Source organism: Schistocerca piceifrons, chromosome 6 (assembly GCF_021461385.2).
Source record: "Schistocerca piceifrons isolate TAMUIC-IGC-003096 chromosome 6, iqSchPice1.1, whole genome shotgun sequence".
NCBI classification, from domain to species: Eukaryota; Metazoa; Arthropoda; class Insecta; order Orthoptera; family Acrididae; genus Schistocerca; species Schistocerca piceifrons.
In genome coordinates, this window is record NC_060143.1 from 459,654,570 (window position 1) to 459,942,927 (window position 288,358).

The window sequence follows — 288,358 nt, forward strand, 5'->3', positions numbered from 1 at the left end:
CCCTCCTCTTTCTGGATGACTATTACTTTCCTCTCGCAAAATATCATACATTGCGGGAAATGTCCACGTTCTTGTCGAAGGGGAGAAAGTGGAACTTGATTATTGGTGGTACCTGCAAAACGCTCGCAACGCCTTCGAACGCATACCAAGGTACCGTACGCTGTTCGCAAATTATTGACGCAGTGTTTTTGTTAAATCCCCACCCCTCCTCGTTGAGGGGTATCAGGTTTAGTTTGACATCAGAGCAGAAAACGCCAATGGCAATGCACAATAACAATCAAATTGCACCATTTCTTGAAGACAGATTCTTTTAGCTGAAGTTGCACAATTAATATACAAATGTAATTTTTGTTTATCTCTTGAATGACATTTCTTAACTTTATGTTTCGTATAATTTTCAAATTATAATCATCAAAAAATTATAGAACTGTCGATTCCATCGCCTTGGAAGAATTATTGTGAATAATTAGGGTAGTGGTAAAGTTCATCTTTGGCGGTAAGGTGAAAGGGGTGGTGCCAGGTAGGCGTAGCTTTGACATTTATTTAATTTCATTAAAGTTAGCTAGATAAGTAGAAAGCTAGGCAGATAAAGTTGGTAAGCACATTCCTGTGAAATTCAGAAGTCCCGCTTTCGAGTCTCGGTTCAGCACACAGTTTCAATCTACCACGAAGTTTCAGTAATAAGTCGGATGATAAGAAGATCTGTAGGTCACTCATACCAGTCGGTACCCACAGGGTACTCAAAACAGCTGCACTACCGTCTCTCACGTCATCTGAGATTCTGGTTTAAATATGGTTATATAGATCCAAACAGGTTACAGAATAAAACAGTTTATTACGATGTGGACTTCCGCAGAATTCTCTTAGGAACTATAATTAACGATAGCTAAGGTTCATAACTAACTCCAAAAATTATTCTCTCTTTAAATAAAGTGTTTTTGATCAAGCTAACCACACTATGAGTGACAACCAAATAATCAGGTTTCATGTGTAACACCGTTTACAAAAATTCGGCGATTTATGGAGCATACCGATTACATGTAGCATGTACTGAATTCATTCTTGGATCCAAACCGCCATACAAACAATATTCTTCAATATACGTTAGGCATACTTCATTTCCTTGTCACAGAACCAGCCCATACCAACACGGTATGGAATAGTCATGTAACTTCCTGAGCACTATCTGTAAATGAGCCGTAAAAATTCGGAAACCAGTTTAAGGAATGCAGAAGTATTTGAAAATTTGTCTGGTTGCGGCTTTCTACTTTTATAATGATTGAATAATAACGGGTTCTAAAAAAAACCTAATGGATAAGCTCAATCTTAATTTAGTAGACAGAGTAATAGAAATATAAAGTCTTATTTGGATTATTAGTTTTCCTTTTTTATCAATTGTTTCCTCTATTGTAAAATAAATTATGTAATGAATTTAATCCGTAGTGGATTCTGCTGAACTCTGCGACTGTTCCCTTATAGGGCGTAGAAAAATTTCCGCTATCAGTCACAATAAAAGGTTATTTATTTGTGACACGACCGGTTTCGGGCTTGTGCCCATCTTCAGGTGTTTATACATTCATGCACATGTTTATACTACTGGAGATCACATTTACTGGAGATCACATTTATACTGCCCGAAACCGGTCATGTGACAAATAAATAACATTTTATTGTGACTGGTAGCGGAAATTTTTCTACACGCCATATATTATGTAATGAAGAACCTTTATTGCTATACAGGCTGTGCCAGGAAGAACGGTCAATATACAGCGATATGACAGCAAAAGGTCATTCGAAGCAAAACGATGTAGTAAAAATGGGCTCTAAAACGCATTCCTTAAGAACTATGAGAACTTCTTCAGTGGAACAGATTTGTTTCACGGTAGCGAAGGTGAACAAGTGCTCATGGCTCCTAAGGTACAGAGTCCATGTTTACTGCACGTATTTTTCTTTTTTTGGTCCATACTACCAGCTGCCAAAATTTGGAAAGCAAAGGACTTCCTGGAAAATAGATTTGTTTCGCACTATCGATGACGAAGGAGTGCTAATAGCCTTAAGGTGTGCTTTTTAGAACCCATGTTTATTTGACTTCTTGCTTCGAATCATCGTTACCTGAATACTGACCATTCCTCATGGGACACCATGTTCGTCAAAACGCACGTGTTGTGCTTGACCGTAGCTCAAAAGGAATGCGTCCTTTATTTACAAAACGCGATGATGAAATACTTACTTCTATGCGATCACACGTATGGCATAATTCAGTGCTTTACTGAGCACTGGTATCGTCTGCTACTACGATCGAAACTTACCTTCCTCCTCCACAAGCCCCCTCTCCGCCACCCCCAGAGCTGCATTTCAAGGTATCATAGATGAAACGAAACAAATCATATGCCTTCTCATGATACATGTCTGTATGTTGGCATGAATAGCTAATTCGGCAGACTAAACATTTTATATACGAAGATGGTATCTGTTCTTTCGGACATAAAGAATAGATACCATCGGTGACCATGCAGCTCGTTAGAATGAAATTACAATGAAATGAACACCCTTAGCTGCTTACAGGCGTTGACGTACGTCAACGGGGACAGATGAAAATGTGTGCCCCGACCGGGACTCGAACCCGGGATCTTCTGCTTACATGGCAGACGCTCTATCCATCTGAGCCACCGAGGACGCCGGCACGGTAGCTCAGCGTGTTCGGTCAGAGGGTTAGCTGCCTTCTGTAATAAAAAAAGAACAGAGTTAATCCACCATCAACGAACTTAAACAGATGTCCTACGACGTCCGCCCCGAGCAGATGGAACGAACTTAAGCGAACAAAATGAGTTAAAAAAAAAGAAAGAAAAACAGAGGACACAGAGGATAGCGCGACAGCAGGGATTTATCACTGGCACCCCTCCCGCGAAACCCACATTCTCAACGTATTGTACCATCTTAGTATATATATATATATATATATATATAAGGCTCACCGGCCACTTGACCATCTTCTTCTTCTGTGCGAATGCACAAACAGTGCCCGAACTCTTACGGGAATCGGCAACGCGCCGCGAGTAATGAGTATAATGGGCCGGGGGCACAACGAATTTAGTGCGGGACAATACGTTGAGAATGTGGGTTTCACGGGAGGCGTGCCAGAGATAAATCCCTGCAGTCGCGCTATCCTCTGCGTCCTCGGTGGCTCAGATGTGTAGAGCGTTTGCCATGTAAGCAGGAGATCCGAGGTTCGAGTCCCGGTCGGGGCACACATTTTCAGCTGTCCCCGTTGAGGTATGTCAACGCCTGTAAGCAGCTAAGGGTGTTCATTTCATTGTAATTTCTAAACATTTTATATGTTTGTTTATTTCCGATTTCTCTCCGAATAATTCCCGGAGGTTAGATCATTTCCTTGGACCGTTTCCGCCTACATGCGTACACAACAGTCTTTATTACATAATAGTAATACAGTAATTATGTTAGCTGTAAAAATGGAAAAGACCTAACGTTAGTAAGACGACATTTTATCCAGCCAGATGGCTTCTTCTGCCTTTTTATCGCAGTCCGCATTTCCAGTTTAACATCAGTGCAAATATAACCTTCTGTCATCTTAGCAGAGGCCCGTCTTATGAAATCACTTTGAAGGACCGAAGAAGACTACTCGCAAGCCCCTACCGTAACTGATCATCCAACGGCTCTCGAAGGTCGCGAAACGTAGCGGATTCGTTTCGCAGCTTCTGGGCCGAGATGGAGCACTCAAAACAATCCTGAGGAGGCGGCCGCGGTAAGGAAGGAGAGAGGGAAGTGTGGGGTTGGGAGTGGAGGCGGACATAATGCTACGCGGGAAAGCTTTTAAGCGTCATCGGAGGCGGCTGCGAGCCCCTCTCGGCGGTGCTGAGTGGATCCGGAAGCTGGAAGAGGGCGCGCCGTTCCCGCTCACTGGTCCACATCTCCGGCTGCGGCTGCCCGACATCTGCCCTCCCTCCTCTGCTGCCGGTAGGCAACTCTCCTCCTCATCACTTAACTACCTAGTTTACACATGTATGTCAGGAATTCATAAGCTACCTCGTTTAAAACGTCGTGGCGTACATATAATACATACACTACTGGCCATTAAAATTGCTACACCACGAAGATGATGTGCTACAGACGCAAAATTTAACCGACAGGAAGAAGATGCTGTGATATGCAAATGATTAGCTTTTCAGAGCATTCACACAAGGTTGGCGACGGTGGTCACACCTACAACGTGTTGACATAAGAAAAGTCTCCAACCGATTTCTCACACACAGTTAACCGGCGTTGCCTGTTGAAACGTTGTTGTGATGCCTCCTGTAAGGAGGAGAAATGCGTACCATCACCTTTCCGACTTTGATAATGGTCGGATTGTCATTTTTTAGTATGAATCCAGGTTCTGTGTACAGCACCATGATGGTTGCATGCGTGTTTGGCGACATCGCGGGGAACGCACATTGGAAGCATGTATTCGTCATCGCCATACTGGCGTATCACCCGGCGTTATGGTATGGGGTGCCATACACGTCTCGGTCACCTCTTGTTCGCATTGACGGCACTTTGAACAGTGAACGTTACATTTCAGATGTGTTACGACCCGATCCCTGCGAAACCCTACATTTCAGCAGGATAATGCACGACAGCATGTTGCAGGTCCTGTACGGGGCTTTCTAGATACAGAAAATGTTCGACTGCTGCCCTGGCCAGCACATTCTCCACATCCCTACCAATTGAAAACGTCTGGTCAATGGTGGCCGAGCAATTGGCTCGTCACAATATGCCAGTCACTACTCTTCATTAACTGTGGTATCGTGTTGAAGCTGCATCGGCAGCTGTACCTGTACACGCCATCCAAGCTCTGTTTGACTCAATGCCCAGGCGTATCAAGACCGTTATTAAGGCCAGATGTGGATGTTCTGGGTACTGAATTCTCAGAATCTATGCACCCAAATTGCGTGAAAATGTAATTACATGTCAGTTCTAGTATAATATATTTGTCCAATGAATACCCGTTTATCATCTGCATTTCTTCTTGGTGTAGCAATTTTAATGGCCAGTAGTGTATACCACATATTACCACAATCTGAACCGCCCAAGAAACTGGTATAGGCACGCACATTCAAATACAGAGATATGTAAACAGCCCGAATACGGCGCATATAAGACTACAAGTGTCTGGCGCAATTGATGTATCGGTTACTGCTGCTACAATGGCACGTTATCAAGATTTAAGTGAGTTCGAATGTGGTGCTATAGTCGGTGCACGAGCGATGGAACATAGTGTCTCCAGGGTAGCGATGAAGTGGGGATTTTCCCGTACGACCATTTCACGACTGTGCCGTGAGTATTAGGAACCTGGTAAAACACCAAATCTCCGACATCGCGGCGGCCGGAAAAAGATCCTGCGAGAACTCGACCAACGGCGACTGAAGAAAATCGTTCAACGTGACAGATGTGCAACCATTCCGCAGATTGCTGCAGATTTAAGTGCTGGGTCATCAACAACTGTCAGCGTTCGAGCCATTCAATGAAACACAGTCGATATGGGCTTCCTGAGCCGAAGGTCCACTCTTGTACGCTTGATGACTGCACGACACAGAGCTTTACGCCTCACCTGGGCCCGTCAACACCGACATTGGACTGTTGATGACTGGAAACATGTTACGTGGTCGGACGAGTCTCGTGTCAAATTGTGTCGATTGGATGGACGTCGACAGGTATGAAGTCAACCTCATGAAATCATCGACTCTGCATCTCAGCAGGGGACTGTTTAAGCTGTTGGAGGCTCTGTAATGTTGTTGGGCCTTGTAGTTGGACTGATATGGGACGCCTAAGCATCCCGTCTTATCAGCTGCATCCATTCATGTCCATTGTGCATTCCGACGTACTTAGGCAATTCCAGCAGGAGAAAGCGACACCTCACAAATCCGTATTTCTTTTGCTATTCCGTAGAAAATTGGCCGGGTGCGAGTAGGACTCACGTACTGATGGTTCCGTACATACTTAATTATGTGTGTAGACAGTAACCCATTTCGGGAATCCAGAACCTTAACAATTTTTGCCTGTTATCGACAATGGTACCGGAAAGATACAATACCGACCCTAGGCGTACCAAGACTTTCAAGAACTTCTTAATTTCAAGTTGAACTCGGGCAACAAACGACAAAAGAAATATTTTTTCGTGTGATATAATTACATATTCGCAATTTTCAGATCTTTGGCCTCACTTGTTCAGTAAAACCTTGCTTTTTGGCAAAATTTCGTAATTCCAGACCAACGGAAGTACCCTGTGGGATAAAGACTTTAAGATGGCAATTAAACTTTGCCGAAAGTAGTCGTCCACATTTGTAATTCATGCGATATGGGCAAATAAAACTTCTCAACCATAAGATTATACTCTTCATAATTAAGTATTTATCAGTCACTATCGCATACTATTGTACGCTTAATGAAAGTAACTGTAACATCAACCGAATTTTCCGCCGGTGCTTGGCAGAACATGATAATAATATTAAAAAGGAAAACACCTCCTTATGTTCTGCAAAATTATATTTATTTGCTCACTAACCGGCTTCCGGCTTCTCAGGTCACCTGTAGGTGGCAAATTAGTGTCACGAACACAGATAAGGATGATGTGCGACTGACACAGATATTATTTGTACAGAAGGTACGAACATATGAAAGCGTTTACATAGGAAAACATTACAATAATTACGTTGTTTAAATAGTGGGGCAAATACGACTTTTGTACGCTGGACAACAGAAATGACACGATAGTTTCAAAGCTGGTGCAAAATTTAATATCTTTGCAACATTTCAGGCTCTTATGCAAAAACAAAAGTCTCGCAACTAGATACCTGCCTTTTATAACATCGGTAACATATCAGAGTTGTTACACGGTACTAAACAGATAGTGCAACCCTTAGCGCAGAGCGGTGTATATGAAATCACTTGCAAGCAGTGTGAAAAAGTGTATATCTCTCAATGAGGCAGAGCTGTGCTAACTGCGCTATCTGAGCATGAGAAAAGCTGTCTATTAAAGAAGAAAGATTCGACCTTTGCTGATCATCTTTTAGCAGAAAACGACCGATATGATGCAGAATGTACAGTTTTACGTTTTCTCAAAAGAAAACGAATTATGACCCTACTGGAAATCAGCTAACTCATGCCACCGAATGCCAGCCTATTTTTAAATAATTAGCCTTATTTTCCATTTTCTCCCGTGTTAATTTAGGCTTTCGTTACAAATACTAGATTCAAACTGTAAATTCATTGTATTTCTTATCATTGGTTATACGTATCTCCATGTAAAAAAGTTGTTTACCCTTCAACTCCCCCCTTTATAATTAATGTAACTATTGCAATATATTCCTTTGAAAACACATTCTGATTTTTGCATTATTCTGTACAAATGATATCTGCGTAAGTACTCATATGTTTATCTGTATTTGCAACATTCAGTTGTCACATGAAGATGGCCTGAGAAGCCGAAAGCCGGTTCGTGATCAAATAAATATAAATTTGAGAACATTAATTTTACCTTATAGCTTCTAATGAGTGAGTTAGCGAGAATCAGAGTAAGTTAAGTAAACGGCCTGTAGTTTGATGGTATTGCCTTAGAACCGTACATTTATTCCTCCGCCAAGGGACCAGACATCTTAGTGCGTGACATAAATTTCAGCTTGATACCGTTTCTGAGAAAAAGGAGTCTCAACAGACGCACGGACAGACAGAACTTCTGATAACATACAATGCTTTTTGCTTCGTGTGAAATATTTACAGAGTAACAATTTTTTGATGTTTTTCCTTCACTGTTTTGCGGAACCCTGTTTCTTGGCAAAGTTCATGATTCTTCGACAAGGGGAAGTATCCTACGGGCTTTAATGAGTGAGCAGGGAGTGTCAAAATACGTGACATAAATAGCCGTACCTTTTAATTGCATTGACTTGAAAGCTTCAGTTTTCTGCATAGTCAAGGAATGGTAGGCCTTAATATTGTGTGTATTGTATTGTATAGTATTGTATGTTGGCCGTGGGCCTAGAAACGACGGAGAGGCTCCGTCCCCGCCGCAGCCTCAATGGTCCACAACCCCACGACGACTACCGCAGTCCTCTACAAAACTCCGCCGCCCCACACCGAACCACTCTTTAAGGTTTATTGTGCGGTTCTGCCCCCGGTGGACCCCCCCAGGGAACGCCTCACACCAGACGAGTGTAACCCCTATGTTTACGTGGTAGAGTAATGGTGGTGTACGCGTATGTGGAGAACTTGTTTGCGCAGCAATCGTCGACATAGTGTAGCGGAGGCAAAATAAGGAGAACCAGCCCGCGTTCGTCGAGGCAGATGGAAAACCGCCTAAAAACCATCCACAGACTGTCCGGCTCACCGGACCTCGACACAAGTCCGGCGGGTGTATTCGTGCCGGGGCCCAGGCGCTCCTTCCCACTCCGGAAAGACGTGCGTTAGACCACACGGCCAACCGGGCGGGCAGGCCTTAATATACACTCCTGGAAATTGAAATAAGAACACCGTGAATTCATTGTCCCAGGAAGGGGAAACTTTATTGACACATTCCTGGGGTCAGATACATCACATGATCTCATTGACAGAACCACAGGCACATAGACACAGGCAACAGAGCATGCACAATGTCGGCACTAGTACAGTGTATATCCACCTTTCGCAGCAATGCAGGCTGCTATTCTCCCATGGAGACGATCGTAGAGATGCTGGATGTAGTCCTGTGGAACGGCTTGCCATGCCATTTCCACCTGGCGCCTCAGTTGGACCAGCGTTCGTGCTGGACGTGCAGACCGCGTGAGACGACGCTTCATCCAGTCCCAAACATGCTCAATGGGGGACAGATCCGGAGATCTTGCTGGCCAGGGTAGTTGACTTACACCTTCTAGAGCACGTTGGGTGGCACGGGATACATGCGGACGTACATTGTGCTGTTGGAACAGCAAGTTCCCTTGCCGGTCTAGGAATGGTAGAACGATGGGTTCGATGACGGTTTGGATGTACCGTGCACTATTCAGTGTCCCCTCGACGATCACCAGTGGTGTACGGCCAATGTAGGAGATCGCTCCCCACACCATGATGCCGGGTGTTGGCCCTGTGTGCCTCGGTCGTATGCAGTCCTGATTGTGGCGCTCACCTGCACGGCGCCAAACACGCATACGACCATCATTGGCACCAAGGCAGAAGCGACTCTCAACGCTGAAGACGACACGTCTCCATTCGTCCCTCCATTCACGCCTGTCACGACACCACTGGAGGCAGGCTGCACGATGTTGGGGCGTGAGCGGAAGACGGCCTAACGGTGTGCGGGACCGTAGCCCAGCTTCATGGAGACGGTTGCGAATGGTCCTCGCCGATACCCCAGGAGCAACAGTGTCCCTAATTTGCTGGGAAGTGGCGGTGCGGTCCCCTACGGCACTGCGTAGGATCCTACGGTCTTGGCGTGCATCCGTGCGTCGCTGCGGTCCGGTCCCAGGTCGACGGGCACGTGCACCTTCCGCCGACCACTGGCGACAACATCGATGTACTGTGGAGACCTCACGCCCCACGTGTTGAGCAATTCGGCGGTACGTCCACCCGGCCTCCCGCATGCCCACTATACGCCCTCGCTCAAAGTCCGTCAACTGCACATACGGTTCACGTCCACGCTGTCGCGGCATGCTACCAGTGTTAAAGACTGCGATGGAGCTCCGTATGCCACGGCAAACTGGCTGACACTGACGGCGGCGGTGCACAAATGCTGCGCAGCTAGCGCCATTCGACGGGCAACACCGCGGTTCCTGGTGTGTCTGCTGTGCCGTGCGTGTGATCATTGCTTGTACAGCCCTCTCGCAGTGTCCGGAGCAAGTATGGTGGGTCTGACACACCGGTGTCAATGTGTTCTTTTTTCCATTTCCAAGAGTGTACTTCATACCTTATACGTGAACCCGTTTGCTGAGAAAGGGGTATTGGAGAGTCGGACAGAGAGACAAACGGGCTACAAAGTGAACCTGTAAAGTTTGCTTGTTTCCGGTTGAGGTACGGGACTGTAAAAATGTATGACTCGTATGTATGTAAGTTCCGCATCTCCTCCTGCACTGCTGGACTGTTTTCAGCAGGACTTGGTACACTTATCACTCACTGTATGGAAGTCATTGCTTTGATGGTAATAACCATCTACCTATCAAAGGAGTCTGGTGTCGGTGGAAAAGCAGAGTAGCCCATGGTCGACGAATACTCATACTTTTTTGGCCCTTCTGCAGGTAGTTAGGAACTTGTGTTCGAAAACAAAACAGTGAAACAAACGACTGTCAACAGCATATCAGAAATGTGAATGTGCAGAGAAAGTCCTTGTAAACCACCGGAACATCTAGAATTCAGTAATGGGTACGGAGAAAAGTAGGTAAATGCCGTTGGAAATCCGCAAAACGATTTGTAAATAGCAAACCACACCAGATAGTTACCAAAACCAAAACTTCACGCAACTTCACCGATGTGCACAGGATACTTTAACCGTAAAAACATGGAAATAACAGTAAATTACAGCTCAAAATAGGTGAACTTCAGCAATAGTAAGTGTCTAAAAAGAAAAATACGTCCCTGCTTAATCGGAATACATATTCTAAACGAAATTTCAAGACGGACGTAGCCCGAACATACCGGTGTAGCATATAACATTCTATATTAATAGAGGGTGAACCTCAATAAAATATACAAACTGCAGGGACGTATTCCTGACTTGATATGGAAAAAAGAGGTCCTATGAACATGTGTCCGGAAGTGCATCGTTGCCACGGTCGATGGCGCTGACGAATGAAAGTTCTTTCTGTGTTGCAGACTGTGTAATTGAGGCACTTGTAAGTACAAAAATTTTAGGACGCAAGGATATTTTAATATTTAAACCCAAAATATCAATAAGTAAATAAATTTCTTCATTAATAGTCCAAAGGATCAATTTTTCAGTGTAGTATTGGTTTTAGAACACATTTTTTTATAAATCCACTCTCGGACCAGAAATGTTTATCAATCACGTTATTAATTTCGATGATCATCTTCAGACCCTAGTATATGAAGAATACTAAACGTATACTGTCATTGCATATAAGGGTCGACCATAAAGTAAGTTCCGTTTCTATTTCTATCCGCGGCAGCGCTACGATCGCAGTTTCGATCATGCGCAGCAGTTACTCTAACTCAAAGAGAAGACATGTACGCCATTTTCAGATCGCTGCTGCCGACGTGTGCATTGTAGTGCTTCTTTACAATGTCAGCCGTAACTGAAAATGCCGCCGCGTGTGAAATCAGATCTGTGATTCGGTTTCCAAATGCAAAGAATGTTAAACCAAAGGAAATTCATCGGCAAATCTGCGAGGTTTACGGGCAAAATGCTATGAGTGATTCAATGGTTAGAAGGTGGGTCAGACTCTCCAATGAAGAACCTGATCAAGTGCACGATGAAGAAAGAAGTGGATGCCCGTCTGTGGTTACTGATGAACTGGTTCACTGAACTGAAGGGAAGATTAATCACAACCGTATGCTTGCACTTAGTGTCCTTGCTATGGAAGTTCCGCAAATGTCACGATCACTAATTGATGAAATTATAACTGAAAAACTGAGATTTGGAAAACTTCACTCACGTTGGGTACCCAAAATTCTTACTGAACAACACAGTAAACAACGGATGGGCAGCGCACTTCAGTTTTTGACACGCTACAATGAAGTAGGCGATGGTTTTGTTTCTCGGATAGTCGCGGGGGATGAAACTTGGGTATCGTACGACACCCCTGAAACAAAACGGCAATCAATGGAATGGAGGCATACTTTATCCCCAATGAAGGTTAAGCGTAAGCAAATCTTGACACCTCGAAAAGTCATGAACACCGTTTTTTGGGACAGAAAAAGCATTTTGCTTATTGATTTCTTACCACGAGGCCAAACAATCAATGCACATGTTTACTGAGAGACCATTAAGAAATTTCGTCGCGCAATACTGATCAAGCGCCGAGGATTACTGTCAAAAGGTGTTGTTTTTTTCCACGATAATACCCGACCTCACAAGGCGAATGTGGCCAAACAAGTCTTAGGGGAATTTCACTGGGACGCGGTTGATCATCCTCCGTATAGCCTTGACCTCGCACTTAGCCATTGTCATCTCTTCTCACACCTAAAATCTGTCCTTGGTGGCTAACACTTCAACGATGATGACGGGCTGAAAGAATATGTTACCACATGGTTGAATACATATGCGGCCACCTTCTAGGAAGAAGGCATACAAAAACTTGTGCCACGCTATGACAAATGCCTACAAAATTTCGAAAGCTATGTAGATAAGTAGTTTAACAGTTTTAGATTTTTGTACAATAAATATTTTTTCTGTATGTGTACACGTTTGTTTTGTATAAACAAACGGAGCGTACTTTGTGGACATACCTCGTATATAGGGAGTAAAGAAAAAAATAATTAGCCACAGAAGATTCGTCACTGAGTTTCAATTTTGAGTACCAAGAACGCCATTGCGACACACATGATGACGCTTTGAAGAAACTGTTTATACTCAATTACAGTTCATTGCTGAACCCTCTCTACTGACCCTGTCGACCTAGTTTGTGCAAATTAATCTGCCGAGATACGTTAATTGTACAGATGTTCCATTAGCACAAGTACATATAAATAAATGTTCAAATGTCACACACAAAAAACAAAGAACAGGTAGACAAAAATTTAAACATTTATCTGAAATGATTCATGAATAGTACTCCTAGAATGAAGTTCGTTCCAAACTTTCTGTTAAAGTTTTACGAACTTCTAACTCAGTTTCATTATTGCGAAAAATTTGACAAAGAAATCTTTTTTATTTAATCGGTTAACATGGTAGACCAGCCAAACGCTAGATATTTGAACCGATATTTATGATCCTTCTCAGTAAAAGAACAAACATACTACTAAACTGACTTTAGACCTCCATTGTACACACTTAAGATTGCATTTTTTATTTTTTTAATTAAAAGGCTTGCATCCAGATGACACTACGCAGCATCGTTGAAAGGGCTTCACAGTGTGCGAAGGTGGTGGATGGGAGCTCTGAACGGCACAGTTTTCGACCTAGAACAATATTTCTAAAAGTGCTTTGAAACTGATGATATTGTCTAACTGAAAAAGTAGTGATATTTTTAAAAAATGATTGTTAAAAAAATGGCGGCACTCTGAAATAAAAGTCAATGTTGCGACAAAAACGTCGATATAAAAATGTACACAAAAAATCGAATTTAAAAGACATCGCATAAGCCCTATATACTACAGTAGAAAAGATTCCCTCTCTCAAACTAGAAAAAGATAGAACGTAATCCCATATATATTTCATGAGTTATATAGTTCCCGCCATCCTGAAAACGTTGATTTGCTAACAACAAGCGATTACAGTTTCAGCTTGTGTTTTTTAATACTGAAATTGAACAAACTTTAATCGGCAGTGCCAGCATAGCGCAGCTGGCCTTTTTTCGCCGATGTCGAAAAACTTTGATAAAATTATATCGATTAACTGGCTTCCGCTTACCAGTCGACGAGGTTTTTGCACGTATTGGAATTGCTTTTCGAACCTTTTCTACCCGTATAACTGCGATTGTTTGTCACTCTCAAACAATCACGTTTTACTTCATATGACAAGCAGGTGAAAAGCAGAAAAGTTAAGCAGATGCAACACATGGCTGTGCTTTCCGGTTTACCATAAACTAATCACGTTACGAAGAGAAATCTTGTGGAGAATAGTATCTTAACTGATACTAATCCCCTCTGTTACGCTATCCGGAAGTAACAGGACCTCTATTCCGTCAGTAACTTGTCATAGTATTATATCGATTGCTTTCGAGAGCTCGGATCCGCCAGACACCTACACAGTATATTACGGTTTTAACACATTTTATGACATACTTACATGAATGAATCTTAAAAACGGAATCTCCAAGGAACATTTCAAGGCAATAGAAATTAGGCTAAAAAATCTACCACGGTCTACTCCCTTAAATCTTTTACAAGCAAATACAAATCTGCAACAGCCGTAGTTTAAGAAAGTATAACAATGTGTATTAGTAATGTAGTACTAATGTATATTTTAAAGTTTGTACCTGGATAATATCACAGGTAATATGATTTTAGTCACTAACGATCCCAATATATACGTAAATTAAATTTCTCCATTTATAAACGTATCCACCACCCACAGATTGCACATTAGGCCGGTTCCGATTAGCATTCTGTTGTCTACAAGGCGGTACGAGGAGCGATCTATGACAGTGGGACCCGTGATCATCACGTCGCCGGTCCCTTCAGCTATTGCCACTGAGGGAATCCTACTGATACCACTGATTCTTTATTTAAGCAGCTGGTTATCTGGCCTCACGAGGCTGACTGGAATTGGTACTAGACCTCCATGCCTCAGAAAAATTTGAGAAGTTATCGGTAATCGAAGGTGAAGGAAGCACTGAAGGAAGCAACCCTAATATTTCGGCTACGGAGGGAGTGAATATTTTCAGTCGGTTTACAAAAGAACGCACAATAAATGTAGGGCCATGACTGTTTACAACACAAAAGAAAACAGTACTTTGCCTGGAGGAAAAGACATGAAGCACTACATCGATGTCAGCAAGTACGGATGGGCGTAAACTAAGCATGTACGTCGGTCAAACTTAACTCTTCTTCTAATTATGAGCTGCCATGGAGCACTGTAGCATCATTCCGTATCTTAACATGCGTTTCCAGCATCCACCCGAGACACTGATTCCTTGCAACTATACAAATTTTAGCTGGGACATGCACCGTCTCGTGGCCAACGACCGTGTGGTACTTTGTTCTCGGTTGGTGCACTTTTCTGGTACTCTTCACTTACCACGTGGGCACGTTTTTGCCTTCTGAAAACAAACGGATGACCCTCCAACCTTCCCTATTATTTCGCTACAGTTCCGTCGACCATGGTCCACAGACCAGTAAACTATATAATATCTTTTGAGTTACATTAAACGTACATAACAGCTATACCTAAGCAGCACGAAGGTCATCGAATTTCTCACTGCAGAGACCCACATATTAATTTTTTCCGCAGATATGGATAAGTATTGCTTGTACAACATTTGTAGAACTCTAATTCCCCTCTCTCAAATCCCACCCTATATGGAGAGAAGGACAGTTTTAGTTTTATCGCCGGCCGGAGTGACCCAGCGGTTCTAGGCGCTACAGTCTGGAACCCCGCGATCGCTACGGTCGCAGGTTCGAATCCTGCCTCGGGCATGGATGTGTTTGATGTCATTAGGTTAGTTAGGTTTAAGTAGTTCTAAGTTCTAGGGAACTGATGACCTCAGAAATTAAGTCCCATAGTGCTCAGAGCCATTTTCTTAGTTTTAGCGAATCAAACTTTACGAAGCAAATAAATAATTTTTATTAATCCGTAACCATTTTCCACGCAAAAACGAGAACGTGACATGACAATAGGAGCAGTATGATCACGTTGCCAATGTTTACTAAGGGCTATCATTGTTTTGTCTAGTTTTTCTACACTTGCTCGTACTCGCGAGGGAGATGCAATACCTTCAAATTTGGTACACAAACTGTTCCAAGAACTGACGGGCAGTGAAAATATCTTTTTCTTTGGTTCGGTGGCTGATAACTACTCTACTGGCCATTAAAATTGCTACACCACGAAGATGACGTGCAACAGACGCGATATTTAACCGACAGGAAGAAGATGCTGTGATACGCAAATGATTAGCTTTTCAGAGCATTCACACAAGGTTGGCACCGGTGGCGACGCCTACAACGTGCTAACATGAGGAAAGTTTCCAACCGACTTCTCATATGCAAACAGCAGTTGACCTGCGTTGCCTGGTGAAACGTTGTTGCGATGCCTCTTGTAAGGAGGAGAAATGCGTACCATCACGTTTCCGACTTTGATAAAGGTCGAATTGTAGCCTATCGCGATTGCGGTTTATGGTATCGCGACACTGCTGCTCGCGTTGGTCGAGATCCAATGACTGTTAGCAGAATATGGAATCGGTTGGTTCAGGAGGGTAATACGGAACGCCGTGTTGGATTCCAAACGCCTCGTATCACTAGCAGTCGAGATGACAGGCATCTTATCCGTATGGCTGTAACGGATCGTGCAGCAGCGTCTCGATCCCTGAGTCAACGGATGTGGACGTTTGCAAGACAACAACCATCTACACGAACAGTTCGACGACATTTGCAGCAGTATGGACTATCAGCTCGGAGAGCATGGCTGCAGTTACCCTTGACGCTGCATCACAGACAGGAGCGCCTGCGATGGTGTACTCGACGACGAACCTGGGTGCACGAATGGCAAAACGTCATTTTTACGGATAAATCCAGGTTGTGTTTACAGCATCATGATGGTCGCATCCGTGATTGGCGACATCACCGTGAACGCACATTGGAAGCGTGTATTCGTCATCGCCATACTCGCGTATCACCCGGCGTGATGGTATGGGGTGCCATTGGTTACACGTCTCGGTCACCTCTTGTTCGCCCTGACGGCACTTTGGACAGTAGACGGTATATTTCAGATACGTTACGACCCGTAGCTCTACCCTTCATTCGATCCCTGCGAAACCCTACATTTCAGCAGGATAATGCACGACCGCGTGTTGCAGGTGCTGTACGAGCCTTTCTGGATACAGAAAATGTTCGACTGCTGCCCTGACCAGCACTTTCTTCAGATCTCTCACCAACAGAAAACGTCTGGTCAATGGTGACCGAGCAACTGGCTCGTCACAATACGCCAGTCACTACTCTTCATGAACTGTGATATCGTGTTGAAGCTGAATGGGCAGCTGTACCTGTACACGGCATCCAAGCTCTCTTTGACTCAATACCCTTGCGTATCAATGCCGTTATGACAGCCAGAGGTGGTTGTTCTGGGTACTGATTTCTCAGGATCTATGCACTCAAATTGCGTGAAAATGTAATCACATGTCAGTTATAGTATAATATATTTGTCCAATGAATAACCGTTTATCATCTGCATTTCATGGTGTAGCAATTTTAATGGCCAGTAGTGTACATTTAATTAAGGCCCATCAGCAGTAAAGAAGCCATTCACTAGCTATGAAACTGTGAGAATGCACCAATTCCTGGTAACAAAAATACTTATTTTACCGGCTCAGCCTTACCATTTCATAAATGTTTAACTCCTTCGCCACACAATATAAGGTGGCCTGCAGAGTATATAATCCTACAGGATGGAGATTGTTTATCTTGCGACTCATGAACACTGTGACATATTGAGCGGTGTAAGATTAGTTCTGCTCTTTCCTATTCTCAGGAGAAGGTCCTGAAGGTGAGGTGTTAGTACTCTGTTAGACGAGAGAGTGGCTGTTATAGAATGCTGGATGCGTTGCTTAATGACTGTGCTGGCGGTAGCGTGAGGTTACGATTGCTTCTCAGTCAAGTACACTAAAATTTTACTGTTACTTCCTGGAACAAGGGTCTCTCCGTAGTTTGGTAACCTCGGATGCAGTTCAGCAGCGTTCTTCCTCTGATAGAAGAAACGTCCCTATATAAAACGGTTCCTGCTGCGTTCAGCCGAAGGGGCAGCTCGGCGTCCTAGCAGCCAGGTTGGTGGCCCTGTGATGGCGGACAGGACTGATGTCCTAAGGCTTCAGCGTGGCTGGAGCTTGAATCTGTAAGTAATGTCCCTGAACTTCACAGATTTTTGCCATCCTGTGAATATTCTGAATTACCTGATTGGTGATCACGAATCTTGCTCTGTCCCTCACCATTCGATGGTTCCCGATTCCGGCGAGACATCGATGCTTTCAGTTGGGTGCAGGAAACTGATTTTAATGCATACTGTGATTAATTCCACCGATTTTTAACTGATTGGTTTACAGTCCTGTGAATGCTGTAATTGAATTCGTGATTCCCTATGCAATAGGAATCCGCCATTGGAGACGTGAGTATAATTTAATTCAACTCTCTTTTGAAGGGGACTGGACTGGAAGCTTCTCCGTCTGCTTTGCACATTTCATGAATGTCTCCAGGTTACAAAATACGTTCATAAAATACTTCCTAACACTTAAGTCTAGATTAGACAATAACAAATTCCTCTTTTTCAAAAACACTTTTCTTGCTGTTGTCAGTTTCCATTTTATATCCCCTATACTCCAGCCATCATCAGGTATTTTGCGACCCAAAGACTAAAATTCTATTACTTTAATGTCTCATTTTCTAATCTAATTCCCACTCCAACGCCTGAATTAATTTGGCTACAATACATTAACTTTCCTCTACTTTTATTGCTATCTATCACACAATCTCTTTTCAAGACACTGTTTATTCGATTCAACTGATCTCAGGTCCTCTGGCGTCTCTGACTGAGTTATAATGTCACTGGCAAACCAAAAAGTTTTTATTTCCTCTCCCTGAGCGTTAATTTCCTTTCCAATTTTTTTGCTTTACTACTTGCTCAATCTACAGATTCAATAACATGGAGGCTATAGTACAAACCTGTCTCATTCCCTTCTCAACTATAGCTCCACTTTCATCTCCTTCGTCTTTTGTAGTTGCAGTCATTTTTCGACAGAAGTTTTATATAATGTTGCGCTCCCTGTGTTGTATCCCTAATACCTTAAAAGTTTTATATTGTCGGCCAGTTAACATTGTCTAAAACTTTCGCTAAATCTACAAATGCCACAAACGTAGCTTTGTTTCCATTGCTCCTAAAATAAGACGTAGGATCAGTAATGTCTCGGTTGTTTTTATACTTCCCAGGAGCCCTAACTGATCTTCCCGATTTCAGTATCAACCAGTTTTTCCATTCTTCTGTAAATATCGAGTAATTATTTTGCAATTGTGACTTAATAAGTTCATTGTTCAGCAGTATTTACAAATGTCAGCACTTGTCTTTTTGGAATTGTGGAACTGAAATTGTTCAATTCTTCTTGAAGTGAAATATTGTTCTCATGGCTGGCTCTTCCAATAATCTACGTGATTCTTTGGGAATTTCGCCTATCCCAGGAGCCTTGTTTCCACTTGTGTCTTTCAGTGCTCTGTCAAGTTCTTCTCCCAGTATCATGTTACCTGTCCGATCTTCACCCATTCCCCCTTGTGTTTCTGAAACTCTATCCACAAATTTGTTTCCCTTATGTAAACCCTTTATATATTCTTTCCGCCTTTATGTTTTTTCTTCTATGCTTAGTACTTATTTGCCATCTTAGTTCTTGATGTTCATACAGTTGCTTTTCATTTGTATAAACGCCTCTTTAATTTTCCTATTGCTACTTTTTTACCTATATTATCTTCTTTTACCTTCACTATTTCATCTATCGAAGCTACCCATACCTCTTTTATTGTATTCATATCTCCGTCTTCAGTCAAACTTCACCTAATGCTCCCTCTGAAACATCCGCCATCCTCTGGTTCCATCTGCTTATCCATAGCTTAACATCTTAAATTCCTAGCTTTTCGCAATTTCTTTAGTTTCAATGTGCTGTTCATAAACAGTATATTACGATCGGAGTCCATATCTCCCCCTGGAAACGTCTTACTTCTCAAAATCTAGTTTCCAAATTTGTGTGTTAAACCATTATGCAGTCAATCAGAAATCTGATTTCGTGATTCAAAAAGCAAGTGTAGTGATGACTGAATTATGCAACATTTTTTTTTCTTCTTTTCCTTTTCCTACCATTGAATTCCAGTCACCCATTACAATTAAAATTGCGTCTCGCTTAACTGAATAATTTCCTTCAGCTCATTGCTGAGGACCGGATTTTCATGCAAATGCGTATTTTCTTCTATTATTCGAGAAATATGCTATTTGGATTATATGTTCGAATTGCTTTCTTTCTTACGTTTTAGGAAGGATTTCCTAGTGCATATAAATACATATTTTCCTCTTTTGAAAATAAGCATAATATTTTTGAAAATGTTTAATTGTCTTACATCTCTTTTAATTAACATTGTTTAAATTGCGTGTTGACTTGTTCGGCTGATTTTAAGCTTATTTTTAGGTACTTATTTATGATTTTCCTTTTTTTCCCCCAATTCATTGCTAGGAATTACCCTTCGTGCTTGCTGACGTAGCACATGACCTTGGCTGCGCGATCCCCGGTCTCCCTGCAGATTTGCACAAACATGGTTGTTACGGGATGTATGAACTGTCTTTTGGACCTATTTACAATGTAACATCAAGCAAAGTTTTAATATTATTACTCAACTGGTATACGATTTTTAAAAAGGTTTCATTTCATAATATTCATAACATTTAATCTAACACTCATGGAACTTATGACTCATTTTCGAAGTCTCCCTCAGTTATCTACCTTCAGTTGACTCAGCACTCTGTCTACAGAAAATCAATTTGTGGTGAGCCTTGACTACTGGCTAGTGGTTTAATAGTGTGTTTCAGGTTCTCCGCAATTGCACGTCATGCCAAAGCAAAAACAAATAATCAATCAGTCTAGATAGCAACAGTATGAGAGGGAGTTCGAAGGAGAGATGATAACGACACGTGGAAAAATATTTTAGTGCTGTTCACGTGAAAAAACTGTTGATAGTGAAAAACTTTCCGAAGTCTTTCAGAATGAGTACATCAATAAACACAAAGAGAACGTAAGACATAAATTCACGAAAAATGCTCCCGTCCAGATGACGCTAGATGAATGTTGTAAAAGTAATTTTTCATAGTTTTCTTTTGGATTTTTCGAAGCCTTCTTGTCGGCAGATATTCTGCTGTGGAAATTAACTAATCCTGCCCTGAAAAGTTTCATTGAGAAGAATACAGAGAGTAAAGTGCAGAAGAAATCCATTGCACTTAAAAATTACGTACAGCACTTCTACGACGAATCGATTAGAAAAATAAGTGCCAATCGACGAGACACAAGACAGTGGGGGATGGTTTATTTCAAACACTGCAATGGGATCTCTTAACGAAAATGTACAGTGTACGCCGTTTCTACTGGAGTTTCAAGTAACAAATAGCAGTTTCATAATATCTTATCGAATCCATGTAGAATCCTGTATTGGTGTTTGTGACTGATGCAACAAATTACACGATCAAAGCTGGTACTGCTCTCAAAGTTATATTCCCAATATGATACAATTTACTTGTCTTGCTCATGGGTTGTTTCGCGTTTTTGAAATTATTCGTGCAGATTTTAATCCTGTTGATAAGTTGGTGTCTGCTACAAAGACAGTGTTTGCTAAAGCACCTTACAGAAAGCAGTCCTTCTGAGCAGAGTAGCACCTGGTATTCCCCTGCCACCAGACCCAATCATAAGACGCCGTGGCACATGGCTGCCTGCTGTGGTTTACCACAATGAACGTTTAGAAACCGTTAAGAGCTTCGTTTGTTCATTTGATCCAGCCTCGGTTCAAACAGCCCAAGGTATTCTCAACACCCTAGAACCAGTACTCAATTTTACATATACATCTGCTCATTTTTCTCACCTTCCGGCGACAATTTTTTCTATGGAGACGGGCAGTTCTACTCTTGATTGTTTATTGTGTTAAAATCGCACTCTCTAAAATTATTCTGTCCTTGGGAGAGTTGGTGAAACAGTGAAGGCTAAAGTCCAGGACATACTTTCAAAAAAATCCAGGATACGAACGAATTTGCGAAACTGAAGAAAGTTTAACAGGTAAGTGCACTGAAATTCCGAGCAACACTTCGCCAACAGCGTGGCAAGTAGCCGCTTTTGTGTAAGCATGCTTAAGTTCCTGTGACCCAGAGGGAAGTTTCTAAAGCTGCAAGCACATTTTCAGAGACAACGGGACACGACTTACTTTCGAACACCTGAAACTAGCGGTTGTGAGCTTCAACGGAAGGGAAATGAAAAACTAATTGTGAGTCCAATAGCTTTTCGTAAATGATATATAGTACTTGTTTACATGCATGTTTTGTTAACGTTTCTTTGTGAATCAGTTACAAGGAATTACGTGACACCTACATCTACATCTACATCTACATGTATACTCCGCAAGCCACCTGACGGTGTGTGGCGGAGGATACCTTGAGAACCTCTATCGGTTCTCCCTTCTATTCCAGTCTTGTATTGTTCGTGGAAAGAAAGATTGTCGGTATGCCACTACGTGGGATCCAACCTCTCTGATTTGATCCTCATGGGCTCTTCGCGAGATATGCGTAGGAGGGAGCAATATACTGCTTGACTCCTCGGCGAAGGTGTGTTCTCGAAACTTCAACAAAAGCCCGTACGAAGCAACTGAGCGTCTCTCTTGCAGAGTCTTCCACTTGAGTGTATCTATCATCTCCGCAACGCTTTCACGATTACGAAATGATCCTGTAATGTAGCGGGCTGCTGTCCGTTGGACCTTCTCTATCTCTTCTATCAACCCTATCTGGTACGGATCCCACACCAGTGAGCAGTATTCAAGCAGTGGGCGAACAAGTGTACTACAGTACACATCCTTTGTTTTCGGATTCTTCCAATGAATCTCAGTCTGGCATCTGCTGTACCGACGATTAATTTTATATGGTCAATCCATTTTAGATCACTCCTAATGCCTACTCTCAGATAATTTATCGAATTAACTGCTGCCAGCTGCTGACCTGCTATATTGTAGCTAAATGATAAAGGACCTTTCTTTCTATTTATTCACAGCACATTACACTTGTCTACATTGAGATTCAGTTGCCATTCCCTGCACCATGCGTGAATTCGTTGCAAATCCTCCTGCATTTCAGTACAATTTTCCATTGATACACCCTCTCGATATAATACAGCATCATCCGCAAAAAGCCTCAGTGAACTTCCGATGTCATCCACAAGGTCATTTGTATATACTGTGAATAGCAACGGTCCTACGACTCTCCCCTGTGGCACACCTGAAATCACTCTCACTTCGGAAGACTTCTCTCCGTCGAGAATGACATGCTGCTATTTGTACTTAAATGCGGCCAGTTCAGTTTTTGTATCACTTCATGCGAACAGCTTACGGGTATATTTTATGTGCATATTTTACATTTTTTTGGTGCATAAACGCATGCGTATTTAAGGGATTAACGCTGCTGTCGGTTATAGTGTCATAATTAATATAAATGACGTGCACTCTGCCAACCAATTTTATGTGACGTAGCATGTGAAAGTTGCTGAATTGGACGGGTTACTCCTGTAACTTAAATATCAGGTACGTTCTGGTACATTTGATGTTGATAAGATAGGATGAAAAAGATTTGCTTTCGTGAAATAGTAAATTAGTATAATTATTTTTACAGATCTGAAGATGGTTCTGAATGAACCGAAACCGGTCATATGAATAATAAAAAAGTTTGCAATCAAGACGGATTTAAAGTAACATTATAAAATCAGTGATTGCTGTTATCCCATAAGACATTATGTCTGTTTTTGCAAAATGATGCATGAAAATCCGGTCACCTACTTAAGGTATTACATTGCGTAAAATAATGTGTGATTGTTAGATACGGATTAAGGAAATCATTGCGGTGTGTCGGCTGTGCCTAGCAGATGAACTGGTGAGAAAATCCATCGTCAGCGGGCAGCTGTAGAGCTTGCCGACGAGCATCCGATGGTCGCGGGGGACGCTGTTTGTTAGCAGAGAAGAGAAGAAAGATACTCCAGGGGGCTTTGCAGGCCCGCCGCAGCCCAGGGGGGCCGTAAATCGCACCGCTGTTTGGAGGCGAGCCATCCCCCCCCCCCCCCCCCACTCACTAGGGGCGCTAGCAGCTCCTGCTGGAAGCAGCGGCCGTGTAGGGCCCAAAAAATGTCCTGCCCTTCTGCACTCTCATCCCGCCATAAGGAGGGCCAATGGAGACTCCTGATATACTGCAGCAGGGTAATTGACCCCCACCTCGACTTGTGCGCGCGGGAAATGAGGTTTACTACCGACTAAACAACGAGAAAATTGTGGAAGCGAGCTCTCCATTTTGCTTTCTTTTTTATTATCTTGCTCTCATGCGCACTAGCTAGGCTCTAGTTATCATTTGTTCTTGGATATACGTAGAAATACTTGAACTGCTTACATCTACATCTACATTTATTCTCTGCAAGCCACCCAACGGTGTGCGGCGGAGTGCACTTTACGTGCCACTGTCATTACCTCCTTTCCTGTTCCAGTCGCGTATGGTTCACGGGAAGAACGACAGCCGGAAAGTCTCCGTGCGCGCTCGAATCTCACTAATTTTACATTCGTGATCTCCTCGGGAGGTATAAGTAGGGGGAAGCAATATATTCGATACCTCATCCAGAAACGTACCCTCTAGAAACCTGGACAGCAAGCTACACCGCGATGCAGAGCGCCTCTCTTGCAGAGTCTGCCACTTGAGTTTGCTAAACATCTCCGTAACGCTATCACGCTTACCAAATAACCCTGTGACGAAACGCGCCGCTCTTCTTTGGATCTTCTCTATCCCCCTCGTTCAATCTGACCTGGTACGGATCCCACACTGATGAGCAATACACAAGTATATGTCGAACGAGTGTTTTGTAAGCCACCTCCTTTGTTGATGGACTACATTTTCTAAGGACTCTCTCAACGAATCTCAACCTCGCACCCGCCTTACCAACAATTAATTTTATATGATCACTCTACTTCAAATCGTTCCGTACGCATACTCCCAGATATTTTACAGAAGTAACTGCTACCAGTGTTTGTTCCGCTATCATATAATCATACAATAAAGGATCCTTCTTTCTATGTATTCGCAATACATTATATTTGTCTATGTTAAGGGTCAGTTGCCACTCCCTGAACCGAATGCCTATACGCTGCAGATCTTCCTGCATTTCGCTGCAATTTTCTAATGCTGCAACTTCTCTTTATACTACAGCATCATCCGCGAAAAGCCGCATGGAACTGCCGACACTATCTACTAGGTCATTTATGTATATTGTGAAAAGCAATGGTCCCATAACACTCCCCTGTGGCATGACAGAGGTTACTTTAACGTCTGTAGACGTCTCTCCATTGAGAACAACATGCTGTGTTCTGTTTGCTAAAAACTCTTCAATCCAGCCACACAGCTCGTCTGATATTCCGTAGGCTCTTACTTTGTTTATCAGGGGACAGTTCAAAACTGTATCGAACGCCTTCCGGAAGTCGAGGAAAATAGCATCTACCTGGGAGCCTGTATCTAATATTTTCTGTGTCTCATGAAAAATAAAGGGAGTTGCGTCTCACACGATCGCTGTTTGCGGAATCCATGTTGATTCCTACTGACTAGTACCAGATAAGGGCGCTTGTTGTCACCTATATACACTGCCGGAAAAAAAATTAATACGCCCTTTTAGACGTTCCCAGTTCACGTTTTGCACCAGTGTATATAGAGTACGTGAATTGCTTACCTTTACAGATGAATACCACCAGCGGTTCCGACGTACGAGGAATCGATCCACGCCAAAACACCCATATTAGTACGTGGAGTAGCGTCCAAGGGTGGCAATGCAGTCGCTGACCCTGGCATGAAGTCGACCGTGTTGAAGTGTATTGTCCTGGGATACGTTATGGGACATCTGCTCGACCTTTTCACGTAGGTCCGTAAGATCTGTTGGCTGACGTGTCATACGAGTGACTGCTCGCCAATCATGTCCTACACGTGCTCGACTGGAGACAAGTCCGGAGGTCGTGCTTTTTGCCAGGGAAGTTACTGCACGCCTTGCCGAGCACGTTGAGTTTCATGGGCAGTGTTGGGGTGAGCATCAACCTGTCAGAACAACACATCACATCCCCGTTGCAAGAATAGCGAAGGAATGGGTCTAACTACATTCTGTGCCTGCTGAGGTGCGGTTAGCGTCCCTTCCAGAAACACCAGAGGTGATCAAAAGTTGTAACCTATCGCATCCAAAACATAAGGCCTGGGGCGAATGCACTCCGTGACGCAGTGCTCACCAGGTCTACATCGTACGCGCACCCAGGAAGAGTTTGCTTTCATCGCTCAAGACCATGGCACGCCATCCATCTTGCAGGTGATCCTCTAACGTCACCAGTAGTGCCTTGGATTTCGATGCTGCGGCGTGAGTACAAGACGGTCTAGAGGTGAATCTGCCCGCAGTCCCACTGCTAATAACCGGTTCGCAACAGTTCGTGTTGGCACATCCAGGCTCACAAGCCCTTTTATTTCTGCTATGGTAACAGTATGATCTACCACCACTGCCCTTACAGAACAACCGTCCTCGTGGGTGCTTCTCCACGTGGACGTCCAGAACCTCGTCTGTAGGTTTGAGAATGTTCACGTGACCACCGGTACCAGAATCGTTGCACAATTGACGCAGTACGTCTAGCTTGACATCGTTGTTGTTTTGGTCTTCAGTCCTGAGACTGGTTTGATGCAGCTCTCCATTCTACTCTGTCCTGTGCAAGCTTCTTCATCTCCCAATAACTACTGCAACCTACATCCTTCTGAATCTGTTTAGTGTATTCATCTCTTGGTCTCCCTCTTCGATTTTTACCTTCCAAGCTGCCCTCCAATACTAAATTGGTGATCCCTTGATGCCTCAGAACATGTCCTACCAACCGATCCCTTCTTCTAGTCAAGTTGTGCGACAAACTTCTCTTCTCCCCAATCCTTTTCAGTGCCTCCTCATTAGTTATGTGATCCACCAATCTAATCTTCAGCATTCTTCTGTAGCACCACATCTCAAAGGCTTCTATTCTCTTCTTGTCCAAACTATTTATCATCCATGTTTCACTTCCATACATGGCTACACTCCAAACATATACTTTCAGAAACGACTTCCTGACACTTAAATCTATACCCAATGTTAACAAATTTCTCTTCTTCAGAAACGCATTTCTTGCCATTGCCAGTCTACATTTTATATCCTCTCTACTTCGACCATCATGAGTTATTTTGCTCCCCAAATAGCAAAACTCCTTTACTACTTCCAGTGTCTCATTTCCTAGTCTAATTCCATCAGCATCAGCCGACTTAATTCGACTACATTCCATTATCCTCGCTTTGCTTTTGTTGATGTTCATCTTATGTCCTCCTTTCAAGACACTATCCATTCCGTTCAACTTCTCTTCCAACTCCGTTGCTGTTTCTGACAGAATTACAATGTCATCGGCGAACCTCAAAGTTTTTATTTCCCCTCCATGGATTTTAATACCCACTCCGAATTTTTCTCTTGTTTCCTTTACTGCCTGCTCAGTATATAGATTGAACAACATTGGGGATAGGCTACACCCCTGTGTCACTCCCTTCCCAACCACTGCTTCCTTTTCCTGTCCCTCGACTCTTATAACTGCCATCTGATTTCTGTACAAATTGTAAATAGTCTTTCGCTCCCTGTATTTTACCCTTCAGAATTTCCAAGAGAATATTCCAGTCAACATTGTCAAAAGCTTTCACTAAGTCTACAAATGCTAGAAACGTAGGTTTGCCTTTCCTTAATCTAGCTTCTAAGATAAGTCGTAAGGTCAGTATTGCCTCACGTGTTCCAATATTTCTACGGAATCCAAACTGATCTTCCCCGAGGTTGGTTTCTACTAGTTTTTTCATTCGTCTGTAAAGAATTCGCGTTAGTATTTTGCAGCCGTGACTTATTAAACTGATAGTTCGATAGTTTTCACATCTGTCAACACCTGCTTTGGCTCGGACCACTATGGGACTCAACTTCTAAGGTCATTAGTCCCCTAGAACTTAGAACTACTTAAACCTAACTAACCGAAGGACATCACACACATCCATGCCCGAGGCGGGATTCGAACCTGCGACCGTAGCGGTCTCGCGGTTCCAAACTGCAGCGCCCAGAACCGCGCGGCTACTTCGGCCGGCAACACCTGCTTTCTTTGGGATTGGAATTATTATATTCTTCTTGAAGTCTGAGGGTATTTCGCCTGTCCAATATATCTTGCTCTCCAGATGGTAGACTTTTGTCATGACTGGCTCTCCCAAGGCTGTCAGTAGTTCTAATGGAATGTTGTCTACTCCCGGGGCCTTGTTTCGACTCAGGTCTTTCAGTGCTCTGTCAAACTCTTCACGCAGTATCAGATCTCCCATTTCATCTTCATCTACATCCTCTTACATTGCCATAATATTGTCCTCAAGTACATCGCCCTTGTATAGACCCTCTATATACTCCTCCCACCTTTCTACTTTCCCTTCTTTGCTTAGTGCTGGGTTATCATCTGAGCTCTTGATATTCATACAGGTTGTTCTCTTCTCTCCAAAGGTCTCTTAAATTTTCCTGTAGGCAGTATCTATCTTACCCCTAGTGAGATAAGCCTCTGCATCCTTAAATTTGTCCTCTAGCCATCCCTGCTTAGCCATTTTGCACTTCCTGTCGATCTCATTTTTGAGACGTTTGTATTCCTTTTTGACTGCTTCATTTACTGCATTTTTATATTTTCTCCTTTCATCAATTAAATTCAATATTTCTTCTGTTACCCAAGGATTTCTGTTAGCCCTCATCTTTTTACCTACTTGATCCTCTGCTGCCTTCACTATTTCATCCCTCAAAGCTACCATTCTTCTTCTACTGTATTTCTTTCCCCCATTCCTGTCAATTGTTCCCTTTTGCTCTCCCTGAAACTCTGTACAACCTCTGGTTTAGTCAGTTTATCCAGGTCCCATCTTCTTAAATTTCCATCTTTTTGCAGTTTCTTCCGTTTTAATCTAATGTTCATAACCAATAGATTGTGGTCAGAGTCCACATCTGCCCCTGGAAATGTATTACAATTTAAAACCTGGTTCCTAATTCGCTGTTTTACCATTATATAATCTATCTGAAACCTGTCAGTATCTCCAGGCTTCTTCCATGTATACAACCTTCTTTTATGATTCTTGAACCAAGTGTTAGCTATGATTAAGTTATGCTCTGTGCAAAATTCTACCAGACGACTTCCTCTTTCATTTCTTAGCCCCAATCCATATTCACCCACTACGTTTCCTTCTCTCCCTTTTCCTACTACCGAATTCCAGTCACCCATGACGATTAAATTTTCGTCTCCCTTCACTCTCTGAATAATTTCTTTTATCTCACCATACATTTCATCAATCTCTTCATCATCTGCGGAGCTAGTTGGCATATAAACTTTTACTACTGTGGTATGTGTGGGCTTCGTACCTATCTTGGCTTCAATAATGCGATCACTATGCTGTTTGTAGTAGCTTACCCTCATTCCTACTTTTTTATTCATTATTAAACCTACTCCTGCATTACCTCTATTTGATTTTGTATTTATAACCCTGTATTAGCCTGACAAAAAGTCTTGTTCCTCCTGCCACCGAACTTCACTAATTCCCACTATATCTAACTTTAACCTATCCATTTCTTTTTTTAAATTTTCTAACCTACCAGCCCGATTAAGGGATCTGACATTTCACGCTCCGATCATCATCGGATCAAAATCTATGTCCTTTTTCCAGACTTACTATTTTTTTTTCAGCAGTTTACTATCTCCGTGATATTATATATTACATCAGACACTCAATATGGCACGAGGAAGCACGAGTGTGTTTCAGTGGCACTGTTCCCTGCTTGCTTCACACGTTCGTGCCACACCGAGCCTTCTCGCTGTGAGCATTCTCTACCAGAGGGTAGACATAGATGGCGCTCAGGTAGCTATGCCACTGTACTATCTGTCGGTGGACGACGATGAAACCATTACCAGTAAATTTACTGTCATTTGCCACCATCGGATCAAATTCGATGTCCTCTTTCCAATCGTACTAATTTTTAGGCAGTATACTATCTCCGTGATCGTATATAATATGTGAGACACATAATACGGCAAGAGGTCCCCAATTTTTATTTGTTATTGTTATTATCACTGAAACATTCCTTTCGTCTGCACGTCGGTGCTTCATAGGTGACGCAAGAAATCACATTCACGGCCGCAGAATGCACATACCTTTGATACTTTTGTGCAACGCCACATCCAGCTAGTTGATCGTTCCAAGCCTTGCTTTGACGACTCTGTTTCACCGAACGAGTCCCTGCACACTAACCTCAACACTCGGACAGAAAAACCACGGTATTGGCTAAGCAGAAATTCACGGCCGCGCACGCTGTTCGCATTCTCTCAGTCTCCCGCACTGCACCGAGAAACTTGGTTGATAATTGAGAATACACCACAAAAACACCACAGTAGAATGCAGACAACTTCTGTACCACGGAATGGCTACCTGTCGATTCCTCGATTTCGCGAGTTCCAAACCTTTCAGCCAATTAGAATTTCAAGCGGATTGCAGGCATTTTCACTGGCGTTTTCTGATCCCACATTTATCTATTCTGTAAGGCACTGTATATGTGTCAGGAGCTGTAAGATTCCCTTCGCAATGAGTATTACAAACACCGGACATCAAGGGCAAAATACTCGCCCTTAAAATGCACACAGTCGGCTCCGACCACCAACTATCGACAAGGATAAGTGAAAAACTGGCCTATCATCTTCATGCCGAACAAGAATCCTCTTCCGTTGCAGCCAGAAACTGGCTGAGGGGACTACAAAAGCTAGAAGTACTTTCACACATAATTAGCCTTTTAAAGCTTTGTTACGTTATTATTATTATTATTATTATTATTATTATCATCATTATTATCATTTTTATTCACAACAGCGATTACATTGTTCAGTGCTGTCAAGTGTACAGAAATGGTATCTTCAGTTTGTTAGTCAGCAGTTAGCTTGCTAGCTTTCCTTCAAAAGAGACGCGTGGCTGTCCTTCATCCTTGGATCCTAGACAGAGTGCCCTTAAACTTACGTCATATTTATTTCGAGGCCATTACTACTACTGCTACTATTAGCCGTATGTCTATTATTATTAATATTATTATGTCAGCCCTCGGTAGCTGAGTGGTCAGCACGACAGAATGCCAATTGTAATGGCCTGGGTTTGATTCCCAGCTGGGTCGGAGATTTTCTCCGCTCAGGGAGTGGGTGTTGTGTCGTTATCATCATCATTTCATCCCCATCGACGCGGAAGTCGCCGTAGTGGCGCCAGATCGGAAGACCTGCACCCGGCGAAAGGTCTACCCGACGGTAGGCCCTAGCCTCATGACATTCTTATTTTTTAATATTATTATTAATGTTATTGTTGTTATTATTTCATTGGACTAAGCAAAGCACAACAGAGACCATCTCGTTTTTTTTTTTTTTTTATTTTACTTTCTTTGTCACCATGTTGAAAATGGGCTGATTTATTGTCCTCAGACAGACTGGCTCCAGTATTCTTGAATTTTCTGCCTGTCCATTGACGAATTTATGTCCAAATTTTCTCTTTCTTTGGTACTGGATGCTTTATTGTACCTACCTTTTTCCAGGCCTAATCTCACAGCTTTGTTCCTTTTCCTTTGCTGAATTTAAGCTGTATTGCGAGATTCGTCGAACTTGTCTACTAAATGCGGTTATTTACAGTCTTAATACAGCCACAGAATTTTTGAATGTGTTTCCTTTTTAAATCGAAATAAATACTGTTGTTGCTGTACTCAAACTCAATCCGACACCTGTTTAGAGCCGGCCGAAGTGGCCGTGCGGTTAAAGGCGCTGCAGTCTGGAACCGCAAGACCACTACGGTCGCAGGTTCGAATCCTGCCTCGGGCATGGATGTTTGTGATGTCCTTAGGTTAGTTAGGTATAACTAGTTCTAAGTTCTAGGGGACTAATGACCTCAGCAGTTGAGTCCCATAGTGCTCAGAGCCATTTTTTTGAACCTGTTTCGATGCAGCTCTGTGCTAGCCTGTCCTATGCAAGCGTCTTCATCTCTGCAACGTACATCTACGTGGACTCGCTTACTATAGTTGAGCTTTGGTCTGCCTCTGCAGTTTTAGCCCGTCACCACGTCCTGACCAAACTTTCATCCGTTTCTAAACTGAACCATCCCTGTAGCCTCAGGATATGTCTCATCAATCAGCCCCATCTTTTAATCATGTTGTGCCGTTAGTCCTTGTTCCCTCGTTTACATCTATTGTCTCTTCGTTAGTTACCAGATCTATCCATCCAATCTTGAGCATTCCGCTGCAGCACCAAATTTCAAAAACTCATATTCTCTTTTTGGGTGTACTGTTAGTCGACCAAGTTTAACTTCCATACCTTGCTTCGCTTTACACATATACCTTCAAAACCGGCTTTTGATGGTGTGCTACTGAGTTTCCTTATTTCATCCTGCACTGTATATTTTTATACATAAAATAATTTTGTGAGCACATTTGCGCACCTCATCATAAAACAGTATCAGTCATTTCAGTAGAAAAAAAGAAACATCTGATGAATTAAATAACAGGTACAGCCTTCAGCTAGCTGAAATGATTCGTAGCCTATAGCTCCTATCTGAATGAGGTTATTAAAAAAAAGAGAATAAAAATCAAACTTTAAGTAGCAGTATAAATTAGTGGATCTTGCTTCAAAACAATAAATGATGTATACTTCCGGATCACTGGTGCTGGCATGACCAGCCAACTGGTGCCTTTGAATGCTAGTAACAAGGAGGCACTATAATAAATAATGGATTGCTATAATAGATAGAAAGAAACAGAATACGAACGGAAGTCTTACTGAGGACAATTTGTGAGATGCGCAACATACTTGTCTTAAACTTTAAACATTTTAAAATTAGAGCATAATATAAACAAATAGCTATGGTTAATGATATGAAACTACAGTATATTCTGCTTTGGTGTTCTCGAAATGAACATATGTTAAGAAAAAAAAAACATAAGATAAATTTAGGAAAAGAATTTCACAGCTGTTCCCTGCTTGCTTCACACGTTCGTATCACACCGAGCCACACAAAAGCAGAGTATTCATTCCCTGTTACATAACTCAGACAAATTCCAGTACGTGTTACCAGAATAAACGACACTGATGAACACAGTACAAAATGACCACCATGAGAAGAAGCAATAGTTTAAGTTTGGGAAGCAGCAATAGTTTAAGTTCAAAGCCAATCTGCAGTGAGATGCGAATGTTTAACATGAGGTTCTTACCAAGACAATTTTCCCATGTGAGCGTCCTAGGACCACGATTTCATAGCGTCGGTTTCGTGTGCTACTGTTAATGCACTCTGTCTCACTTCGTTCTTAAGGCGATTTATAGGTTAAATTCAACAGTCGAGATCGCAATAACATTTGTTTATTATTGCCGGTTTCGGGCCCTGCAAGAGTAGGAACAGCAAAGTAACATACGGTACTTCGACATATGGCGTTAAAAGAAAATAGAGAAGAGCTGTAGCCTTTACCCCTATGGCTGGTGTTGGTGGCTCCTCGGCTTTTCACGTGATACTAGGATCGCACACAATGATTAATGGCTACGGAACCACGGGTTAAATAGTGTGCAACCCTCACCACACGCTCATCTTTGCGGAATGAAGTCGTCCGCTTGATGGGCGTCCGGATTGTCCGTTTCCCATATTTTGCAGTTCTGTGTATTGACGTGTCCCTGCAGATGTAAACGGATTTCGCTTGTCCACAGAATCTTCTACGCCCATTCATCGACAATATCCCTACGAGCATGAAATCACACAGCGAACATTTGCCTTACTGGCAGGTTAGGAGGAAACAAATGCTCAACACGAATGATTTTGTATAGATAGCAATGCAGGATGCTTCGTAGGATTTTTCGCACCGTGATCGAGGGAATATCCAACGTTCCCCGTGCACTGCGTATTTGGACACAATGGCTCACCCCTTCTGCAGTGCTGTGGCCATTTCTTCGACACGCGTTGCACCAACTGCTTTCGTCCCTTAGTCATATTGCACTTCAAAAGAACCTGTCTTTTAGAATTTTTTAATCATTTTCTCCACATCCTTAGCAGACAATGTTTCTCCACATCCTTAGCAGACAATGGACCAGTGGTTTTTTTCACACCTTTGGCATCTGGAACCTCTATAAGACTACTGGCGCGTAGTGACCGTTCTCGTAACAGAGCTTTACCAGATGTACTCGATCCTTCAAGCAGACAGTCATATTGGGCGTCTCGCACGCAAACTGATGGACAGTCGCGTGCCGCTTGTCTTCTGGTGTGCATGTTCTGACAATTTCAGCGTCATCTATATGTCAAACATTAACGGATTTTTCCATGACGGTTTTCCAAGCGTCAACAATATGTCGTTCAAATTTGCTGTTATTTTGAACAGTGGTTCTCTTTCTACAGCGTTTTGAAACTGGTACTTCAGGTTTGGACGCCCTGTCTCTCAAGGAAAAAATGGATGTAAAACAGTACAGGACGCTAGTCAAAGTCACGCCTGTTCCCTATTTCTTGACCAAAAATGGCTCTGAGCACTATGGGACTTAACTTCTGAGGTCATCAGTCCCCTAGAACTTAGAACTACTTAAACCTAACTAACCTAAGGACACGACACACATCCATGCCCGAGGCAGGATTCGTACCTGCGACCGCAGCGGTCGCGCGGCTCCAGACTGTAGCGCCTAGAACCGCTCGGCCACTCTGGCCGGCTTTTCTTGACCCTCGAGGACAATCTTCTGCATCTTACTTTCGAGATACGACGTAAACGATTGTTGACATTTCTCTCTGATCCCATGTCGTCCAACTTATGCAAAAGTACTTCGTTCTCCACACAATCAAGTGCTTCTGTTAAATCACAGAAATTAGTTACTGTCCTCAACTTATAGCTTATCCTTCACAGTGTCTCACAAACAGAAGAATAAACAGAATTTTCTTTGGGAACCCTTTCCCGAAACCAAACGACCGTTTCTGACAGCAAATAATGTACACTAAGATGTGTTGGAGCTTGCCCACGCTTCACTTACAGGGCGCCTAAGGGATGCAACGTTCTCGGAATGCTATACAACAGTTCAAGCAAATAACATTAGTAGTTTTATTTCTATGAAGCAGAACTGACAATACTTCGAAGTTACATCGGTGTTGCAAGCGACATGCAAACAGTAACAGTCTCGAATAAAATGTTCTCGGGTTTCCAACCGTGTCAATTGCTTAAAAGTACACGACCTTTCGGCCAAGCACTCCTTGGCCATTGTCAAGTGGTATGACTGCCAGTGGGCTGTTGGTGCGCCCTTATATACGCTAGCTGCCGGCTGTGACGTCACTGGTGCCCGTGACATTGCCATATATGGGCATGTTTTGAGTTGGCGCTCGATGTGCCGTCCTCAACCGCGCGACCGCTGGATCCCACGCAGTGCAGAGTTCCAAGCCACCGTCTCTATTTAGGGTGTTTGCGGTAGCTTTTATTTCAATTGCTTCCTTTATTAAACTGTCCCAGAAACCGTTAGTGCCAGCCACGACAGGGGTATCGTCAAATTTTATGTGGTGATTTACCGCAAACACCCTAAATAGAGACGGTGGCTTGCAGCTCAGCGCTGCGTGGGATCCTGATATCGCGCTGTTGAGGAGGGCACATCGAATGCCAACTCAAAACATGCCCATATATGGCAATGTCACGGGCACCAGTGACGTCACAGCCAGCAGCTAGCGTATATAAGGGCGCACCAGCAGCCCACTGGCAGTCATACCACTTGCCAATGGCCAAGGAGTGCTTGGCCGAAAGCTCGTGTAGTTTTAAGCAATTGACGCGATTGGAAACCCGAGAACATTTTCATCTATGTTATCGCCGCGAGACACTGCATTCACACAGTAATAGTCTTCGCTATATACGAAGTCCAAGTAAGCACTTGGTACAGATTACTACAATCTGTTCTGCGAGTGCTGGCCTGTAACTGTCCACTGATGTCCGCATACTGGCCGATCTGAGCGGCAGAGGCTGGCAGAAGCGGTGCTTATGTTCACTTCTTGCACAGGGCGCTCCCGGGGCGGCGCGGTCCTTGTCAGCGGGCTATTGGCTGACGTTTCCGCACCTCCTTCTCTCGTCTTTCGTTCGTCGTCTTCGTTCCGACGCTTGTGGTTTCGCCAGAACAAGATGTGTGACTAGTGTCCTACACAAAGGTTTCTCAAAAACTTCTGAAAACACAGGTAGCAAAGAAATTGCCCGGTAATTGTCTATATTCTCCATGTCGCCGTTTTTATAAAGTGATGTCACTAAAGAGTGTTTCAGACTGTCAGCAAACTGACCTCACCTGAGAGACACATTGCACAGCTGACTAAATGTCTTTTATAAGTCTGAAGGCTGTTTCAATTTTCTCTACACTTTTGAGTGCCAGATTACTGTTAAGTATGTACTTCTTTTTAACCAAATTATATCTGAAACCCCAGTCCTTCCGCTCTGTCTTTGATATTTTGTTTTTGAACTGTGTGAATGGAGTGTCACAGAATCGCAAGGTAGTCTGCAAATCAACGGCAGACTCTCCTAGTATCAATTCTTACTATTTTAGTTTTTAATTTAGTCTAAAAATAAGTATCCGAAAGGTAGCACAAAATTATGATGAGTCCATCACTCTGTCCAATTAGAGATTTAATTTCAAAATTTTGTAAGTTGTACCCCATGTCCTTTATTTTGGATTTTGTTGATTTGAGCGCCTCTTTAATTATTGCAACATTGGATTATAACATTGCATCCACACTGAAATCATTGTATTAAGACCAAAACCTCGAACTGGACTACGGTTGGAATGAAAATCATCCGTATAACTTTCTAAGAGGCCATCTTAAAATTCGACTGGGACGGTTTAGAAAAACCGAGAAAAAGTGCTTGTAAGAACAGGAACGAATCTGAAAACACCCCTCCTCTAAATTGTTAAGTCCCCCTGCTCAGTTCAGCTGTGTCGTAAGTGCTACTTATGAAGTGACTGTAATAAATCGTTAAAAAATTCTTTCTGTCCTTTATGATCCTGGCGTTCAAAAATGCGTAGAATCTGAATCAACGGAGATTTATTTATGCTATTAGTCATTTGAAAGTTGCCCTGCATGTCTGAAACTGGAACCTACAAAAAGTTTTTATAAATGCCGTGTGTGGCGTAACAAATCGCACTTCATCAACATTGATAGTGACGGACACACCATTGTGTTTTTGTTGAAAGAATTATTTACATTTACCTGATCAGTGAGAACTTTTGAAGCACAGATCTCTATCAGAGTTGTAGTTACCCACATCATCCTTAGACTTGTACAAATCGTCCCTGAAAAGCATTTCCCTGGCAGGAACACTGCACTCGTTCCTATCACTGGCAGCCATGTTTTTGTCACTTAGCACTGTTTACACGTTGTCAAACACTATCTCTTGTGTTGCGGCGGAACTAACACCCCGTTAATAGGCGAGGGGCCGCATTATGTTCGGCATCTTCCTCGGACGGTATGACACGTGGCGTATTAGTTTTAACTGAGCATGAAATATACAAATTAGATACGACCTTTGAAAGAATGCCTACAAAATCGTTACTCAATTTAAAACTTCTCACTGGTGTGCCAGCACTATTTGGTCACAGAGCTGTGCAACTGACACTTCAGAAAGTAACTGAACAATTCAGTTGCTAGTGGTCATTGTCAGTACCGCAGTCTGCTATCGCGGTCAGTACAAGATGTAGATATTGATCCTGAAATGGTGGTTCCTTCCCTGAAGGGGCATGGCTCTATTCATTGGGGTACGTGAACTTGCAGAATAATTGACGCTAAAAATGTTGTCAGCTACATTAAGAACTTCTACGTGAGGAGGAAACAGGATTTTTGTCTGAATCTGTGCTATACGAATTACATTATTTCGTGTTCAGTAAGTTGTTCATTTATGTCACCTTTTTTGTTAGTTTATGGTACGTATAGTTATTTTTTCGATTTACTTTTGCTAAATTGGCATGTTGGTAGTGGTAAACCTTAAACTACACAATTACAAGACGTAAAGGTAATTACTAAAACTAAGCTTGTCTCATCATTGCGATGAAGATATACCAGTTGTACTGCTGTCTATATGGCTTTCATTGTGTAGGTCACAATGAGCTCATTTCGGCATACTCCCATCGTCAGGTGCTCTTGCGTGTAATATTGATGTTACCATATACTATCTTTGTTGGAATTTGTATTTGAATTTAAACGTTAGTACAGTTTGATACAGACTAGTCAATTTTTTGTGTGCTATTTTCCCTGTTGACAGTTTGGATGACAGTGAATAAGAGATGTTTTGCCCTGAGGCTCGGAAGAACAAAATTTATGCTTGTGTCAATTTGTTAAGTATTATGGAAATTTGAGAGAGAGGGGAAAAAAAGAAGTCTACACACGATGGCAAATTGGCCCCGAGCAAGTGAAAGAAATTCTGTGTTTCTAGTCGTTAGAGAAACAGCTAGTTGCGGACAGGGTGACCCAGTTACGGAGTGATGACTTCTGAGCGAATATTGTCGGCGGCAATGGACGTTGGTGATAGGCCAGGAGATCGAAGCTGGAAGTTGTGATAAGTAAATATAGGTTTTGTGTGCCGTGGTCACATGTCACTGTTAAGTTTTTTCGTTTAACATGTGGTAGGACCTTGCCTGATTATTCTTATTCTGCGGCCGCCTTAATGCACAATTTCTTCGTAACATAGCCAAGCACTTGATAACAAAGATGGAACACATAAACAATAATTTCGAATTTTTTTCGAATCTGAAGCAATGAGTTAACCGAAAATTTTACATGGAAGGACTCAGTTACGAAACACTTCGTTCTCTCGTTTTCCAGCCTAGCTGTTTAAAGTTTTAGTACCGTGGTCGTTACACAACGTGATTGTTCGGTAAGTAATATACTAACAAAAGAAGCGTGAAACTTGAAAAGTATTGATGAAATATCCCATAGAGGAACCTCGTACTGCAGAACTTATAAGTAGGTGATACGCTGACTTTGACCTTACAGCTTGTAACAGCGGAGCGTGTTGCTGTTCGCAGGCGCTGTACAACCTGCTGGGGGAGACGCTGGTGCGCATGCGCCACTACGAGCAGGCGGAGCAGTGGTTCCGGGCTGCGCTGCAGGCCGAACCGCAGCACGTGCCCGCACACGTCACCTACGGCAGTCTGCTCGCTATGAACGTGAGTATTGTACACGGCTTACTAGGAAACGAATAAATGAAGTGCAGGTGTCCAGGAGCACATTTAGAATAAGCCGAACATGACACTGATATCAACGTCTCCCGTGGGCCAGTGGACCTTCGGAAATTGCAGAAACAGCAGCTAAATATTTGACTAGTAATATTCGAAGTTGTCTCTTCAGGTCCTTGCCGATCCACACCATCGGAAATCACGACATATTTGTAAATAAATAGCTAAACAGTTGTGATACGGAAGAATATGAATTTATTTTCTTTTTGGTTCTGTCCAACCACATTATTCGGAAATCGCAAAATATTAGGAAAAACAGCACAACTAGCAAGAATAGAATGACATTGCTGATCGTTTCAGTCGCAGCAATTTATTCCCTCGTTTTCTAATTAAAATAAAGTACAAGTATTAAATTCCTAACAAAGCCACAGAAAGTGTTAAAAAATTTAAGACGAAGAAAAAATTAGCATAAAGCAGGATGCAAACCTACTTCCTTCAACTCCGTAATCCCCATGTTTAACCACTTCATTGTGCCAAAGACATTCAACTTTCACTCGCTCTTCTTAATATCCCTTGCAGCCTTTAACCATCGACGCCTCATTAACCGGCATTTAATTATAAGAAATTGCAACAATGGTGGCGTGTTTATTATAAATCTTCAATGTAGCATAATCTTGAAACGGCATACTGCAAGTTGTAACACAAAAACAGAGAAATATGATGAAATTAATATAGCGTCAGTCGCATCGATTGACATATCACTTTGACGTCACTTTTTCTAAGCTCATCGCGTCACTAGGATATCCCACACTACACCACCTACGGTGTTGTGTCAGAAATATTGGCCCCAAGCACACGCTTCCACCCTGGACACACTATACTAAAAATTACTTGGTTCTCAATAAAATACGGCAACGTTTCATACATTTTGTGTTTTAGTGTAAAAAAAATCGTTCAACACAAAACGATTTCGCTTCTTAGACAAATAGATTTACGGTCCTTACTTTCTCTACGTGCAAGTTATTCATGTTTATGTTCTTATTTTTTTTAAACGAATTAAGTACTTTCAATACGTTATTCTTGTGTCAGACAATCATTATGTTTACATAGAGGCTAATAAAATTGGATTTCTTAAAAGAACTCTCAATACTGATTCTGGATGGTCACGCAAATCTCCAACTCCTGTTCTGGAAATGCGGTTCTAGGTGCAGAAACTCCTCTAAAGGTGGAAGAATCAGCAGTGATGAAAGGTGATGAAAGGCATGAGGTGCAGAAGGCAATGGAAACCGTTGTGTACCTGCGGGACATATGGGCTGTAACTGAAAGATAGTCATGATGATCTCTCCATTGACAAAAGATTCGGAAATAGTCCCCCATTCGGATCTCTGGGAGGGGACAGGCAAGGAGGAGGTGACTATCAGAACAAGATTGAATAAGCAACAAAAAGGATAACGTACTACGTATCGGGCCGTGGAATGCCAGAAGCCTGAACGCGGTAAGGAAGCTAGAAAATCAAAAAAGGGAAATGCAAAGGCTCAGTCTAGATATAGTACGGGTCAGTGAAGCGACATGGAGAGAAGACAAGGATTTCTGGACAGTATAGGGTAATATCAACAGCAGAAGAAAATGGTAATGGCCTAGGATTCGTTATGAATAGGAAACTAGAGGAGAGAGTGTGTTACTGTGGACAGTTCAGTGATAGGGTTGTTCTTATCAGAATCGACAGCAAACCAATACCGACAACTATGGATCATCTATACATGCCGACGTCGCAAGCTGAAAGTGAAGAGATAGAGGAGGTGTATGAGGATACTGAAAGGGCAAAACAGTACGTAATGGGAGATGAAAATGTAATAGTCGTGTGGGCTGGAATGCAGTAATAGGGGAAGGAGGAGAATAAAAAGTTACAGGAGAATATGAGCTTCGGACAAGGAATGAGAGAGGTGAACGACTAATTGAGTTCTGTAATAAATTTCAGTTACTAATAGCGAATACTCTGTTCAAGAATCACAAGAGGAGGAGTTGTACTTGGAAAAGGCCTGGGGTTAAGGAAAGATTTCAGTTAGATTACATCAAGGTGAAATGGAGATTTCCGAATCAGATACTGGATTGTAAGACGTACTCAGGAGCAGGTATAGCCTCAGATCATAATGTAGTTGTGATGAAGAGTAGGCTGAAGTTTAACAGAGTAGTCAGGAAGAATCAGTACTCAAAGAAGTAGGATACGGAAGTACTAAGGAATGAAGAGGTTCTCTAAGGCTATAGACACTGTTACAAAGAATAGGTCAGTAGTACAGTTGAAGAGTAATGGACCTCTCTAAAAACGGCAGTCACAGGAGATGGGAAGAAAAACGTTGGTACAAAGAAGGTAACTGCGAAGGAATTATGAGTACCAGCTGATCGATGAAATAAGTTCAATAATATTCAGGGAAATTCAAGAATACAGAAATACGAGTCGCTGAGGAACGAAAAAAAATATTAAATGCAGGAAAGCTAACACGAAATGTCTGCAGAAAAAATTTTGAAGAAATCAAAAAGCAAATGTCTGTCGGAAGGACTGACTTGGCATATAGGAAAGTCGAAACAACCTTCGATGAAATTAAAAGCAAGGGCGGTAATATTAAGATGGAATTCCACTGTTCAAAGCAGAGGAGAGAGCGGATAGATGGGAAGAGTACACTGCAATCCCCTGTGAGGGGGAAGATATGTGTGATGTGATAGAAGAAGAAACAGGAGGCAATCACAGGTGATTCAGTACTAGAACCAGAATTTAAAGAGCCTAAGATAAAATGAGGCAGATGGGATGGATAATATTCCATCAGAATTTCTAAAATGATTGTGGGAAGTGGCAACAAAACTATTCAGTTTGGTGTGCAGAATTGCGAAAAACCATCTGACTTTCGGATAAATATCATCAACACAATTCAGAAGAATGCAATAGCTGACAAGTACGAGAATTATTGTACATTTAGTTTAACAGCTCACGCATCCAAGTTTTTGGCAAGAATAATATATAGAAGAATGGAAAAGAAAATGGAGGATGTGTTAGATGACGATCTGTTTCGCTTTAGGAATGGTAAAGGCACCACGCAACCCGTTCTCACGTTTCAGTTGATAATGGCAGCAAGGCAAAGACAAAGAAAAATCAGGACACGTTCATAGGTTCTGTCGACCTAGAAAAAGCGTTCAGCAGTGTCAAATGGTACAAGATGTTCGAAACTCTGTAGAACATAGGGTTAAGCCATAAGGAAAGGCCGGTAAGAGCCAAGCGGAAAAAAATCAGATGGAAGACAAAGAAAAATAGCTCAGATTAAAAAGGGTGTACGTCAGGGTTGCAGTCGTTTGCCCCTACTGTTCAATCTATACATCGAAGAAGGAGTGATGGACAAGAGAGAGTGGTTCAAGAGTGGAATTATTATTTAAGGTGAAAGGAAATCAGTAATATAATTCTCTGATAACATTGCTATCCTGAGAGAAAGTGAAGAAGAATTTCGTGATATGCTGAATGGAACGAACAATCTAATGAGTGCAGAATATGATTTGAGAGGACATCGAAGAAAGACGAAAGTAATGAGAAGTAGCAGAAATAAGACAGCGAGAAACATTCCATCAAAATTGATGGTCACGAAGTACACTAATGGCAATTAAAATGGCTACACCAAGAAGAAATGCAGATGATAAACGGGTATTCATTGGACAAATATATTATACTAGAACTGACATGTGAACATATTTTCAGGCAATTTGGTTACATAGATCCTGAGAAATCAGTACGAAGAATAACCATCTCTGCTGGGCATTAAGTCAAACAGAGCTTGGATGGCGTGTACAGGTACAGTTGCCCACGCAGCTTTAACACGATACCACAGTTCATCAGGAGTAGTGACTGGCGTATTGTGCCGAGCCAGTTGCTCGGACACCATAGACCAGACGTTTTCAGTTGGTGAGAGATCTGAAGAATTTGCTGGCCGGGCAGCAGTTGAACATTTTCTGGATCCAGAAAGGCCCGTACAGGACCTGCAACATGCGTTCGTGAATTATGCTGCTGAAATGTAGGGTTTCACAGGGATCGAATGAAGGGTACATCCACGGGTCGTAACACATCTGAAATGTAACCTCCACTGTTCAAAGTGCCGTCAATGCGAACAAGAGGTGACCGAGACGTGTAACCAATGACACCCCATACCATTACGCCGGGTGATATAAAACCTGGGAAAGACCGCTCGAGCCCTAGTAGCTACCGTAGTATTGCCCTCACTAGTTGCATAGGGAAGACCTTGGAGCGGATGGTCAACCGCCGCCTTGTCTGGATGTTAGAATCCCGGCAACTACTTAGTCGCTTTCAGTGTGGGTTCAGGAGGTTTCGTTCCACCTTCGATAACCTTGCCCTCCTGGAGGCGGCTATCCAACAAGCTTTCCTACGCCGTCATCACCTTATAGGTGTATTTTTCGACATCGAGCAGGCCTACGATACCACTTGGCGGCGTCTCATCCTGGAGCAGCTTCACGAATGGGGTTTTCGTGGTTGTCTTCCTCTTTTTATTCAGTCTTTCCTCTCGCCACGATATTTTAGATACCGAATTGGTGACGTCCTGTCTGATCGCTTTGAGCAGGAGAATAGTGTCCCTCAGGGTAGCGTTTTAAGTGTGACTCTGTTTGCCATCGCTATTAATAGCATTACGTCGATGGTGAAAAGTCCTGTCCAGTGTTCTTTGTTTGTGGATGATTTCTCTTTGTTCTGCTCTTCTTCAAGCCTTGCAACGACTACTCGTCAGTTGCAACTTACGATTAGGCGTTTGGATGACTGGGCGCTGAAGAGTGGATTTAAGTTTTCCACCGAGAAGTCTGTATGTGTTCTTTTTAACCGTTCTCGTTCGATTTTCACCTTTCCTGAGTTGCGCTTGAGGGACACTATTCTTTCTTTTAAAGACACGGTGAGATTTCTGGGTGTCATTTTTGACTCGAGGCTCACGTGGTTACCTCATCTTAAAGACCTGAAACGGCGGTCGCTTCAGGCTTTAAGCATTTTAAAATGTCTTAGCCACAGTACATGGGGAGCTGACAGGACTTGTCTGCTCCAGTTTTACAGGGCGTTTGTGTGATCTCGGCTCGATTATGGGTGCACGGTGTATGGGTCTGCGAGGCCTTCGTACTTAAAGATTTTGGACGTTGTCCACCATGAAGGGCTGCGGTTGGCCACTGGGGCATTCCGAACTAGCCCCATACCAAGCCTCTGTGCAGAGGCTGGTGAACCGCCACTTCATATGCGGCGACGGCTACTTACGGTACGCCAGGCGTATAAAACTTTGTCCACACCGTACACACCTGCATACCATAACGTTGCTCAGCCTCCTCTGGCACGGTTATTTCATAACCGGCAACGTGCGACGCAGCCCTATGGGATTCGCGCACAGGATTGCCTCGCTGCAATGTCTATGGCTGGTCTTCGTGTTTTACGTCGCGGTTGGAGCAGATCTCCACCTTGGCTCCTCCGGAGACCCAAACTTATTTTAGATTTGACTCGTTTTAAGAAGGATGGCACGCCAGATTTTACATTCCAGTCACTTTTTTTTAACATTTTAGATGTGCATCCCAGTTTCACTGTCGTTTACACTGATGGCTCCAAACAGGAGAATTTCCTTGGCTGTTCTGTGGTGTTCCCTGACCATGTTACCCGGATTCGCCTCCCTGCTGAATATACCGTTTTCACAGCGGAGCTCCACGCGATCCTGACGGCACTGGAGCAGATGCATCGAGTTCGGGGCGATCGCTTTCTTCTCTGCTCCGATTCTCTTAGTGCCTTACAATCGCTGCAGAACCTGTACCCGACTGAAGAGATGGTCCAGCTGATACATAGCCAACTGTACTTGCTCCAACAGCGGGGTCAAGAGGTATCCTTCTGCTGGGTGCCTGGTCATGTCGGCATCTGGGGCAATGAACAGGCTGATCGGGCTGCCAAGGAGGCCTGCAGAGAGCAGGATGTGGTCCAGTGTCCTATCCCCTTGCAGTCAGTCATCGCTGCACTCCACAGGAAGTGCATGGAGTTGTGGGAGGACGAATGGCTGGCGGTGACGGCCAATAAACTGCGGTCGGTAAAGTCAACCACTCGGCCATGGCGTTCCTCCTGTCGGTTGCTCAGGCGGGAAGAGGTGGCCCTCACACGTCTTCGGATCGGGCACTGTCCTCTGACGCATAGCTATTTATTACGGCGGGAGGATCCTCCGTTTTGTGATGCTTGTGGTGTGCACATCTCTGTCCGCCACATTTTAACAGACTGCATTTTATACCGTGATGCAAGGGCAGAAGCACAAGTTGATGGGGATCTGCCTTCTGTTTTAGCTAATGATGAGACGTGTGTGTCTAGGGTTTTTAAGTTTTGTGATGTGTCTGGACTCTGGCCTAAACTTTTAGGCTGGAGGTTTTAGTGTATTGCAGAGTGGCTGACACCTCCCTTTTTTTCCTTGCGGTCAGCCGGCCACTTCCATCTGCTACATTGTTTTAGCCCCCTCTCTCGTTTTCTTCCTGTGTTGTCCATGTTTTACTGCTGACGCCCTGCTTCATCCCACGCTTCGGTGTGGGTGAGCACATCTTTTCCGATGATTGTTTCCCGTGTTTTATGTTCCGTTTTATGTAAATATTCTGAGCTTTTTTTTTTTTTTTTTTTTTTTTTTTTTTTTTTTTTTTTTTTTTTTTTACACCCGTCTCACTATGATACTGAACGGGCGCTGAAGACCTTGTTGTTGTGCGCCCACAAAACCCCTCTACTACTACTACGCCGGGTGATACGCCAGTATGGCTATGACGGATACACGCTTGCAATGTGCGTTCACAGCGATGTCGCCAAACACGGATGCGACCATCATAACGCTGTAAACAGAACCTGGATTCATCCGAGAAAATGACGGTTTGCCATTCGTGCACCCAGGTTCGTCGTTGAGTACACCATCGCACGCGCTCCTGTCTGCGACGCAGCGTCAAATGTAACCGTAGCCATGGTCTCCGAGCTGATAGTCCACGCTGCTGCAAACGTCGTCAAACTGTTCGTGCAGATGGTTGTTGTCTTGCAAATGTCCTCATCTCTTGACTCAGGGGTCGAGACGTGGCAGCACGATCCGTTACAGCCATGCGGATAAATGCCTGTCATCTCGACTGCTAGTGATACGAGGTTGTTGGGTTCCAACACGGCGTTCCGTATTACCCTCCTGAACCCACCGATTCCATATTCTGCTAACAGTCATTGTATCTCGACCAACACGAGCAACAATGTAGCGACACGATAAACCGCAATCGCGATAGGCTACAATCCGACCTTTATCAAAGTCAGAAACGTGATGGTACGCATTTCTCCTTCTTATACGTGGCATCACAACAACGTTTCAGCAGGCAACGCCGAGCAACTGCTGTTTGTGTATGAGAAATCAGTTGGAAACTTTCCTCATGTCAGCACGTTGTACGGGTCGCCACCGGCTCCAACCTTGTGTGAATGCTCTGAAAAACTAATCATTTGCATATCACAGCATCGTCTTCCTGTCGGTTAAATTTCGCGTCTGTAGCACGTCATCTTCGTGGTGTAGCAATTTTAATGGCCAGTAGTGTAGATGAAGTTAAGTAATTCGACTACTTAGTCAGCAAAATAATCAATGACGGACAGAGTATGGAGGACATTAAAAGCAGACTAGCACTGGTAAAAAGGGCATTCATGACCAAAAGAAGTCTATTACTATCAAGCATAGGCCTTAATTTGAGGAAGAAATTTCTGGGAATGTGTGTTTAGAGCACAGCACTGTATAGTAGTGACTCATGGACTGTGTGAAAACCGGAACAGAAGAGGATCGTGCACTTTAGATGAGGTGCTACAGACAAATGTTGTAGACTGATAGGATAAGGAATGAAGACGTTCTGCACAGAAGATGAAAGGAATATATGGAAAAGGCTGACAGCAAGAAGCGATAGAACGATAGAACATCTCTTAAGACGCCAAAAGTTCTCTTCCATGGCGCTAGAGGGATCTCTAGAGGTTACAAATTGGAGAGGAAGACTTAGTTTAGAATACATCCAGGAAATAATTGATGGCAAAGGTTCCTAGTGCTACTCTGAGGTTGGCAATGGAGAGGAATTCGTGGCTGGCCGCATCAGACCAATCAGAGGACTGCTTACCAAAAAAAAATCGATTTTTAGCTCCCGTGTGGACGCAGAACCGTTTTCGAAATGAGCTGGCTTTTAAAAATTGTCGACTAATCTGGACGGAGCATTGTGCTGTGGGAGAAGTAAAAAATATTAAACTGATCATCAGTCTCCCTACCTCTAATATTTAAACGAAGAGAAGGTGCGATTGTGCTGACTGAATGAGAAACTGGAATAGCTGATTTCCAGACTCTATTTGTGTAAAAGCACTGACGAGCGGAAAATCGATGTTTGGTTGACCTGTACTCCGACTGAAATACTGAAGTTTCAACGCCTGGAATGGTAGTGGACAGCCGCCAGGCATTCGTAATTTTGTCACGAGCTCCACGTATTCGCTATTTTGCCAGTTTTGTCGGTACGTGCGGAGCCTTGCCTAGAGGGATTGGCTGCACGCGGACGGTACTACCCCCAAAAACTGCAATCTGTCGATCATGAAGTTATATTAATTACAGCACAGCAAAACAACTTCAGGCCTGAATACGACAGCGAGATGCTATTTCCAGAACTCTGTTTTCGTCTGAAGTGGTGTCACATGTAATAATAGTGAGAGATACGGTTTATCCCTGGGCCTCAGTATCGACGTTCATGATGTTTCGTGAGGAGTGGTAAAAGTCTTATGCGGTAGTATAAAATAATTTGAAAACAATTTTGTATAAGATGATTTCATATAAAATGATTTAGTCCACAAGGTGATGTTCATTAGCACCTCAAATGTCAATGTTACTTTAAACTGTGTTAGCGACGCAGTGTGTAGTTCTTCAGTGGTCATCTTGGAGTAGCGATCAAATCGTCTCTTGCGTTTGCGTCTCCTTTGTAAACTTCACCCCTGACAGGTAGCATTTTAAAGTGGACCTTCCTGACCAAGAAAGGTAACAGTTTCTACCGATCCATGATCCTAGAAACGTCAGGTTTAGGTGTGTCACATGAACACTATAATGTGCACCGTTCCTTTGATGCTGGAAGAATATATACTAACATGTAGCGAAAGAAACCTCCTCTAGTAATGCTGGAAGTTCGTTTTCGACGAAGTGTACATAGCGGGACCCTGTAACCTGTAAGACGTTGCGGTACCGCAAGACGCCCAATCAACTTATCGTCTGCGGTAACATACAACGCATTTTCCTATAAGCGTTCTTTAAACTGTGTCTTCACAAAGGAATGTGGGTTTTCGTAGGAATATCAATCGGTGTTCGAATAACGGGATAAATGAACCCATAGAAGCTGGGGTACCGACGCACGAAATGAAAACGTACCTCTGTACGTTACTGTTCAGCAACCAATGGAAATTATAGATGTGTCATATGGAATGTTTTATCCAAAGTAGTCAATACTACAGCTTGTAACATATTTAGTTGAGGTCAGAGTTGGTCGTGGGCTCACAAATGGCGTAAGTCAGCTGTATACAAGGCCCGCCCGCTGGCGGTTTTCTGTTTGTAAATACGAGGGTTGGAACTTTAATAGTGGCAACTATTTATTTTGAGCTCGTACAAAATAGATACGTGTTTCAAAGTTGTACTGACCTACAAAGTAGACACCAGCATTGAGTAGAACCCATTGCCAGCGATGTGAAAGTCGTAGGATACTCTCAGCAGTGCCAGTTGTGTTGACAGTCCGAGCGGCGCGGTCTATTGCCCGACGAATTTGTAGGAATTCTGAAGCGAATGCCGTGAAGTGTTTCCTTCAGTTTAGAAATCGAGTTGAACTTGCTAGGGCTTCACTCAGGGGAGTGCAGTAGGTGGTATACCACTTAGCAGCCCCATCAGTCAAACAAATCAGTAACGCCTTGCACTGTAGGTGCTTGAGCATTGTCCTGCAAAATGATAGTCAGGTCCTGCAGAAAGTGTCATAACTTCTGCCTCTGTGCTGTTCATTTTTGGAATACAACCTACGACAAGCTTAGAGACAGAAGTGTTGACACTTTCTGCAGGACCTGACCATCATTTTGCAGGACAATGCTCAAGCACCTACAGTGCAAGCTGTTACTCATTTGTTTGACTGAGGGGGCTGCTAAGTGCTATACCATCTGCTGCACTCCCCTGACTTAAGCCCTCGTGTGTTCAACTCGACTTCTAAACTGAAGGAAACACTTAACGGCATTCGCTTCAGAACTTCTACAAATTCGTCGGTCACTAGACCGCGCCGCTCTAACTGTCAACACAACTGGCACTGTTAGGAGCATCCTACGACTTCCACATCGCTGGCAACGGGTTATACACAATGCTGGTGGCTACGCTGAGGATCAGTAAAACTTTTAAACACGTATCTATTTTGTACGAGCTGTAATTAAATAGTAGCCACTATTAAAGTTCCAACCCTCGTACATCACTTGTCTGTCGTCCCATGAAGCCTGCCATTTGCGACAGTGTTCCATCACTGCTATTTTACAGTTTTTCTCTTTCGGTATTCGTTCTGGACTGATCTTGTACACTTATGGCGATCTTACTGTGTTATGGAATCTGGTGATGATGACGACGATTTTTGGGTGAGGGCGCTAAACAACAAGGTTATCAGCGTCCTATCATTTCAGTCACGACTAGAATTAAGTCGTCACGGACCACTCGTAACAGCCATTGTTTCAACGGCCTCCACAGCATGCAAGCCGAGTAAAACTTAACCTTGTGCTACCGAGGCCTAGTAGGACAGTAACGTTACCGCATGATTCTGGATGTAGCCAGAATCAAAACTGTTCAGTAAGTTTTCGAATTCAGTAATGAGTTTGTTGAAGACAGTGAATAGTTTGTTGAAATCGGTGAATTTTGTGGCAAACTATTTTCATATTTTTTGGGGCAAATGCAAATTTCTCTTTCACTTTAAATAAAGCAGGAGAAGCTGCAACGTGGCCTTTCGAGACTATTCTGGTATGATTAGTCACGTATAGTAACCTACTGTAATCTGTCTGTTAAATATTAATGTTTATATAAAACAGAGTTTAAATGTCTGTCCTTATTACTCGATGTAGCTGCATTTGTGAATGGAGTCTGAATGCAAGGAAAAATATTAATAGATTCTGCGACATGCAAACAACACTGACATCTGAAGTCCCTATCTTAAAAAGCAGTGTTATTCGGCCGAAGAACTGTGGTGCAATTCATGCAATAAAATCAGAATTTTGTTTCCGTAAAATGAGACTGAGTAGCGACAGAGTGCATTGATCCTTCCCAGATGTAAATTTTTAGGCAAATGATTCAATGAAATAATAGAGACCTACAATCATGCCCTTTGTATTATCTTTTATTATTTCTACTGTTATGTAGATATGCAGTTATTACCTATGCAGTTATTACCTATTACACCACATATTTTCACTATGTTGCACTTTATCAAAAATAATACTATTTGAGTAATCCTATATTCAGTATGCAGCACTCTTTTGTTAAATAGAGGTTCAGTCTCGAAAGTGTTAATAATCTTATTTCCGCACATAATTCGTCCACTCTCGACCGTCTTCACTCCCGAAATCCGCCAACAGCCTTCCCATTATACACGTCAGACCCTAAACTACTCAGCGCTAGGAATCATTCTCCAACGGTTTCTCTTGTTGGCTGACAACAGTGGGTAGCGACCCCACGCGGTGTTGATGATTTTCACTTACCACGACATACGACTTTACATGATCTGACGATGTATGCACTACTCTCACATTAAATTCACTTTCTCAGTGGTACTTTTAATAAAACTTTTTCATATCCTGGGGTTGTAGTGCAGCGTTAATTTACGTGCTACTTTGCATACATCAAATTTAATTGTTCGTCCCTGAATGAAATGTAAGATAACTTGGGAGGTTTCCACGGGAATGTTCACATTACAGTGTTTCATGGCACCTGATGTAAAGCGGAAAGGTAAAATACTATCGATACTAGTGAAAAACTGAGATCAAATTGAGGTCAAGTTTGGTTGCAGTATGGTCAAGCCAGGTAGAAAATGCAGTGACCTTACGTCAGTGCTACAAGCAAAACAAGGCTCCCAGCTAAGCGTTAAACAACATAAAATTTGTTTTAACAAACATACACTGCTGGCCATTAAAATTGCTACACCAAGAAGAAATGACCATGATAAACGGGTATTCATTGGACAAGTATATTATACTAGAACTGATATGTGAATACATTTTCACGCAATTTGGGTGCATAGACCCTGAGAAATCAGTACCCAGAACAACAACCTCTGGCCGTAATAACGGCTATGATACGCCTGGGCGTTGAGTCAAACAGAGCTTGGATGGCATATACAGATACAGCTGCCCATGCACCTTCAACACGATACTACAGTTCATCAAGAGTAGTGACTGGCGTATTGTGACCAGCCAATTACTTGCCACCGGTGACCAGATGTTTTCAATTGGTGAGAGATCTGGGGAAAGTTCTGGCCAGGGCAGCAGTCGAACATTTTCCGTATCCAGAAAGGCCCGTGCAGGACCTGCAACATGCGGTTGTGCATTATCCTGCTGAAATGCAGGGTTACGCAGAGATCGAATGAAGAGTAGAACCACGGGTCGTAACACATCTGAAATGTAACGTCCACTGTTCAAAGTGCCGTCAATGCGAACAAGAGGTGACCGAGACGTGTAATAAATGGCACAACATATCATCACGCCGGGTAATACGCCAGTATGGCGATGACGAATACACGCTTCCAATGTGCGGTCACCGCGATGTCGCCAAACACGGATGCGACCATCATGATGCTGCAAACAGAACCTGGATTCATCCGAAAAAATGACATTTTGCCATTCGTGCAGCCAGCTTCGTCTTTGGGTACACCATCACAGGCGCTCCTGTCTGTGATGCAGCGTCAAGGGTAACCGCAGCCATTGTCTCCGAGGTGATAGTCCATGCTGCTGCAAACGTCGTCGAACAGTTCGTGCAGATGGTTGTTGTCTTGCAAACGTCCCCATCTGTTGGCTCAGGGATCGAGACGTGGCTGCACGATCCGTTACAGCCATGTGGGTAAGATGTCTGTAATCTCGACTGCTAGTGATACGAGGCGTTTGGGATCCAGCACGGCGTTCCGTATTACCTTCCTGAATCCACCGATTCCATATTCTGCTAACAGTCATTGGATCTCGACCAACGCGAACAGCAATGTCGCGATACGATAAACCGCAATCGCGATAGGCTACAATCCGACCCTTAACAAAGTCGGAAACGTGATGGTAAGCATTTCTCCTCCTTACACGAGGCATCACAACAACTTTTTACCAGAAAACGCCGGTCAACTGCTGTTTTTGTATGAGAAATCGGTTGGAAACTTTCCTCATGTCAGCACGTTGTAAGTGTCGCCACCGGCGCCTACCTTGTGTGAATGCTCTGAAAAACTAATCATTTGCATATCACAGCATCTTCTTCCTGTCGGTTAAATTTCGCGTCTGCAGCACGTCGTCTTCGTGGTGTAGCAATTTTAATGGCCAGTAGTTTAGAAATCTTTCTTCACATGAAATCCACTGATGCTACTAATTGTCTGAATAAAGAATATATCGGAGTTTCGAAATTATATTATTTCTCTCTTAAGTTTATGAATAACTGGCAGATGTAGAAGTTACACGTCCGGTGCAGATCACTATCCCTGTTGAGTGAAATCAGAGCGAGCTCAAAGTGTAGACCGATCACAAGGGAACAGCTGTCCGTTAATCAGAAGCATTAATTTCAGTAACCGGCTGATACGAAATATTTGCACGTGTGTCCACAGGGCCAAGCCGCCGAGGCAGAGGCTCGGTGATTGACTGATGGCTGCTCGTTGCTTTGGTTGAAGTGTCAACTGGAACCAGCATTCCGAGACCTTTCGGCAGCCCAAATACTGCATGGACAGTCTGCTATGTTCTTGACACTTGCCGGCACATCGCATAGTGGAAACAAGCTATGCTGTGTTCGCCGCGCCTCGCACTGGTGATGTGGGCGCCGCATGTAGGCGGACTGAGTGCTAGTTCGCCTACAGACCGGTGATTTTGCAACCCGCTACACTTGCGTGTTACGTTGGTGGAATACTGCACAAATAAAGCACAAGCATGAAAATGGGTAATAGGAAGACGAAGAGACTGGGTTGCTTATTTTGTTCGGACGAACAAGGCATCATAATGCTCCCATATTAATAACTTCATTGTTGGAAAGAGCTTATGGACTCATAAAAGAAATGGGCGCTTGTTGTATCTCGAATATGGCTGACTGGTTTGGTTTGAAAAAAAAATTGCTCTGAGCACTATGGGATTTAACGTCTGAGGTCATCAGTCCCCTAGAACTTAGAACTACTTAAACCTAACTAATCTAAGGACATCACACACATCCATGCCCGAGGCTGGATTCAAACCTGCGACCGTAACGGTCGCGTGGTTCCAACTGAAGCGCCTACAACAGCTCGGCCACTCCGGCCGGCCTTTCCTAATCCGATGAGACCGATGACCTCGCTGGGCTCCACCCCCAAATCAACCCAACCCAACCAATTGAAGTAATCATTCCATCGATGCACCAAATTGAAGATAACAGTTTGATGAAACACCCTGTCCTGCTGCGTGAAGAATGCTGTATCTGCCTGTTGCACTTCCTCGGTCGACGGGAACCGCCAACACCTTAAGGCCTTTTTTAAGAGATCAAAGACGTGGTGTTCGCATGGAGAGAGATCTCTGGGCTATAGGGTGAATGCTAGCATGTCTCTCTATTACGACATTTGCGATGTGTGGACATGCGTTTATCATGAAGCAGTTGCACTCCATGTCTTGCACGATTCCACAATGGTCGTTTTCGATAGACATGCTACCCCATACACATTCCTTATTCTTCAATGGATGTCTACCGCTGATTTTCCTTCGGCAGCCAAGAAACAAATAACAGCACATTGGTCCTGTTTGTATGCATTCTGATTTCCGCATTTACCGCACGCGTGACAGAATGATAGGATTGACACAATAATACCTTCCATACATGTTAATGCTTATATACCCGCATCGGAGTCGGACTACGTTGCATATACACTGCAGCAAAGCCCTCAAAACGAAATTTTTTATTCCCATCAGTTCAGTGTTAACTAAATTTCGTATTAACTTTTTTCTGGACACTGTTCTGACTGACATGTTGCCATGATATCCTTCTGTACATTCTAGTCCTCGTCTCACAGTAGCACCTACATCCAGTTTCCTCAGTTATTTGTTGCATATGTTTGAAGTTATCTGTTATGTTATAAGTTGTTTGCTGAAATTGTGCGTAACTGAATTCCTCTCTAACAATATGAAAACTGTAATTTCTGAATTCTAATTACAGATTCTGATCTAGAAACGCCAGATCAACCCAGTTTTTGAACATGAACTTATTTATTCAAATTACTTTTTGGAAATGTTATTTTAATATGAAATATATCTGACGGTCTGTAGTGTTGATTGCATAAAATAATGATTCATAAGTGTACTTAGAATTACTAAGTTTTACGTAATTTAAATATGTCTCGTTACAGTAACACTTGTGTTGAATTTACATGAAATTTCACTGACTGAAAACTGTTCCTAACTTTCTGTCAAAAATGTTCATTTAGGCCCTACAACAAATTCTTCCATTTCAACAGATTACCTTACTCTTCTTCGGCGGCATTGAAAATGATGATCTGAAAGAAATCACCGCGCGGCAGTCTACATTCTTATTCTTATTTCTTTAAAACTGTAATTTTAGCAAATTAGTTTTGATTCTCTTTTTAAAATTATTAATTACTGTTCACGCAAAAGTCAAATAGTTACAATACAAATTTTACCAATCATGATTTCCTTTCAATAGTGAGCATATGTTTTTTGAATAGTTACAAAGGACGAAATGAAGTAGTTTGAAATTCTATTCAGTTCTTTTAATGAAGCAAAAGTAATCTGAAACTAATCTGAACAATCAGCATTGTCTCTCGATTCGTTGTCGTACATCATAATTTCTGCTTCTACAAAGTATTTCCGCTACAAAAATTTGTTTTCTTGAATTCCTAATCCAATTATATGTGACCAATCTAAATAAAGGAAGCTTACTTAGATTACTGAACACATGATTACCAACTGATAGATATTATTGTACACGATGAAATCTTTGCACAGCAATAATTACTGAACTCGCACTTGCAGCTTACAAACTTAAAATAAGTAACCTCTTTCTGAAGTGCTATCTTTTCTTACAATCGTCTTAAAAGTTATCCTTAATTACAAGGTTACATATGATGGAACATCTGTAATAAAAATCTCGTGCGGCACATCCACGTTTTAAGCTGCTGATTCTGCCACGATGTAACAGCCTCCACGACTCAACAACAACAACAACAACAACAAGACTGCGACTCGAGTCGACTGTTACTTGCTTGGCCGCGCTCTATTCAATAATGCAACCTCTGGAAACCAGAGACTGTGTATCGTTAATATGTTCAGCATGCAGAAATATTTATAAAGTGTCAAAATCCCGATGAAACTGATAATCTTCATTATATCTCCATTCAAAGATGCACCAAGCGGTAATACACCAAAGAAATGCAACGTTCCTATCTTCTACAATGTTTTCGCAGTGGCTGCCTCTATTCTCATTGAAATTACTGCTTAATGTGTTGACACATCTCCACTTATCCTTGGCCTTCTTCTAGTCAGCATTTTGCAAATATCTCTTCCTTGGCGGTCCTGCACGGAACCACCTCGTTTCTTATTTTAGCTATCCACCCAATTTTCTACATTTTATAGTACTAAATTTCAAACGCCATAATTCCCATCTTCCTTCGTTTTGACATTAATAGCAAGATTTCGCATCAGTCATGACAGTATTTTGCCATTTCTCTATCTGAGAATCGTTAGTTGACAGCCACAACACAGAAAGGCCCTGGTCATGGAGCAGTTTTTCTGCAGAGGTTCAACGCCATTTCTATTGCACTCTCCGACTTCCTTACGCTGACGCGAAGTGCTGGAATTTTAAATCGCGCAGAATGCCTTCTGCATCTGTTCGTACTTCAAGTTACATGTGTACACTTAGTTGACAAAAGTCATGGAATATCGATATGCGCATATGAAAATGGCGGTAGTACCACGTACACAAGATATAAAAGCACAGTGCGTTGTCGGAGCTTTCATTTGCGCTCAGGTGATTCATGTGAAAAGTTTTGCGACGGGATTATGGCCGCACAACGGGAACTAACAGACTTTGAACATGGACTGGTACTTCGAGCTAAACACATCTCGAAGATCGTTAGTCCGAATCCGCAGCGTCAAGAGTGCGCCTAGAATAGCAAATTTCAGGCATTATTTCTCACCACGGTCAACGCAGTGGCCGACTGCCTTCCTGGGTAGAGTTATCCGTGGAATGACAGCAGAAATTAATGTGGGGAGTACGTCGAATGTATCCGTTAGGACAGTGCGACGATATTTGCCGTTGGTGGGCTAAGGTAGCAGACGACCGACGCGAGTGCCTTTGCTAACAGCACGACACCGCCTGCAGCGCCTCTCCTGGGCTCTTAACCATATCGATTGGACCCTAGACGACTGGAAAACCGTGGCCTGGTCAGATGAAACCTGAATTCAGTTGAAAAGAGCTGATAATAGGGTTCGAGAGTTGTCAACGAGGCACTGTGCAAGCTACTGGTGGCTCCGTAATGGTGTGGACTACGTTTACATTGAATACACTGGTTTCTGTAGCCCAGCTCAACCGTTCATTGATTGGACACGGCTGCGTCTGGCTACTTGGAAATCATATGCAACAATTCAGAGATATCACCTTCCCAAATAATGACCCAATTTTTATGGATGACAATGGGCCACGCCACCGGGCCGCAGTTGTTAGTTTGAATAATGTTTTGGAGAATTCGAGCGAATTGTTTTCCTCCCACATCGCCCGACACGAATCCTCGTGCATTTATGGTACGTAATCGAGATGTCAGTTCGTGCACAACATCCTGCACCGGCAACACTTTCGCTCTTATGGACGGCTAGAGAGGCAACATGGCTCTTGGCCGGCCGCTGTGACCGAACCGTTCTAGGCCCTTCAGTCCGGAACTGCGCTGCTGCTACGGTCGCGGGTTCGAATCCTGCCTCGGGCATGGGTGTGTGTGATGTCATTAGGTTAGTTAGGTTTAAGTAGTTCTAACTCTAGGGGACTGATGACCACAGATAGTGATTAGAACCATTTGAACCATTTTAGAGCAACATGGGTCAATATTTCCGCAGAGAACTTCAAGCGACTTGTTCAGTCCATATCACGTCGAGCTGCTGCACTACGCAGCGAAAAATGAGGTCAAACACGATATCAAGAAGTATCCCATGACTTTTTTCACCTCATTTGTATGTGCAAAAAATTAGAAATTTTTGTGAAAATCCAGGTACCAAAAATTTCTAACGTTTTACATAGAAACTGTACCTGCACCTACTAATGGAAACAGTAGGAATTCAATTCCTATTTAAGTTACGGAATTTCGTGTACAATGAATGGAGGTTTGTGACCGCAAATTAAAAGATACTTAACTCCTAAGCAACCAGAAGAACCTCCATGACCAGAGCTATTACTGGTAACATTCCTCTAAGCATTAATTTAATCGCTATCAGTAGTGATTACAACACCCATCTAAAAGTTTCATATTCTTATACGACGAAATCCGTGTGTGTTCTAGTGTCTACATTACACAGAATTCGCTGTTACTGATTTGGAAGCTCATACACGTTCGAAAGCTTTTTAACCAATCTTTTCTAAAAACTACCCCGACAATAGCTTTATTCTTTAGGCTGTCAATCCGGCACTGGTGTGCAAATTTGCGATACCGATTCTTGATTTTTTTGTGCTTCGAAAAGCTTTCTGTTGTTGACTTCAATCAGAGCTGGGTCTTCGCTGTGTTTTATGTAGTCTGCCCCGGTAGCTGAGTGGTCAGCGTGACAGACTGTCAATCCTAAGGGCCCGGGTTCGATTCCCGGCTGGGTCGGAGATTTTTCTCTGCACAGGGACTGGGTGTTGTGTTGTCCTAATCATCATCATTTCATCCCCATCGACACGCAGGTCGCCGAAGTGGCGTCAAATCGAAAGACATGAACCAGGCGAACGGTCTACCCGACGGGAGGCCCTAGCCACACGACATTTCCATTTTTCCATATAGTCTGCAGGTGCACACTTCTCCTCTCGCACTGTCTCCCTCGCATGCAGGGCCTGTACGGTATACGTTTCTGGGCAACTATAACCTGTCGACATCAGTGCGAGAGTGATTCTTCTTGTTTTCTTGTCCAGATTACTCAACTCTACTTGTGCCAAATTCACTATTCATGCCATGTATCTGATGGTGGATATGACCCAGTTATTGGTTGCCTTTTTGGTATTGCCGTCTCTCAGTTTGTTCTTCAACATTTTTCTGGCCCTTTGGGTGTACTCTTTGCTGGCCTCACGTTTTACAAGCACGGGTCTAATGTTGTGGAAATGCAAAATGTCTAGGGATTTGTAGGCTTCTGGCTGTTACCACACGGTAGCTACTAGATACTATTTTTTGTGCTACAGTTAGTGCGGAAACATTATTTTATTTAGTTGAGCGCACAACAGGCGGCAACAATGAAGTAATTTCGGTGCAGAGCAGTAGTTGATATTGCATTAAGTTGAGCAGACGGCAGTGATTAGTACTGTAGTCATTGAACAACTAGCAGTGACTAGTACTGCAGTAAACTGAGCGTGTATTTGTGACTAAAGTGGAGGGTTTTCCGTTTCAGAGGAGCCGCGCGGCTGAGGCGGAGCGATGGTTCAGGAGGGCGCTGCAGCTGGCTCCGGAAGACCCCAGCGTCCACCAGCACTTCGGTACGTACCTCGGCTTGTCTTAGTGCACTGGAAACACGCTCGCTACTGCTAGTGTCCGCGGTTTTTCATCCAGGACGTTTTGGAATTACAGTCATTATGAGATAAGCTGTTGGGGTTTCGAGAAGAACAGTCAACATTCAAATATTTCACGAATTCATATTTTATGCTAATTCGAATAGAACGTTCCATGTAACATGTGCTCAATTTTTATTCGTTGCAAAGACACGTATACTTAGTGAGAAAAGCTTGCATTTCGCTTGTTACACCAGTTGCTATAGGTTTATTTATTGATTTTTCGGCTATTATGCTATGGTTTAAGTATGACGCGTAGGTATTTAAAAATTCTAAGTATGTCGATATAGTATTTCTATAACGGGGTGTATAAAGGAGACGCTGCTGCTTGTAGAGCATTAGCTGGATTTCTAATACTGTCGGTACTAAGGAGCAGTGTCAGCACTTGTTAAGGTAATCATTATAAATATTTTAGCACGCAGCCACTAATGTTAGGAATGTATTCATCAGCAGCTCGTTTTTGGAGTTAAGCTCTCATCATCTCGCTATTTGAATTAATCCTAGATAAACAATGTGCCAGTAATTGAAGCAGTTTGGTTAAATGGATTAAACATTATTGGACAGCTGTTTTCAGAGAAATTCATGAATGCATAAATAAAAGTCACAAGCGAACCTCCCCATCGCACCCCCCTCAGATTTAGTTATAAGTTGGCGCAGTGGATAGGCCTTGAAAAACTGAACACAGATCAATCGAGAAAATAGGAAGAACTTGTATGGAACTATGAAAAAATAAGCAAAATATACAAACTGAGTAGTCCACGCGCAAGATAGGCAACATCAAGGAGAGTGTGAGCTCAGGGGCGCCGTGGTCCCGTGGTTAGGGTGAGCAGCTGCGGAGGTCCCTGGTTCAAGTCTTCCCTCGAGTGAAAAGTTTAATTTTTTATTTTCAGACAGTTATTATCTGTCCGTCAGATGCGAGGTATCTGCGCCATAGTATGGGGACGCTACACCTAAACAAACATCGAAACACACGACGTCAGTCGACTACAGCGCACGGAAGAGACAGTATTCCTGACAACGAGGCTCCCTGGCTGGCAGTTGACTGTTCGCTACTTTGGACGAGAGTGCATTAAATACGTGAGATTTATTCCGCGGGCAATATGAATCCAGCAAAAATAGCTCGCGACTTCAATAACAAGGTCGATGAATATTTTCTGAACTGTAAGGGATCGGAAAGTTCCTTAACGGATCGAACGATTATCGAACATTTGTATGATTATTTGCTACATTTGTTGATAAACAGTGCGTGTGGTGATGACGATACCTTGCTGATTGCTGCGGGGCTTTATGTAGCAGGTGATGAGACTGTTAGCGATCCGTACGAAGAACACGAAGAGGAAATACTGCGACTTCAATCTGATGGTATTTCTTTGGGTTAGATGAAGGAAATGCTCCAGTACAGGTTACTGTCCAAAGCAATTAAAAGACGCAAATATAGATTATGGAGTAAAGTAACCAATAAATTTAAGAAATTTAAAGGGATGAAGGAAAAAAGCACAATTAAATATTGCAAAGAAGTCGTGGAACGAGGTACAACCCGAAGAAAGAAGTGAACAGAGACGTCAATGAACGAAGGGACAGATCATAACTTTGTAAAAATAAAGAAAATAAACTTTTCACTTGAGGGAAGACTTGCATCGAGGATCTCTCATTCCGTAGCTGCTCACGCTAACCACGGGACCACGGCGCTCCTGAGCATACGCTATCCTTGATGTTGCCTATCTTTCACATGGACTACTCAGTTTGTATATTTTGCTTATTTTTTTCATTCTTCCACACAACTTCTTCCTGTTTTCTCGATTGATCTGTGTTCAACTTTTCAAGGACTATCCACTGTGCCAACTTATAACAAAATCTGAGGGGGTGCGATGGAGAGGTTCCCTTGTTAGGAATTAAATTAATAGGATGTGCCGGGAAGATCAGGCGAAATGGCTGCGTGAAAAATGTGAAGAAATCGAAAAATGAATGATTGTTGGAATGATTGACTCAGCATATAGCAAAATCAAAACAATCTTCATTACAATTAAAAGCAAGAGTTGTAATATAGATAGTGCCACAGTAATTCCAGTGTGACATGCAAAGGAGAGAGAGGATAGATGGAATTAGTACACTGAGACCTCAATGAGGTGGAAAACTTGTCTGATGACGTGATAGAAGAAGAAACAAAAGCCAACAGGGAAGAGATAAGAGATCTAGTATTAGAACCAGAATCTGAAAAATCTTTGGAAGACTTACGAACGAGTAACGCAGTAGGTACAGATAACGTACTATCTCTATTTCTGAAATTATTGTTGGAAGTGGCAACAAAACGACTATCCACATTGATGTGTAGAATGTATGAGACTGGTGCTATACCACTAGACTTCTGGAAAAAACATCGTTCACACAATTCTGAAGACTTCAAGAGCCGACAAGTATGAGAATAATAGCATTATGCGTTTAACAACTCATGAATCCTAGTCTCTGACAAGAATAATATACGGAAGAATTGAAAAGAAACCTATGTGTACGTTAGATGAAGACCAGTTTGGCTTTAGAAACGCTAAGGTCACCAGAGAGGCAGTTCTGATGTTGTGGTTCATAATGGAAGCAAGAAAGCAAGAGTAAAGAAAAATGAAGACCAGTTCACAAAATTCCTCGACTGGAAAACACGTTCGATAATGTCAAATGATGCAAGGTGTTCGAAATTCTAGAAAAACAGGGCAAGCAACGGAGAAAGTCGAGTAATATACAATGGTTGACTGAAAAGTAATGCCTCCACCTTCGTAACTCTTCAACAGTTGGCAGCTTTGGTATGCGGCAGGTACTGGCTTGTTCCGTAGCCTCTTCTCTACAGCTACAGTTGGCGGGAAGCCTTAGCATTGAACGGTTGTGTTGTTACAGTGTTAGGTATGGAACCCTGCGCTGACGGTCGTTCAATGCGATTTAAGCAATGTGCAGTCATTGAATGCTTGACAGCAGAAGGTGTCACCCCAAAGGAGATTCATCATAGAATGAAAGCAGTTTATGGTGATTGTGTTGATGTGAGTACTGTGCGTCTTGGGCGAGTAAGTTTAAAAATGTTGAGGCGGGAACATCTGACCTGCGTGGCAAACAAAGAGTTATACGTCCTGTGACAGCAACCACCGAGTTGCACAAGTAAAGCATTGACAGATTGATTCAGGATGATCTGCGTATCACTCACAGAGGAATTGCAAGTACAATCGGCATTTCACAAGAACATGTGGGTGATATTTTTGCTTTGCTTGGCAGTCGGAAGATCTGTGCACGATGGGTACCCCGGATGCTGACTCCTGAAATGAAAGCGCACAGACTTGAAATTTGCCAGGAAGTCCTCTCCACTTAATGAAGGTGACGCCTTTCTCCACTCAGTGTGACAGGAGACAAAACGCGGGTACATCATTACGACGCGGAGACGTTGAGAGAACTGTGAAACCGTGGTTGCGGAAACAGAGTGTCCACTTCTTCCGTGCGGCTTCAGAAAATTTGTTCATCGTTGGCAAACATGTATCGAATTGGCTGGTGATTATGTGGAAAAGTAAATATTCGTAATTAAAGATCACGTTCTGAGGATTATTTATGCGTTTGATTTGTTAAAATATTCCCATCCGAATCCAATTAACGAAAGTGGGCGCATTACTTTTCATTCAGCCCTAGTACAATGTTACAAGAACCAAGGGGGAACAATATGACTGGAAGAGCAAGAACGAAGTGCTCGTATTGAAAAATGTGTAAGACAGGGAAGTATCCTTTCGCCCCACTGTTCACTCTATACATCGAAGAAACAATAACGAAATTAAAGAAAAGTTTCAAGAATGATCCTAAAATTCATGGCGAAATACTGTCAATGATAAGATTTCCTGATGACATTACCATCCTGAGTAAAAGTGAAGAAGAATTACCGGGTCTGTTGAAATGAAAGAACAGTCTGATGAGTACAGAACACGGACAGAGAGTAAGTCGAAGGAGGATGAAAGTTATGAGTAATATCAGGAATGACAAAAGAGAGAAAATTGACATCAGAACTGGTGATCACGATGTAGATGAAGTTAAGGAATTCTGGTACGTAGGCGTCAAAACAACCCATGCTGCTTGTAGCAAGGAGAACATAAGAAGCAGACTAGCACAAGCAAAAGGGCATTCCTGGTAAAAAGAAGTTTAGTGGTATGAAACACAGACCTTAATTTGAGGAAGAAATGGTAATGAAACACGCACTGTGGGGAAAGAGGAACAGAAGAGAATAGAAACATTTGAGAAGTCGTGTAACAGACGAAAGTTTTAAATTGGGTGAACTTGCAAGGTAAAGAGGTTCTGTGCAGTATCGGCGAGGAAATAAATATTTGGAACACACTGACTAGACTAAGGGATGGATGAAAGGACATCCGTTAAGACAGCGGGGATTAATATTTAGATACTAGACGGAGCTGTAGAACGTGAAAACTTTGGAGGAAGAGAGGGATTCGAATGCCCCAGTAAGTACAGGGTTATTACAAATGATTGAAGCGATTTCACAGCTCTACAATAAACTTTATTATTTGAGATATTTTCACAATGCTTTGCACACACATACAAAAAACTCAAAAAGTTTTTTTAGGCATTCACAAATGTTCGATATGTGCCCCTTTAGTGATTCGGCAGACATCAAGCCGATAATCAAGTTCCTCCCACACTCGGCGCAGCATGTCACCATCAATGAGTTCGAAACGGTAAGGCTTCTGCTTTAGCCTTTTTCGTAAGATTTTCCAAACCGTCGGCTGTGGTACGTTTAGCTCCCTGCTTGCTTTATTCGTCGACTTCTGCGGGCTACGCGTGAAACTTGCTCACACGCGTTCAACCGTTTCTTCGCTCACTACAGGCCGACCCGTTGATTTCCCCTTACAGAGGCATCCAGAAGCTTTAAACTGCGCATACCATCGCCGAATGGAGTTAGCAGTTGGTGGATCTTTGTTGAACTTCGTCCTGAAGTGTCGTTGCACTGTTATGACTGACTGATGTGAGTGCATTTCAAGCACGACATACGCTTTCTCGTCTCCTGTCGCCATTTTGTCTCACTGCGCTCTCGAGCGCTCTGGCGGCAGAAACCTGAAGTGCGGCTTCAGCCGAACAAAACTTTATGAGTTTTTCTACGTATCTGTAGTGTGTCGTGACCATATGTCAATGAATGGAGCTACAGTGAATTTATGAAATCGCTTCAATCATTTGTAATAACCCTGTATTTGAGGATGTCGGTTACTCGTGCTGAAAAGTTCGGCACTGGGGATGAATACGTGGCGGACCCTATCAAATCACTCAGATGACTGATAACTGAAAAAGAAAAAAAAAGAACCACAACTAGCAGTAAACAATGGATTACGATGCAGAGCTGGTAAATAGTCCTATCCATAGAGGCAAGAAGAAGTGGAAAGAAGAAACAGCAAGCGATAAGGGGATCACCACTACACCAGATTTTGGAAAAAAAATTCTGCCATACAACATCGAGTTTTCGATCATGGCAAAAACGTAATGATATATATAGTTAGAGCATGAAGTCGAATAAGCAAATCTGAACAGGAAGGTATTTGTAAAGTACATTGTGTGAAGCAAATTATACATGACACACAAGTAGGAAATTTTCAGCAAGATATACCGCCCTTGCAGACGGTTTTAGAATGGGCAACTGCGGCAGAGGGGTGATTTTCAACTACATGTATGAGACTAGTCACCACTTGAAAGGCGCAGAAGAGAGCTTAATGGTGTTACATATAGATAAGGAAGGAGGGTAAACTGAGCCGGCCGCAGTGGACGAGCGGTTCTAGGTGCTTCAGTCTGGAACCGCGCGACCGCTCGAGTCGCAGGTTCGAATCCTGCCTCGGGCATGGATGTGTGTGATGTCCTTAGGTTAGTTAGCTGTAAGTATTTCTAAGTTCTGGGACTGATGACCTCAGATGTTAAGTCCCACAGTGATCAGAATCATTTGAACTTTTTTTTAATTTTATTTTAGGGCAAACTCAACCGACGAACTTGAAATAGCAATTCGACGGTGTGTAATGTAATTAATATTCATAATGGCGTGAACGGTAATGCTCTCTTCAATGGTTATTTGAATATTTTTAAGGATGACGTTACAGTGATAAATATGAACTATTTTGCACAGATAATCACTGACATTGTATGTCTCCACGTCCGTGGCTCAGTCCAGTCTATCAGAACCATACACATGTTCTAACAGAGCACTGGAACGCGGTTGATGTGACCTTTGTTCACCACTTTACGAAGTAAACGTTTTTGTGGATGGGCAGTAACATGGATAAGAGGAGCAGAGAGTCTGGTGCTGCCATTTTTAAAGCAAGACAAGGACTTCATTTTCAAAAATATTTGTTTTTACACTTTGACCTTGTGTGCTTTTGAAAGGCCTGTTTAACTTAGACTGCTCAATATTGGGAGATTCACTAATATTAGTGGTTGCATTCTGAAATACCCGTACAGATGATTTAAAAATACCAGATTATTTTATTTAAGACTTTTTACATAAGTTTTCAGTAAACTGTGTAATACTGGTGCAGGCTTGTCTCATATGAACGTACAAATGAACATAGTGTGGATGAAATAGAAGACATTCAGTTGGTACAACGTACTACTTCAACAAGCACTCACAGAATTTCTACATGTATCGGTGTTCCGCAACAATGTGACAGACATTGAGCATGCAACGTCTCTATCTATATCATTTACAGCTAGATGGAGGTGAAGGTAACCGACTGAAATTTTGACGCGGGCTAGTTTGCAAATCGGCGAATAATCCCATTACAACTGTTTGCTAATGAAGCCACATTCATTTGTCAGGGTATCAATAAGAATCATAGCTCAGGTCGGTCGCCCGACTAAAACCCACCTTCGTGGAACGCTGCCCAGAAAATGTATGGTAAGGTATGACAGATAATGAGGTGAATGGTCCTATTGTGTTACCGAAACAGTCTTACAGAGCACCATAGTCTGAACTTCTTGAAATCAGGCCTCTAGCATTGTTAAAAGAGGTTCCTTTGGCTACAAGTATGGATATTCTCTTAAAGTATGAGAGTGCTCCATTACATTGTAGTCATCAGGTGACACATCATCAAACCTAAAATTCCCCATATGATGAACCGACAGAAATAGTCATCTTTCAGGCTATGAGTGTCCCAAGATCTTACCTGGTTACTTTTTGATCGTTGGGATTATGAATAGCGCTGTCCGTATGGAAGAAGGCAGAGGCGCCCTTGCAAGAGCTACATGTGGTGTTTTACTACAATTCCAAAGTGCAACGAAGTCGTAGACGTGAATTTTGAAAATCAACTTTGAACGCAATCATTTGGTTGACACCTTGACTAAGTATTTTTTTGAGTTACATTCGAACAGCTGTGCCTCTGTAAAACAATTAACACTGGACACAAGTTATATGGAATGTTATATTTAAACTGATTTATTTTACCACCTCCTAAAATGTTTACTATCCCTGAAACACGTGTGTGTGTGTGTGTGTGTGTGTGTGTGTGTGTGTGTGTGTGTGTTTGTGTGTCATTACCATTCATAAGTAGTGACAAATAAGCCCTGAATACTTTCATGATATGCAGAACGTATACTTGTATTTCTAATGTCCAACGGAACAATCTTAGTGACATGAACTGACTCGTGTAGTGACTAGAAAGTAGTCACGCAATATACACTTTCATAAATTCAGCGCAACGAAGAGAAATGGGGTCCTCAATCTATCATAATTGTAAGTAACACATGATGACAGCAGGTCGTAGCTGCAAAAGTTTAAGCATGTGTTAGCTTTCTGCTTGTACTGCCCAGCTGTGGAATGGGGCTGTCTCCCAACTTGTGCACACATAAATTCAGAATGTCGAAAATAATTAATTAATTAGTGGAATCATGTAAAAGCCATAACTGCCTGTGTACATAACATTGTAACAGTTAAGTGAGGCTACACAACACGATGCCTCACAGCCGCACTATAGTATACGCTGATCCACCAACTTATTATCAGCGCCTGAAACCGAATTAACATGCAGAGAAATTCTCCTTAACATTGCTCATAATTCTCGGTGGCAAGTCCGTTGTTGAGCGGCTATTAATCGGAATGACTGTAACTCACATTAGTTACTTACGGAAGACAACAAGATGGTGCCCAGAAAGAGTGGCAGTTTCAAGTACATGAAATACGACAACTTATAAGCTTTTCTAAAAAATGAATTCGTAAAAAGTGAGTTTAACAAGGAATGTATTGATAATATATTGATTTAGATAGAAGACAAAAATTTTACAGCCCAAAAGTGATATTTCATAATACATTTCCAAGATTCAACTTTGAAACCAAGGTAACATCTTCTAAAATACGTGATCCGTTTCCGTGAATAATTTAATTTTGCACTTCAGGAGAGGTTCACATCTCTGAATCCATAATAGCTCAGAGTGAAGTAAAGCAGTAAGTGATAAAATAACCAGCTTCTAAATAGCTGATGACAGCAACCTATGTGCGCTTATTAAAGTGTGTGGAAACACGTGTCTGGGTAGCGACGCTCGGAGTGATACGAGCAAACATTCCCGCTCCAACGCCGCCACTAAAACTTCCTTTCATCACAGTAGCTAAATTTAGTTGGTCTGACACGATCGATTATGCACTGAAGAGTCTGCTCAACAGTGTGGACCTCTGTCAGTAAAAGCATCTTTCTCCTTAACGTCAGAATACAGCACAAAGTGCCTCTTCGACCAAGTCTGAACAACAAGTGCCCAAGAATTGATGGCGTACTACTCTTAAACGAGAAGGAACACATGTCTATACCCTCGAACGGATACTATAGGTCCAGAGCAAACTGACTCGCCAAAGACCTAAAATGATCTATCAAACACAGCGGTTCATAAACAGCTTATATCGATAGATCTAAATCGTTTATAGACAATTCTTACAGATTATAGCAAGTATAAGCATTACTATTCACATTAAAGGCGAAACATACTGTTTGGAAATGGAAGTGCTGTGTAAACAGACTCATTGCAATGTCAACCTACATTTACAATGGTTAGAAACTTTCTTCCACTGACGGTTTCTCAGAGTCTGTTATTGACTTCTGCGTTGTACTGAATTACATACGTCTTATTTCTAAAACACGCTCTTAATGGTATGGTAAGTACTTCACTTTCATTAACTTCTGTTAATCAGTTTACAACATACCAGCATCGACCCTTCAGTATAGTATCACAGTGTAGTTAGCAGCTTTCCTTATTCTTGTGCACACTGCCAAATTTCAGTGTTACACAAACCCCCCCTTCTCAGCAACGTTTATCACTCTCACCTTAATTTTTTTCTCTCCTTCTATTATTTAGTGTGTTCAGTCTACTATCCTGCCACATCTTTTGTATTTTTGGCTAGATAGTTAGCAATATTTTTTTACAAAGATGATGTTGGCTATAAATTTTATGACGTGAGACCCGTTCTCTGAACAAAAGCTGCACAAATGTCCTTAACCAAATTCTTAATATTACTTGATACATGTAATGTAGTTACTTGTAACTGAGTTCGTAAACCTCTGTGATTTAAAAGAAAAGTTTTCTCATCATTTTGCAACACTAATTTCAAAATCATAATTCTGTTTGTAATACACTTATGTTCTGTGATAACTTTATCCTTCGTAGATTTTCAAGTAGGGTTAATAGAGCGCCTACCATCTCGAAATGTGTTGTGTGATTCAGTTTCAGGAAGCGAAAATACTTTTTCTTTCTTCAGTACTGTTTTGTGAATACCTTCCTACTTTCAAATGTGCTATTAACTACAAAGATTGTTAGTGAACAATTCGTTAATATTCCCAGTTACACAGATTCTTATAAGGTGTGGTTGTGTGCATCTAACACATAATTATAATTACTCTTTCGTGAAGTGATTAACATTCTGTAATAGTAGCTAAGTCCTAAAATATGTCAAACATGTTGTAGACTTACATATCAGAATTTTTAGAGTTGTTGATATGGCAAAAGCAGCAGAATATAAAACTGTTAGCTGGCCTGCAAAATGGATGTTTAGTTCAAATTTTGGTCAACATGTGGGCAATTGGTTAATAGTATCCGGAAACTAATTATTATTGGTTTTGGTCACGGTGCTGTAATCTTTATGTTAGCCGCAAAATGGATGAGTTTTGCCTCGTGACTGATTTAAATTTTGTGGATCACCTCGACAGAATAAGGAATTGACAAAGTATCTAACCCTGTGGAACGGAAATTTCAATTCCTCACTGCTTTTGAATGACTGCTGCGCCTGTGTGTGTACTGAGTGAAAAGCCTAGTACAGCTATCGACATCCATCATTTCAGTTATTAACTAAACCAAATTGACCCAGTATCGAATCATGTGGAATGACACTTGCTATCTTTCCTAGTTTTTAAGATGACTGAAGTATCTGTGTCTGAACTTATTGAAAATTCTAGTATAAATATCGACATCCTCGTTATTATTTACTAACTAAAGCAGTCATGGGCTGATTGTAGGACTGTAAGGAATAACACTGATGTACACCCTTCATAACGCTGAAGTTTCCAACTGAACTATTTTGTACGCTTTGGCGACTTTCATCCATACAACCATCAGTCATTTCCATCATTAAATTATGTGACTTCTGTTAAGTACTGAGCCCGGGTATGTCTGCAACATCTTCCTCCGTTATAAAAGGACTTAGCCAATATTCAGCAGGTTGATTCAAACGATTTTCCTCAGGTCTGGTGGTCCTTCTCGTGGTCTGTCTCCGTCTTGGAAGGCACCGGCTTTGTCCCTCTGGCAATGTGGCCGGCCCTTGCCGTTTCATAGCGGGTGTTCGCTTTAGGATACCTCTGACGTCAGTGACTGATCTAATGTTTTCTAACCTATTTTGTCTTTCCTAGTAAATTCCAACATAGACCTCTACAAGCCTCTCTGTGCAGTTTTGAAGTTTCCGACTCGTATATTCCTCATGCGTCCAGGAATCACAGCCGTAAATCGGGAAAGACACGTTAAGGAAAAAAAAGGTTTTTTTCAGTTATAGTGCAATGTTTTACTTCAAGACAGCGGACTGCTTCCCAAATATGGCATAGCTCAGCCTGATACATCGAAAAATTTTAGATATTATTCCTCCCGTCGTATTTACAAGCTCAAAAATGTATATGTGCTCTCTGAAGTATCCAGTAGTGTGTTTTTGAGTTGTTCCTACCATGTTCTATTTTGTAACATAAAATTCGTATTGTTTTATGTTTTATTTATTTATTTTATTTATTTATTTGTATTGTTTTATTGTTTTATGTTCAGTCCCACAGTCTGACTTTCCCGATGCGACATCTGATACGGACATTTCCAGTTCTTCAAAATCGTTTCCAACAGTACATCCCAAAGTTTCTTGCTGTTGATTCTAGTTCCTTCATTTTCCCAGTTCAATACTGACATTGTCATTTTCGGGACGGCAGTGAGTATCTTGGGACGGATACGATCCCCTTGTTTGACTCTTCTGTGAATTGGAAACTCTTCAATTGGTTCTCTGACACTAAGAAAAGCTAAGTTTCGAGAACATACCTTCACCGAAGAGTCAAGCAGTATATTGCTCCCTCCTATGTATATCTTGCGAAGAGACCATGAGGATAAAATCAGAGAGATTAGAGCCCACACAGAAGTATACCGACAATCCTTTTTTCCACGAACAATACGAGACTGGAGTAGAAGGGAGAACCGATAGAGGTACTCAGGGTACCCTCCGCCACACACCATCAGGTGGCTTGCGGAGTATGAATGTAGATGTTACTGGATTTTAATATAGGCCACCTCCACCTCCAGCTCACGTAAGGCTTCGACGACTGCATGGTGATTAACTGAAACAAAAGCCTTTTCAAAATGTACAGAGGCTATACAGTGAAGGGTCCGACATTCATTTGCTGAGCATGTTACTTCCCTGAGAACAATAATACGGTTTGGTGTGCTAAAGCTGTTGCGGAATCCATTCTGCCCAATAGGCTGAGCTGCGTCGTGGACGGGACTGACACGATTTAATAATATTCTCGTAAAAGCTTTGCACAAAAGGCAGACTGTAACTAAGGGAAGACAATTCTTTATGTCGTGAATGCTTCCTCTCTTGTAGAGCACTATTACAATTGTGCTGTGTCGTCCGAAGAAGACACAGTCAGGGCAAAAGCACCACAGGCGGAAAGATGCCAGATGGTGCCAGTGACATAGAGACTCGGCACTTAGCTGGGCGGGGTAGCCGCGCAGTCTGAGGCGTCACGGTCCCAACGGCTCCCCCCGTCGGAGATTCGAGTCCTCCCTCGGGCATGGGTGTGTGTGTTGTCTGTAGTTTAAGTTAGTTTAAGGGGGGTAGGACGTCAAACGGGCCGACTTGGAGCAGGAGAGGCACCACAGGACATTTTAACTTCCACTGTCTATACTTTTACAATAAGTTCATAAAACTTTGTCAGCATCACCAGGAAGAATTCAGGATTCACACTCGTAGCAGCGGAAGTTCAAAAACATAACAAAATAATTTTTTTACATGTGAAATTTAATCATTTTTTCACTTACTATTGGCTGCATTTGTTGCTATAGGTACACTTTTCTTCATAAGTAAGAGAGACTGTTCGATGAATTTTGCACAGCATACAAACCATACTTACAGGTGTCCGAAACTCGAGAATCTATTTAATTTATGAAAAAATGAATGAGCTGTTACGTTTTAAACTTTACGCTTAGAAAAAAATCAAATTTTGTAATTAATTATCTCAATTTTTAGCACAGTTTTAATATATTTGGAAAATTCTAGAGTTTCATACATCTGTAAGTAAGGTTTGTATGCTGTGCAAAACTCATCAAAGAATCTCTCTTACTTGTGAAGAAAAATGTACCTATAGCATCAAATGCAGCCAACAGTATGTGAAAAAATGATGAAATTTCGTATCTAAAAAAATTTATTTTGTTATGTTTTTTCACTTCCACTGCTATGAGTGTGAATCCTGAATCCTTACTGGTCCTTTGTAAAAGTATAGACAGAAGAAAATAAAATGTCCTGTGGTGCCTCTCCTGCTCCAAGTCGGCCCGTTTGACGTCCTACCCCCCTTAAGTTAGATTAAGTAGTGTGTAAGCTTAGCGACCGATTACCTAAGCAGTTTGGTCCTGTAAGACCTTACCACAAATTTACAAATTTTACTCGCCACTTGCACTAGTTCCACGGGCGCCATGCGTGACGCTGAGGATGAAGACGTCGACTTCGCCTCGGCCAATTGCCGGACGAGTACAATCCGCCAATGACCGGACGTCAACGGACAGAAGCTACTCGGAAGATAAAAGAGTAGCTCTCGCCCAGTTGGTTACAGATCATCGTCCAGTGCTGACGTAGACAGGAAACATCGTTCAGTGAAGTCTTAGAAATGAGCAGAATTTTTAACAAGTGCTCGCAAGTTTCTTATTTCATCATATGTATTTCAGTATTTTCGAGTATCTCATTTCATATCAACGAGCTGACTGTTTCCTCTAGCTGATCCTCCTTGGTACACAAAACGGGTTAGAACACTGTTGCAGGAACAACGAAACAATCATGACAAATTTAAACAGACGCAAAATCCCCAAGAGTGGCGATCTTTTACAGAAGCTCTAAATTTAGCGCGGACTTCAATGCGAGATGCTTATAAGAGACTCCACAACGAAACTTTGTCTCGAAACCTGGCAGAAAATCCAAAGTGATTCTGGTCGTATGTGAAGTATGTTAGCGGCAAGAAAAAATCAATGCCTTCTCTGCGCGATAGCAATGGAGACACTATCAAAGACAGTGCTGCCAAAGCAGAGTTACTGTACACAGCCTTCCGAAATGCCTCCACAAAAGAAGACGAAGTAAACATTCCAGAATTCGAATCGAGAGTAACGTAGAAGTAAATATCCTCGGAGTAGTGAAGCAACTTAAATCACTTAATAAAAGCAAGTCTTCTGGTCCAGACTGTATACCAATTAGGTTCCTTTCGGAGTATGCTGATGCATTAGCTCCATTCTTAAGAATCATATACTACCGTTCGCTCGACGAAAGATCCGTACCCAAGGACTGGAAAGGTACACAGGTCACACCAATATTCAAGAAAGGTAGTAGGAGTAATCCACTAGATTACAGGCCGATATAGTTAACGTCGATATGCAGCAGGATTTTAGATCATATACTGTGTTCGAACCTAATGAATTACCTCGAAGGAAACGGTCTGTTGACAAACAGTCAACAAGGGTTTAGCAAACGTCGTTCTTGTGAACCACAATTAGCTCTTTATTCACATGAAGTGCTGAGTGCTATTGACAAGGGATTTCAGATCTATTCCGTACTTGTGGACTTCCGGAAGGCTTTTGACATTGTACCACACAAGCAGCTCGTAGTCAAATTGCCTGCTTATGGAATATCGTCTCAGTGCTGTGACTGGATCTGTGATTTCCTGTCAAAGAGCTCACAGTTCGTTGTAATTGACGGAAAGTCATCGAGTAAAACAGAAGTGATTTCTGGCGTTCCTCAGGGTAATGTTATAGGCCCTTTGCTGTTCCTTATCTACACTCCTGGAAATTGAAATAAGAACACCGTGAATTCATTGTCTCAGGAAGGGGAAACTTTATTGACACATTCCTGGGTCAGATACATCACATGATCACACTGACAGAACCACAGGCACATAGACACAGGCAACAGAGCATGCACAATGTCGGCACTAGTACAGTGTATATCCACCTTTCGCAGCAATGCAGGCTGCTATTCTCCCATGGAGACGATGGTAGAGATGCTGGATGTAGTCCTGTGGAACGGCTTGCCATGCCATTTCCACCTGGCGCCTCAGTTGGACCAGCGTTCGTGCTGGACGTGCAGACCGCGTGAGACGACGCTACATCCAGTCCCAAACATGCTCAATGGGGGAAAGATCCGGAGATCTTGCTGGCCAGGGCAGTTGACTTACACCTTCTAGAGCACGTTGGGTGGCACGGGATACATGCGGACGTGCATTGTCCTGTTGGAACAGCAAGTTCCCTTGCCGGTCTAGGAATGGTAGAACGATGGGTTCGATGACGGTTTGGATGTACCGTGCACTATTCAGTGTCCCCTCGACGATCACCAGTGGTGTACGGCCAGTGTAGGAGATCGCTCCCCACACCATGATGCCGGGTGTTGGCCCTGTGTGCCTCGGTCGTATGCAGTCCTGATTGTGGCGCTCACCTGCACGGCGCCAAACACGCATACGACCATCATTGGCACCAAGGCAGAAGCGACTCTCATCGCTGAAGACGACACGTCTCCATTCGCCCCTCCATTCACGCCTGTCGCGACACCACTGGAGGCGGGCTGCACGATGTTGGGGCGTGAGCGGAAGACGGCCTAACGGTGTGCGGGACCGTAGCCCAGCTTCATGGAGACGGTTGCGAATGGTCCTCGCCGATACCCCAGGAGCAACAGTGTCCCTAATTTGCTGGGAAGTGGCGTTGCGGTCCCCTACGGTACTGCGTAGGATCCTACGGTCTTGGCGTGCATCCGTGCGCCGCTGCGGTCCGGTCCCAGGTCGACGGGCACGTGCACCTTCCGCCGACCACTGACGACAACATCGATGTACTGTGGAGACCTCACGCCCCACGTGTTGAGCAATTCGGCGGTACGTCCACCCGGCCTCCCGCATGCCCACTATACGCCCTCGCTCAAAGTCCGTCAACTGCACATACGGTTCACGTCCACGCTGTCGCGGCATGCTACCAGTGTTAAAGACTGCGATGGAGCTCCGTATGCCACGGCAAACTGGCTGACACTGACGGCGGCGGTGCACAAATGCTGCGCAGCTAGCGCCATTCGACGGCCAACACCGCGGTTCCTGGTGTGTCCGCTGTGCCGTGCGTGTGATCATTGCTTGTACAGCCCTCTCGCAGTGTCCGGAGCAAGTATGGTGGGTCTGACACACCGGTGTCAATGTGTTCTTTTTTCCATTTCCAGGAGTGTATATAAACGATTTGGGAGACAATCTGAGCAGCCGTCTTCGGTTGTTTACTGATGACGCTGTCGTTTAACGACTAATAAAGCCATCAGAAGTTCAAAACAAATTGCAAACCGATTTAGAAGAAATATCGAGATCGTGCGTAAAGTGGCAGTGGACCTTAAATAACGAAAAGTGTGAGGTCATCCACATGAGTGCTAAAAAGAACACGTTAAACTTAGGTTACACGATAAGTCAGTCTAATATGGAAGCCGTAAATTCAACTAAATACCTAGGAATTGCAATTACGAACAATTTAAATTGGAAGGAACACCCAGAAAATGTTGTGGGGAAGGCTAATCAAAGACTGCGTTTCATTGGCAGGACACTTTGAAAATGTAACAGACCTACTAAGGAGACTGTCTATACTTGTCCGTCCTCTTTTAGAATACTGTTGCGCGCTGTGGGATCCTCACCAGATAGAACTGACTGAGTACATCGAAAACGTTCAAAGAAAGGCAGCACGTTTTGTATTATCGCGAAATATGGGAGAGTGGGTCACAGAAATAATACAGAATTTGGGATGGACATCACTAAAAGAGAGGCGTTTTTCGTCGCGACGGAATATTCTCACGAAATTCCAATCACCAACTTTCTCCTCCGAATGCGAAAATATTTTGTTGATACCGACTTACATAGGTAGGAATAGAATTGGAAGGAGAATCAGCGTTTTTCCCTTTGGACAGGCTAGCCTGTCCAAAGGGACAAACGAGAGGTACATCATCATGTCGGTTAAATATGATGACAAAATTCCAGAATGAGATTTTCGCTACTCTGCAGCGGAAGTTTGATAACAAAATTGTTTATCCACACCCACAAACTTTTTTGTAATGAACATTGTGTTTCACGGTATTTTAATTATTACGTAATGGCATTTTGGTACTATTACTATTTTTATATATTTGACTCCTTAGCCTTAACGTAACATTTTACGTAAATCACGAACGTAGTACTTCTAACTTCCCACGCCAGATGGTGGGTATTACGTTTTTTAAAAAACCTGTGTTATACCTCATTTCATGTTATTCATATATTATTCTTTTTCATTGTCATTTTCTCTTTTACTTGTCCTGCACTCTGACAACTTATTGCCGATCTGTTTTATGTTTTGTAAGTTGGTTTTTTTTAAAAAACAATACGCCAATGTATGTTAGATCATTCCTTCCGCCTTCGTCTGATATGTGTTTTACGTACATTTTAAATTTGAATTACTTCATGATTCACAAATGCACAAGAGTTATTTTGTATTAATATCTTGCAAAACCAGTAATATTAAGTCTTCACTTTACACATGTCACATAGAGGGCGTTCCAAGCCTTGTCACACTGAGGAATGCTGAACAGGTGCATGTAAACAGCGGCCTCAGTTTATGTGATCGCTCTAAGCCTGTTGATACCAGTGCCTACCAATTTTAATTGTATAGTACAGGTATGTTCCTACATACTGTTATGTTCATACGCACATGTAGTTGTGATTTCCTGTTTTATACTCTCTGATCGTTATGTAAAATTTTTAACTTCTAGCACTGAGGATGGTCACTCCGCCTTGCCTTCCGCATAAGCCTCCCGTCCCTCTATGACCTCATTCCTTTCCCCCATCTGCTCCTATTCCTCGAACATATCTGCATCCTCTACACCTCCCGCCACCTTGATCCCCCTCACCCCCTGGTTGCTCCTCTCCTCTCCCATCCCCGCCCCCTGCCATGTCTTCACTGTTGTGTCCCCCCTACCCTCCATCTCTACACCCTTCATCTCCTTTCCTAAGGTGGCTTCCATCCCCCTCCCAGATGATGCCCTCTCTCCCTCCATTTATCAATCCTATCACCTCTGAACCTCACTACCCCTCCTTTCCTCTGTCCTTTTCCCGGGCTCCCTTCCCCCCCCCTTCCATCCTCTTTTTTCCCCACCTCCCCTCTCTCTTTCCCCTTCTCTCCCCCGAGTCCTTTGCATTTCCCTCCTCTGTCTCTTCTCATTCCCTCTCACGTCTGCCCTGCCCCTCTCCCCCCTCTTATGAGTCCTCTCACTCCTTGGCTCCCCCCCTTTAGTTTTTTCCTCCTTGTTTTTCCCCCTCCTCCAGGTCCCCTCCCCCCCTCCTTCATCTGCTTTTGGCTCGGGAGTGTCATCTTTGTGCCGTCATTTTCGTGCAGTGTTTTACAGTGAGTGTTTTACAGTGAGTGTTCCGTGTTGTGTCTTTTGGGAAGTGTTGCGAATGGCCATCATACTGTCGCTGGGTGTGATTTTTTATCTCTTGCGAACAGAAACCAGACTGTCGCCATGTTTTTTAATTGTGTGTCTACTATGTTACTTGTCTGATTCCTGTGTACTTTATTAACATTGCCAACCCCTTTTTGCTTTCTGTTTTAACTTTCCGCATTTTTTCGTCATTTTACTCTTTAAGTCACCATTTTATCGCCTGTTTTTCTTGTTTCTTTTCTTCTTCCTTTTTTTTTAAAAAAACGTCTCTAGGCTGTAGAAGAGCGTACTAATCTGCTGCCAGCCAGCCCCCTTTGGGGGGAATTGAAAATCAATAAGGAAAAAAAAAGTCACCAAGTGGCCGAAAATCGATTTTGCGGATAATAAAAACAAAAAAATACGACCAATGCTGATTCTCCTTCCAGTTCTATCCACTATTTGGTCGTGGTGCATGGAACACCCCAAGGAGTCGTCAATTTATAGGTAGGAATGATGACAAAGATAAAATAAGGGAAATCAGAGCTCGTACGGAAAGATATAGGTGTTCATTCTTCCCGCGCGCTATACGACACTGGAATAATAGAGAATTGTGAAGGTGGTTCGATGAACTCTATGCCAGGCACTTAAATGTGATTTGCAGAGCTTGCATGTAGATGTAGATGTAGAACCAGCATAAAGTGTCGAGATATTCTTCATTCCGTCGCTACAAGTGCTACGCAGATTCCCTTTGGCCGAGCCGCCACTGCAGCGGTTTTGTTGATGTGGCAGGCCAGTTCCTGTCGGGCCAGCAGCGGCACGCGGAGGCGGCTCTGCGCTTCGAGGCGGCGGCCGACCTGCTGCCCTCGCGGCTCGACCTCGCGCTGGCCGCCGCCTCCTCGCTGCGGGTGGCCGGACTCACCGGCCGCGCAGAGCGCTTCTACCGCCGCGCCGTCCAGCTGCGGCCGCAGGTAACCAATAAACACTCTTGTTTCTCGCTGTATCTACACGGTACGGCCAGGCGCTTGTTTGCAGTTGTTCTGTTGTATGACACAGCTGGCTGGATAGATTGTCCTAAAACAGGAAGCCAGCCCTCACATTAGTTGATATTTCTATTTCCAACAGTAAGATGTGGAGATATATAAAACTGTAATCAATATCAACATACCGGGTGATCAAAAAGTCTGTATAGATTTGAAAACTTAATAAATAACGGAATAATGTAGATAGATAGGTACAAATTGACACACATGCTTAGAATGACATGGGGTTTTATCAGAACCAAAAAAAAAAAAAAAAAAAAAAAAAATACAAACGTTCAAATAATGTCCGACAGACGGCGCTTCATCTGATCAGAATAGTAATAACTAGCATAACAAATCAAGACAAGGCAAAGATGATGTTCTTTACAGGAAATGCTCAATATGTCCACCAGCGCTCCTCAACAATAGCTGTAGTCGAGGAATAATGTTGTGAAGAGCACTGTAAAGCATGTCCGGAGTTATGGTGAGGCAGTGGCTTCGGATGTTGTCTTTCAGTGTCCCTAGAGACATCGGTCGATCACGATACACTTACGACTTCAGGCAACCCCAAAGCCAATAATCGCACGGACTGAGGTCTGGGCACCTGGGAGGCAAAGCATGACGAAAGTGGCAGCTGCGCACACGATCATCACCAAACGAAGCGCGCACGAGATGTTTCACGCGTCTAACAATATGGGGTGGAGCGCCTGGTTCTAATAATACCCCATGTCTTTCCAAGCATGTGTGTAAATTTTTAAGCTCTATCTCCATTATTCCATGGTTTATTAAGTTTTCAAATTTATACTGACTCTTTGATCACCCGGTATGTAACTAGCCTTTACCTTGTTGAGATCCGCTGCTATAGCCGCATGGCAGGACAGTAGTTCAATTTGTGGAAGGGGGCCAAAATGAGTGGGCATCACTTGCACTCGAACATACTACTTTATTCATTTGACAAACATTACAAGAGTAAAGAAAACATTAAGAACAGAGCAAGCCAAACATTAATGTTAGATCTTAATTCCCGGCTAAATTCGCCATTCAATCTCACGCCTCAAGGGCGAAACTTTAATTTAAAACCGGCTGAAGGCCAATCACTTAAGACTCAAAAACAAGAATTTGAATTTTAAAAGGCAGAAGGCCTCATCTTAAAACATTTCTCTAAATTAGGCTGAAGGGCCAAACAATCTCACGCCTTAATGGCAAAACAACTTTAATTTAAAATCGGCTGAAGGCCAATAACTTAAGACTCAAAAACATGAATTTGAATTTAAAAGGGAGAAGGCCTTATCATTTATTAGGCTGAAGGGCCAAACAATCTCACGCCTTGAGGGAAAAACCACTTCATTTTAAAATCAGCTAGAAGCCATACATAAATAAACAACAAGGACAAATAAGAAAAGGCAGCACATCAAACGGCGCTCAGAAGTTTCCCACGGGTCGGCCTAGAATTCAAACACTAACGCTCGTTTAGGTGAGACAGGCAGTCGGCTCAACAATTCTCAATCCGACGGCAACCCAACCGACAGACAGTCAGCGGACTAAGCGACAGAATAACTTCCGCTCCAAGCGACCAGCACACAACAGGGAGTTCAGTGAACAACGCACAAGGTATCGGCTACCACAACGAATTACGCATTCAACTGTCAAACTACACGCCGTGCTGGACAGCCAGCAAACGATGGGGAAAATACACTGCCTGAATTTACGTCAACGACCAGGGCATGTAACCGGAACGTTAACGGCCACAAGGCAGAAGATTCCGCTGGTGCACTTCAATTCAAAAATGATCAAGTTAAACTCCATAGGAAGGCGGCTAGAATTTCGCCAACTTCAAAATAAACGTTGTTGGTCGCGGGAATGTCTCAACAGCCCACAACGAAATTCAAACGACACAATGTGAACAGTTGGGGCTGGCTGGTAGATTAAGTAAATACTCAACTTTCGTGTCCAGGATCGGTGAGCCACGGAAGTCGTAGTAATGGGAACAGCACCACACACTCCGACCACGCGTGGACGCCGCCAGCGGGCCCCGGCCGACATGCGCCACGGAGACTTCCTCGCTGCACCACGCCAACCAACCAACTGCCCAGGCCCAGAAATAGTAAAAGGACCAAATATATGTCGGCCGACGAGACGACCAACCGAGCGACCAACCAACTGTCATCCTGCTCCAATATCCCTCCGTCGGACAGCTGATGTGTGTCGCGAGCAGTCGGCGAGCAGTGGCTGTCGGCGCCTCACCGGCACTCCGTCCCCGACTTCCTTGCTGCTGCGTCGCGACAGCAGTGCTGGTCCGTCCCAAACTGACTGCCAGAAACATGACGACCCAGAAACACTATTGGTCGCTTTAGAGATGGCACGAGAGTACACTTATCGATATGCGCTGGTGCTGCCACTGATGGGCAAGTACAGCAGGAAGTTAGTGACGCCATTGAAAAGAATAAGAAAACGAGGCGGCAATACAGTAATAGAAGATGACAAACAATAAATGGGATAAACACGAGCCCTGCGCGCCTCACATGTGGGTTCGCCCGCATTTTGTGTCCAACACATACGTTGAAGGCAACTTCATCTCCCCCTCTCAGTGTCACCACCTTAACGCTCTACTTGTCCACCTCCTACAGCCACATCTATCTTCACGTCGCCCTTTCCCTTTTACACCTACCTACCAACCTCCTATACCATCCACTTCCTTCATGCATCTTCCCCTCCTCCCTTCTTTCTGCCCACTTCCTCCCAAAAAAACGTTGTCCATACCCTATTCTGTCCATCTCAACCTGACCCCAGCCATGTCCATCAGAATGTTGAGTTCCTGTAATACAGTTCTACATCTACATCTACATCCAGACTCCGCAAGCCACCTGACGGTGTGTGGCGGAGGGTACCCTGAGTACCTCTATCGGTTCTGCCTTCTATTCCAGTCTCGTATTGTTCGTGGAAAGAAGGATTGTCGGTATGCTTTTGTGTGAACTCTAATCTCTCTGATTTTATCCTCATGGTCTCATCGCGAGATATACGTAGGAGGGAGCAATATACTGCTTGACTCTTCGGTGAAGGTATGTTCTCGAAACTTTAACAAAAGCCCGTACCGAGCTACTGAGCGTCTCTCTTGCAGTGTCTTCCACTGGAGTTTATCTATCATCTCCGTAACGCTTTCACGATTACTAAATGACCCTGTAACGAAGCGCGCTGCTCTCCGTTGGATCTTCTCTATCTCTTCTATCAACCCTATCTGGTACGGATCCCACACTGCTGAACAGTATTCAAGGAGTGGGCGAACAAGCGTACTGTAACCTACTTCCTTTGCTTTCGGATTGCATTTCCTTAGGATTCTTCCAATGAATCTCAGTCTGGCATCTGCTTTACCGACGATCAACTTTATATGATCATTCCATTTTAAATCACTCCTAATGCGTACTCCCAGAAAATTTACGGAATTAACTGCTTCCAGTTGCTGACCTGCTATTTTGTAGCTAAATGATAATTGATCTATCTTTCTATGTATTCGCAGCACATTACTCTTGTCTACATTGAGATTCAATTGCCATTCCCCGCACCATGCGTCAATTCGCTACAGATCGTCCTGCATTTCAGTACAATTTTCCATTGTTACAACCTCTCGATACGCCACAGCATCACCTGCAGAAAGCGTCAGTGAACTTCCGATGTCGTCCACAAGGTCATTTATGTATATTGTGAATAGCAACGGTCCTATGATACTCCCCTGCGGCACACCTGAAATCACTCCTACTTCGGAAGACTTCTCTCCATTGAGAATGACATGCTGCGTTCTGTTATCTAGGAACTCTTCAATCCAATCACACAATTGGTCTGATAGTTCATATGCTCTTACTTTGTTCATTAAACGACTGTGGGGAACTGTATCGAACGCCTTGCGGAGGTCAAGAAACACGGCATCTACCTGTGAACCCGTGTCTATGGCCCTATGAGTCTCGTGGACGAATAGCGCGAGCTTTGTTTCACACGACCGTCTTTTTCGAAACCCATGCTGATTCCTACAGAGTAGATTTCTAGTCTCCAGAAAAGTCATTATACTCGAACATAATACGTGTTCCAAAATTCTACAACTGATCGACGTTAGAGATGTAGGGCTATAGTTCTGCACATCTGTTCGACGTCCCTTCTTGAAGACAGGGATGACCTGTGCCCTTTTCCAATCCTTTGGAACGCTACGCTCTTCTAGAGACCTACGGTACACCGCTGCAAGAAGGGGGCCAGTTCCTTCGCGTACTCTGTGGAAAATCGAACTGGTATCCCATCAGGTCCAGCGGCCTTTCCTCTTTTGAGCGATTTTAAGTGTTTCTCTATCCCTCTGTCGTCTATTTCGATATTTACCATTTTGTCATCTGTGCGACAATGTAGAGAAGGAACTACAGTGCAGTCTTCCTCTGTGAAACAGCTTTGGAAAAAGACATTTAGTATTTCGGCCTTTAGTCTGTCATCCTCTGTTTCAGTACCATTTTGGTCACAGAGTGTCTGGACGTTTTGTTTTGATCCACCTACCGCTTTGACATAAGACCAAAATTTCTTAGGATTTTCTGCCAAGTCAGTACATAGAACTTTACTTTCGAATTTATTGAACGCCTCTCGCATAGCCCTCTTCACACTACGTTTCGCTTCGCGTAATTTTTGTTTGTCTGCAAGGCTTTGTCTGTGTTTATGTTTGCTGTGAAGTTCTCTTAGCTTCCGCAGCAGTTTCCTAACTCGGTTGTTGTACCACGGTGGCTCTTTTCCATCTCTTACGATCTTGCTTGGCACATACTCATCTAACGCGTATTGTACGATGTTTTTGAACTTTGTCCACTGATCCTCGACGCTATCTGTACTTGAGACAAAACTTTTGTGTTGATTCGTCAGGTACTCTGTAATCTGCTTTTTGTCACTTTTGCTAAACAAAAAAATCTTCCTACCTTTTTTAATATTTCTATTTACGGCTGAAATCATCGATGCAGTAACCGCTTTATGATCGCTGATTCCCTGCTCTGCGTTAACTGTTTCAAATAGTTCGGGTCCTTTTGTCACCAGAAGGTCTAATATGTTATCGCCGTGAGTCGGTTCTCTGTTTAACTGCTCAAGGTAGTTTTCAGATAAAGCACTTAAAAAAATTTCACTGGATTCTTTGTCCCTGCCACCCGTTATGAACGTTTCAGTCTCCCAGTCTATATCCGGCAAATTAAAATCTCCACCCAGAACTATAACATGGTGGGGAAAGCTACTCGAAATATTTTCCAAATTATCCTTCAGGTGCTCAGCCACAACAGCTGCTGAGCCAGGGGACCTATAGAGACATCCAATTACTGTGTCTGAGCCTGCTTTAACCGTGACCTTCACCCAAATTATTTCACATTTCGGATCTCCGTCAATTTCCTTGCCAAAACTTGTCCCACAACATGCTTGTCATATAGGTCAGGCTGAACATCAAGGATCTGAAAATGATGAATTTACCCCTGGCAATCAGGCCGCCTTGCAAAGCACACGAATAAAGCAGAGTGATAGTACTCAAATACGACATGCATGTTTTGCAGGGCAGCTTACATCTTGAAGCCAGGAAAACTATTTCTTGTCCCTGATATGTAGTTTGCTCTGCAAAATAGTGTGACGTGGCAGGCCAACGCTGTTCCCACACAAAATTCCTGTCGTTTAGGCAGCCAGGGGCAGGAAAAACCACGTTTTTGCCCACGTCTCCACTCCTGTTGCAGTTAGAAGGCTATAGACCGCACAGTGATGATACTTTTGATGCCTGCTGTTTCTGTAACAAACATGATAGAAATCAATCCAGGAGTTTGGGAGGATATCCTGAACATATACACATCCATACATAAAATCTGCTTTATATACATAATACCTAAATCCAAGCGTGGGTTGTACATGCACGCCGCTATAGAAAAGCAATCTATTCCTGCAGCGCGAAAGGGGTGTATAGTATGATAAACCTCCATCTCCAATCGATGAAGAAGGTGTCAGTCTGGAAATGCAGGGGTTAGTTTCTAATATGTGACTGTTGAAAGACGACATTAAGGGGCTCCGGAACGCCCTATATTTGCAATGTTAAAATAAGGCTTATAAATTACATCTTTCCTCACAAAGTATTTGAGGTAGGAAGTTGAACTTTTTACAGATTATTTATTGGAAAATGGGCTACAACTTAACACGGGATTTTACAAAATTTTAGTTCAGTTATTAAAGATGATTTTTTTTTCAATTGTAATGAAAATCCACAAAATTTTTTTCCAATTTTTTATTTATATATTCAAAAATATACAGTTTTTTTGGAAAAAGGCTGTGTTAAATTATGCAGAAGGTACTGTCTAACATTTACTGAAAGTTTGAAACAAATATGTTTGGAAGATCCTTAGAAAACATGTAATTAGTATGAGAAAATAAAAGTTTTGGGACTCGAGCGACAAAGATTGGATTAACTTTTTAGTGCATTCCAGGTCCATAGGATGGATTATCTTCATCCTCTGCAAACTCCTCCTCCAGCTTCCTCTTGTTCCTCCCCCTGTTTACTCTTGCTTGTATTTCTAGACTCTTTACAGACCTGTCTGCAGCCTGAAGGCGTTCCTTGTCTAAAGCAAGCATCGCTCGTTGTTGTGTTCGTAGATTTTGCTACCATTTTCTTCAGTTGCAGTTACTGCAACACTGTTCCAAAAGGTGGTCATGTATGAACACTTATCACATTTCAGTTGTATTTCACTAGCAAGTCCTACGTGCTTTATTATGGAGAGTTCCAGACCAACTTCACTACAATGAATACATCTTACACAGTTTGAAAAAATTCCTTTGAGAACCGACATATCAAATATTTCATTCACATCCGATTCGCCCATAAAACATTCATAGTTTTCACTCATTGAACCAAGCTTCTTCTGTTAAGTATTTTCTTTCCAACTTTGACTGCTATGGGCAGGTGTACTTGAGAGGTTAGGTTCATTCACTTGGTTATCGTCTTTATTGTTTGCAGTAATAACACATACCTTTGGCTTTCCAACATTTCTCCTTTTCTTAAAAGCCTTCAGAGGATTTCTAATAACTTTACTTTTACTCATTATTATACTTCAACAAAACAGAGACTCAAGAAACAGAATTAATTACGAATATTTTCGAGATAACGACAGAGTAAATAAACATGAAACAATCGACAATCACACCAGCGATATATATTGAACCATCACAGGTTAGCCACAACACATACTTTATCTCACATCACTAAAATGTACCTGATGAACACGGACGTTAATAATAACGCCATTTGACAGCAGTTTAACAGCGCCACAGTGGGTCACGCCCATGTAGAACACATTTCAAAAAAAAAAAATTTAAAAATAGTTGTAGTCTTCGGAATTGAATAAATTATATATCTATTAAAAGGTAATAGTCTGCAGTTTCAGAAAACGCAAAAAAGTAAAAATTGAACTTTTCATGATATTGAGCCTTTCCGGAGCCCCTTAAACCAATGAACTTCTTTTGGGAAGGTCCTGAAGCATCTAGGCACTCTGTGTGCAAGCAGTCATGATCGCCTGATGTGCTGAGTAATATTGTAAAAAGTTCCAGAAAGTAAAACAATCATCCAGAAGATCGAAGAATGTTCCAGAATATTCTGCGACATCCTAAAACGTTCGATGATGTTTGAAAACACTCTAGCATGTTTCAGTACGTTTGATAATATTCTCGAAAGTTCCATTACCATCGGTATCTATTTGTTGTATAATCTTAGAACATACCTTCAACTCCAAGTCAGTGAGACCAGCATGGAGTCTAAAAATATCGATCGTACCAAATTCAACTCACACTTTCCTCCCGTGTCATGCTGAAAGCTTTACATCAAGGCAGTCAGGTAGACGCAGTATTTCTTGATTTCCGTCAAACATTTGACTCAGAACCACGTCTGTTTACTATCAAAAGTACGCTCATGTGGGGTATTAAGATACATTTCTGATGGACTGAGGATTTTTTGGAAGGGAGAGTGCAGCATGTTATCTTGCTTGGCCCGAGACTCATCGTCTGATGTAGAAGTAACAGTGGGTGTGCCCAGGGAGGTGTATTGCGATCCTTGCTGTTCATTTTCTACTTTAATGACCGTCTGAACTATATTAATAGTAACCTCAGTCTTTCTGCAGCTGATAGAGTTGTCTATAATGATATACTGTCTGAGAGATGCTGCGTAAGTATTCAGTCAGATGTCGATGGGATGTCAAATTTGTCCAAATAGAGGCTATTTACTTTAAGTGTTCAGGAACGTAAAATTTTGCACTTCACAAAAATGCAGTTTCCTATGGCTAAAATATCAGTGGGTCGCGGTTGGAATCAGCCAACTACTACAACTACATGGATGTAACATTTTTTAGGCGTAGTCGTGGGTGAAGCAGATGGTAGACATGTTTATTGATAGAATACTGGATAAGTGCAGTCAGTCTACAAAGGAGATTGTTTATATTTCTCTCACACGACCCATTCCAGAATAAGGTCCAGGTGTGTGAGATCCGTAAATAGGACTAACCGTGGATACTGAACGTAAACAGAGAAGAGCAGCACGAATAGTCACGTGTGTTTTTGACCCAAGGCGGGGTGTCAGAAAGACGGTGAAGAAACTCAACTGGCAGACTTTAAGATAGATGTGAAATATCAGGAGAAAGCTTACGTACAAAGTTTCATGAACCGGTTGTAATGACGACAACTTTCCACGTATTGCTCCCATAGGGATCATGAGGACAAAAGATTCCGATTAATTACAGTACTCATAGAGGCATTTACATAATCATTCTCCCTGTGTTCGATGCGCGAATGAAACTGAAGAAAACCTGATAACTGGTTCAACCCTCTGCCACGCAGTTCACAGTGGCAAAGTACTGATATACACTGATGGAATGATAATTTCACATCACCCAATGGTAATTATTGTAGAGTAATGAAGTTTATGGAATAAATTTGTCTAGAAAACATATTTAAGTGATCAATATTGCAAGCAAGGTTAATGTAAGCACGAGGTAAGCCACCGCAGAGGTGAAATGGTGGTACATCAGTAACTGGCGTAACCACTAGAATGTTGCCTGCAAGCTCGCAAATGTGCTTGCACTGCATTTTACAGGTGATCGATGTCAGTTTGTGGAACGGAGTTCCATGCCTGGTGCACTTGGTTGGTCAACCCAGGAACGGCTAATGCCGTTTGTGGATGATGCTAGAGCTGTCGTCCGATGGTGCCTCATTTGCGTTCGGTTGGGGACAGATCTGATGATCGAACTGACCGAGGTAACATGTCGAAATTCTATGGAGCATGTTGGATTACAACGGTTGAGTGTGGGCGAGCGTTATCCTGTTGGAAAACACTTCTGAAATGCTGTTCTTGAACGGCAGCACAATAGATCAAATCACCAGGTTGACGTACAAATTTGCAGTGAGAGTGCGAGGGATAAGCACGAGCGTGTTCTTGCTGTCATAAGAAATCGGATACCAGACCATAACTTCAAGTGTAGGCATAATGTACCTAGCACAGCCATCACTGGGACCAGCTTTCATTAGAAAGCGCAAAAGACCTGCACCGTGCCCTACAATGAACTCTCGTTTGGCACCACTGAAGCTGCAAATGGTGATGGTTTGTGGTCAGTGGACAGCACGGTACAGTGTTCTGGCTCGGTGCTGTCTTTGACGTAATCAATTTGTAACTGTTCGTTGTGTCGCTGTGGTGTCAACTGCTGCTCAAATTCCTGCTGCCAACGCAGTACGATGCGACAGAACCACACGCCGAACACGATGGTCTTCCCTCTCCGTGGCCGTCCAGAGCCCAGTCTCCTTGCGACCCTACCTTACCGTGGCCACAGTGGTCAGCAATCATGTACTCCTACCAAGTCTTTCTGCAGTATCGCAGAAAAAACTTCCAGCAACTCGTAGCCATATTACACGGCCTTCCCAAACACAGTCAGGTGTAGATAATGGCTTCTTTGTCGCCGTAAAGGCATTTTTGACTAACATCAAATCACCACGTCGAATATCGAAGGTAACTAACTCTCCCGACCGTTACTTCCGTGTATTTAAAGCAAACCTGATTTGCATCCTCATAGAGACGGTACTAGAGCCATTCTCACGCGACTGGCGCGAAATTTGAATAGACACCATCTCTTAGATGTAGTACCACACCAACCGACTTTCGGTTATGTTGTACAATTCCTTGTTGGTTGGTTGGTTGTTTTGGGGAAGAAGACCAGACAGCGAGGTCATCGGTCTCATCGGATTAGGAAACGAAGTCGGCAGTGCCCTTTGAAAGGAACCATCCAGGCATTTGCCTGGAGCGATTTAGGGAAATCACGGAAAACCTAAATCAGGATGGCCGGACGCGGGATTGAACCGTCGTCCTCCCGAATGCGAGTCCAGTGTCTAACCACTGCGCCACCTCGCTCGGTACAATTCCTTGTAAATGTAGCTGTAGAAGTAGATATGCTCCAGTTCGGATTGGTGTATGTGGGCACTGGTGAGACCATGTGTCCTTATATTTTTGGAAATCGATTAGAGTGGTTCAAGGTTCAAAATGGTTCAAATGGCTCTGAGCACTATGGGACTCAACTGCTGAGGTCATTAGTCCCCTAGAACTTAGAACTAGTTAAACCTAACTAACCTAAGGACATCACAAATATCCATGCCCGAGGCAGGATTCGAACCTGCGACCGTAGCGGTCTTGCGGTTCCAGACTGCAGCGCCTTTAACCGCACGGCCACTTCGGCCGGCAGTGGTTCAAGGAAAAGTGAAAATGATACACAGTGAAATAAGCTTTTGTGAAAGTGAATTTCGTGAAGTACTGAACATTGTATTACACGAATTTTAGCGTGGTAAACAAGATTAACATTTATCAAAGTGACTACACGTAAAAAAAGGACGTCTTGGCGAGTGGCGAATGGGAAAGCTGAACACAGAACAGTGATAAAGTAAGCATTTCACGAGAATGAATAGATTGAGAGAAAACACATGAAGTACGCAATTAGAATTGAGGAGAGAATAGAGTGAGATAAAAAAAATGGCTCTGAGCACTATGGGACTTAACATCTATGGTCATGAGTCCCCTAGAACTTAGAACTACTTAAACCTAACTAACCTAAGGACAGCACACAACACCCAGCCATCACGAGGCAGAGAAAATCCGTGACCCCGCCGGGAATCGAACCCGGGAACCCGGGCGTGGGAAGCGAAAACGCTACCGCACGACCACGAGATGCAGGCAGAGTGAGATACTTAGCAAACTGACAGAGGGAAGTTGCTGATGAAACAATATTGTGAAATACACTAAGTAGTGTTACAATGAGTGAAGTTCATGAAAGACAAAGACCGCAAGCGCAGAAAAAAAAAAACATTTGTGTATGAGAAGTGCAAACGCAGAAGCAATGATTACAGTTTGGCAGATGGATCATTCCGTTATGATCCCATTTCAGAGCACAATAGACAGAATCACGTTATCAGTTCAATCATGCTAAAAATTCTTTAGAGAAACACCAGGAATGTAGCAAGAGGGGAAAAATTCTATTAGCACCGCTGGAGTTGCTAATAGAATGCTTGCATGTCTAAAAGAACTTTGCATCATAATTCATAATAACACAGGCACTGCAGTATCGTAATTATTAATTTATTCCATTTGTCGAGCATGTCTCTACCCATATTAACCTATGGGAACTATCTGCTTCAGTTTCGCTATAGGGTAAACTAATTATAACAACAATAAACACCGCACCACCAGTACTATTTACTCTATCCATTCCGAACATCGTTAGATCCTTTCTGTAAGTTTTGGTTATCTCCGGCTTTTGCCAGTTTTCAGTATGTATAACGATTGTAGCTTCAGCGTTTCCTGTTAGCGCTCGGATCTCTGGATATTTCCCAACACAGCTATAACAATTTAGCACTATAATACCTATGGTTCCTACGTCAACCCTTTGTACCCTTTGAACCGCATTTTGCTCTTCCCCGAGACCCTCTAAGCTAAAAAAATCGCCTAGTAAACTCCATACAATCCCCGCTACCCTTGTAACCGCCTCCTGTGTGTAATGCACCCTTCACCTGTTAAGGGTAACTCGATACCTTACGGCGCAAGTTAAGGGATCTGCAACCGTCACTGTCGGAGAACCCTCTGAGCCTGTGATTCAGACCATCCACTCGGTTCTTTAACAAAGATCCGCAATGGGTCCTGTCGACGATGCTACGGATGGTGAGCTCTGCCTTCACCTTGCAAGCAGGACGGATAGTCTTTAACAATAGCCGCAGCCGGAAGGTGTGGCCGAGCGGTTCTAGGCGCTTCAGTCTGGAACGACGCTACGGTCGCAGGTTCGAATCCTGCCTCGGGCATGGATGTGTGTGACGTCCTTAGTTAGGTTTAAGTAGTTCTAAGTGCTAGGGGACTGATGACCTCAGAAGTTAAGTCCTTTAGTGCTCAGAGCCATTTGAACTATTTTTGAGTAATATCCTCCCGACACCACAGAGAATCTCTTCTGATCGAAACCGACACACATCGTTAGCACGTTAGCACCGACATGAGCCACTGCTTGCAGTTGGCTGCACCCTGTGCTCTTCACGGTATCCTGAAGGACCCAATGCACGTTGGGGTGGCTCTTCGATGTATGAAAAGAGGGCACACTGGATTTCCTCCCCTGCTAAGCAGCCGTCTGATCTGCATAAAATGATAAATGATTTAACTACTTGGTCGGTGCGATATAACTTGCAACAGAAAGCCCAATGTGCTCTCTTCTGTACAACTACCTTACACCAGCATTTTGCTTAAATATTCATTTGTATTATTCTCATAATGTGGATGTAGTTATCAGACACAGACTGTAAGAGAATACCCGTAAGGGTGTAGTTATAGTGAGAAAAGGAAGAAGAAAAGATTCGTCTAAGAATGTAAGAAAACTATGGACTTCCTAAAAGTGGATACGGACCCAGATGCCCAAAGTACTTATGCACAGCTTTGCCAACACTCATAAAATATCCGTCGGTATAAATAAGTTGCGCCTTCGTGGGATAACTTTTCTTTCGGTTCTTTGCTTTTGACGACACATTTTAAATAGTGTTTTGGAGAAGGATTTAACAATTTCTTGAACACCGACATATTATAAGAGCCTTGAATAAACGCTTAACAACTTCTCTCTGCGAAAACTTCGACGGTCGTTTTATTTAACATCGCTGGTGAAACTCAGTTATTCTCATGGCGGGCGAAGCGCCTAAAAATAGAATAGCGCAGTCTGGAAACGTAGTGCGCTTCCCCTCGCCCGTTGGAGTGTGAGAACGGCCGGTTAGGGACGCTCGCCGTGTTTGGTCTGGCGTGGTGGGTAATTCGATTAGAGGCGCGTTTGTAGCGCGCGGTGCGCTGCGGTGGAGAATACCGGCGAGCCGTGACTGACCGCGCCGCTGTCGCTGTATCCACTGCACGGCCAGCGAGGCTGCGTAATGACCACAAACAGCCGCACGTAAGAGCGCTCAGCCCGTCGTGTCGCCTGAGAAACTACACTACTGGCCATTAAAATTGCTACACCAAGAAGAAATGCAGATGATAAACGGGTATTCATGACAAAAATATATTGTACTAGAACTTACATGTGATTACATTTTCACGCAATTTGGGTGCATAGATCCTGAGAAATCAGTACCCAGAACAACCACCTCTGGCCGTAATAACGGCCTTGATACGCCTGGGCGTTGAGTCAAACAGAGTTTGGATGGCGTGCACAGGTACAGCTGCCCATGCAGCTTCAACACGATACCACAGTTCATCAAGAGTAGTGACTGGCGTATTGTGACGAGCCAGTTTCTCGGCCACCATTGACCAGACGTTTTCAGTTGGTGAGAGATCTGGAGAATGTGCTGGCCAGGGCAGCAGTAGAACATTTTCTGTATCCAGAATGGCCCGTACAGGACCTGCAACATGCGGTCGTGCATTATCCTGCTGAAATGTCGGATTTCTCAGGGATCGAATGAAGGGTAGCGCCACGGGTCGTAACACATCTGAAATGTAACGTCCACTGTTCAAAGTGCCGTCAATGCGAACAAGAGGTAACCGAGGCGTGTAACCGATGGCACCCCATACCATCACGCCAGGTGATACGCCAGTATGGCGATGACGAATACACGCTTCCAATGTGCGTTCACCGCGATGTCGTCAAAAACGGATGCGACCATCATGATGGTGTAAACACAACCTGGATTCATCCGAAACAATGACGTTTTGCCATTGGTGCACCCAGGTTCGTCGTCGAGTACACCATCGCAGGCACTCCTGTCTATGATGCAGCGTCAAGGGTAACTGCAGCGATGGTCTCCGATCTGATAGTCCATGCTGCTGCAAACGTCGTCTAACTGTTCGTGCAGATGGTTGTTGTCTTGCAAACGTCCCTATCAATTGTCTCTGGGATCGAGACGTGGCTGCACGATCCGCTACAGCCATGCGGATAAAATGCCTGTCTCTCGACTGCTAGTGATGCGATGCCGTTGGGAACCGCAAGGGCGTTCCGTATTACCCTCCTGAACCCACCCATTCCATATTCTGCTAACAGTTATTGGATGTCGACCAACGCGAGCAGCAATGTTGCGATACGATAAACCGCAATCACGATAGGCTACAATCCGACATTTATCAAAGTCGGAAACGTGATGGTACACATTTCTCCTCCTTACACAAGGCATCACAACAATGTTTCCCCAGCAACGCCGGTCAAGTGCTGTTTGTGTATCAGAAATCGGTTGGAAACTTTCGTCATGTCAGCACGTTGTAGGTGTCGCCACCGGCGCCAACCTTGTGTGAATGGTCTGAAAAGATAATCATTCGCATATCACAGCATCTTCTTCCTGTCGGTTAAATTTCGCGTCTGTAGCACGTCATCTTCGTGGTGTAGCAATTTTAATGGAGAGTAGTGTATGTGATGATGAAAAAGAACTATAGTATCAGTTGGATGATATGAATGTGATAAATTTTTCACGATTAGTATGTATCACGGGGTGTTAAGTCAGTTTCTAATGCTTTGAAAGTGTAGTAGCTTTCTGCGTGGCAGACGATCACGTGGTTCAAGTGAGGGGAGACCAGTATCTCCAGCTTGCGCCCTATCACCGGAAAAACTATGATTTCTTATCAAGTCTTGGCCGTATTTTGTCGAAATCGTCTCTGCTTTCGGTGGTTTCTAAAGTAATTTAAAGTGATTAATTAAGGTACTGGACAGAAATTAGAGCACACAGAGGAAATTTAGCATTAAACTATATCTCTTTATTACTGAGCTGCTAAAATGGTCACACGCTCACCGGCTTCCAGGGGGATAAAAATTTAGATTTTCGATAATTCATACATTGTGTCTCTCCTAAGAGACGTCGGCAGCATTTTCTCTGGTGTTTCGTAAGATACCTGCAATTTAGTTTCTGCATTGCGCATCTGGGAAAAGATCAAACAGATAATGTTCATCACGCCTTTCGTGTGACGTCCATTGTTGACAGAAACCGTCGGTCTGTTTGCCGCTGCAAAAAAAAAAAAAAAAAAAAAAAAAATTGAACTGTGAATTGGGACTTTAGATGCCCATTCGACATCTAGATGTACAACAACGTGATTATTCTGCTATTCACAATAAAGTGCCTGGCAGGGGGTTCAATGAACCACCTTCAAGCTGTCTCTCTACCGTTCCACTTTCGAACGGCACGCGGGAAAAACGAGCACTTAAATTTTTCTGTGCGAGCCCTGTTTTCTCTTATTTTATTATGATGATCATTCCTCCCTATGTGGGTTGGTGCCAACAGAATGTTTTCGCAATCGGAGGAGAAAACTGGGTATTGAAATTTCATGAGAAGATCCCGTCGCAACAAAAAACGCCTTTATTTTAATGATTGCCACTCCGAATCACGTATCATGTCTGTGAAAAACAGAGCGCTCACAAATCAGTCTGATGCGCCAATTGTTTTACCAAAATGTGTTAACAATCACCGTGAAAGGGTAAGAGCAACCATTACTCCAGTAGTGAAAGCACCGCCCTGGCCCCCACTGACTGCTTCCAGTACCTGTATGCACCAGCGGTGGTCAGTCGCTGCTGGAATACTGCGTTATCCTTCGTGTTTCATTGACCCTGTTAATACAAAAATTTGAGGTTTGTCAGTGACAGCGTAATTCTGTCAGAGACAGCAAAGGACGAGTAGCTGAACAGAATGCACAGTCTCTTGACAGGAGTATATAAGATGAACCTTAACAAAAGCATGCATGGATATGGAATGTAGATGCATTGGATCAGGTAATGCTGATGAAATTATACTAGGAAAGTATGTGAATTTTGCTATTTGGACATCAAAATAACAAATGATGGCCGAAGTAGAGAAGATATACAATGTAGACTGGCAATGACACGAAAAGCGTTTCGGAAGATGAGAAACTTAACATCGAATATAGATTCTACTGTCACGAAAAAAAAAAAAAAAAAGTGAGAAAAAAAATGGCTCTGAGCACTATGCGACTTAACTTCTGAGGTCATCAGTCGCCTAGCACTTATAACTACTTAAACCTAACTAACATAAGGATATCACACACATCCATGCCCGAGGCAGGATTCGAACCTGCGACCGTAGCGGTCGATTCCAGACTGTAGCGCCTAGAACCGCACGGCCAATCCGGCCGGCCGTGCAGCTTCTCTAGAATAAATTATAATTAAGTGAAACCCTCAGCTGCCGACAGGTGTTGTTGATACACCCTTATGGGGACAGATTAAATGGATGTGCAAGTATCTATTAGGCACATTACGTATGTAGATTGTGGACAGTTAGAAATGTGGGTCTCACGGGAAGCGTGCAAGGGATAAGTCCCTGCAGTCGTGTTATTCATCTGTGTCCTCGGTTTCTCAGATGAATAGAGCGTCTGGCTAGAGGAAGGGATCGGTTGGTAGGACACATTCTGATACACCAGGCGATACCAAATTAGTGTTGGAGGGGAGTGTGGGGGATAAAGAACGTAGAGGGAGATAAAGACATGAATACCGCATGCAGATTCAAAAGATGTAAGTTAAAGTAGTTATTTAGTTATTCGGAAATGAAATTTGCACATGATAGCGTAACATCAAGAGTCGCACCAAAGCAGTCTTCAAACAGAGACCACAACAGCAACAAAACAAATGTCGCACTAGACTCATGAGGCACAGCTCTATCGAATGGGCACGTAAAATTCCACTTTAAAAAGCGGTTTGTTTGTTATGGCAAACAAACCGTCGCTTTGAGTCGACACTCGGCGTCACTTGAAAGACATGACGAACAATATTTGTTTGGACTGATTCGAGATGCACGTTGCTAAAACGATATTGCAACTATATGCTGAAGTACCAGGCAAAATACACCTGATGACTCTTACAAGGGAACCTCCCCATCGCACCCCCCTCAGATTTAGTTATAAGTTGGCACAGTGGATAGGCCTTGAAAAACTGAACACAGATCAATCGAGAAAACAGGAAGAAGTTGTGTGGAACTATGAAAAAATAAGCAAAATATACAAACTGAGTAGTCCATGTGCAACATAGGCAACAACAAGGAGTGAGCAAGCTCAGGAGTGCCGTGATCTCGTGGTTAGCGTTTGCAGCTGCGGAACGAGAGGTCCATGATTCAAACCTTCCCGCGGGTAAAAAGTTTAACTTTCTATTTTCAGTTTATGTGACAAACGCTTATATTTTCATCACTTTTTTGGGAGTGATTATCACATCCACAAGAAAACCTAAATCGGGCAAGGTAGAAGAATCTTTTTACCCATTCGCCAAGTGTACAAGTTAGGTGGGTCGACAACATATTCCTGTCATGTGACGCACATGCCGTCACCAGTGTCGTATAGAATATATCAGACGTGTTTTCCTGTGGAGGAATCGGTTAGCCTATGACCTTGCGATCAAATGTTTTCGGTTCTCATTGGACAGGCACGTCCTATCGTCTACTAATCGCACGGTTTTGCGGTGCGGTCGCAAAACACAGACACTAAACTTATTACAGTGAACAGAGACGTCAATGAACGAACGGACAGATCATAACTTTGCGAAAATAAAAAAAGTAAACTTTTCTCCCGAGGGAAGACTTGAACCAATGACCTCTCATTCCGCAGTTGCTCACGCTGACCACGAGACCACGGCGCTCCTGAGCTCATATTACCCTTGATGTTGCCTATCTTGGACATGGACTACTCAGTTTGTATATTTTGCTTATTTTTTCATAGTTCCACACAACTTCTTCCTGTTTTCTAGACTGATCTGTGTTTAGTTTTTCAAGGCCTATCCACTGTGACAACTTATAACTAAATCTGAGGGGGATACGATGGGGAGGTTCCCTTGTTAGGAGGCCGGCCGCTGTGACAGAGTGGTTCTAGGCCCTTCAGTCCGGAACCGCGCTGCTGCTACGGTTGCAGGTTCGAATCCTGCCTGGGGTATGGATGTGTGTTATGTCCTTAGGTTAATTAGCTTTAAGTAGTTCCAAGTCTAGGGGACTGATGACCTGAGGTGTTAAGTCCCATAGTGCTTAGAGCCATAACTCTTAGGAGGAGCGCCAGTTTTAATTATGGCCCTAAATTAAAATTTATAATGCTGTCATAATCTTCACATTAAGATGCGTAATCTTACATAAAGGTTTAACACAGTATGGTAGTAGAGTTAAAAACTGTGCATATGTCTTGAAACACAATTACTACTGGCGCGTATATCACCCAGACTATATTCGTCCAATAATTGACAATTACAGTACTTATCGACCTCCAACAACTTTACACGTATCTTCAAACTTTTCGGAACTTTTTGATGGTAACAACCCCCACAAAACGATGAAAGGAAAAAGGTTTATCGTTTAATACATTTCCACAGTTAATGCAGTAAAACTTCATTATCAGGAATTGCGTCTAAACTTACAGGGTAGCGCACGATAAGTCACCTGATTTGTTTCATGAATAACACATTGGTTGTGGAAAAGATCTGTAATGTATTGATGTAGAACTAAAGAATACAGCGTGGAAACACAGCCTAATAAATCACACGTTCAATATGACAGCCGTTTTGGTTTCCAATCTCTTCAAGTCGCACATGTGCTTTTGTGACGACTCTCCGACACTAATGTTTTGGAATGGCACGGCATAACTCCACATTGATGGCCTTAAGTTGCACTCCATTTTCAGGTGTTCTGTGGTGCACCTTCTCTTTAAGGAACCCCCAAAGGAAGAGCTCACATGGACTGTGAGGCGACCACATTCGTCCTCCTGCATAACGTTCTGGAAATCTATTTGACAATACCCTAAGGCCAAGTCTTCTGTGCAGGAAATCAAGCACAACGTTGGCAGTATGGGGGCGTGCTCCATCCTGCATGAACCATTGTGTCTGCAATGGAAGACATGAGGCCATGAGGAAATAACTGGTTTCGCACCAAGTGTAAATAGCGTTCACCGTTTACTGTAGCATCGAAGAACAACGGACCTATGGTTCCATGGCTTGATATCGTGACCCAAACGCACACTTTCTCCTCGTAGGTGTCTTTCGTGTGGATTATTCGAGGAGGTTCACATGGCCAGAATCGAACATTATGTTTGTCCACAACTCCGTTCATGTAGAAATAAGTTTCGTCAGAAAACCATGCGTTGTGTACATCTGCCTCTTGGTCTTGCTCGATTGCCGACCTTGCAAACTGCAGTCCCTGCTCCTTATCTCTGGCAATAAGTACCGACTCTTCTTGTTGATTTACTCGGACTACGCTTCAAATCCACTTGTACTGCATGTTTTGCGGCGAACGTACGGTACGTGCATGTGGCCGCTAACACTACAAAATCGATCCAGTACCATCAAATTTTTTATGTAATCTGCATATTGCCTGTGGGCCGGGAGCCCCCCGTGTGCCTAAATGAGCACGAAACCTTCTCTGTGTCAGTGTAACGCTGTTGGTCGCCGCGACGGTAACACAGTCTTCGTTTTCTGTGCGACGGTCAACCGTCCTCTGTCCGACTTCGCGGGAAAGTGAAATGGCGGACTCACAATGGAAGCGATGAACTCGCAACGACATCTAGCGTAATCTCCATGAACTGCACGAAGTTGAGTGCACCATTTTGAAGCTATTGCCCATATAGTATACTTGTAGGATCAAAATTCAATCGGGTGACTTGTCGTGTATCACCCTGTATTACTAATGTACTGCTAACTCTATTTGCAACAGAGTTAATGAGGCGTGACGTCATAAACAATGAGGCACCGACACGTAAAATGGATGTTTTATATGTGGGAGTTCGATTCTTGTCTCATCGTATGGTATTCCTACAATGGAGAGACTGATTTTGGACATGACTTGTACACTACCGGCCATTAAAATTGCCATTAAAATTGATACACCAAGAAGAAATGCAGATGATAAACGGGTATTCATTAGACAAATATATTATACTAGAACTGACATGTGATTACATTTTCACGTAATTTGGGTGCATAGGTCCTGAGAAATCAGTACCCAGAACAACCACCTCTGGCTGTAACAACGGCCTTGATACGCCTGGGCATTGAGTCAAACAGAGCTTGGATGGCGTGTACAGGTACAGCTGCCCATGCAGCTTCAACACGGTACCACAGTTCATTAAGAGTAGTGACTGGTGTATTGTGACGAGCCAGTTGCTCGGCCACCATTGACCAGACGTTTTCAGTTGGTGAGAGATCTGGAGAATGTACTGGCGAGGACAGCAGTCCAACATTTTCTGTATCCAGAAAGGCCTGTATGGGACCTGCAACATGCAGTCGTGCATTATCCTGCTGAAATGTAGGGTTTCGCATGGATCGAATGAAGGGTAGCGCCACGGGTCGTAACACATCTGAAATGTAACGTCCACTGTTCAATGTACCGCCAATGCGAACAAGACGTGACCAAGACGTGTAACCAATGGCACCCCATACCATCACGCCAGGTGATACGCCAGTATGGCGATGACGAATACAGGCTTCCAATGTGCGTTCACCGCGATGTCGCCAAACACAACGACCATCATGATGCTGTAAACAAAACCTGGATTCATTCGAAAAAATGACTTTTGCCATTCGTGCACCCAGGTTCGTCGTTGAGTACACCATCGCAGGCGCCCCTGTCTGTGATGCAGCGTCAAGGGTAACCGCAGCCACGGTCTCCGACCTGATAGTCCATGCTGCTGCAAACGTCGTCGAACTGTTTGTGCAGATGGTTGTTGTCTTGCAAACGTCCCCATCTATTGACAGAGGGATCGAGAAGTGGCTGCACGCTCCGTTACAGCCATGCGGATAAGATGCCTGTCACCTCGACTGCTCGTGATACGAGGCCGTTAGGATCCAGCACGGCGTTCCGTATTACCCTCCTGAACCCATCGATTCCATATTCTGCTAACAGTCATTGAATCTCGACCAACGAGAGCAGCAGTGTCGCGATACGATGAACCGCAATCGCGATAGGCTACAATCCGATCTTTATCAAAGTCGGAAACGTGATGGTACGCATTTCTCCTCCTTACACGAGGCATCACAACAACGTTTCACCAGGCAACGCCGGCCAACTGCTGTTTGTGTGTGAGCAATCGGTTGGAAACTTTCGTCATGTCAGCACGTTGTAGGTGTCGCCACCGGCGCCAACCTTTTGTGAATGCTGTGAAAAGCTCATCATTTGCATATCACAGCATCTTCTTCCCGTCGGTTAAATTTCGCGTCTGTAGCACGTCATCTGCGTGGTGTGGCAGTTTAATGGCCAGTAGTGTATATAGTCTGAGTATTTTAAAGTCTGGCGTGCTGATGCAAAATCTTTTGCAGCACCACTTGAAAATGGTCCAAAGGCCAAAACTGCAGTTGTAAAGTAAATAATTTCTGCAGTCAAAAGCGAATATGATGTCCTTTAAAAATTCTACATGACTGTGAATCCCGACCATGAGAATATGATTTTAATTAACTGGGGTCTCTAACGTCGTTATTTGATCGCACATCGCTTATGTACATGTTTCCGGGCATGACGAGGTTGGCTTGAGTTGCAGTGATACTGAACTACTCATAAAAGCAAGAGAAAAGAGTCCTATTAACATTGATCTACAAGTGTGTAACTTGTGAGATTGGACAATTGTATGCTTAACTTAAAAGCTGAGTACGTTACTCAGTTGAAAAGTTCACTGTGATGTTTTGTGATGAACTTCACTTCTTAGTTTATTGTTTTGGAGGTGGTTTTTTACTTCACAAGAACCAGACGGTTTCATTCTAACGTACCTTTTCTTCACAACATTAACAGGTAACTATGTACACTTTGGTTATAGTAATGTACCCACATTTTCTAATTGTGTTTTACTTGGACCTTCTCTAACCGACGTGTAATTTCTAGGCGTTACAAACTCCTTCCGAAGAAGGATTCTAATAAGGTTGTATTATGGAACTGATTGACTTACATTTTTCATCAAATATTTTCAACCATCAGTTCCGGGCTCCAGTAAATATACCACGCTATGGCAGTTAAAATTGGTGATGCTGACGTGACAACAAGAATTCGTGACGACAGGCGAAACCATGCCCGAGGATCGACTGGAAGCTGATGAGGTTAACATCAAAATTCTATCTATTAGAAGTGAAGTTTGGTTCAGTCAAGTAGAGGCACAATTCAGCGTTGCAAAAATGTTACAGAAGAGGCTAAATTTAACCATCTAGTGTCACAATTAGAACCGAAATAGATTGAGAATATTTGCGACAGTCCAGAATGGAATTTTCACTCTGCAACGGAGAAACTTTCTGGTAGATTAAAACTGTGTACTGGACCGAGGCCCGATATCGGGACCTTTGCCTTTCAAGGGCAAGTGCTCCACCACCCTTTGTTTCGTTATTGTTCGTTGCATTTGTTTTCGGGGGACGTTCCATGATACTCTTCCAAGTTCGTCGTTAATCCTTTCACTCAGTTTTTTTATTACAGAGGGTAGCTAACCCTCTGACCGAACACGCTGAGCTACGGTGCTGGCTATCATCTGAGCTACCCAGGCACGACTCACGACCCGTCCTCACAGCCTTACTTTCCCCAGTACCTAATCTCCTACCTTCCAAACTCACAGAAGCTCTCCTTATTCAGGACATTACTTGCAGCACGGAAGTGAATAAATATGCGTTGGCTAAGGAACGTCCGCTGAACATATTCAAAGAATGCGAAGAAAGGGCATTAAGAGACTAATCACAGGAATTCATTTGGGAGACCTGAAACCTATCCTTTTATTAAGCTTGTGATGCAAGCCTTTGGAGGAGTTAATGTGCCGGATAGGTCCTTAAGAAACTGTGCCTAGGTAAAACTCCGGATACCGTCAAGAATATTTCAGTTGTCAGTGAAGAGGGACTCGAAGAAGAGAATATAGTGGTTGACAGAATGATAAAAATGAATCCCCGTAACGAACTGTTCGTCATGAAAACCGATGCTTGCAACCAGCAGGATATTCCGGTAGCAATAAGTGACAACAGCAACAAATAACTGCATTGTCAACTGGTTATCGAAGCACATTTCCCACAGAAGCTACGACGGCCGACGTAATAACAGCCTAAGTAAAGCTCGAAATAAATACAGCCCCAAGGGCAAGTATTATTATTACCAGTTTCTCTTTGGACCGCACTGTAAATCTGAAAACTGCACACCTCCTTGTAGCTGGTCCAAAAAGAGAAACGTGACACAGCAGCTGAATTAGCTGCACGTTCTGCTGCCCAAGGCAGTTACAGCAAAATCAGTCTATTTGTAACCAACAAAACAAAACGAGACTGCAATTTCTAGATGCCAATGAGGTTGATGTTTCTGTGTTACGACGTAACTCCAAGTCTGATACTGAATCACCACACAAATTTTATGTTACTAATGGTACGAAAATTCCTACATTCCGAATCGAACTTCGTACCACCTATTTCGGACTGCGACGTCAGTTTCAATGCCTGTTTATAGTTGCGAAAATCAATAAAGCTATATTCGGAGTCCATTATTTTAAAAATAAGTTCCAATTATTAGTAGATGTCCATAATAAGAGATTAACAGACGGTGCAACCAAGTTCAGTTAATGACGGCAAAGCTATGACAGGTTCAGAGAAAAATGTTATAAGTACTATGAGTCGATACATAAAATTCACAAACCTGTTATTACAGTATCCAGACATAGTTAAACCTAGTTTGGTACCTGGCGAAATTAAACATGGCGTCAAAAACTACATTACCACTGAAGGACTGAGCAACACCAGAGGGATCCCGTCCGCTGCCTGAGAAAGTGCAAGCAATTTTAGAATACTAGTTACCTGCAAAATTCCATGAGGTTCATAAGTTTCTTGGTATTGTCAACTATTATCGTCGCTACCTTAAAGCTGCGGCGCAAACTCAGGCACCTGTGCGTGACTACCTTAAGGGAGTAAAACGGAAGGATAACAGACAAAGTTAGTGGACTGAATAACCGAAGAAAATGTTCGAGAAATGTAAACAAGATACTTCAAACGCTGCCTAGCTCGAAGTTAGCCTTAGCATAATGCACGGGACGAATCAGATATCGCTATTGGTTCTGTATTTCAACAACTGTAACAGGGAAATGGGAGACCCACTGCATGCTTCTCACGGAAACTGAGTCAATCGCAGAAGCTTTACGGCACCTATCACCGAGGACTGTTGGGAATTCACCTCTCTGCAAAAATATTTAAGCATTTACAGGAAGGAAGAGATTTCATAACCTTCGCTAACCATAAGCCACTCACATTTGCTTTTGACGAAAGCCATATCTCTTCGACAGATAAGACAGTTTTCGACTGATATTCGTCATGTCAGTAGGCATGACAATACTGTTGCGGATGCCCTATTCAGAGCTGATGAAGTAACGATGATGAATGGACTATGATGAAATCGGCAAGGTCAAGAATTGAAGCAACTTCGAGCAGGTAACAATTCCTTAAGGTTTAAAGCTGAAACAAGTTCCACTAGGAAAAACATAGCGCTGTAACACTTCAACTGCAAATAGGCAACCGTAGATCCCTCAAGTTTTTGGTTACCAAATATTTATCAATTTTCATGGTTTAGTTCATCTTGGTATAAGGACTACAGTGAAACTGCTATCTAATAGAATTCTTTAGTCAAACATAAAAAGTAATTTGCGACAATGAACTAAATCCCGTCTTAGCTTGGCAGGAAACCAATCCACTCGCCGCACAAGATCACATTTCGAAACATTTGTAGAACCTGATTTCGACGAAGATGGTGAGGATATAGCAGTCATACATGAAATATTCACTCACGATCCTCCAGCACAGGCGTACGGTCTGAGCGGCGCCTTTCAGTGTAGGTCTATGTCGTTTGATCTACAATGAAACCGTTGCCTCTAAGACGGTGCAAAAGTCGACCGAACAGGTTGTCCGATAATAGTCTACGACGTGGTATTCTTTTTTCAGGATAGAGAGCAAAGGCTGACAATCTACTTCCATTTGCTAAACTATAAGAGAATATCATATCCATCGTACCAGTAACGTTCCACCGATAATAAGTGATGCATAGAAAAAACAACATCTGCTGAATCTTTCGTACGCATACGGAGCAGTCAAATGTAAACGAGACACAATGGTTGGTTGGTTTGGGGGAGGGGACGAAACAGTGAGGTCATCGGTTCCATCGGAGTAGGGAAGGGTGGGGTAACCTAAATTATGCCGGCCGGTGTGGCCGTGCGGTTCTAGGCGCTTAAATCTGGAACCGCGTGACCGCTACGGTCGCAGGTTCGAATCCTGCCTCGGGCATGGATGTGTGTGATGTCCTTAGGTTAGTTAGGTTTAAGTAGTTCTACGTTCTAGGGGACTGATGACCACAGTAGTTAAGTCCCATAGTGCTCAGAGCCATTTGAACCATTTTTTGAACCTAAATTATCCTAAGGACAAACACATACACCCATGCCCGAGGGAGGACTCGAACCTCCGCCGGGACCAGCCGCACAGTCCATGACTGCAGTGCCTTAGACCGCTCGGCTAATCCCTCGCGTTTGAACCGTCGTAGTCCCGAATGCTAGTCCAGTGTGCTAACCGCTGCTCTACCTCCGTCGGTGAGACAGAATGAGAGTAAGTAAATTGTTTATTATTTCAAAAGTAATCGCCATAACTGTTAATATACACTCCTGGAAATTGAAATAAGAACACCGTGAATTCATTGTCCAAGGAAGGGGAAACTTTATTGACACATTCCTGGGGTCAGATACATCACATGATCACACTGACAGAACCACAGGCACATAGACACAGGCAACAGAGCATGCACAATGTCGGCACTAGTACAGTGTATATCCACCTTTCGCAGCAATGCAGGCTGCTATTCTCCCATGGAGACGATCGTAGAGATGCTGGATGTAGTCCTGTGGAACGGCTTGCCATGCCATTTCCACCTGGCGCCTCAGTTGGACCAGCGTTCGTGCTGGACGTGCAGACCGCGTGAGACGACGCTTCATCCAGTCCCAAACATGCTCAATGGGGGACAGATCCGGAGATCTTGCTGGCCAGGGTAGTTGACTTACACCTTTTAGAGCACGTTGGGTGGCACGGGAGACATGCGGACGTGCATTGTCCTGTTGGAACAGCAAGTTCCCTTGCCGGTCTAGGAATGGTAGAACGATGGGTTCGATGACGGTTTGGATGTACCGTGCACTATTCAGTGTCCCCTCGACGATCACCAGTGGTGTACGGCCAGTGTAGGAGATCGCTCCCCACACCATGATGCCGGGTGTTGGCCCTGTGTGCCTCGGTCGTATGCAGTCCTGATTGTGGCGCTCACCTGCACGGCGCCAAACACGCATACGACCATCATTGGCACCAAGGCAGAAGCGACTCTCATCGCTGAAGACGACACGTCTCCATTCGTCCCTCCATTCACGCCTGTCGCGACACCACTGGAAGCGGGCTGCACGATGTTGGGGCGTGAGCGGAAGACGGCCTAACGGTGTGCGGGACCGTAGCCCAGCTTCATGGAGACGGTTGCGAATGGTTCTCGCCGATGCCCCAGGAGCAACAGTGTCCCTAATTTGCTGGGAAGTGGCGGTGCGGTCCACTACGGCACTGCGTAGTATCCTACGGTCTTGGCGTGCATCCGTGCGTCGCTGCCGTCCGGTCCCAGGTCGACGGGCACGTGCACCTTCCGCCGACCACTGGCGACAACATCGATGTACTGTGGAGACCTCACGCCCCACGTGTTGAGCAATTCGGCGGTACGTCCACCCGGCCTCCCGCATGCCCACTATACGCCCTCGCTCAAAGTCCGTCAACTGCACATACGGTTCACGTCCACGCTGTCGCGGCATGCTACCAGTGTTAAAGACTGCGATGGAGCTCCGTATGCCACGGCAAACTTGCTGACACTGACGGCGGCGGTGCACAAATGCTGCGCAGCTACCGCCATTCGACGGCCAACACCGCGGTTCCTGGTGTGTCCGCTGTGCCGCGCGTGTGATCATTGCTTGTACAGCCCTCTCGCAGTGTCCGGAGCAAGTATGGTGGGTCTGACACACCGGTGTCAATGTGTTCTTTTTTCCATTTCCAGGAGTGTAGTTATCCCACTTTTACATAAGATGGTCGTTGCCCTCAGAGAAAATTTTGTCGTTACCTACGGAACCATGATTGTACCCTGGCGTGCACCTCTTCGTCCGAAGCAAATTGACGGCCATCAATGCCATGAATGTCTATATTCAGGGTCCGTCTACATGTTACCATGGCTGTACGTTGCGTAGGTTCGCTGGGAGGCCCTTACATGTCCTCCATACGGTCCCGATCCCTCCCTATGCGACTACCGTACCTTTGGAGGCCAGAAGAACGACATTCGGAACCATCAGTTTGTTTAGAACGGAGAGGTGCAGGAGTGGATACAGTCATGGTCCCCTAGGCTATCGGAAATACATTTCTGTGAAGGCATTGACAGCACTTGATCAGTGGGATAAATGTATTAATATCTTTGATGATTAATTCTGAAGTAATCTGTTTCGTTTTCATTTCACTGCCCCATATACAAGAAGAAGAAACGTCATATGCAATTCTGGATGTGACTAATATTACCTATTGGTGGAAAAGATCATACGAAAAAAACATAAACAAGAAGGAGATACCCCTATTGAACGTCTGCAAAAGTATGGAAATCTCATGGGAGGGATCGGGACTGTATGGAGGATGCGTAGATTCTTCCCAGCGAGACTTTTGCAATGTATTGGAAATGTTGGCTACGTGTCGACGGGCATACTACCCTATAATTATTAGATTTCTATCTCACATTATGTACTGAACCTCCCGTTCGATATCATCATTCTGCATCTCTTCATCTTCCGCTAGTGACGTCAACACGTGCGCATGTTGAAAGTGGTTCGCTGCTGATTCTGTTGAGCATAATCCTATCCCTGAAGTATTCATATTAACTCTCTGCCATACTTTCCAGTCCATCACAACTCCTCCTCCCTTTATATCGTTTTCTGATGCTGTCATTACCCTGCCTTCATTTGACCAAACATCCTCATTTTCATACTTATCTTTCACATACATATAATGAACTTTCGTATTCCCCTTTTCAGTTTTTCTGCCTTCCCTACGACACCCAGAAATCTACCATTCCATACCCCATTACGTAGAATATTACCCCCTCGTTGGTTATTCAGTCTTTTTCTTACTGTCATGTTGCCCCGGAGGCCGGATTGATGGACTAAAGGAAAGGGCATAACGAGATTTTTTTCAGTCACACATTATGTGCCTTTGACGCAGTGATATCCACTTACTTCTGCACCCTGTCATATTAATCATGGCAGATTTTTCCGCTTTTAGGGACATTTTCCTACTTCGAGGGCGAGAGGGCGGCGTGATCCCATGTCCGTTTCTCCGACCTATTTGACAAGGCCGTTGGCAGAACGAGGGTAAATCCTTATACCAGAAGTCTAACACCACCACCACTGATGATTCTATGCAGATTATAAGTGGTGGCTCGGATCGAACACGAGACCTAGGACGTTTTGATTACGAGTCGAAGGCACTACACCTAGATCCCTATCCATTACAGTAATATTTTAAGCAACTTTATAAATTGTTATGGAGGTTACACAGTAGTTCTCCTGAGTCACAGGGATGGCTTCAGAAGCTATACAGTTCGTTTTTGGTCTTTCCCTTCAAAAAACTGCCACTCGTTGAATCTTCATTATGTTATTTACAAAAATATTTTGAGATTATGCACCTATGTGAGAAGAATCTGTGAATCTATAAACAGCTCAACGTTTTTGGTGCTCTGTTTGAGACCTAAAACATATTAGAAAACGCGATGCCCTATCCGTCCGCCGTCTTTCTATAGGAAGTGCATCTATTTCCTCTTTGCATCTTACGATAGCACTATTGACTATCGGAGAGAGCGCACATGTCACAAGCTCCATTTTATTCGCCGGGTAACCGGGTCCGTTGATCAGCTCTAGCACAGCTTCTTCACTGAGGATTGTGACTTTCGTGTCGTTCCTGGAATTGTCTTACCATCTCATCTAGTGGTGTAACTGCAAGCAACTAAGCAGTGTCTGTTTTTTTTTTTTTTCTTCTCTATATATTCAAAGAAAAAGTCCCGCCCGCCTGCTTCAAAATTCAGTATAGTCCAGCCCACACCACTAAGGATAAAGACTTGAAATTTCGAGAGCACGTTCACCTTACACTGGGGGCATAGTTGAAGAAGGGATCTTACGAAATTCCACCCCTACGGAGGTGAGATAGTGGAGGAATAGTTTTCTTTAAATACCTTCGCTATTAAGGAAATTTTGTAGCTGGAACCACGAAATTTGGTAACTGATTTCTCGGTCATAAATTAAAAGAAAATACGTGTTTCAGCCTTTTTGGAATCTCAACCCTAAAGAGATGAAATAGTGGATGGAAGTTTGTCTGGAAAGAAATCATTAATACAGAACTACTTAAGTATTTTTACGTTACATCTATCAAAATTGGCGTTTGACTTATGGGTAGAAATAAAAAAAGTACCTATTTCAGTTTTTTTGAGCTTCATCTACCAAAATTGGCGTTTGACTTACGGCTAGAAATTAAAAAAAAATACGTATTTCAGATATTTTGGAAATTCTGCCACAAGAGGGTGAAACAGGTGTTCAAAGTTGTTACAGAAATATTTCATTACGAAAGCATTTTTGAAGCTTCTCGGTTAGAAGTAAAGTATTCGTGTTTCCGTGTTCCTATAAATGACATCTGCGATGAATATTTTTATGAAAATACTGTGTTGTCCTAAAACATTTTTAACCAAAGTCTATGAAACATATGTGTTAGGACAGGAACGTTTCTATGTAAATATCTCCAAAAGAGCTCAGAAGGCAGGATTATCAAAAGCCTCCGACACCAGATACCAGAATCGCTTTTTGGTCAAAAGTACATTCGGAAAAGACAATGGTTCTGTGGTCCTAATTGCCATGTAAGGTATAGAAGGTGTTGCACTTCGTGAAATAAATCAAAGAAAGCTATTTAACAGTCACACGACAAATCAGCCTTACCAGAATACATTAATCTTCAGTAGGCCTAATAAATGTTTGTAAAATTATTTTTGTAGTAATTGCTATCCAAACAATAGCAGTAGACGCTAAGCTATTTGCCGTCACTCACATCCGTTTCCTTACAGGATGGCTTCTCTTGTGGTCCAGTCTCGTAACACCCATGGATCAGGACAGCATCATCATCTACAGAAGTTTAAGCTCTCTCGTTTTTCTGATTTTATGGCCAAGGGCATTATTTAATGTAACATTACGACGAGTTTCATTAATTACGTTATCGATACAGCATAACCTATTTTGTTAACTGATTCTTTCGTCTCTTGGCAGAACAACATTGTAATAAATGAAAAGCAATACTTTGCTTACGTTCTACATGCGTAATTTATCGAATTCGGCTTGCAAAACCATCATTAGAGTTTAATCCTGTAAAACATAAACAATACAGTGCTTTTCAATTACTACATTCTTTTCATACTGATGCTGTTCTCTTATTTCTGTCGTTTCGGCCGGCCGCGGTGGACGAGCGGTTCTAGGCGCTTCAGTCCGGAACCGCGCGACTGCTATGGTCGCATGTTCGAATCCTGCCCCGGGCATGGGTGTGTGTGGTGTCCTTAAGTTAGTTAAGTAGTTCTAAGCTCTCGGGGACTGATGAGCTCAGATGTTAAGTCCCGTAGTGCTCAGAGCCATTTGAACCATATTATCTGTCGTTCCGTTTGAGCTGTCCTCAAAGCTCGTTTTCAAAACTCTGTCATCAGTAGTAAAATCTTGAAAATTGATAATATTCTCCAGTTAATACAACCTTAATCTGACGGAAATACTGTATGGGCTGTATTGAATAATATTAATCCCTTAATCCATGTATGAGACTTCAAGGAACGCAAGAAGGTCAAAACCACACCTATTTTGCTAATAAAACATAATGGCTCCAAGGTTCCCATACGAAAATACATCGAAAATTAGGATAAGTACATTATTTAGGCCCAAGACAATACTCGAATTTCCTGAGGCAAACTAGAGATTGGATGATTTCGACTGTTTTGTAAGTTTATACTGAAATTGAATTCTTAGGGGTCACGAAACTGTCACGCCCGATAGGTTCTTCATTACTATCAGTTCTTATTACATTTTCCAATAACACTGATCACGACTTCTCACTGACACTTCACGATATACACTGAAGAGCCAAACAAACTGGTACACCTGCCTAATAACGTGTAGAGCCCCCGCGAGCACGCAGAAGTGTCGCAACACGACGTGGCATGGTCTCGAATAGTGTCTGAAGTAGTGCTATAGGAAACTGACACCATTATTATTGCAGGGCTGTCCATAAATGCGTAAGAGTACGACAGGGTGGAGATATCTTCTGAATAGCACGTTGCAAGGCATCCACAGATATGCTCTGGAGATATCTGGGGAGTTTGGTGGTCAGCGGAAGTGAATAAACTCAAAGAATGTTCCTGGAGCCACTGTGTAGCAATTCTGGACGTGTAGGGTGTCACATTGTACTGCTAGAATTGCCCAAGTCCGTCGGAATGCACAATGGACATGAATGGATGCAGGTGATCAGACAGGATGCTTAAGTACGTGTCACCTGTCAGAGTCGCATCTTGACGTATTAGAGATCCCATATCACTCCGAGTACACACACTCCACACCTTTACAGAGCCTCCACCAGCTTGAACAGTCCCCTCCTGATATGCAGGTTCCATGTATTCATGAGGTTTTCTCCATAGCGTACACGTCCATCCGCTCGATAAAATTTGAAACAAGACTCGTTCAATGGCCCATCACTGAAATCTGCAGCTATTTGCACAATGGTTGTACTTCTGCAACGTTGAACAGTTTTCTTCAGTCGTCGCTGATCCCGTTCTTGCAGGATCTTCTAGCCGCATCAATGTCGGAGATTTAATGTTTTACCGGATTCCTGATGCTCACGGTATACACGAGGAATGATCATACGGGAAAAATCACCACTTCATCGCTACCTCGGTGAAGCTGTGCCCAATCGCTCGTGCGCCGACTAATACCGTGTTCAAACTCATTGAAATCTTGATAACCTGGCGTTGTAGCAGCTATTACCGATCTGACAACTGCGTCAGACACTTGCTGTCTAGACCAGCCGGGGTGGCCGAGCGGTTCTAGGCGCAACAATCTCGAACCGCGCGGCTGCTACGATCGCAGGTACGAATCCTGCCTCGGGCATGGATGTTTGTGATGTCCTTAGGTTAGTTAGGTTCAAATAGTTCTAAGTTCTAGTGGATTCATGACCTCAGAAGTTAAGTCCCATAGTGCTCAGAGCCATCTGAACTTGCTGTCTTATATAGGCGTTACCGACCGTAGCGCTGTGTTCACCCTGTTTCTATATCTTTGCATTTGAATACGCATACCTATACCACATTCTTTCTCACTTCAGTGTTTTGCAGAATAAAGTATTTCTTAAAATGTAGTCTGTACGGCAAATCTCTAGCAAGCCATGAGTCTTCTTGTGAAGGTACATGTCCAGGTGAGGAGCAGTTTCTCATCATTCATTTTAACCAGACGGCGTTGTTTTTATGGCTTCAGTGCGTGAACGCTAGAACACTGGGCTGGTAACGGGACAAAAATATCCCGCTGCACGCGGCAGATATGAAACGGGCTCTGGAAACCGATGAGCAAAGTGTCTGCTCACGGTGAGTGTGCCTTGAAAAGCGAGAAAGCCAAACTACCACCAAGCGTGTGTGCAGAGAGCGAATAACGTTCCCCCACTTCCGGGAATGCCTTTATGGAAACAAGGCTTCCCGCGCAGGCCTGAAAGACGAGACGAGCCCGGCCGACCCGCCTCACCTCGACCGCTTTGGAAACAAATTTACGTCGCTGTTAGTCGATCCGCGAGCGGTGTGGGCGAATTTAATTAGGGCGCAGTGGCAGAGGCAGTGGAGAGGGGGAGGGGGGTGCTGGGGATGGGCCTAGAGAGACGAGCAGAAGCCAACAGCGCTTGCCTCGTACACTCCTCCGTTTGCACGACTGATGTCGAATGTATCTACGAGTGTTCATTAATGCCTCAGACTAGGTGATACAGACCGCACATGACATCATTATCTTGAAATCAACTTCTCAATCAGTTGTTTAGTGGCGGAATCCAACTGCACACCACCTCTGGGGTACTGTTCAAGTTATCCTTGTCTGAAATGTACGTCAGCCAACAGGATGGTGTCAGTATTTAAAATAAGTAGTGTATCATCCCATATACAGGCAAAATTTCAGGTAACCTCGCAAAGAAGTTCAAATCTCGCAACTACACACCTGCGTTTGTTAACATCAACAGCTTGACAATATTTTTAGTCAATAGTAAAGTCAAACTGCAGCTCTTGCCACAGAGTGCTGTGTATAAGATCACACTCAAGCACTGTGGAGAAGTAACCAGGGTGAGCATTAATAAAACTGGTAACCTGCAGGGACGGGTTCCTGACTGTAAAAGCCGGCCGCGGTGGCCGTGCAGTTCTAGGCGCTTCAGTCCGGAACCGCGAGACTGCTACGGTCGCAGGTTCGAACCCTGCCTCGGGCATGGATGTGTGTGATGTCCTTAGTTCGGTTTAAGTAGTTCTAAGTTCTAGGGGACTGATGACCTCAGATGTTAAGTTCCATAGTGATCATAGCCATTTGAACCATTTGACTGTAAATGGAGGAAAAAGATCCTGTGTATTGTGACTTGGCAAGACAGCCAAGCCACTAGGAGGTGAAGCCGAAAGGCACGCGTTTAAGCTCACGCAGGCTGGCGTGAGGTCTGGAACAGTTACAGGATTTGAGTCTAGCAAATAAAGTACGTAGCTGTTGGAATACTTAACTTTAATCCATAAGTGGTGAACATAGCTCTTGACGGTACATGCATCACAAGATAAATAGCAAATGATAATGGCGCCTTGCTAGGTCGTAGCTAATGACGTAGCTGAAGGCTATGCTAACTATCGTCTCGGCAAATGAGAGCGTAATTTGTCAGTGAACCATCGCTAGCAAAGTCGGCTGTACAACTGGGCGAGTGCTAGGAAGTCTCTCTAGACCTGCCGTGTGGCGGCGCTCGGTCTGCAATCACTGATAGTGGCGACACGCGGGTCCGACGTATACTAACGGACCGCGGCCGATTTAAAGGCTACCACCTAGCAAATGTGGTATCTGGCGATGACACCACGCTGTGACCAGGTGTCCGGAAATGGACGGTGTGTATCCAGCGACAACATATCGTCCCGGGACACTGTACGTAGCTGCATCGCATCTACGTCACAGCAGATGTACAAAGTAGCCTCTATGGGACTGCAGGTGACAGGAATAGTAGTGGTTGTCATGCAGGATACACATACTCATACTGTGGGTTACACTATATTGGCAGTCCACTTCTCTGGAGTTTGTTCTAGGGTTCGTCTCAATGTTCTGTATAACCCGGATCTCTGAATCTGACGTACACACAGTCCGCCGCCTCCGTGCACGTTCCTCTGTCTGAGAAGACCCATGATGATCGTTAAGTCAAGGCCGTAGGACACTGCATTGTCTGTTGTGAGAAGTAATGCCTGAAACTGTGCATGCTCGCCATACTCTTTGTGTACCTAGGAAATGAATTCCCTAACGATTTCAGAAATGGAATGTCCCATACATCTAGCTCTAACTACCATTCCAGACTTAATAGTCTGTTGATTCCCGTCTTCAGGCCAGAATCACATCGGAAACCTTTTCAAATGAAGGACATCATCTTTACGCCAGTGACTGTTACAACTTTTTACTACACACTATTGCAATTTCGGCTTCAGGCCATTATCAAGTGCTGATATTACGGCTTTTCAAATGAATCACCTGAGTGCAAGCGACAGCTCCCCCTAATGCATCGCCCTTTTATATCTTGTGTAGGCGATACCATCGCCATCTGTATACATGCATACTACTGTCTAAGACTTTTGTCATCTCAGTGTAATTTGTAACGTAGTGAGTCAATACGTGATAACTTTACTGCAGCAAGCTGCTCTGCAGAACAGCCTTTGCATTGGAGACGTCGGCTGTGAAGGAGACAGCCAGTTGTGTCTGAGCAATGACTCATTCGCACCTGTCTCTTTGCTAGCTGTGGGAAGCGGTATCTGTGTCACTTCAAGTGACTGAATAATCAAACCCTTAAGTTTCTAAATAAACTATATTAAATATTATGTAATATTGTTTAAGGTCGATACACCGCCTTTTGTTATTCAGGAGAATATGGTATAAAAATTTCAGTCTTCTACCTGCCACGGTTTCAGAGTTAAAGGAAATTACCTAAAACACCACAAACAGACACTTAGACTAAAAAACTAAGTTAGGAATAATAACAGTTCGTCTTTTAGTATCATTTGAAATCATTTCTCAAGTTCACAATATGTCAGGTCAATTTATTTGGATTTTCATATTAAAAAGTGGTTCAAATGGCTCTGAGCACTATGGGACTTAACTTCTGCGGTCATCAGTCCCCTAGAACTTAGAACTACTTAAACCTAACTGACCTAAGGATATCAAACACATCCATGCCCGAGGCAGGATTCGAACCTGCGACCGTAGCAGTCGCGCGGTTCCGGACAGAGCGCCTTAACCGCGAGACCACCGCGGCCGGCTCATATTAAAAACGTTAATTACTTTTCATTTTCGTAATATAAAATCCAGGAAAGATTATTATTTAATTAATATCTATTTGTTTCGTTGTTGTAGAATGAATGAGAATCAGTGAGAGTGTGTAAGTGGGGGATACACGTAGAAATTCAACATTATATAATGCACCGCATTAAGTAACTGTGCAGTGGGAAAGTTGTGTTTTCCCCTCGTTCCTGATGACGTATGTCTAAGAGTACTTGCTTTTGTAAGAAGGCAGACAGAATATCCGTTTGCAGAGTAATACTTTTCTAAATAAATTCCCGGATTAGTTTTCCTTTCGTTTGGTTTTGTTAAACATTATATTAATAGTTGCATATTGAAATGACGTGAATACAACTGGGAATAGTGATTGGTATAGGACAGTTCTGGCGCGAGAATGATCTCGAACGATTGTTCTGCTTTGCTGGTCATTTTGACCAACCAATCAGAGTTTAGCAGTTCCTGCGCAGCGCCGGGTAGTTATAGGCTGCGGAAGGAGCAGCATTGAGGGGTCGCTGGGTAGCTACTGAACGTGCAGGTCACGTTGAACGTGTCCGTCTGCACAATGTGTAAAATGAAGAAGTTATTGGTATATCTCGTTGCCGTATGAGCAGTTGCATTTATGGACAGTTTTGTGAAGTTTGGAAGTTCTAGAATTGTTTTGTTTGAAAGATAAACGCGTGTGAACTTTCGGCCTTTGTAAAATTCCGCGTGGCATGTTTCATATCCGTATATGGAATACTTGGCGAGCAATTTCTTTGATAGAAATCCTTTGAAAAGGACTGAATGTGAAACTCAGATATTGTGGCGGAGTATTGACTGCGAAATCGCGTAATTCTTCGGATTGGTACATTTCTGGCTGCCTTGAGTGTGTACTGGGTTGCATGAATTGTGAACTTAGGACGGTGATGATGTTCGCTAATTACATGTGGGCTGATGGCAGGTATTTTTTTAATTGAAATGGAATAAAAGACTCATTTCAGAATTTTGACATTTTACTGAGAGAACGAAGCAACCACTTTCCGTCAGAAAAGTATTATAAGAATTTACGAGACTGATTGCTACCAGAGTTTATGCGGACTTTGCAACGTAAGAATTGACGGCGTTTTCTTCAACGCTGCTTTTACGTCGTCAGCGCAGTACATACGCATGCAGAGAAACGGGCGGGTGATCTGCTGCCGTACGGAGGTAGGTGGAACTATTTCCAATGAACAGTACGACGAACGAGTAAACTTTATATAGACCCGTCCCGCCGCAAATTCCATGACGTGTAAATTTAGTTTATGATGTACAGCTTTTTGTCTACAGAAAGCGCTCAGATGTATATCGAGCGCTTACAATGAGAATCAGAATCAACAGAATTATGTTACAGAAATTATACTGCATTTTTCATTGCATTCGTCCATCATAAAACTGCTGCAACAACAACCTGTTCTTGAAAGTGATAAACTGTAACATTTCTCCTTCGTACGGCAACGACGAACGCTCACGTAACCCCGTTACATATATTTTCCCTTACTATAGGGTTCCAGTGTCCCAAATACTGTTTGAATGTTGCACAATTACATTTCCAATTAAGTACTGAGTTAGTATAATATTACGTGAATCATTTGCACACTAATTACAGAGACATTGAATGCGTCATTTAACATTCAAATAAAAAAATAATTTATAAATACAGCTGATTTTGACGATTTTTGATATACAATTGTGAGTTAGTAATTGCTACCAACCACCTTTTACCCAGTAACAGAAATTCTTCTACAGAGTAGAAGGAGTTGTCAACAGGAAACTTTTCCAGGTGGTTTTCAAATTCTACTTTGCTGTTTGTCAGACATTGTAATCACTGACCAAGTGATTAAGCATTTTCGTTGCAACAGCGTACGCTCCTTTTTCACCTAAAAACAACCTTAATGTTTAGTAACGAATGTAATTCTCTTCTGGTACTGAATTATGTACATCATTGTCCCTTTTGAACTGAAGTCGATTATTTACAACAAACTTCATGAGCAAAGGATAAAATGTGAAGCAGTAGTCAAAATAATAAACTTGTTTAAGTTTTTATCAATAAGGACACATAAATAATCTGCAGTTTCTACTCTGCTTGTTATTTCCTCACGATTGATCCGTTTAGAAATCGTGTAGTACCTCTAGATGTACAGAATTAAGTATGCTTTTAGAAATTGAGAGTGAAACTATTCACAGAAAACCTGCAACGAATACTTTTAAGAACATTTTTTACCGTTTCTTGTGTTGCTGTATTTATACTTGGACTGATTACAACACTAGCGTCACCGGCAATTGTTGTATATTAAACGGAACGTCGTTTGCATACTTGAGTAAGAATATCAGACCTACGACTGGGCCATGGGGAATGTTGTACATGATTTTTCACCAGGTAGGAGTATCTCTCGCTATTACATTGACAAAATTACTAAGCATAACTACTTTTGGGTAGATATGACATTATTCGTTGGTTGGCTATACCACAAATTACATGAAACCTCAATTTATCGCGGAGAATTTGTGATTCACACATCAAATGCTTTGGATAGGCTGCAGAAAATAACATCCATTAATGTTTTGTTATTTAATGCTTGTAAATTTGGTGAGTGAACGTGTAAATGGCACTCTGATTTGAGCAACTCTTCCAAAACCCAAAGAATGATTTACTGAGAGTATTATTGACGCTCTCAAGTGTTTGGGTAAATTATGTGAGTAGTATAACAGATCGATTGTTATTGACATCTCTCCTATCCCCTGTCTTAAAGCGGAGTTTAAAAATACCGTATTTCAGTATCTCTGAAAAAGGTGCCTTGAGCTAGACATGCATTATACTTTTTAGATAATACAGTGTTTACCTTTTCCAGTCTACCAAAATTCTACCACACCATCTTCTTCATCTCACGTCGGCTTGTAAAGAAATACGTCGCTGCTGGTAATCTGTTGCAGATATTTTAAATCTGTTTAATCAAAGCGTATTATGATTTTCGGGAACCTAAGACTCCCCTGTAGCAATCGACGAGGACTCGCGCAGTAGAAACGATCGTGTAAACCACAGGCCGTCCTACACGCCCAAGGAACGCAGACGTACGTAGAAACCGGCGGCCATGTTCATAGTGTGTTCCTTGACTTCCAGAATGCGTTAGGTATAATAGGCACTATTGGTCAAATGAGCAAAATACGTTCCTGTAGAATAGTACACATTTGTTAATGGATTGAAAAAATCTTACTAAGTAGCACACGGCATGTCATATCTAACGCAGAGACATCTTCACACCTAAAAGTGTCTTCAGGTCTACTCCACTTATGTGTAGTAGGAGCTTTGTTGTTCGTAATACATGTAAACAATGTAGGGTATAATGCTGGAACTCTAGGCACATCTACTGGTCTTACTCATCTAGGCATGGTGTCGGTTCGCTATAGTTAAGCCTCGATTTTCTCCAAGAGAGCACTGGATAGATTATCGGTCTACTATTACTCTAAGGACGTTGTAAACAATTTTGTCTTCTAAACCCTACTTAGGAGGCCCCTCTATATCCCATTTCCATAGGACTTGACACTGTGTGCCCTGTTCCCCACAGTCGCTGCTCCCTATTGGCCTCCTACCAGTTCTGTTAAGATATGTAGGATACCATTCATGTTAGCAAGGGTGTTGAACCAGTCCCCTCGATGGCTCCTCACAATGGACTAACTAAGGCCTTACGTTTAAAGCAGGAAGAAACTGATACCACCTCCTTCTTTAGTCTGAAGATTATTCATCTCTGCTGGTCGTCTTCGAATATCAAATTTTGCGTCATTAACGAAGTATCGTGGAAGACGAGTTGAAGAAAGGAAAACCGGTATTTACTGCATTTGTAATTTTGGAGAAAGCTTGGTACTTTTGGAGGAAACCGGGATAAAATACAGGGAGCGCAAGTTTGTTACATTTTTTATAGGAAGCAGACTACAGTTATAGGAGAAGGACATGAAGGGAAAGCCATAGTTGTCACGGGAGTGAAACAGGGGTGCAGCCCATCCCCGTACATTGGGCAGGCTGTGAAGGAACCCAAACAGAAATTTTCGAAGGAGAAAGCGAAGAAACATAAACCTTGAGTTTCTGTCAGACGTACCAGAGCTCTTGAAAGAGGCGTTGAACAGAATAGATAGTGTAATGAAAAGAGATTGTAGGATGAAGTTAAACGAGGATAGTGGAACGTAATAGAATTAAATCGGCTGATGCTGAGGGAATTAGATTAGGAGATGAGACACTAAAAGAAGTAGATTAGTTTGACTATGAACTGTTGATGGACCAAGTAGAGAGGATGTAGGAGGTAGATCGGCTGTAGCAAGAAAAAAGTTCTAGAAAAGAGGAATTTGTTAAGATCTACTATAAATTCAAGTGTTAGGAAGTCTTTTCTAAAGGTATTTGTATGGGTGTAGACTTCCATGGAAGTGGAACATAGATGATAAGCTGTTCATGCAAAAAGGTAGAAGCTTTCCAAATTTGGTGTTACAGGAGAAAGATTTGATGTGTACATCTACTAACAAATGAGTATCTACTGTATGGAACTGGGATATAAAGTTATGGCAAAACTTGACTAAGAGATCGCTTAGTAGGACACAGCTGAGGCATCCAGCAGTGGTCAGTTTGATTACGAAAGTAACTGCGGGTGAGAGAGGAGGTAAAAATTGTAGCTTTTTTCCTATTTTTAACGACCAATATAATTTATTTGCTCAAAAAAAGTGGTAACCCTATTTGCAATTCACCGTAATAATACTGTTACACCATCTATAACTGTGGTGCTGAAGGATCCACAGCTGCATAGGAGCGCTTCCCCGTGTACTTCCTTCACCGCACGCTCGGAAAATCTGGACAGTTCTGAGTCTATTAGGTTGGAGTATAAGTTCGTAGCGTTTTTGTTTTGCACGTTGGTATTCTGGCTGGCATGGTTTTATTTATCGACTATCATTTTTTATTTGTAGTCACTGTTGCTATTTGAGTTTACATATTGTCATTTGGTGGTAGTGAGTGGAGCTGGAGATGCTAGAAAATGGAGTGCCAACTGGAGAAATGGCAACATTGCCGACTTATTCTTCTGTTTGAGCTCAGTAGAGAGGTGACAGCAGCGGAATAAGCTAGAAACGTTTGCACCATGCACGGCGATAATGCCACTGAGCAGACCAAGGCAAGAGAATTGTTTTCTCTTTTTAAGGAGGATCGTTTTGACAGTAGTGACTCTCCACGTTCAAGAGGACCTATGGTGTTTCATTTAGATCGTTTAAGCGCATTAATACACAATGATCCACGTCAGTGTACTCGAGAACTGGCGAATGTGATAAATTGCGATGATTCCCATCTTTTGACATTTTCATGCAATAAGGAAGGTTAAAAAATCGGGTATATGGGTACCGCCCATTCTAAGCCAAAAACACAAATCAGTGGGTGGCCATATTTAGGTCTCTGCTTGCTCCTCATCAATTGGCTCATGAACAACTTTGACCATTCCTATCTAAAATCGCTCCTGGTGACAGGAAATGGTGTCTTCATGCTAACAAAGGGAAAATGAAGGAATGGCTGAGGCCATACAAAGCTGCAGTTCTCCTTACTAAGACATGTCCGCGTCCAGAAACGACAATGTCACGCATCTGGTGGAACTACGACGATGTGGTGTTCTATGAATTGCTTCCCCGGGATGCGGCTTTTCGCGGATGATGCTGTAGTATACAGAGAAGTTGCAGCATTAGAAAATTGCAGCGAAATGCAGGAATATCTGCAGCGAATAGGCACTCGGTGCAGGGAGTGGCAACGGACCCTTAACATAGACAGGTGTAATGTATTGCGAATACATAGAAAGAAGGATACTTTATTGTATGATTATATGATAGCGGAACAAACACTGGTAGCAGTTACTTCTGTAAAATATCTGGGAGTATGTGTACGGAACGATTTGAAGTGGAATGATCATATAAATTTAATTGTTGGTAAGGCGGATGCCAGGTTGAGATCCATTGGGAGAGTCCTTATAAAATGTTGTCCATCAACAAAAGAGGTGGGTTACAAAACACCCTTTCGACCTATACTTGAGTATTGCTCATCAGTGTCGGATCCGTACCAGGTTGGGTTGACAGAGGAGATAGAGAAGATCCAAAGAAGAGCGGCGCGTTTCGTCACAGGGTTATTTGGTAAGCGTGATACCGTTACGGAGATGTTTAACAAACTCAAGTGGGGGACTCTGCAAGAGAGGCGCTCTGCATCGCGGTGTAGCTTGCTGTCCAGGTTTCGAGAGGGTACGTTTCTGGATGAGGTATCGAATATATTGCTTCCCCCTACTTATACCTCCCGAGGAGATCACAAATGTAACATTAGACAGATTCGAGCGCACACGGTGGCTTTCCGGCAGTCGTTCTTCCCGCGAACCATACGTGACTGGAACAGGAAAGGGAGGTAATGACAGTGGCACGTAAAGTGCCCTCTACCACACACCGTTGGGTGGCTTGCGCAGTATAAATGTAGATGTAGATGTAGATATAGCCGTCACTGCTGATATTCATTCTCAATAACTGAGACGTCTTGCAGACGAAATTCTGGAACAACGACCAGGAAGTCTGCGTGAAGTCACGCAACTCCACGAAATTCTGCTAGAATGACAAGAAACACTGTAGAGTAGTTGAATTGAGGAGTCATTTCGCACATACCTTATTCACCAGATCTTGCGCTCTCATATAATCACCTTGTCCGCTCTCTATCGAACAGCCTTCAGGGAACTTCCTTTCCGGATGAAAATGGGCTCCGAACAGGACCCGACGAGTTTTTCACGTCAAAACCACGTGATTTCTACAGTTCCGAAATTTACAAGTTACCCCAGCGTTGTCTGACTGTTGTAAATAGTGGAGGAGAATATATTTTTGATAACTAAAGTCTCATATGTGTATCTATTGTGCTTTTTATACTTACGGAAAATGCTGAGAACTCACGCACCACCCTAACACAGTGCACTTGCTCAGTGCTGAGGCTGCCTGGTGCTCGTGTTGCAGAGCGCGCGGCACCACCTCAACCTGGGCGCCATTCTGCACCTGAACGGCCGCTACGACGAGGCAGCCGCCTGCTACCGCGAGGCGCTGCGCCTGCAGCCGGATGACGCAACCGCGCTCACCAACCTGCAGAAGCTGCGCAGCCTCATGGCGGCCCGCCGGCCCAGCAAGCTGTGACACCTGCAGCCGCGTGACGTCACGCCGCCCAGAGCACAGCCACTGGCGGCCACCTGAAGACCACCTGCGCCAGCTGGCTGCGGGTCAGCCGCGCCACTTGCAAAGGAGTTCGCGAGACCTGGCAGGTGTCCCACTTGGCGTCGCTAAGACGACCAACAGTAGGCGCTGCGGGTTTCCCCAGCTGGGATTCTTGCGATTAACATCACGGTCAACCAGTCGGGTCGTGATTATCCCGTCGTTGCCTCGACACCCATTTTAGTGAGTGCCCTCTTACTGTAAAACAGTTTTCGTGGATGGCTAACTCTATCACCTACAATCGAGACGCTGGAAACTACCAGCATCGCAAAGTGTTTGTTCCCGATGAGAACTACCCACTTAGTTAAGCTGACATTGGTGACCCGTGAAATAGAGTCGGTTCTGATTTATCTGCCAGTTACATGTCAGTGTTCGCATGACGCTGCAGTTCCCCCTATTTCTTCGTCAACGTGCGGAATGAGAAATATCTCCGAAATGCTTGGCAAACGTAGAGACTTCGCTCAAATGTCATGACATGAGGTCTGTGAGGAGTGAAGTTTCAGCACTAGCTGCTTCAGTTAAGGAAAGACTAAAATTCGGTGGCAACGAATAAGTGTCGGAAATAGACGCTATGTGCTTGTAATCATTCTAAACACTTACCTGGGAACCGTTTAATATAAATGAGATTCTTCAGAATAATCTTAAGTAATGCTCTTCTCAGTACTTGCCCCTGTACTGACTCATTGTAGGTATCTAATTCGAGGACACGTGAGACATAAGGTCAACAGTCACTTCTTTTCTATAAACCAAACACACACACACTGAAGACGACTAACGACTTGCAATATACTGGGCCGTTCGATTTGCTTCTTTTCAAAGGAAAGTACTCTAACTTCTTACTAGTTTACCTGTCATGAAAAATAAAACAAACACCAGTAGCATGTACAGCTCAGTATTCGCTGTGATGAGTACTAATGCTTCAAACTTTGTTAGGAGCAGTATCGTGTTGACACTAAAATGCTATCAAAACAACAGAATATGGACTTCCGTTACTAGTTCTGTACGTGTACATAACTTACGCGTTGGTCAATTTTCAACAGTGACACTAATGCGTTCCATATTTCGTTTTGAAATCATACTGTAACGTTAGCGTACCAACGCTATAATCAGAGAGTCTGAGAAAAGTATTCAAAAACAGAATTCAATTGGCAGCTGACTTTGTTAAAAACGTGTCTTCTTAGGTTGGATCATGCACAGTAAGCCTTACGATCATTGTATCACGATATGGTGAAAGGATTGCAAAACGTTTCTCTGCACGCGATTTGTCAACGAAGGTCTACACTGCAAGGCAGAGAAAGGCTCATGCGGCCAAAAAAAAAAAAAAAAAAAAAAACCATCACACAATTTGCACTTGTTCTGTGGGAAGGAATCACTATTCGTTTCATTCAACAGAAGCGTTATGGAGTCCAAGATATGCACCTGTAATAACAATGAACGTGCTACTTCCTTACTTCACGACGATTCAAAGAATTATGCATACTACCTTGCAACACTTGCTACTGGTTTCGTAGGTGAACAGTGTGCTTTGAAGCACACCTTAAAAATGACTCACGTTCCTAAAAGTGTATGTTTGGATCAATTAATGATCATCGGTGGGTTCCTGTAACCAGTATAATATCTTTGCGTACAGGAGAACCCCTATATATTCACACAAATATATACGACAAGCTTCGTTAATTCATGTCGCGATAAATAATCAACATGCCACACTGAAAGTTATTTCTCTTCGAAATACATATTTGTCTCTAACGACCCAGTTGTGCATGTTATAAAGCTCCAAATAATTATAGGATCAATGCAGTATGTTTCGATTAATATATAGGCGAATAAATTGTTTCCCACTTAATACAACTAGCAGATTCTGCCTGTGTACTGCAGCTTCCTTATTTATAATATGACAGAGGACTTTTCCTGTGAATGTACATAAGGGTAAATTATTTGTGACACAATGCAATGAAATGTGAATATACAGCTAAAAAGACAACAAATTAACATTGTAGTCGATTTAGTTTGCATAAATGCTGAGCTATCATCTTCTAACACAGAAAATTTGAAGGCAAATTTTCTTAGTGTTTTTTGTCCTAGCTTCCTGCTTCAACGACAGTGACCATTCATGACCGAGTCCTTAGCTCAAAATTGTACATAGATCCCATAAAATGTTGACTAGCTTTTTCCCCAGGGCCTACCATCTCCCATGAATGATAGGTAAACGTCGTAACATGATACGCTTAAGAGAAAAATAAAAATGTAACATAAAACTTTCAATTTTTTGAAGACGAGCTATTTTTATAGGACACTGATTAGAACGATACACGATAGTTATATCTGATCTAAGGTAAAGGTTCCTTTATCCGCTTAAAACAAGAACTTTGTGTTTACTTCAGTTATTGTGAAAACAGACCCATTTTTCTGCAACAGCTCCCCTAAGACCTGCATTCTTAATGTCAGTCAGACAGCGTGCACAATACATTCTGAAGACTTTTGCAGATACGTGTTGTGGGTTTAGAAAACCAGGACTATAATCTGCAACTGTTATGTAGACTAAAGTGCATTTTTTGACCTGACCAGAGAATATGGATAAAAAATGTTTGTCTACAGTTATTGACTGATGTTGTTCAATATCATCTTGTTATTGTTTTAAAATTATAATTTACTTTCTCACTCCATAGTTTCAAATGAACTGGAAATTTTGTGTGAGAACTGAAAAAGAGACAAGGAGGAGATGCATCAGTTGCTCTCAATATTGTTAAAAATTTCAGTACATGACAGTATAAATAAATGACATAATTTGTAATTCTAAAAGTATTACATTAGTTTTTTAAACAATCTAAAATATTAGATTTGCATGCCTGTGCATAATGTACATTACTTTATTTACCATTTATATCTTGAAATGCCCACAAACCTCTTCATATTATTTATTAATAGTTTTTTGCCAGATCCTTATGTTACGGTCTTGTCGGCTTTGATCTTTGTTCTACAGATGGCTTAACTAGTCAAATATATATAATGGCACTATTTTGGTTGGTGGGAAGGATTGGACAGTAAGGACAAGGTACTTGCCATAACTGTCATTTCTACGCATATTGCAAGACTGTGTAATACTCAAAGCTGTTAATAACATAAAATAATGTAGCTTTTGCACCAAAATACATGGTATAGTGTAAGCGTTAGTGGCAAGTACATGTGTTCCTGAACTTCAGAAATACCCCCTGTCCCATTTGCTTCTACAAAAGAAAGATGTAACACAGTGTCATTAGGAGAAGCTTATTCCATGATTTGTTATTATACAAAATATAAAATGTCATTTGGAGGAGTGTTGGGTATTTTATTTTTAAGTTTCATCTTGGGAAATTATTGCACATATTCAATGTAAAATGTATTTTTCTGGTAGTTTAAGTGAAATTATATATAATTTAACTTGCAAACCTGTTAAAAATCTACTCCAGTTAATGATGTTTAACGTAAACTTCACTGGAGTAGTAGTTAGCAATGTGTTATATACAAGGATTGAACCATTCTAATGTCTTGCTAATTGCAGAAGTTTCATATTAAGAAACTTAATTAAAATTACTGTCTTCCAACAAGATATTGTTAGTAAGGTGTTTCTGTGTTAATAGAAAAAATTGAGATATGCTACCCAGCACTCTTTTTCGCTGTATTCACAACGAAATTAGTTTAATTTGCATTAGATATAATATCATAAATATAATCTTTATAATATTTATCAAGACAATACAGATACATTTGTAAATATAAAAGCTCTTGTGTTTCCTTTGACACTAACGAAATGAAGAAGAATGGCTGATCATTAAATATGGATTATTGAATTTTTACAAATGGGAAAAGAATGGGTATTTATGTGTTCAGTTATCAGATACTTTCTTTACCTTGTAGTTTCTGGCTTTATTAATGAACATCTTCAAAATGGACTTCAGTTCAAAATAACAAGTGATATAAGAGAAATACACCACACTCTCTTATGTATCAGAATAACAGTTTTTGTAATGGTTTACAAATATTTATCGAACATCATACACACATGTATGTCCATTTGATTAAATTGTTTAATTACTAACTGTATAATACTTATATTACAGACTGTTGACAAAGTATTTGCTAGAGCTTATCAGAATACCAGTGCCTGTGTATTTAGGAGACTGTGAAAGAAATTATAATATTAAAATGGAATTGTGTAGAACTGTAGAAATACTTCCATTAAGGAAGAATGGAGCTCATCAAATGAGATAGGTTTCAATTTATAGTTAACATAAATAATTTTAGGAAATACAGAACACATAAAAAAGTTTGCATACAGAACCAACACAATAACGGACAGCACATATGCAAGAAAATAAAAAGCAGATCCGTTAGATTACAGTTATTATCGAAAGAGAGTATGATAAATCAACAAGAGATATAAATGTTGAACGGTAGTACGACACTGCAGAGAAGAGATACCAAATATACCATTAAATTCCTGTCCTGCACGTAAGTTAGATCCTTTGAAACTGGACTTCTACTACATTTACCAGACATATATCAGCAAAATACAAAGTGTAATTAACATTAACAATACAAAAAGCAACTCTAACAAAATTTTCAGTAGTATGTTTATCTAATGACCAATGAATAAATTCACAGTTTCAGTAAACGAATGAAAACCATAATGCAACGGAGATAAAATGCCTTCTTAATATCAAGCCTGGATGCAGCTCCCTTTCGATAAAACAGATCTTTCAAATAATACAACTGATTTATTTAACACATTACAGCTACAAAAAAGGAGTCTCCAAAAGGGTTTATTTCGAATAGGTAAGTGATTTAGATAATAAATGTAGCACTTAATTCTATTATGAGGATTTAACAGTGTCAGCTAAGCGACAGACCCTACAAAACTATTCTTTACCAGAACATTACAGTCTAACACTTAGTTTTCACACTTCTCGACTCAGTCACATTGCTTCCACAAATGTCTGTAAAATTCCTACGAAAACAAATTACATTGAACACAAAAAACTTCTGTATATCTAGCATGAGCAGAAATTCAGGCAGATCAAGAGAGAGTTCAGTCAAAGGCCAATGTTGCTCCCAGAATTTCAGCAGCTGAATAAAATACCTTAAACCCCTGTATTCCATTTATGAAAGCATTGTGTCATAAATATGTTATTTATTATTTTGTAACTCACTGTATGATTTATCTGTAGACATCTGAACAGATTTTAACCAATGACATCACATTAATGATTTTCCATTGATCAATCCAATGTGGAAGAGCTAGCTGCTTAAAAATGAACAGCCAGGTGGTAGGGACGCATGGTAATGATGACCTGTAGAAGCAGCTTCACAAATATTATATTTAAAGCACAAGTGCTCTGCCTGCCAGGTACCGTTTTTCGTCATCTTCAAATAGTTGTAATATATACAATGAATCTTTTAGGCACATGTGTGTGTAATTTGTGGTTTTGAATTATTCACAGACTCTTTTCATTCTTACATTTTATTTATTATTTGTTTGATATATCTCTGCTTTGCTAGATAGAAACAAAAGCAAAACTACAGTAATATGAGAATAAGAATAAATTACATAAAGTACATAAAGAAATAAATTCTAGCAATAAAAATTGACTCTATTGGAAAAGTATCACATTAATCTCATTATAAATTAAAACTATCGTTTAATCTGTGCATCTGCCTCAGTATGTTCATTGTATCAAAGCACAGTCTAATGGTCTGTTTCTCTGTTACACATAAAGCTGTTCCCTGATACTTTGCCTATTATTGTACACTATATACCCTATTTTCCATCTAATCATCACTTTCGTGAAATTAGCTTTAGTGATATGTTGTACAGCAAAATGGCTGCCTTGGTTTATCACATCTTGCTATCAGTTTGCGCACTGTATCCACCACGATGCGCCCTCACAAGACTCTCTGATTCCCACAACCCGTGTAGGCTGCTTTCATGACTTAACATCAGTTTCATATCTCTCATTTATATCTGAAACGTGTAGGGTGCGGTGACCTGGAGTGGGCATATAGGTTCTTTGTTTATGTGCATTCAGATGCACTGCGAATATTTACTCACTGTTGCATATTACTGCTTAAAACTTATATAATACCTCGAATTAATGACAGAGATATCTTTTGCATGCAGTGTGTTATTTAAGACACACTATTTATTATAGTACATTGGCTGAAGTTCGAGAAGTTACACAGACGATGTCGTTCATTGGTGCTTTGAGTGGCGTCTTGTTATTTCTAAATAATACTACGTTTCTTCTTCCTGTCTTACAGGCGTCATATGCCGTCTCACTTGTGCTGGCTATCTGCTTGGAATCTTCTTGTGGTCGGATCTCGTTTTGCCAAACACATTTCCAATGCACGCTTTGGCTCATTTTTATATAATCTGTAAATTAATGTGAGTAGCATCTCGTAAAATCCACAGTCCCTAAGTATTTGATAAGCTCTCGAATTTATCACTTGTTCTCAGTCATCATTTGTGATATTCGATGTGTGATCGAAGAGAATACCTTCAGGCATCTCTGTTAGTGTATAAATACAAGTGCCCATTTCGTTCTCTTTATTCTTTTCTGTTAGTTGGATATGGCCCAAGTCCACTCTTAAAGTAAACCAAACTTCTTGGGCAGTGAATGTAATTAATTAGCAATCTATCCTCAACATTAGGAAACAATTCAGACACTATTCTCCCAGTAACGCTGTATTCTCACACTTCCTGCCACTCTGTTAATCGTGTGTTGTTTATATTCAACTGAGTATCTCGTTGACAGCTAAAATATCGAGTAATATGTTTCAGTTTTCGGATGGTTTTAATGGAATTTGACAAAGGCTACGAAAATGTGCTTCTTTGTTTTGGTACTTGGAATGTACAGCGCATCCGGAATAAAGAACAAGAACAGCACAGCACTGATGTAGCCATGCTTTCCGAAGCAAAAAAACTATGACACGGATTGTGAATATCTGCTGGAGTTCGTCCAATATTTTAGTGGAGTGGCCGGAAGCAGTAGGGCGAACGCAGGAATAGCAAAAACGGTGGTCAAAATATGTAACCTCGTGGGAAGCAGTTAATGAAAGTTTGATAGAGCTTAGTCTGAGAACTAGAGCCATGAATATTGTAATAGTGGGAATGTATGCCTCTACTGAAGACTCACTGTTGAAGGTAATAGAAGATTTTGAACAGGTTAACAGAGACTACAGAAGCCACTCCAAGAGGTCATGAACTGATATTGCGACGATATTTTAGTAGGAGAGTAGGAAAAGTAAGGAACAGTAAGTCCGTTGGAATGTATGGGGAGGATGTTATGAATGAGAATGGAGAAAGGTTGGTGAATTTATTCAGACATTATGAATTACGAGAGGAAAATACATTCCTTACTCACAAGGATACACAAATTTACATGGTATTATAATACAAGGAGGCTGAAATCAATGATTGGTTATCTGATTTTGAGGCAAAAGGCCAGTTTAATAATTCGGGATGTGAGGGTTAAAAGAGGGGTAGATGGTGGAAGTTATCACCATATGGTCAAATGTAAAATTTATAACCTCTATTCTCTCAGGAGTAGTGGCGAACAGAAGAGGGCACAACATGCTGACCAGCCTGAGATCATAAGGTATAAATTGGACAGTTTAAGGGAACACAGTTCTAAGTATGTATACCAACAGTGACTGGCAAAAAAAAAAAAACAAAAAAAAAAAAAAGAACACTGGAGAGTGCAGAGAGAATAGCAGAAGAGGAATATGAGTATATAAAAAAGACAATAGATGAAGTCGCGAAAGAAACACTTGAAGAACACGAGAAGAAACTGAAATTAGTTTGATGGGATATAACAATAGCAGAGATGATAGAAGGGGAAAATGAAGGTTGGTTGATGTTCCTGAATGTGAATCACAGTGAAGGTAGAGATAGATATACAACAATAAATAAATTACAAAGAGAAGTTTTAAAAAGGAACAGCAAGACTTGGAGAAGCAGATGTTGATAAGCAGAGAGGGTAACTGGTGGGGCTCAGTAATATTAGTGATGGTCAATGAACAACGTATTTTAAGGGTTTATTCCTGGGAAATCGGCCTAAAGTTTCACACGGATGTGAGGTGAGGATGCAACATGAGGAGTTCTGACGTTTAGATATAAATGCGGTTCAACAGACTACAAGATAAAGATAGCCAGAGCTGGCGAAGTTAGGTCCACCGACATTGATGGACAAGCTAAGGAGAGTATTAAATGGAGGAGATTTGTACACCTGAATGGAAAACATGATACGAGGCCCGGTGTATAAGAAAGGGTCACGTAATAACCTACATATCTATAGAGTATTAGCAGTGATCCCTTTCGTTGGAAGACTGTATTCGAAGGTAATGAAATATCTGGTAGAGAAAGGAACAAGCCACAAGCAGCAAGAAGAGCTAGCAGTATTCCGAGCAAGAAGGTCTGTAATGGACAACATTTTCACAATGAAACTAACACATGAAAAACGCACAAAGTTTGGATTGGAGACGCATGTCACGTTGGCAAGGCGTCTGGGAATGTACACACCAACAAAGTGTGGGAAAAACTGAAACATATAGAATTGGATGAAAGCCTGATGAGGGCTACATGAAAATAACACAACAAGAGTAAGACCTGGGACTAAGTGGACAGAAGAACTCAAAGTGGAAAAGGATCCGCGGCAGGGATGTGAGCTATCGGCAGCCCTTTTTAAACTGTATCTAGTAGCAGTCCTCCTCATTTGGCGTAGAAAATACCAGGTTATGGGAGTGACAATAGAGGACAGCTAGATATTTAGCCTGCATTTTGCAGATGACCAGATTTTAGGAGGAAAAGATGAAGATGCTCTCAGCTGTGTGATAAGAAAGCTTAAAGAGGAATACAGTAAGGCTCGGCTGAAGATGAAGAAATGTGAGTACTTGTCCGCTGGAACGGAAAAAGTAAATAATTTTTAGGTAGATAGAAAAGTAATTGAAGGTGTGGAAAAGGTAAAACTCCTTGGGGTATTATTTAATAAACAGGGCACAATTGCTGATGAAACCACCAGTAGGATTAATAAAGGACGAAGGCAGTGGATTATGTTCTGTGGAGGAAAATTATGACAAGACTAACGACGAAGGAATGTATAAGGCTGTATTTCAGAGAGACGATTTGTACGCTGCGGAAGTCTGGGACGTTACCAAAAAAATAAGAATAAACTACTGCCGCTGAGATGCTTTTTTTAAGACGAAGCTCAAGTTGTACTAGGATGGCTAGGATAAGAACTGACGTAATCCGAAGAAGGACGAAAATGGACAGAGATATCTGTGACGACATCCAACAAAAACAGCTGATGTTGTTTGGCCATGTGAACGGGATGAATGAAGACAGGATACCAAGTGGGATACTAAGACTGATACCATCCTAGCGGAAGAAAATGTGTCGACCACCACGCAACTGTCAAAATGCCTGCTGACCCATGAGCACGTCTGTCCAATTTATATTCTGTACACTTGTTACACCCATTATGGCACATTCCGCCTCTACATTCCTTTTTACTGATTTTTCTTCCACTGAGAAGTCCTATCGGTGGCTCTGCGGTCTCCTCTTAAATTTAACGGACACTTACTACTCCCCGAAACATCTCTAGTATGCCGCTGTATCCCTGTCGATGACCTACACCTGCTCTACTACCATTCCCTTTAAACTGTTGGTAAGACTTGATAGCACCATCACTTCTTCGTGTCTTATAGCACTGCCTTTGCATATGCCTCGTTCGGCCACATTAAAACACTTTATATGAGTGAAATTTACAACTTTTTCCCTGCGAATTAATTGTTCGAAGAGATTTCGGGATTACAGCCGGTCGTCGTAAACTTCAGGCCACGATATTTCCACTGGACACCTACTAATCATCTTCAGGTGAGCCATCGGAGACTGAGGAAGACGTTCTCCACTCCACCTCCTATAGCGCGCCGTGAGAAAGCTGCGATTCCGTCGGTCACGGAAGTAGAATGACCACTCTGCTCAGCTGCGGGGCCCTCGCTAGTGGAACTGCGAATATCAGCTGTCTCTGCGTTGCTGCTCGTCGCAATCGTAGGAGTATTTTGACGTCGTTCTTCTGGAGCAAATCTCGAAGGTGATGGGATTCCACATAATGCCAATCTAAGAACACAACTGCAGGAGCAGTATTCCCTTACTGTACATCTCTTATCAACACTTGTAAATATTTATCATGGAGGTAAAAAATTGAAGGTAGATGACGCTTTACACTTACGCCCTATTTTGTTTTGAAGGCAGTGGGAGGGGCCTGCCGCAATCTTAAATAGCCAAGCAGAATACTATTTGGGATGGTTTGTTGTTCATTATTTCAGTCGTATGCACGCAACAGCTGTTTTAAATATTACAGGGCTTACATAAGTAAGGTAGTGTAAGAAAGGCAATATCTAACGTTTTACTGTTCTTGAATGTGTATTTGCTCTAGTAATACGACACATTTGACCTCGTTGTTGTAATTTGTTTTTGTTGATATATACAGGGTGGCGCACAATAAGTCACCTGATTTGTTTCTTGAATAACAAATTTGTTGTTGACATTATTTGCAATTTATTGATGTAGAAGTAAAGAATACAGCTTGGAAATACAACCTAATGATTCACATGTTCAATATGACTGCCGTTTTGGTTTACAACGTCTTCAAGTTGCACATGTGCGTTTGTCACGACTCCCCAACACAAATCTTCTGGAGTGGCGCTGCATAACTCCACAATGACAGACCTAAGTTGCACTGCATTTTCGGGATTTTTTGGTACACCTTCTCTTTAAGGAACCCCCAAAGGAAGAAGTCACACGAATTAATGTCCGGGCTGTGGAGTGGTCATTCCTCCTCCTGCATAACGTTCTGTAAATCTGTTTGACAGTGCTCTAAGGCCAAGTGTTTCGTGTAGGAAATCAAGCACAATGTTGGCAGTATGAGGGGGTGCTCCATCCTGTATGAACCATTGTGTCTGCAATGGAAGGCATGAGACCATGCGTTCAGGAAAGAACTGGTTTCGCTGCATGTGTAAACAGCGTTGACCGGTTACTGTAGCATCGGACCAATGATTCCATGGCTTGACATCGCGACTCACACGCACATTTTCTCCCCGTTCGTGGATTTCATGCGGATTATTCTCGAAGATTCACGTGCCCAGAATAGAACGTTATGTTTGTTCACAACTCCGTTCAGGTGAAAATAAGTTTCGACAGAATACCATGTATTATGTAGCTCTGCCTCTTGGTCTTGCTCGATTGCTCATTTTGCAAACAGCAGTCTCCACTCCTTATTTCTCGCTGTAAGCTAATGCGCCACAGTCATCTGGTATGAATACAAACGAAGGTAGGATTGAATAATTCTTTGTACCGATCTGCGTGAAATTCCCAACTTGGCACTAGCTCTTTTTCTTGATTTACTCGGACTACGAGTCAAAGCCATTCGAACTGTTTCAGTTATTTGTGGCGAACATACGGTACGTGCATGTGGTCGCTGACACTCCAAAACAGATCCAGTACCTTCATATTTTTGATGTAATCTGCGTATTGTCTGTGGGCTGGGAGCCCACCGTGTGCCAAAATCAGCACGAAACCTTCCCTGCGTCAAAGTGACGCTGTTCGTCGCCGCGAACAGTAACACAGTCTTCATCTTTTGTGCGATGCTCAACCGTCCTTTGTCCGCCATCGCGACAAACTGAAATGGCTGACTGACAACGGAAGCTATGAACTCGCAACGACAACTGGCGTAATTTCCATGAGCTGCATGAAGTTGAAGTTGAGCGCACAATTTGAAAGCTATTGCCCTAATAGTATACTTGTAGGGTCAAAATTCAGTGGGTTAATTATCGTGCGCCACCCTGTATTTTGAGCAACCAAGAAGAGAAGGATGTGACGTGCAACGGTCGCTTTCAGAATGCATTTGAATCCACTTTTACGATATTTGTATCGATAGCAAATGAAACTGGAACTCCGAAACCAACGTTTGTTTGCCGTACTGCTTCCCGTTTACCACAGTTTAAACTTTCAAATCGTATGCACAACATTTTTAATGTTTATCAAAACTAGACATGATTGTCTTAATGGGAAATCCGCGATCGTTCATTAAATAAAAATATGGTGTTTCAGTCTTTGATCGCTATTCTTTATTTTCAATGACCGGTTTCGGGCTAGCTGCCCATCTTCAGATCTGTTAGACAAAGTTAAAAATATAATTAACAAGCGAGATACAGTTAGTGATAGAAATATCTTAGTTTACAAAAAGAAATTTTGGAACGTATTAAATGCCAACATACCATATATTGCAGTTCCAGAGTAACTTTTCAGTACAGAACAATCGGTTCGATGTCATAAATGAAGTAAATTTTAGTCTGTTAAAACCTTACATCGCAGTTTTAGAGAAACCTTATTGGTAACAGTAAAAAGTGCCCTCTACCTATAAGAATTGTGCATCCGTGCTTATTTCTTTGTCTAACAGATCTGAAAATGGGCGACTAGCCCGAAACCGGTCATTGAAAATAAAGAATAGCGATCAAAGACTGAAACGGCATATTTTTATTTGTAATGTTCACGTTTGCAAAAAAATTTGGCTACTCATGTGTTCTTTGCTAGCCCATAAACGTGTGCAATCAGGAAAGAAGCAAGGTATGCTATCGTATCTTGAGGATGTCAACAAAGTGAACGATTACTGAAATGTGAAAGATACAGAAATGCATAGAGGTATGCCTTCATACAGAATAGAGATCTCGATTTATTAGATCGTCAGTGAATTCCGTTACTGTATTTTACACATGTTATCGCTGTGAAATATTGCCTATGATGCCTCATTCAATGTGTGGCCAATAATAGCAACTTAAAGCACAAAAAATATATAATTTTTAAATATCTTCTAGCACTGTGGAACGCTATTAGTGCGATTAAGAGAATGGTCTCAAACACTTAAGAGCCCGTAAAATGGGTATGTTGCTTTAACATGTATATGAATTATGTTTTAGAAATGACAGCTCAACCTGTGTAAGATGTACCCCTACCTTTCCAACAGTAGCCTATTTGCTTCTTTTCTCGGTTTATTTCTCTCCAGTAACTCTGTCAGTTTTTCAGGAATAACCAAACATGGCACAATTATAAAGTACGTCTACTTTGATATATGCTTCATTTTACTTTTGAATTTCATTTTGAGTTTGCCATAGTATATGAAGTAGTCAAGGCAGCAGAGGATCAAGTAGGTAAAAAGACGAGGGCTAGTAGAAATCCTTGGGTAACAGAAGAAATATTGAATTTAACTGAAGAAAGGAGAAAATATAAAAATGCAGTAAGTGAAACAGGCAAAAAGGAATACAAACGTCTCAAAAATGAGATCGACAGGAAGTGCAAAATGGCTAAGCAGGGATGGCTAGAGGACAAATGTAAGGATGTAGAGGCCTATCTCACTAGGGGTAAGATAGATACCGCCTACAGGAAAATTAAAGAGACCTTTGGAGATAAGAGAACGACTTGTATGAATATCAAGAACTCAGATGGAAACCCAGTTCTAAGCAAAGAAGGGAAAGCAGAAATGTGGAAGGAGTATATAGAGGGTCTATACAAGGGCGATGTACTTGAGGACAATATTATGGAAATGGAAGAGGATGTAGATGAAGATGAAATGGGAGAAGAGTTTGACAGAGCACTTAAATACCTGAGTCGAAACAAGGCCCCCGGAGTAGACAATATTCCATTGGAACTACTGACGGCCGTGGGAGAGCCAGTCCTGACAAAACTCTACCATCTGGTGAGCAAGATGTATGAAACAGGCGAAATACCCTCAGACTTCAAGAAGAATATAATAATTCCAATCCCAAAGAAAGCAGGTGTTGACAGATGTGAAAATTACCGAACTATCAGCTTAATAAGTCACAGCTGCAAAATACTAACACGAATTCTTTACAGACGAATGGAAAAACTAGTAGAAGCCAACCTCGGGGAAGATCAGTTTGGATTCCGTAGGAACACTGGAACACGTGAGGCAATACTGACCTTACGACTTATCTTAGAAGAAAGATTAAGGAAAGGCAAACCTACGTTTCTAGCATTTGTAGACTTAGAGAAAGCTTTTGACAATGTTGACTGAAATACTCTCTTTCAAATTCTAAGGGTGGCAGGGGTAAAATACAGGGAGCGAAAGGCTATTTACAATTTGTACAGAAACCAGATGGCAGTTATAAGAGTCGAGGGACATGAAAGGGAAGCAGTGGTTGGGAAGGGAGTAAGACAGGGTTGTAGCCTCTCCCCGATGTTGTTCAATCTGTATATTGAGCAAGCAGTAAAGAAAACAAAAGAGAAATTCGGAGTAGGTGTTAAAATTCATGGAGAAGAAATAAAAACTTTGAGGTTCGCCGATGACATTGTAATTCTGTCAGAGACAGCAAAGGACTTGCAAGAGCAGTTGAATGGAATGGACAGTGTCTTGAAAGGAGGATATAAGATGAACATCAACAAAAGCAAAACAAGGATAATGGAATGTAGTCTAATTAAGTCGGGTGATGCTGAGGGAATTAGATTAGGAAATGAGGCACCTAAAGTAGTACAGGAGTTTTGCTATTTGGGGAGCAAAATAACTGATGATGGTCGAAGTACAGAGGATATAAAATGTAGGCTGGCAATGGCAAGGAAAGCGTTTCTGAAGAAGAGAAATTTGTTAACATCCAGTATTGATTTAAGTGTCAGGAAGTCATTTCTGAAAGTATTCATATGGAGTGTAGCCATGTATGGAAGTGAAACATGGACGATAAATAGTTTGGACAAGAAGAGAATTGAAGCTTTCGAAATGTGGTGCTACAGAAGAATGCTGAAGATTAGATGGGTAAATCACATAACTAATGAGGAAGTATTGAATAGGATTGGGGAGAAGAGAAGTTTGTGGCACAACTTGACCAGAAGAAGGGATCGGTTGGTAGGACATGTTCTGAGGCATCAAGGGATCACCAATTTAGTATTGGAGGGCAGCGTGGAGGGTAAAAATCGTAGAGGGAGACCAAGAGATGAATACACTAAGCAGATTCAGAAGGATGTAGGTTGCAGTAGGTACTGGGAGATGAAAAAGCTTGCACAGGATAGAGTAGCATGGAGAGCTGCATCAAACCAGTCTCAGGACTGAAGACCACAACAACAACATGTAGTTGGAGAAGTTGCGACAGAGAAACATTTTGAGCTTAGTTTCAAATTTTATTTTGCTGTCTGTAAGGAATTTTATATCAGTTGGTAAGTGATCAAAACTTTTGGTTGCAGCACTGTAAACCCCTGTTTGTGTTACAGGCAATACTGATGTGGCGTAATGAACGTCACATTTTTTTCTGGTATTGGAATTACGTAGCTATATTGATCAGTGTTCTTGTTGAAATGCAGTGGATTTCTTACAACAAACTTCTTGACGAAATAACTATAATGTAAAACGGATAGACTGCTATTCACACGCCGACTAGCATTCAAGCACGACGAAAACACAGTTCACATATGTTTTCAGCCAAAGTCCTGTTCAGAAAGAGGCAAAGCACCCATACACATTCATACATGTAAAACTCACACACACATATGACTGCTGCCTCTGACTGTACTAGCCAGAATCTTTCTTAAGGGCAGAGGAAATGTGAACAATGAATAATTATGGGTGGGAGGAATTTAGGGCATGAGATGCTGCACCAACCATCAGCTCGGTTACGTAGCCATGTGTTGTGTAGGAACGAAACCGTAGATAAAGTGTGTCTCGGATGATGGAAGACATCTAAAAACACAGGGAACTAGACAAAGAACGTAGAGAAAAGCAAATCTAAAGTGAAAGGACAGAAATAAAACCACTGCAATAAAAGTGAACAGTGCAACCATAATTCATATAAACGAAAAGAACAGTTCGTTGAACGGTTTCACTTACGAATACAATGTGATTCCTCTAAACTTTAGACTAAGATCGTATCGATTAGTGCACCAATATACAAAGCAAGCTGGCATTTTTGATGGAACAACTACGTCTATGCGCAATCAAAGCTCCCAACAATGTCGAAACTCACTGTCACTTCAGAGTGATGTCACAGGCTAGTATCACTACAGTGAACCACAGAGGTACGAATGCGATGAACCTAATGTTTTCGCCTACTTAAGGTGGCCGATGTCGGTTTCAAGTCTGTGACATAATGGCAATAAAATACATCCCTGGCCAAAGATCATGATGTAAAAAAGAGGGACATCTATTGTAAATATATACTTTGTACTTACATTAATGATTACTTATTGTACATAAATGTAAAACCAAGTACTGCTAACAACTGTATATGTGTTTGTGTATAACATGATAATGCACATTAACAGATCTGATTTGCCATGGATAATACAAAGTAGTACAGAGTCAGCACGCAAAAGGTCTGGAACTTTTCGTTTCATAAATGTTTAGTTACCTGTAACTAAATTTTCGTCATATCCGCCATCATCAAGACCATAGCGTCTGTCTGCACACGGTCCGAAAGCTAATGTTCCTATAACACGTCCATTTAATTATTTGCCACCTGTGTCTCGAAAATTTAGTGAATGATACAGGAAACAAACCGTACCAAAAGTCCACAGAAGCTACTACTTGCGCATTTACATCCAAATAAATAGTCGTCTATATCTTCAGTGAACTGAAAATAATGACATGTTATCACTAATTCGATACACATATCGGTTAATTCTAAACTACAGGTCTGTTCATTAGAAAGCTTGTTAGCTACAGATATCGATAATCAAGGAGCAACTACATCTGTAACATCGCCGTGAGTATGTCAACACAGCCAAATTTAGACAGAAACTTGGCTGTGATAGACACGAATAAGAGAGTTGGCATCTTACAAGCTAAGAAAGTAGCAGCGCAGTTAATCTCCAGTTAAAAACATTCGTAGCTGCCTTTCGATATGGATCTTCTATTATTATCCAAGAAGTAGTACCTGCGTTTGGGATTGTATCACCCTTCAAGTTTGGTACGTGAATGGATGCTGCGTCAAAACACTTTTTTTCTGTTCCTTTACATAATTCGGTCACGACTGTACTTCATCTCGTGGTGTTCAATAATAGTCTGTGATTACAGTTACTAACAATCTCTGTATCGTAAATACACCTTCCTGTTAGTAATAGCCGGCCAGAGTGGCCGTGCGGTTCTAGGCGCTACAGTCTGGAGCCGAGCGACCGCTACAGTCGCAGGTTAGAATCCTGCCTCGGGCATGGATGTGTGTGATGTCCTTAGGTTAGTTAAGTTTAATCAGTTCTAAGTTCTAGGCGACTGACGACAGCGGAAGTTAAGCCACATAGTGCTCAGAGACATTTGAATCATTTTTTTTTTTTTTGCTTTGTAATAGGCTTTGAGATGTAAGTTAGACGCCCATGAGCCTGTACAAGATCCTTGCATTCACTGTCAAAATCGTTGTTGTATTTCCAGATTTGGTCTGCGCCCGCTGGTGTTGGAGAAGTTACAGTTTCCCCTGCTGCGGGCTCATCTCACAACACTCCTTAATGCTATGAGTAGGAACCATCTCTAGTGTCACAAGCCTCATAGCATCTTTATGGTGACTGTATGTAACATGTGGACTGACAGTCTTTTGAAACATTTCACGTATTTCTTCATCAGTACAGTCTGGACATAGATTGGTTAATATCTGTCGAACACCTTTAGTACTTTCCAGTTCTCACCCTGAATTATTTTCTTTGAAGTAACTTAGCCTTCACATCCAAATTCCCCTAAGCATTCTGTTAGTACTGGGACAAAGCAGTTTCTGGCGCACTCTGCATTGTTGCCAGACACATGCATGATGGTGGCGATGACGTCATCCAAGATGGCGGTGTGTAGACTTGGCAACAGTGCATGACATCATCAAAGATGTAGGCCATGACGTCATTCAAGATGGCTGACTTTGGCGGTAAGATTGAATTTTGGTGGGAAGATAGGTCAATTGAGCTACCTTCAGTAACCTAACCTCCTCCCCCAGAAAATGGCAGGAAGTTCAAATTCCATCAGGACAATGCAACACACCTCTACTAACCTAAGAAAATGGTGTGAAGATAGGTCAATTGGTCCATCTATACTAACCTAACCCCTTCCCCCGGAAAAGGGCGGGAAGTTCAAATTCCAGCTGGACAATGCAACAAACCTCCACCAACGTAAGGAAATGGCAGGAAGATAGGTCAATTGGGCTACTTCCAGTAACCTAACTCATCTGACAGCCACCTCTTCCTAGGGATTGGTGGGAAGTCTGAATTTTGTAGGGAAGATAGGTCAATCAGCCTATCTCAACTAACCTGAGAAAATAGCAGGAGAGGAACAGCACTTTTTCTACCTCCACTAAGCTAAGTCACCCGATTGCCACCTCTTCCTAGGGATTGGCGTGAAAATGACTCAGCCTTTGCTGGACTGTAGGATAGAGGAAGGTGTGTACTTTATTTATTTTGCATCATTTTATTTAGGTATGGATTTTGAACAATAGTATATTTATAACAGTGATCCAAAAAACCATCTAAAAGACTCTGCAAACACGCTAATCATCAACTGTCGAAGTGATGCACCAGTGTTTATTTAAACAAACTGAGGCACAACCACAATCCAGTGTTTCCCCATGGGGTCCAGAGCCCAACCGACCTAGTACACAGTACCACCACCAGAGGGCTCTGTTGTTAATTCCATGATATAATCCAAGATGGCGTCCATAACGTCAGCTGGTGGCACAAGTACCATTATCCAAGATGGTGAATTTTGGCAGGAAACAGTGTGTTCACCATGAGGTCTGGACTTATTACATAGTACTGCCACCAGAGAGTGCTCTCATCTGTTCCATGATGTAACCCATGTGGGGGGAAAATGGCGGGAAACAGTGTGATCACCATGAGGTCTAAACCTAGTACACAGTACAATAAAAAGAGGGCCCTGTTGTCTGTGACATGACATAACCCAAGATGTCTGTCTGGAGGGGGAAATGACTCAGCCTGCGCTGGGCTGCTGGAGAGTGTAAGGAAGGAGTGTACTTTACGTATTTTGCAAGAATTTATTCAGGGAAGGACCTTGAGGGATAGTATAATTATCACACTGGTACAAAACACATGCTGTGACATGCTTAGGATCATGCCGCAAGCCCATGGACCTGTAAACTACTCCTAAATAACCCTCTGGGCACATACACAAACAACTTCTAAATTACCGAAATAATTTCAGTACAGACATGCAGACTCCTCATAAATAATGCAGAACACAGATGTACAGATACAAAATCAACTCTTAAACTGTCCAAATAATACACAGCATAGCCTACAGACCGGTGCACAAAATAATGCAACTGAGACATAGACAACGTACAGAGGCACCATCCAACACCCTCTTACCACTGGAACGTACGAGCGGCAAGTGATAGCCCCCATGAAGTGATGTGACCATCAATTGCCAAATGACGCACAGATGCCTGTTCAGATCCCTCAAGCATGAGGCGGTGGCATCCCTTTCATATTTGGCACCTTAAAAATTCCTCTCGAAATACGTAATCACCTAGGTCCTACTGGTGATGCGGTTGGATGGGAGCAAAGGCCTGGAGCATGCAGATGCTCCAGGTGCGTGCGTGCATTGAGGCCACTGCTGGACACAAACCATCGTAGCTCTCACGCCGCTGCTGCCTACAGCGACCGGGTGAAATTTTGGTCTATTTTCGGGTATACAGTTAGAGATCCTCAAGTCTTGTACTGATGTCACAGAACTCCAAGTTGCGCTCAAGCCATCCCCATATGCGAGACACCTCTAGACAGCAAGTGTGTTTACCGTTGATGATGCAATACCTGCAGATACTGACATCACAGAGTAGCACGGGGTGCATTGTTTCTAACGGAGCATGCTAGCTACATCTAGCCGTGTTTACGTGCTCCAGCGTGGCTGACGTCTTTTTGCGAAGGTGACTCACCATCTAAAAGGTTTTCAATGTTGTACTGATGTCACATGGATGTGTAAAATAAGAGCCAAGTCAACTTCTCGGAAATTGTAGTGCGTCCCAGAAATAGTTAATGGTCATTTTTGTAGGAGCTTTTATGATGTCTCGGCTTGTATGCACAGAAATTCTTGCCCTAACAGAACCTGTTTAAAAAATAGCGCGGAATAACGTCAAATGCATTCTTCCTCACGATCTTAACGTGGCACTCCGTTCATCAGGTGTTACCCTTCCTGCATTAAACATACGTTCTCACCACCCTTTGCACAGTCGTGAAAACACCGTCAATTGTAAAAACATACTTGTTGTTTGGAAAGAGAGCACTCTCTAAGCACAGACGGGGGGGAAATCAGAACAATTACACAAACAGAATACGAAGCACTGTCTTACAGAAGATAAGAAATGTGGCTGGAATTTTCGGAATCCTACAGCTACAGGTCTGGTCATGTCCTAATGACACAGTGGCGGAAGGGTGATGGCATCCCCACCAGAGATGGATGGTCTGTTTCAACTTGTCTTGGAACACTTGCTTTCTCAGGACTTTCTGTACATACCTTGCCTCTAACATGTTCGAATCAGTTTGTATACGCTCCTACATCTTCGCTAAAAAGGATATCTTGTAACTGAATAGTGCATTATGATTGTACCATATTGCTTCGACAATTAAACACTGCAACGTGACCTACGAATCGTAAAATACGGAAATACTCTTACTCAGTTACACTGGACTTCCACAGAGGACGAGAGACTGAATATAAGTATGTGAAGCAAATCTCCAGCCCAGCAACATATTACCATGTACTGCGCCGATGTAGTAAACATACAATTCGTATCTTGTGCCATACAATATCAGTCCCCTTACATCATTCGTACATATACCACGAATACAGACAGCACCATATACACTCCTTGCAACAATAGATATTTCACCAGCGAGGTCGCCACTCATCCACCCCCGATGGGTGATCTGAATGCACTCAGCGGTCCGAAGTCACTCTCAGAACTGTTCTACAAATTAAGGCTCTTTTTACCCTTGGCACAAACGCATTACGGTTTCTGGTATAGAACTGCTTGCTTATTGCTTTTCTACACCCATCGCCAGACTCTGGGATTACAAGAACACACGTGTTTCCAAATGGTTTGCAACAATATTATACCATTTTCGCGGTACTTTTCGATATCATGCACACAGCATTATCCTACAGATCGCTTTCGCAGTATAATTCCGAATGAATAGACTATAAATTTTTTCTCTACAAACCCGAAACTTTAGCGAGGTTGAATGTGCTGTAGACCACTGAGTAACAAGAAACTTATCCTGTCTGCGAAGACCCTTATGTGAGAACTCGAAACAAATAGAGGAAACTGATATCTCCACATGTCAATACCGACGTCTGTTATGTAACAGATTCCAAATCATCCCTATAATTTACAAAGTCAACTAATGTGTTTCTCTTGTCTAGAGAACCAGCAAACGTGTCTTAAACCTGATAGATGCACTCACCACATTCGATGTTCCCTCAACTAAATAAAGGCGTGAAATGTGCAAAAGCAGTCAGCCAAACAACTTACATGGGAGTGAATAACGGTTCAGTGCAGACACACTTCCATTTCAAATCTCCCCAATTTTCTACATGATCACGAAAGCTAGCCAACACATTCTAAGTATTAGTTCCTTATTCGTTCGTCTAGGGGACAACACAGTTAGATCAACTACTTTCTACACCCCAACAGCCCTCTCCATTCAGGGCAAAACCTGCCGTTAATGGGAAACGTGAATCATTCCCGTCACCTGTGGTGCATGCCAAGCACACATAGGCAGAATCATCCTAGATAACCGGTCACATATATGTTTTATCATTGTACTTACAATTAATTGTTACGATCGAGACCTCAATTGAACAACATTCGACAAGGAGCGAACTGTCGGAAATACACCCTGTTGATGGCTGTGGGCCTGGAAATAGAAATATCTGTACCATTCTTATGACTTGCCATACCCTTCCCTCTGCTATTACAGCATTCCATAGTCATCACCTTTGCACATGTTGGAACACAAACACATACTTTATAAGTCTGATGCTCAAGGTTAACCTGTCACGCACCCCTTACTCCCCTACTACTACTAAGTATAATACTTGGCCAATTAATGATTCCAGACGATACAAAATAATACAGAGAGAAAATCAGCGATGGGTGGACAGGCCCCATAAGTTTTTCTTGCGAGTGTTATCACTGTGTCGTAGAAAGAGAGCAATAATCGGCCAGATATTAAAAACCCCAATCGCAGCAACAGTATATTATTGTCACAATCGGTCTTGGTTCTACAGGTGCACAAAAGTATCCGTGTTAAAAGGTATACTGGCTTTATGAATCGACGTATGGCATTATCTCTGAGTGAATTGGCTTTTCCGGACAAAAATCACTGAATTTTGAAATTGATTCAGTTAAGGAATGTGGTATGAAACTCCTATCTGCAACTCTAGATATTTCTCCAGTATGTGTAACATGTTCCGTCTCGATACCAACTCAGACGTTCTGTCATATATCCACTGAGTTACAGGCGATGACTGATTGAGAAGGATCACAAACAGTAGTAGATAGTATGCTGACTGAGGTTGTCAGAAATGTACAATAGCTTTTCAGATATCTAGTGTTACACTATCCACTAGAAATGATGTCTATGATTTGGAATCAAGTCCTTCCATTCAACCCCATATCTACGTTGGACCACAGCCACAGGTGAATCATATCTCTGGCACCCCCATATCTCAAAATGAGTCACCATTCTCGAACCTATATGCTACAAAATTCCAAAGTGGTTTTAGTCAGTTCCTGCGCATCGTGCAACTGCTCCCATTTCTCCAGATTTGCGCATGTGATACTTCCAATTCAAGTCGGAACTGAGGAGAAGTTGGAGATAGCCATATCCAGCATCTTCTGCAACCCGTGTAGAAACAGAACAACCTGAGCTAGCGCAACAGGACCGTGTTTTCACCATTTGGTGGAAATGCGCGCTGTGGTGCGTCTCCAAACTAGATACAGGTGCTACAGTATGAAGCTGATCTGTGTCCATTCACATCTATCAGCCCAACATGCTATCATCGTTATTCTGTACTATCCAACACAGAAAAATTACGAACTATACAAGTTCCACTAACTTCATCCAATATAGAGCTCACCTAGGCGCCGTTGCTGGCCCGATGATGTATAGCTGTGATGTGGGTCCAGTGCAGAGAGAGAGCTGTTGTGATGCTTCCCAGAATAGCATTCCTGCTAGCAACAATAATGGGACACCCATCAACCACAATTTACATGTCAAACTGTTGCTGCTGCTGGTGTGGGACGATCCTACTAAATATACATATTTTGATACCCTGCAGAGGGCAGTGTAAGGTTTCATCACCTGTACTGTAGGAGGATGATCGCTTTCCGTGGGCTATACTGTAAATCACAACAGATGCTCCCTCTGTTAATCTTTCCTGGTTTGAAACATTATTTTTTCTGCTGTAACATGGTTTGTACACTGCAACGACTTTGAGGTCTCTGTCAGGCTCTAAACTGTCATTGAGACACTCTGATCCATGGCCTCTCACAGAAATCTAGACGTGGCACGGTGTAGCTCACATTGTTACTGTGGCTACCATAACATGACACAAACACTGCATGTTTCCAAATAAAAAACTGTTACAACAATATAAGCAAATTGGGGGAGTTTTGCGGTCTTGTGGATGGTTTGCAATCTACAATCCATAAGTGATCCATGGGCTCTACATTTAACCTCATCTGTCATAGTCATGGAATAGTTGACAACTCTATGTTAGGTTTCGACTGATTCATCATATTGTAGCCTTGTATGCAATCACTGTTTCGGTGCTATCTACTCCAGAAGGTGTTGTCTCTCCACCAAAACTCTTTCCTAACTCAAACAAGCGATGTCAGTCAATCATTATATGGTTACCAACAGTGTACCAGTGGACGAATAGGATGGAAAAGACATCATCGATGTACTGCAACAATAAGCATCACAGTTGATAGTACGAAAAATTTTAGCAATTTTGCAGTAGTTCCAACACCGACCAATGATGCAACAGAATGTTCCCAATTTCAATATCATTGCTAAACAAGCCCCTCTCCACTTTGCGAGTATCATTGTGAACATGGATAGATGACTGTGCAGTACATCCATTCATTGTTCACTCTTGAGAACATACACCATCAAAATATATAACACAGCACTCTATATATTTTTAACATCTCGATCATGGTGCCTAATTCACGATCTACCTCTCTGTGTATGAGAGTCACAGAGCATTGTCGCTGTCTTAGGGTAAAATTAGAGAGTGAAAGACCCTCCTCCCACTGTCATTGACCAACCCGCCCTGCAGCACCGTTACCGATTTAATCTAAACCAACCAGAAGTAGGGCGCTACATTCCAAGTCTTGTGAATGAATGGAGTTTGCCGAGTCCTCACCCATCTAAGTGCTCAAGGTTTCTTGAGATGCACCCATGTCGAGAAGGTTAGCACTCCTTATCGATGTATAGTAACAAATTTCAAAGTGTCATGATATATTAGCAGACGGTTAAGAAGAACATTAAATGAATGATTTTTATGCAAGGTGGAGCTTCAGACAGATGGCGTTCGACGCATTTTTACGTAAATCAACCAAGCTATCAACTCTAAAGTATTGTTCTAGTGTCTACGATTAGTATCTGGAAGGTATCGGTAAGAGAGAACATAAACACATGCACTCTTATGGGTACAACATTCTGCACTTAAAACGGGCTATAATGTTAGATCGCTTGCATTTCCGACGTATCAGTCGTATCCAATGTAAAGCTGTTAATATTCCATTCTAAGAAATGTATTGCAACCGGATGACATACATCCTTCTTCCCTAGTTTCTCTACGATAAACTATGTTATTGAACCGTAAAACGAAAAAACTACTTCCATAAAACATTGGCTCTGTGTTATACGAGTACAATATAGTTTTCTGTAGATGTATAGCACCCGCTGTTCACATTCGATCACAGTTCAGAAATTATACTATGCCTGCATCAGGCCTATATAATATGATCGTTAGTAATGGCGAATTCGTCTTACAAGGAAACAGATAAACGCATAGCAGCAGCGTCCAACATGTGAAAATTACAAGACATTCCGCCACTAACTCTGTAAACAACACATCCGTCAGGTAAACGTATACATGGGGTTTGCAATGCTCCACAAGCACCTATCGCTAACTTAGTTATGAAGCTGAACTCTCGATTTTATACCGAGATGCGACATGGGGATAGAGCACATCACAGAAATGAAAGCTTGTATAGGGCAATGTGTCCTGTTTCATCATGCATGAGATGGAAGTCTTCTGATGACCAACAGGTTTACCGTTAACAATATAAAGTAGTGCTTTGAAGCACATATAGAACATTTGTCTGTATATGAGCCGGCCGGAGTGGCCGTGCGGTTCTAGGCGCTACAGTCTCGAGCCGAGCGACCGCTACGGTCGTAGGTTCGAATCCTGCCTCGGGCATGGATGTGTGTGCTGTCGTTAGTTAGCTTTAAGTAGTTCTAAGTTCTAGGGGACTGATGACCTCAGAAGTTAAGTCCCACAGTGCTTAGAGCCATTTGAAACATTTTTTAGGAGACCCCCAAATAGCGGGCTTAATTTGATAAAGGTGGACCCAGCATTGCATACCGGTATGGTTGTCCTTGACCAGAAGATTAACTGGGCCTAAAATCCACGTAATTGAACACAGACCCAGAAAACGTGGAGTAAACTGACCAATATTGCCAAGACGCACCTTCCTCCTGGGAAAATTACGTACCTGATCTCCGGGCTTAACCCTGAAGGCTGGCCGATTACGATTATAACGGCCAGCTTGTTGTGGGCCCTGAGAATACTGTCCCTCACACAAGTCCAGTTTTCATTGACGACTTGAGGGATGATCTCCACAGGAATTAGGTCTTGAATACTTCTTATGTGGAAAGGTTCGAATCCTGCCTCGGGCATGGATATGTGTGATGTTCTTAGGTTAGTTAGCTTTAATTTGTCAGTCTAGGCGACTGATGACAGCAGAAGTTAAGTCGCATAGTGCTCAGAGCCATTTTGAGCTGTATATGAGTCGACTGATGCATCCTGACAGAACAGTGGAAAAATTGACCCGCAGCAACTTCCCCCTCTCTAGAATGCCTAATCATTCTACCATTAAATCGTACCTCGTTAAAGCTCCATCTCAAGTGATTACCCCATCTACTCTTTGTTATCCTTTAACACAGATGCAAGTAAGTTTAGAGACGGATGGCTCTCTGTCGTTTTGAAAAGCATCAAATACAGTAGTCAACTCGTGTTTATCACTGGTACCTCAACAGACATACAATATAATGCTACCTTGACGGAAAAAAATTGACTGCTTCCCTGATTCCCTGATTCTCTTCACTTCCATGTCGACGTTTTCTCGGATTCCTCTTGCTGCCACATACTTGTCCCAACGTACAAATCGTTCTGCACAAACCAGAAGCTACGCAAGTACTTCCTCACTTTCCCCACATTTTGGTGTATATTATGTGAATTTATATCTATTCCTCATTATTTTTCGAAATTCTATCGATTTTATGTTAGTTCTATGCAAGTGATCATGATGTAACCTTTAGTTTTGTGTTCCAAAATTGCTTGTAAATGTAGCACAGCAGCCAACATCTGGTCAAAATGCACTGATCGGGGGAGTTCAGTATAGCACTGTACTGTTTTCTGTATCTCTGTGTACATGCATGTGTTATGGAAGACTACCAAGACCTTGTGATTTGGGTATAAAATCAAGACTTCAGCTTCATAACTAAGTTAGTGATAGATGCATATGGAGCAGTGCAACCCCATGTATACATTTACCTGACAGATGTGTTGTTTACACTGTTGATAATATCAACACAACATTATCTAGCTGAAGTTCACATGCACAAACCTCAAAGTGCTGATCAACACAAAATTTAAAAAAAATCGTTCAAATGGCTCTGAGCACTATGCGACTTAACTTCTGAGGTCATCAGTCGCCTAGAACTTAGAACTTATTAAACCTAACTAACCTAAGGACATCACACACATCCATGCCCGAGGCAGGATTCGAACCTGCGACCGTAGCGGTCACGCGGTTCCAGACTGAAGCGCCTTTAACTGCACGGCCACACCGGCCGGCAACACAAAATTTGCTTTCTTCAACAGTTCTGTATTTATACCCTTGTTATATGAAAATGGCAACACCTCCTTTATCCATAAAAGATCTACAAATGTAAGATGCTAAATTATACACATTTATACTGACATTTTCCATCTCCACAGTTACATGATGCTCAGACAGACAAAGTATAACAATATCATTCTTATTTCTGAGATAATCTAAACACATTATCAGCTCATCTACTTTATTTTTTATTCTCCTTATATTTTGGAGAAGTAAGTTGATACCACCCTTAGCTTTATCCCTATTTGCTGTGCATGAAGTTTCTTTTCTTCTATTTTTCTTGGTTGTTATCTTTCTGGAATTTGGCTTTAACCTAAAAAACCTGTCTGACTGGTCCCAATAACCACAGGGATCACCCCTTGTGTGACTGTGGCCCCCTTAGAGTATCTGCTGATAGAGAAGCTAACTTGCCTTTCCGCTTCCTATTAAGGTGTAGGCCATGTATAGTTTAACCCCACCTACCAATAGCATCAGCAGGAACAACACTCATGGGAGACTTTGCAGGTGTCTGGAACATCCCGTTCAGCTCAGTATTAACACGCCTTACAGCAGTGTTTAACCATGGCTGATCATGGCGCTGAAAGACCACAAACGCCATATTCGTGTGCCCAGTTTCTGCTCCTATTTTATCCAGGTCACTCCTAATACTATATCTTGGATTAATAGCGAAGCTGTTTCCTGCTCCCCCAACTGTGTTGTTCTCTAGACGACCGAATAAGGAATTAATATTTAGAATGTGTTGATAGCTTTCGTGATCGCATGGAAAATTGAGAAAATTAACAATAGAGGTAGCTTTGCACTAGACTGTTATTCCGTCCCATGTAAATTGTTTGGCTAACTGCTTCTGCACATTTCACACCTTTATTTAGTTGAGGAAACATCGAATGTGTTGTGTGCATCAATCAGGTTTAGAACACATTTGCTGGTTCTCTAGACATGAGAAACACATTAGTTGACTTTGTAAATCATAGGGATGATTTGGAATCTGTTAGATAACAGACATTGGTATTGACATGTGGCAATATCAATTTTCTCTATTTGTTTCGAGTTCTCACGTAAAGGTCATCACATACAGGATATGTTTCTAGTTACTCAGTAGTCTAGAGGACGCTCCACCTCGTTAAAATGTTGCTTTTGTAGAGAAATAATTTCCCCTCTATATCTTCGGATTTATGTTGCACACATGATCGGTAGAATACTGCTGTGTGCTTGATATCGAGAAGTACCGCGAAAATGGTACAATATTGTTGCAAATCAATCGGAAATACATGTGTTCTTGTAATTGCAGAGTCTGGCGATCGGTGTTGAGAAGCAAGCAAGGTTGCAGGTCCGGACCAGAAAATGGGGAGAAGTTCAAATTCCATCAACTAACTTAAGTCGACAGATGGCCACCTTTTCCTAGGGATTGGCAGGAAAATTACTCAGCTTGTGCTGGACTGCAGGAGAGAGGAAGGAGTGTACTTTATTTATTATGGAACAATTTAATTATGAATGGATATTGAAGGACAGTATATTTATCACAATGATACAGAACAAACACTCTGACATGCCACACAGAATACAGACCTGCAAACCACTCATAATGCAAGACATTTATGTCCAATGAGCCAAACAACTTGTAAATCATGCAAATCACCAACAGTCGAAATCATGCACCAGTCTTTATTTAAACAATATGAGGCACTACCGCAGCCCAGAGCCCAAATGACCTAGTACACACTACCATCACCAGAGGGCGCTGTCATCCATTCAATGACGTAATCCAAGATGGCGGCCATGATGCCAGCTGATGACACAAGTACTATTCAAGAAGAAGGCGAATTTTGACAGGAAACAGTGTGTTCAACATAAGGTCTGTGCCTAATACACAGTACTGCCACAAGAGGGTGCTTTCGTCCATTCCACGGTGTCTCCCAAGATGGTAGGGGAAATCGCGGGAAACAATGTGGTCACCACGAGGTCTTGACCTGGTACACAGTACTGTCACCAGACGAAGCTGTCATCTGTTCCATGTCATAACTCAAGAGGACTATCTGGAGGGGGAAGTAACTCAGCCTGCGCTGGGCTCCTGGAGAGTGTAAGGAAGGAGTGTACTTTATTTATTTTGCTGCAATTTATTTAGAGAAGGATTTTGACAGATAGTATATTTATCACACCGATATAAAACAATTGCTGCTGGCCGGTGTGGCCGTGCGGTTCTAGGCATTAAAGTCTGGAGCCGAGCGACCGCTACGGTCGCAGGTTCGAATCCTGTCTCAGGCATGGATGTGTGTGATGTCCTTAGGCTAGTTAGGTTTAATTAGTTCTAAGTTCTAGGTGACTGATGACCTCAGAAGTTAAGTCGCCTAGTGCTCAGAGCCATTTGAACCATTTGACAAAAGATTCAGTTTAATTACAGCAAACGTAGCAATACGTGGCTCATCACACTGTGCAATTATTTGTTTTGTTGGTTTTCACTGTCAATGTACTCTACCATTAACAAATATTAATGGGATGACCAATTCTACAATGAGAGACGCAGTTCCACCAACGAAGCGTTTATCTATTATACTACAATTCCTTGCTACTACCAATAGTTACGATGACTTGAAATTTGCAAAAGCTTCTAACGTTAAAGTATTTGAGACATAGTTACACAAACCTGTCATGCAGTAATATGTGCACTAAGAGATTACATTCGTATAAGTAATATATACACACATGTAAATATCTTTGCAACAATTTGAAAACATATTCCTTCATGGACGTTGCCTCTATTCTCTGAGCATCAAATAATACGAGGCATTCTTAATGTTTCTCTTTTGTTATTCATCTTCCCTTACATGTCACAATGATGGCAGTGATTTACACATTTCCATGCACTCTGATAATGACGGTCTTCCGTCTGCCTTTGGATCAATTTCCAACACAACAACACCGTATAAAAAGACAGTTCAAGTCTGCAACACGCAAGAGACTGGCAAGGATATTGGCACAATTTTTCCACGCAGTTCATTTCAAGAGTTTTTGATCTGATCAGTATTTTTGTGCAATCTCTCAGTCACCCCCACACATTCGATACAAAAATTGTGGATACGGAAATATAATATTTATGGTCTCCTAATTCAAAATTGTCCGAACAGGCCTTGGAATCCCAACGATAGCGACCGAGTGTCGTGTCATTCTCAGCCGATAAGAGTCACTGGATGCTGATATGGAGGTGCATGTGGTCAGAATACCGCTCTCCCGGCCGTTGTCAGTTTTCGTGACCAGAGCCGCTACTTCTCAGCTAAGTAGCTGCTCACTTGGCCTCACAAAGGCTGAGTGCACCCCACTTGCCAACAACGCTGGGCAGACCCCGACGGCCACCCCTTCGAGTGCTAACCAAGCCCAACAGTGCTTAACTTCTCTAATCCGACAGGGAACGCTGTTACAACTGTGACGATGTGGTTGGCAATATGAACGGTTCAGAGGCCGCTTTATTTTTCCGTGAACGTTGTAAATCGCTTAAGGCAAATGTAAGGATCTTTCTTCTTTATTCGTGTCAGAGGTACACTAAAATGAACACATAAATACATACAAAGAAAACTACGCAGTATTCAGCCAGAATTGGGCAACTTTGATAGCAATTGGCGCTGAAGACGTTAATGCTCTAGTTGGTTGGTCATAAATTACATTTGAAGAGATGCCGGCTTGTTTGCAATTCACAGCATTCGCACAGTGTTGTGTTGGCACTTGGCAGTTGGAAGTTCCATTTAAGGAGAGTGTCCCTCGATCTTGCAACTTTGGTCCGTAATCTGTTCAAGGACTTCCAGATGAGCCTCTTCTCCATGTGTCCAGGCGGCAGGGGTTCTTGTGGTGTCATCCAGTTTGACAGGTGTTGGCATCGTTCTTTCGACTTGGTGAGCCAGGTAGCTGCAGCTGATCCTTATGAGGGCTGTGAAGTTGTTAGGAAACTCTTCCTGGACTTCAGTCTTGGATTGGCAGGTTGATGTCCAAAGAGTGGATGAGAGGTCACTGTATTTGATTTATGCCTCTCGATGTTAGCGGCGACCTCTCTTCTGATGTCGCATGGAGCAATCCCAGCGAGGCATTGAACTTTTCCCGTGGGGGTTGGCCTTAGGCAGCCCGTAACAATCCTACAGCTGTCATTTAAGGCTACATCAACCTGCTTTGCATGTACTGAATTGTACCACACTGGGCCAGCATACTGTCCTGCAGAATAGCATAAGGCCAGAGCTGTTGTTCTTAATGTTTGTAGGTGTGTACCTCAGTTCGATCCCGCCAGTTTCCGAAGAAGGCAGTTTCTGGAGGATACTTTCTGCTTCAGTTTCAGACAATATTCTCTGTAGGTTAGTGTACGGTCGAGAGTGACACACAAATACCTGGGGTGGGAACAGTATGTAGTACTACTCCGTTCCAGAATATTTCAAGTTTCCTGTAAGCTTGTTTATGTTTAAGATGGAACGAACACACTTGCGTTTTCTTAGGATTGGGTGAGAGTTGATTCTTTTCATAGTAAGTACCAAGCTTTTGTAGAACGTGTGTAAGTTATCTCTGCATCTTCAAACCGATTGCCCTGGGCCGCAAGAGCAAGGTCACCAGTATATATGAAACTTTTGCGTCCTTGTGGCTGTGGTTGATCGTTAGTGTACACATTAAATAGAATAAGTGACAGTACATTTCCTTGAGGGAGCCCGTTCTTTTGAGTTCTCCATCGGCTGTGTGTTCCTTGGAAGTCCACGAAGACACGTCGACTCTGTAGCAGTGTTGCAATTATCAGGATAGTTCCTCCGGATCTTTTTTACCCTTTTTTCACTAATCCGAGCTTGTACTCCGCCTCTGAAGACCTCGTTGTCGACGGGTCCGTTGCCTAATCTTCCTTTTTTTTCCTTCGTCTGATGAAAATGACAAATTTCAGTACAATTCACGTCGTGACTGTCACATATCTGCAAGCAGGTCCAATGTTCTCAGCCAATGTACCCATTTATCACTCTTTCTATGTCATTGCAACGCCTCTGTTGTAGAGTACTCATTCTTCATACGGAATCGTTTTTGTTGATTAGCGGTCCACACCCGGAATATAATAATATAAAATTATAATATAATAATGTATAATAATTCCAATCCCAAAGAAAACATGTGTTGATCGAAGTATCAGTTCAATAAGTCACTGCTCCAAAATACTAACGCGAATTCTTTACAGACGAATGGAAAAAACTGGTAGAAGTCGACCTCGGGGAAGATCAGTTTGGATTCCGTAGAAATGTTGGAACACGTGAGGCAATACTAACCTTACGCCTTATCTTAGAAGAAAGATTAAGGAAAGGCAAACCTACGTTTCTGGCATTTGTGGACTTAGAGAAAGCTTTTGACAATGTTGACTGGAATACTCTCTTTCAAATTCTAAAGGCGGCAGGGGTAAAATACAGGAAGCGGAAGGCTATTTACAATTTGTACAGAAACCAGATGGCAGTTATAAGAGTCGAGGGGCATGAAAGGGAAGCAGTGGTTGGGAAGGGAGTGAGACAGGGTTGTAGACTCTCCCCGATGTTATTCAATCTTTATATTGAGCAAGCAGTAAAGGAAACAAAAGAAAAATTCTGAGTGGGTATTAAAATACATGGAGAAGAAATAAAAACTTTGAGGTTTGCAGATGACATTGTAATTCTGTCAGAGACAGCAAAGGACTTGGAAGAGCAGTTGAATGGAATGGACACTGTCTTGAAAGGAGGATATAAGATGAACATCAACTAAAGCAAAACGAGGATAATGGAATGTAGTCGAATTAAGTCGGGTGATGTTGAGGGTATTAGATTAGGAAATGAGACACTTAAAGTAGTAAAGGAGTTTTGCTATTTGGGGAGCAAAATAACTGATGATGGTCGAAGTAGAGAGGATATAAAATGTAGGCTGGCAATGGCAAGGAAAGCGTTTCTGAAGAAGAGGAATTTGTTAACATCGAGTATAGATTTAAGTGTCAGGAAGTCGTTTCTCAAAGTATTTGTGTGGGGTAAAGGAGTTTTGCTATTTGGGGAGCAAAATAACTGATGATGGTCGAAGTAGAGAGGATATAAAATGTAGACTGGCAATGGCAAGGAAAGCTTTTCTGAAGAAGAGGAATTTGTTAACATCGAGTATAAATCTAAGTGTCAGGAAGTCGTTTCTCAAAGTATTTGTGTGGAGTGTAGCCTTGTACGGAAGTGAAACATGGACGATAAATAGTTTGGACAGGAAGAGAATAGAAGCTTTCGAAATGTGGTGCTACAGAACAATGCTGAAGATTAAATGGGTATATCACGTAACTAATGAGGAGGTACTGAATAGAATAGGGGAGAAGAGGAGTTTGTGGCACAACTTGACAAGAAGAAAGGACTGGTCGGTAGGGCATGCTCTGAGGCATCAAGGGATCACAAATGTAGCATTGGAGGGCAGCGTGGAGGGTAAAAATCGTATAGGGAGACCAAGAGATGAATACATTAAGCAGATTCAGAAGGATGTAGGTTGCAGTAAGTACTGGGAGATGAAGAAGCTTGCACAGGATAGAGTAGCATGGAGAGCTGCATCAAACCAGTTTCAGGACTGAAGACAACAACAACAACTCGGAACGCTGTTCATAAGGCCAACACATCATTTTATAAATCATCTTTAAACTACTCATTTTATTAAAAGTAACCAGCAAAACCAATACTTTTAGTGTTTTTAATAAATTATAGTTGTATTCAATAACTACAAATTGGCGAGAAGAGTAATGAGTATTTCGTTCATAATGCAAGGCGGAGAACGTGCAATGCTCCCTCCATTAGACACACTACTTAAACCACTTTAATTCCTATTGGTACCCTTTAATATCCACTCTCCCAACAATTATTTTTGGTCGCCAGCCTCATATAAATGGTTCATCTCGTCAGACAAAGGGAATTATTCCGAACGGGAAACACTGACAGTCACAAAGATACAACGTCCGTTCTTGAGGACCGTCAGGCCGTAGGGAAACCAATTCAGCCACACTGATGCTGTATACACTCCTGGAAATTGAAATAAGAACACCGTGAATTCATTGTCCCAGGAAGGGGAAACTTTATTGACACATTCCTGGGGTCAGATACATCACATGATCACACTGACAGAACCACAGGCACATAGACACAGGCAACAGAGCATGCACAATGTCGGCACTAGTACAGTGTATATCCACCTTTCGCAGCAATGCAGGCTGCTATTCTCCCATGGAGACGATCGTAGAGATGCTGGATGTAGTCCTGTGGAACGGCTTGCCATGCCATTTCCACCTGGCGCCTCAGTTGGACCAGCGTTCGTGCTGGACGTGCAGACCGCGTGAGACGACGCTTCATCCAGTCCCAAACATGCTCAATGGGGGACAGATCCGGAGATCTTGCTGGCCAGGGTAGTTGACTTACACCTTCTAGAGCACGTTGGGTGGCACGGGATACATGCGGACGTGCATTGTCCTGTTGGAACAGCAAGTTCCCTTGCCGGTCTAGGAATGGTAGAACGATGGATTCGATGACGGTTTGGATGTACCGTGCACTATTCAGTGTCCCCTCGACGATCACCAGTGGTGTACAGCCAGTGTAGGAGATCGCTCCCCACACCATGATGCCGGGTGTTGGCCCTGTGTGCCTCGGTCGTATGCAGTCCTGATTGTGGCGCTCACCTGCACGGCGCCAAAAACGCATACGATCATCATTGGCACCAAGGCAGAAGCGACTCTCATCGCTGAAGACGACACGTCTGCATTCGTCCCTCCATTCACGCCTGTCGCGACACCACTGGAGGCGGGCTGCACGATGTTGGGGCGTGAGCGGAAGTCGGCGTAACGGTGTGCGGGACCGTAGCCCAGCTTCATGGAGACGGTTGCGAATGGTCCTCGTCGATACCCCAGGAGTAACAGTGTCCCTAATTTGCTGGGAAGTGGCGGTGCGGTCCCCTACGGCACTGCGTAGGATCCTACGGTCTTGGCGTGCATCCGTGCGTCGCTGCGGTCCGGTCCCAGGTCGACGGGCACGTGCACCTTCCGCCGACCACTGGCGACAACATCGATGTACTGTGGAGACCTCACGCCCCACGTGTTGAGCAATTCGGCGGTACGTCCACCCGGCCTCCCGCATGCCCACTATACGCCCTCGCTCAAAGTCCGTCAACTGCACATACGGTTCACGTCCACGCTGTCGCGGCATGCTACCAGTGTTAAAGACTGCGATGGAGCTCCGTATGCCACGGCAAACTGGCTGACACTGACGGCGGCGGTGCACAAATGCTGCGCAGCTAGCGCCATTCGACGGCCAAGACCGCGGTTCCTGGTGTGTCCGCTGTGCCGTGCGTGTGATCATTGCTTGTACAGCCCTCTCGCAGTGTCCGGAGCAAGTATGGTGGGTCTGACACACCGGTGTCAATGTGTTCTTTTTTCCATTTCCAGGAGTGTATAAACATAGTCTAACACCACACAGAGGTTACGCTGACCACTGAAAAAGAAACGACGGCACATAGGAAATATAACAGGAGGAGAGGCTAACTGTTAAAGAAAGTTGGCGATCTAAATTAGAAGTGATACCATTTTTATTCACATCCTTTAATAACTATTTCCATCCTTTTACGCTTTGACGTGTAATGTTTCTCTTTTTACATCGTTAAATATACTATGGCAGATAAGTTGCGTTGAAAGTTTCAGGTTTGGACGTCTAATTACAGCTGAATGACATCCAGTTTACGTGTCATACGCGTTTCACCTTTATTCTGTGTAAGACAGCTTCAGTGGCCTAGAATGTATATCCATTATTATTTGCACTGTTTAGTTGGCATTTTGGATATATATAGATTATAAACTGTTGTGGAATTTGCTTTCGACCTAACAGAATCACTTCATCCCGCTGTCGAACTATAGATAGCTTACTACAGCGCTTTACCTTTGACAGTGGGCGCTGCGCATCTCCGTTTCCCTCCGGTCCTTGCTGAACTGCCACGCTCGATCTCAGGGCTACTTCCAGCTCTTCAAGCCGCTGTCGCCACTTCGCAATTACACGACCGCCCTGTCTCACTGTCTTCCCTATCCTTTTCAATCCTGTACCCCGATACACAAATCGTGGCCTTTGCCCTCTTTTGATTGCCTATCCCATAAACAGACACTGCTACGAGAATGAAATTTTCTCTCTGCAGCGGAATGTACGCGGATAGGAAACTTCCTGGCTGATTAAAACTGTGTGCCAGGCCGAGACTCGAACTCGGGACCTTTGCCTTTCGCAGGCAAGTGCCGCCAAGTGAGCTACCCAAACACGAATCACGACCCTGGGCAGCTGTTGGTAGAGCACTTGCCCACGAAAAGCAAACGTCCCGATTTCGGGTGTCGGTCCGGCACACAGTTTTAATCTGCCAGCAAGTTTCGAACATTGCTACGAACTGTCATTAGTGACTCAGTTCCCCACTTCCCCCTCCGCCTCTCTTGTTCCTGTCAGATAAATTTCGCGGTTAAATGGTGGACTGTCAATCATAGCTATTACCGTCTACGTGTCAGCTGCCTACATATTTTCACTCCACATTTTTTTTTTAAATTTATTGTCTCTTGGGACGTGCCTATTCAGCCATCTCATTAGTGGAATGTCGTTGATGACGACGCAATACCCAGTCACCAAATGGAGAAAAACCTCCAACGCGACTGGAAATCGTTCATTCTGTATTTGCAAAATCGCCCCGGAGTACCCAGAGCCGCTATGGTTCCACAGCGACTCAATGGATCGCTACGTGTCGTGACATACACTTCCAGAAACGGTTTAACTTGGCTGTCTCTGCTGTTTGGCAGCTCCCACCACACTCCGCTCTACGTTTGCGAAGTAACCTCGGAGTTCCCACAGCCACTACTTTTCTACAGCGATTCCAGGGATCGCGAGGCGTCTTGACAAACGTTTCGAGTACGGTATGAATTCTCTGTTCAGCGTTCCTAGGGCTCTCGTCATTGAGCGAGCGGCGTCACAGTTCCCATCGGCAGACGCCAGTATGCTGCCAGTTGTTTTCCTCCCTTTGACTAAAACCTGACCTTGACTGAGCTCAAGTAAATCTCCAGACTGTAGAAGCGCTAACTGTGCCGTCACAAATAGTAATGAATAATTTCTTTCCTTCTACGGTAATACACTAGTATAGGCATGTCTCAAAGTCACAGAAATTAAGAGTGACTGTTTCGGAGGTAACAACTAATTTGTCGAATCTCTGAGCGTAAGATTATGTACTGAGCAATATCGCTTTCAGACGATGTGACTCCGCTTGAAGATACAAAGAATTTTCCCATTTCGTGTCATATGCACAGTAGCTACGCCTCTACTGCCCCACAGCAGATGCAGCTTGAGCTACTTCATTTGTTCCACATTTTAGAAGTTAGACGAATAAAGGTAGGAGCCATCTTGTATGCGGTGCACTATTGTCTATTGAAATTGTGACTGAATTTGTCTCTATGATGCATGTTCTGCGCATGGATAGCGTACAAAAAAGTGTCCCGTTCAAAATTGTAATCTGTGTATTGAGATAATAAATAAATTTATGTATTCATATACGTAATCATTGTGGTGATTTGTTTTGAAATCACTGCAGCTGTAAGGGAAACATGACTACTGTGGTAGGTCTTTGTGCTTCCAGCTGCACACTATGTACTCTCGCAGAATAAAGAAAGACGAAATTCAGGCCTGCCTTTTGTAATGGACTTTTTGTAATGCCGACTGAGAGATTGAAAGTAGCAGTGGAACTGGGGACAACGTGTTAGGTGAAGGCAGTGACCACGATTTGGGTATAATATACAGGGTGTTACAGAAAGGTACGGCCAAACTTTCAGGAAACATTCCTCACACACAAATAAAGAAAAGATGTTATGTGGACATGTGTCCGGAAACGCTTAATCTCCATGTTAGAGCTCATTTTAGTTTCGTCAGTATGTACTGTACTTCCTCGATTCACCGCCATGATTTCATACTGGATACTCTACCTGTGCTGCTAGAGCATGTGCCTTTACAAGTACGACACAACATGTGGTTCATGCACGATGGAGCTCCTGCACATTTCAGTCGAAGTGTTCGTACGCTTCTCAACAACAGATTCGGTGACCGATGGATTGGTAGAAGCGGACCAATTCCATGGCCTCCACGCTCTCCTGACCTCAACCCTCTTGACTTTGATTTATGGGGGCATTTGAAAGCTCTTGTCTACGCAACCCCGGTACCAAATGTAGAGACTCTTCGTGCTCGTATTGTGGACGGCTGTGATACAATACGCCATTCTCCAGGGCTGCATTAGCGCATCAGGGATTCCATGCGACGGAAGGTGGATGCATGTATCCTCGCTAACGGAGGACATTTTGAACATTTCCTGTAACAAAGAGTTTGAAGTCACGCTGGTACGTTCTGTTGCTGTGTGTTTCCATTCCATGATTAATGTGATTTGAAGAGGAGTAATAAAATAAGCTCTAACATGGAAATTAAGCGTTTCCGGACATATGTCCACATAACATATTTTCTTTCTTTGTGTGTGAGGAATGTTTCCTGAAAGTTTGGCCGTACCTTTTTGTAACACCCTGTATAACAGTAGTTTTCCAGACTAATCAGATTGTCTTGAACGTCCATCACCGGAACCATTCACAAACAAATGCAAAAATCTTGTTCCAATTGAAAAACATCCTACGGAAGCAAACCATCTACCGATACAGGGGACTTCAAGGCACTGTGTACATTTTAGCAAAAACGAGAAACCTTACAGAAGTAGATGAAAGTGTGCTCTCTGGAAGTAGTCCTACGCCTATCTGCAGCAAGGCAATGCATTTATCTTACTACCAAAAGTAATGACGTGTCATGCAGTGTGGCTCCATTTGAATCAACCCCGCATGAGTTCATTTAATATGTGTAGCACCTGTTTTTCAAACCGTTCTGTCTCAAAGTACGTCTAATAATTTAATAAGAATTAAAAAGAAACTAATTTTTAGTTTTTCGAGTCTGAAAGGGCTACAATGTAGCATTCTCGTTCCTAACCCGACTCACAATCGCGTGTAATTACACTAAGTGGGCGAAGATATTAATTATGAAAAGTTGAGTATGGTAGGCTATGTTGGATAACTTGGAAAGAAGATCCTAACAGTCTCCATTCAGTGTTTCAATGACCACTTGAAGTGAGGTTTGCTTACCTCGTATCTTCCAAAGCAGGCTAGTTACTCCACTGGACATCCCGTAAGTAGGTCGCAGCTTCTGATCTCTGTAAACTGAACACTGACAATACGTTTGGCCAAGGTACGTAGACTAGAAGACGTATGGCTACAGGGATTGTTACTATTGTTCAGAAATTCTCACATTTTATTAATAGTGGATGTCACATTATTTTGACCTGAGAGCCATTTGGTTCTAAACAAGGAAAGTATACATACAGCTGAAGTTGAAATAGCGTTAATGTCGCATGAGATACGGCATGAGCAATGAGCGAACATTCAATCATTTCTAACCAGAGACCCAACTGCGGCACATATCATACATAGCCAATACCACCGACTTTCATTAGCGAAATACGCTTTGCATTACATGAAAAGTTTTCGGAGGCACTTATCACAGACCGAATAGGTTTTGAACGCAAAAAGTCTGACATATTCACACTGTAATGATCCACACGCTTGCTTCAGAGAACACCGAGCGAAACTGCCCAACAAATTCTGCTAGTTCCGTACTTTGGTGCTCGCGCCAAAGTGCGGTTCGTTGATGATCGGCGATCTCCACTGATTTTCGTAATGTTAATGTCAGTCTACTGCTTATTTACGAATTTTTCAAAATAATATTATATTGGAAAAACGAACATCAGTTTGAATAAAGTTTTCTATATGACCAGCAACCCTTTTTATTAATGTATATTATTAATAACTGATACTCAGAGTTACCAACACTGCCACATGTACTTCGGGATAACCCATGAATCTCCCAACTCAAGTTTCGCGCATTTCAGTTTACATCCACACCGTGCCGTTAAGCCTGGATATCGCTACCCACTAGCAGCACTAAGGCAGCGAATAAGATCTTCAAACAAACGTAATGAACACGTTTCATACTCAAACGAACATAATGAACGGATTTTACAAAGTATAAGTTCCACTATAAGTCATTAACCACTACTTTCAATGAAGCAGATTACTCTACCTGCGAGGAGTAGTAGGTACAAAGTTACTGAAATTTGCAACTACGCCAGCAGTGATCCCAGTCACATTTGTGTAGCTAAATATTAAAATCCTTACTGCGAGAGAAGCAAGAAAGATAGTTTCCTGGGGGCCAGGGGTTGGTGGTGGGGGATGGGAAGAATCACACACGGGTAGAAGGGAAACTGGTCTTTGAACCTGCCAAGCATTAATATGGTGTACTGCTCTAATCTGGGCTGTTTCCATTCTTTTTACACCATTAAGATTTCGTGAGTGCGACTAATACTTACGATCACACGTGCAAACGTAACATTACTATTGTAAGTTAAGTGACCTTTCTTACGTCAGGAAGCGCATTTAACTGTCCACTCGTGAATTAGTGACATATGTCAATTACGGGCTACATGCTATCGAAAATAAAAGTGTTCTTATGTAACGTTACAATAGCAGCTGAAAGGCACAGGGTCGTACCCTTTGATGTTAAAAACACCGATTACCTTAGCAATAAAGGCATGGGGAAAAAGAAACACGAAAGCCGAAAGTGATTAGTGAGCTTTGGGTTTCTCAGGTAAAGGCGTTATGAATCAAGTCTATCCTCAGCCAGCCAGTAACATAACAGACTATACTTATTTCCTGAGATTCGTACAATGTTTATTCAGTTTGAAGCGAAATAATATATAGACGTAGTGATAAATTCCTTAAGAAAACGCCTAAAACACTATACATATCTTAAGAAAACACCTAAGACAAGGGGCCGCGTAACTTAATTGTTTAGCACACCAGAGGTGCAATTTTCTATCAACAACGGACTACTTGTTACCACGCAAGGTTAAATGTAGTACCAGCAAAAATGACGGTGCAGGTGTGTTTTCGTTGGAGAAAAAGAGAAAGGGGCGTTGTGATTATTGGCTTAGTTTAACAAATGATTCAAATGGCTCTGAGCACTATGGGACTCAACTGCTGAGGTCATTAGTCCCCTAGAACTTAGAACTAGTTAAACCTAACTAACCTAAGGACATCACACACATCCATGCCCGAGGCAGGATTCGAACCTGCGACCGTAGCAGTCGCGCGGTTCCGGACTGCGCGCCTAGAACCGCTAGACCACCGCGGCCGGCGCTTACTTTAACAAGATACACTAATCGGTTAGTCAGTGACTACTAAGCTTCTGCTTACCACGGAAAAATCCGACAGCAAACAGTAATAACAGCATTTCGGCCGGAGAAATTTTTTATGGTGTTGACCGAAAAATCCTAGTGCCAAATTGTGTATTCCAGTCCCCTACTTTTTACCTAGTTCAAGCGATCCTGGGAGTACCAAGAATTTTTATTCACCTGTGTAATTCACTTTCTAGGAATTTATACAGAATAAGTGTTTTCTCTTTAACGATTTAGTTGAAATTTTCTGCATAGCTCTCCAAATACCTAGCACAAATAACACAGTGATTAGTACCGTAGCACTTGGGATGCGGGGATGTTGTCTTCATTGGGTACCAGCTCCATGGGGGTGAAAAAACATACTAGATTCTGTGGCACGAGTCGTAAATGAATTTTATTTTTCATCGTTTCAGTCCTGAGATGGGAGCGGGCTGGCAGCTCGTGGAATAATGTACTAGACCTTACACTTTTACATGCATACGCGTGTTGTACCGCTAAAATAGCGTGCAGACGAAAATTATTGCCACACAGACCTTCAGGCAGTGTTGTCAGTGATCTTAATCTGATGTACAATTCTTTGGTTCACAGGGCAATGTTAACATAGTTTCTCAGTCATTCAACTGGTATTGCAAGTTGTTTGTGCTGTGAAGGATTTCATGTCGTAATTACTTTGTTGTAAGTAGAGATTCCAGCTTTTAAAGTATTTAAAAACACGCTTTTATTAGCGAACACATTCTGATGGTAAAAATGGTGAGGTTGTGGACAGAAGAGACATCCGATTTCAGGTCTCCTGGATTAAAAAAACGTTTTTACGCAAAATTTGTAGCTGAATACATATTCCTTGAAATCAGGTGGAACGCCTCAGCTTCACAGTTGACGAGAGAGACTGGTGCTCTAGCCATCTTTACTTGTTCACTGTTTCTCAGAACTCAAACGTGCACGTGAAACGATCGACGGGCTTACTGGAGATACTACGCAACACATCTCTGCAAAGGTTAATCGAATTTTCGATGTGGTTTTAATTTCGCGACTAATTGCACCGTGAAAAAAGTAACCCTCGTGTCAAACTTCTCTCTCTCTCTCTCTCTCTCTCTCTCTCTCTCTCACACACACACACACACACACACACACACACACACACACACACATACACACACGTTTGAATCGATCACACAGAAATGTCATGTTCATTGTCACTTGTTCAAATTATAGACGCGTAATTGCCTCCTTTAACTATTACTTAAAACATCAAGTATGAGACGCCAAGATTTTGACCAGACTGTTCTACACACATAATGTGAATGCCATCTTAGTTTAGGAAAGCCGAAGAATTTTGCCTTCTTGCATCTGTATTACCAAATGCCTAAAATGACCACCTGGTCCTCTGACGGCTTCCAGAGGCAACAATAAGTTGATTTTCAGTATTCATACGATTATTGACCACATTTAAAAATTTAAAGTGCTGTCATAGTCTCCTCATTAAGAGATATAGCATAACCCAAGTATTGAAGTAAGAAACTGTGAATTATGCCTTGAGAAACCGTAACATATGTCACGCTATTTACCCAGACTTTATTCATCCAGTATTTGAGAATGGGGGCACTAAGCGACTTCCAACAAACTATACACGAAACTGAAAATGTTTTGCAATTTTTTTCTCGCCGACGTCCTCTCGAAATAATGAAAACTAAAATGTTTATCGCTTAGTAAATTTTCATTGTTGGTGCAAAAAACTAAATCTTCTGGCACGATGTTTTAAGTTTTTAGCTTTTTAGTGCTAACGTTATTTGCAAACACAGTTTTATGGCAGTGTACAATAATGCTCCTGAATGGACCTTTAAAATTATGTCATTGTACGACACATTCTTCACGGGGTATGACGTTATAAGTACATAAATACGTGAAAAAAAAGTTTTACTTAAGAAAGAGCTATTGAAGCTCATTTATATGTGAGAGTTCAATTGTTTAAAGGAGTAGGGGGGGACAAACTAATTTGTACACAACCTTCCTCTTTCCAGCACCTTGGGCTTTTTCCCGTCATTTCCAGCTAGGTCGGTTTTTTTGTCGGAATGCCCATCATTTCAGCCTGTAATATTTTCCTAATTTTCCTGCGACGGCAGGGGATACCATAGCGACAAACAGTAAATACGATTGTATGCTCAAAATGCAAACACGAGTCTTTGGACGGAGTTTCATATAACGAAATCGTCTGTTGTTGCACAATAAACTGCTACCCGTAGCAAGCGACCGTGGTGTGTAGCAAATCATCTAGCAACAGACGCTACTTTGCATAGCGAAGTCGACATACGAAGGGGAAAACATCACTAAGCAACTGTTAACACTAGATTTTTATATCATGTAAATTTGTATACTAAAACTGTCCGTAAACATCTTGTAAACAGTGTCCAATAATGCTCCAGAATGTACATTTGAAATTATGTGTGTACGACACATTCTCTAGGGGGTATGACGTTATAAGCACAGAAATACCTGAAAAACCACGTAATCTGTAACCTATTTTACCACAATTCAGGCGATTGCGGCATATGTGAAAATCAGTTTTTAACATGAAACTTCCTGGCAGATTAAAACTGTGTGCCCGACCGAGACTCGAACTCGGGACCTTTGCCTTTCGCGGGCAAGTGCTCTACCAGAAGTAAAGCTGTGAGTACCGGGCGTGAGTTGTGCTTCGGTAGCTCAGATGGTAAGCCCTCTGTAATAAAAAAACTGAGTTAATCGATCAACAACGAACTTAAAAGGATGTCATACGACATCCGCCCCGAGCAGATTCAACGAACAAAATGAGATTTAAAAAAAAAAAAAAAAAAGAAAAAAAAGGATGGTAGAGCACTTGCCCGCGAAAGGCAAAGGTCCCGAGTTCGAGTCTCGGTCGGGCACACAGTTTTAATCTGCCAGGAAGTTTCATACCAGCCCACACTCCGCTGCAGAGTGAAAATCTCATTCCAGTCTTTAACAGTTTTCAAGTCTTGTGCTATGTTTCGAGCGAGACGGAGTTCGGCATTCACTGGTTTCCGCGGCAATTAATACTGGTTCAAATTGCCCCTCGAACCAAGGCAGCAGCGGAAATGTTGCATTTATGTCACGCCAATGCACATGATTTTTTAGCCGCCTAACTACCATGGACGAATGCTGGCTGTATCATTATGACCGTAAGATAAAGGACCAATGGCAACAGTGGAAATGTGTGGATTCACCACACCCAGTAAAGGCGAAGACCTGCTATCATCGGGGAAGGTGACTGTGGGTGTTTTTGGGACTCTCATGGAGTGGTGCTAAAATATTTTTCTTATAAGGAGCTGAACCTTCACTGGAGCATTGGAAGACTAATGTACTTTGGAACACTTTTCGGACTTTCGCCTCTATCGGGCTATGTAACTCAAGTTTAATACAAAATGTCAAATAAGAAACCTTCAGCCATCTAAATTTCCAGTTCAATTTTATTTTGCTGCAGTTTCAGCATTACACTACACCATCTTCAGGCGCTAAGACCGATTTGCAGGAAGATTCCTACCTCCTGTACAGTCGAAATAGATACCACCATATAGTCACATCCATAGACTTCTGTTTAACAAATTGATGTCTTCGATCGTTACTTGTCGACTCAGGTGATGATCGAAGCGATCGCTTTGTTAAAAAGAAGTCTACAGATACCAGTGACCGTGCTCTGGCGCATATTTTGACTGTATAACAGGTGGGTATCTTCCTACACTTCCGTTAGAGTGCCTGAAGAAAGCGTAGTGTAAAGCTGAAACAGCAAAATAAAATAAAATAAAATGAAACTGGAAATTAGGATGGCTGAAGACGTTTTTATTTAACATTTATATTGAGCAGCTGAAGTCCTGCAACCATCCAGTATAAAAATGGAATTACGGAGAGGTTTAATGTAATTTCTTATTCCATTCTTACAGGGCGGGATTCACATTTTATGTGCAGCAGGCTTTTTCTGAAATTGCAAAATATAACTCCGGGAAAGTGAGATTTTCTAAATGTGAAACATTGTTCCAAAGTACAACATGGTCTTGTACCTAGGAACAAATATTCTATTGTAATTTAATAGGTCTGCAATCTAGAAAATCTTGCCAAAGCTGTATTTAACACACTGCTTGGAAAGTACTGAGAAACATCTGAAACTTGCTAAGCAACAACTGCCAATTACTACGGAACAACCGACAATTGTAACGGAGCAGCCGATCAATGACCGTAAAAGGAAATGTAGAGGGTGGGACGAGTTAACTGTAGTGAAGCCTGTGCATGCATTTGACATTTCATGTACCACGGTTTTTTACGAAGGTTGTCGTGGAATCGATTAGTGCGACATTCTTTGCGATGCGGCTGTCTGCGAGACATCATTTCGCTTCTTGCGATCGTGGACGAGCAGCTGAACAGTTCGGAACTGGCCAGTGTGTCACTACCGTGGCCACAGTAATAAGCCACAGCAATAAGATACAAAGTCCAAAATTGTTGTCTCGCTATTAAAAAAGGCTGCAGATGGTGGAAGTGCCATGCGAAAAGCATGCCGGTGGTTGCAGGCGGACGAGCCCACCGTAAGAGGATCGATATGTAGCTCTAATTATGAGAAAGGAACATATCTTTCACTCCTAGGCAGGTCGCTGTGGATCTTGCTATCGCTACCGATTTCTCTGCCAGTGCCATTTTGTGGCGATTAAATCGAGCTGATCTGTATGTTCGGAAGCTTGTTGAATGCATTGCACTACAACCAGTCCTCCGTTAGAAAGAGCTGTTAGTGCAGGATTCCTGATGATTACAGTGGTTCACGGTGATATTCTCCGACGAGTCTCGCTTCACTGTGGCAAGTGTAGAGAGAGAGCTGAGCACATTACACTCCACACAATGTCCATAAACGCCATCGGTATGGTCTAGACTCTAGGTGATACTACGTGAGCACAATGGCCGAACATCGCTGCATATCTTTGTGCAAGGAACAGTTACAGCACAGTGATAATGCTGGGAGATTATTCTGTATCATGTCCCTCTGTTTAGGGAAGCGGTAGGTCCCGAATTTCTGCTTATGAACTACTATTCCCGCCCACACAGGACAGCTGATGTTTCGCAATCACTGGAATGTGAAGGTACTGAACGTGTGGAATAGCCTGCGTACTTTCCGAAACTAAATCCTGTAGTGCATGGTTGAGATGCTCTTGCAGACGTATATCTAAACGAACACACACTCCCCGAACCGTGAAAGAACGGAAAATCGCCTTGGGAGTGGGACACTGTCCTCTAAGGACTCCTCAAGATTTTCATAGCCAGCGTCAATAACAGGTGCAAAATGGGAATTAGCGCCCAAGGAGGGCATATTCCTTATTAAGAGTCCGACATCGGCCTTTATATTGGAAGTCTCATCTGAGTCAAACATGATCGTTATTTATGTCTGTTATACTGCTTCCCCATGTGATTAAATATGTACCATTTCTCGTTATAGCCTAAATATATCACTCAACTTCTGTTACATATGTACTGTGTTTCATTGCGTCTATCATTGCATGTGATTATTCCTGTCCGATGGTGTCTCTCTTTCCTAGCAATTGTCAAGCAGCATAGTGTGTTATATTATTAATTTGGAACAACCAATAACCAGAAACAGAAATCAAATTAAGTAGAAGTATTGTCAAATACCATTTAAAAGTTATTATATTCTGAAATAGAAGCTTTTGAAACCTATCACAAATTTGCATTTTCAAGAGCTAAATTGGTTAAAACATTGAACAACCTCACGTCATTTTCAAATATCCCATGTTCCATGGTAGATAGCCTTCTTCTGTTTCAAGGTACAAGTCGGTGTACAGCCGGAATGATATGGCTTCACCTTCCATAGCAGACAGCAGATGTGAACAGTGTATCTAACAAATAGCATGGGAACATTTTCGGAAACGCACTCAAGCAGTTGTGATAATCAGTAGTGATTTCAGTCATGCGGTGCAGCAGGAGAAGGCCTTTTTCCTCGAATTGGTGGCACAGATGAACAGACTCCCATTAGAGGAAAGCGAAGTTTGTGAAGACGCTAGAGGTGTTGAAGCAGATTGGAGTCCAAGATGGTTCAAATAGTTCTGAGTACTATGGGACTTAACATCTGAGGTCATCAGTCCCCTAGAACTTGAACTACTTAAACCTAACCAACCTAAGGACATCACACACATCCATGCTCGGGGCAGGATTCGAACCTGCGACCGTAGCGTTCGTGCGGTTCCAGACTGTAGCGCCAAGAACCGCTCGGTCTCTTCGGCCGTCGAACAGGGGGTCACACCAAACATAGACTAAGGTGCAGGTTGAGCAGTGGAGTTCATAAGGGTAACGCTCTAAAATATTTTTTCACGAAAATATTTCGGAACTACATGAGGATCCGACTCCGGAATTACAAAAAGAAGTCAGGTCAGCTACATGTGAGGCAAAATTTTTAATCAAATCTTTTTATAAGAAAATGCTTGTCAGCATGAATCCTCAGCCCCCAAAACTTCGTTCTCCATTCAAAACTCATAAACCTAACCATCCGATACGCCAGATTCCTAATATTACGAACAGCGTTTACGATGGTTTAGCCAAATTTCTGCATGAAACCGTGAAAAATTCATTCGTCTTCGAGAACAATTATTCCATCCCCAATAGGTAACGTCTTCGTAGTCCATAAAATGAAAGATTTAGAATGCAGCCCATAAAACAAGTTTTTTTCACTAGACATCAAAAATCTTTACACAAACGTTCCCGTACAAGAAACACTTAGGATCGTAGAAAAAAATGTACATAATTTTAAAAAAGGACTTTCACACGTAGAAATCACTCACTTTATGAATTTAATCACTGTCGTAGTCAAATACAACTATTTTGAATTTAATGAACAACTGTATCAGTATCCGATGGTCTCCCTACGGGAAATCCGTTAGCCGGTATCCTTGCTGACGTTCCCATTGACTCTTCTATTTCAGATACGTCGATGATATTTTAATCATCTACAAAGGACCTGTTGATGGCACTGATCGTATTTTGAATCTCTTAAATGACCTTCACTGGAAAATATCCTTCACCAGTGAACTCGAAAACGAGGCCCGTCGGTTGAACTTTCTTCACTTACAGTAGAAGAAAATAAAACATCACTTAATGTTTTTCGTGATGAAACATATACCGATCATATCGTACCTGCGTCTTTCATGCATCGAAAATCTCATAAAAACGCTTTCTTTCACTCAGATATTCATGGAGCTACTTCTATTCCACTCTCGAAAGACAAATTCTAGGAAGAAACTAAATTAATCAAAACGATAGCAGTTAATAACGAATACGAACCTATCATAGTGGATGACATCTTTAAAAAGAAAACTGCTAAAAGAGTTACTTCACTCGGCACCTGTATCATTGAGTCCAGCCGAAAGTAGTTTCTTTTTTTTCTATTCCTTTCTTGGAGCCCATCTCCTATCAGATTCAACGTCTTTATCGTAATAAATACAACTGTAACGTCGCCTTTTCAGCCAATAACAGTTTGAAAAAAAAATGTTATTCATTATTTAAAATCGACCCGTTCCTCTTTGGAAAGTTCTGGTGTCTGTAAGATTTTGTGCGACAATTGCTCTCCTTACTACATAGGACAAACAGGACGTGCCTGTACAGTCAGATAGAGAGAACATTTTTTAAGATAAATTGTCAGTAGAAACCAAAATTCGTCTTTTGCCGACCACCTTCTGATTACATGTCGCGCCTAAAGCTGTTCACGATATCAACATTTTGCACACTGAGAAGAAAGGGCATAAATTAGATGTTCCCGAGAAATTAGAAATTTTTAAACACCTTTCTCGAAATGATGGCCTCATTGTTAATGAGCAGCAACAATTACGTAATAAAAGCTTCTTCAACGGTATAAAGCAGTTACTTGATATTTGATTTCGTGTTACCTCGAACACTTACCGAAATATTTTTTCTATCTAAGCCGACTCATAATTTTTTTTTATTAAATAGTTTATATTGACTGCAGTTTATGTATGCCCTTTTTCTACTCGCTGAGATATTCAGCTCTCTTTGTAATTCTATAATGGCGCTTTCAGCCTTTAAACTGTACTTCTAAGTTCTTATGTAGACGGAATGTTACCATCGCTTCTGCTGTCAGATAAAATATTGCATTTTACTTCATGTGTTAAATAATGTTCATCATAATATTCGTCTGTCTATATTTTGAATGTTAAGTAGCCTATTTGTATTTGCGGCTACTAGATGGCACTCTTGGTGTAATGTTCACCTACCCGCAAATGCTAACGCTCGCGCCTCTGTCTGATGCTACCTGTACTTCGACATGTGTGGGCAGCCCCTAGTAGCTTGGGTTCTACGTATTGCATTTTAAAAGTTTTGTGACTAAAGCTTTATCGCTTGATATTTATTTTATATGTGACATATAAGTAATGTTTCTTTATTGTATTGTTAGCCAGTACTTACACCTAAAATTTTTTTCTTGTAATTCTGTACTTATTTGTTTGAGTATTTGAGCATTTTACTTCCGATGAAGGCACCCGTAGGAGTGCCGAAACCTAAGTCAAAAGATGCCTTTTTGGACACTGAGGGCTGTTATTGCTTTAATTTTACTTTGTAAACGCTCGCTGACCACGCAGCCATGTTCAAAACTTTCCTTTGAGGAGTTTAGCTACATAATAAGAAGTTTAATCAGCATTAAGAAAGGATTTGTTAATTTTATGATCCATTTCGAAGAATTTTAAATACTACAATTCGTGTTCATTACTCTGGTTTTTCCAGTCGGTGGTTCTATCATAACGTAACTACGTTTTAATATGGAGCTGTGCTCTAGCACCAGTTTCCACTAAGGACCTAAGTTCAGTTGTATAATAAGAAGTTTCATCTGTAAAATGGAAAAATTTGCTGTTTCACGAACTTTTAAAAAGATTCATTTTGCTCATTCCATATTGCTTTCGCCAATCGCCGGTGACTAGGGCTTCAATATTGGATGTGCTGTCGCACTGCTAGCGCTATGAATTTAATTTATAACAGAAATGAAAGAGCACAGTATGTAAAACAATGTAATACTGTTGTAAACGGCTTGCCTCTCGGTGATTAATTGTGTGCTGGTTGTTTATTTATACGTTTGAGTAATGCCTCACTTTCTGGCCGTAAGTTACTCTAATCAAACATAATTTTTGTTTACTGTGGGTAAAACTGTTTTGCTGTGTTTAAATGAAAGTAAGACACTTCTCTTCTCCGTTAGAGGACTAAATACAAACCAATGTAGTACTGTTGAAATGCTATGTGTAGGGGACGGTCTTCTTGTAAATTGGCAGGTTAATGTGTTTTTGAAGCGGGGGCCGCTGTACTTTTTGTACTTGAGCTGTAGTAAAGAGGTGTAGCTTTTTAGGGACTTGACATAAAATATGTGTAATGCATAACAGCATAACTACTGAACGTAGCTCATGCAACTGTAGCATCCTCTGCCTGTGACATCACGCTATGACGTAAAGCACTGGACACTAATGAGTATTCTCAGCAAAAGAATTCTTTGACGTTATAAGGTTTTCAAGCCTATATTAAGTTAACAAAACAAAAGAATATTTTGCTTAGTCAGTAAAGGTTTTGTCTTCGACGTGCGCCGCTGTCGGCCGCCTCAAGGGTTTTATCTGGTAACCATTGCACGCCAGTTCTCCCATGTCTGTCCTGTGTTGTCTACTTACTGTTGTGGAGTCAGCCATAGTGCCAGTTTGATCATCACTACAGGCCAGTTTTTATACGCATGGTTTCGCCTGTATTCTCACACTTACAATACGGTATGTAACTAGTAAGGCAAGTCATAAAACTAAATAACCATGACAAATTTATATACCTTACGTATATCAGTGTAATACAAATCTGCAGCAAACATGTATCCCATGGTTGTATAAAATTGTCATGCCCGGTGTAATTTGCATTATAGAACGATTTGAAAATGGACGTAGGTGTCCGAAACTAGTCACCATCAACAAATATAAAAGGCACCTCTTGATGTGACTTATGACGGAGCTACAACCATTTGTTTTAGTTATAAAACAAGTTGCGGACCTATTTCTCACCTGCAGCATGCTGCAAGTTCGAATCAGTTTGTTTTCTTTGGTCGAATCGCCCGACGTTCTCATACACGACATATGGACAGTGGGAAACAGCTGTGTTTAGTAAAAAAAGAAAAGGGGATTCTGGCATCCTGAGAATGAAAAATATGATACTTCGCATACAGTTCCTAACCTATGGACTGAAATAACAGGTTTATTGCAAACCACAAGTAGGTAAAATCTTTATGGGAAACATTAGGTGTAAATTATAACTTCTACAAAACAATTTGTGAGAAAGGTGGATTATCTTATGCTTAACGTTAGTGTAGTGGATCTTTTTGGGTTGTGGTAGGAGGGTATTAGGTGTCTACAGATTATTATTACTGCTTACTGGCATTCTCATGTCAACAGCTGGCGATCCTTTTGTGTGAAGTGGTTTGCAAATGTGGCGTATGTGCTTTCACTTTTCAGGGCATTACGTGTTCAGAGTCTCTTTTTGTTAACATCATGTTTGTCTTTTACACATATGATGAATTGTAGTTTAACTGACGTCTGTGCAACTTAAAATAAATACAGCAAAACAGAGTTAATGCAGTCTTTCTTTTTTCAAGATCACCAAAAACTATCGCTGGTACGTAACAGAGCATTTCTGCCTCCAACTCATGTATTCGTAAAAGTGGTCTGGGTATTCCGATATCTGAAGACAGCGTGCACAGTGTGACCGAGCTGTCGGCCGATGTTATCGGGTGACCTCTGGGATAGCATCTGGCGAAGATTGTCGGTGTCACTGTTGACGCAACCTAAGGAGACGGCGAAGCTATCTCGATGAAGGCCGAAACGAGCATGACAAATGCGTGCAAGTGGTAAGAGGCCACCTATGTATTTTGAGGTTACAATTGTAAGTAGGCTGTTTAGGTTTTTTTATTGGTAACGCCACCTCTGTATGAAAATCACTGGCTGTGCTGTGTGCAGTCTGTGTCTAGTTTGCATTGTTGTCTGCCATTGTAGTGTTGGGCAGCGGCAGCTGAATGTGAACAGCGCGCAGCGTTGCGCAGTTGGAGGTGAGCCGCCAGCAGTGGTGGATGTGGGGAGAGAGATGGCGGAGTTTTGAAATTTGTCATGAACTGCTATATATATTATGACTATTGAGCTGGCAGTAGTGGCGCTCGCTGTATTGCAGTAGTTCGAGTAACCAAGATATTTGTGAGGTAAGCGATTTGTGAAATGCATAGGTTAATGTTAGTCAGAGTCATTCTTTTGTAGGGATTTTTGAAAGTCAGATTGCGTTGCGCTAAAAAAAAAAAAATATATATATTGTGTGTCAGGTTATGGACAGTCATGTATAATTTTTCAAAAGGGGACGTTTCACAATTAGTGGCATGCTTTTACAACAATAGACGGAAAAATTCGAGGTCTGTCCAAAAAATTCCGAAACATTAGTAATTTCGCGTCGGTGGTGTACTGGAGCGAAATGTGGCTGGCATTCCTGCACAAGCCTGTGTTTAATGTGTAACTACCGGAAGTTTCGTTGTTGTACGTGTATCAGTCATCGGTCAGTACTGTACCGAGTACAACGTTGTGTCACACAGTTTGCGCATTTCGTAATGGCAGAGTCAGAGGAGCAATGGGACGGCATTACATTTTGCGTGAAACTCAAAAAGACTTTTACAGATGCACACCAAATGACGAAGGAAGCCTATAGCGATGAGAACTTAAGCCGTTCAGTCCTCACAACGGATCGGGAGTCAAATGTCAAAGCCACGCTATTGGTTTTCTTTGACTTTGAAGCATTAGTTCATCATGAATTCGTACCATAGGGACAAACTGTTCAGTGGCGGTACATGATGACAATTTTTGAACTATATGAAAATAACGTAAATCAATTACAAACTACGGCGCGCACACAATCTATTCAACATGTAAATGTCACTAGAGATATTCGGATATAGGTTATGACACGTTCGATATGCCTGCCATCTTTGGCGATGGGCGATGATGTGGCGCAACCGAATATCGGAATTCTGCATGATCCGCTGAAGTGTCGGAACGTCGATGCTGCCGACCGGAGTGGCCGAGCTGTTCTAGGTGCTACAGTCTGGAACCGCGCCTCGGGCATGGATGTGTGTGATGTCCTTAGGTTAGTTAGGTTTAAGTAGTTCTAAGTTTAGGGAACTCATGACCTCAGAAGTTAAGTCCCATAGTGCTCAGAGCCATTTGAACCATTTTTTTGAACATCGATGCTGTCGATCACTTCCTGAATGGCTGTTTTCAGCTCAGCAATGGTTTTGGGGTTATTTCTGTACAACGTGTCTTTAATGTAGCCCCACAAAATGGACTCGCATGTGTTCAGATCCGGAGAATATGGCGGCCAATCGAGGTCCATGCTAGTGGGCTTTGGGTGCCACAGAGCCAGAATGAGGTCCCCAAAGTGCTCCTCCAAGACATCGAACATTCTCCTGCTTCGATGCAGTCGAGCTCCGTCTTGCATGAACCACATCTTGTCGAAATCAGGGTCACTTTGGATAATGGGGATGAAATCATCTTCCAAAACCTTCACTTTCGGTTAGGTAGTCACCGTGCCATGAAGGAATATAGCACAGTTATCCCGTAACTGGACGTTGCACACAACACAGTCACTTGTTGATGGTGACGAGACTTTTCGTTCGCGAGATGCGGATTCTCAGTCCCCGAAAGGCGCCAATTTTGCTTACTGACGAACCCATCCAAATGAAAATGAACCAAATCAACATACTCATACTATTTTCCATCACGCCCCGCGGCCAACTGTGCAGTTTGAACGTCCTCACGCAAACCGTTCAGACGTTTTGACGATTTTATTTCACACAGTGCAATAGCTGTCACCTTGTACTTTCGGGATGTGTTGCGGCGCCTGCGAGAAAATATACGGCCTGAAATGTGGCTAGAGAATTCATAGCTCTTCCATCACGATAATGCACCTGAACATTCATTGTGGAATCGCCGCCAGACACCACACTTGCTAGGTGGTAGCCTTTAAATCGGCCGCTGTCAGTGATTGCAGACCGAGCGCCGCCACACGGCAGGTCTAGAGACACTTCCTAGCACTCGGCCCAGTTGTACAGACGACTTTGCTAGCGATGCTACACTGACAAATACGCTCTCACTTGCCGAGACGATAGTTAGCATAGCCTTCAGCTACGTCATTTGCTACGACCTAGCAAGGAGCCATTACCAGTGTATATTGAAATGGAAATTATGTACAGTCAAGAGAGATGTTCTACAATTATGGATTAAAGTTAAGTATGACAGCAACTGTGTCCGTTTTTCTAAGTTCTCATTTCCTTGTAATGTTCCAGAACTCACGCCAATCTACGTGAGCTTAAAAGCATGCATTTCGGCCTCCTCTAGCAACACGGTGTTGGCTCTTCTGCCAACATTTCATTCATCCCTGTTCGTACGTGACTATTGCGCGAAATCACTGTGCTGCCTCATCCTTCGTACTCTGCAGACCCGGTCGCTACTAACATTTCTTTATCTACAAAGTTGAATAGCCAGTTGAAAGGACTAAGATATGACACAATAGACGAGATAAAAGAAAATTCACAGACGGCGCTTGGTGCGATCCAGCAAGAACTGAATATGGCGTTGGGAGCGATGTATCAATTGTGAAGTGCAGTATTTCGAGGGAGACCGTGCACAATAAGTAAAAGATAATCTTAAAAAAAAGAAAACGCCCCGTAATTTTTTTAAACAAATCTAGTATCCAGAATGAGATTTTCACTCTGCAGCGGAGTGTGCGCTGATATGAAACTTCCTGGCAGATTAAAACTGTGTGCCCAACCGAGACTCGAAGTTTGGAAGGTAGGAGACGAGGTACTGGCAGAAGTAAAGCTGTGAGTACCGGGCGTGAGTCGTGCTTCGGTAGCTCAGTTGGTAGAGCACTTGCCCGCGAAAGGCAAAGGTCCCGAGTTCGAGTCTCGGTTGGGCACACAGTTTTAATCTGCCAGGAAGTTTCATATCAGCGCACACTCCGCTGCAGAGTGAAAATCTCATTCTGGAAACATCCCCCAGGCTGCGGCTAAGCCATGTCTCCGCAATATCCTTTCTTTCAGGAGTGCTAGTTCTGCAAGGTTCGCAGGAGAGCTTCTGTAAAGTTTGGAAGGTAGGAGACGAGGTACTGGCAGAAGTAAAGCTGTGAGTACCGGGCGTGAGTCGTGCTTCGGTAGCTCAGTTGGTAGAGCACTTGCCCGCGAAAGGCAAAGGTCCCGAGTTCGAGTCTCGGTTGGGCACACAGTTTTAATCTGCCAGGAAGTTTCAAATTTAGTATGCTTTTTAAATGTTTGTCACATTATTATTTGAAACATGTACGGTGATTTTTGACTGTTGGATGACCTCAGGTTGATACTGTATACTCAACACGTTGGCTAGTTGGCAAAATAAAAATGCGGATCTAGTTTACAACCAACACTTTCTCTGTAGTTGTTGGAGTTCCAACCAGTAGTATATCGGAAGTATGTAGCAGTCATTAGGAAACAGTGCACGAAGATCGTTATTCAATTAGGCAAACTACTGTGAATTCAACAACGCAGTTTCAGGTATTCCTCTTGCCAGATTGGTTAAGTGTAACAGTGTTAGTAGAAGTATGCAGTCTCAACCTACAGAACTGTATCTCTCTCTCTCTCTCTCTTTTTAGTACAAAAGATTTCCGACGTTTGTACATACAACAGTTTTAATTTTGAAAATTGACACCTGACAACTGAAACGGGCATTTGAAATAGGGACGGCAGTTATCGCTGAAACTACTGCGGTTAGAACGGTTCTTTTCGTCTCCAGTTTAACTTGACAGTTGAAGCTGCTCAAAATAACTGGTTTCTGAAATACTTCCAGCAACAAACGTAGACTTCGTATAAAGTTTGAGAACTTATAATGAAGGCGAAGGAGTACAAGATCACGGTCGATATGGGGTTGAGGCTGCCTCAGAAATCGATCCCATTGTCTCCAATGAAGATTACGAAGGTAAAGCAGACGGGCGCAGAGACAGCGAGGGTGAAAGGTCACATGTTGAAGATTTCCTTGCATCGTAACTTTTGGTTGGTATCAGCGTTTCATCCTGAACTGGCCACAAAATTATGGGTTTTGTTATTATTTCAAGTCAATAATATTATAGATATATCAATCAAATTAACTTTTTTTACCAAGGTACATTGTCGATACTTTCTCTTTATAAGTTGCAATTCCGTTGGGCCTCCTCCTCATTCTAATTTTTCGAAGCAAACGGAGCATTGTACTTCATTGCCACCGCATTTCGTAAAAAACTTCCAACCAAGGGGTGGTGCTGTTCTGCAGTACAATCAATGTCCGAGGTCTGCAGCGAGTAACTACCATACAGATCAGGTGGGTTGAAATCTTGCACACTGCACTTACACGCCTACTGTCTGCTAAGCCATGCCACACGCCAACAGGCTCATTACTGATTCCGAATACGATACCGATGTAATGTGTCTGTTGTTAGTTTCCTGCTGTAGATGTTGTTATTAAAGTAGTGCTGACTGTTTCTTCCCAGCGTCTGTAATAATCCAATATTTCAAAGTAATCGGAATTTTATGAATCAACACTACTTGCTTTTGAAAAAGAAATTATTTAAAAGCCAAAAACTTTAACACTTCTGCAATGGCGGATTTATATGTCTTTTTTTTACCCGGTTATTGGTAAAAAATAACAAAACCTGTTATACCGAGACCAAACAAATACCGAACGAAGCCTCAGTTGGTATAAATAATCTTACCATTACATTTTACCACCGTTTTTGCAGTCTAATTCTCTCTTCACTCATAGCCTATGGGCCGTTGCCTTGCTCCCTATTACTGCACATATATTTACAAGTGTGTGAGGTTTAGGCTTATTTTTCTCTCATTCATTTAGCTGTTTCGCTTCTTAGCCATCTTTCCGTAACTGTTTCGCCTCTTAACCATATTTCAGTACCATTATTCTTTTGTGTAATGTAGGGCTCTCAGTCTCATCATTTTCGTCTGTTATTTCGCTGCTTACATTAGTGCAATCACATTTGCATGGTTTTTACACATTTAATTTTACGTCACTCGAGCCCATAATGTATCATACATGTGACGACCTATCTAGCGTTATGTATGTTACCATTAATCTTTCATCATTGCTGTTACTGTCTTCATCTCTTGTTCATTCATTCTGCCCATGTACCAATGCCTTGTTGCGTAAAAACGGCACATGTTGTTACATGCCTCAGAGATATTTATACTAACGATATACTATAGCTCATTGATATTCTATTATGTTTTAAATGAAGTTCTGTATGGCCTCGCACCAGTCAGTCTACATTTTCCATATCTTCACTAGTAACGGCAGTTTACTGGGTTGTAAGGCCTGCACCTCACCACGCTTGCACTCCACTCAGTCATGGTTGGCCCGACAGCCGATAGTTTGAATACAGTCTTTTTGTCTGTTACTGTTTCCTTCATCCCACCCAACCGGACGGTACATTTAAAGATAATTTTCATCATTTTTCCCTATCCCTTTTTCTAGTTCGGCCAAGATGCATTGATTGTGAGCTATTGCAAGGACTGGCGTGATCGTATGTTAATGCATTAGCAATCAAAATAAGTGAGTCGCCTTGTTTCGGTAATCTACTCTTCTGGCTTTCACAGGTATGTCTCACTATATTTCTTCCCTCCACTACTTTGTATGTTATTGATACCTGGTAAACAAGGAATGCAGTATTCGGTTACAATTGTGGATGGGGCTATAATCAGTTACTCTTCGCGCCGGTAACAATACTATCAGCAACACGAACCCAAGTTACTGGAGAACCGCAAGATCTCACAATGGTGGAGGTTTCTCTACTTGAATCCAAATGAACTCAACTTCAAGCTTGCAGCATCCAGTTTACGATGAGGTCGTGCACCCTTGTGACCACAGGCCTTTGATCCGGCAATCCATGTGCACCGTCAGCTGTCCTGGCGTGTTCCCGCAATGTGTGGACCTGATTCCTCCTGAGTCCCCAACCGAACTGCACACTGACATGACCTGGAAGAACCACGAAGTCGCCCCAAAGGTAGGGCCACAGTTACTACATATCGATAACCGCCGCTGCTGCCACTAGCGGACGGGCAACGCTTGCGAAACCAAGTGGCGCCACTCAACACGAGAAGAAGACAAACAACCGCAACCATGTCAACTAAACAATACAGTCTGGCCTCCATCAATGCGAGCCGCAGCACAGCTCAACCTTCCCCTGTCAAGGAGAAACTCCAAGGAGGGGGGGGGGGGGGGGGTTGTTAGGAGACTGAGCTAGCGGTCTTAATTTGATTAAGGTGGACCCAGTATTGCTTACCGGTATGGTTATCCTTGACCGGAAGATTAATTGGGCCTAAAATCTACATAATTGTACACGGACCCAGAAAACGGGGAGTAAACGTACCAAGATTGCCAACACGCACCTTCCCCCAGGGAAAATTACGGCATACACCTTACCTCCTGGCTTACCCCTGGAGGCTCGCCGATTACGGTTTAGCAACCAGTTTGTTTGTTGTGGGCCCTGAAAATATTGCGCCTCACACGATTCCAGTTTTCCTTGACGACCTGAGGGGTGATCTCAGCAGGAATTAGGTCTTGAATACCTCCTAAGTTCGAAAGGGGGCGGGGGGGGGGGGAATTAACAGGATAAGCAGACATCAAGTATACCAGAGTAGCCTTCAATGTCTCATGGCTGGCGGTACTGAAGGCAAAGCTAAGCCAAGGGAGACTAGAATCCCACTTACTGGGAGATTTCTGACGAAGGATAATCAGTGCGGATTTAAGGTTACGATTGATGCCTTCCACAAAGGATCCCTGCGATTAATATGGAGTGGTAGTTTCATGCTAAACACCGCTTAACATATCGATAACCACCCCTGCTGCAACTAGACAGGCAATGCTTGGGAAACCAAGTGGCGCCACTCAACATGATAAGAAGACAAGCAACTGCAGCCATGTCAACTAAACGATACGGTCTGGCCTCCAACACAGGACGGAAACCTATCAACAGCAGCAATGTGACCCACAGCACAGCCCAGTTATAGCATTAAACAACTGAAGATGGGATTTTAAAATTCCGAAGTCGGTAGTTGTTTGGGAAATTAATTAGAATAGCTAAAGCGAATCTCTCTAAATTGATTAAAATACCGAGAAATACTGGTTACTCAGAACTGAAGTACCGTTAATTGTTTCAACTGGTCGGCTATTTCCCATCCGCACTTTGAAGAAGAGCGGCGCGTTTCGTCACAGGGTTATTTGGTAAGCGTGATTGCGTTACGGAGATGTTTAGCAAACTCAAGTGGCAGACTCTGGAAGAGAGGCGCTCAGCATTGCGGTGTAGCTAGCTGTCCAGGTTTCGAGAGGGTGCGTTTCTGGATGAAGTTCAAATGGTTCAAATGGCTCTGAGCACTATGGGACTCAACTGCTGTGGTCATCAGTCCCCCAGAACTTAGAACTACTTAAACCTAACTAACCTAAGGACATCACACACATCCATGCCCGAGGCAGGATTCGAACCTGCGACCGCAGCAGTCGCACGGTTCCGGACTGCGCGCCTAGATCTGGATGAGGTATCGAATATGATGCTTCCCTCTACTTATACCTGCTGAGGAGACCACGAATGTAAAATTAGAGAGATTCGAGCGCGCACGGAGGCTTTCCGGCAGTCGTTCTTCCCGCGAACCATACGGGACTGGAACAGGAAAGGGAGGTAATGCAGTGGCACGTAAAGTGTCCTCCGCAACACACCGATAGGTGGCTTGCGGACTATTAGGCGGGCCGCAAGATGAGACGCAGGCCCGTGTGGTGACGCAGGGGGGCTCACGCCAAATTCCTCACGGAAGTGTGAGTCACGGAGACAATCATCGCAGGTTGGATCGCAGTTTCAATACGCAGTTTGCTGAGGAACTTTGGCTCTGGCAGAGATGGCGACTACTTCTGCTATGTTAATAGATATAAGTTCAGAATGGGATTCCGATTCTGAATTTGAGTTCGAAACGGTGTGTTACATCGCTTTGATGAAACAAAAAGCAGAGAAAGTGCGTACATGAAAAGAAGACTAAGTCATGGGGAATTCGCTTTAACTAAGGAATGTGCTACAGAGTTTTAACAATGTCAATGTAGAATACCAGATGGCAGTTATAAGAGTCGAGGGGCATGAAAGGGAAGCAGTGGTTGGGAAAGGAGTGAGACAGGGTTGTAGCCTCTCCCCGATGTTATTCAATCTGTATATTGAGCAAGCAGTAAAGGAAACAAAAGAAAAATTCTGAGTAGGGATTAAAATTCATGGAGAAGAAGTAAAAACTTTGAGGTTTGCCGATGACATTGTAATTCTGTCAGAGACAGCAAAGGACTTGGAAGAGCAGTTGAACGGAATGGACAGTGTCTTGAAAGGAGGATATAAGATGAACATCAACAAAAGTAAAACGAGGATAATGGAATGTAGTCGAATTAAGTCGGGTGATGCTGAGGGAATTAGATTAGGAAATGATACACTTAAAGTAGTAAAGGAGTTTCGCTATTTAGGGAGTAAAAGAACTGATGATGGTCGAAGTAGAGAGGATATAAAATGTAGACTGGCAATGGCAAGGAAATCGTTTCTGAAGAAGAGAAATTTGTTAACATCGAGTATAGATTTAAGTGTCAGGAAGTCGTTACTGAAAGTATTTGTATGGAGTGTAGCCATGTATGGAAGTGAAACATGGACGATAACCAGTTTGGACAAGAAGAGAATAGAAGCTTTCGAAATGTGGTGCTACAGAAGAATGCTGAAGATAAGGTGGGTAGATCACGTAACTAATGAGGAGGTATTGAATAGGATTGGGGAGAAGAGTAGTTTGTGGCACAACTTGACTAGAAGAAGGGATCGGTTGGTAGGACATGTTTTGAGGCGTCAAGGGATCACAAATTTAGCATTGGAGGGCAGCGTGGAGGGTAAAAATCGTAGAGGGAGACCAAGAGATGAATACACTAAGCAGATTCAGAAGGATGTAGGTTGCAGTAGGTACTGGGAGATGAAGAAGCTTGCACAGGATAGAGTAGCATGGAGAGCTGCATCAAACCAGTCTCAGGACTGAAGACCGCAACAACAACAATGTAGAATGTTAACGTATTACAATGCAACTTACCATTTCGTATGTCCGTTTCCTTGGCCACTTCCTCCCACTTCTCAGCTTTCAGCTTAGTTTTCAAGCAATCTTCATGGCTTGTATCATAGAGAACTTTGCGAACACGAACGGCTTCAATTAGCTTTTCTTCCATTTCGAACTACCAACAGCCAGAACGACCGTGAGCCCCGCAGTAAACTGCGCACAGGAAACTGCGGTCCGCAGGGTCACCAAGCGCAGGAACTGTGTCACTTCACGCTGCGCTCTAATGTGCGCAGGACCATTCAGTTGTGTGGTTCGCAAAAGCTCACCGTGAGTCACCCTGCGTCACCTCACGGACCTGTGTCTCATCTTGCGGCCAGGGTAAATGTAGATAGATGAAAGATCTTACCGTGGCATTGCGACTGTGTACTATACAGAATTTTCCCTATTCCATTTTGCTCCTTTACTTGTCGGACACTATTGTAGACCCGCTTCTCAGCTTGCGTGCAGTCCTGCAGTTTAATGTCCAGTTAGTATTTCACGTGAGTCGTAGAAGCGCCCCATTTTACGACTGGCGAGCTGGGCTGCAGTGGCAAACGGCAGCCGGGCCGTTACGCCGCGGGGTCGCCATTGCGCGCCAGTCGCACACAGGCAAGGGGCGGCACGCTGGCGAGCAGCGTCCGAGGTGCGGCCGTGCGCGGCGCTGGTCGACGTGCGCTGCTCCTAATGCCGGCAGAAGAGGGCGGCGCGATATTGCGGGCCGCGGCTCGCCTGGCCCCTCCCCCGGCGGGCACAATAACCAGAAGCAATAACCCGGCGGCTTGTCTGCGCTGCTAAGTGGATTTACGGCCGCCGGCCCTCGCAAATTGCTTCTCGCTCGCAGTCCGCCCCGGGCCTCGCACCGCCGCCGCCCACTGGCGGTGCCGCGCCGTCTGTGGTCCCAACCCACCTAACCGTCTGGGACACTCTTTTCTCCAATTGAAACGTAACGAGCACAATCGTGGAATGTAAGTTTCCACCGTCGGTATTTGTGTAATGGCTGATATTTGTTTTAAGAGCATTAGGCCGTCGTCCAAGCCATAATTCTCTGCCTAACGCTTCGCCTCGCAATGTTGGAGTCATCATCAGAGGCCGTCAGTGCGAGGTAGCGAAAGGCCAATGATGTTTACGGCATTCGACACGCCCTCATACAGGGTGTTACAAAAAGGTACGCCAAACTTTCAGGAAACATTCCTCACACACAAATAAAGAAAAGATGTTATGTGGACATGTGTCTGGAAACGCTTAATTTCCATGTTAGAGCGCATTTTCGTTTCGTCAGTATGTACTGTACTTCCTCGATTCACCGCCTGTTGGCCCAATTGAAGGAAGGTAATGTTGACTTCGGTGCTTGTGTTGACATGCGACTCATTACAGGCATTGGGCAGGCATTGTTGATGTTGTCTTGATTGGGCCCCATGTTCTTCCCCCTACGCTCAATGGAGCACGTTATCATGATTTCATACGGGATACTCTACCTGTGCTGCTGGAACATGTGCCTTTACAAGTACGACACAACATGTGGTTCATGCGCGATGGAGCTCCTGCACATTTCAGTCGAAGTGTTCGTACGCTTCTCAACAACAGATTCGGTGACCGATGGACTGGTAGAGGCGGACCAATTCCATGGCCTCCACCCTCTCCTGACCTCAACCCACTTGACTTTTATTTATGCGGGCATTTGAAAGCTCTTGTTTACGCAACCCCGGTACCAAATGTAGAGACTCTTCGTGCTCGTATTGTGGAAGGCTGTGATACAATACGCCATTCTCCAGGGCTGCATCAACGAATCAGGGATTCCATGCGACGGAGGGTGGATGCATGTATCCTCGCTAACGGAGGACATTTTGAACATTTCCTGTAACAAAGTGTTTGAAGTCACACTGGTACGTTGTGTTACTGTGTGTTTCCATTCCATGATTAATGTGATTTGAAGAGAAGTAATAAAATGAGCTCTAACATGGAAAGTAAGCGTTTCCGGACACATGTCCACATAAAATATTTTCTTTCTTTGTGTGTGAGGAATGTTTGCTGAAAATTTGGCCGTACCTTTTTGTAACACCCTGTGTATCGTCTACTATGCAAGCCTACTATTGGCTGTGTTGTGTCCATAGTTCCGCGTAGTCAGCGCGTACACAACTTTCCCATCAGAGCGCGCCCCGCTAAGCACAATGGCGCAGGCGCAGCGCTCGTCCGTCTCCGCACTACGAGATGGCGCTGTCTTAGACACGGACAAAATTCTGCTTCCGCCGATCCGCGTATTAATATGTAACGCAGCCAATGAGATTGCTGCTAACGTAGAACCTTTTCTCCTCGCGGATCACACTCGCGCAGTGATACCTGAACGCGCGACGTATTATAGCAGGTGTACAGACCTCCGATTAGTCAGTCTACATTTATCTGCACCTGTCTCTACCAGTCTACATTAGTCTGTACCAGTCTATAGTCAAGTTTCAGTCTGCGCCTAATAAGATTACCATATTCCTGTACATAGCCATGAAGATAAATGACTAGACACTCTGTCAAGTATCAGAGATATGTGAGAATAAGATTAACGTACCAAGATCTAAGGAACTTCAGATTGTCCATTGTAAACAGCATCTAGAATCAAGTTACGTAATGTCTATGATTTTTATTATTTTAATAAATGTGTGTGAAAATTAATCAAGTTGTGTTTAAAGTTGGTCACCGTCAATCTGCTACTCTAAGCGTGCAAGTGGCATTTCTATCGTCTGACCTAACGGCAGAATATAAGCACTCCACGTTAAGACCACGAGACTTATTGCTGACACTCGCCTACTTCGTTAGGGCGACAAGTCAAATAATCTGATGGTGTGTGTACCGATGGTCTTACAGTTCGCACACCGGCAACAGTGGGTGGGACTTACGGCAAGAAAGGAAGAATGAATTGACTGTTGGTGTTAATAAAGATCATCCTCCTTTACCTCCTCTGCATTACCGCAGATGACGTGTTACTGAGCACATTTGTTCTGTGCTTACAGTACACGTGAGGTGCCTAGTTGTTTCTACTGCACCGTGTGGAATAGGAAGGTTCTGTTATAGTTCACTAACCTGCTGTCTTCAAGTTGATGTCCCCAGTGCAGAAAACAGCGCGCAGGTCGTAGGTTCTGTATCTTGAGGCTGAAACAGACTTTTAGCGAGGTTCTGTTCTGAAGTAATGTATCACTTCTTTGGGATGCCACTCGCGTATTTTAATATAGCCACACGACAAGACTACATGATCTTAATACAACATCTTCTGACACAGCAAAGTACATGATCAAACACAGTGTCTACGAAAATGTATCTTTACACCATTTGTGGCACGTGTCTGTGCCTCATGACTACCGGAGTGAATCTTTTAAGGAATACTGGCAAACACATCCTGCCACAAACAACATGACTGTACATCTCGACTGCCTAATCCAGAGTGACGAACAGGAACTTAACTAAAAATTGGACACACATCCTACGACAGACAACATATCTGTTCTTCTCGACTGCCTAATCCATAGCGACGAACAGCCCGAAACACTGCGCGCGCCTACCCGAAAAGGCGTGACCCGAACGCTTCCAAAATGCTTCGTCTGCAATTTCGTCAGTCTTTTGTTTTTCAACTAACTTGTTTTTAATCATTCTAAAATGGCTGATTGATAGTCGGCTGTTGAGAGATATGTATATTATAAAGTGAAGTCATTCAATGAGCAATTGAACTAATAATAATTATTATTCTTTAATGTTTTGGCGCCCTTGCTCCGAACACAGCAGCCAATCACACAGCAGTAGCATTATGCAGACGGTCTTCCTCACGGTAATGGTACCTAATCTATCATCTGTCACAGGTACCTCACACCACATTTCGCCATCTATGTACTCCTTGCATCTCCACTGCTCTGGCAACAGCTTCTTGGAGCCTAATATGATGGTTGACTAAGCCAGAAGTATTACAGACTTGAGTATCCTATGGTGAGCACAGCATGAGACTACTGAGAGTCGTTGAACTGCTTAGTTGACGAGTAACTCACAACAGAGCTACAGTGCTATTAGTACTGATACACAGCAAAGCAACGGTAACGATAAACAAAGCAACCATTGCAATGTATGTACATCAGCTGCCGAGGTTGACAGTTCGTCAGAAAGGAATCCGAGGAATTTCGCAGTGTGAGAAAGAAGTGGCTGACAAAAAATTACTGTTTCTACAAGATGTATCAGAGGAAAGTGTGGTGTCCTATAAGCGCGACTGTGCGGTCATTGTGCATGAGGCGTACAGTGATGACGATAAGTGCTTAGCAACTGGGAGTCATCTTGAAGCGCGTGTCGAGGCATGTACTTCATCATACTTATCGGACATGGAGCCACAAATCCCGTCTCCAGAGAAAAGCACTAAAGATCAATCGTTGTCCAATTAGCGAGCAACAGCATAATTACGCCCATGGAAGACCAGCCGCAGAATTCTACAAAAGCATATGTGAACGGATTTCAAGTAAAATGATCGTGTGGAGCATACGAAAAAGTACAGGTATTCAAGGGAGGGGCAACGGCCTTGCCGCAGTGGATACACCGGTTCCCGTGAGATCACCGAAGTTATGCGCTGTCGGGCGTGGTCGGCACTTGTATGGGTGACCATCCAGGCTGCCATGCGCTGTTGCCATTTTTCGGGGCGCACTCAGCCTCGTGATGCCAACTGAGGAGCTACTCGACAGAATAGTAGCGACTTCGGTCAAGAATACCATCATAACGACCGGGAGAGCGGTGTGCTGACCCCATGCCCCTCCTATCCGCATCCTCCTCGGAGGGTGACACGACGGACGAATGGTCCCGATGCGCCGCTTGCGGCCTGTAGACCGAGTGTTTATTCAAGGGAGTACAAGGCGCACTTGTTGCAAAAACTGGTGTTAAGGCGTTTCAAGGATTTTCGATACAATTTACAGAAGGTGCATGCCAGTGACGTAGGAGGGAAGCAGTGGGTGGATGCATAATTTCATACAGTGCTACAGAATTGGAAGATGTAAGATAATGAAACTCCAAGCAAAGAGTCAACTTGATGATGCACAGCAAAATGCGGAATTGGCCCGAAAATTTATTGATGAAATAAACAAATTGATCTCATCGTTCAGTAAGGGATTTGTTTTCAACTCCGACCAATCGGAATTCGAAGAGGAAGTGCGTATGAATGAAACCCTGGAAACTAGAAGTACCAAGGTAGCTTTATCGAGATCAACTGAATTCTATGCCTTAAGTCATTCCTATGCAATTACGCCGTCTGTTACACTGGATGATAAATTGGCTGGAAAGTAATTAACTGTGCTGCGAGAAGTTGGAAGTGCTGTGCTCCCTACGATTGTGATGGACGTGATATTGCAAGGGCCCTAGGGAATATTAACGTGACAGCAAGTAATTGTGAGAAAATTGGCGCAAGAAAACTACAAATATACTATCAGTACTTCTTTTGGCCAATAGTTAGTCAAAACAGCTTGATTTTGTTTGATTCCTGGTCTGCGTATAAAATTTATGCGCCTTTGGAGCAAACTATCTCTCCTGAAAGGTGTGTGATATTGTAGTTCATACCACGTTGAACCACTGGACAAATTCAGCCTCTGGATGTTTGTTTCTTCCGTGCCTGTAATGCACAGTATCGCACTAGCAGCAGCTATACCTTAAAGGATGGACAGTTTCACTATGAGCTTCACGACCGTTCCGCTTTCGTTTGTATGAGATCACATTCCATCATTTCTCATTACTACACCACAGGCCATCAAAATTGCTACACCACGAAGATGACGTGCTACAGACGCGAAATTTAACCGACAGGAAGAAAATGCTGTGATACGCAAATGATTAGTTTCTGAGAGCATTCACACAAGGTCGGCGCCGGTGGCGACACCTACAACGTGCTGACGTGAGGATCGTTTCCAACCGATTTCTCATACACAAACAACAGTTGACCGGCGTTGCCTGGAAAAACGTTGTTGTGATGCCGCGTGTAAGGAGGAGAAATGCGTACCATCATGTTTCCGACTTTGATAAAGGTCGGATTGTATCCTATCGCGATTGCGGTTTATCGTATCGCGACGTTGCTGCTCCCGTTGGTCGAGATCCAGTGACTGTTAGCAGAATATGGAATCGTTGGGTTCATGAGGGTAATACGGAACGCCGTGCTGGATCCCAACGGCATCGTATCACTAGCAGTCGAGATGACAGGCATCTTATACGCATGGCTGAAACGGATCGTGCACCCACCTCTCGATCCCTGAATCAACACATGGGGACGTTTGCAAGACAACAACCATCTGCACGAACAGTTCGACGACGTTAGGATGGACTATCAGCTCGGAGACCATGGCTGCGGTTACCCTTGGCGCTGCATCACAGACAGGAGCGTCTGCGATGGTGTACTCAACGACGAACCTGGGTGCACGAATGGCAAAACGTCATTTTTTCGGATGAATCCAGGTTCTGTTTACAGAATCATGATGGTCGCATCCGTGTCTGGCGACATCGCGGTGAATGCACATTGGGACCGTGTATCCGTCATCGCCATACCCGGCGTGATGGTATGGGGTGCCATTAGTTACACGTCTCGGTCACCTCTTGTTCGCATTGACGGCACTTTGAACAGTAGACGTTACATTTCAGATGTGTTACGACCCGTGGCTCTACCCTTCATTCGATCCATGCGAAACCCTACATATCAACAGGACAATGCAAGACCGCATGTTGCAGTACGGGCCTTTCTGGATACAGAAAATGTTCGACTGCTGCCCTGGCCAGCCCATTCTCCAGATCTCTCACCAATTGAAAACGTCTGGTCAATGGTGGCCGAGCAACTGGCTCGTCACAATACGGCAGTCACTACTCTTGATAAACTGTGGTATCGTGTTGAAGCTGCGTGGGCAGCTGTACCTGTAGACGTCATCCAAGCTCTGTTTGACTCAATGATCAGGTGTATCAAGGCTGTTATTATGGCCAGAGGTGGTTGTTCTGGGTACTGATTTCTCACGATTTATGCACCCAAATTGCGTAAAAGTGTAATAACATGTCAGTTCTAATATAATATATCCGTCCAATGAATACCCGTTTACCATCTGCATTTCTTCTTGGTGTAGCAATTTTAATAGCCAGTAGTGTAGCATAATTAGTAGATGGAAGATCAGCCGCAGAATTCTAAAAAGCAATTATGAACAGATTCAAATAAATCCGCAGCATTATAATCGTGTGGAGCATAAGAAAAAGTACTGGTATTCTAGGGAGGACAAGGCGCACTTGTTACAAAAACTGGTGTTTATGCGTTTCAGGGATGCTAGATACAATTTACAGAATGTGCATGGTAGTGACCTACGTTATGCACATCAAACTGCGTGCGACGTAGAAATTTAACGAACAAAAATGGGGAAAACATACACCACAAGGAAAAGTAGAAGAAGGTATTAAAACCATAGAGCATATGCTCTGGCTGGCTGATCACAATAGTAAAAGAGGATGATTACAGTCATTTCGAGGGAAGCTGTGGGTAGATGCATAATTTGAAACAGTGCTACAGCGCTGGAAGATGTAATATAATGAAACTTCAAACCAATGGTCAACTTGACGATGCACAGCAAACTGCGGAATTGGCCCGAAAATTTATAGCTGTGATAAACAAACTGATCCCATCGTTCAGTAAAGGACTTGTTTTCAACTCCGACCAATCGGAATTTGAAGAGAAGATACATATGGAAGGAACCATGGAAATCAGAAGTACCACGGGAGCTGTATCGAGATCATCTGACATCTATGCCTTAAGTCATTTCAATGCAATTATGCCGGCTGTTACTCTGGATGTTAAATTGGCTGGAAAATTATTTACTGTGCTGCGAGAAGTTGGAAGTGCTATGATCCCTACGATTGTGATAGCGTGATCTTGAAAGGGCCCTAAGGAATATTAACGTCACGGCAAGTAAGTGTGATAAAATGGGCGTAAGAGAACTAAAACTATGGTATCAGCACCGCTTTTGTCCAATGGTTGGTCAAAAAAAAACTTGCTTTTGTTTGATTCCTGGTCTGCGTATAAAATTAATACGCCTTTCGAGCAAACTGTCTCTCTTGAAAGGTGTGTGATATTGCAGTTCATACCACGTTAAACCACTGGACAAAATCAGCCTCTGGATGTTTCTTTCATCCGAGCCTATAATGCATAGTATCACACTATCTGCAGCTAAACGTTAAAGGATGGACAGTTTCACGATAGGCTCCCCGACAGATTCTTCTGCTTTCGGTTATATGCGACCACATTCCATCATTTCTCATTACTACATTAAACTAGTACGATTCTATATGCATTCTTTAAGAGTGATTACCTAGCTGAATATCCTGTACGGTTTGTAACTTCCTAAAGTTCACATTCGACCTCGATGGTGCGTACCTTTGTGCTCACTATGGAGCGCCACCTTTCATTCGATCTGCCTCGGGGAGTAGCCGCGCGTTTTGGGGCTCCTTGTTACGGTCTGTGCGGCTCTCCACGTCGGGGGTTCGAGTCCCTTTCCTTGGGCATGGGTGTGGGTTGTCCAAAGCGTAAGTTAGTTTAAGTCAGATTAAGTCGAGTGTAGGTTCAGGGACCGATAACCTCAGCAATTTGGTCCCATAAGACTTTACCACAAATTTCCAAATTTTTTTCATTCGATCTTTATGATGATCGTCTGTCATTCGGTCTCGTTAGTGGTTGGTTTCGAAAATTTGTTGACTGTCTACGATGTTCATTTTGTTAAGTGAAATACGTACACAACATAGAAGGTTGTTCTCTGTGCTCCCCGGATACTCATTTTCTGTCGCCCTCCTGATGCACATGCTGACTCACTAGCAGCTAATATTTTTCCTGTCGTAACTGTTTCCATAACACTTTCAAATGAGCCTTACTGAAGACTGAATCTGAGACGTTGCACTCAATGGGTTTCATGTCAGAATGCAGTTACAGTCTCCAAGAAGCTCAGCCAACGAAACAGTTTGCAGGTATCCACACAACGGCCGTCGTATGACATCAAACTGCTTCTGAGATCCGTGGGAAAGACAGGCCTCGGTTAGTACGTCACAGCATATGACAGCGTACGTCTTAAGTGTCAGCAGCCGTATCCAACTGGGAGCAAGCAGATACTACAGACGAGTTTAGTAATTCTTAAATGTGCATTTAAATGTATGCAAGCTTTCGATAGCATAAAACAAACTTAAGACCTTCAGCAGGTACATTTTCATTGACTTATTGGTTTCCAACGGACCCTCACAGAGCCAGGCATTCGCCAACTATGGCGGACAAGGCAAGTAGTGAGACGTCACCAGTTCGTTGTGAGCCCCGTATATCTCGCGAACCCCGAACGCTATCTAAGATCGCGGCGTTGCACCGACGTTTGCTGGGGAGCCTTTAGTGGGGAAGAGTTGGGGCAGTTGTTTTATTTAGCCCTATGCCTAGCCGGCCGCGGTGGCCGAACGGTTCTAGGCGCTTCTGTCCGGGACCGCGCGACTTTTACGGTCGCAGGTTTGAATCCTGCCTCGGGCATGGATGTGTTAGATGTCCTTAGGTTAGTTAGCTTTAAGCTGTTGTACGTTCTAGAGGACTGATGACCTCGAATGTTAAGTCCCATAGTGCTCAGAGCCATTTGATCCGGTACGTTCTAGAGGACTGATGACCTCAAATGTTAAGTCCCATAGTGCTCAGAGCCATTTGATCCGTTTTTAGCCCTATGGCAAACAAGTATTCTAATTTCAGTCCTTCTTCTTTTCTGTTGAAATTGTTTCTGTGCTACTGAATTTATTTGGCCATTTGAAGTAGTACTTATTAGGTCTTGCCCAAATCACATCGTCTGAGAAACGAATTTGATGGTTTCCCAGTACTAGCGCATGATCTACAACTACGTCTACATCTACCTGATTACTCTGTTATTCACAATAAAGTGCACGGCAGTGGGTTCAATGAAACACCTTCAAGCTGTCTCTCTACCGTTCCACTCTCGTACGGCAGGCCGGAATATCAAGCACTTAAATTTTTCTGTGCGAGCCCTGATTTCTATTATTTTGTCGTGATGATCATTTCTACCTATGTAGGTGGGTGCCAACAGAGTGTTTTCGCAATCGGGGGAGAAAACCCCGTTGCAACGAAAAATGCCCTTGTTTTAATGATTGCCACTCCAATTCACGTATCATGTCTGTGACACTATCTCCCCTATTTCGTGATAATACAAAACGAGTTGCCCTTCTTTGTACTTTTTCGATGTCATCCATCAGTCCCAACTTATGCGGATCCCACACCGCACAGCAATACTCCAGAATAGGGCAGAAACTACTGTTGGTTTATCCGTCGTACCTACGCGACAATGGTCTTTTGGGTCCTTAACGTGGGTGTTAATGCTTCTTTTTGCAGTTCATACAGTAAACTTGGCCACCAAATACTACTCCTGCTGCAACAAGTGGCGGGCTTAGGTCCGTTGCAGTGTTCAAATATTAAGCACCTTTTCTGTTGGTTTAAACACTGTATCAAACCGTATTTCCTATTTAATAATCTGTATCTGTAGTCATACATATGGTAAACATATCTGAATATGGACGCTACATTAGGTTGCAAGTTCTCCAAATTAGTGCTTATTAGATCTTGCTCCCAAAATGGTAAGGTAGAAGTAGTTCAAATGGCTCTGAGCACTATGGGACTTAACATCTGAGGTCATCGGTCCCCTAGAACTTAGAACTACTTAAACCTAACTAATCTAAGGACATCACACACATCCACGCCCGATGCAGGATTCGAACCTGCGACCGTAGCAGTTTTGCGGTTCCGGACTGAAGCGCCTAGAACCGCTCGGCCATCACGCCCGGTGGGAAGGTAGACTTAGATTTTATTCGTACTGAAGAATGTAGCTAAATCAAATAAAATTCTACTAATTCTTGTCTGTAACCGTCCCAAGTGCCCCAGTTTACTCATGCAGCAAGCTTCAGCAGAAACACCTGCAGTAAAACAAGGTGTCGGATGTTGCCACGGTAATGGTGAGACAATATACTCCTCGGAGATAGGACATTACTCGTCTGCGATTATGGGAGAAAACTATAGTTATGGAAAGACGAAGAGCCAAGTTTTACTAGTGGGAATAAACATTTTCTTTATTTTTCTGGATTTACAATGTGAGTACATTTTTCCAGCACCTATTCTAGATTACAGTAAGTCACTAATTATTGTTCTCCACTCTTCTCTATTTGTCCATAAATCTTCAGGAATGTTGTTCTTCCTCATTGCTGACTGAACTCCCTGTATCCATGTATCAGGTGGTCGTCCCCTTTTTCTTCTTCCAATTGGTACCCAGTCGATTATGCATTTTGGTATCCTTTCCTGTTCCATTCGTCTGATGTGTCCATACCATTTAAGTTGTTTGTGCTCGATGAAATCAATAATTGAATTTTTACATTTCATCTTGTCTCTGATTACTTCATTTCTTATTCTTTCTCGTCTTGATATTCTTGCTGAACGTCTCCAGAAATCCATTTCTGTGACTAATAATTTTGATTTCAGTTGCCATTTTGTTGTCCACACTTCTGAACCATATGTAATAATGCTCCTAACTATTGTTTTAAAAATCCTTTTTTTGTTATCAGTTGTTGTGTGTTTGTCCCAGAGAATTCCATTCAATAAAGAGATTGTCGTCCTTCCAGAATTTATTCTTGATCTAATTTCTTTGTCCTGTTTCCCATCATTTGTAATTTACACACCTAAATATTTATATTCCTCAGTAGCTGTTATTGTTCCCATCCCTTCTTCTAATATTAAGTCTCCATTCACTCCACCAATTACCATGTACTTTGTTTTATTCATGTTTACATTTGGACCTGATTTTTTATATTCTTGAATCAATTTTCTGATCATATACTCTATGTCCTCATAGTCTTGGGCTATAATCAGTTGGTCATCTGCAAATTGTAACGAGTATATTGTTCTATCATTTATTGGTATTCCCATAGCGTGACATTTTTTCTTCCAATTCTGTAAAGTTACTTCTGTATATATTTTATACAATGTAGGTGAGATGCTACATCCTTGACGTAATCCTTTTGTGACTTGGAATCCATGTGATAGATATTTACCAATTTTTATTTTTGAAATAGAATTTTTATATGTATTTTGAATTGCTTTAATTATTCTTGGATTTATTCCTATTGATATTAAAGCTTTCCATAAACTGGATAAAGGCACACTATCATAGGCTTTTTCTATATCTATGAATACTAAATGTATAGGTTGTGCCTGAACCATTTTTTTCAATAATTTGTTGTAGACAAAAGATATGATCAATTGTTGATCTTCCAGCTTTAAAACCTGCTTGTTCTTCAGCCTCCATTTCTTTGTGTTCTTGTTCTAGCAAATATTTAATAATTCTTCCATATAATCTACTGAAGGTATTGGTCACTGTTATTCCCCTATAATTTTTACACTCATCTTTCGCTCCTTTTTTATGTATCACTGAAATATATCCTACTTTCAAATCATTTGGGACATCTTCCCCATTTAAACATCTTTCGAAAAGGTTTCTTAACAATTCCATTAATTTCTTTGTTCCTAATTTTAATAATTCTGCAGGAATACCTCCAATGCCTGTAGCCCTTCCATTCTTTAAAGATTTTATTGCAGTTTTTACTGTCTCTATTTCCAAACGGATGTAATTCTCTGCTTGTAGATCTATCATTTCATTATATTTAGGGTTTCCCAAGTATTCTTCCCTGTTTTCTGTTAATAAACTTTTAAAATATTTTTCCCAAGAGTCATGAGTAATATATTTAATATGTGTTGTTTCTTTGGAAAAATGCAGCAGTACAGAAGGCAGCAGCTCCAGTGTAGGCTTGAAGAGATACATGATTTTGGAGATCTCCTCCCTGACATTCGTCTCTCTACACCACTAAGTTGCACCCAGTATTCACCTGAAGAAGATTTGAAATGATGAGTACCAATTCGATCGCCACATCACTCTCAACTACTCGGGTGCTTACGGCTTCGTGTGTATGTTATGGATTACATTCAGCGACATACACGTCATGAATATTTTACCGTTAATGAAAGGAAACTGGGGACATAAAGCTGAACTCTATCAAGAGCGAAGTCTGATGCGTCTAAAAAGACCACTCGATACAGCTGCATTATTCAGTGGTGAGAGGCCTGCAAAGGGGATGAAAGCTTAATGAATTACTACTCTCTTTGGACCGGATTCATCAAAGCTAAATTCTGATTCCGACTGCAAAGGACTTCCTTGGCGCTCTTCATCGGCTCTGTATTCATCGCGTAAACCCCCCCCCCCACGCTCCCCTTAGGAAGAGGATTACGGGCAGGTTCCGACGCAGACCTGCTGGCAAAATCGCGCCTGCAGCTCCTCAATGATCTGCTGCTGCCAGATGACGGAGTAGGAGAGTTGCAGAACAGGCACTCGCTATAAGGGCTACTTCTACGTATTACCTGTCTCTCTGCTGGCTCTGAGAGTCTATACAGTATAGCAGAAATTTTAGAAAAAGCCCCAATTGATATGAATCAGCGAACGAGTAATTTAGTTCAGAATATCATTGCAAAGGAAGACCTTGGAACAAATAAAATGCACTGCCAGTCAAAAAAACTGAAGCGGTCACAGGGGAAGGATAAAACGTGTGATGTTATTTCATTGGCCATAGAATCGAGTCAAATTTACAAAGAAATAGGGAGTAATGACCCCAGCTATCAGTATAACGCTTGGCCTGGAGGCCTGCGCTGATTCGATTGGAAAGGGTGTCAGAAAGCTATTGAAGCTTCTCCGGAGGCTAGCTGTCCTGCAACTGTTGTTAGTGGTCCTTGAATTCCTCGACAGTGGCACGGCGAGGGAGTTGACGTCCTAGCCGGTACCAAACATGTTCTACCGCGAACGGATCTGCGATCTCGCTGGTCACAAGGGCACCATCGTATTATCACTTAGCTGATGTTGATACCTTGTTCAGTGACTTATAATTGTGCTAACAGCCATTAAGTAGCATTTGTTACCTGATTACTTAGTTTATTTGTAATTATGAAAATTTTATCTTGTGTTCTGGTTTTCTCAATATTGGGAACAGTGGTTTTTTATCTTGTTATATCAGTTACATGTACATGAGAAAATTCGGTGAATGTTGCTATGTTCAATACATTTAGGGTTTTTCTTACTATTAACTGTTACACTGAAGAGACAAAGAAACTGGTACACCTGCCTAATACCGTGTAAAGCCCCCGCGATTTCGCAGAAGTGCTGTAACAGGACATGGCATGGACTCGACTAATCTCTGAAGGAGTGTTGGAGAGAGCAGACATCATTAACCCTGCAGGACTGTCCATAAATCGGCGTAAGAGTAAGAGGAAGTGGAGATCTCTTCTGGACAGCACGTTGCAAGGCATCTCATATATGCTCAATATTGTTCGTGTTTGGGAGATTTAGTGGCCAGCGGAAGTGCTTAAATTCAGATGAGTGTTCCTGGAGCCACTCTGTAGCAATTCAGAACGTACTGGGTGTTGCATTTTCCTGCTGGAATTGCACAAGTCTGTCGGAATACACAATGGACATAAATGGATGCAGGTGATCAGACAGGATGCTTGCGTACTCGTCACCTGTCAGAGTCGTATCTAGACGTATCAGGGGTCCCATATCACTCCAACTGCACAGCTCTATACCATTACAGATCGTCCACCAGCTTGAAGAGCCCCAAAAAATTTTCAAATGTGTGTGAAAACTTATGGGACTTAACTGCTAAGGTCATCAGTCCCTAAGCTTACACACTTCTTAACTTAAATTATCCTAAGGACAAACACACACTCCCATGCCCGAGGGAGGACTCGAACCTCCGCCGGGACAAGGCGCACGGTCCATGACTGTAGCGCCTGAGACCGCTCGGCTAATCCCGCGCAGCTGAAGAGCCCCCAGCTGACACGCAGGGTCCACGGGTCCATGAGGTTCCTCCGTAGCCTTTACACGTCCATGCACTCGACACAATTTGAAATGTTTCCAGTCGTCAAAAGTCCAATTTGATGTGCGCGGGCCTAGGCGAGGCATAAAGCTCTGTGTCGTGCAGTCATCAAGGGTACACGAGTGGGCCTTCGGCTCTGAAAGCCTACATCGATGATGTTTCGTTAAGTGGTTTGCACGCTGACACTTCTTCATGTTCCAGCACTGAAATCTGTAGTCATTTGCGGAAGGGTTGCACTTCTGTCACATTGAACGAGGCAGCAGCGATGTCGGAGTTTTAATATTTTACCGGATTCCTGATACTCACGGTACATTCGCGAAATGGTCCATAGGAAAATACCCACTTCACTGCTACCTCGGAGATGCTGTATCCCATAGCTTGTGCGCCGGTTATGACACCATACTAAAACTCACTTAAATCTTGATAACGTGCCATTGTAGTAGCAGTAACCGAAGTAACAACTGCGCCGGACACTTGTTGGCTTATATAGGTGTTGCCGACCTCAGCTCCGTATTCTGTCTGTTTACATATTTCTGTATTTGAATACGCACCCTCATACCACTTTCTTTGGCGCTTTAGTGTATTTTGTATACCTTTTTCTCCTCCTACATCGCTTGTTCCAGTACAGTTTTTATATGTTGTCCCATCGTTCACGTCATTTATAATCCGAATGTTTTGTCAGCGCTAGCCGCTGATGGCCGAAAGGTTCTAGGCGCTTCAGTCTGGAACCGCACGACCGCTACGGCCGCAGGTTCGAATCCTGCATCGGGCATGGATGTGTGTGATGTCCTTAGGTTATTTAGGTTTAAGTAGTTCTAAATTCTAGGGGACTGATGACCTGAGATGTTAAGTCCCATAGTGCTCAAGCCATTTTGTTTTGTCAGCTGTAACCAGAGGCTTGGGTTTTCCTCCATTTATTTTACTGTGTGGATTAGAAATGTAATTAGCTATAGTTTCATGGTACAGTGATGCTTAAGTTTAGTTTTTTTATTATTAACGTGTTTGTATTTTTATTTGTACACAATTTTCTTCTATATATGTGATTTCTTTATATGATTGTCACAATAAAATACAAGTGACACAGGTATTTCACTATGTATTACCAATTAGACGCTTTGTTTTTATTATTAGCGTTATGTTTATATCGCTGTTGTGATTTACAATCAATTACACCCAGTTTAGATTACATTCATATCAAGAGATTTAGGTTTTATGATTGTTGGTAGCCCGAGGTCTTGGCTTCATCTTCATTTTAAATGGGGGTCTACATTGTGCTACATGCATCTCTTATCGGTCTATAACGTAGTGTATTATCTTATACAATTTCCTCGCATCCCCTGTTCCTCCAATTGCATATTAACTTCTTGTATTGTATATACAATAATTTGACCTCACAGTTTTTGGGAACTCAATGTCTAAGGTGCATACACATAGGTTTTAGTTTCGTGAGTTTACATAATAGCTAATTTTTTCCGTCTAATATCTGAGCTGAGAAAAAAATTCACTGCCATTATCTGTTACGGTTGTTGACCTATCATTTTACAGATGATAAAGGTGACACTTGATATTGTAATGAAAATGTGTAACCTCCAGATTTGTTCATAGAATGATAAAATAAATTATTGTAATTACTATTTACAAATGTCGTTTATATAATGTCATTTTTCATATCGTTGTATGACTGTTACAAGACATTATTTTCGTTTGAACATTTTACTTGATTCCTATCTTTTGCAAATTTGTGTCGTTTAACCACTGTTTTCCTTATACTACATCCATAGAATGTTGTTTGTTGATTAAAACCACATGATGCCTACATCTATCTAGTCTTATTATGTAGTGTTCCCTCTGTCTTTACCAGCAATTGTATTATAGATCTTTTACTGGCTTTATTCCGGAGTGTTAAGTTCTTTGGTCTTCTGAGGATTGCAGTTACCTGTTAACTGCCAAGAGTGTATGTGGAGCTTACCTAAATTTCTCAAGATACTATCAAAATCTGGTTATTTTGCAGTCCGCATTCTGTCATTATTTCACTGGATATACGAGATTGTTTTCTATGATAAATATGCGTTTTTATACCAAAACATGTCATAACTTTGGAAGTACTATATATGATGTTGATGTTTAGAGGTACATTTACATTTCGATTTCTTTTGTCTGTGTGTATTACATATGGTTTCCTCTGTTCGGCCTACCGGCTGATGATACCGAAACCGATCAAAAATAAATATAATACGTACAGCTGACGGCAAATAAAAATACTTTTCGATATCAAGCACACTGTTCACAGAGACGTTTGCCGTGTGTGGACGAGCATTGTCATGTTGAAAAATGGCACCACGATACTGTCGCATGAGAGGTAACACCTGGGGATGTACGATATCCTTGACGTTACGCTGTCAGAGTTACCTCAGTCACTACATGCCGTGACTTGGTGTCGTACCAGATGGCCCCCCCCCCCACTCCATGACACCAGGAGTGTTAGCGCCGAGCCTCTACAAAACATCGGAAGTATGGGTCCCCTCATTACGTCGCTGCTATACTTAACCGACGATGGTCACCTAAGGTTGTGCGTGACCGCTATTCGTCGCTGAACACAATTCATCAGCTGCCCGTGCTTCCCGGCCGCGACACCACTGCAAACGCAGTCATGTGTGATGTAGTGTTAATAATAGCCTAAGTAAGAGACAGTAGTTCCCCACTCCAGCTGCTAGTAGCCTTCTAACAACGGATACGACCATCCACCCAAACGGAGATCCTCAGTTTCTTTCAAACTCTGTCAGTAGCTGATAATACTGCCTCACACAAGTATGCGAAACCTCCTAGTAGTTCACACTGTTCACTCAACATCTAACAATGTCGACGCCCTTCTAGTTCCCTACCAGGCCTAGCAACTACACTAACACAAACAATGCTAATGCAGACTGGTGACCATTCTACCTGTAACAGAGAGTTGCAAATAATCATTTACATACCCGCCGACGGTGTACACGTACATGGAGTTACATTGTCATCCGATTATGTCTCCTTGGTATTGTGGTTTTTTTATGTAGTGAAATTTAGGTAATTTTGTTCTCATGGAGACCTGAGTTTTGCTTTCGATTACGACTTCTAAGCCTGTGGCAACTTCATCGGCCCAGAGAAGTACTTCCTGTACCCCCAAGTGTCTTTAGTTAGTTGAATATATTTCAGTCTCTACAACATAGTGATCTGCGAAGTAAAGGGCTTGTCATTAGACTATCTTCATACCTGACTAAAGCATTTAGTGCCTTATATTATCCTAATATAATTTAGCACCTCTTGAAGGTGACACTATGACTTAGTTCTGTTAGGATACAACATGATTTCGTATGTTTTAATCAGATCTGAAGATAGTCACTATGGACTGTTATCGATAGTCGTATGAATTTTCTTCCAATAATGAAAGAAACTAACTCCAGTCACTGTTTCCTCCTACAGGTTTGCCTTTATGGCAGTCTCTACTACCGTGGAACGTATTTTTTGATATCGTAGCTCATGCCCAATAGTCCTGTCCCTTATTCAAGATACGTACTTCTTTCCCCGCAGATTCTGAGGGGAATTTCCTCATATCTTAAAATTTACCAACACACTTAATTTTCAGCATCCTTCTGATTCGTGGTAAGTTCCTACTCTATGTCACTTGTCATTGATATTAGGTGGGTGATTATTTGTCTTCCTTCCCAGTACGTTATGAGTGCTACATTGCGCAAGGTAATTGGTCCAGTACTTAGAGAAAATGAACGTTTCATTACTAAGACTAAAAATAATCCCCGATTGCGCTCCCTAATTCGATCTTCGGGTTATTTAATACTTACAACATGGTGGCACCAAGTTTTCGCACGTAGAGAATACCGAGGAGCATATGTGGAATATCGACATCAGAGAGATTCTGAAAGATCGACAAAAATGAGTAGAATTTCGTAAACGTGTCGTGTGCGTGAGGAAAGTCACTTGACTGATGATAATGGGAAGAAATTTCTGTACATCCGTGGTCGCCAAGAAGGGTAAAGACACTTGCAAAATATAATACAGCGCAACAGTACACATTTCAGAGGGATATAGGACAATTATTGTCTTCTTTAGCTATTTGTTCACAGAAAGTAGCACATAATGTAGGATACATTAGATATCTGACTAACCGACGGAGGATTATACATTATTTAGTTAGCGCACAGTAACTGTTGTGGTCCCATCTATCCACTGACAGCAAAGCTTTCGATCAGAACATCAATGCGACAAAAAAGCAGCAGTATCAGACGAATTTGACAAAGTGATTATGAAGTAAAAATAGTGGTAGCTAGTTCTTAATGTAGAGAAAAGCGATATTGGGCAGTTTACCGGTCCTAAGGAATAGCAGCCGTTGACAACTGGAATAAGCTGCCACAGCTGAAGTCTGTCGTGGTAGATGAGGATTTGGGACAAACAGTGAAGTGATTGCATTACGTACGCACTGTTATAGATAAATCAACTACCTGAACCAGGAAGAGAGTAACTGCAATTTGGTAAGGAGAAAGACTTTTTATAGATCTTTATACTACCAACACAACGATCCTGCCCAAGCTACAGGGTCCATATTACAAGCATGGACACGTAACTGTTACAAAGAATATTGTGACTTGTCGGCGGCTTGTGTACCCACTGAGAAATGGTAAGAGAAATACTGCAAATTGTAAGTTGGACATAAGGAAAATTTCAGAAGATGATTTTATAGTGTCTAATACATGAATATTCTTCAGCCACTTCGGCTTCCTCCCGCCCCTTCCACGCTTCGCACGTTCTTCACGTAGAACCTGAAAAGAGAAGTGAGGTCAGTGCCTACTCGCAACGAGACATTTTAACAACTAACTTTGCCACGTTCCGTCCGCGAATAGAACTGCAAGAAACGCACTACCCTGCACAATGGAAAGAGCATTCAGCCACGCATTTTATGAATTCAGTATTAAATACGGTGATGGGCATAAGGATCACAAGTATTTACAACACGATGAGAAAAAAACGTAATTTTTTCCATACATCACAGTCGGAGGTAATCTACGAATAAACTTTCACATTAACACAAAGTTTTACCACTATACGGCATATTTTTTGTTACATCTTCGCTTAGATAACATTTGTGAAGTCATCGCGTGTCCCAGGTGCTACGTACTGCCGCTATCGATCTAACCGTGACACTAGCTCCTTCTGACACAATTCATGAAATACGCGTAGCATAATTAAGTGTTATCGCCTTATGAGTGATCTCTTAATAATAATTTCAGTGGTACGACATATTAGATATCGTATCAAAATATGTGTGGCATAACATCGTTTGCCTAAAGGGTCTCTAACACGTGCAATCACAAAAATACCATTCTATTATACAGAAATGTCTGAATCCACATTTTCTCAGCAAACATTACAACTATCGTAGAAGATATACATCTACATGACTACTCTGCAATGTGCATTTAACTGCCAGAAAGAGGGTTCATCGAACCACCTCCTGGCTATATCACTACCGTTCCACTCTGAGGCAACTCTCGGGCAAAACGAACATTTAAGTCCTTCCTTGCGAGCTTTGAATTCTATTATTTTATTATGATGATCATTTGTCTTAAGTAAGCGGGCGCACACAAAATATTTTTGCATTCGGAGGACAAAGTTGGTGACTGAAGTTTCTTGAGACGATCCCGCCGCTACAAAAAACGTCTTTGTCTTAGTGATTGCGACCGCAATTCGCGTACCATATCTGTGGCACTCTCTCCCCTACTTCTCGATAGTACAACACAAGCTGCCCTTCTTTGAATGTTTCGATGTCCTCCATCAACCTATCCGGCAAGGATGCCATACTGCGCAGGAGGGCTGCAGAAGAGGACGGACAAGCGTATTGTAGACAGTCTCTTTAGTTGATCTGCTGTATCTTCTAACAAGCAACACTACCCAGGGACACTCGCCGGTTCCGATACACTTAGAATCTGTTGTAGTCCAGGTCAAAATATCAGACACGTATTTTCTATACGTCCGCATAAGGCCGTTCAAATGGTGAAAACCCTCCCGAAGAAAATCTGGTTGTTATCTTTCTGAGCACATATTGTCAAAACAGTAGAAGATATAACAAAAAAGTTGAAACGTAATTTCCATGATTGCTATTGTACTTACAACTGTGCAATGACATCTTTAAACATTTTGATATCTTTCGAAATCGTCCCCTTACCTCACAATTTTTGAACCGGTAAAACTTTATGTGTAGTAAATCTAATAGTACATTTAATAACAGCTTCAACCGTGTATGATAAAGTTGCATTTCGAAGTCGCAGTAGTCAGATATACATAGGTTGGAAGTACCCCTATATACCGCGATACGCGCGCTCTGTCCGCCGAATCAGGCTTGTCATACATGGCGATACTGTTGTTGTAATTTTACAGTGCAACATAAAGGACGAGCTCCTGAAGAATTTAACTGAAACAAGAAGGTCTCAGTCTCTGTCGACTCCGGGAATATCCAAAGTGGAAGTGGCGAGAGGCTATTCCCGTTTTGTTTTTTCGTGGTCTTTTGTTTTGTTTCTTGTTTGTTTCTTTGGTTGTTCCGTTTCACATTTACTTCGTTATTTTACAATATAAAGGTTGTGTTGTTTTATCTTTGACAGTCAGTGCAATAACGAGGGGACGTTGTATTATCCACTGCAAAGAAGGGCAGCATACACATACATTTTGTGCACGACGCACATCTGATTGTTACAGTATTATTGCTCAATTTACAGCATGTATCACAATTTTTAAAGCTATATAGAATAGGAGGTTCACATTTATCAGGTCTTTCTGTGATGTATTTGCTCTTGAACAACGCATGGCTTAGGATGTTCTGAAATCGAGAGGGTGAAAACTGATTATGAATCAAATATTGAATTTTCAGGATATTATCATCCAGGTGCAAAGTTAAATAATAGCTGTATAACTGGCCGGAGTGGACGAGCGGTTCTAGGCGCTACAGTCTGGAACCGCGCGACCGCTACGGTTGCAGATTCGAATCCTGCCTCGGGCATGGATGTGTGTGATGTCCTTAGGTTAGTGAGGTTTAAGTAGTTCTTAGTTCTAGGGGACTGATGACCTCAGAAGTTAAGTCCCATAGTGCTCAGAGCCATTTGAACCATTTGATAGCTGTATAGTAGCATTATACCAGGGAACTCTTTTACAAGTTTCTTCCACGGTCTGAATAGCTAAATATCAAGTGCCTAGATTATGTGTTGTGGAGCAGGAATCGTCATATATTGTACTGCGTTATTTCCTTATCCCATACATTTGCGATAGATCACCAGAAGAGGGTATTACGGGAAAGATCAATCTACACAGGGTGGTCCATCTGAAGTTTCAGATGAGATTATCTCAAAAATTATACATCGGGTAAAAATAGTGGGTAAGACGAGTTCGTAAGCTCAAAGGGGGACATAAAATGATACTACATGTGACTGCCAGCCCCCACACCCTTGGGTGAGGCCAGGCTTTTAAATCTTAAACGGAAACACACATTTTTTATTGCAGATTCGGATTCTCCAGAAAAAAGTAATAAAGTTTTGTCTGAAACATTTCTTTAAACCATTGACAGATGACACTGAAATCGAAAAAAAAATTAAAATTGGGGAAGAACCCCGATTTATTTAGAAGTATCCGAGAAAGCCGCATCAAATCGATAAAAATGTGCACCAATTCTTTCCTTACGCCAAATTAAGCTCTTTTTTTGCAAAATGTATACTACCCGCCACAGTTTTCGATGGAGGGAGGCGGAATAGTATTAAAATCTCGTTAGGGAGCTCTTCACAACTATATTACTCACGCGACTATGGCGCTACCGCGGCCAAATTGCGAACTATGGCTCAGTATAAAGATCGGTGGAATGCGATGAGACGTCACTTCACTTTCAGATTGTGAACCGTAAACATCAACTGACGAAAGTAAATGATTCTTTAGCGAAACATGGCTCACTATCGTCCTATAGAGATTGTTGATATGATGTTAATTTTAGGTGAATGCCATAACAATTACGCTGCAGCTGCGCAATTGTATGCGGATCGTTTCCCAAACAGACGACACCCAAACGAAAACATTATTCGAAATTGGACGAGCTCGAAATGGATACATGCACCGTCCACTTCGTCATCACAAATACAGTGAAAATAATGCTCGTACCCTTACCATTCTCACCTGTTGTCAGCTGGATCCGAAAATGAGTAGTCGCGCGATTCAGAGACAAACTGGAATACCGAAATCAACTGTTTTGAGGATTTTGAAGGCACATAAATATCATGCATACGTATGACACTGACACAGGCACTTACGCCGAAAGATATGCAAATACGTGTGCATTTCTGCCAATGGGCCTTGGAAATGATAAGAGGTGACAATAATTTTGTTTTAGATACGTTATGTTCACCTATGAAGCCACAATCAAAAACAATGGCAAATTAAACAGTAATGATTGTCATTATTGGTCCCCTGTCAATTCACACTGACAGAGACCCAATGACAATCAACACAAATGGTCGTTAATGGTCTGGTGTGGAATTTTGCACTGTTACTTAATAGGACCGTATTTTTTTGACCGAAATGTTACTGGAGAATCTTTTTTACAACTTCTCCACGATGATTTGTTTGATCTAATGCAAGCTGTTGGTTTAGAAACTAGGCAACGAATGTGGCTTCAACATTCGAAGAGCACGTGCAGCCATACCACGGGATGTGCTACTCAAAACTGTGGACAACTTTCGCAGACAATTGCCTTTACGCATTGAAGCATATGGGGATAATTCTGAACAATGTCTTCGTGGCTAGTTTCATTAATTAAGCACCCCAAATTGAGACAGGCAAGGGGACACAAACTAATGAAGCACCCCAACATGTGAGAGGAAAGGGGACTCACACTAATGAAGCACACAACAGGAACCTAATTTTACTACATCCATGTCATTTTTCCTGGGTAACGCTAAAAGTAGGATACAGTACAATTTGTAAAAAAAAAAAAGTAGCTTAATTTGGCGTATTGAAAGAATTGGTGCACATTTTTATTGATTTGGTGCGTCTTTCTCGGATAATTCTAAATAAATCAGATTTCTTGGCCAATTTTACTTTTTTCTCGATTTCAACGCCACTTGTCAATGGTTTAAAAATGTTTCAGACAAAACTTGATTACTTTTTTATGGAGAATCCTAATCCGCAATAAAAAAATGCGTGTTTCCATTTAAGATTTAAAACTTGCCCCACCCAAAGGGGTGGGGGCTGGAGGACACGTGTAGAATCATTTGATGTCCCCCTTTGAGCTTACGAACTTGTCTTACCCACTATTTTTACCCGATGTATAGGTTTCGAGATAATCTAATCCGAATCTTCAGCTGGACCACCCTGCATATTGCGACAGTGTACCCTGGCGGGAGGGCTGTGACGAGAGCACGATGCCCTCGGTCTACGTAAGACCACACACGTGCGCAAGGTTGGTTTGTGTTTACACCAACGACGTCACGCAGCTGGGCGGGTATGGACATAGAATCGTTCGGAGTAAACACGATGACGAGGAAGTGTTCGATGGCCGGACAGTAGAACAGGTATGCATTAATATGTGCATACACTTCAGCTGCGCTCGTTCAGTTGCTCGTCGGTTGGTTGGTTGGTTGATTTTGGGGGATTGGAGTAAACAGCGACGTCATCGGTCCCATCGGATTAGGGAAAGATTTGTGAATGAAGTCGGCCGTGTCCTTTCAAATGACACACCCCGGCATTTGCCTGAAGCAATTAAGGGAAATAACGGGAAACCTAAATCAGGACGCTGGTGTGAACCGTCATGCTCCCGAATGTGAGTGTAGTGTGCTAACCACTGCATCACCTCGCTCGGTATGGTGCACATACTGTCATTCGGTAATCACGGCTCCCGCAAACAGGCGGCCGCAATGTGCAAACCGAACGTCGGATTGAAATCGAACATCATATACAGAGTGTAACGCATTGAGTGCATACACTTTTATTCCGAATACAGCACGGTGAAGCCAAAGAATGTATTACACCTGTTACACAAAAGCTTCTATCATCCGAAATCCGATGTCGCCTCTGTCATTACCGACGACGAAAGATCGGTCGTATTACATTTAGCGAATCTGATTAAAGAGAGAATGAACACGTGGCGTATTTGCACACGGTTACAGTACTTTGACCTTTGATGACGAAAGGGTATTTCCTGACGCTGTAGCAGTGGAAGAGGTGTTTGAAGAGGATTATGCAAATGTTGTGGAAGAATGTAAGAAGAGTAAAATTGTAATAGATTTGGAATATAAAAAAAAGGACAGTTACGTTTTGGCGTGGAAATAGGAGGAAGAAGAGTTTAAAAACAGTCTATCATAATTTCAGAAAGGTTCAGGAGACAAAATCACTATGTAGATGGGAAACACAAGTCATTGAAGGTGGGACACAAAGCGACAAATTTTATTGATTGTCGACTCCATGGAGTGTCCTGTGCACCACGACCATATAATGGGTATACTTGGAAGGAGAGACAGCATTGGTCGTATTTTTTGTTTTGTTTTATTAAACGCAAAATCGATTTTCGGTCACTAAGTGACCATCTTCAGTGCTGTAATACGTAATTTAAATTGATAGGCACTGGTGTCAACAAGCTTACAGCGATCACATAAATGATGACCGAAAATCGATTTTGCGTTTAATAAAACAAAACAAAAAGTACGACCAATGCTGCCTCTCCATCCAAGCGACAAATTGTTACAGGTTTCCAAATATGTATTGTATGCCAGAAGGCATGCGATAAATCACTACCCATTCATAACCTGGACCTGAAACGATGGGCTTTAAGAGCGAGAGATGAAGTTGATTTGTCGTGCCACCTGTTCAGGGCACAACGAAGCGGGTTTACCATTTTAAAGTAAGGCAAGCAATTATTTCCAGAAAGATTAATAAATTTGTCTCTCAAAATTAATTAACCAATAAAGAACAATTTACAGAACAAGCTAATGCATTTGTGGCAAACGCAAAATCGAATATTGCATCACCGCCAGACACCACACTTGCTAGGTGGTAGCCTTTAAATCGGCCGCGGTCCGGTAGTATACGTCGGACCAGCGTGTCGCCACTGTCAGTGATTGCAGACCGAGCGCCGCCACACGACAGGTCTAGAGAAACTTCCTAGCACTCGCCCCAGTTGTACAGCCGACTTTGCTAGCGATGGTTCACTGACAAATTACGCTCTCATTTGCCGAGACGATAGTTAGCCTAGCCTTCAGCTACGTCATTTGCTACGACCTAGCAAGGCGCCATTATCAATTGCTATTTATCTTGTGATGCATGTACCGTCAGACCGATGTTTACCAATTAAGCATTAAAGTTAAGTATTCCAGAAGCTACGTAGTTTTTTTACTAGACTAAACTCCTTTAACTGTTCCAGACCTCACGCCAGCCTGCGTGAGCTTAAACGCGTGCCTTTCGGCTACCTCATAGTGGCTTGGCTGTCTCGCCAAGTCACAACAGCATCATTAGGAAAGAACAGTGTTTACAATTCGGAGTAATCTGGATTTAATTTGGAGACACACGCAGGTCGTAAAAAAATGTTCAAATGTGTGTGAAATCTTATGGGACTTAACTGCTAAGGTCAGCTCTCCCTAAGCTTACACACTACTTACCCTAAATTATCCTATGGACAAACACACACACCCATGTCCGAGGGAGGACTCGAACCTCCGCCGGGACCAGCCGCACAGTCCTCGACTGCAGTGCCTGAGACCGCTCGGCTAATCCCGCGCAGCACGCAGGTCGTACCCTATCCTTTAAAGGAACACACAAAATTGAATGTCTTGCTCAGTCGTTGAATTCATTAAACCGTAGCTACACGATACAGCCAATCCTTTCTGCAAGTGGTGTTTTATAATCCCCTTTGGTCATAATCAGGCAGAAAATGGCCGGACCCAAACTTCCATATAGTCTCAACGCATTATCTACGACGTATGGAAGTTTGGTTCTGGCCAAGAGCCGTGCACGGATAGCGAAATGGTAAGGCGACATTTCGCGATAAGTGGGAAATATTGGTTCGAGTCCCGTTCTTCATTCCATTCTATAGCTAATGGTGACCGTTATTGGCAATTGCGAATACATTGAATGTATTTAGTAACAGCTGTAGTCTCCACAGTGCCTGTTTCTTTGGATACGCATGCATATCCAAAGTAACATGTCATTGTTATCAGAACAAAACAGGCACTGCAATATCGTAATTATCTACCGATACCGGGCAAGCAACATTCAAGTACAATGTCTGACCTGTACAGGAATATACATAATGGTGTACGAATATAGGTCGTAATCGCATGGTTGACGACATATGAAACGATTCCTGCTGGAACAACCAGCCTAATCCCACCACTTGACGTTTCCACCGTGGAATAATTGTTTAAAGAGATCTCTGATGTAATCCTACTATACGGCTGTGCTGTAAATTTGCACCCGAGGATTAATATCCTGAAAATTCAATTACTGATTCATAATCAGTTTTCAGTCCCTCAACTGGTGAACATGTTTAGGTATGTGAACCGTGGATTTACTTTCAAAATCTTTTCTTAAAGAATTTATTTTATTTACTAGCGATTCATCATGAACATTAACACATTTAATCACACTATGTGAGCGTGGAAGTAGTTGCCAGTGGGTAACTGATGAAAACAAATTTCTTTCCACAAATGGAAATTTTATTCCTAAAAACCTTTTCCCTTTTTTTAAAAAAAAAAAAAACAGATTTAAAAATTATAATCAGACACCTCCCCCTCAATATCAAGTTACAATTTATTCAGAGGCAGAAATAACAATTTTTTTTAACAGTATGAGCTTTCGGGCTGAGAAACTTGCCGCTCCCGTTTAACACGGCCGTAGTCACGACCGCTCACAACAACCTCTGAAAGACTACACTGGTGCAAATCGGCAACACACCAGATTACTTTAAACTAAAAATTTTAACAACTCACACAAAGACATAAAATATGCACCTCGTAGGAGGGATGAAAATGGTACAAAACAATCACATTAAAAAAATATATTACTTGCCACAAAAAGTGCAACTTGTTTTTAAAAGAAAACTCTTACGGTGGAAGGTAGACGACCTTACATACTAAAATGACCATTAATTAAAAACCCATGAAATGCAGTCTTACATAAAATGTACAAACATGCTCTGCATTACACATATACCGCCTCTCAAGATGATAGCAAGATAAAAACATACTTCAGTAAGCCGTGAATTTATTTTCTTTCAAAAACTTTTTAAAAAGAATTGACTTTATTTACTGGCGATTTATCAAGAACATTGACACATTTAACCACACTAGGTGAGCGTGGAAGTAGTTGCCATTGGCTAAAGGCAAGGAACAATATTAACAGTATGAGCCTTCGCGCTGAGAAGCTTGCCTGCTCCCTTTCAACACGGCCGTAGTCATGACCGCTCACAACAACCTCTGAAAGAGTACACTGGTGCAAATCTGCAACACACCAGATCACTTTAAACAAGAATTTTTAACAACTTACATAAACATGTAAACTATGCACCCCGTAAGAGTGATGGAAATGGTACAACACTTAAATTAAAATTATTTGCCACCGAAAGTGCAACTTATTTTTAAAGAGCTCTTACGGTGGAAGGGTGGTCACTTTACACACTAAAGTAACTATTTAAATAAATGCCATAAAATGCAGACTTACATAAAATATGCAACATTGTCTACATTACACATATACCGCCTTGCAAGATGATAGGCGAGATAGAAACATATTTCAAGAATTCGGGCTTTAAGGAATAAATTGGTTAACACCGAATCCGACAAACATGACAGAGGCAGCTATTAACGTACGGCAGACCGACAGACAGACAGACACTAACTGCCTAACAAATGCGGACGAGAGACAGACGAGCAAGCTGGTGACGAGTGACTGACCAAGAAAAAAAGTAGAATTTAACAAGTAAATGAAGCAACATATCTCCAGTCACTTAACTTCTAATAAACTGCCATTTCTGGCGAAGACCTGGCGCAGCACCCCCAACGCTCTCCCGAACCGTCCGCTGCCAGCCGCTTCAACGGACGCAGGAAGGCGCGCCGATCTCCCGTCTCACGGCGTCGCAGCTCGCCCCGGCCAGACCGATGTCGTGGTTTCGCTCCTGTTGCTCTCGCGTCGACCGCGAAGCCACTACTCGTCTCTATACGGCGCAGCCCACTGGACTGACGTGGCGACCTCACATGCGCCGACGTTCAAGAGGGACAAGTCATCTTGTGTCCCAGTGCGCGACCGACCAACCGATCGATCCAACCGCCAATGCCCATTGCCTGAGCAAACTCGAGCAGACTGGCGGCCTAACACATACCAGCACTCCGGACGACAGACAGGTACTGACTGCCGCACACTGACCCGGCTGATCAACTGACCAGACTCGCCCCTAGCGAGTTTTTTTTTCTTTATTGTCATTTTACACCTTACACAAGGTGGGCTGGCAGCGGGAACTGTACGCCGCTCTTCAGTCACAGGTAGTACAAAGACAGAAAAACAATGAAGGCACAGAAGTAACATAACATAACGGTGGACAAAAAGCGGTAGACACAGTAATGAAAAAACACGAAGCCGTTCACACGCGAAGAAAAACAAAGAAACTGGCAGCACTGCACACAAACACTGATGAATGAGATGACACACGTGAACGATGGAGCGTGGGCGGCGTAAACACTGAAGCACAAACACGACGGCCCCCTAGCGAGCTCATAGCGCCCCTTAAATACACGCGAACAGGCAACATTTCCCCTTTTCCACCAGAGGGAGACACCAAAGCTGCGATTGCCACAGCGGCGCCACCGCCAGAAACGGAGGGCCACTGCTTTACACTACGCGCTGCGGCGCGCTCTTCAAAACAGCAAATTTTTTCCACGGCTCTGTATGCTTGGTTCAAGAGCGGATATATCACAAAAACACATGATAAATGTGAACCTCCTGTTAATTTTTGCTTTAAAAATTGACAGGTGCTGTAAAATGTGCAGTAATATTGCACTAATCGAATATTCGTGGTGCACAAAGTATGTGAATGCTGTCCTTATTTGCAACGGATAATACAACGTCCCCTAGTTATTGCACTGACTGTCAAAGAAAATGTGACACAACCTAAAACTGTAAAATAAGAAAGTAAATGTGAAACGTAATATCGGAAACCGAAAACCAAAGAAACGGAACAAAACAATAAATAAAATAAAGACCATGAAAAAACAAATCGGAAATAGCCTATTGCCACCTTCACATTGGTTATTCTCGCATTCGACAGAAAGTGAGAACTTATTGTTTCAATTAAATCTTACAGGGTCCATCTTTTTCGGCTACACTGTGAAATGCCAGACAAGAGTATCGCCATGTATGACAAGCGTGATGCGGCGGACTGAGCGCGCGTATAGCGGTATGTAGGCGTACTTCCAACTCACATCTGACTTCTACAACTTCGAGTTGCAATTTTGTCATACATGGTTGACGTTGTTGTTAAATATACTATTAGATTTATTACACAAAATTTTTTATGGTTTCAAAAATTGTGAGGTGAGTGGAGAATTTCGAACTATATCAAGATGGTTAAAAATGTGATTGCGCAATTGTAAGTACAGTAGCAACCATGGAAATTACGTTTCAACATTTTTGTATGTCTTCTACTGTTTTGATAATATGTGCTCAGGAAGATAATAAATGCGTTATCTTCGGGTTTACACCATTCGGAAGACCGTATGGTGAAGTATAGAAAGTACTTGTCTGATTTTTTGACCTAGACTACAACATATTAGAAGTGTGTCGGAAACGGCGAGTGGCCTTAGGTAGCATTACTTGTGAGTGTTCAGCCAATAAAATGTAGTGTTTAGTTAGTCTTCCTTCCCCAGTGCTATATGTGATCGTGCCGATTTAAGTTAACAGTAATTGTAAATCCTAGTATTCAGTTGAGCTGAGTGTTTTTAGATTTGTCTGATTTATCGTGTACCCGAAATTTAGCGGTTTTCTTTTAGTACTGAAATGGACGATTTCACACTTTTCATTACTTAGAGTCAAATTACATTTATCACATCATACAGATTTCTTGCCTCAATTATTTTGTAATTGCTTTTGTTCTGGTAACTTTACGAGGCGTAAACGACAGCATCGTCAGCAAAAAATGTAGGACGGTTGCTCAGATAAGACCCGTTGTTGATATGTCACAAGTGCTTACTATTACTGTCTACTAAATGTGTTAGAGCCCCGAACAAAATTCTTTTTTCCATTCCGGACTGAGATTAGACGGATTGACCGTACAATTCTGAGTATGGAAAAGTGATTCTGAATGGTCTTGATGCAGAAAAATTTACCCACCTTGTAGCAAAACCACAACCACAACTTTCTTATTTATCATATCTAACTGAAAGTAACTACTGCATTGCACATCTTTCAACACTGACAATTATTTCAGTAAAATGCAACGAGACTTAAAATAAAATGTCCTTTCGTTAATTTTCATATGATATATTAGTCACGTCTACATGTGATGACCGTACGCCCAGCGACAGCTAGCTTGGCGGCAGTAGAGAAATGGACTATAGGAAGCACGTGTGTCGCGAGGGAGCAATATTGTGCTTTAGTGCTGTAGTTGCTTTTAGGAGGAAACGTACGAACCAGTCAACAATCCTGCCTCTAACCTTTCCCCTGTTGGCAGATAAAAGAATTCTCACCTGCCAGTCTTCTCTCCATTGGCTGTGAAGACATCACACATGTTCTCTTACCGCTGATAATATAAGAAATGAACTGGTTAAGAGAAGCATGGAAAAAAAACCGAAGTGTGTTGTTCGTCTAAAACAGAATAGCTGAGAGGCAATTTTGTTACACAATTGAAATGATGATGATCTACATCTACATTTACATTTATACTCCGCAAGCCACCCAACGGTGCGTGGCGGAGGGCACTTTACGTGCCACTGTCATCACCTCCCTATCCTGTTCCAGTCGCGTATGGTTCGCGGGAAGAACGACTGTCTGAAAGCCTCAGTGCGCGCTCTAATCTCTCTAATTTTACATTCGTGATCTCCTCGGGAGGTATAAGTAGGGGGAAGCAATATATTCGATACCTCATCCAGAAACGCACCCTCTCGAAACCTGGCGAGCAATCTACACCGCGATGCAGAGCGCCTCTCTTGCAGAGTCTGCCACTTGAGTTTATTAAACATCTCCGTAACGCTATCACGGTTACCAAATAACCCTGTGACGAAACGCGCCGCTCTTCTTTGGATCTTCTCTATCTCCTCCGTCAAACCGATCTGGTACGGATCCCACACTGATGAGCAATACTCAAGTATAGGTCGAACGAGTGTTTTGTAAGCCACCTCCTTTGTTGATGGACTACATTTTCTAAGCACTCTTCCAATGAATCTCAACCTGGTACCCGCCTTAACAACAATTAATTTTATATGTTCATTCCACTTCAAATCGTTCCGCACGCATACTCCCAGATATTTTACAGAAGTAACTGCTACCAGTGTTTGTTCCGCTATCATATAATCATACAATAAAGGATCCTTCTTTCTATGTATTCGCAATACATTACATTTGTCTATGTTAAGGGACAGTTGCCACTCCCTGCACCAAGTGCCTATCCGCTGCAGATCTTCCTGCATTTCGCTACAATTTTCTAATGCTGCAACTTCTCTGTATACTACAGCATCATCCGCGAAAAGCCGCATGGAACTTCCGACACTATCTAGTAGGTCAGATGATGATGATGATCGTATGGCATTGTTGGCCGGGAGGCCCCATGCGCGGAAGTTCGGTCGCCGTATTGCAAGTTATTTTTAGGTGACGCCACTTCGGCGACAATAATGATGAAATGATGATGAAGAACACACAACACCCAGTCATCACGAGTCAGAGAAAATCCCTGTCCCCGCCGGGAATCGAACCCGGGACCCCGTGCGCGGGAAGCGAGAGCGCTACCGCAACACCACGAGCTGCGGTTACAATTGAAATGAAATACGCTTATCACCTAAAACATTATTCCATCTGGTTAATAGTTTGTTTATCACAACTGCTTAAGAAACACATCAGTGTTTCTGCGTATCAGGAAACCGACAGTTTGTTCGTAGATTTGTGGAGGTATGTGGCATTCTACACACAAATCATGTAATTCGCGTAATTAACGGGCCGCTGATTTCCGTACGCACTGATGCCGCCCGTTAGCGATCCATATGGATTCCATATGATTTATATTATGCGAATTTGGTAGCCGAGACATCAACGTGGGTTCATTATAATGCTCCTCAAACCACTGTAGCACGATTATGGTTAGGAGACATAGGCAATTATGCTGCTGAAAGGGATCGGGGAAGACATCAAGCATGATGGGATTCAGGTGGTTCGCAGCTGTCAGCATGTCTTCAGCTACGACCACATATCCCACGCAAGCTGATGAGAATGTCTCCCATAGCGTAATACAGTGAAGCGCCAAGGAAACTGGTATAGGCAGGCGTTTTCAAATACTCAGATATACGGCGCTGCGGGCAGCAACGCCTATATAAGACAACAAGTGTCTGCCGCAGTTTTTAGACCTGTTACTGCTGCTACAATTGCAGGTTGTCAAGATTAAAGTGAGTCTGAATGCGGTGTTATAGTCGGCGCACGAGTGATGGGACACAGCGTCTCCGAGGTAGCGGAACTGGGGATTTTCCGGTACGACCATTTCTCGAGTGTACCACGAATATCAGGAATCCGGTAAAACATCAAATCTGCGACATCGCTCCGGCCGGAAAAAATATCCTTCAAGAACGATACTAACGACGAGCGAAGAGAATCTTTCAAAGTGACAGAAGTGCAACCCTTCTGCAAATTGCTGCAGATTTCAGTGCTGGGCCACCAGCAAGTGCCACCGTGCGAACTATTCAAAGAAACGTCATCGATATCGGCTTCCGGAGCCAAAGGCGCACCCGTGTATCCTTGATTATTGCACAGCCGAAGCTTTACGCCTCGCCTGGCCCCGTCAGCACCGACTGGTCGGATGAGTCTCGTTTCAAATGGTATCGAGCGGATGGACGTGTACGGGTAAGGAGAAAATCTCATGAATCCAGGGGACTGTTCAAGTTGGTGGAGGCTCTGTAATAGCGTGGAGCGTGTGCAGTTGGAATGATATGAGACCCCTGACACGTCTATATAGGACTGGGACGTACGTAAGCATCCTGTCTGATCACCTGCATCCATTCATGTACATCGTGCATTCAGCCGGACTTTGGCAATTCCAGCAGGACAATGCGGCACCCTACATCTGTGGAATTGTTACAGAGTGGCTGCAGGGGACTCCCCAGACATGAGCATATCTGGGATGCTTCGCAACGTACTGTTGAGAAGAGATCTCCACCCCCTAGTACTCTTACTGATTCACGTACAGCCCTGCAGTTTTTATGGTGTCAATGCCCCCGAGCCTTTCTTCAGACATTAATCGAGTCTCCTTGATGACGACGTCTGTGGAGACGACCATCGACGTAGTGTAACAAAAATGGTATCAGCTCGAAGAGCTGACGCATTTCCATTGATCGGCGGCGAATCCCAGTGGTCCCGTGCTCACTGCAGCCGTAATCGACGAAATCGTTGCGTCAGCATGTGAAGACGTAGAGATGGTCTGTTGCGGATTTCCTTGTACAACAAGGTACGATGAACTGTATATTCCGAAACACTAGTGCCATAGATGCTTACGTGAACGTTTTACCAGCTTCGTTATTTTCGAGATACCCGTTCATAGTCTATGCATAATAATAAGTCGCTTATCTCAACGGATTTCCCCATTTGTAGCCCGTATCTTCGCTAGTGTGATCGCTCGTCAGTCCCTGCTCCGATTATATACTTCTGTTATCGCGCCATATACTTGAAACGCCACAGGCGGCAATCCAACGTCGTGGTGGTCAGTGGCCAGTGTTTCGTCTGATTAGTGTAAATCCACAATTCTGGATTATTTGGCAAGCAGTTGTCCTCGCTGTAGGACAGGATGAGTACACACGATGCCCAGTCCGTAGAGAGTGATATTTGGAGTGTTTAGATCTACTCGTGGAGATGAAAAACGAAGAAGGTGGTTAATCATGAGGAGTTACGGATGCGAACGCACAAACGGGGGCAGTGGGGCATATCTTACCACGGCAGCATTGAAGAAATAGTACTAACGGGCGCTTGCAGTGCAAGCAACAAGTTCCTGCCATTTTTACTGTACATCATCTTGGAAGCAGCTTTGTACAGTTACAATGCATCGCAATAGAATGCTAGCGGCTACCACGGTCCTTTTATTGAACAAGTCGTTTAGAAAAGCGGAAGGCAGGCTGCGGTGAGAAATAACTGCCAAGAAAAAAAATCGATGCGTTGCGCCGTTTCTGAGTAAATTAGCACTGAAGTTAGCCAATCAAGCAGTTGCACGCTAAAGTTCAAGTGGCCTGCCAGATATGACTAACGTTAGTTGTTCTCATGGCGTAGAAGACAGTGCACGAGACTGCTCCACCTTTGGTTCGGGTTCGATTCTTACTACCGTCCTATGTCCATTTTTGTATCGCTCTCTTATTCAGCTTTAGGAAACCAAACGAAGAACACGTTTCGCGACACCGTCTTGGCAGGTCGCTCATCGGGCTAAATGGCTAACTTTAATGCCAATTAACTCGTAAGTGGCGTAAAGTATCGAATTTTTTCTTAACAATTATTTCACAGCACAATCTACCTTCTCTTGAAAGCTTATCAAACTGTTTTGATCACTTTGCATGTTCAAAAAATGTTAATCACTCTACGATTTGCCACCAGACGCTTGAAAACCCTTCATGGATACATCATAGCCTATTAGACTCTTCAGCAGATCTTGTAATTCATTCGTAATTTCACTAGGGACAGAAGCGTTATCCGTGAATGTTATCATTGATAACATTTCATACTGAATTTTAATCCCAGTCCGGAAACATTCTTTTATGTCCTTCATTGCTGCTTGGATTTAGAAGTCGAACAGTGGGGAAGAAGCACTGCATCTGTGCCTCATTTCATGAGAACTCTTTTTTTGGCCTTCCATTCTTAAAGTTCCCTCTTGGTTTTTGTACTTATTGTGTATTAGCCGTCATTCCCAGTAGCCTGCACGAGTCCTTGAGAGAATTTCAAACACCCTGCCCTGTTTCACTTTTTCGATCGCTGGTCAGAAGAACCTTGATTATTGTTTCGCTGCTATATAGGTGCAGGAGAACCCCTGCATTAAATAGAACGGAATAATATAATTGCCACAGACGTGCTACTTCACGGGAAACTCTTTCATGTTGGTTATTTGCATTAACTGTGTTTACTGGACTCGCAGATACCAGTATTACCTACTAATGGATGTACTGTAAGCTGAATTCAAGTAAAAGCAAATAAACTCAGCAGAAATGACGGTAGTACTTTTTGCTTTCGATGCTGTTACCAATTTCCACCGGCCGCTGGCTAATTGCTATCAATAAACAGTGAGTTCAAACATTTACTTTCCTGTAGGTAATTGTAAGCATTTACTGGACCGAAGCCAAAAGCATGCAGCAAATATGTGGTAATTGCTGACTATGATTCAACATTCCGAGACATTCGCTAATGATATTTGAAGTACTAAGTATAACTTTGCAGATGTTCAACGGATCACTCGATATGTAAACACAATACGAGATCAGTTGTTTATTTTGAACTCTGAACATAATTATATCGCGCATTTTACCTTCACCTTCGCGGGAAAAAGAAGCTTAATTATCTGCAGAATCATTCACCCCGCATTCGTAGAAAGTGTTACCGGTAGAAGAACCGACGAAAAATTTCAAGAGTCGCTTTCAGCTGTCTAACTGCAAAACTAATTCTCGACCACAACTTATCTGAACATCTTCGCAGATATGAATCAGCTACTGAGGTGGCTCTACAAAAGGAACTTGGCAGGTCCTGTCAGCGTGGAATTGACAGATTCTGTCTGATTCACGCCTGTGCTCCGCAAATGCCTAACACTAGTGGTGGAACAAGTTTATCGCAGTTTAATTCACAGATGAAGAGCTGAAACAGTGTTTGCTTATAAATGTGATTGAAAATGTATTAATTGCGTGAGACACCATTTTACAAGCACAAACACACAAACACACAATTTTTTGGAACGATGGATGACATTATTGTGGAAATAAATTAAAAATACTCCCAATTCCACTGTTCCTGCGAAGTTTTCTAGACATCAAGCCTGTAATGCAAATACTAAATTAGTGATTTCCCTCCCCCCTCCCCCCTCCTCCTCCATTTCATCCTAATTTGGAATCTTGTCTTTCTGGTAGGTGGCTGAAATGGACTGCGACTCTACATTGGGACGGATGTCAAACATCACGCTCTTCTCCTTGGGGTAGAGAACGGAAAAATAGTTTCAAAAATAAAGAAAAGCCACGTCGAATTTATTAAGTAAGTTGTCTAGCTAGAGATATTTGGCATCTTTTTTCGAGCATGTGTTACAGCACATTTCCATGCTGAGAGGAAACGTTCCAGTTGCCCTTTTTGCCCTTTTTTCCTATCCACTCGAGTAACATCAACAAAAGTTTTGCATCTTCCCTTTATCTCCAGTTCATGGAACAGAAAACGAAAATTAGCTTTGCGGGATGCATATACAGGGTGAGTCACCTAACATTACCGCTGGATATATTTCGTAAACGGCATCAAATACTGACGAATCGATTCCACAGACCGAACGTGAGGAGAGGGGCTAGTGTAATTGGTTAACACAAACCATAAAAAAATGCACGGAAGTATGTTTTTTAACACAAAACTTCGTTTTCTAAATGGAATCCCGTTAGTTTTGTTAGCACATCTGAACATATAAACAAATACGTAATCAGTGCCGTTTGTTGCATTGTAAAATGTTAATTACATCCGGAGATATTGTAACCTAAAGTTGACGCTTGAGTACCACTCCTCCGCTGTTCGATCGTGTGTATCGGAGAGCACCAAATTACGTAGAGGTACAAAGGGAACGGTGATGGACGTTAGGTACAGAAGAGACTGGAACAGCACATTACGTCCATATGCTAACACCTTATTATGGGTCTTTTTCACTGACGCACATGTACATTACCATGAGGGGTGAGGTACACGTACACACGTGGTTTCCGTTTTCAATTACGGAGTGGAATAGTGTGTGTCCCAACATGTCAGGCCAATAGACGTTCAATGTGGTGCCCATCATTTGCTGCACACAATTGCAATCTGTAGCGTAATGAATGTCGTACACGCCGCAGTACATCTGGTGTAATGTCGCCGCAGGCTGCCACAATACGTTGTTTCATATCCTCTGGGGTTGTAGGCACATCATGGTACCCATTCTCCTGTAACGTAAGATCAGGAGAACGGGCTGGCCAATTTATGCGTCCTCCACGTCCTATGAAACGCCCGTCGAACATCCTGTCAAGGGTCAGCCTAGTGTTAATTGCGGAATGTGCAGGTGCACCATCATGCTGATACCACGTACGTCGACACGTTTCCAGTGAGACATTTTCGAGCAACGTTGGCAGATCATTCTGTAGAAACGCGATGTATGTTGCAGCTGTTTGGGCCCCTGCAATGAAGTGAGGACCAATGAGGTGGTCGCCAATGATTCCGCACCATACATTTACAGTCCGCGGTGGCTGTCGCTCTGCCTGTCTGAGCCAGCGAGGATTGTCCACGGGCCAGCAATGCGTGTTCCGTAGATTCACTGCCCCGTGGTTTGTGAAACCCGCTTCATCGGTAAACAGGTATAACTGCAAAGCCTTCTCTGTTAATGCTCATTGACAGAACTGCACTCGATGATTAAAGTCATCACCATGTAATTGCTGATGTAGCGACACATGAAACGGGTGAAAGCGGTGACGCTGCAGTATGCGCATGACACTACTTTGACTCAGTCCACTGGCTCCCGCAATGTCCCGTGTAGTCATGTGTGGGTTCATGGCAACAGCAGCTAACACACTAACTGCACCCGCTTCTCCTGTGACGGGCCTGTTACGGACCCGTTTGCTTGCTACGACCAAACCTGTTGCACACAGTTGGCGGTAGATGTTTTGCAATGTGCGGCACGTTGGATGCTCTCTGTCAGGGTACCGTTCTGCATACACCCTGCAGGTTTCAGCTGCATTTCGTCGACACTCGCCATAGATGAGTATCATCTCCGCCTTTTCAGAGTTCGAATACACCATGGTCACAGTTCCTACAACACTACACTATCACAGACGTCTGGTAACACGGTGTACTATAGTTGGCCTGTGTGCGGAGACGAATGCGGAATAACAATAGCAGCAAGCGCTACATGCGGACACTGCGACAGCTAGACCAAACAACAACAGTGCACTACAGCCACACTCGTAAACACGGTCGTCATCGTAAACAAGTCCCTGCAGATGCTGCTCGCCGACCGTGGCCCGTGTTTGTTACAACACGCAACTGAACGTCGGAGGTTTCAAGCGTCAACTTTAGGTTACAATATCTCCGGATGTAACTAACATTTTACAGTTCAACAAACGGCACTGATAACGTATTTGTTTATATGTTCAGATGTGCTAACAAAACTAACGTGGTTCCATTTAAAAAAACGTAGGTTTGTGTTAAAAAACATACTTCGGTGCATTTTTGTATAGTTTGTATTAAACAATTACACTAGCCCCTCTCCTCACGTTCGGTCTGTGGAATCGGTTCGTCAGTATTTGATGTGGTTTACGAAATATATCCAGCGGTAACGTTAGGTGACTCACCCTGTATATTCATTTTCAATGTGGCTATGTCACCAAATCAAAGAAACCAACATTTGTGAAGCAAAAGTTCACTTTTTTCCCACGGGGTTTTTTCATAGCACTCGTGAGCAAGTCACTACGTTGTGGATCATCCCCTTGCCATACCATCGATAAGATATTCAGTACTGTCCCACTCTTCAACGGCGATTCTGTGTAACTGGCGCAGAGTACGTGGTTGCTACCGACATCCAAAAACAGCTCGTTTCAGTCAATCCAAAATATCGATGCCATACATGTTCGATTGGGTTCATGTCCGGGGAAAATTCAGGCCACTCCGTTATGGTGAGCCAAGCACGCTGAAGGAACGTGTTTACGACAGCAACACGATGAGCACGCAAGTTACGATTCATTTTAGTGTGGTATCGTGCCACTATTGGTTGCGGCAACTCGTCTCTGTTCCTTACAGCGGTGACGTTGCTCTCAGGACCCACGAACGCTGTACGGTGGCCCCATGAATGCCATTCTCCACCAATACCTCATTGCACTTGCGTGACGCAAAGTTTGACGCGTTCGATATCATCGGGTTATCTGCAAACATGGTACTCCAGTTATCAGTGTACAAACAACCGGCGACAATCTAAAGGCATCCAAATCTGCAATATTTCTGGTCCATCTGTAAAGGGTCGATTGCATTGTGGTGTGCAAGGTCGTCGGGAATGGAGATTCAACTCATGTAGTCATCTCCTGACTCAAACGTCGTAGATATCGACAATCTTGCGCATCTGTCGAACGTGGTCGTGTTATCCGCTGCAAGTCATCAACACTAAAATCTCAACTGGAATCGGTTCCACCTCCGCATCGTTCACCTGGGCTCCGTTGCACACTTTAAGGGGCTTTCCTGGTCGACAAGCCTACGCGTGAAGTGATCATATGGACCCGATCATTGGTCGCGGCTGTCCCTCGTGGCATGAGAGGTGTTTACTCCACTGCTCCCCAGACGTCAATAAAGCGTCACTACTGGTGCTTCACTTTCAACTGAAACGCTGCAGTCTACCCAAGTCCCACGTTCGATACATAGGTAAGCTCATGGTAACTGTTTTATCATACACACTTCAGCAGTATGTCAGCACAGACGGTACAAGTGTTTTATGATGAGAAAACTCTTCCTTAAATAAAAACAATCGAATCACTACATGAGAGCCTTACTTCCTAAAGCGGATACCGTAATGTCTTAGTTGAGAACACCTATTCAGACCCATGTAACTGTGATCTAGGTGAAATATCAAAGTCAGTAGGAGGATATCTCAGATACTGCATGGTTATCCATTAGAACTAGGAAGGAAAAGTAACTACGAATAACTACAATGAAACACAAATGGGCCTCTGACTCTGTTGTGCTTCATGTTCCCAACACTGTTCTTCATTTTTTAACCAAGTATACTTGTGACATTACTGGTTCCATTTATTTGTGATTAATCCTTATGGATTTTATCAGAATTTGCTACATCTTTACTAGTGCGATGAGTACGAAAACAGGTTAGCCAAGTGACATAATTTCAAATTTGGGCAAGAAATAACAAGCAAAAGTACGAGCGAACAGCGCAATATATCATTTGTGACATATCTAACACCGTAATTAGTATTGTGTGCCAGTGTATAAAACTGACAGCCGTAAACATACATGTATCGGAGGAAACAGGAAATTCCCCACCAACGGGGAACAGCTCTCAATCCATATGCTGTGTTGAGAACGACATGAATTCAAAACAGGCAAGTTTCCTGGACGACCCCGAAATGTGAGGACACGGGAAATCATCGACGGTGTACGATCATCAATTTGAAGAAGGCCTTCACGATCGCTTTGCCGCAGATTCCAGGCGCTAAACATGAGCTACTATTAGTGTACGGCGCATTTTACTCCTAGATTTTCATTCAAGGCCCTACAAGATAACAAGCAGTGCAATGCTTAAGGCTCACCGACATGGTCATATGTGTTTGGTTTTGCGACAATTTTCTGGAAATGTGGGCAGCTAATCCAGGAATTGTTGACAGCTTGATGACGACTGACGAGGTACATTTCGTATTGTCAGGGGCAGTTAACAAGGAAAGCTGCCGTTTTTGGGACCAACAACAAGTCCTTGAGCAGGCGCTACACAGCTCAAAATTAACGGTGTGGTGTGGACTCACTACAGCTGGGATTGTCGGTCTTATTTCTTTCGGGACAGCAATAGTGCAACATACTATGGCTTCCGAGCCATATGTTTCCACGTTTCGGATTCCTCTTGTTCCTGCCTTACAGCAGCATCCCCATGCAACCACGTGGTATCAACAGAACTGCGCAACTGCACCCACACCGCCCGTCCGACACTGAAGGAACTGCGTGAACCGTTTCGTGGACGTCTCATTTCCCGATTTGGTGATGGGGCTTGGCCGGCACATTCACCCCATCTGATGCCTCCCAACTTCTTCCTCTGAGAGTATCTTAAGTCCAAAGTGTTACAAAATCGCCTTGCAGCCCTCCAGGTGCTGGAGGCCAGAATCGGAGGTGAAGTCACCGGAAACCCTTTCGCTGTTCTGGAGGCGCTGCAGATTCACAGCTCGTTTACGTGGGTGCTCCGATGAGCGCTACACTCGTCTAAGTGATGTGATATTCACGAGCGAGTGCTGTATTCCACATGAGACTTTCAACACCCACTGACACATCTGAATTTGTAAATAACAAAGACGTGTGTTAATAAAGTTTTCTAAAAAGTTGAAAAGAGGCCTTCTTTCTGGTTCGGCCTGTATTTTTTCTAGTGGCTGTCGTTGTGGTTCCGTAAGTTTGAAATTTTATACTCGCCAAATAGACATTACTATCTTTTATGCCATTTTCTGTCCTTGTTTCTACTTGTTCGTTGTCGAAGAGAGCCATGCGGACTTACGTCGTGAATACGTATTCTTTAATTTACGTCTATGGTCACAAACTTTTTGATAACAGATTACCGGTTTCGGTCTTTAATGACCATCATCAGACCGAAACCACTAATCTGTTACCAAAAAGTTTGTGACCATAGACGTAAAAAAAATGGTTCAAATGGCTCTGAGCACTATGGGACTCAACATCTTAGGTCATAAGTCCCCTAGAACTTAGAACTACTTAAACCTAACTAACCTAAAGACATCACACACACCCATGCCCGAGGCAGGATTCGAACCTGCGACCGTAGCAGTCCCACGGTTCCAGACTGCAGCGCCAGAACCGCACGGCCACCGCGGCCGGCATAGACGTAAAATAAAGGAAACTTATTACATATACGGGTCACTGTTCTTTTCGCGACGATGTCTCAGCTTGTGTTACTTCGTGAAGATTATATCTAAAGGCTTCCCTCTTATGTGGACCACCACTTCATAACTGGGGTTATTGGGTGGTGGGGCCGCACTTTCTACCAAGCTACTCAGTCTTCTGTCGCTGCTGTTTTCCTCAGTCGAAAAGTTCCAGTTTTAAAGTAACAGAGACTCGCCTTTCAACCTTTATCGTGTGCTGCTTTTAAACCGATTGCGTTGCCCGTGGACTATGGCATGGTAGTACGGTTTTTGAAGCTAATAATGGTAATAATTTAGTGTGGTTCAGAGTCTGGAGCAAATCTTTCAATAGGGCTCCGCTTCGGCTACCTCCGTATCTCTAACCTACCCTAGTTATCCTACTGGGCAAAGGGATCTGCAGCTTAACTTGGAATCCAAACCATGTATCATTTCTGCCGAGTCATCACTTCGTAGAGAGATGAAGACTAGGTTAATGGCACACTGAAAAAACGCGTGGTCCGAAGGGGATTTGACTCCGCGGCCGTTTGGTTTCCGGGCACGCGTTTTGCAGCTAGACCACCAGGGACGAACTTTTTACCTCTTCTGAGAAGTCCTATGGTAATGGTGACTCCTAGCAACAATTCACGCAGCCATCGGCTGATACTGACTAGTCTGTGCAATTCATGTCAGCTGCCGAGAATTCTTCCGGGTTGTATGGCCGCGGTCCATGGAACTCTTCTATCCCTGACGTTTCGTCGAAAGCTGCATTGGACACCTTCGGAGGTGCTCCTGGTTGTGCTGAGTCTTGCCTACCGACGAATTGGACGTCGAAGAACGGATTAAATTCCATGGAAAGTGGGCGTGGTCTGAATTTCACGTGATATCAGAGGTAAACCGTGTCAAGGATAAAATATAACTGGTACATCAAAGATAAAAACTTCTCATCAATTCTGTAGCACCACTGACCATATATCGCTGAGTTCCATAGCTTCTCCTTTTCTGTTAATATTATCGCCATGTTTATATATTTCGATGGCTTCTCTATATAGCCGTGGATAATAGTTCGTCATAGTACATGAAACTTCAGTTTCCGAAAATTTGACAAGGTGATCACCCGACTGCAGAGCATGTTTCCCCACGGCTGACTTGTCTGTTTTCCCTTGTCGGCAAAGACTTTTATGTTCCTTCAACCGTGTATTCACACTTCGATCGTACGTTACGTTTCCTTGAAATATTGCCGATTTGATCCGTTACTTTTTTGATGAAAGGCAGAGGAACCGTGTTCTTCCATCGCTATGTCCTATCGATGTCCTTCGGCCCCGTGTTATTCGGTCGCAAAACTCTATTTCCTTACTAGAGTACCCATATTTCTCAAAAGTCTGCTTTAGATGTTTTAACACGGCGTCTAGGTATTCCGGCGCACAAATCCTTTTAGCTCTGTCCACTAGACTTGTAATTACACCTCTTTTCTGTTGTGGATGATGATTCGAATCCTTATGTAAGTATCTGTTGGTATGTCTAACCTTCCGAAAGACTTTATGTTTCAAGCTGCCATCAGTCTGTCTCATAACGAAGACATCCAAGAAGGATATTACATTGTCTTTCTACATCTCTATGGTAAACTGGATTTAAGGATTTATACTATTCTCGGCAGCTGAAACATCCGGTTGTGAAAGCCTTCAATTCGTGTCATCGTTGACTGAAATAGACTTCTTAGTTAAAAGTAATGTGAACATATTTAGTTTCTACATCTGCGTTATTACTCCGCTATTCTCAATAAAGTGCCTGGCATAGGGTTCAATGTACCACCATCAAGTTGTCACTCGAACGGCGTCCAGGAAAAACGAACACTTAAATATTTCCGTGCGAGCTCTGATTTCTTCTCCTAATAACACTGCGAACATGACAAAGGGGTATTTTTACTGTAGCATACACTCTATGTCTGAGTTAATTTAGTTAACAATGAGAAAGCTTCTTACGGTGCAGCATCAGTAACAGAATTTTGTCCTCTGTACATAGGTATCTCTTTGCGTAGACTTCCATAGCGTATTGAATGTCAGTTGGTGTCCATGTCCGCCAGAGAAAACATTCTGCCGGCTCGTAAAATTGCAACACCACTAAGATGAAATGTAACAAACGTCATACTGTCATGACACAAACTGTACAATGCTTGTAGGAGTTACGTCACATAGATTCTGCATATAAAGGAAGATTAACCAGCTGGTTTCTCTTTCGGACGCCACGTTTGAAAGTTGTTTGTTTGTGAGGGGATCGTATTACGCTTCGTGCAAAAAGAAGAATCGTCTACGACCACCTGTCTGAAATTGAGAGCAGCAGGATCGAGGTTACAGGGATTTAACTCTATAATTCGGCCATACTGCATGTCACCTTAGCTGAGATAGTGCGACAGCTATTTTTTTTTTTTTGGATACATGAGTTCCGGAGGCCATGCTTAAAGCCCTGCAGGACCTCAGTGGCTCGTCGCTACTATCGTCTGAGATGACAGACGTATTGTCCGTTCAACCATGCAGGGTCAAACAGCTAAGACATGTACAGTCGATGGCAGAATTCGCGAGACCGCTAACTACATCTTTATGCTGAATTGCACGGCTGTACTATCTGTTCACGGAGCATAACGTGTAAAAAGACGAAATGCTATCAACATATTTTCTACAGGCGTCGATGCGAAAAACTTTTCGAGCATTGGTATAGATTATGTGGGAGACTCTGTTGCTATTGATTAATTTATCTCTTATTTTTATCTGTTGTATTCAGTTGTTGTATTCAATAGTTTAGACAAGAAGAGAATAGAAGCTTTCGAAATGTGGTGCTGCAGAAGGATGCTGAAGATTAGATGGGTAGATCAGATAACTAATGAGGAGGTATTGAATAGAATTGGGGAGAAGAGGAGTTTGTGGCACAACTTGACTAGAAGAAGGGATTGGTTGATACGACATGTTCTGAGACATCGATTGATCACCAATTTAGTATTGGAGGGCAGCGTGGAGGGTAAAAATCGTAGAGGGAGACCAAGAGATGAATACACTAAGCAGATTCAGAAGGATGTAGGTTGCAGTAGGTACTGGGAGATGAAGAAGCTTGCACAGGATACAGTAGCATGGAGAGCTGCATCAAACCAGTCTCAAGACTGAAGACCACAACAACAAACATTCAATTAACGAATGAAAAAATACTAATTACTGTGCACTGTACTAACATAAATTAATTACAATTCACCATGATAACTTTAGGAAAGAAAACCGTTTTTAGTGAAACAAAATATCCAAAATTGTCACGATTTAGCAGGACAATATGGACTTTCGGCTTCGAAATGGTCTTTGTCTAAGTTCAGTCGACATTCATATAGAAGTAGAGTCAAAGGGCTACCACGAAAGTATACGAGCGTAGCAGTAGTGATAGATGCATAAAGAAATCCATATAACTAATCATTCAGTGACGCAATTAAGTCACAATATTTTGCAGAACCAGGAAGACCAGGCACGAACAAGCATGCAATTCGGTAACTTTATCAGCTTTAGATCTGCAGGGTACAGAACCGAGGCATGGACAACACTTTAGGGAGATAAGTTGTCTTACGATTTAATTACTGACTGTCAATCTTGTCAATCTGCCTGCTAGTGGCTCTTTCATAGCAGAGCTCAGACCAGAGAAATAACACACCCTTCCGTTTAAAGGGCGAACACTTTGTCGTTAAACCACCATGCAACTACATCACACAGGCCCTCATTTTTGCCTAAATGAGCTCTAAGACGGAGAATAATTCGCAACGTAAATGGTAAAGCAAGCTACATTTTCTGTTGATAATTTGCTACCTCTGCGCCATTCCTTAGGACAGAATAATTCAGAAGCCTAGGCAGAATGATAACGAAGTATCGAGTGAATTTATCAGGACGATTCTGATACAGTCCAGGAAGAAAATCATCGGTCGCATAGTTGCCAAACGTATTCTACAATGGTTGGGTTGGGTTGTTTGGGGAAGGAGACCAGACAGCGAGGTCATCGGTCTCATCGGATTAGGGAAGGACGGGGAAGGAAATCGGCCGTGCCCTTTCGAAGGAACCATCTCGGCATTTTCCTGGAGCGATTTAGGGAAATCACGGAAAACCTAAATCAGAATGGCCGGACGCGGGATTGAACCGACGTCCTCCCGAATGCGAGTCCAGTGTCTAACCACTGCGCCACCTCGCTCGGTATTCTACAATGTTGACAGTTCTCCGTTAGACTAACGGCAGGCAAAATACAGTTGCTCAGTAGTTTGCGTTTCGTGAACTGACTGGGGTTGACTTACCGGGAGACTCAGTGAGCAGTTCCTAGTATAGGCCGATGAGTTGTGTTCACTGGGTCTAAGGCGTAGTTACTGATACGCCCACTAAACCCGCTGGGCAGAACAGGTGATTAGGATTGTACAAGGGCCAAATAAGGTGTCGGTTGCAATCACTCAAAATTGTAAATTATTGTAATTTAATAGCACCTTTAAACCAAAACGGCACACAGCCGAACCTTTAGAACTACGAGTTTCAAGAAGGCAATTATTTCACGGCGGAAGGCCTCCCAACACGAAATCTTAAAGCACCAAGGTAAATCTCAAGTGGTAAAAACATGCAGTTAAAATTGCAAATAAAATAATTAACGTATACACAGCAGGGCTGGGAGCCTCAAGGCAAGGGTGAATAGACAAACATAAACAAGATGTAATACAAACGGCTGAAGTACCACAGTAAAATTTTCAAGATTTTAAAACAAATTACCATAACCTTTCAAAGGGAGAACGCCGCTATGTTTTTTTTTCTTTTCTTTTTTTAGTAAGGATTTAAGTGGCTGAAGGCCCACAATTGATTTTCCAAAATTCAAAAATACATAAAATCCAATAAAAGCAAGAATTTTTTAAACCATTGGCTATGATAGATCATAAACAGACAATTAAACAATCGGTGAGAAGGACAATAAAAAACACGGCACTCAGAAGCCTCCAGGGAGGTCGGTCTGCCCTTGTTCACTTATGTGAAACAGGTGGTGAGCCCAACTACACTTCTTCCGTCGGAACCCAACCAGGGGACAGCCACGGACCGACCGACAAAACGACTTGCTTGCCACCAATCGGTACATGAGAACTCAAATACAAAAGTTACCAACATGATTGTCCACAATGGTGAAGAAAGGTCGCTGACTGAAATTACCATAGTGGCCAGAGCAGGTAACTGGAACACTAACGGCCACAAGGCAGAAAATTTCGCTGGTGTACTTGACTTTTTGGCCGGCCGGTGTGGCCGTGCGGTTAAAGGCGCTTCAGTCTGGAACCGCGTGACCGCTACGGTCGCAGGTTCGAATCCTGCCTCGGGCATGGATGTGTGTGATGTCCTTAGGTTAGTTAGGTTTAATTAGTTCTAAGTTCTAGGCGACTGATGACCTCAGAAGTTAAGTCGCATAGTGCTCAGAGCCATTTGAACCATTTTTTTGCACTTGAATTGTAGTCAACCAATATAGTCAATTGCACCGCATCGCCGCAAAATTTCAGCAATAGAAACACTTTGTGTTGCTCACAGTTAAACCTTCCCAAGAGCGAACCACCGAAACGAACCACACAACATGAATGGACGTGGCTTTTGTTGTTGAAACCACTACTCAACTTTGACGTCCTGGGTCGGTGAACCACGAAGCTCGTAGCGATCGGACAGCTCTACACACGCTCCAACACTGCAGGGACCGCCAGCGGATCCAGCCGACTACAACGCGCGGAAATAACTTCCAGGGTCCGCAGCAACCGACCGACTGACGCAGAAAGCCGACAACATCTAAAATGGTCTTCAGTGGGAGTAGCGCCAACTACACACAACCTGACAAACACTTGCACGAAGACCTGAACGATACCAAACACTAACTAAACACACATTAAGACACATCGGGAGTCCATGCACACACACACAGCCGACTCATGAATGATCGGCGAGCCAAAACGCGTCGACCGGTAGGACGACCAACCGACGATCCAAGAATACCGTGGCCCGTCTCAAGTGACGCATGGCAGCAATGGTCGGGCGAGCCATGTCGACGCAGATCTCACAGCTGCTACAACCCAACTGTACTAGTGTAGCATTGAAACTCCCCGACTGGCATGTCCAGACAGCGATCCAGATGAGTTCCAACCGAATTGCAGACCCGAACTCGCGACTCGAACTCCTTACGACAGACAAGGACCGAGAAGTAACAGCAACGGAGCAAAGATACTACGAGAGGGGATATATCGATACGTGCTGTTAACCCCGCTCACGGTCAGGTAAAGATACAACTCAGTGACAGTAGCAATTTAAATAAACGTAGTGAGGTGGAAGTACGTTAAAAACAGGGTGTGAAATACATGAGGGTGGGAACACGAGCCACGCACGGCTCAGTTACGAATACTATCCAGATGCTGTGACTATAAATCTAACGTCAATAAATAAGAAGCATGGAAAATATTTGGGTTCCTCTTTTCAGCAGCAGCCGTAGGAATTTTTGTTTTTCTAAGTGAACTGCAAACTATGCTCACGATAATAGTTTCAGAAAAATTAGCGAAATGTGGAATAGGAGTTGGTAACGAGAGATGTTGACTATTTACAGAAGATGGTGCAAGCAATGATAGGATTACGTTTGATAAACAGGTGCTACCGACGCCTTAGACTGCTTAATAATGTCTCCCTCAAATGAGAGTTGCCGTACATTTCGATGAAATAATATCCCATCACATAAAATTATTTCAGATATTAGTACACTGGTGTGTAAAGCTTTAGGACGAAAGTAATTTTTGCATCACGTCTCACTGCCTAGAATCTGGAAGAAACGTAGATAAAACTTCGCTAGCTGAATGAAGAAGGAATCTGAAAGAAATATGCAGTGAGATGAAGAGAAATTATACTTTTATTCAAAGACAGGCATTACAATGAATTCACCGCGGTTTGTCATGGTCCTCTGGACATTAAACCTGACGGGAGCATGTTTCTTAACAGACTGCGTGATCACTACTGATGGCAGTGCTCCTATGCTGCCCTTAAGGCTGGTAACGAGTTCTTGTGGTTCCATTCCTCCACCACCCCACTTGATGACTACTAGATGCTCGGTGGTTTACGAGGAAGTTCTGGGTCTCCCCGATGCATCCCACATGCCTCCGATGGTACTGACATCGGGTATCGGGCATCAGGCAGGCCAGTCCATCCACCAAATAACCTCTCATTGCCAGAGCTCCTCCACCTGTGCTGTTGGATACAATCGTGCAATGAAGGCAGGGCCGAATCCACCCCTGAAAAGAAGGACTTGGGGAAGGAGTACAGTGTGACATTAACATTGACCATTGAGTGTAACGTGTTGAAAGATTTGACTTCATGCAATGTTATGCCTCCTCAAACTACAACTCGTAAACCACCAGACTGATCGACAATTTCCCTGTGTACATTACGTCTCCCCACCTCTCGCCATTGAGAGTACATTCAGAACCGCTAGTCATACTGAACCTGCCCTCATCCAAAAGGAGGACGCGACCCCAATCCTTGTTGGTCCATTCCCTGTGCTTATGGCACTATCGCAAACGCTGCTCCCGATGTGCGGTTGTCAACAGAACACAGTGTACTGATCCTCAAGCAAAAACACTGCTGCGATTCAGTGACCCTGCGACTGTGCAGCGTGAGATTATTGCAGTGCAGTCCTTTCGAAAGTGGTAGCAATAGAACCCGCTGTGTAACGTGGGTTCCTTTTTGCCTGTTTCACAGTGTAGCGGTAGTCTTTAGCTGTAATTGACCATGGTCGACAGCCCGCTCTTTTCCGGGCAGCAGTGCCTGTCGCTTGGAACGCTCCCTCATGCACTTGAAACAATGCTGTGAACAATACGAAACTCCTGGGCTACAGTCGTCACACTTCGTCGTTCTTCCAGTTTCCCGATGACACCGCCCCGTGCGAAGTCATCCAGACTTTATATCCTGGCCATGTTGTAATGAAGAACACCACCAAAATAACTGCCCACTGACTGACACACACCATCTTTTCCCGTTCTTTCAACTGTCACATGTTACGGGGCAGGCCCCACTTGACGCTATAATCACACGCCTCTTGTCAAGATGTGTTACATCTGCAACGAGTGGAGAATAGTTCATAGGTTATCCGTAAGAGGCGCTTCTGTAGCCATGGCTTATCGATAACTTTCCTTCGGTCCGGACCAATACTGAGATTTAGCTCATCTTATCAATCGGGTAACTACCCTGACGCCATAGTACTATTGTTACATGCTTCTTTCCCAAAGGTGTTACAACCGGAACGAGTACAAACTAGTTCGTAGATTATCCATAAAAGGTGCTACCATAACAGCCATTGCTTAACCTTGCTCACTTTCCCTCATTCTGGACCAATACTGAAGCTCAACTGATCAGGCGAGAAATTACCGCGTGGCCTGTATAGGTTGTTTCCGTAAGAGCGTGCAAAAATTTAACAGCACATTGAGGATGCTCCACTGAACAATCTGAGGTAGGGAACCTGGCGTCGGAGAAGCTAGCTTAAGGACGTAATAGGAAGAAAATCACATTACTGTGTACTTTTATATTTACATTAGTTAGCTGCAAATACCATAGCTGACACAATGAACGTACCATTTGTGCTGCATCTCACCAGAAGTGGTGAAACTGACGGCCATCAACCTCAAAGCAAGCATAACACCGGCGAAGAAGATTCTGACGCAGCCCGACTAATGTCCTGGTGTATTTCGAATCACATCACAAGCAGCCACAATTCTGGCAACTAAATCCTTCTTCGTGTCCGCTCACACACACAAGTGACTTCAGATACCCCCAAGGAAATAATCAAGGGAATTCAGGTCAGATGATCTCTCAGGCCATGGACCAGTACCTCCCTTCCAACCAGCGACCAGGAAATACTGTACTGGCGCGGCTCCGTATTATTGTACTGTATGCAGCACTTGAAACCTGGTTTCGCAGGATAGAGCGGATCAGGTTGTGGAAAGGGGCCAAGGTCAATTACTGTTAGTTATACAAGAACACATACAACTTTATTCCTCAAACCAATGCACAGTTTTCTCTTTAAAACAACAAAAATCACTTAGTGGCTGAGGGCCCAAGTAACTTCTCCATAATAAGTTTAGAGGGTTGCTTTTAAAACACCAGGATTTAGAGTAACGGCTGAAGGCCTTACTTAAGTAAAATTACAATATCTTCTAAAGCCGAAATTATATTTCAGATCAGTTAAGGAAATTCTTTAAACGACAAGCATTTACAAATTATGGCTGAAGGCCATATTAAAGAAAATTCAAGTTAATTCTTCGGCTGAAATCCCAATTTAAAAAAAAAATCATAATAAAAGAGAGAGAATTTAAAGATAAGCTTTTACACAGTACAACAGGAAATCATTTTAAGAAACCCTGAAGTATCTTGTCGGCTGAAGGCTCAAACAATTACTCAAGAATAATTAAAGACAACCTTAAGATAAACATTTATAGAACATGGCTGAAGGCCGTTTAAAGAATTCAAGATAATTAAAGAGAAACCATACAGACAAGGATTTACATGTTAAAGCCACAGATTCTGAAACAAGCGTGGCTGAAGGCATAAATACAGAGCAACAAGAATTTTCAATGAAACATGGCTGAAGACCTAATCTCAAAGTTCTTCTGAAGTTCGGATGAAGGCCATATACTAAACATAAAACAGACAATATTAATACACGGCTGAAGGCCTGGCAAAGTACCTGTGACCAAATAAAATGACAATCACAAACTACAAACAGTGGTGCTCAGAAGTTTTCCAAGGGTCGGCCTGGGGAGGAGGCTCTAACCACACTTTAGGTGAGACAGACAGCCAAGCGTAGCACTAAACAATTGGGTTGCAGCAAGACCTACGGACGGCTGACGAACCAACCAACCGCCTAATCAATTCGCTTCCACCCGACCAACAGCATGACAACCAAACGTATCAACGAAGACGAGGATCGCTGCAGGATTATGTCTTACTAATAACTGGCGTATAAAGAGAGTCAAGGCACAATAAACACTCAAAGCGAAAAAGAGAACAACACCAAGCTTTCGAGCTACACGCCATGCCGGACAGCATCAACACGGGGAGGAAAACACTGCCGGAAAACTACGCTAACGGCCAGGGCAGGTAACCGGAACGTTAACGGCCACAAGGCACAAGATACCGCTGGTGCACTTCACTAATAAACTATAACCATTTCAAAGGTTAAACACCATACAGGGAGGCGGCTGCAAAATTTTGCCGACTCCAACACACCATCGCGTTGCTGCTTGCAGGGACAGCCCAGGATGCAACAACCAGCAATCAACGAAGAGATGTCACAACGGTTGAGCTTTCATGACAGGTTCACTGATTACTCAACTCCAGGATAGCGGTGGGCGACGAACTTAGCAGTTCTTGCTGTTAGGCCGGTATTACACTATCAAATTTCTTTGTCAAAGATTTGATCAAAGATGTGATCAAATATTCCGTCAAATATATTTGACAAAGATCTTTCACGTAGCGCTAGAAGGGGTATTACACTGTCATCAAATTTTTCGTCAAAGTTCAAGATGGCTGACAACAACTTGTTATTAACCGCAGGAGTTGTACGTACCCCAATTGCATTGTGTGCACATGCGGAAAAGAAGTGGGGGAAAAAATGGAACCGTACATACGAGGTTGACAGTCTTAAAAGTCCTGGGACTACAACTTGATAATAAATTCGGTTGGGAGGAGCACATCCCACAACTGCAGAAACGCCTTAACAAATGTGTTTGCAATTCGAGTACTAGCAGACATAGGCAACATATAAATGAAAAAGCTTGCATACTTTCATTCCATAATGTCATATGGTATAATATTTTGGGGTAAATCTTCAAGTCAAACAAAAGTTTTCAGAGTCCAAAAGCGTGTAATACGTATTATTTGTGGAATAAGTTCACGGAAGTCCTGTAGAAACCTCTTCAAAGAACTGGGAATACTAACTACTGCCTCTCAGTATATTTACTCCTTAATGAAATTTGTCGTAAATAATATATTTCTTTTTCCAACAAACAACTCAGTTCATACATACAATACCAGGAACAAAAATGATCTACACAAGGACTTAAAAGCACTTACTTTAGTTCAAAAAGAGGTCCACTACTCAGGAACACACATCTTTAATAATTTGCCAGCAAACATATAAAATTTAGTTACAAATAAAGATCAGTTTAAAAGGAGCCTGAAAGACTTACTAGCGGCCAACTCCTACTCCACTGACGAAATATTTAATAGAAACAAATGATGTATTGTATTTATTCATACTATTAGTATTGTTATTTCAGCTTAAAAAAATTGACATGTTCCACACCCACGAGGATCTCCTCAGCACGGATCTATGGTACGAAAAACTAATCTAATCTGGGTGAAGCCGTGGGTTTTACGACGACACGATAAAAGCATTTAACAAAACTTCTTACGTGAGCTTACAGTGGAAGACGTCAAGTGGTACATCAATTACTTAAGAATGGATGAGCATACATTCCTGTATGTGCTCAGTGAAGTGTATCCTCATATCACAAAGCACAATATTCACTTAAGAACTGCTACGTCTTCAGAAGACAGGCTCACTGTAACACTCGAATTCCTTGCTACAGGAGAGGGTTATGTTATGTAAGGTTAGGTTAAGTTAGGTCAGTTCAGGTCTCGTCTCCAATCTTCTTATTTTATTTTTGTATTCAGGGTGCCTCACGTTGTAAAGCGCCTCATCAGCATCATACATCTCTATTAATTTTGTAGTTGTCGGCACACACCAATTGTATTTACCGGCAATGTTTATAAAAACACTACAGACGACAGAACGCTGCAGCGATGCTAGCGCTCCGTGTGGTAACATGTCACATTGCAGTGAACAGAAGACAAGCGATTTCTTTGATTAAATCTACAGCGAGGCCCTAGATTTGATCAAATATTGGACGACATTTGACAAAGTTCCTATTACACCATCAAATATCTTTGACAAAGATTTTGGACAAAGATATTTGACAAAGAAATTTGATAGTGTAATACCGGCCTTAGTGCCACACAACTCTGACCCCGCATCCACGCCGCGAGCGCGACCGGCCTGAACACACGCTGCAGAGACTTCCTCGCTGCCCCGCCGCAACCGACCAACTGCCACACACACCATGACACGGAAATATAACTGCCACACCAAATAAGTTACAGCAGGACTATTATCGATAAACGCTGCTGCTGCCACTGACGTAGGCAACTGAGCAACTCGTTCAGATAGTAACTGAGGTAGGAATAAGACTCTACTCGACGGTGACAAAATGCCCAAAAGGAAAAACGGCATTAACGCGAGCCGACCACGGCTCAGCACTGAGTAATGAGTGGGTCTATTGTTGAATCACAGCACGTTCTGTCATGGGATAATGTAAATACCATACAACAGAGCCACATTGTGGACAAGTAAAGTAAACAAAACCTGGATCACGACTTCCTGGTAATCAGACTTTCCCCCTTGTTTCCTTGCAGGAAATAAAGACTGTACATGCAAATAAACAGCACAGTACGAGTAAACTTGTACGAATTCTAGTTCTAAACACTCTGGAAAACAGTATAGCATGACAAAGCGATGGACAAGTTTGCTTCCCTGTCTCCTTAAGCTGCCTTCTCCGACCCCAGGTTCCCCACCTCAAATTCTTCAGTGGAGCATTCTCAATGTCCTATTTACGAGTATTACATTTTTCCACGCTTTTACGGGAAGACCCTGTAAATGCAGCTCCATAGCGGACCATTATCTTTTCACTCGCAACTTATCAGTTGTGCCACTGAAAACTGTACTTCTACAAAGCTTAGAGCTCATGCGATAGTTTACCTTCAGGATGTACACTCGGCGCGGAAGGTAAGGATATTAGGTAGCAATATCTGTAGTTGGGACTCTGGCTGTCGCTGGAAGACGGAAGAGAGCGCCATCGGATATGAAATTACGGTATCGTATTGCTGTGGGCCGTAATTTCCTGGCCGGGCCAGACATAATGTTATTGGCCGCCGCTGGGAAATTGAAACTCGCGTCGCCCGGCGTCGCCAGCGGCGTGACGGCTGAGCGTCGCTCCGCAATTTCCCGGCGCGGACGCCGCTTCCGGCCGGTCTTACGAGCGCCGCGCACGTCACGTCACGCTGGCGAGGCGGCAGTCGCGCGCGGGACACGCCCTCCCATAAAAACCGCCGGCAGAGCACAGTGGCAAAGCACGCAGCCTCCGGGCGGTCTGGCGTACGATGCGCTCCGTCTCGATACCTACCTGTTAATTTATCTTACTGCATAAAGTAAGAATTTTTAGATCACATGAATACCAGTACATACAGAGTGATCGGAAAATCCCATAACATACTCTTAGTTCTTGTAGAGTGGAGTGAGTACATAATATTTTGCATCGGAACCCGTGCCCGGAAACGTTATCCTACGACGCTTCAGAGCGTCGAAGTTAAAGGTGCTGGTGCCTCTAAATGTATGTACAGTCGTGGACAAAACGAGCGAGACCCCTCGCCTTTTCGTTATGCTGATCCGCACAGCTTTAAAGTCTGCTGCACAGCATAACAGGCAAGGCGACGAAGTGCTACCAACATACTATGCACAGGCATGAAATTGAAGAACTATCCGAACTTTGTTAAACTGTTTTCAATTTTGTATTAGACTATATTAATGCTGATTAATGTGTTAAACATAATACGCAAATACAAGATATAAATAAAACAAGAAACGCTAATTAGTATGAACTGTACTAATAAAAATGAATTTCAGCTTATCGAGATAACGTAACTTTTTAAGTAAGACTAAGTTCAAAAATGGCTCCGAGCACTATGGGACTTAACTTCTGTGGTCATCAGTCCCCTAGAACTTAAAACTACTTAAACCTAACTAACCTAAGGACATCACACACATCCATGCCCGAAGCAGGATTCGAACCTGCGACCGTAGCGGTCACGCGGTTCTAGACTGAAGCGCATTTAACCGCACGGCCACACCGGCCGGCTAAGACTAAGTACCCCAGATCGTTATGAAGAGGCAAATCGATTTTATTTGCATTCCTGTTGGATCTAAAGCGTAGCTATGATTAATATGCTGATGTATCGACTGCAACTAGAACACTTCGAATAAAGAGCAGGGGGAATTATTTATGCGGCCCTCATCTTCAGTAACTGTCGTAGCATTTTCGTTGCTAGGATTTCGTCACCTAAATTGGTAAAAATGGAAACCTACTAGTCTCACTTTCTTTACTGTCTATCTGTATACCCAACCCTTAAAACCCGTTTACCTCGAGTACGGGTATGCGGAAATGTATCGCACTTCCTGCGGTAAACGGACCCTTGGTTGTCTAAAACAGTGAGCTTTTATGTCAACGCTGTCTAAAGATATGGCCGTTTATGTGAAGAAAATTTACGCGAAAGGTCAAAAAATGGCTCTAAGAACTATGCGACCAACTGCTTAGGTCACCAGTCCCCTAGAGCTTAGAACTACTTAAATCTACCTAACCTAAGGACATCACACACTTCCATGCCCGGGGAAGGATTCGAACTGACGGCGAAAGCAGCCGCGTTGTCCGCGATAAGACGCCGTCGAACTAAAATATATAAAAATATACTGAAATATATCTAAAATATATTTGATGTTACGGAAGAGGAAGGACGCCTAATTAATTTCCCCTCGTCTTTATTCATGATGTTAGATTCACAATCTGAGCATACGTACTATCCATAACCAGACTTCAGCACTAAGTCATAGTCACAGATATGCAAATACAACACATTGGCTTATACTTGAGGTATTTCGTTTCCCACGAAGTGGTGTCAGACGATGTTGTGGCGTCTTTGAAGCGCGAGCTTCGCCACCTATCTCAGCACATCAGCTGAGCGAACGTTTTCTTCCTGCTGCTAGTCTAATGGACAATGGCAACACCGTAGAATATGTTTGACAACTATGTGACCATCGATTTATGTTCTTGACTGGTTCATAATTATGTTAGTAAATCCACTCGGTATTTTATAACCATCAAATTACATTTGCTACATGATTCGCACTGAAGACGTAGGAAATGTATGTTATTTGGTCCAGGTAGCATGTTCCAACAGAAATTCCTGCTTACATTGACATTTATGTTGTGAATTACCCGTCTTATCCATCACATGGACAACGAGAATGCTCTGTTTTGCTACAATTATTTCATAGCTTAGTGTTATTGTTTTCTGTTCTAATCTCGATGGAGGCAGATCGACTATAAATAAGCAATTTTAAGAAATCCTCGTGCCCCCCCCCCCCCCCAATACGTTTTTCGCTACCTTTATTTTGTACCGGCGCCCTGTGGATGTCAATATGAAACCCTTGTAGAATTCCGTACTTGTTACTGACTACTTTTTCCGCTTCTGTCAATAATTGAATTGACTTAAGTGTGGCACTGAATGATTTTTAACTGAATTTCGTTATGAATCTTCAATCATTGCTAAATTTGCACACTTTAATGGTAGTTCAGCAACGGTAATCCAGTATGACTGGTCTGAAGTTGACACAGACCATTTCGCGGACTACTGCGCATAATATCATGCTAATTCGTAACGATCTGGGGTACTTACTAAAACAATTATGTTATCTCAATGAGTTGAAATTCATTTTTATTAGTAAGTTCATACTATTTAGCGTTTCTTCTTTCATTTATATTTTATGTTTACGTGTTGTGTTCAACACACTAATCAGCATTAATATAGTGTTACACATGATTGAAAACAGTCTGACAAAGTTCGGATAGTTTTTCAATTTCACGCCTGTGTATTGTATGTTGGTAGCACTTCGTCGCCTTGTTATGCTTTGCAGCAGACTTTAAAGCTGTGCGGATCTGCATAACGTAAAGGCGAGGGGTCTCGCTTGTTTTGTCCACGACTGTACATATAGGCTGATTCGGTATCGATAGGGTGTATCAAAACGAATCACCCGATTTGGCATGTGTACAGGGTGATTCAGGAAGATATGAAAATATTTTCATACGTTAGTCAAATAGTAAAACTAAATAAAAAAGTTCATATACACATAGGTCCGCTAACGTTTATAGTTACGGGGTTACGGATAATAAAAGATTTTGGCTGAAATTTAGCAACTTCGCTAATATGAAGGCATCGCAAAACCGTACGAGGTTAGAGTAAAGCACGATTTCCATTTATCTTGTCGTTATTGGTCTGGTGAATCTAATAAAACATGCCCAACACGTGTATCTGCTGTAGTTTCCCGGAACATACAGAAAGAAAAATTAATAACAGCCCTGTGAAACTGAAACGAGCCACAAAATCTGTTCATACACGTGCAGCTAAATGCATTGAATTCGGTGGAGACTTTTGAACATTTATTAAGAATGTATTATGAAATTGTGTGTACACTGTACAACGTTCTTAACACTGAGTTTTTTTCCGGTTTAACATGAATTGACGTGTGCTATAGTATTAATAAATGCAGATTATTTGACAAATTCATACAGTTTCAGCTAACGTTATTACCATCATTTTTCCAAAATTAAGTTCTCCACCTCTCCTATTGAAATTTTTGTGAAATTGTCTGGAATTTAAAAAACAAACTAGGACAAGTAGTTAATAAATTAAAAATTTTCGAGATTACATCGTTGCTTCTCTGGATGTTCTGGAAAACTACTGCAGATACACGTCTGGGACATGTTTTATGAGATTCACCAGATCAATAACAAAATAAATGGAAATCGTGCTTTACTTTAACCTCGTACAGTTTTGCGATGGCTTCATATTAGCTAAATTGCTAAAATTCAGGCAAAAACTTTTATTAGCCGTAAATCCGTAACAAAACATTTGCGGAACCATGTTTATTTGAAGTTTTTCTTTAGTTTTACTTTTAGAATGTTGTTGTTGTGGTCTTCAGTCCTGAGACTGGTTTGATGCAGCTCTCCATGCTGCCCTATCCCGTGCAAGCTTCTTCATCTCCCAGTACTTACAGGAACCTACATCCTCCTTAATCTGCTTAGTGTATTCATCTCTTGGTCTCCCTCTACTTTTAGAATAACTTATTAAAATGTTTGCATATCTTCGTGAACCACCCCGTATTTCTGAAACTAATAAACACATAAAATGAATTTTGTCTTTTGATGAACTGAAAAAAAATTTTTCATACCTTTCCATATGTGTTCAGTATGCCCGGCATGAGATGCACGGCGTATGTCAGTGCGGTATTCAAGTTGTTCCCACACTGCAGCGAGTATGTGTATATTACAGCTTTCAAAAAAAATGGTTCAAATGGCTCTGAGCACTATGGGACTCAACTGCTGTGGTTATCAGTCCCCTAGAACTTAGAACTACTTAAACCTAACTAACCTAAGGACATCACACACATCCATGCCCGAGGCAGGATTCGAACCTGCGACCGTAGCAGTCGCACGGTTCCGGACTGCGCGCCTAGAACCGCGAGACCACCGCTTACAGCTTTCGCAGCTGCTGTTATGCAATGTCTGAGTTCATTCGTAGTTGTTGCTAACGGAAGCACATAAACTCTTTCAAAAACTCCCGCAAGAAATAACCACATACAGTCAGATTCGGTGTGCTCGGAGGCCAGTAATGTAAGGCTGAATCATTTGGTCCGGTGCAACTGATCCATCCTTCAGTTCGATTTAAAAGTTAGCGAACTTCCTGATGCCAGTGTGGTGGTGCCCCAACCTGTTGGTAAATGAAGTCGTTCTAATCAGTCTTCAACTGTGGGGAAATAAAGTTCTCAAGCTTAATGAGGTATGTGCTTCCTGTATCAGTGTAAGGTGCCAGGCAAATCCAACACCTTCCATGAAAACCCTGACATGATAGCAAATCCGGCAGTATGTCACATAGCTCCGAATAAATCCTGTCATTAAAGTAAGCAAAGTAATACGATCAACGAGTGAGCAAATGGAATACCACAGACTGACACAAGAACGCTTAAATGCATGTCATACCTTCCCACTGTGAAACAGACGCAGTTCCAAGGGGAGAAACGAGAACAGAAACCGAGAGCAGAGTCGTGTAAGCCAGAAGGCCCTACGACAAGGGACACCCACATCGCCCGCCGACCGCCAAGACCACCCCCCAGCCCATGTTAAAAGATAGAGCCCTCCAGAAGAGCAGTATAGATCTTACGATAACACTAAAAAGGCCACACCAGCTGCAAGTTTTACCGTGAGACTTTACGCGTCTTTGTTACGTTGCAAACATTAAAAACATGGCCCCACCACGAAAAGGATAGACAAAATTTTTGTAGTCGGAGCTTAAAGTTAACATTGAGATGCTGATTGGTCAGTTGAAAACACAGCCAGATACCATTTCTTAAAACAAGTTCGGCAAATTGTAGTAAAGAGAAATTCGTGAGAGTTGCTTCGGAGACGGCGAGGTGTGTGCAGTTGCGCCGCCCGCTGCCCCCTGAAGTTGCCTAACCAACGACAAGGTAATGAAAGCACGCGATGCTGCATAAGAGCGCATAAGGCTTCACTCAGAACTGCAGAAGTCTCATCTGTTACATTCCCTTTTTGCGTAATACTCGTGTCGATCGTCAATTAAACTTCGTGGTATTCGCATTTGCTGCTGGAAGTTAAAATCTGAAACGCGATGATTTTTCTGTTATATAATTATTGAGAAGCTACAACAGCCACTGTAATTTATGACAAGTTAAATAAATAATTAAAGATAATTGAGGGTCACTGTAGACCATTTTGATAGTTTTCTCCTTTATGAAACTTAATTTAAACCTAGACTATAGATGTGATATGGCATAGGTCATCCTTCGATCCATTATAGAACTTGGAAACCCATTCAGAGAATATTCGTTCACATTTTGTTGGTTTTTATCATTCTGTATTAAGATATTTCCTTTAATCAATAGTGCAATTTACAAACAATGTTTTGTGAGTAGAATAAAAATTCCAATGGTAAACTTAACTGCTTTTTCGACGTTATTTTACCAGCTAACTAAAAATAGGAAAGCCATGAACCCATTCCACTAAATTTAATTAGTATTAAGATTCTTTTACAGGGAGTGCAGTGGAGCTGACGCTAAAACCATTAAGTATTTGATTATATCATCGCTAGTCTCACTGAACTCTTCTGAACTCTACATGTCATGTGTGGTCTGGCTTCTCCTTACCAGCAAAGGTCACAGGTTAAAACTAGTCGCGCGAAAGTGGTAGAGAGACACGACTTAGAACAAATAGACACCACACAGAATGTTAGAACAGTGATCTCGGCCGCGAAAAATGGACCATGCACCTATTCACGTGAAACACATTAATTTTCGGAGAGTTCCTCTCATGTTTTACAACTGCACGTGGTTGTTCCGTATCCCGTATTCTCACATTATATCGGTTCACCTTTCCATTTCAGTGGAATATCATCTTATCACCAAACATTAAGTGTGGATGAAAGCTGTCATCCTCCATCTTGCCAAGAACGAAATTGCAGAACTCCACACGTTATTGTTTGTCACCATCACGAAGAGCTCTCAGCAGCTGAATTTTGTATGGTTTCATGTGAAAATGCCGACGCAACACACGCCAGACGGACATCGGGGTCATGTTGAGCTGTCGGGCTGCACGGCGAACGGATTTCTGCGGACTCCTTGTGAAAGTACGGTGGATGCGTTCGACGTCTATGCCAGACTCTCGGGGACGGCCAGGCGATTTGCCTTTACACAACATGTTTCTCGGAATAGTTCATGCCATCGTCTAATGCACTGTGCTGCAGGAGGATCCACATCATACCTAGTACGAAAGGCACGCTGGACAGTTATTACTGACCCATACTGCGCAAAACGTAGAACACAAAACGCTGTTGTCCCGACACTATTTTTACTAGTAGTGAAGTGAATACTGCTGCTGCCTAGCGGTAACCATGTATAACTCGAGCATTTTCTCTTTCCATTTATACGATGTTCACACGCATGTCTCAAATAACATAATAATTATGATCTTTTTTTAATCGGAAGATTCTTTTCGATACACCCTGTGTTATAACGTTTCTGTCGTGATGGTAGAAGAATAAATGTATCGATCTGAGGTAACCATGTATAACTCGAGCATTTTCTCTTTCCATTTATACGATGTTCACACGCATGTCTCAAATAACATAATAATTATGATCTTTTTTTAATCGGAAGATTCTTTTCGATACACCCTGTGTTATAACGTTTCTGTCGTGATGGTAGAAGAATAAATGTATCGATCTGAGGTAAGGGTCCCTATACCGGAAACGAACGAGTCGAAAGTTAAAGCGAAAACGGTTCTGATAATTCTAACAGAGGAATACCGTTGCTGCTAAGATTGTAGGATAAGCAACTTCCAGAGATGGCAGTGAGAACCAAAACAACAAAAAGTCTAGTAAACATGGGTTTCAAAATGCATACCTTAAAAGGTATGAGCCCTTGTCCAATAGAGGAGATGGGTTTCGCAGTGGCGAAGATGCAAATGTGCTCACATTCTCAAGTATGCATTTAGGGCCTATGTTTACTAGACATTTTTGTTTATTTCTTTTTTTGGTCCATTCAACCACCTTGAGGGTTGCCTACCCTGTATTCTTAGCAACAACAGCACCAGTACATGAGATCCAAAGTCAGACGTATCTGAACGTATTTTTGCTTATAACTTTCTCCTCATTCGTTTCCGGTAGAGGGAACCTTACCCCAAATTGATACATTTATTATTCTCCGTCATCCTAGAAAGTTTTTAACACTATCACAGAATTACCTTGTATATACATATAGTCACGCAGATGACTGTAAATTTGTCTCTCCCTTGCCGGCCGGAGTGGCCAAGCGTTTCTAGACGCTGCAGTCTGGAACCGAACGACCGCCACGGTCGCAGGTTCGAATCCTGCCCTGGGCATGGATGTGTGTGATGTCCTTAGGTTAGTTAGGTTTAAGTAGTTCTACGTTCTAGGGGACTGATGACCTCACAAGTGAAGTCCCATAGTGCTCAGAGCCATTTGAACCATTTGACTCTGTTGCGTCGTTGGATGACATTTTCTGACACGGGATCCTATTCAAAATGTTATGTACTCGTTCTCCTCTACAAGTTCGTGGCTCCCTCCATCGCTAATGCTGGAATTCTATATGGTGTTGGCCCACCCACAGAAATGATGACAGCTACCACTCTCGCAGGCGTACGTCCAGTCAGGTGCTGGAAGGTTTATTGGGGAATGGCAGCCCATTCTTCACGGAGTGTTGCACTGAGCAGAGCTATCGATGTCGGTCGGTGAGACTTGGCACGAAGTCGGCGTTCCAAAAGATGTTCCATAGGGTTCATGTCAGGACTCTGTGCAGGCCAGTCCATTACAGTGATGTTATTATCGTGTAAGCACTCCGCCACAGGCTGTGCATTACGAACAGGTGATGGTTCGTGGTGAAAGATGCCATCGCCATCCCCGAATTGCTCTTCAGCAGTGGGAAGCAAGAAGGTACTTAAAACATCAATGTAGGCCTCTGTTGTGATAGTGCCACGCAAAACAACAAGGGGTGCAAGCCCTTCCATGAAAAACATGACCACACCATATCACCACCACCTCCGAATTTTACTGTTGACACTACACTCGCTGGCAGATGATGTTCACCGGGCATTCGCCATATTCACACTCTGCCATCGGATCGCCACAATGCGTCCCGTGATTCATCAGTCCACACAACGTTTATCCACTTTTCAATCGTCCAATGTTTATGCTCCTTACACCAAGCGAGGCGACGTTAGGCATTTACCGGCATGATGTGTAGCTTATGAGCATCCGCTCGACCATGAAATCCAAGTTTTCTCACCTCCCGCCTAACTGTCACAGTATTTGCAGTGGATCCTTATGCAGTTTGGAATTCCTGTGTGATGGTCTGGATAGATATCTGCCTACAACACATTACGACCCTCTTTAACTGTTGGCGGTTTCTGCCAGTTAACAGACGAGGCCGGCCTGCACGCTTTCGTGCTGTACGTGTCCCTTCATGTTTCCACTTCACTATCACATCGGAAACAGTGGACCTAGGGATATTTAGGAGTGTGGAAATGTCGCTTACAGACGTGTGACACAAGTGACACCCAATCACCTGACCACGTTAGAAGTCCATGGGTTCCGCGGAGAGTCCCATTCTGCTCTATCGCAATGTCTAATGACTACTGAGGTCGCTGATGTGGAAGTACCTGCCAGTAAGTGGCAGCACAGTGCACCTAATATGAAGAACGTATGTTTTTGGGGGTGTCCGGATACATTTTGTCACATAGTAATACAACAGTACCACCTTCACGCACGACTAGTATGTGCATTTATGTTCAAGTATGCACTTCTCGCGGTGGTTCCATATTTTTGTCAACCTTGTGTATCAACGTCTCAAGACATCTCTCCAGCATAATAAAACACAAATGACAATACTTATGTCTGTAAATCTTCGAAGGTAGTCTACCCTGATAGGCACGTGCAGGTTGCACCTGTACGAGGACATCCACAAAGGAGACATATCATTTGCCCCCCCCCCCCCAACTTCTCTCCGTTTCCTTGGGTTCTTGTTAAGAGCTTTAATAATGAATTAATATCTAGTGACTGCAGAATCTGTTTTGTTTTCTTTTAAAACATAGACCAGGGCTGGGCAAACGTACTAACTGCTTGCCCAAGGGCACCGTGAGCAAGCTTTTTCCCTCTCTACCTCTCTGTTAACATCGTTCATTGGCTCCGCAGCTCGTGGTCTAGTGGCTAGTGTTGCTACCTATCGATCACGGGGTCGCGGGTTCGATTCCCGGCCGGGTTGGGGATTTTCTCCGCTCGGGGAGTGGGTGCTTGTGTTGACCTCAACATTTCATCATCATCCTCATCAATCGTGACAGTGGCTAGAATTGAGTGTGAAGAAAAATTGGTCTGAGAATAAATTGGAACTTTGTACGGGCTCTGATGACCGCGTAGTTGAGCGCCCCAGAAACCAATCATCATCAACATCGTCATCGTTCATTGGTTACCGGCGCACGTGTGGTGAAGCGTGCCTAATCCGGACGTGCGACTTCTCGACAAGATGCGTGATAAAAGAGACGTGTACTTTGCTTGATATTTTGTGTCGTGTTATATTTGTGACCCGGAAATTAAGTCGCCGAGAGTGATACTTAATTCTCATTTTCTTGATCACTGAACCGTCTCCTCTCTCCCCTCCCCCCCCCCCTCCCCATCGGTTCTGCACTGAAAGAATTAGGAAATTTACATCACGTCGTACTGCTTGTACCTGTGTTAACCTATGCACTGCAATCTTTGCAGCGCTTCTGTACCTATTAAAGCATTAAGAGGTGAAAACATCGTTCATTATTATGTTTCTTTGTCACTATGCTGTGCCTCAGTTGAACTTCAGACGGTCAACAGCTTTCCTACAGTCTGCTGGTCTCATCTGAACGTATACCTGTCTTCAGGTAATAACAATAAATCCCACACTGACAAACATAGGAAAACAACAAAAAGCTATTTTACAACCTAGTAATTGACAAGCAAAGACTTAAGACACGAGCTGGCTCATAAAATGGAGCACACTATCATAAATTCATCTTCTTTCCGTCCTGACAGTACGGTTATAAGCTAAATGTTGTTACTTTTTCATTCTGGCACAATTTTGTAACACAGGGGATGCCATTTTTCTACAAATACTACGTTTATATTATACTTGTATCGTCCTACTGCACTAATTACTACGAGGAAAAGAATACTTCCAACAACATAACGTTATTACAAATTCGAGCCTCAGTTGTCAATCGTGTACTGTCGGCAGTCTTCGGTCCTACTCGCGAGTAGAACGCGCATCGTGCCCGCACGGCGATGCAAATGTTCACAGTGGCCGCGGGAAGCTTCGCGAGCATCTCACGCGCCCACTTCTGACGTGGACATTCTTCCTCAACGTTATTCCTGTGCCAAATATTAAGGAAAGAAATAATTCATTCCCATCTAAGCTAATTTCTAAAGTGTTAAGAAGTTTTGGTATAATCAGGTCTGCAAAGAGCCATTTCGGAAATTACTGCAGATGTGTGTACTCGAGCCGCCGCTAATTTCAGTGTGAAATGGTGTCGTAATAAGTACAAATATATTTCAGATCCTATCCTTTCGATACTTGCCCCATCCAGTTATGCTAAAATCTCACCTGTAGCCTACCTTACATTGCGCAACGTTGAGGAGTGTAGTTTATGCATGATTTGTCACAAACACATTTTGCTCCAGATACAGGACAACATCTAACTCGCCAACATGAGCCAAGATTGATACAATGAGCACAGAATTCATCTTTACCTTCAGCAGCACGTGAACTTAATCTTCTGGATTTTCCCGTCTGCGGCCATCGCAAATTTGAAGAGCAGCTGAAGAAAAATTGAGGAACTGGGAACGTTTACGAGATGACCTGGGGTTGTGTGAAAGAATTAATAATTTTCTGCAGGGCCAGCTGGGGTGGCTAAAGTCTGGAACCACGCGACCGCTACGGTCACAGGTTCGAATCCTGCCCTGGGCTTGGATGGGTGTGATGTCCTTAGGTTAGTTAGGTTTAAGCAGTTCTACGTTCTAGGGGCCTGATGACCTTAGAAGTTAAGTCCCATAGTGCTCAGAGCCATTTGAACCATTTTCTGCAGAGGAAAGTGCAGTTTTGTTTTGTCGTTCTTCGGACTGGTTTGATGCAGCCCGCTACACTCCTGTCACAACATTTTCATTTTAGAGAAGCAGCTGCAACCTAAGTCCTCAATTATTTCCTGAATGTCCTAATCTCTGTCTTCCTCTACAGTTTTCACCCCTACTGCTCCCTATAGTGCCATGTAAGTCATTCCCAGATGACTTAATACGAGGGTTGGAACTTTAATAGCGGCAAATATTTAGTTACTGCTCGTATAAAACAGACATCTGTTTCGAAATTTTACTGATCTTTAAAGTAGTCACCAGCATTTTGCATAACCCGTTGCCAGCGATTTGGAAGCCGTAGGATACTCTTAGCAGTGCCAGTTGTGTTGACAGTTCGAGCGGCGCGGTCTATTGCCCGAAGAACTTGCAGCAGTTCTGAAGCGAATGCCGTGAAGTGTTTCCTTCAGATTAGAAATCGAGTTGAGCTCACGAGTGCTTCAGTCAGGGGAGTGCAGTAGATGGTTTAGCCCTTAGCAGCCCCATCAGTCAAACAAATCAGTAATAGCTTGCACTCTACGTGCTTGAGCATTGTCCTGCAAAATGATGGTCAGATCCTGCAGAAAGTGTCATCACTTCTGTCTCTAAGCTGGTCTTAGGTTGTGTTCCAAAAATGAATAGCATAGAGGCAAAAGTGATGACACTTTCCTGCAGGACCTGACCATCATTTTGCAGGACAAAGCTCAAGCAAGAACAGTGCAAGCTGTTACTGATTTGTTTGACTGATGGGGCTGCTAAGTGCTATACCACCTACTGCACTCCCCTGACTTAAGCCCTCATAAGTTCAACTCAGCCTCTAAACTGAAGGAAACACTTCACGGCATTCGCTTCAGAACTGCTACAAATTCGTCGGGCGATAGACCGCGCCGCTCGAACTGTCAACACACCTGGCACTGCTCAGAGTATCCTACGACTTCCACATATCTGGTAACGGGTTATACACAATGCTGGTGACTACATTGAAGGTCAGTAAAACTTTGAAACACTTATCTATTTTATACGAGCTGTAAATAAATAGTTGCCACTATTAAAGTTCCTAACCTTGTAGATATCCTATCATCCTTTCCCTTCTCCTTGTCATTGTTATCCATATACTACTTTACTCTCTGATTCTCTGCAGAACCTCGTCATTCCTTGCCTAAGCAGTCCACCTAATTTTCATCATTTGTCTGTAACACGACCTATCAAGGCCTCCATTCTCTTCTGTTCCGGTTTTCCCACGGTCTATGTTTCACTGCCATACAATGCTGCGCTCCAACCGTACATTTCAGAAATTTCTTCCTCAAATTAACGCGTAAGTCCATTTGTAGCAGACTTATGTTGGCCAAGAATGCATTTTCTGCAAGTGCTAGTCAGCTTTTTATGTCCTTCTTGCTCCATCCGTCATGGTTTATTTTGCTGCCTAGGTATCAGAATTTCTTAACTTCGTCCTCTCGTGGTCCCCAATTCAGATGTGAAGTTTCTCGCTGTTCTTCTTCTTTACTGTCCATTAATTTCTTCTTGATCTGATTTATTCTCAGTCCATATTCTGTACTCATTAGACCGTTCGTTCCATTCAGCACATCCCATAGCTTCTACTACACTTACATTCAGAATAGCTGTGTCATCAGCGAGTGTTATCACTTATATCCTTTCTCCCTGAATAATCACCCTATTAAAACTTTCTTTCATTTCTCTCATTGATTCTTACATGTATAGTTTAAAAAATAGGGGCTAAAGAGTACACCTTTGCCCTACACTTTTTTTTTTAATCCGAGCACTTCGTTCTTAGTCATCTACACCCATTGTTCCCCGTTGGTTCTTGTACATTTTGCAAATTACCGGTCTTTCCATATAGCGTATCCCCATTTTCCTCAGAATTTTGAACATCTGGTGCCGGCCGGTGTGGTCGAGCGGTTCTAGGCGCTTCAGTCTGGAACGGCGCTACCGCTACCGTCGCAGGTTCGAATCCTGCCCCGGGAATGGATGTGTGTGATGTCCTTAGGTTAGTTAGGATTAAGTAGTTCTAAGTTCTAGGGGACTGATGACCTCAGATGTTAAGTCCTATAGTGCTCAGAGCCGTTTGAACATCTGGTACCATTTGACATTGTTTAACGCTTTTTCCTGGTCGACAAACGCTATTAACATGTCATGATTTTTTTTTCGCTCTTGCTTTGTTATTAGCATCAATGTGAGAACTGAGTCTTTGACGTCTTTACTTTTTCCAAAACCAAACTGATAGTCATCTAACACATACTCCATTTTCTTTTCCAGTCTTCTCCGTATTATTCCTGTCAGCATTTTGGATGCGTCAGCTGTTAATCTGACTTTGTGATAATGCTCCCACTTGTCGGCTCTTGTAACCTTCGGAATTGTGAATAATCGTTTTATTGCCGCTTCCCGCAATGATTTTAGAAATTCCGATGTAGTTTTATCTATTCCTTCTGCCTTATTTGATCCAAGTCTTCCAAAGTTCTTTTAAATTCTGATTCTCACACTTTATCCCTGTCTCTTCCCTGGTGACTTCTGTTACTTCGTATGTCACATCACTGGATAAGTCTTACCAATTGTAGATGACTTGAATATACTCCTGCTCCCTATACAATCTCTTTTCTGTAGTTAGCAGTGGAATTCCTATTGCACTCTTAATGTCACAGCTCTTGACTTTTCTACATACTGAAGCAGTATTAATGATTAATGAAACCCCCACTAGCTGTATTATTACATATATATTGGGTTTCGTTCGTAGAAAATTTTCAAGTTGCTGAGTTGTGCTGAAATCATAACACAAATGGTATAGTATTATATTTTTTTCTAAAGTAGACAATGGGTACAGTTGGAGCCAAATTAGACAGTGACTCAACTGAAACATTTGCATTTCAAATATATTTCTACTTACTAGGACAGTATTTAATACGGAAGTCAGATCCAGCTCGTAAATAATCAAATTTACTTAGTAAACGGTTCGTTTGCCGACTCTGTTTACTGTAACTGTTTTTCTCCTGTTACTGTATACTTTCACCGGTGCTAGTTTATGCTACTAATTATGATGAGCGCTGGAAATTTTGCTCTCTTAGCTTGGCGCCAGAAGCGCCCATGTGTATCTCTTGGACATTACACATGCTTTCAGTGGAAAGAGTGCTATGAATACGACGTAATCTTTATGACAGGAAATTTTCTCGTTGTTTCAATTAATAGCTTTAAAATAGTCACCAACAAACACCTCTTGTCGGAAGTTGCAACATTCAACATTGCAGTAGATTGAAACAAAACCACATTGACTACATGTTGTCTGTTTGACCCAGGTTGTCAGGGTGTTTCTGGAGTAACTGGAACGGAAGGGTAAAAAATTATAATGTCGATCCGTCACGGGTGTACCGAAAAACAATCATCGGAAGGATTCATTCCACTTAGTCCAGTTTTAATGTTTTCATTTGTATCATCCTTGCGAAATACCTTTTTTGATGAAGCATATGACATAAATTCGAGAAGTGTAATTGACCTCAGCGAGTATTCGGTATTCGTTAACAGAGGACTGGTTTGGAAGGCCGACAGTCACAGGCCCTCTGCAGAGACTTGTACTTCTGGCCCAGAACAACAAGAGCCCTACTTGGCCAGAGTTTGTCCTTGTCTCCATGGCGACGGCGGCCGGTCCTCTGCGACACTTGTCCTTGACAGCTGCAGCTGTGGGGTGCCCAGACCGCCAGCAGCGTCGTCTTATTCTGTTTCCGTGGATGACGCTGAGAAATGTGCCCCGCTGGACAAGATAGTTCTTGCGAAGCAACACCACGGGTCACTAACGCGACGTTAGATACATATCACCAACCGACCTAGCCAAAATGCCGCCAAAGTCTAATGCATACAGTCGCTATACCCCCCCCCCCCACCACCATTTTTTATGTACACTAGGGTAGTAGCGCGCCAAGTGTACAGTAAGCTACGCTACTCAATATGATAACCGATGAGTTCGAATATTATTTTTTTATATCGATTTGTGCAAATAGGAACATACATAGAGTAATAAACTGTAGCAACAACACAAAGAAGACGTCAACTTCATTATTCTTTAGAAGTATCAAACAGCACATTGCGGGACTCCTTAGTTACGATTTTCTCGTAACCTACAGACATTCATGAATAATGTTTCTTTTGATGAACAAGAAATAGACAGCAAACAGCAGAAGACATGATAAATTACAAAAATTGTAACTACACAGACCCGTTAAGACTGTGTAAAACAGAAAACTGGCATGGAATGCAGCACTTGTGTTATTTAACGTAAAAAGGAAGCACAGTTGGTGCTACAATAGATCCACAGACGTAGAAATCGTTCAGTACAAACGTGTTTCGAAGGAGAAGTAATGACATTAAGGAATTATTAGCGCATTAGAAAGTCGAACGAAGTGGAATAATGAGCAAATCCATACACATTGCCTAAAATTGTTGCGTGTCAACGAAAGTGCACCGCCCGTTGTGACCGAGCAGTTCTAGGCGCTTCAGTCTGGAACCGCGCGACCCCTACGGTCGCAGGTTCGAATCCTGCTTCGGGCGTGGATCTGTGTGATGCCATTAGGTTAGTTAGGTTTAAGTAGTTATAGGTTCTAGGGGACTGATGACCTGAGATGTTAAGTCCCATAGTGGTCAGAGCCATTTGAACCAAAGAAAGTGCCTCACATTAGAACAGTTAGCAACAAATATCTATGCTTCTTATGGTAGACGTACAGTGTTTAAATTCCCCTGGTTCCGGAGAAAAAGTTGCAGTTATATGCAATTTCGAGAACATATTGTACTAAGTCACCCTACAATACGATCACCTTCGCAAATAACGAAACCATTGGACGTTACAGAGGCACAGTGACACATAAGGGGACAGCAAAGTTGCACAATAGAAATGAAAACCTTAGTTTCGATCATTTGTATTTGAGATGCACCAACACAAGAATTTGCTATGTTAGCTCTGTTATGGAAACACGTCGCTCGACTTCACAGGTAACACTACTCCTAAGATAACCAGCGGGCGTAATCACCGGTATTGGAAATATCGTCGGTTCAGACCACAACGCAGACACTTTCACTTGGATGTTGACATTCTGTCTATACAGCCCACGCTACGTACCACCACGAGACGTTGCGGCCTGTAAAATTGCCAGAGATACTATTTGTGGTTTTATGGACTAGTAGTAGGTACCGGTATATTATAATAATGATATTAATATCTCATTTGAATCAAAAGATGTACCATGTTCGTACGAAAAACTATCACCAAAGACGATTTCAAATTTACTGGAAAATGCTATGCACTATAGCATACGTTGGATAGAAAATCAGACACTCGACCTCACCACTCACAGCAATAAAAAAAAAAAAAATCTTCCATCGTGCAAGTCTACTATATGCAACACACCTCGCTAAGCAACGGAGTAACCGAAACGTTGAACTCATTTATAGAAAAAATGCGAGCTCTCGTGCTCGATAATACCGCATAAATACGTTTCCAATTCAAAACCACACCCAAATTGCGTACAGTAGGATAATTGCAGCGTGCTTGTCTGCAATTTTAAATAATATTTATTTTTCGTCGTGGTTTCAAATATATAATTTACTCGCTTGTTTAACTCATGTTATTAACCAGACAAAACTCCTGTACGTAGCAGCCACTTTGTAACTATATCGTTGTGTAATTCGAATACAACCGCGTTAATTCGTTGTAATATTCTCATACTCTCAGACATAAGTAAATCACCTTTGATTCAAGAATTAATTATCTTTCCCTTTAAATAAAATCCTGGAGATAATTTATCTCTTTTTTAACTTAAGAGATATGAAATAATTTGTCTCCGTGAAAATTAACGTATCTGAACAAATATTCCTATATCTTTGCGAATTAATGTATTTGCTCTATATAACACTGCAGTCTATATCTGCATCTACATCCGCAATCCACCTGACGGTGTATGGCGGAGGGTACCTTGAGTACCTCTATCGGTTCTCCCTTCTGTTCCAGTCTCGTATTGTTCGTGGAAAGAAATATTGTCGGTATGCCTCTGTGTGGGCTCTAATCTCTCTGATTTTATCTTCATGGTCTCTTCGCGAGATATGCGTAGGAGGGAGCAATATACTGCTTGACTCCTCGGCGAAGGTATGTACCGAGCTACTGAGCTTCTCTCTTGCAGAGTCTTTCACTGGAGTTTATCTGTCATCTCCGTAACGCTTTCGCGATTACTAAATGATCCTGTAACGAAGCACGCTGTTCCCAGTTGGACCTTCTCTATCTCTTCTATCAACCCTATCTGGTATGGATCCCAGACTGCTGAGCAGTATTCAAGCAGTGGGCGAACAAGTGCACTGTAACCTGCTTCCTCTGTTTTCGGACTGCATTTCCTTAGGATTCTTCCAATGAATCTCAGTCTTGCATCTGACTTACCGAAGATTAATTTCATTTGGTCATTCCATTTTAAATCACTCCTAATGCCTACTCCCAGTTAATTTATGGAATTAACTGCTTCCAGTTGCTGACCTGCTATATTGTAACTAAATGATAAAGGATCTTACTTTCTATGAATTCGCAGCACATCACACTTGTCTACATTGAGATTCAATTGCCATTCCCTGCACCATGCTCCAATTCGTTGCAGAACCTCCTGCATTTAGTACAATTTTCCATTGTTACAACCTCTCGACATACTGCAGCACCATCCGCAAGAACCCTCAGTGAACTTCTGATGTTATCCACAAGATCATTTATATACACTCCTGGAAATTGAAATAAGAACACCGTGAATTCATTGTCCCAGGAAGGGGAAACTTTATTGACACATTCCTGGGGTCAGATACATCACATGATCACACTGACAGAACCACAGGCACATAGACACACGCAACAGAGCATGCACAATGTCGGCACTAGTACAGTGTATATCCACCTTTCGCAGCAATGCAGGCTGCTATTCTCCCATGGAGACGATCGTAGAGATGCTGGATGTAGTCCTGTGGAACGGCTTGCCATGCCATTTCCACCTGGCGCCTCAGTTGGATCAGCGCTCGTGCTGGACGTGCAGACCGCGTGAGACGACGCTTCATGCAGTCCCAAACATGCTCAATGGGGGACAGATCCGGAGATCTTGCTGGCCAGGGTAGTTGACTTACACTTTCTAGAGCACTTGGGTGGCACGGGATACATGCGGACGTGCATTGTCCTGTTGGAACAGCAAGTTCCCTTGCCGGTCTAGGAATGGTAGAACGATGGGTTCGATGACGGTTTGGATGTACCGTGCACTATTCAGTGTCCCCTCGACGATCACCAGTGGTGTACGGCCAGTGTAGGAGATCGCTCCCCACACCATGATGCCGGGTGTTGGCCCTGTGTGCCTCGGTCGTATGCAGTCCTGATTGTGGCGCTCACCTGCACGGCGCCAAACACGCATACGACCATCATTGGCACCAAGGCAGAAGCGACTCTCATCGCTCTCCATTCGTCTCTCCATTCACGCCTGTCGCGACACCACTGGAGGCGGGCTGCACGATGTTGGGGCGTGAGCGGAAGACGGCCTAACGGTGTGCGGGACCGTAGCCCAGCTTCATGGAGACGGTTGCGAATGGTCCTCGCCGATACCCCAGGAGTAACAGTGTCCCTAATTTGCTGGGAAGTGGCGGTGCGGTCCCCTACGGCACTGCGTAGGATTCTACGGTCTTGGCATGCATCCGTGCGTCGCTGCGGTCCGGTCCCAGGTCGACGGGCACGTGCACCTTCCGCCGACCACTGGCGACAACATCGATGTACTGTGGAGACCTCACGCCCCACGTGTTGAGCAATTCGGCGGTACGTCCACCCGGCCTCCCGCATGCCCACTATACGCCCTCGCTCAAAGTCCGTCAACTGCACATACGGTTCACGTCCACGCTGTCGCGGCATGCTACCAGTGTTAAAGACTGCGATGGAGCTCCGTATGATACAGCAAACTGGCTGACACTGACGGCGGCGGTGCACAAATGCTGCGCAGCTAGCGCCATTCGACGCCCAACACCGCGGTTCCTGGTGTGTCCGCTGTGCCGTGCGTGTGATCATTGCTTGTACAGCCCTCTCGCAGTGTCGGGAGCAAGTATGGTGGGTCTGACACACCGGTGTCAATGTGTTCTTTTTTCCATTTCCAGGAGTGTATATTGTGATTAGCAACGGTCCTACGACTCTCCCCTGCGGTACACATGATATCACTCTTATACGGAAGACTTCTCTCCATTGAGAATGACATGCTGCGTTCTGTTATCTAGGAACTCTTCAATCCAATCACACAATTGGTCTGATAGTTCATATGCTCTTACTTTGTTCATTAAACGACTGTGGGGAACTGTATCGAACGCCTTGCGGAGGTCAAGAAACACGGCATCTACCTGTGAACCCGTGTCTATGGCCCTATGAGTCTCGTGGACGAATAGCGCGAGCTGGTTTACACGACCATCTTTTTGGAAACCCATGCTGATTCCTACAGAGTAGATTTCGTCTCCAGAAAAGTCATTATAGTCGAACATAATACGTGTTCCAAAATTCTAAAAATAATCGACGTTAGAGATACAGGTCTATAGTTCTGCCCATCTGTTCGACGTCCCTTCTTGAAAACGGGCATGACCTGTGCCCTTTTCCAATCTTTTGGAACGCTACTCTCTCCTAGAGACCTACGGTACACCGCTGCAAGAAAGGCGGCAAGTTCCTTCGCGTACTCGGTGTAAAATCGAACTGCTATCCTATCAGGTTCAGCGACCTTTCCATTTTTTGAGCGATTTTAATTGTTTTTCTGTTCCTCTGTCATCTATTTCGATATCTACCATTTTGTCATCTGTGCGACAAGCTAAAGGAGGAACTACAGTGAAGTCTTCCTCTGTGAAACAGCTTTGGAAAAAGACATTTAGTATTTCGGCCTTTAGTCTGTCATTCCCTGTTTCAGTACCATTTTGGTCACAGAGTGTCTGGACATTTTGTTTTGATCCATCTACCGCTTTGACATAAGACCAAAATTTCTTAGGATTTTCTGACAAGTCAGTACGTAGAACTTTACTTTCGAATTCGTTGAACGCCTCTCGCATAGCCCTCCTCACACTACAATGCTTTGGCTATGTTTACGTTTAGTTAATTTCCCTTTGCTTCTGTAGCAGTTTTCTAACTCGGTTGTTGTACCAAGGTGGCTCTTTTCCATCTCTTACGATCTTGCTTGGCCCATACTCATCTAATGCATGCTGTACGATGGTTTTGAACTTTGTCCATTGATCCTCAACACTACCTTTGCTTGAGATAAGACTTTTCTGTTGAGCCGTCAAGTACTCTGAAATGTGTTTTTTGTCACTTTTGCTAAACAGAAAAATCTTCCTATCTTTTTTAATAATTATATTTACGGCTGAAATCACCGATGCTGTAACCGCTTTATGATCGCTGATTCCCTGTTCTGCGTTAGCTGTTTCAAATAGTTCGGGTCTGTTTGTCCCCAGAAAGTCTAATATGTTATCGCCACGAGTCGGTTCTCTGTTTGACTGCTCAAGGTAGTTTTCAGATAATGAACAAAAATTTTCACTGGATTCTTTGTCCCTGCCATCTGCTACAAACGTTTGAGTCTCCCAGTCTATATCTGGTAAATTAAAATCTCCACCCAAAACTATAACATGGTCGGGAAATCTACTAGAAATATTTTCCAAATTTTCCTTCAGGTGTTCTGCCACAACTGCTGCTGAGCCAGGGGGTCTGTGTGGTCGGTCATCCAGTTACCATGTTTGAGCCTGCTTTAACCGTGGACGTCACCCAAATTGCATTTTTATCGCTATAAACAAGCCTCCCACTTCACTGTCCAGCCTGTCTCTGAGGTATACATTCCAATATGAGTTTTTTTTAATTTCATTACTGTTTACATCTGGTTTCAGCCAACTTTCCGTCCCTAGTACTATGTGGGCATTGTGACCGTCTTTTCTATATCTAATCTATGACTTACTTTACCAATTTACTTTACAGTATTTGCCAATTATTCTATTGCTGTAAAACTGAACTTTGACTTTAAAACGTTTTTGAATAATAAATATGGGGCAAATGAGACTGATTTTAAAGCAGAAACTGTTCTGTGTTTATTGACTGTTTTCTTTAATGCACAGATATAAAGCAGCATTGATTTTGAGAGTGGTGGTGGCCAGTCAGACAAACTATTGAACCGAAAAAAATGGATGCTAGGACAAAAACAGACAGAAAATTAATCGAATTTAAGCGTTGACTTTCCGCGAACCCACAACTGAAATGGTTTAAAACACGGCACTCACATAATACGAGGCACAATTAGCATGTCCTCAGTAATAGAGGTTCTCGCTTTGTCGTTTAGGGTTTTACAGGAAAAGCCACTCAATTCGAGAACGCACGTACAAATCTCCTACTAACTTAGATTGATTGTGACTGTATCAGATATAACTGTAGGACGTCCGTTCTCCTAATCACAAAGAAAACACAGTGCATGTATCTATACAGAGATTTCCAAACATTGACTGAAATACATCGACTCTCACGCTGAAGTTGCAAGATAAGCCATAACACAATATCGAAAAGTCACTATTTCCTAAGTGCTTACTTTCACCTTCAAATCCACTGACGCAATAACGCGGAGGCACTTTTTCCTTAGTGCGTGCTTTCTCCACCTTCAAATTCGAATAAAGTCTTCACGTGATAACGTTACTGGTCGCCCACAACAAAATGAAAAAACTCCAATGTGACCGAGATACTGATGGCCTACAAACGACGCTTTCAAGCTATAATTCGTTCAGTAACTATTTTGGCATAAAATTATTAGCCACGAGAAACCAGTCCGAAACTACAATATACCGCAGCCACTTGTGCTACCTCACACAAAATACTAATTTCCCACTCAAATCAGTCGCTTGACGCTCCCCCATCCTTCCCTAATCCGATGAGACCGATGACCTCGCTGTTTGGTCTCTTCCCCCAAACAACCCAACCCCCCACCCTCACAACCTAGCAGGGAACGAGATGCCCGAAATACGAATGAAAAAAATTAGAGCATTGTTGGTTTTACTGTATCTTATGGATACAACGAGTTCATATAGGAAAAACACACATCAACTGAGGGACAATTCCGAAGGCAGTTGCCTGGAATCATGTTACTTATCGATGAGTAAACAAAGATTTTGCTTTCTCTTACGCTCCTTACGTTTTGATGATGTAAGAGACAGAAAACTGATAAAGGAAACTGATGAGAGAAGTGTTTGAAATAATAGTACATAACTTACAGTACTTCTTGTCAAGTGACTAGCTTACTGTAGAAGAACAAATGCTAGCCTTTAGCGGTAACTGTCTTTTTCGGCTGTTCATACCTAGCAAACTCGCTAAATACGGGATGAAAGCATTTGATTTAGCAGATTCTAGGAGAGATTGATTTTCGACGTATTCTGATGGTCTCAAAAATAAGGGTCTTACTAACGTGGGATGCTTGGCCGAAACAAACGCAAAGTGTCTATGGACTGTCTTCCAAATGAAGAGAGAACAGAGAAGTCTTCAACTTTCTGCTTTCAGAAGTCCAAAATCCTTTCGTTGTTTTGTCGCAAGAAGAATAAAGCTGTTCTTGTACTTTCTACAATGCAACATGACGATGTTATAGACAGTGGTACAGGGAATGCGAAAAAGCATGACAAAAATTGGCGTATACTTGGTTAACAAGCTGTCTCAAAAAGTGAAATGGCTCTAAATACAAGGCTCTGGCCTGTGATAGTGTTCTTTAAACTGTTAAAATTGGCTGCAGTTATTGCATTTTGCATTAATAAATTCAATAAAAATGAAGATAAAGCACCAGTCCCGCGAGGGCAATTACAAAGCTCTAAATAGAAACCAGATGTCAACCCCCACTTGTTCTTGTGGAGATCAGGTGGCGTGGACTTCTACTGCTTGGAGTAAAAGATTCTGTAACAAGACCGCAAGAGGAAAGAAAAGGAGAAAGAGGAAGATGTTATGAGGGTGGTAGTTCACATCACAAATTAACCAGAAAGCTGAGTGTTAGCTGCGACGAGTGGATTTACCCTGATCATTTTAAGGAAAATGGTGTCAACGGTTTGGACAGTGGGAACTGAAATAATACATGTGTCAGAAAGTAATTTTGGAAATATTAGTTTAATTGTGGTTTCAGTGGAGTTCATTTACAGGTACTACACTGTATGGTTCACAAACTACACCTATTGTTCATTTTGGCATTAGTTTTTTATTTTTTTTATTTTTTTAACAAGATATGCTATATGTGAGTATTGTTATAAAAAGTAGCACATTCAAGTGTGGCGTTGAGTAATTATTGAATCTTATACCGTCATGCGAGTATAGGCCGTAATGTGCTTCATCGTGGTTAAAATAACATTGAAAACAACGCTGGCTGGCAACTGTCACTCAAGCGACCAATAATAATTCACGCGACTACTGCAGGATTACGCGACGAATCGCTTTCTTGCATCTAGGGTCGCTAGTGGGTCTCCAAGTGTGTTTCGGAAACAACGTTAACAGCAGTGACTGTGTCCATTAGACTGTGATGCCACATAAAAATTCCCTTCAAACACTATCCTCAAGGCTAATGTGATTTTCCGTGTTTTGACATACACATATTCTTCGGTTAACATTCTTCTTACTGGTTTCATGCAGCTTATCATGATTTACAGTCTTGAACCAACTGCATTATCTTACAGTAGGATACAAAGTGCTATTCTGTCACCAGCATACACTAATATAATATAGTAGTTAAAAGCCGTGCATCTGAGTGGAAAGTTTGCATATTTCAGGAAACTAGGAACTGACAGATCAGCAACATTAAATTTGTTCATTGCACTGTGTTTAATGAATACCACTTGTAGATCAAGAACATACTGCTGAAAACCCAGTTCTGAAGGAACTTAAGACCAGTTTTGTGACATTTCTTCAAATTTACCAAATTTACAACTTTCTGTTTAAGCGTTATGCAATTACATTAACTGTACTTATTTATGACCATCTTACAAGTAGCCATGTACAGTTTCAGAAATAGTTCAAATGTAACAGTTTGAGAGAAATGTGTATAATAAGCAAAAAACTGGTTCAACAGACTGTAAACATTGTTTTAGATTCCACAATAAATGAAAACAGGGACAGGGACTATTGATTGAATTTTAAATTATTGGATGTTACGCTTTATTCTTGAATGTTGTGAAAGTTAGGGCTACAAAACTAATCTGAGGAAGTGTAAACTGCGAAAAAAATACGTAATCGATCATATTTCAGAAAGTCTGAGAGCACTATGCAGTTACAAATTTGCTAGACATTAAAGTATTTATACTTTGAGGACAGAACAAGAACAAGAGAAGAGATATATTTTAGGATTGTAACACCATAGAAACTGGATTTAATTTATTACTGTTAAAGGTAAGTCGTATTGAATACAAGTATACGTAAGTGTAGAAATGGTCACTAACTTCAATAAAATCGCGCAATAAATTTATATTGTTTACATATTTGTTTGTTTATGCTGGTGGCTTCTTTATTTGCTATAAAATCATTTCTTTGTAGTCCTTATTTGCAAGAAATCTCACATTTAATGTAATTCATATCGTATATCGAAATTTAGATTTCCCAGTATTGTGAGCTGAATTGTTTTCAACAGTTTTCTTTGGTTTAAAACTGGTTTGTATTCTCCTTTTTTCAGCTCAAGTACTGCCTTCTTAGCTGGACATTAATGTGTTGAAAACTGATTACAAGTAAATAACACGTTCCTTAAGGTTGAAGTTTGTGATATCTGCTAGTGAGAAGAACAGTATTCTTGTTTTTGCTGTTTCTGGTGATTTTACTGCTATTCTAGTGGTGATTCAATAATATATGCCGCCAGCAATCCAATTTGCAACACCGGGAAGGAAAACAAATAACGAAATTTTGCGTGTTGTGCACATATATTAGAACAGGGAAACTATTAAATCTGTGGATGGTTTTGGTGTATTTGCAGGCGAGTAATACTACAAGGAGCTCCAACTACTTATAGCAACAACGGATCCAACACGATTAGGTATTTGAGTACAAACTATCTTGGATGACAGATACAAAGAGAGCATTTCCTGTTGCTTCAAATCTTTGCTCTTTGACAGGTGCTGATGTGCAACTCCCTTGGCAGCCCATCACCAGAAGTTATCTACGGATGTGAGGACGTGTGAGCCAAAGAGACAAACTTCTGTATCGACACAGATTGGAGCCGCAAAAGCAACAATATGCAGCCCTGAGTTATATTGTTGAAAGATAACGTCACAGAGACTTTGTGAGGTACCCTTTATTTGCAGATAAGAGCACATGTTACTTTATTTCCAGTTTTGCTATTTCATATCCGCGCAGTGAATATACCAACGCCTGCAGTACATGTGGAATAAGGAGCGAGCGGTAGGTTCCCACGCTGGCCAGCAGAGGCTGTTGGTCATCTGACACTTTCACAGCCTGCGGGATGAGGTGACAATGCGACGCCCTCAAAGAGATACGTAGCGAAAGTACAGTTATTCTGGCGCGAATCAAGTAATTGTTATTAATAAATATTAGCTAATAAAACTTGTCTTTTGCACCAAGACATTAGGAAGAGTTCTGGCTCATAAATACTACCTTTCAGTGATTATACTACGCAAGGAAGCATTGATATTAAAACACAAACGAAAAACTTTGTCATGACCGAAGATGTATGATCTTATACGAAATGTACCGATTGTACGCTCAAGTTACAGGCTATGCGCAATAGTCGGCAGTCGTCGATAGGATGGCTTTCGATCTAGTCATGCAGTAGACCACGCTGTCGTACAATTAATAGTTACTTTATAATCACTGTGAACAAGTTCATTTTACGGTCTACCTTAAATAAACATACCATAATTGAATCAAAAATGGTTCAAATGGCTCTAAGCGCTATGGGACTTAACATCTGAGGTCATCAGCCCCCTAGACTTAGAACAACTGAAACCTGACTAGCCTAAGGACATCACACACATCCATGCCCGAGGCAGGATTCGAACCTGCGACTGTAGCAGCAGCGCGGTTCCGGACTTAAGCGCCTAGAACCGCTCGGCCACAGCGGCCAGCATAATGGAATTCTGTGTAAAAATTATTGGCACAGTCTTCTTCCCGCTTCATTGTAAAACATATGCAGTAGTGTCGCATTTTCAGAATCCGACGACGCTATTACGGCTCTGCCAGGGGACGTAAAACTACGAGAGCATCTCCACATAACAGGTAGCAATAATTCCTACGTGGCAACCAGGTAAAGCAGTTCGAGGACGTACTTGCTAGATTGTCGCAAATCTCGGGTACGAAACCGTGGTCAGTTATACCTTACGCCCATTATAGCGTCATCTACGGACTCACTGGCTAAAGTGTGGCATTTCAGGAGGTTTAGTACGAGTGGGAAGTTCTTGCATTAGGCATCCCTTGTGAGGAGACGAATTACTTGTAAATTTGGATAGATTACAGCGGATTCATCTTGCAGTTTGCATCTTGTGAGTGAAATACGACGGAGAAAACTGTTTATTGCAAATTTATAGGCAGAACAGGAATTTTTGATGAAAACCGCGGTAGGAAAAGAAACGGGAAGTGAACAATTACTGTTAGAAGCGATTGCAGTATGTAACTTTAAAACTGTGTGAGTCAAGTAAGGCAGGAAGTCTGTCAAGTAATGTGATAATTTTCACATAGCGAAAAACACAGTTCCTGTCACTGGAGCACGAAGATATCGTGAGTAAAGAATAGTCAACGAACGTCGACAAGAGATCGTAGCAGAAGAAAGAAGATAGCAACATTCAACTTGGCAGGGCAAGCTGCGTAATTGGAGGAAACAACGCGACGCTATTGGCATCGCGTAAATAGCAACACACCGCAGCACAGCAACAAACGGGTGCGCTAAACGCCCTCTAGCTGAGGTCCGGAGTTCGACGCATGGCGAAGCAGCGGATCATTACTGCTCCCAATTTTCAAAGCAAGTTAAAGTGACAGTATAGTGTTGTATACAGTTTATGTTCCTTAGAAGCGGTAGTACAACTAAAATTAAAATGACCCAAGAATATGGCTCAGGAGCTCTGTGACACATCAGAACGCTGTAACGTTCTTAAATTGATACTTTGGTCTCTGTGCACACAACAAGTAAATAAAATTGTCTTACCTCTAAGGCAGCAACGTGGATCGTGTTATATTCTGCTCTCTCATGAAGGCTCAGTGGTGTGCAATGCTAGCCGCAATACTTTGAAATATACATGAAATACTTTTGGCTGATAAACGAAAACAAAATTGTCTTTACAAAACATATGACCTGGTCAGGGAGGCGGTAGTGATTTGGGTGGATCACTAACACTGCATTCAAAGTTTGACTTTTCAAAACACCTGCCAGTTGAAATTACATTGCTCAGAAAAATTACATCTTCTTTACTAAATGAAAACCTTTCTTTGCTTACTTAGTTACAAATAATGAGAGTTGTAGGGCAAGTATTATCTAACATTACTAATAATCATAAAGACATAACATAAAATTAAGTATACATACGTCAACAAATCTTAGAAATATTACAAAAGGGAAATATCTAACTAGCCTATACATAAAATCTGTTTTAGTTTATTTTGGGGTAACTCAAAATAGAGCCCACTGTCGCCATTTATCAGTCAACTCATTTGCACTGGCAAAAGGAAAGTAATAAAAAATTAACTTCCTTACCTTAACGGCGAGAGGACTTCAGTTTCCACGTGCGGTGGAACACAAAATATTGGTATGAAAAAAATTCCTACATTGTAATCTAACACTTGGTGGCTTTACAGAGTACACCACAAAAATTGCCTATTTTTAACGGAAGAATTACTGTCAATAATAAAACATTCCTTTAGTTTACCTTGCAAATGTATAACTAACTTGTGCTGAGCTCTCCCTATACTATTTACGATTAGTTGCAACTCGCGAGTAAGCACTTTCTTGATGGATTTAAACCGCTGCTAACGATCACATAACGTGTTTACCGATCTCTGCTAAAATCGGTGAATGTGCCGTTTTCCTCAAAATATATTTTTCTCCGCTGAGGTTCTGGCATTTCGTATCACTGTTTTTTTTTTTTTTTTTCGTGGTCTTAAAACATGTTCCTACAGCTGGTGTTCCAAAAATGGTAGTTCTATGTTAAGCAGAAGGTTCTCACTTTTATGTTGTGATGTAACTTTATCCATTTTATTTTGTCTTCTGCACGCTAAATCTTGAAACGTTCTTGTAATAATTACTTCTGAATGAGTTCGTGTACTGAAGAATAGATACTTAAATCGAATTATCGTATAGCGTGTTGTAACTGCAAATGGTGTGCTTACTCTTTGTTATTGTTAGCAAAACTATATAAGAACAGATTGGGAAATGCAACTCCCAATACCAATACAGAAATACAGTCACTGCAGAATACATTCAGAGCCCTAGGCGCTGAATCCTCTGGCCGTGTTCAAAAATGATAACTTTCGTCCCTATGCACATAATAGATAAATTAAATTGTCTTACCTATAAAGCAGCAACGGTGGAACGCGATATATTTTGGTCTCTCATAAAAAAATAAATATCCTAACTACAGGCTCAGCGGTGTGCAATGCTGACCATAAAACTTTGAAATGCACAAGAAATTCTTTTGGTTGATAAATGAAACATTTAAGAAAAATCCAATGTATTTGAAAAACATATGACCTGGACAGGGAGGCGGTACTAACTGTGGTGAATTACTAACACTGTTTTTTATTTGTGAAATTTCAATGAAAGTTAAATTTGGCTTTTCAGAACATTTGACAATTGAAATTACATTACTCAGAAAAATTACATCTTATTTACTAATTGAGCCACAAGCAATGAAATTTATACAGCAAGTATTATCTAACCTTACTAACAAAGCAGGATATAAATCATCAAACTACATATACCCGTGTTAACAAATGTTAGAAACATTACAAAAGGGAAATATCTAACTATCCTTTTCATCAAATCAGTATTCGCACATTCTGAGGTTACTCAACAATTTCAGTTTTCAGCCAACTCATCTACACTAACGCGCTTGTAAAATGAAACTAGTAATTATTTAACATCTTTACCATGGTTGTATGAAGACTTCTGCTTCCATGTTCTCGTAATTCCTACATTAATGTTACACTTGGTGGCTTCGCGGAGCACATTGCAAAAAACTGCCTACTCCATTGTCTTTCTCTCACATACAGCTACCTACTACACTCTTACTCTAAGTCTCATACCAGAAACAGTACCTTTGGCTCTGCGGTCGTGCACAGTCAGCGTTCCGCACTATAAAGCCTATCACAGACATCCATCTTTTATAGTATACTAGCTTCATTTTAGTTTACATTAAAATTATGATCATATTCGGATGCCAAATGCAAGGGTGCCCCAGTAGGCTTCTTTCAATCAATGCGCAGTATGACTTTGCTGCATAAATGATTTACAATTAATCGTGATCGGTCGCCTTCCCAGACCTGTACGGGAATATGAGTAATGGATGTACGAGTACAGGTCGTAGACGCATGTGTGACGTCATATGGAAGTTTGGGTCTGGTCGTGTGTCGTGCTCGGGTAGCCAAATGGTAAGGCGATCGCTCGGGGTAAGCGGGAAATCCGAGTTCGAGTCCCGGTCCGCCACAAATTTTCATTGTCATCATTCCATTCTACAGCTGATGGTAGTCCTTATTCGCAATTGCGAATTCATTTGATGTGGGTCGTAGCGGCTGTGGTCGCCTCATTGACTGTTCCTTTAGACATAGATGCATGTCCAAAGGAACAATGCATCGTAATTCGAATAACACAGGCACTGCAATATCGCACCTGCTTATGGTTCTTCTCAAAGTTAACCACCAGACCTGGACTGCAGTAACTGCGTAGAAGTAAAGGTGCCAAGCAGAACTTTCTCACTCGGCGACGAGACATAGAATAATATGGTATTGTTGAGCTTCTGTCCAGTCACTGGTGTCACCGGACCGACTCCAACAAATGACTGACTTGTGAGCGTGAACGACCCACCGAAGTTGCCGAATCGCCGTCTGGTCTCGGTGGGAGCGAGGGTTTAGACGTTCCTGAGAATCAGGCAAAGATTTAGTGTGAAACTATCGATCCCCCATTTTGTACTAATCATTCCTTCTCCCTGAAAATTAAAACTTAGGAAGGAATCTCCGTTTACCAAGTAGACTAACTATCCCCTACGGAAGCTCCAGTTTTACCTGGTTCAAAAAAACTCTGTTTGTTACATTTTCTTAAATTTTCGTAACCTAGCGGGGCTGAACATGTCAGTGACCTCACAGGGTTCTACGAAATGAGGCCGAAACTTGGGTGAGATCTTATGGTTTCCCTTACTGTGCGCCCATAGTTTCTTGACAAAACCAACAAGAGCAGACACTACTTCGTTTGTACGTCTGAGACTTTCGGCAATCTTCGGAGCAAACATTAGAAACCCTTCTCTTCCAGTTCTGCTGATGAGTATGGAGTCTGCATACTCAGGAAAATCATTGGTAGACCAAAGATTAAATATTGGCTAATTTATGGGGTAGGCAAACATGAATTTAGCTCATGTAGTTTTATGAGACTCACGTGCAGCAGAACTGAATTCGAAGTTTATCCAAGCAATGGAGTTATCCCAGCTACCTTGGGCTTGACTGTATGTGGTAAATAATAAGTGCACGTTTCAGAGTTCTACGAGGTGCATTCAAGTTCTAAGGCCTCCGATTTTTTTTCTCCAGACTGGAAAGAGATAGAAACATGCGCATTGTTTTAAAATGAGGCCGCGTTCATTGTCAATACGTCCCAGAGATGGCAGCACCGTACGCCTGATGTAATTTTACCGCCAGCGGCGAGAATGAGAACTGTTTTAAATACTTAAAATGGCGACGTTTTCCTTACTTGAACAGCGTGCAATCATTCGTTTTCTGAATTTGTGTGGTGTGAAACCAATTGAAATTCATCGACAGTTGAAGGAGACGTGTTGTGATGGAGTTATGGATGTGTCGGAAGTGCGTTCGTGGGTGTGACAGCTTAATGAAGGCAGAACATCGTGTGACAACAAACCGAAACAACCTTGGGCTCGCACAAGCCGGTCTGACGACATGATCGAGAAAGTGGAGAGAATTGTTTTGGGGGATCGCCGAATGACTGTTGAACAGATCGCCTCCAGAGTTGGCATTTCTGTGGGTTCTGTGCACACAATCCTGCATGACGACCTGAAAGTGTGGAAAGTGTCATCCAGGTGGGTGCCACGAATGCTGATGGACGACCATATGGCTACCCGTGTGGCATGTTGGCAAGCAATGTTGACGCACAACGGCAGCATGAATGGGACTTTCTTTTCGTCGGTTGTGACAATGGATGGGACGTGGATGCCATTTTTCAATCCAGAAACAAAGCGCCAGTCAGCTCAATGGGAGCACACAGATTCACCACCACCAAAACTTTCGGGTGACCGCCAGTGCTGAAAAAATGATGGTGTCCATGTTCTGGGACAGCGAGGGCGTAATCCTTACCCATTGCGTTCCAAAGGGCACTACGGTAACAGGTACATCCTACGAAAATGTTTTGAAGAACAAATTCCTTCCTGCACTGCAACAAAAACGTCCGGGAAGGGCTGAGCGTGTGCTGTTTCACCAAGACAACGCTCCCACACGTCGAGCTAACGTTACGCAACAGTGTCTTCGTGATAACAACTTTGAAGTGATTCCTCATGCTTCCTACTCACCTGACCTGGCTCCTAGTGACTTTTGGCTTTTTCCAACAATGAAAGACACTCTCCGTGGGCGCACATTCACCAGCCGTGCTGCTATTGCCTCAGCGATTTTCGGGTGGTCAAAACAGACTGCTAAAGAAGCCTTCGCCGCTGCCATGGTATCTTGGCGTCAGCGTTGTGAAAAATGTATACGTCTGCAGGGCGATTACGTCGAGAAGTAACGCCAGTTTCATCGATTTCGGGTGAGTAGTTAATTAGAAAAAAAATCGGAGACCTTAGAACTTGAATGCACCTCGTATTAACTTCCTCAGCAGAAGAGGGATGAGTGTAGGGATGGTTGTAACGTGGGTTACGGCATTCCCAAAACAGAATTTCCTGACTTTTCGTGATGTAAAGGTAAGACCATTATCACTAACCAAGGTTTTATGTGGCCCCAAATTAGAAAAATTCTACTCAAATTGGAAATGGTTAAACTGATCATCACGCCCCCGTTTGGCGTCGACGAAAGCGCTTATTTAGACATCGCCTTTTAGCTAAATGTACTTATTCTGTCGTTTAGCCTGCAGAAATGGCCCCAAGTAATCTGTAAAATCTTGTCCATTGGCCTCTCTCCTCGACTGGACTGCAAAAGACCCGGACAGATATTTTTAGGGTTTAGGTTTGGCTGCCAAACACTCCTGACACTTGTCACCATTCTGACATCAGAAATTAAACTGGGCCATTAAGATGATACTTACTCATCATCATTGCTTTAAAGGTTCTTAAATAGTGGCTGCAAGGAGAAGAAAGAAAATATTGAAGAAGATCGTGGAAGGTTCACTGGAGAGACATATTTTAAGCTTCCATGATGTTTAAAGCGATAACACAAATATCCTTATTCAAACTATACCCTTGGACAGATTGAATTTGAAGGATCTGATATTTAATGCCACCAATCCTCTGATCCTGGGCTCCCCTTTGGGCAAGATTTTGGAAAAGAGAGGGAATGTCTGTCAAAGTCGCCTTAGTGAACTCAAAATACCATTCTTCCTGCAATGGTGACAGAAAAATGGAACTCTGAAAGCCGCATCGCCCAGTGAGGTATCCAATGATTCTACGAGGCCAAGCTAAAACCCAATTGAGGGCCTGGTTGTCTGTCTCTAGACTAAAGTTTCCGTGCACAAATTGGAATCAAAATTTTTCCAAGCCAGAGTGAACAGCCAGTGCCTCGAGCTTTTCACCACATAATACTCTCAATGGCAGAAAGAGCTCTTAACGTGTAAACCATTGCCCGGCGGTTTCTCTTTAGTATTACAAGATAATGATGTCAATACCTGAACGTTTGGCATCAGCCTGCAAATAATTTGATTTGAAATTCGTGTATACCATGGACCAGAGCATTACTGAAAGTTCTTTTACGGATTCGAAAGCTGCTTACTGACTATTGCCCAAACAAAAAAATGCTTTCCCTTGGGCCGAAGCTGATTAAGAGATCATCCAACTCAGCAAACCCTGGAATAAGTTTTCTAAAAAGAAATTCACCACTCACATAAAACATGCTATTCCTTTCTTGTCTACTTAGGGATTGGGGTGGCGGTATTATAAATGGTTCTAGTGCGTCAGTTATCAATATTTATTCCTTGGGCAGACACAAGATGACCATGAAAAAGTATTTGCATGTCAGTGAGATTGACCTTGGGGGTTTTTAGAGTCAGTTCTGCATTACTAGCGAATTAAAACTTTACGAAGATGTTCCAGACGTCAGAGAAAAGATTGACTATAAATACAACACCATCCAGGCAGTTGTAGACGTACTTGAACGTAAGTTGTCCAAGTGCACTGTCCAACAGACAAGATAATACCGGTGCATTGGCAGACAAACCTTAAGCAGCCTGTTATATTCAAACAAATTGTAACCAGTAGTAAACGCACCCAAAGGTTGAAACTGTTCAGCAACCAGAATTTGATGATATGCCTCATTAAATTCAAGTACTGCGAAAGAACATTCCCCAGAAAACAAGGTAAAACAGTCGTGGGTATCAGACAAAGCGAAAGAACATTCCCCAGAAAACAAGGTAAAACAGGCGTGGGCATCAGACAAAGCAACACTGCAATTATTTGGTAGAGGGCACGATACCCAACCACCGGCCTATAATCATCTCCCTTCCCTTTCAGCACCAGAAACATTGGCACTCCCTAAATTATCGTATGAAATATCACCAGCTAAGGTAATAACTTAAAAATACAGTGCAGCCCTTATCATTCGACCCTGAAAAGAAAAGGAAAACGTCATGACTCACAATAATTAAAGCTGACGAAGACACTCATGAAATATTAACCATGCTAAGGAGCAATATGCAAACGTTCATTGTCATTTTCCTGTGAAATCCACACAACAGTTTTGGCATAAGGCCCTAATCAAATAATATTTTGCTCTGTGATCGTCTTGGAGTAACGGTTTCATAGCCCTCCACGTCGCATGCCTAAAAGTGAATCACTTAGGATAACTTCCTTCTTATGCCGCTTCTAAAGTTCAGCCGTGATTCCTGGAGTGCAGGAGCTGCCAGGAGGTAAAATCCACCTTCCCAATGTATGTACTAATCAGGAAAAGATAACTTAAGGAACTATATATTCCGATCCTTATAGGGTCAATTTCATTTTAGTGTTATGGCCGTTAGTCATGTCATGATATAATATTGGGTAATCCATTGTTTTTGTTATTACAGAACTTTTTTGTGCTTTCACCTTATCTATTAGCCGGTATTTCATTCTCTTTCTTTCCCTTTTTCTTTCCACCACGCCCTTTAAGGCGTTTGCCAGAAAGCAATGTTTTCTTAAACCGAGTCCTAACCAATACTATTTTGCGCTTAAAATATGTTGCAATATTTTTCACTTTATACCTCTTCAGTCTTAACTTTCTCTGTGCAGCTTATCCATTTCATCCTCTTCGATATCGATATGTCAAAAGCAATCAAAATATTTTCATCTTCCTCCATTAAAGTCTACACTTCTACATCAAACCAAACCAAACCACACAACACCAAAAATGTTAACCGTCCTTTTCTGAATTTCCTGTTCTGTTTTGTACACTGTACCTACAACTGCCTACTGACTGTTTGCTTAGCCATGCCGTTATTCTTTTAATTTCTTAAATATTTGCCACGTCCTTTATTGTTAATGTGAGTAAATATTTTAATATTTTTAATTTGTTGAATTCTTTCGGGTGTCTCCTTTTCTGTGCATCAGTTCCCTTACCCTTGATTTGCTACTATTAATTCTCATCGCACACTCTTGGCAAGGTCCGTTAAAATCTCAATTTTTTCATCCTCTACATCTACATCCTCACTCCACAACTTACCCGACGGTGTGTGGCGGAGGGTACTTTGAGTACCTATATCGGTTCTCCCTTCTATTCCAATCTCGTATTGAGCGTGGAAAGAAAGATCGTCTGTATACCTCTATGTGGGCTCTAATCTCTCGGATTTTATCCTCATGGCCTCTTCGCGAGATATACGTAGGAGGGAGCAATGTACTGCTTGACTCCTCGGTGAAGGTACGTTCACGAAACTTCAACAAAAGCCCGTACCGAGCTACTGAGCGTCTCTCTTGCAGAGTCTTCCACTGGAGTTTATCTATCATATCCGTAACGCTTTCGCGATTACTAAATGATCCTGTAACGAAGCACGCTGCTCTCCGTTGGATCTTCTCCATCTCTTCTATCAACCCTATCGGGTACGGATCCTACACTGGTGAGCAATATTCAAGCAGTGGGCGAACAAGTGTACTGTAACCTACTTCCTTTGTTTTCGGACTGCATTTCCTTAGGATTCTTCCAACTAATCTCAGTCTGGCATGTGCTTTACCGACGGTCAACTTTATATGATTATTCCATTTTAAATCACTCCTAATGCCTAATCCCAGATAATTTATGGAATTAACTGCTTCCAGTTGCTGACCTGCTATACTGTAGCTAAATGATAAAGGATCTTTCTTTCTATGTATTCGCAGCACATTACACTTGTCTACATTGAGATTCAATTGCATTCCCTGCCTCAATTCGTTGCAGATCCTCCTGCATTTCAGTACAATTTTCCATTGTTACAACGGAAAAGTCCCCTTAGAAAAATTATACATGACTGTGCTTAAACTGACACACAGTACTTTTAGCGCAACGCAATCTGACTTTCGATAATCCCTACAAAGGAATGGCCCTGACTAACAATAACCTATACCTTTCATGAATCACTTACCTCACAAAAATCTTCGTTACTCAAACTACTGCAGTACAGCGAGCGCCACTACTGCCAGCTAAATAAAAGATTCTAACTGCTGAAGGCACTAACTACTGATATATATATCAGTCCATGATATCCAATACTACAAAATTACTCTTTCTGATGGACACACGTCCAGATCGTCCGCACTCTAAAATTCCGCCATGTCTCTGCCCACATCCACCACTGCTGGCGGCTCACCACCAACTGCGCAACGCTACGCGCTGTTAACAGCCAACTGCCCAACACTACAATAGCAAACAACAATGCAAACCAGCCTCAGACTGCACACAGCACAGCCAGTGATTTTCATACAGAGCGCTACGTGGCGGTGGCGTTACCAATATAAGAACCTAAACATCCTACTTACACAACCTCTCGACATACTGCAGCATCACCCGCAAAAAGCTTCAGTAAACTTCCGATGTTATCCACAAGGTTATTTATGTGTATTGTGAATAGCAACTGTCCTACGACATTCCCCTGCGGCACACCTGAAATCACTCTTACTTCGGAAGACTTCTCTCCATTGAGAATCACATGCTGCGTTCTGTTATCTGGGAACTCTTCGGCCGAAAGCACGACATTTTCAGCGAATTTTACAGCCTACCCTGAGGTAGCTTGCAAATGCGTCGCTGAGAAGATCAGAAATTTAATCACCTTCGGAAGACCTTAATGGTAACGAAAGAACTGTAATTCACATTAAGCGTTCTAGGGAGAATTTTGTAAGCTACTTCGAGTTGAGCGAACCAGTGCCAAATCTCTGCTACATCCTGATTTTGGTCGGCTTTTCCTTGCCGAATCAGGTGCTTTGTGACTAGTTCGAGCCTAGATGTAAGCAATGCCGTGCGTCGTGCTACGCCGCAGTCCGGCCGGACAGCCACAACAGCGAAGAGACTGCAGGGTGGGGTGTGGTGCGGCGTGGCGAGGCGGAGCGATCTGCCGCCGGCAGGATTAATGCCCATCGATCTTCATCTGTCTTGTGATGGCTGCTGACGCGGCCTGTTTGCAGCGCGAGGCCGCTGCAGGACTGCGGCTAGCTCTCCGTCGGCTCTGCGAACAGTTCAGCAAAGAGCCGTATCTCACCCTACTTGCGTGAAATGCACTTTGCTCTTCAAACTCACCCTGATACAGATTAATTTATTTTGTGACGCAAGTAGCTTCCGAGTATGCAACATACGGCTGAAACCATTGATGAACGATATCATAAAAGCCGGCCTGTGTGGCCGAGCGGTTCTAGGCGCTTCATGTCTGGAACCGCGCGACCGCTAAGGTCGCAGATTCGAATCTTGCCTCGGGCATGGATGTGTGTGATATCCTTAGGTTAGTTAGGTTTAAGTAGTTCTAAGTTCTCGGGGAATGATGACCTCAGATGTTAAGTCCCATAGTGCCCAGAGCCATCTGAACCCTTTCTTTTTGGTATCATAAAACAATGAAGCAGACATGCACAAAATACTTTGATTGATGAACAGCGTATTTCCCGTTTAGAACCGTACCTCTGGTAGAGTCTCTGTTGGAGAGGGCTGCAACTATTCTGAAACAGGGGAGAAATCAGACACCCTTGTTCAAAAATGTTCAAATATGTGTGAAATCTTATGGGACTTAACTGCTAAGGTCATCAGTCCCTAAGCTTACACACTACTTAACCTAAATTATCCTAAGGACAAACAACCACACACATGCCCGAGGGAGGACTCGAACCTCCGCCGAGACCAACCGCACAGTCCATGACTGCAGCGCCTGAGATCGATCGGCTAATCCCGCGTGGCTCAGACGCACTTCACTAGACAATAATGCCGTAGGTGCCTTCTGGAATGCCATTAAGGTTCGAGTCGAAGGGACCTGTCCAAGGCCTGTTGTCATCCTGTACATTGGAAATAACACAAAACAATGGAACCTGAGGACATAATAATTCACAGTCGTGTACAGTCATCTGAAACACATAGTCCTGTAGATATTGCGACGGGATGCGACGCCCATTAATTGCAGTTATAGCCTGCTTTGCAGTGGACGCAGCTCCCGCTAAGTACAGTTGCTTTCATCGGTACGTCGACAACACGCACGGAGGTGAAAAGGTGGGAGAGTTCTAGAACTACATCAACAGTTTCAATGACGAGATCAGTTTCAGGATTGACGTACAGACGGACTGTGCCTTATTTCTTGACGTTCTTGTCCGCCGGAGAGCAAATCGACGTCTCAGCCATACTGCTTACCGAAAACACAGGCATGCAGAGCGGTATCTGCACGCTACCAGCTCCCTCCACTGAATCCACACAGCACAGAAACGTTCGGTTCCGAGAAACTTGATGCATCGAGGGGAAGGCGTTTCAGATGCTGAAAACTCACCGAAAGATATGTTCCACTTAAGATAATAAAATAAGTTTTCTAAAGAACAAAAAAAGAATAAAAAGCAGCTGCAGCATCTAACACACATGGACAGTCACATTAATGTTACAACCTGTCATAACCCTGAATGACTAACTTTTACAGCGCACAAAAGAGTCGTTGAGGTTCTGGAAGGTACCGCTAGGGATGTGGAGTCACGCCGACTACAGAGCAGTGGTAAACAGCGCTACATTTCTCAGTTGAGCAGACATGGCGCGAACTGCCCGATCGAGGTGGTCCCATGGTCAGTCCCATAGAATTTTTATTGGGCTTAAATCCGTTGATTTTGGTGGCTAGAGAAGTACGGTGAAGTCATCCTGGTACTCTTCGAAACCTGCAGGTGCACTGAGGATTCTGTGACGTTTCGCATAGTCCAGTTGGTTCATACCATCGTGACGAGATAAAAGCTGCATTTAGAGATGGAGACAGTCCTGAGGACCAGATGCATACCTGCGCTGATCAGTTGTGCTTTCCAGAATGCCACGAAAATATCCCCGGGCTCTAACAATTCTCCCTCCATCATGGAAGGCTTTACTTTCAGACATTTCGCTCCTTACTCGCCAACGGCCATCTGTCGGATGCAAAATACAATGCGACATCTGAAAAAGTCATCTGTCGGCACTCAGTGGGCGCACATTTGCAGTACTAATAGTTCAAATGGCTCTGAGCACTATGCGATTTATTTTCTGAGGTCATCAGTCGCCTAGAACTTAGAACTACTTAAACTTAACTAACCTAAGGACATCACGCACATCCATGCCCGAGGCAGGATTGAACCTGCGACCGTAGCGGTCGCTCGGCTCCAGACTGCAGCGCCTAGAACGGCACGGCCAATCCGGCCGGCAGTTTCAGTACTAGCTTGCAAATTCTCGCTTCAGTCGCCGAAGAACTGCAGTCACCAAACGTGCATGAACCAGGCACTTCCTACACTTCGCTGAACTGACGTTGAGGAGACAGTGTTGGTAACCCCTTAATTCATTTGGGCTTAATAGTCGCACGTCTGTCATGTATGGTCCTCGATGCACCACACTTGCCTCGGCACCAGTTTTGGATAGCGTCATTTTACCAAGCACGGTATTCTTTAACTGTGGCAGCAAGCGAACTTCAAAATGGTTCAAATGGCTCTGAGCACTATGGGACTTAACATCTGAGGTCATCAGTAACCTAGAACTTAGAACTCGTACTTAAACGTAACTAACATAAGGACATCACACACATCCATGCCCGAGGCAGGATTAGAACCTGCGACCGTAGCAGTCGCGCGGTTCCGGACTGAAGCGCCTAGGACTGCTCGGTCACAGCGGCCGGCTGGCAAGAGAACTGTTTACAAACAAAGCCGTTTCGTAAATGCTTCCACCCTTGGTCCAAAACCCGATAACCATGCCCATTTGTACGTCACATAAATCACTTCATTTCCCCATTACGACAGCGGCTGCACTGTTAGCCACGTCCCCCGTCATAGTTTATATAATTTCCATTCCTAGTGCTCCAATTCGCCGTCTGCGAGTGTTTACTGAACACTGACGTCGAACACAGGCAGTGGGCGCATTAAGGTGTATTTTGCAAGCCGTTACACCGAAGACACGTAAGCCCGCATCTCGTGGTCGTGCGGTAGCGTTCTCGCTTCCCACGCCCGGGTTCCCGGGTTCGATTCCCGGCGGGGTCAGGGATTTTCTCTGCCTCGTGATGGCTGGGTGTTGTGTGCTGTCCTTAGGTTAGTTAGGTTTAAGTAGTTCTAAGTTCTAGGGGACTGATGACCATAGATGTTAAGTCCCATAGTGCTCAGAGCCATTTGAACCATTTTTTGAAGACACGTAAGCAGAAATCCCCCTGCACTAAACGCAGAACCTTCTGTGTAGGCCGTTTGTGTCGCAGTAACAGGGAACAGTCAGTCGGCTTCAAAAAGAAAAAAAAGTTCAGGGGTAAATTTCATATATACTTTCAACAGATTTTAATTTACTGCTGTTGCATATAAACCTTGTATAGGACAGTAAAACATATAAAATTTTCAATGTCCCAGAGCGAAACTATTTCGCTACATTACGTCAAAGTCGACATGAGGCGACCACAATGAAAATGTTTCGGCGCCAAGACTGGGTCAGGCAAAACACAACATGAGCTTTTCTGTGGAGCCAAGCAGCACACTTCAGCAGGATGTAGGGGGGCACTTTCTTTATGTGGCGAAAGAAAGACGAATGCAACAAACAGTACCAAGGGCTTCTGCGAACCAGTTCTATATTGTGGTGTCACTGCCAGACACCACACTTGCTAGGTGGTAGCCTTTAAATCGGCCGCGGTCCGGTAGTATACGCCGGACCCGCGTGTCGCCACTGTCAGTGATTGCAGACCGAGCGCCGCCACACGGCAGGTCTAGAGACACTTCCTAGCACTCGCCCCAGTTGTACAGCCGACTTAGCCAGAGATGGATCACTGACAAATTACGCTCTCATTTGCCGAGACGATAGTTAGCATAGCCTTCAGCTACGTCATTTGCTACGACCTAGCAAGGCTCCATAGCATTTGATATTGAGATTATAACATGTACCGTCAAGAGCGGTGTACACCAATTGTGGATTAAAGTTAAGTATTATATCAACTACGTACTTTATTTGCTGATATTAATTCCCTTAACTGTTCCAGACCTCGCGCCAATCAGCGTGTAATTAAACGCGTGCATTTCGGCCTCCTCTAGCAACACAGTGTTGGCTCTTCTGCCAACACTTCATATATTATAACAAACTCGTTAAGCAAGGACAGCAGAAGGAAAACCACTGATATCTTGATAACAGCAAAGCTTATGCGGTCACCACCAATGTCATCAGGTAAACGTTGACCACTACTTCGCTCCATAAAGACTCCAGCAGTTCAACTCGTAAGGCAGTCAGACAGATCGTTGGCGTACGCGCACGACTTTTGCCCTCGATTCCATGACTGCAGTGAAGTGAAGTCTGGTACAAGCATGTTGCAGATTTCCTGCACACTATGGAGAACAACAAGTGCTACTGGGAGAAATGGCTACCTTGCCATAATCACCAGTCGCAGAGTTCTATACCACAGTCTACCTCTATCGCAGATTTGCGGATCTGGAGGTCTTTCCGAACCACCAGGATCACGACACATTCCGTCAGACTGAACAGGTCCTACCCAGATGACAGGCCACTTCGTCGAACTTCACGGCTACACACCAACCGTTATCGCGGTACGACGATGACGAATTAGTGAGGTGAACAAGAGGGGCCAGTGGACGGAGCATCTCCCAGGTAGGCCTGTGTAAGTTTAATACACTCGCTGCCGTCACTTACTGCCGCAGCGTCGCGGTACAGCCGGTTCCCGGCGGGGCCAGTGCAGCAGCTTCATGGAATGAAGTGTGCGGTGTCAGCTGCCTTCACCGACCTGAAGGTCGCTTACGACGCGACTCCTCAACGGGCGTCGATAGACTATCCCAACAACAAGAACTAACTGTATTTTTAAGGAAATAACGGGTCGCTACTATCTTTTCGAGGGAAACTGACAAGGAGCGAACTGGGAGAGTGCCAGCTGACACAAAACCAACTCTACTTATGACCTCCCAATAATCGCCTCTTGTACTACTACTGTATTGAGATATTTAACACATTTTTCTGTATTTGGTTTTACGAATAACTGCGAAAAACCAATGGAGGATGCGTGAAAGTTCACTGAGGTGAAATATGAGGTCCAGGAACTTTGCCTACCTAAAGATAACCTAGAGCTTCTGCAGTATTGAACAGCTATAACTCGACCAATGCAAGAAAACAGAATAAACTCAGCCTAAAATCGTTGCTCCAAGAACTGACATCGGTGAGAAGTATTATAACTCTTACCATGAATAAGACATAAAAAATGTTACATTCGACCGGTAAAGAAACGAGAAAACTGTCCATCAAGAAGTGTTATAGCTACGCCTACTTCTTTCTGATAGAGCATTATCAATAAATAACAGGTCACGAAAAAACGATGTTAATACTGCCATTATACTAACAATAACTGATACTAACACCGTTCAACAACATTTTCGCCTGAATGCTTCTTTGTTTTTTCCAGTTTTTACTATTGCGATGTAAGCAACCTGACAGAAAAAGTGACACAGCCAAGTAGACTTGGAGGAAACGAAATGAAAATGTCGCAAACAGTCCATTACTTTTTCTCGGCAGGCAGGTGCAGACGTGAAGAGACTACGATGTCCTGGTGATCAACTTTCCCTGTGGGCAGATGTGGTCGACCAGAACCGTGACTATGAATATGCTTGTCCTCACGTTCCCATGCAGTCCAACATTGCGCCACTGATACATCCGAATTTGCAAATAATCTGGGTATTAAACTATGAGCCGTGCGTGGCTCGTATTCCCACCACCGTGTATTTTACACCATGTTTTTAATGTACCTCACTATGTTAATTTAAATTACTACTGTCACTGAGTTGCTGCTTTGCCTGACCGTGAGCAGCGTTAGCAGCGCGTATCGATAAATCCCCTCTTGTAGTATCGTTGCTCGACTGCTGTTACTTCCTCGTCCTTGTCTGGTGGTGGTGGGTAGTGTTTAACGTCCCGTCGACAACGAGGTCATTAGAGACGGAGCGCAAGCTCGGGTTAGGGAAGGAGTGGGAAGGAAATCGGCCGTGCCCTTTCAAAGGAACCATCCCGGCATTTGCCTGAAACGATTTAGGGAAAACACGGAAAACCTAAATCAGGATGGCCGGAGAGGGGATTTAACCGTCGTTCTCACGAATGTCGTCCTTGTCTGTCGTGAGAGTGCTCGAGTGGCGAGTTCGGACTACCAGTCAGTTGGAACGCGTCTGGAGCGCAGTCCGGACCTGCCAGTCGGGGAGTTGCAATGCGGCACTAGTGTAGTCGGGTTGGAGCAGTGAGCACTGCGGCGACATTGCTCGCCCGACCTTTGCCGCCACGCATCACTTGAGCCGGGCCACGGTCTGAGCGGGTCGTCGGTCGGTCGTCCTATCGGTCAACGCGTTTTGGCTCGCCGATCGTTCATGAGTCGGCTGTGTGTGTGTGTGTGTGTGTGTGTGTGTGTGTATGTGTGCATCGACACCCGATTCGTCTTCGTGCGTGATTCGCTACTGTTTGGTATCGTTCTGGTCTTCGTCCAAGTGTTTGTCAGGTTGTGTCTGCAGTTGGTGTTATTTCTACTGACGACTTTTGGATGTGGTCGGCATTCTGCGTGAGTCGGTCGGATGTTGCGGACGGGGGAAGCTACCTCCGCGAGGAGCAGTTGGCTGGGTCCGCTGGCAGCCCCTGCGCAGTGTCGGAGCGTATGTAGAGCTGTCCGATAGCTACGATCTTCGTGATTCATCGACCCACGACGTGAAAGTTGAGAAGTGGTTTCAACTACCCAAGCCACGTCCTTTCATGTTGTTGTGGTTCGTTTCGGTGGTTTGCTGTTGGGGAGGTTATCCTGTGAGCAATACCGAGTGTTTCTACTGCTGAAATTTAGCCGCCATGCGGTGGAATTAACTATTTTGGGTGACTACAATTTGAGTGCACCAGCGGAATTTTCTGCCTAGTGGCCGTTAGTGTTCCGGTTACCTGCCCTGGCCACTAACGCAATTTCACGCAGTGTACTTTCCTCACCTGTTGTCGCTGTCCAACATGGTGTGTAATTTTGACAGCTAATGTATACTCCATTGTGGATTATCACGTGTGTAACCTTTTCTGTTTGAGTTCTCATGTACTGATTGATGCGAAGCAAGTCGTTGTGTCGATCAGTCCGTGGCTGTCCCATGGATGGGTTCCGAAGGATCAAGTGTACTTGGGCTCACCACCTGCCTCGCCTAAGTGAATGAGAGCAGACTGACCTCCCTGCAGCCTTCTGAGTGCCACCGGTGTTTAATTATCTGTTTTCAGCTGCTTAAAATTTAAGGCTTTTCTTTTTTCTAAAAAAATTTGCAAAATTAATTTTTTTATTTATCTTTCAAACTTGAACAGTGCGGCCTTCTGCCTTTAAAAGATTATGGTAATATATTTCAATAGTTCAAAACTTAATAGTGGCCTTCAGCCATTGCTGTTGCACCTTGCATATGTTTGTTCTATCTGCTTTACCTTGAGGCTTTCCACTTAGCCGTGATATGTTTTTTTTATTTTTTTTATTTGGCTTTACTTGAATTTTTATCTTGTTGATTTCTAAGATATATTGTTTTTAAACATTGTGGCATTCAGCCATTAGTATTGAACCTTGTATATGTTTGTTCTATCCACTTTGCCGTAATGTTCTTTTTAATCATTTGTTTGTTGTATTAATTGAATTTTTATCTTTTTGATTTGTTAAGATATGTTGTTTGGAGGCCTTCAGCAGCGAAAGAGTTGCATTCGCTAAAGATCCGGCTATGTGCCACTTTGGTTGTAAAAGTGTTATTAAATTACAATAAATTACAATTAGAAGGCGAAACTGACCCCAACCTTATTTAGTCTTTTCCACAATCCTAATTACCTGTTCTGCCCAGAGGGTTTAGCGAGCGATCAGAATATTTTACGAGCAGGCGAAACGGAGGTTCTAAATGTGATAATTTACCAAATCTTCAGGTGCTGATTACGATGTCCGACGCGAGTATCCATTATCTCCGTGTCGCTCACCGTGATCGTTGAACGTCTGATGGTGTTCACTCTCTTCACATACCGTAAGAGGTCTGACAAACGGCACCAATGCACTGTAGTTGCCGTTTTACTTGCACAAAGTACTACAACTCTCATGAATAATTTACATGTCAGCCAGTGGTATGCATGTGTACGAAATTACATTGACATCCGACCGTGTCTCCTGAGCGCTTAATTTTTTTGACTGACAGCACTGGCTAGAGAACTGAACTACTCACTAGTTCGCAGTTCAGGTTTTCCATCAAAGATTCCTCGCGGTCACCAAGCGGCCTTCTTATAGTGGGCTACGGAGTGTCTTCTTTTCTGCAGGGAAACGTTCGCCTTCCATATGATGAATGTACTGGCATTAAGACCATGGGTGAAAACGGGTATGCTTGTTTCATAAAATCGGGTTCCTCTAGAGTGAGCATTTGATTTTGGGCATTACTAGCGGTCGCTCTGAGGCCGCCTCGAAAAGATTAAGCGTGTTGCACTCACTCCTCTCCAGTACAGTAAATGCAGAACGGCTCAAAATAGGTTTTAGGAAGTGTTTGTCTACTATGGTTTGCTCGCATACCATAAATCATTCTCCTTGTGATACTGCCGTATTGAAGCTTTAAAATTTCTGTAGCTCACTTACTGATGTCTCAATTCCCGTTTCAGAATGGAAGCACTAACACTGGAACAGCAGTACTGTGAATCCACACGTTCAAGCTGCTGCCGCACTTCATCTACAGAAAGATCACAGTTTCGTGCGCAACCAGTGCACAGCGCATTGAGAGTCACGGAAGACAAATACAGAAAGTTCATGGAATATGGAATTATATCAGCTGCACAACAATGCCGAATGCTCTGAAACTACTGGTTCATGCAAGACGGAGCACGTCCATACCGTATTGCAGACGTCCTCCTACAATTTTCTTCAGCAGACCCTCAAACATCAGATCGTCGCCCCCACACTGTAGCATTCATGGGAAAAGTTATGGAATGGCGCTCCTATAATCACGATCTCAGTCGTATGATTACTCGTATTCTTATGGCGTTATCTAAAGCACAGAGTCTTAAAAGTTATTTCTCCAGCACGCCAGGGTCTTCGTACCGAAATTTCCAGAAAGATTCGGGCAACCGAAAATGTACTTGAGAAAGTAATAACGGAATTCATTTCAAGGATCTACACATTCACTGATACAGAAGGAACCCAACTTGAAAACCTGTATTAAATTTCAGGTTGTCTACCACAGCATAAATATGATAAGAAGTATTACACTTTATTACTGAGCCGTATGAATTGCGGTGTTAGTTCGCCCCCCCCCCCATTATATATATACACAGGGTGAGTCACCTAACATTACTGCTGGATATATTTCGTAAACCACATCAAATACTGACGAATCGATTCCACAGACCGAACGTGAGGAGAGGGGCTAGTGTAATTGGTTAATACAAATCATAAAAAAATGCACGGAAGTATGTTTTTTAACAAAAACCTACGTGTTTTTAAGTGGAACCCCGTTAGTTTTGTTAGCACATCTGAACATATAAACAAATACGTAATCAGTGCCGTTTGTTGCATTGTAAAATGTTAATTACATCCGGAGATATTGTAACCTGAAGTTGACGCTTGAGTACCACTCCTCCGCTGTTCGATCGTATGCATCGGAGAGCACCGAATTACGTAGGGATCCAAAGGGAACGGTGATGGACCTTAGGTACAGAAGAGACTGGAACAGCACATTACGTCCACATGCTAACTGTGGTGTCACCGCCAGACACAACACTTGCTAGGTGGTAGCCTTTACATCGGCCGCGGTCCATTAGTATACGTCGGACCCGCGTGTCGCCACTATCAGTGATTGCAGACCGAGCGCCGCCACACGGAAGGTCTAGAGAGACTTGCTAGCACTCGCCCCAGTTGTACAGCCGACTTTGCTAGCGATGGTTCACTGACAAATTACGCTCTCATTTGCGGAGACGATAGTTAGCATAGCCTTCAGCTACGTCATTTGTTACGACCTAGCAAGGCGCCATTATCAGTTGCTACTGATATTGTACAGAATGTACAGACAAGAGCTACGTTCAACATTAATGGATTAAAGTTAAGTATTCCACCAGTTACATCCTTTTTTTCTAGTCTAACTACCTTGTCCTGTTCCAGACCTCACGCCAGCCTGCGTGAGCTTAAACGCGTGCCTTTCGGCTTCCTCCAAACCCCGTGGGTTGGCTCCTGCCAATCCACAACACTAACACCTTTTTATTGGTCTTTTTCACTGACGCACATGTACATTACCATGAGGGGTGAGGTACACGTACACACGTCGTTTCCGTTTTCAATGACGGAGTGGAATAGAGTGTGTCCCAACATGTCAGGCCAATAGATGCTCAATGTGGTGGCCAGCATTTGCTGCACACAATTGCAATCTCTGGCGTAATGAATGTCGTACACGCCGCAGTACATCTGGTGTAATGTCGCCGCAGGCTGCCACAATACGTTGTTTCGTATCCTCTGGGGTTGTAGGCACATCACGGTACACATTTTCCTTTAACGTACCCCACAGAAAGAAGTCCAGAGGTGTAAGATCAGGAGAACAGCCTGGCCAATTTACGCGTCCTCCACGTCCTATGAAACGCCCGTCGAACATCCTGTCAAGGGTCAGCTTAGTGTTAATTGCGGAATGTGCAAGTGCACCATCATGCTGATACCACATACGTCGACGCGTTTCCAGTGGGACATTTTCGAGCAACGTTGGCAGATCATTCTGTAGAAACGCGATGTATGTTGCAGCTGTTTGGGCCCCTGCAATGAAGTGAGGACCAATGAGGTGGTCGCCAATGATTCCGCACCATACATTTACAGTCCACGGTCGCTGTCGCTCTACCTGTCTGAGCCAGCGAGGATTGTCCACGGACCAGTAATGCATGTTCCGTAGATTCACTGCCCCGTGGTTTGTGAAACCCGCTTCATCGGTAAACAGGTAGAACTGCAACGCATTCTCTGTTAATGCCCATTGACAGAATTGCACTTGAGGATTAAAGTCATCACCATGTAATTGCTGATGTAGCGACACATGAAACGGGTGAAAGCGGTGACGACGCAGTATGCGCATGACTCTACTTTGACTCAGTCCACCGGCTCTCGCAATGTCCCGTGTAGTCATGTGTAGGTTCATGGCAACAGCAGCTAACACACCAACTGCACCTGCTTCTCCTGTGACGGGCCTGTTACGGACCTGTTTGCGTGCTACGACCGTACCTGTTGCATACAGTTGGCGGTAGATGTTTTGCAATGTGCGGCACGTTGGATGCTCTCTGTCCGGGTACCGTTCTGCACACACCCTGCAGGCTTCAGCTGCTGCATTTCGTCGACACTCGCCATAGATGAGTATCATCTCCGCCTTTTCAGAGTTCGAATACACCATGGTCACAGTTCCTACAACACTACACTATCACAGACGTCTGGTAACACGGTGTACTACAGTTGGTCTGCGTGCAGAGACGAATGCGCAATAACAATAGCAGCAAGCGCTACATGCGGACACTGCGACAGCTAGACAAAACCACAACAGTGCACTACAGCCACACTCGTAAACACGGTCGACATCATAAACAT

At 42.8% G+C, this 288,358-nt stretch overlaps 1 protein-coding gene, 1 non-coding gene and 1 pseudogene across 2 annotated transcripts; 2 read left to right on the plus strand and 1 right to left on the minus strand.

Moving 5' to 3' along the window:
• Positions 1 to 2,602: 2,602 nt before the first annotated feature.
• On the minus strand, positions 2,603 to 2,676 carry Trnat-ugu. The gene has a single exon. It is a non-coding gene; the product is annotated as a tRNA-Thr (tRNA).
• Positions 2,677 to 3,812: 1,136 nt separating this feature from the next.
• LOC124803379 (protein O-mannosyl-transferase TMTC2-like) lies at positions 3,813 to 122,691 on the plus strand. Its single transcript, XM_047264564.1, has 5 exons — positions 3,813 to 3,975; positions 38,660 to 38,832; positions 58,694 to 58,778; positions 77,806 to 77,984; positions 121,147 to 122,691. Exons 1-5 carry the CDS (start codon positions 3,813 to 3,815, stop codon positions 121,318 to 121,320), a joined length of 774 nt encoding a protein of 257 aa, XP_047120520.1. The 3' UTR covers positions 121,321 to 122,691.
• A 64,960-nt stretch (positions 122,692 to 187,651) lies between these two features.
• LOC124803958 lies at positions 187,652 to 187,769 on the plus strand (annotated as a pseudogene).
• The last annotated feature ends 100,589 nt before the right edge of the window (positions 187,770 to 288,358 follow it).

Bases quoted from the DNA above. Each gene is read 5' to 3' on its own strand.
- LOC124803379 (XM_047264564.1), top strand. From the start codon at position 3,813: ATGCTACGCGGGAAAGCTTTTAAGCGTCATCGGAGGCGGCTGCGAGCC. The intron at 58,779-77,805 runs GTACGTACCTCG...TTGATGTGGCAG, and splicing joins CAGCGTCCACCAGCACTTCG to GCCAGTTCCTGTCGGGCCAG. The intron at 77,985-121,146 runs GTAACCAATAAA...CTCGTGTTGCAG, and splicing joins CCGTCCAGCTGCGGCCGCAG to AGCGCGCGGCACCACCTCAA.